The sequence below is a fragment of the Melopsittacus undulatus genome, chromosome Z (assembly GCF_012275295.1).
Source record: "Melopsittacus undulatus isolate bMelUnd1 chromosome Z, bMelUnd1.mat.Z, whole genome shotgun sequence".
NCBI classification, from domain to species: domain Eukaryota; kingdom Metazoa; phylum Chordata; class Aves; order Psittaciformes; family Psittaculidae; genus Melopsittacus; species Melopsittacus undulatus.
In genome coordinates this window covers 94,602,835-94,891,192 of record NC_047557.1, presented here as the reverse complement: position 1 = coordinate 94,891,192, position 288,358 = coordinate 94,602,835, and the positions used below count along the sequence as shown (strand labels likewise).

General features: G+C 36.4%; 1 protein-coding gene across 4 annotated transcripts; it reads right to left on the bottom strand.

Moving 5' to 3' along the window:
* Nucleotides 1-125,138: 125,138 nt before the first annotated feature.
* CDH8 (cadherin 8) lies at nt 125,139-278,659 on the bottom strand. Of its 4 annotated transcripts, XM_005152164.3 has the most exons (12): nt 278,329-278,659; nt 263,192-263,638; nt 219,333-219,627; nt 203,475-203,594; nt 188,509-188,676; nt 184,543-184,730; nt 181,440-181,693; nt 176,385-176,521; nt 158,768-158,889; nt 151,898-152,015; nt 128,242-128,493; nt 125,961-127,194 (listed from the first exon to the last, which is right to left on the bottom strand). In XM_005152164.3, exons 2-12 carry the CDS (start codon nt 263,441-263,443, stop codon nt 126,701-126,703), a joined length of 2,400 nt encoding a protein of 799 aa, XP_005152221.1. In that variant the 5' UTR covers nt 263,444-263,638; nt 278,329-278,659; the 3' UTR covers nt 125,961-126,700. The 4 variants fall into 4 exon arrangements, with proteins under 4 accessions (XP_030907607.1, XP_030907609.1, XP_030907608.1 ...); XM_031051747.2 differs by lacking the exons at nt 203,475-203,594; nt 278,329-278,659 and having other exon boundaries at nt 125,139-127,194; nt 263,192-263,260; XM_031051749.2 differs by lacking the exons at nt 151,898-152,015; nt 158,768-158,889; nt 176,385-176,521; ... (5 more) ...; nt 263,192-263,638; nt 278,329-278,659 and adding an exon at nt 143,731-143,756 and having other exon boundaries at nt 125,139-127,194.
* Nucleotides 278,660-288,358: the final 9,699 nt, after the last annotated feature.

Below are 288,358 nucleotides of genomic sequence, written 5' to 3'. Positions count from 1 at the left end.
TTCCTTGGGAAAAAACATCTTTAATTTGGGCTTTTTGTTTGTTGGGTGTAGAGGTGGGTTTATTTTCTATTTGTTTTGGAGTTCTGCGTGTTTTGTGTATGTGTGGGGTTTTTTTTTTGTTTGGTTTGGTTTTTTTTGGGGGGGCTGGGTGGTGATTTTTTGCTTATAACGCAAAGCATCTCTCTCATTTGTTAAATATCAAACTTGCACATTGAATCAACAAACTCTGAACTATTCAGAATCCTATTTAAACCCATGTCTGAAAACCTTCTAACTAGGAAAAAACTCCTAGTTTTTCACATAGATGTATCTATCCGTAAAAATTGATACAATTTGATAGAAATTAATACACATGTAGACAACTAACATAGGTTTCAGTAGGTTTTCCAAAAGTACTAAATGAGGCTGGTTTATATCTTTATCAAGTCAGAGCAGTTTAAATCATAAAGAGCAGAGTTTCAAGACAGTTGAAAGCAGCTGGTATTTAGTAATTTCTCTCCCAACTAAAGTTGCTAACAGTGCCTAACTCAATGGTTATGTGTTATATATTCTGCTATAAAAGGTATTTTGTTTCTTTTACATCTACACTCTGGTAAATAACACTATCCTGACCAATTCCATCGCTGAATTTTAACAAATGTGGTCTTCAGTAAACATATTTTTAATTTTTTTTAACTAATACTCTGGAAGACTGATCAGATATGGACAACTTGTACAAAAAATGAATGTCAAAAAAAGCCTTTTAAAAAAAGTCTAAGATAAAACATGAAAACTGAATGTAAATTTTTTAAACATTTACTACTGCCAAGTTATTAAGCTGTTTCAAAGAATACACAGCAGCATTAAGGCGGAACGTCCTCTTTTCAGCTCTCTGAAGTTCTTCTAATTAGCGCTTAATCTTCTGCTTCTAATAGGCTTGTGTTACTAACTTAAAATACATGGTGAAGGGAAAGAGATAGTCAACCTCATCTCACCTCCTAACACAAGTTTACTTACCAAAATCATCCACGAACAGATGATGTTTCTGCAAAGATAGCTGTACCAAAAGAACAAACGTGCTATTTCATCCTACATAAAGCTCTGCTGCATAAGAGTACATTTAATTAATGGTAACAAACATTCACACACTTGCATTTTGAGGTCACTAATACATAATTGTGATAGTGCATGCATGCATGGAAAAGCACCTTTTTTGTTTCAATACACGGGGCTTAGGCACAAAGTCTTGCTTAAGAATTCCAGGCAATGAGCCTATATGCAGAGTAAAATGACCATTTCTGGTTGTTTATTTACCATTTCAGATGTTTTCCTTACACCTTAATAGTTTTCTCCCTAGAGATTTCATAAAGGATAAAGCTGTGGTTCAACCTTCTATACAACTTAAATAACTAAATAAATGCCAATACCAACTGCCTCCGAATAGTAAAGAAACTGAAACTTTTATTTTTGCATGTGTAACTGGCTTGGAACATTTTTAAAACTAATAAAGTACTAGAAACCCTCAATACTCACTTCAACACTGTTGAACCTTATCAACTCTCTTTGCAGGAAACTACATAATATCTTACTTTGTTTTGGATGATGTACTAATGTCATCATGCATTAAACAGTTCTGTGAAGTACATAAACGCTTCTAATCTCACACATCTTTAGGTTTGTCCTAGTCAATACCCATAATGTTTGTTTCAATATTAATTGCACAAATTTCAGGCAGGATTAAGCAGCACATAAAAAATAAAAAAAATAAATAAGATCACGGAAACCAGCAGGAGCAGGTTTCTTAAGATCTTTTAGCAGCTTAGAACTAAATCATAAAATGTCAAGCTACAAAAATTGGCTCAGATAAATATGATTTTTCATGAATTAGTTCACTAAGCATATATCCTTCATGAACACTTTCAAGTCAATCCTAAATGCTGTGGTTACTTTAATGTTGAACAGTTATAATACAACACATACAAAAGATCAAATATATGAGTTATTCTCAAAATGAAGGAGTTTGTCTTTCATTTAAACAAGGAAAATATATAATATATTTGGCACTGGAAAGAAAAGAGCAATTATTAAGATAACTTTTAAGTGTTTTTCTTCCACTGGATGCTATCTTCTGTTATATCCATCATCTACTCTAAAACTTTGCATCTTGAATTTTGCAGCTACTTGGCTTCATATATTTACATCTTAACAATAATATAGGATACGTGTGTTAGTAATTACAGTCATAATTATATAATCACGTTCAAGTGCATAACTTTTTAAAAAATTCCATCAAGCTGTCATTTAATATTCCATAGGGCTTTTTTTCATGACCTATAATAACTCCTTTTAAGTCATACTATATATAAGGATGTATATGGACATAAAGTGTGCAATTTAGATAATATATCTTCAATTTTGAGTACAATGCTTAGAATGTATGAGAGCAAGTCTTATAAAACAAATACTTTAAAACAGCAATTACGCCAAAATGAAATTCTAAGCCTGAAAAGAAAACTTTAACCATTTTTTCCCACCATGCCAATTTCTAAAACTATGTATTTTTTAAAATAGCTACAATATTCATTACATAATCATTAGGACAAAAATTCCAATGGACTTTTGTATTCTGCTAGAGTTTTGACTGCACACCTTAAGTTTAAAGATGCAGTTATTCCCCCTCCCCTCCTTTTCCCCCCTTCTGACAAATGCCAACATCTTAGAAACCTCTCCAATAACTGAGATTAACTTTGCTCCTGTTCCTAAACCTGCAACATTTTCCACAAAGGTAGATTACTCAAGCCATGAAGAATGTTGTCAGAGAGCCCTTGATTGTGGCCTTAGTAGATAAGACATGATTCTATCAGTACTGACAGATGTTCTTTCCTCTCAGGAAATGGCCACCAAGGATAAAAGTTGCTATCCGCATATAAAGAGGATGAATTTGCATTTGAAGCCCAATATCCATTTCCCAGAATCTCCATCACTGAGAAAAATCAGGCTTGCATTTCATTTACAGCACTGGCAGACCAATATGAACACACAGTTTTTCAGTTATGTTTACCTGCCTCCAAGAACTGTTATTAGGTATGCTGTATTAAGGTCACAACATACATATTGTCTTCTAAACATCTGACTCATCTCCTCCTGCTGTGGAGTCTGAAAGAATATTTTTGCCAGGCAAATATATCTGTACATAAGTATATTTTAGAGTAAATACATGTAAGCAGACCAACTTTGGTGTACACCTGGAAGCTTATACAAAAATTATTGTGTATATATCCATCTTACCCATGAAACTACCCCCAAATTACTTTCATCAACAGTGTATTAAAAGGACTAATATTCAGTCTAATAAAAGAATTAATATTAAAATCCTCTCTAATGCATGCATGAATATATTTATAGTGCTAGTCAAATACATACGTAACTTAGCATAATATAATTAATCTAAACTTACATGGATCTGCATTTCAGAAAAATAATGTATATTTACTTTGAGGTTAAAGATATCCTAAGGCAAAATAACATGGCAGATTCACAATAGGAAACAAGGGAAAGTAAAACTTGTAACACACTAAGTAGAGCATTTTCAATTCATCTGATATTCATGAAGATGCTGTGAGATCAGATGCAGTACAACAGCCTTTCTTGGATTTAAAACAATGGGTATTAAGTTTCAGCACAGAACAGTGCTCAAACTCCTCTTTCACAGGGCAAATTCAAGGCTTGCAAATAAATATAAATATACTTTAAAAGTTAGCATTTAAAATACCACACTTAATTTATAATTGAGGAAAATCCATGAATACAAAATGCAATTAAATATAAGGAAAATACAAGTTTGCTGTAGTTTTTCTCAATGATGTATGATTTTGTGAGCTACTTGTAACTGGATCCCCTTCTTGATTCTTTGATTTTTTTAATGTGCTGTCCTGTTTTTGAAAACATTTGGTAAATATGCTAACATGTAAATTAAATACACTGAAGATTAGGGCTTTATCATATTAATTGTGCTTTTACAACAATAATTTTAAATAAGGATATTTCCACAGACATATCAAAATAACTAATGCACAAAGGAATACAACCTGCTGAGTGTCATCTTGGTCAACAAGCAATCAAAAACTGCTTGTATGTCGATGGAGGTCAAGGAGTTTCTCAGCACTTCAGTTATTTTAAACCAGTCTCAAAGGAAAAACCTCATCAAACAAGCAGGTCCCTTTAATTAAACAAAATATTTTGCCTTCTCACTATAAAAAATTAAATCAAAGGCAAAAAAAAATAAATCTTGGATTAGAGAGCAATTTTTTTTTTTTTACAAAGCTGAAAGTAATCCCTGGAGCTGATCTTTAAGGGCAATATAAGTATCACCAGGAATTCTTCTGGAAGCATGTAAAGAACTTGAAATACATTTGGGATGAAAAGTTACTCCACTGTTCATTTTTAATACCACAAACTTATATGTTTATTATTGTTCTTTTACAAAACATCTTTGCCATGAACTGTGAGATACTTGAAGAATCAGTCTACTCTAAGTACTGCTTAAAGAACAGCTCCAAACTCTGTAATCGTTTCCTGAATCAGTACAAATTTATGATGGCCTTACCCTGGAGGTCTTCATGGCGGGGAGAGGAGGGGAATCAAACTAATTTGAAATTTCTATTTTTCATGCATGTGAACAATGTCCTAATGAAATAGCTGAGTAAATGCACAGTAGTGTCAAGTTCACATAGCTACCACTGAATCAATCTATTCAGTGAAATATCAGAATAAAAATTCTTTGCTGAACACTGCAGAAACATAAATCTTGTAAAAAGGAAAAAAAATCAAAACCCAACAAAATTAAAAAACACACACATTTTCCCAACAGCAGTATTTAAGGAATATCTGCTTCCTAACCACCTTCAACAGGGGAAAGAACAAATAATTTTAATACAGTTCTGAGGCAGAAATATCCACTTCATGAGGACAACCATGAACACGTCTGTCACAATCAGAGGCTGAGGAAAGCGAAGACTATTCTATTAAACTATGGGAACTAAAAAGATCAGTTTAGAAATACAGGCATATTTTGGCACAGACATGTTTAAGGACTTGACTTACTAGCACCACATTAACAGCAGCACTGTGATCCCACTAATAAAATCGGTCATCCGTCTTCACAAGAAAAGCAGTCTTTGAGGGAAGAAATTGCTCCAGTTTCTCAAGGATATTTAAAAAAGCCATGTTTGCCATAAAAATGGCCAAGTAAGAAAGAAATCTGAATACCATATACTAGAATATAAGAACACTGTAGCCATCTCTAGATGTAATAGACACAGTGACAGTTCTACCACTATATATTGACAATTCTACTACTGTATTGTCCAGTTGGCAAAAAGCAGCTTAACCTCATACATACAATAGTGAATGCTGATTTTTTTTATGAGATGCAGACCTTTAAATTTTTAATAGAATTATTAAGAGAGGACTAATTATGAACATAAAACAATTTTGATATTAAAACTGTTCTGCATTCTGTATCTTGAAGATAAAGAATAGAATAACTTAATTAGCTATGTGAATTTAAACTGTGAATAAAAAGATGCATCTTAATAAGTAAGAAAATACAAACAGTATAATTTGAAATTATGAGATTACTAATGAAAATTTCACTAAATATTTATACATATATGTATCATTAAATAGGCCTTCCAATATTTCTATGGCTTCAGTAAACTGTATATTGTCATTTTTAACTAGAAAATAACTGTCCTATCTGTATATTTTAACTAAATCTGTGGCATAGTAGGGAATTTAAAGAGAAATAACCATTCTTGTTTTCTTTTTATAAATACTTATTGAAATCACCCACATTTTAGGAACAGAGTGCTATAAACAGCCACTGTGATCTGATACAGCTCCTGTTAATGTCAACAGACATCTTTTACAGGCATTAGGCTAGATCATTGCATAAACTAAAGAAACTTCTACTTTTATTCCTATTCCTCTGCTGCTTTTCACCTCTGCTGCTTTTCACCTACTCCTTTCCTTCACAGTCCCCAAAAATGTATGAAGAATCTATTTCAACTCTTCGGGGTTTTTTTTGTTTAGTTTTTCTTTTTTTTTTTCCCCCTTCAGAAACTGATTTAGAAGGGATACTACATTCTGGAATTCCTGAATTCTCAATGTCTAATGAAAGAATTTGAAAATACCACTGAAAGTCTCCAAGAACTTATCTATGCATATTTTCATTTTGCATATCAATCCATAATGATGTTACAGGCACATTTGAATACTTTTTTTGGTTTGTTGTTCTTTTTTCCCCTTCCTGCCTATTTTTTTAGACTATAGAAATTAAACAGAAGCTTTGCCTTTCAAGCACAACCAAGACTATGAAGGGATCCAAATTACTGGATAATTGATCACATTTTGACCTTTGAGAACTAATCTAGGGAATAAAATGACAGATCATTAACAGCTCAAGAAAATCAATTCCTGACTAAAAGTTGCATTAATCCTTCATACAAAGTAAGTATAAAAATGTCCATGTAATTTACTTGTCAGCATTTCTGTGCACTTTTCATCTCTTTTACATTAAAAAAGACAAAATCTAATCTATTTAATTTAATATTTCAATCTCAGGTTTATTCTCTATCTATATGTTCAGGAGTATTTACTGTAATAAAGAAAATAAAAGAATATAAATTAAAGGTGGAAGACATCTTTTTGTTTATCATTACTACAATTTTCATTACATATGAGGATTGGGACCAAAGCACACAAATGCCCTACTGTAAATACTAAATTTTGCAAGGAGCCTTCAGGTATTTTCCTGTATTTCCAAAGAAATATTCAGCATGAATATTTCTCTGCACAGAGAAGGTTGTGCCATGAGCCTAAACACCCTGTGCTCGATACTGAGTTTGGTAGGAGTCTATGGATAAGGCAGGGGCTGGTAACAGATTCCAAGTTGGAGCTCAGTATTTAAGAGTACAAACAGTTCATTATATGACCGCATCTTAAATCACAAAAGCCTGGAAAATAGACCAACTTCTTCAAAATAAAGTAACTTCACTTTTGTTTTGTAGAATATTTAGATTAACCTTAAATACAATTGTAGCCTTATCCACAAGCAGTAAGTGAAGTAAATTAAAATTCCCTTCTACTAGACCTCATTCTAGCTAATGGGTCATGCACTGCAAATGGTCACCTATGGCAAATCTATTCAGCACAGAGGTCCAGCAGACGGTGCCCAATTACTTTTGACATTTGTATCTACAGGCTAAAATAGTAAATAAGATAAAGCCAAACAATATAGAATTAATGCTGTGTATAAACCTAAGTATTGTAATTGAGGCACTGACAATTTTTACAAAATTGAGACATTTCAGAATTACTGCAGTGTCTTCCATCACACAGCCCCAAATAGTAAATTATTGTAGGCGTTTTAAGTATTAACACCCCCCCCCCCCGCAGATGCAGAGTGAAATAAAACTAGTATGTTCCAGAAAGCTTCATATCTGTTTAGGGAGAAGGGCAGGAGATGGAAATCAAATCTCTCAGTATAACTTTAGTGGTTTAAGCCCAGCTGGTAACTTAGAACCACTCAGACGCTCGTTCACAAGCTCCACCCTCCCTCCCCTTTCACCCCATGCTCCTCTAGGGATGGGAATGAGAATAGAAAGAATGTAACTCCCACAGGTTGACATAAGAACAGCCCAGTAACTAAGGTATAACACAAACCACTACTACTACTACCACCACCACCAATGACAATAGTAAGGGAAATAACAAGGGGAGAAAATATAAAACTAAAACGGGGAAAGGAAGAAAAAAACAATAAACACAAGTGATTCACAATACAATTGCTCACCACCCGCCAATACCAAGCCCGACCCAAGCAGTGAGCTGAGCCTTCCAGGTAACTCCCCCCAGTTATATACACCAAGCCATATACTGGGCATGATGCACTGTGGTATGGAATACCCTTTTCACAGAATCACAGAATCCCAAGGGTTGAAAGGGACTTCAAAAGATCATCTAGTCCAACCCCCCTGCAAGAGCAGGGTAACCTAGGGTACATCACACAGGAACTTGTCCAGGCAGGCCTTGAATATCTCCAATGTAGGAGACTCCACAACCTCCCTGGGCAACCTGTTCCAGTGCTCTGTCACTCTTACAGTAAAGAAGTTCTTCCTGATGTTAACGTGGAACCTCCTATGCTCCACTTTACACCCATTGCCCCTTGTACTATCACTGGATATCACTGAAAAAAGCCTAGCTCCATCATCCTGACACCCACACTTTACATATTTGTAAACACTGATGAGGTCACCCCTCAGTCTCCTCCAAGATAAAGAGACCCAGCTCCCTCAGCCTCTCCTCATAAGGGAGGTGTTCCACTCCCTTCATCATCTTTGTGGCTCTGCGCTGGACTCTTTCAAGCAATTCCCTGTCCTTCTTGAATGGAGGGGCCCAGAACTGGATGCAATATTCCAGATGTGGCCTCACCAAAGCCCCTCAAGTAGAGGGGGAGGAGAACCTCTCTTGCCCTACTAACCACACCCCTTCTGATGCACCCTAGGATGCCTTTTGCCTTCATGGCCACAAGGGCACATTGCTGCCTCATGGTCATCCTCCTATCCACCAGGACCCCCAAGTCCCTTTCCCCTTCCCTCCTTTCCAGCAGGTCAAGCCCCAACCTGTACTGGTACATGGGGTTGTTCTTCCCCACATACAAGACTCCACACTTGCTCTTGTTGAATTTCATCAAGTTTCTCCCTGCCCAACTCTCCAGCCTGTCCAGGTGTCCCTGAATGGCAACACAGCCTTCTGGTGTGTCAGCCACTCCTCCCAGTCTAGTGTCATCAGTGAACTTGCTGAGGGTACACTCAGTTCCCTCATCCAGGTCGTTGATGAAAATATTAAACAGCACTGGTCCCAGCACCGACCCCTGAGGGACTCCACTAGTCACAGACCTCCAGCTAGATTCTGTGCCATTGACCACAACTCTCTGCCTTCTTCCTTTCAACCAGTTCTTGATCCACCTCACTACCTGATCGTCAAGCCCACACTTCCTTAGCTTATCTATGAGAATGCTGTTGGAGACAGTATCAAATGCCTTACTGAAATCAAGAAAAAACACATCTACCGCTCTACCATCATCCCTCCACCTAGTCACTTCCTCATAGAAGGCTATAAGGTTGGTCAAATATGACTTCCCCCTGGTAAAACCATGTTGGCTGTTCTTAATAACCCCCTCATCCTTGATATGCCTAGAGATAGAGTCAAGAATAAGTTGTTCCATCACCTTTCCAGGGATGGAGGTAAGGCTGACCAGTCTAAAATTACCCAGGTCCTCCTTCTTGCTCTTATAGACTGGTGTGACATTTGCCATCCTCCAATCCTCAGGCACCTCTCCCGTTTCCCACAACTTACCAAAGATGATGGAGAGTGGCCTAGCAATGACCTCCGTCAGCTCCCTCAGCACCCATGGGTGCATTCCATCCGGACCCATAGATTTATAGATGTCCAGATTGCATAGCTGATGCCTAACTCAACTGTCATCTACCAAAGCAAACTCCTCCTTTGTCCTCACTCCTTCTAGGGCTATAGGAATCTGGGGCCCCCGGGGAGAGTCTGCAGGAGTAAAGACAGAGGCAAAGAAAGCATTCAGCACCTCTGCCTTCTTTATATCCTCTGTCTCCAGGGCACCCACCTCGTTCAGCAGTGGGCCTATATTGCCTCTTGTGTTAGTTTTATTTGCTATGTATTTGAAGAAGCCCTTTCTATTCTCTTTAACCTGACAAGCAATATTAAGCTCCAAGGAGGCCTTAGCTGTCCTAATTGCCTCCCTACATCCTCTAACAACTGTCCTATATTCCTCCCAAGTGGCCAGCCCCTCCTTCCATAATCCATAGATTCTCCTTTTCCACTTGAGTTTGCCCAGCAGCTCCCTGTTTAAACACGCTGGTCTTCTAGATCCCTTACTTCATTTTCTACCCATTGGGACGCTCTGATCCTGAGCTTGGAAGAAGTGGTCCTTGAATGCTGACCAACTATCTTGAGCCCCTTACCACCTAGTACTCTTTCCCATGAGACTTCCCTTACCAGTTAATTGAAGAGGCCAAAGTTAGCCCTTCATAAATCCAGAACTGTGGTCTTGCTAGGTATTCTATTCCTCCCACACAGGATCCTAAACTCCACCATCTCATGGTCACTGCAGCCAAGGCTACCATTGACCATCACCACTTCGACCAAACCCTCCTTGTTGGTGAGTACTAAATCTAGCAGCACTCCTCTCCTAGTTGGTTTGTCTACCATTTGCATTAAGAAGTTATCATCAATGCACTGAAGGAACCTCCTAGACTGTGGATGATTGCCTCTGTGAGTCTTCCAGCAAATATCGGGGTAGTTAAAATCCCCCATGAGGACTAAGGCATGTAGTCATGAGGCTACTTCCAGTTGCCTGTAGAAAGCCTCATCAACTCCTTCGTCCTGATCAGGAGGTCTGTAATAGACCCCCACAACTGTATCACTTGTACCAGCCTGTCCCTTAATTCATACCCACAGACATTCCACTTGCTCCTCATCTGACCCCAGACAGAACTCAGTACATTCTAGTCACTCTCTCACATAAAGAGCAACTCCACCACCTTGCTTTGCTGACCTATCTTTCCTAAAAACGACATAGCCATCCATGATCACATTCCAGTCATGTGAGCTGTCCCACCATGTCTCTGTAATTGCCACCAGATCATAACCTTTAGACCGCACAGAGACTTCTAACTCCTTCTGTTTATTCCCCATGCTGCTTGCATTGGTGTACAGGCATTTCAGGGAGCGAGCAGAGCACGCTTATGGCACTCTCGGGAGGCAGGAGGCCTTCTGGTCTTCATTAATACTAGAACAATGCTCCACGAGTTCAGCCCCAGCTACGACTCTCTTGCACTTTGAATCTAACCTGAAGCTCTGTGAGTGAGCTCTGCTAACTCTTGTCCTAGTACCCTTTTTCCCCTGTGGGACAGGGTCTAAACAACTATCCTTTCCCACAAATGAAACAATAGATTGATAGTCCTCCTTAGTATGCCATCCTTCAAGCCCTAGCATGTTTCTCTTGGGCTTGTCCCTAACAGGCCCAGTTAAATCCCCTCCCCCCTTCATATCTAGTTTAAAGCCCTGTCAATAAGCCCTGCTAACCCCTGCCCCAAAACCCTTTTCCCCCTCTGGGACTGGTGTATCCCACCTGCCACCAGCAAACCAGGTGTTTCATACAGCAGGCCATGATTGAAAAACCCAAAACCCTGCCTTTGGCACCAGTCACATAGCCATATAGTAATCTGCAGACTCTTCCTATTTATCTCTTCACCCTTGCTTGTAACAGGTATGGAGGCAAACACCACTTGCGCTCCAGACCCTTTAACCAGCTGTCCCAGGGCTCTGAAGTCAGGTTTCCTGTGTCTCTGCTTCCTTCTCGTTTCCCATGCCCCTCCTCATTGGCAGAGCATAAGACTGAAAAGGTCCTTGGTCAGATTAAACATTACTTAGCAACAACTAAAAATATCAGTGTGTTATTGGCATTGTTCTCAGACTAAAGTCGAAAACACATCACTACACCAGCTACTATGAAGCAGAAAAATTACTGCTACAGCTCAACCCAGGACAATAATGCAACTCTAAAATAGTAGATTTCTTTTTCTTTTATTTTTAACATCTGGGTATTTATTCAGTGTTAGACAAAGCATACAGTAAATGACTAAACACAGATAACCAGGAAACCCAGTTGGGACACTTATGCACACAATGGGGAAAACTTGCCCAGAAGTTCTCCTGAGAGCTTAGGGAGGTTGCAAGATCTACAAAGGCAACTGATTGATGCCTTCACAACCAGAGATGAACACAACCTTTGAAGAAATAAAATTTGAATTCTACAGATTTCTAGGCAGGGTCCTGAGGTGTCAGCTTGCTCAGCTGAAAGAAAGAAATCTGCTATTTATGATTCCAGCATCACTAAGTAGCTAACCACCTAGAATTTTCTAAATGCCTGTGCTCAAAGGGAGATCCACAGGTGCAGTAGCTTCTTTAAGCTTCTTCTTGATTGCAGCAAAAGAGCAAGAAAAAGTATTACAAAGTTCATATGACAAACACAGCCAAACAGTTTATGTCTGGAATAAATAATAACACTTGAAGAAAATGCCATGAGTATTTCAGAGATTAGCTGCAAAAGGGAAAATTAAAAACATATTAGAGAACCCTCCAGTAAGAAGACTGCTTTGTTAAGCAGATGCACAACAACTCACAAGCTTTTAGAACTGTATGTCAGATACAGTGAAGATCTGAAGAGACATACCATGCACAACCAGAGACTGGGAACCTACAGTATGTTATGAGAACAGACTATTAAATAGAGTTTGAAGACTTCCAAATGGCTATTAATGTAGGCTCAATTCAAATGCCTGTATTATCCTATTCATCATCACTTCTATCTCAAGCTAAAGAAGGAACTCAAGCTCTAACTTCTTGGTTGCTGAATGCTGACTGTATTTTTACCATCAATTCCACATTTCTCTGGAATGTCACAACTTCAGCCCTAAGCCATCCCCTTTAGTGCAACAAAATCTTTAACTAAAGGCTAGTGAAGCTGAAACCCAACATGTTCCTAAAATAGAATAAAATGCTTAGAAAATATCTTTGACTGTACAACAGTGTCCAAAATAAAGAGTTAACATGAAATAGTTATACTTCCTAAGAAAATGGTAATCAAATAACTGTGATTAATCTATTGTCATACTGTGTAATCCTAAAACTAGCCAGATTTGGAGAGAACATCTATCCAGGTGATTCAACAGCTACATGCTCTTAACATATGTGACTGAAGTCAAGATGCTACATCAACACCGGGGGAAAAGCCCTACACAAAACCCAACCTACAAAGGCTTAATCAAATCATTACTTACTAGAAGAGATCAACACTCCTTTGGAAGACTCTCCTGAGGAAATTGCTAAGCATCCCAATGTCACTGCAGAAGAGCTTGGCTAATTCTTGTAAGGGAGTTGGTAGTTTTCAAAGGTGGACTCAAGCACATGTAACCAAAAGCAGCACAAAGAAAATGTCCCTTACATCTCTGCTTCTAAATATTTTCAACCTATAAGCTGAAGAATCTGCCTAACAGCAAACTAAGAACTGCCACAGTTCAATAAGACAGCATACCTTCAACTCCTCTCACTAACATAAAGAACACAGTATTATCAACATTCTCTTACTCATCCCTTCTTACACAATAACAATTTGAACAGGGATTAAGTCCTTTTAAATTTATGCTGGTCCCAGTTCATATTAACAGACTAACATCAGCATCAAATTTTCAAATTAACAAAGACATATTTTCACTGGACATTTACATTTGTGAAATCACCTTTTTCCCAGGACAGTCTTTTTTAACAAGCCTCTTAAATGAAACAATAAAAAAAAAAAAAAAAGAAAAAAGTCAAGGTTATTTAAAAAGCCCATTCTGATACGGGTCAACTGGACTTTTTTAAGTTGAATCATAATTACTACCACACATCAACATCAACAGAAGGAACTAAACTTCTAAACTACATAGCTGAAAAAAATGCTAAATTAAGTATTTCCAGTGACCCACAAGGCCTGTTTCAATAGTTTTACGTATTTCATTTAGGATTTTTATTTCTTGTACCAACTGAAAGCTGTTTCTTCAGCCTCACAAAGCTTTCTTCAAGAACAGGAAATCAAGTTTATATCAGTTACTGTTACTAGACATTATGAACACATTATTACACATTAAAGTGCTGAACCTAACAAAATTTAAGAGAAAATTATTTCTAACTTGCAACTCTCAAGATGCATATTAACAAATCCTAGCACCATAATACGCATGGAGGAACTATCCATACCTGTATTTAAGTGTGGACATAAAGAAGAAAACTGTTATATCACCTACCCAAATGTAAACCTAGTGCTTGCAGAGAGTGAAGATGTACAGCAGCTGCTAGTAAAGCTGTAATGCTGGGATTTTATTAAGCATTATAACTATTTCCACTAAGTCAGCTGTGTAATAGAGCAATACTAGGTTAACAGCACCTACATCTCAGTGTGTGTTTGTTAAATACAGCAATTCACACAATAAGTTATTAATCAAATAGCTAGCTCTACCAGTTACAAGGATGTAAGCTGAATGCTGTAATAATTAACGCACCCACACATTCACTTACCTTATCCCATGAGTAAAAATTAGCTTAATTCTCTTTCAGAAGCTTTTCTTTTTTTTTCCCCTTTAAATGCTAAATTCACAAAATCACTTTCATTAGCATTTTGAGAATGAGATCACATTTTTAGTCTCACACATGGGTCACAGGTTCCCACCAGCTGACAACATGATGCAATCTATATCAAGCCTAACTGTTGTACAGAGAACTGGAAAAATACTACAGCCAGTCATTAACAAAGTTACCCAGTAATAAGTGTAAGGAGTTTGGGTTTTTTTTTGCTTAGAAAAATGAGAAAAAAAAATTATTTTTGCCAGGAGTATTTTTGTTTACAGTCTTGAAGACTTGTCTTTAAAGTACAGTGCAAGAAGCAAGTTAGTGAACACAAAGGAAGAAATCAAAGCAGATGATATAGGTAACTGGCCATCTAGCATTAACAATGAGTTGTGAATTTTAACTCCCTTAAGACAAAAGTGATAGAAGGTCCAGACAAGAAGCTATTTCCAGTACACATTAACAAGAAGTTTATTGATCTTGCAAAACTCACAAAAAGGTCAGCACATTTCTTGGCATCTGCTGCTGGCACTTTATCTATTAATTATTTGCATATAAACATATGTGAAGACCTTTTTCTTTCATGTCAGGAAGCACTGCTGAAAAGCTACAGTTATTATATCAGTGGAAAAATGACAAGCAGGTGCATATTCCAAAAGTGACAGATTTTAAAACCAGTAAGAGACAATTATCAGCTGGTGTGAACTCCAGCAGAACAAAGGTAAAATAATCTCACTCAGCTATTTTAAGGCAATATGTCTGTAGCTAATTTTTCAGTGAAGACTTAAAATTAAGAAGGCAGCTATCGCCTCTCTCACAGCTATCGCCTTCTCAAGAAGAAATACTAAGAATACATATATACATCAAATGGACCTTATATAACTTTCTGATAGATTAACCTTCTATCAGCTATTTCTTCCCCCTCTAAATAATAGAAATTAGTATTAAAAGATGATTAAATATAATAAGTTTTAAAGTAATATTGTGGCTGTTAGCTGAACACAAAACAATAACCCTTGCAGTAATAAATACTATTCACAGTTCACCCAATTCTAGTTAACATTATGGTTTTCTGGATGAGAACTTAAGACAGGTTTCCCCCTGCTTTACTGTGACAGCTAGGTAAAAGTCTCAGGTCATCTATTAACGTGGATGTTGTAATTTCGTTTAGCTTTGGGTTTTATTCCCCACACGTCTGAGGAAGACAACATACATCACAACACTCTGCACAATCAAAAAATACACTACAGTCAAAGGAAATTATAATGAGCTGATCATACATCTAGATCAACAACTGCTAATGAGATGAAGCCAACTTTCTCCATATCAGTCTTGCTCTAAAAGATCTCCTCCCTAAAGAACCCCACAAATACAAACAGCTGATACTATGATACTGTTCTAAACAGACTTTATTTGTTCCTCCGCCCCAAACTATTCCTCTCTTTTTAATTCAAAAACAGATTTATGTCAAGCCAGCTTCTCTGAAGTTCACAAGGGTCTGTTCAATTGCTTTCTTAGCAATAGAAAATTGGAATTTTCTTGTTCTTTCCCTTCACCATTTTAAAGATCCAGAGATAATACATAGCACAGATCTGAACAGATCTGATGGTACATTCTATATTCCTCATGGCAGGTACCTGATAACTAGATTGTGGAGTGCTGAAGTAATTTATGACCGAATCCTTCAAGTAAGCTACGTGTGCCTCTTTTTATACAGCATGCACCAGTTCCAGCCCTCCTGTTTTCAGTTTGTTATACAATATATAAGTGGTAGTACACACTCAGAATTACCGTGGTCACTCTGCAACACAGAATTCAGCCAGTTCAGCTCCCTGAAACCTTGGGCTAACTTCCACAGCACTTATTGCCACTGCAATGCAGCTATAGCAAACCAAGTTATTAGTTGCTCTTTTGGATTTTGCTGGTTTCTGAAGGGAACTCATGGCAGCAAGATGACAGGATATCTTTTCAGCTGGGAGTAAAACAATGTTTTCTCTCTCATGTACACTGAGCTCAGAAGGATACAAGAGCAGCAGAAACTAATCGCCGTGTTTGTACATGTAGAATACTGCAAGTTTTTTTTTATCTTGAAGGTAGCTTAATAGTTTGAGAACTGAGTCTTATTAATGTAAATGAAGCTCTAATAGCATATTGCATGAAATTCTTTTCATTAAGCATTTCTTTGGAAAACAGCCTACAAACTGGATTAATACACTGCACACTATTTTCTGTAAGCACCTAACCAAAGTGACTTTTAAAACAGATTGCTGAGTAAACTTTAAAGTAGCCAATATAGATACTTCTGCTGTAAAAAGTGTTTCATATGTAGTTAATTTCACACTTATTTGCACTGGAAAATTAAATTTTTACTTATCAACATACTACAGAAATACTGGCAAAAACTCTGCTCTGATGTTCTACACAGTATTTCTTGCTTTAGGCAAACTATAATAAAATTAATTGATAATTAGGAAACTGACATTATAATCCTGGTAATATTGTCTAATTCTGCAATGGCACTGTCCACACTGCCAATACGTTTCATTAAGAAGAACAAAAATATTTCTTGCAGCACCTGAGAATGCACCTAAATTCCCATGGGTTGCTTTTCTTTCTTTCTTTTTTTTTTTTTAATAGAGTAAAAAAAATTTTAATATGCTTTTGAAAATAACACCTTAGACCTGCCATTCCTGAGCACTCAAAGTTCTCTAACTGTAATGAGGAAGAAAGTAGGATTGTGCCTCTGTGACTGACAGTAACATCTTACATTGATCTGTTATCTGCTTAAAATGAGAAAAAAAGTGCAAATATTTTATGGGTAAAACCAAAGAAATTTAATTTTCTGTCATTTAAAATGAAATGTTTTGGGCTATTTCCAGACAAAGTTTTAGAGACTACCCTCAACAGACTGAAAATTTGCTTTATTTTCAGACAGCTTTCAAATCAAGAGGCATTCTTAATTTGTTTTTAAATTTCAAATGCGTTTTGAGTTGTAAATATTATTGACAGAGATGTTTTTCTGCTTCTTGTTCTCAGGATTTACTCATAAACCAAGTGTAGTATCTAATACATTATAAATGAACTCTCCCTGACAGAACTTGAGGTTTATCTTGTAGATCAATTAAGACCTAAGCATAGCTGACAATGATGCAAACTTTATTACTTTTTAACAGTCCATCAATGATTTTTTACACATTTCTCTCCTTAAATACTGAATCAAAATCAACACTAAATCCTGTTATAATTTTGCCTGTGGCTTAAAGATTGCAGTCATCTGAGGCCAGAAAATACTCTACTTACTTTCAATTCCTGGGAAATTGTGTATCAGTAACTACAGAGAAATTCTGTTCTAGAAAGCTGTATACAGCTGAATTTATTTAAACTCACAAGATCAGGAACACATTAATTTACCACACAGAGAGAACAGTCCCAGATTTCCAGCAATGGCTTACCTTCAGTCCTAAGGTTCTTGTACCTCTAAGATGTAAGTACCTTCAAAGGTGCACCTTATAAATCTTCATGCTCTGTAGAGTATGAAAACAATAAATACATACTTTCTCCCACCCACCCTTGCTATTTTTTTTTAAATCAATCTTGGAGAAAACTGCCTTTCAGGTAAGTAGCTAAGTTAGGCTTGTTTTATCACAGAGTTGAAACACCAATTACATAATTTAATGATCTACCCTAACTGACACCTATATTACATCCCTAACACCACAGTTGAAATGTCAGATTTCCTGCCCTCCTGGACCCCTTCAGCCCAGCTATTTGTTATGAGACTTTCCAGTGTTACATAGTTAGCAGTCCTCAAAAAGGGCTTGTAGCTGCAGATTCTAAGACAACACGGACAAACTCTCTTCTCTGCAATGACCCTTTTTTTAGCAGCATTTGCAAGAGGTCTTCCCCAAATATCCTTAGGTGTAGGATCAGAGGCTTACTTCTTGGAAAAGACCCCTGTGTTCACTTAATTCTAAAACACTCAAGATTATATATTTCCCTGTTTGTGACAGTTTTCTGGGCTAAGTCTGATGGCACTTGAAGTTTCAGGAAAGCAAGTTAAGAGACAGACTTATTTTCTATATTATCTACTTTGAGTAATTATTAAAAATAAGAGTCAAAAGATTTATCAAAAGGTCTAGAGCATCTTATAAACAGTATGCAGTAATCCATAGAAACAGGGAGTATAAATACTGTCTGAGTCATTTTCCCTACTGCTTATCTTGAAGTTAAAAGCCTATTTCCTTTGAGAGAAAATTCTCCCTTTCTGGTTTTCACTGATGCCAAATGATAAAGTAGAAATCTAGCCTGGAAGAGCCCTCACAATTCTAAAAGGCTTAGAAGATCTGAACAATCCAGATGCAAGACACTAAAGGCACATGGCTGTAGCAAACTAGTTTGCTCTCTCACTGAATAACACATAGAAACCTGTCTAATGGATTGCTTGAGGGATTATTTCTATCTATTACTAATGACCTTATTACTCACAGGTAGTAGCTATGTAAGTGCTATAAAAGGTAACTGATCACAACTAACATGTACAATCTAACTGATTAGTTGCTCAGCAGCAACTAGTAGTTACACTATTTAAATAATTCAAGCAGTTTTGGGTTTGGTTTTGTTATTTTTTTTCCCTCCATCAGAGGTACTAGCTAGATCAAATCTTTTTACTTTGCTGTTTGCTCAATTTTTAGTATTTTATATCATAGATTTCCATTGAAACAAGTCAGGAAATTTTCTTAAAAAAAAGAAGAATCATTAACACTGCAATTCAAGTAAATCAGGAATGGCTGTTGATTTCAAGTTTAAGCAGTCATGCTGCAAGTGAGGCCTAATAAATTGTTACTGCAAATCGTGACAGATCTGTAGGTGGAAGACTGTTTAAATACAAATAATACTAATATTAACCATGCAAATCAACAGTGCCATGATTGTCATATTTACAATCATTCTTACAGATTTGGCTGTCATGAATGTAAACACCCATGTCTTACAAGACTTAATTGCTCTTCTCAAAGTGTCAGAAGCTACTTTTCTTTTGGTATTTTCCTTTTTCTTTGAGAGAGCTTCTGCTTTAATTCTTTTCCTGGGGAAAATTATTTTTGCATGTATTTTCATGAGAATTGCAATGGAGCAGAGAATGAATTTATCTGTGTCTATCAAACTAACAATTTTTATGCTCAGTTCACCACTATTAACCTTTTTTAATGTGTATAAGCTTAGTTTTGCATTTACCCAATCTTTCTTGTTTTCCTTCTTTCTCTGCTTCTCTCTTCCAGTAGGGATAAATCACCAATATGACATAAATAATACCAATCTTGTTAGTAGCAAACTGCATATATTTTCTCATACTCTTCAGACACAAGTATTCATAACTTGCCTCTCTGGTAGAAGGCATCATTTACAAAATGTTTCTGAAAGTAGAGTCTTTACTGATAACTGTCAGAATGCTCTCTCCATGTGACAACCCCATTCTGTTCACCACCCACCTCTCCACCTACTGCCATTCCCACATCTTTCAAGAAATCCTTTGACTACAAATGCTCCCTAAGAGGACACTCCAGTTTTCCAAGATATTACCATCCTTTTTCAAGATTCTCTTGCAAACAATTCAGTGGGGAATTCATCCGTGTATCAGGAAAAAACCCCATACTACCTGAATTCAGAAAAGATTTCAGCATACAATTAAAGAAAAAAATTCTATTATGTCTTCTTCCCCTCAGTAGACATGGGCAATGAAGGCAAGTGAGAGCACAACGGGGAGGAAAACTGCTAAGGTTATGAGTAAGGAATATTTAAGGGCTTATATCTTTTTCTCCTTCCCAATTCTACTGTTTTGGGTTAATCTGGAGGAAGAAAACAAAGAACACGCGTCACTATAATGCAAGTATGTCAGAGTGTTGCATGTTATACTAACTAAGACATCTGACTCTGGAGAAGAGGATGCTTTGAAGGTTTTAGGACGTTTCAGATCAAATATGAAGATTATTGTTTTGAAGTTTCACTTTTACTGGAAAACATTTTCGCCTTTGAGAGATCTAGAATTCTGCTCAATGCTGATAACCCCCATTTGCTTAGAGAGAGCAGGTGGCATTCATATAGGACTCTACTGGTCCTGTAAGTTGTATCAGTGGATGTACTGGTGAGCTACCAGTCAGAACCTTAGGAATTTATTTAAGTACCTCTTCTGAGTTTTATCTGTAGCTCACAAGGCATTGTCTTTCACTGCTCTCATGTTATGTTTATTCCTTCCTATAAATAAACATATTCTTCCCCACAGAAAACCACTAGTTAATCTAGCTAAGGGGTAATAAGAGCACAATAGAAATAGGGTGCCAAATAATACTTTGAACATATTCATCTGGTCCAACAGACACTTTCAACATACGCTCTCTCCAAAAGCTACAGAAAACCTTAATTTTTTATCTCTGCGTATATGTTTCCTCCAGCCTCCCTAGACTGAGGAAAAAAGGAACAAAATACTAGTTCAGCTCTAACACAAATGACAAGTCAAATAACAATATTCTAAGACCAAAGCCCACAGATATCTGCTGCTTTTTCTCTATAAGACCTTAATCTTCTTTTTGAAATTCTTCCTCTATCCATGTTTCACATTTTATAAATTATGACAGTAACTGCAGGTCCCACATATGGTCAGCTTTTCATGCTACTAGACAGTGGACTCCAGTCATAGTTCTGAACTTCTAGGTCCCAGAGTGCATTTAAAAAAAAAATTCCTGTTGCTCCATTTAGAGTAAAATCAATTATTGGATAATTGATAACAGTAAAGAAAAATTCTAACTAGAATCCCCACTATTTTACCAGTTTCTAATCTCAGCTAAAACCTTTTTTAAATATCCATCATTTATTTGATAAAAATAGTAGCAAATTCCATTAAAATAGTAGCAAGTTCCATAGTGGCTAAATAGACATGTACGTGGGAAGATCTGTGCTTGCAATTTAATTAAGGATGCAGTGTCCATTTAACTTTGGTGTAGTGTCCATTAAGAACAGAAGCTAACCTTGTTAGAATCTCAGTTGAACAATGCTTATGAAATAACACTAAGTATTTAAAGGAGCATAACCATTGTTCACATAGTAGAGCAGACCTGTAGGGATTTGAACATGTAATTTGAGTGTGGTTAGATATTGCATCTGAGGTTCAGATACTGATGTAGTGACTTCCATTTATTTGCACTAAGAAATATCCTTCTGTGGCTCAAAAATACCTTGCCCATAATTATATCTAAAAATCAAAGAAGCCTCACATAATTTCCAGAAGCATCTACTCTAGATGAACAATAGTAGCAGTAAAAAAGGTGATATGGGAACTAGTGTCACAGAAATTAAAAAGTAGGAATGTTTTGCATAGATTTTATATTACTCAGATAATATGAAAAACCATTATGCATTTCAAAACACTTGCTGTCCCTAATGGCCTACACTGACCGGGGTCAAATGCCAAAGCTATGTATTTTTAAGTGATTTATTCTTACTACTTAATTTATCCTCATTACAGTAACAGCTAAAAACCTGATTAAGGATCAAGAAGGAAAAGACACAAATTACAGATCATTCTACTTACACAATTGCAACTGTGATACAAATATCCTGTTTGCATGAACATCAAGTTATGCTTCAAACCAGTATTTTATAGTGTTAATTCCCACCTTTGTACTTAAAAATTAAAGAGAGGACTTCACAAAAATTTGTATGCAGCCAGAAGGTAGTGTCTAAAAAGGCTAATACTGTCAACTTTCAGCCCCAACAGGAAATTCAGAAGGCATTTCAATGCTGTATCTTCACAGAAGCAAGAAATATGCTGAACTAAAAACCCAAAGTATTCTCCATTACCTTTTATTTAACAACTACTCGCAATGTGTGCATTAGAGATGCCTATACTACAATAAAAACGGCTTTAAATTTCTACACATCTTGTTTCTACTGTGAGGTATATTATTTTTATAAAGTCATTCCTGCATCTTGTACTGTTTCACTTGTGCAAAACACATGTACATGCTTACAGAGTCACAGTTCCTAAGTGTTTCCATAGCACAAAATTCAAGGTTACAATCAAAAATTAAAACCAAAATTAATGAGATCTTGCTCCCCAACTGAGGTCATACAAAAGATACAGCACTATGTGCGAAGCATCAGTACATTCTGTGAATTAAGGTGATTTAGCTTGAGCTACGATGAAAGCACTTAAAACAAAGTACATGTTTCCAGGAAAAAAAAAGCACTATTACCTAAAGCAGTTTGAGGTACTCTCCATATCTTGAAACCGTGCCTTGTGAAGGAATTAAAATACAGTATTTTCTGAAGTAAGTATTCACAGAGGGATCAACACAAGTGTTTAGCTGTCATTACACTGTAACAAACTATTTCAGATAAATGATGGCACATTAGCAGAAAGGCTAATGCAACTAGAATGATACTGTTTTAACTAGATACTGATACTCAGGCCTTTCCAGATATGGAACATCACCCTAATCACTCTATATAGTGCACATTCATTACACAAAAAGTAAGATAATAACTTTTCAGGTTAACCCAAATTCTCTGACTAGAGCATGGAATTAAGAAATTTTGTAAGTAAGATGCTAGTTAATTTAACTTTTTACTGTAAAGACTATTACAGAATATAGAATTATGTAATCTTTGATCCAGAACAAGAACTTCAGAACTCTTAGGCTTACATAAAAGACCACTTTATGCTGGTTTTGTATACTAGGGCAGGCTTCAAAGAGAAAAATTTATTTATGTGCATGATTAGTTACTACAAGTATAACATGTGTGTGTCTATACATATGAGGTTTCGTAATCAAACTCAACAATTGTGCTAATATTAAAAACTTATGTCTGCATAAAAATAAAGATATCTGTCATGGTTTGAGCATGTTTTGAGGGTGTTTTTGTTCAAGGTTTTTTCCAGCCAGGTGGAGGAAGGGAGGCCAGGAGGAAGGAGAGACAGGACACCTGACCCAGGCTAGGCAATGAGGTATTCCATACCATAGCACGTGATGCCCAGGATGCATACTGGGAAAGAGAGGGCTGAAGGGTGTGGAGCTCTGAAGGAAAATGGAGGAGGGAGCACATGGTGCTCGGCCGGGCAGGGTGGAGTGAGTTATGGGTCAGTGGCTGGTGGGGTGTTGTATTCTTTTCACTTGCTGTTTGCTGTATCATTATTATTTGTAGTAGTAAATGGCAGTAGGGGTTTTGTGTTGTGCCTTAGCAATTAAACCGTTCTTATCTCAATCTGTGGGGGCTACATTCTTTGGATTCTCCTTCCTAACTCTCCGGGAGTTGGGGGACTTGGTTTAAACCACGACAATATCCTATAAAAAGCTGATAAAAGTCATTGACCCATACGTTTCTCCCCCTTGCCCTTTATGGCACTAAAATACACATCTGTATTTAGGCCTTGCTGAATAAATGCAAGGATACTAGTGTAATCTGAGTTTTTAGAATATCACAAACTCTAATATGTAACAAGATTATCACATTCTGAGATAAAATATACATTTTCCAATGGGAATATATATAATAAATTACATTTGTAGCAAACAAATTGTCTTAAATTAACTGTAGTGATATTTTCAATTAAACAATAATCCTAACAAAGAACATGGGGGAGGACAGGAATGAAAATCCTATTCTATGGAGAGTGAAGTCTGAAATAAACTACAGTTAAAATGAAAGATGAGTTTTACATGAATAATAAAAGAAAAAATGCCTCTCAACGAAGAAGTTGTTTGCCTTCATAAACTCCTGCGTATCAGGATACTTAAATTTTATTTGATCGCTAAATCTATATACTTCCACAAATGTTTTCTGCAGTTCAGTTATAGTGCAAAGTAAGATTATATTGCTACTGAGTTCACTTCTTAGTATACAACACCAATCTGAGTTGAATTATGACAGATTTATGTCTACATGTTTTGAACAAAAAAAAAAACCTAAAAAAACAAAACAAAAAAAAAAACTTGCAAGCATTTTATTACTGTATGGCAAGAATGTTTAAGAAGGTCAATGTGTTACAATGGAGAGGAGGGCTCAACTATTTAACCCTTGTCTAAGCAGAATACACATATTTCCAGCAACTTGGTTTAAGATGCAATGCACAATCCACTGGATTTTCTTCTGAAAAGCAAATACCCCCTATGCAAGCCCTAACTACAGCTCATAGGCACATTTAAGCAGAATAAAGACAGATTTACTGTGAAGACCCTTGTGACAACAGAAATTGATATTCATATGTTATTATGAAAAAGCAGACATTTACAAAGGAATTACCACATATATTTCAGCTTATGGTTGCCACACAATGACATATAACATGTAATCATTGCTTGGTGTTCTACAGGATATAAATTAGCACTCTCTGTTCAGCTAATGAACAGGATGGCTGTCTTCCTCACAGAAACAAACAGCACCACTAGCACTAAAAGAAAACCTTGCTGGCCATCTACACAGAAAACCTGAATGCTAAATAGAAAAAGATACTTTGAAGTATTCTCTCAAGGAGATTTTCTACTCATCAGAGTTCCACAAAGTGCCACTGTTTTGTAGCTTTGCTACTACCATAAGCAATACATTTGCATCACTGGAAATGTTCAGGGTCCGACTGGATGGGGCTTTGAGCCACCTTGTCTGGTGAAAGATGGCCCTGTCCACAGCAGGGGGGTTGGACAGGGTAATCTGTAAAAGGCCCTTCCAACCCAGACCATTTGATGATTCTATGATTTCAAAAACAGCAATCCAATCTTCACATCCCAACTTTGCTCAGTAAAACATTTTAGACAGAAAATTCCAGGTTCAATCTTTGCCTTGTGGCATTATTCTGATCATATAAATTATTCTTTTTTCCTTCTTTAAAAAAAAAAATCCAGCAAAAAGGTTCTGTGATTCTATTATTTCACAGACTGTGACTTTGATCATGTAGGAAATATGCAGAATCCACTACATGCTTGAAACAGGGACATGCACAACAGGATGGTTATTTCAAGTAAAATCCTGTTCAGCTTCTGCAGGCCTAACTGTAAGGTTGTACTATACTGAAGTTAAGGGGCATGTTCAACATAAAAAATCTCCTGAAAATCTGTTTGTCAAGTCAGAAGGCTGTATAAAAACAATTTTTATATTCAATCATTTTTAAAAGTGAAAGGAACTTGTTCAGATTAAAAAAACTGGCTTTTTATTAGTAAGGGGAGTGCTTTTCCAATAACAAATGCCACAAATGAGGAAAATTAAAGGCCAATATTGGACAAAACTCACCTCAAAAATTTGAAAATAACACAGATTACAACTCATGAAATTTTCCAGATTTGTTTAGGCAAAACTGTATTACTATGTGTAGCATTATAGTTCTTTAAAATACAGACCAACCAATCACAAAAATCACCATCACTGACTGCAATCAGCAATCATATGATCAAAGTCAAGACCTCAATGAAGGACTGATTTGGCATAAAGGTTAAGATTAAGGTTAGCATTAAAGACACAGAGAATCTAATTCTACTATATGTACAGCAGTGTCATGCAAAGAAATGAAAGACCACAGTTTTCTTCTCCAGGAGTGTTTCACACAGTACAATATACTTCAAAAGTAATAACAGACTCCTGCATATTTACATTTAAAAACCAAAACACCTTGAAATCCTAGCACCTGAAGAGCAGTTAATCTAGTATTATGTGTATAGCAGTATCTGAAGTATGTTGTGAGTAGTCATTACAGTCCTATGAAATGAATACTTATGCCCCCCTATATTCTTCAAACAAAAAACTTATAAATGGGTTGCTGTCAGTGCTGCCAAAGGTCAAACAGCTCTATTTTGTACAATAAAAGTACTTAGACTAATATTATATCTGGCTTAAAGAAATCTGCCACTTTTTTTTCAAAAAAATACACCTAATAGCATCAAGTCAAGCATCATTCTTCAAGATAATAAACCTCATCTGTGCATTTTCATTCTGAAGTGCATCTTCTGAGCCCATTATCAATATGCTTTATTTTCACAGACTGTCATCAAAGTACCAAAAATTATATATATATATACATATATATATATACACTGAACAATCCTAGTATGAAATAGTATTTTTTTATCACACTCACGCAGTTTGCTTGTTCCTTAGTGCCTTGCTTTTCTTCTCATTTCTCCTGTGGTGTTAGGTTTTTTTTCCCTTCTCTTCCTTTTAAAATTTTGAAATAAATTAAAAGAAAATAACAATCCCAAAAAGCTCATGCCAGTTGGCAAGGAAATTAAAAATCGCAGGTTCAAAAGTACTTTCCTAGTTCATGAAAACATCTCTAATGAGACTGATGAAAATATGAATTGCTCCTAATGAGCTCAAAATTGCACATATTTCCCTTAGTTTAATTTTGTAAACCTTCACAGATACATTGTGTTATGCTTTATTATAAAACAAAAAGTGGCCACAAGGCTGTGATAACCAATTTGCGAGATTAAAGTACTCGACTTGAATAGTTTCATTAACTTCTAAGTCATGAGTCAAAGCTAGCATAAAATACAACTCTTTTGCAATTCATACAGGGTCTTACTCTTCAGTGATTTCCAACATTTTTGAGTCATTTGCACCTGGGAATAGCAACACTGTCATTCCTGGCTACTACACTCACTTGCACAGCTAATAAAAGGATAACGTACAGAAAAAAAAACATGAAGAATAAGGCCCTAACAACTATTGCATGTGTACCATGGGCTTCAGCTATGACACAGGCGAGCCAATACAGCTTCAGTTATGTAGTTACATATAGTCGGTTTAAGCTGCAGTCTCCATAAGTACATGCTAACCAGATTTGGAACAGGATGAAACAAAGCCAGCCGCAAACACCTCAGCCAGTTTCTATGAAGAGACTTTAGAATGGCCGGGAATGCACTAGGTCACATCAGAAGTATGTGCCATTAAACCGCAAACAGAAAATGGAAAGAAACTGTGAGAGGATTTGTAAGAGTTTCAGGTCATTTCTAGCCTATATTCTGTTGCGACTAACTGTCATGAGTCTGTGCATAATGCAAGTATTATTTATATATTATATTTGTATTATATTTATAAAAAAATCTTCTCTCCTGGGCTGTATCATCTCTCCCACAGAATAGGGAAATCACACAAAGAACCCCTACACTAACTTGCCCAACTTCTAGGAAGTCTATGCTGTCTCTTTTACGGGAAAGTGAAGTTGTGTCAGTAATAAAATTACGCATACGTGATTGAAAGTGTTTTGGTATCAAAAATCATTCCATTTCCACACTCATTTGGTTTTAAACCACAGCACTGAAAATATCTCTGCTTTACCACACGCCTAAAAGTTTGGGTTTTTTTCATGATAGCGAAGAACTTAATTTTCTCACCAGTTCTACTTAATACTTACACAATTCAAGCTTCTAACTACACTTCATTAAAAGACTATTGTAACACACTGATCACTGAAGAGTTCTGTCTATATAGCAACATCATACTGCAGGACAGAATCATATTCAACATGACAACCTAACAGAAAGAAATTTCACTACTGAACATCTGAGTGTACTCACGTTCGTCTTGAAAGCACCTAAAGAAACTGTATGCAGTTTTGTAAAGAGAAGAATGAAAAGGAACAACTACATTTACAATAAACTCTCTAAAACATTGAAGGATAATTATGTGTATTTATTAAACATATTTTATTAAACTGACAGTTATAATTTACATTTAGTTTATGAAAACTTGAAAAGTAAACTAAAATCTAACGTATTTAACAAGAAAAAGCAATTACTCCTCATACTATTCCACAGGTCACTCAATCCACCTTGTTCATTTTGATGCATTTCTCTTCACTTTCACAAGTCTCTTTGGTTGCATTCCACCTGGCAAGTAACATACTGTTGCCCAGCTCATTTTTGCACTTATCTCCAAACTGCTCTTTGACTTCTGCCTGTGATGTACTCATCTTTCTCAAACACTACATTTGCTATTCAGCTTGCTGTATGTCTGTTCTGAGCTGATGCAGAGCAAGGAGCTTTAGCACAATGCACAGCAGCAGGATGGAGATTTCACTACTAAATATACCTTAATGAAAAGGAACTGCAATTCAGACTGTGTTCCTAAACAAATATTAACCCATTTCATAGATGCCTTTAGGAAGTGTGGTAGCTGGGGCCAACACTCATGTATACACAGCAACAGATAAGCAAGAAACAACATGGAGTGGGAGAAAAGAATGTGTCTATCTTCCTCTAACCGCTGCCGTTTGCTCCCACTCTCTCCATGCTGGGAGATGAAATAAGCTTCCCTGTAACAATGCAATCTCAGAGGACAATTTACCCATAGGATCAGGATCTTTCTTTTCTCTTTTGCAATATCCACCACTGCTACAAGGCCCAGGAACAAGTAACTTCTGTTTCTCTCTCTTCCCTATAACTGCAAGATGCACCCATTTTTGACAATTTGACCTCAAGTTTTGTGACCTAAGTAGCAGAGGAAGCCAAGTATGCTGGAGGCAATTAGCAGCAATTCAAGAAGCAGCCTGATTGTGGCATCCAGTTTAGATGAACTTGAGTAAATCACTATGCAGTCCTGGTCACTATGCAATCCTAGTCACAAGGTCCAGCTACTCAACTACTTATCCACTTCTTCCAAACTTATGGAAGCCTAAGTGTAAGATCTACTCTCACAAGCTGAGAAGACTGTCTTCTGTCCTTTCTTTCTGACTCCAGATTTTTTCATTAACAATTTTTTCTTGAAAGTACCACGACCAGCTCTGCTTAGTATTAACAGAGTATGCTGCTGACATTCTAGAAATGAAAATGTATATAAATTTCTAAATAATGTAGTGGTAATCCAATTGCTTTTTGCTGTGGGAATGGACGCACTAACGTGGTCCTGCTACACTCCCAGTTTTTATGCTAGTATTTTTAGGAGTATATCCCTAATATGCTATTTTGAAGTTCTATTTATGCTCTCCAAACAAAACCACCCACATACAGAATATTTCAACTGAAATTATGCTCTTGACAACCATTTGTCTACTTACAGAAAACCCCAAGGACTTGAAGTTCAAGTCTGAACATCAGCAAAACAGGTTCCATATTTTACCTCCAAGGACATGCAATCATATGTTACATGTCTTAGTAAAACCTTCATGGACATAGTCTGTTTCTCAAAACTTGAAGGTACTTTGAATCTACTACTTTTTTCTTTCTTTTTTTTTCCCAATATAGTTTATAAACTTCATTTTAGATGTCTAATAAATAAATTACATAAAAAAATCACAACAGGTTTCATAATCTCATACTGCCTTCAGCAAGCAAGAGAAAGAGGGAGCATAAAAAATTAAATCACAGTTTCTGTGGCATCTTCTGCTAAATAAAACTTTTCGTTTAGGCAAAAGAAATATAAATAGGCTAATAGATTTCAAACCTTCGCAACAGCATTAAAATGGCTTTTAAATAAATCTGCTGATAGTGAAAGAAAGCAGCCTAGGACAATATGCATATGGCTTATTTTTTAAGACCAGTTATATTCCTTAATTGGTTTCAGAAAATGTCTGACTACTGAATCCTATAGAATGTGCATGTGGCCTTTAAAAAATCCTTGTAAATGAGAACTGCTGGCAGAACAATTAGCATTTAAAAGCTAGAATGACCTTAAATCTGTGCATCATTATGATATGTTTGGACTTTAATATCAAGTACAGTACCAAAAAATACCTTAGCTGCCAAGATAAAGAGCTCCCAGCACCAACAAAAGAATACTGAATAACAGGGTGAAGCATGTGCAATGAAACATAAAGGACAAACTTTTATGATTATGTTTGATTTGTGTTGACTTAGCAACCAAGTAGAAGAGCCTTCCTGGGCAATGAGCATGGAAAAACAAGAGAAAAATCTTCAGTGTCTGATAAAACATAGATGTGCTGCATTGGAGAACTGGCCTAAATTATTTATCCCTATAATGAATTTCAAGTTTCAGAAGATAATAAACTGCATAAATTTTCTTTGCAGGGAATCACTGGATAACTTTAACTGCCTAACTATACTGCAAATAAAATATCATCTAAAAAATAAACTGAATGCTTCAGTCTATATGTGTAACATATATGTACCATGATTATATGCAAGGTGTCATTTTATTTTAAGTACTTGCATGTATTGCACACATATAATCCATGTATTCTTCTACCTCTAGAAATGACAGCACTGGATTGGGGTTGGGCGTGTGATGTGCTACAGCTGCTGATCTAGCTAAAAAGAACAATTCTTAAGTCAAAAGATGAACATGTATATTAGCTGAGTGTGCAATTAAAACTCAACAATAAGCTTTCCCTACTTGCAGGTGAAGCTTTTTTTTTGTTGTGTTTTTTTGGTTTGGTTTGGGTTTTTTTTTTCCTAACTTGAAGTATTTCATTCAGTCTTTGTTCTAGCTCTCATTCTCCATATTACTCAAAATTACTTTCATATTCCAAATTGCTAAAAAATAAATGCTTATAAAATACAAATTTATTTCTACATAGAAAATACTGCTGCCATTTTCCTACATTGTAATAAATACAACTGAGTTAAATTTTTAAAACTATACCAAGTATAGATGGCATTCCAAGTATCGTTTACTATTTGCATGAATAATTCATACAGATTCTGTTTTCTCAAAGACCGTGCTACCTAACCAAGTACTCAATACATTAGTCACTACTAGTATTAATAGTTCTGCAGAAGTAGCATCCAGAAAACTAACCGATGGCAAAAAATCTCACTGTACACTGGTCATCCTACAAATAAGATACTACAGTAAATGCTATTGCTTGACATCAGTGAGGTTTAGTAATCTACTGTTCTTCAAAAAATAGGACTATCAACATTTCAGAGTGTTTTACGCAGATTCCCTAGCAGTTTTGCTCCAGCTGTGGCAAATGCATTACCTTATCAGTTTTGCACTTTTTTTGTGGAATAACTTTGTGATGTGCACATTGCTAGATAGGAGACTATTTAAATCAGATGTTAAGCCACATTAAGTAATTTACGTACTCATGCCAGGTGCTCCAGTATAGATATTTAAGATAGCAATTTTCTTAATATAGCTTACGCAAATAATTAAAATTTAAAGAACAGTAGGTACATAAGTAACAGCTCATCATTCAAGAAATGACAGTTCCATATAAATATAGATCTTCCAGGATGTATGGGATTGTACACAGATTCAGAATATTAAGGTATTCAGTAACTCACAGGGATGTCAAGCATCAAACTAGACACCGGTCTGACACACACTCAAAAATACTGAGTGTAAAGCCTTAACAGATCACTGGTACATTCTGCCACCACACATCCAGCAAAACCAGACCTCCTATCAAATTCTTTCTGACTGTGTTCTGACTACTTTTACCAGCTTCTGTCTAATAATGTTTTATACCAATAACCTTTAAACATCAGAATATGCCGTGTTTCATATAGGAACTTTCTACTACAAAAACTCTTCATGCTGGGTTCATATAATGTGGCTGTCCCATAGCTCTATCAATTTTGAGTGCTCAACTTCAAAAGAAAATCCTAAAGTTTTGAAATAGCAAGTTATATATTCTTATTAGTATAATTAGGATAATCGCATTGTATGTGCATATACTCATACAATGGCAATGAAGCTGGTGAAGGGTCTACTGCACAAGGCTTATGAGGAACAGCTGAGAGAACTGGGCTTGCTCAGTGCAGAGAAAAGGAGAATCAAGGGGGACCTTACTATTCTCTACAACTACCTGAAAGGCTTTTTCACGAACAACCCCTTGTTGTGGGGAAAGAGCCTGTGTGTCCTTGTGAGGTTGAGAGCTATGCTGGTGGTGGCATATGCCTCTGGTAGGGTCTCCTATGCCAGACAGGTCTCAGCCGAAGGGTCAGACAAAGTGTGTCCATGAATGGGCAACACCATCACCATCACCAACACAATTACCATCACCAACACAAGATGTCCAAGGATGGGCCCACTAGCCTTTGGGCAACCATCCCAGGAGAAGGATGACTAACTTCAAACCCAGGCAGATGGATCTCGCTTAGCCCTGTAAAGCCATCCATCTATGAGAAGGATACTCTAATCAAACCTATGACCTGAGGACTTTGCTGTCACCCTCCAAGCTTGCTAGGCCCTGGCTGATAAACCTTGGGTGTAAAGGGTGGGGCCAGTTTTGCTCACGCTGCACCTCACCTAAAAAATCCACTGCACAGCCCTGAAGGGTTTATCCACACTTGCAAAGCCCTGTAGCGACAGGCGAGTGACGAAACCGCAGGTGATACAGTGCAATTGGAGCTGCAGACCCAACCCTGCATGCAGGCAGTTCAGGACATTGGTTGCTCAAGACTGACCCAGGAGATGACAGTCTTGTTCAGCAGCATCCTGAATGACCAAGCAGCCTTTTTTCAAGGAGAGCACTGCTTGCTCCATATGGAGACAGGCCTAGAAAAGGTGGCTTAACCAAAGTTCATCTCCCCCTCCACCTGGGTGGCTAGCTGCAGCCAATGGGCATCTTCTGTTGCGGTCAATTAAAGACAAGAAGACAAAAGCATACACCTGCCTCCAAAGGTGTGTCCAGATTAAGACTTTCATGTTGGAACATCGGAACCATGCTTGATACAGTGGACAGTGGTCGTCCTGAGTGCCATTTTGTGCTAATTGCCCACAAACTGTCACAACTCTACATCAACATTGCTGCTCTCAGTGAAGTTCAACTTCATGAGGACGGTAGCCTTAAAGAACATGGTGCCGAATATACACTCTACTGGTCAGGAAAATACAAAACTGCAAGTCATCTTTCTGGTGTTGGCTTCAGGGTTAAAAGCTCCATCATCTCTAAACTTGAAAATTTGCGAAAAGGTAATTCTGATCATATTATCTCCTTACATCTTCCACTACACACTAAGCAACCTGTTATTCTTTTCAGCATATATGCTCCAACTCTGCAAGCTGACCCTGCAGAAAAAAAGAAATTCCACTCCTATCTGCATCACCTCACTCAAACGGATCCTACAGATGATAAGATCATAATCCTTGATGACTTCAATGCCCATGTACGCAAGAACTTTGAAGCTTGGAAAGATGTACTAGGCAAGCACGTTGTCGGTAGCTGCAATGATAATGTTCGCCTCTTGCTCCAGTTTTGTGCAGAGCAGCAGCTTACCATCACCAACACAATTTTCCAGCAGAAAGACATCTTGAATACAACTGGGATTCATCCTTGATCTAAACATTAGCACCTTATTATGTCTTAATGTGCCAGAGAAATGTTTGTGATGTCTGTCACACCTGAGTGATGCCTAGTGCAGAATGTCAAACAGACCACTGCCTTGTACATTGCAAACTTGTTAACTTCCACTTCAAGCCCAAACCTAAGAGGGCAGCATTCTGAGGAGGAGGCTCAAAGTTAATAATTTCCAAATAGCCACAGTGAGGGACAGCTTTCAGGCTAACCTTCAACCTAGGCTTGAAGACCACTTTACAGACTCTTCTTCTGAAGCACTTTGGCAACATATTAAAAATAGCATCCTGCAGTCCTCTGAAGAATCCTTTCAGTTCTCTTTAAAGAAGAATCAAGACTGGTTTGATGGCAACAAACAGGAGGTCCAGGAATTGCTGACAAAGAAATCTGCCCATCAAGCACACCTCACTCAGCCACTTTGCCATGTAAGAAAAGCAGCCTTCAACAGAAACTTCGAGATATCCAGAACAAGTGGTGGCTCAACCTTGCAGAAAAGACTCAACTATGCACAGATTTGAGTGACCACAGAGGACTCTATGAGGCTCTGAAAGCAGTGTATGGACCCACATACCAGGTTCAAAGCCCCTTACTAAGTGCAGATGGCCAAATGCTTCCTGAAGACAAAATCTCCATCCTGAATCATTGGCTTGAACATTTTCAAACTCTTTAGTGCTAACCGTGTACGCCAAGGTGAAGGAATCCAGCACATTTTACATCATCCAGTAAAAAATGAATCGGATATAGCCTCTACCATGGGAGAGACTCTTAAGGCTATACAAGCAGGTGAAAACTGGCAAGGCAGCTGGGGTTGACGGAATCCAACCTGAAATCTGGAAGCACGGAGGCCAAGCACTTCATGCTAAATTTCACAAACTAGATGTGCACTGTTGGGAACAAGGTAAATTACCATCAGATTTTCGTGATGCAATCATCCTCACTCTGTATAAGAAAAAAGGTGTAAAGTCAGATTGCTCAGGTTACTGAGGTATAATGTCTGCTCTCCATTGCTGAAAAAATCCTTGCAAGAATACTATTGAATAGATTAGTACCCACTGTCACAGAAGAACTTCTACCTGAAAGTCAGTGTGGTTTCAGATCTGATAGAAGTACCACAGACATGGCATTTGTTCTCAGAATAAGGGGCTCTATGTAACTTTTGTTGACCTCACCAAAGTTTTTGACACTGTGAGCAGAAAAGGCCTGTGGCTGATCTTGGAACGATTAGGTTGTCACCCCAAGTTCCTCAAAATGCTTATTCTGTTACATGAGGATCAGCAAGTTCAAGTCAGATATGGTGATGCACTCTCTGAGCCCTTCCCAACAAGCAACAGTGTGAAACAAGGTTGCGTTCTTGCACCAACTTTATTCACAATCTTCTTCAGCATGATGCTTCAAAGAGCGATGGTAGAGCTTGACAATCAAAATGGTGTTTATATTTTATATCGTACCGATGGGAGCCTATTCAATCTAAGGCTGTTTTCTCCTTTGAGAAGACACGCAAATTTAGTCTTGAGGAGAAAAGGCAATGTAGAAAGAATCACGCCCCGCCTATACCACCCAAGGACACCTTTTGCTGTGCTTTCTGCAACCAGATTTGCCTATCCCACATTGGCCTTTTTAGCCATCAGTGCGCTTGTAGTATGCATGGATAAATCCCTTCCCAAATCTTCATTAGTGAAGTCGAGCCATGATGACCTGAAATGAGACTGTGTAGAGGTGGGTGTTGGTCTCTTCTTCAGAATAACAAATGACAGAAGAGGAGGAAATGGCCTTAAATTGCACCAGGGGAAGTTCAGATTAGATATTTGGAAAAATTCCTTCACTGAAAGATCTGTCAAGCACTGGAACAGCCTGCCCAGGTAAGTAGTAGAGTCACCACCCTGGAGGTATTTATAAAATCTGTAGATATGGTACTTAGGAGTGGATGGTTTAGTAGTGGACTTGGGTTAATGACTGGACTTGATGATCTTAAAGATGCTTTCCAACCTAAATGATTTTAGTGTTAGGAAAACTAACATATTTAGTGTATTGGAAAAACTATGTGTGCACATACATGCATATAAAAAATAAAAGGGGCAACAAAGCAAACTAGGAGAGGATTTTGGAGAGGAGATGAAACCATCCAGAGAACGTGCAACCTATAAAGAACCCTGACATTTATACTTGTCCTGAAAGCAGAAGTACAGGATGCAGCTGCCTATAAGTATGCTTCTCTTACTCCTCACAGTTCTTAAAACTTCTCCCTTGCAAACTAGTAAGCCTCCCTTCAGTATGGGTGGTCAGGCATGGGCAGAAAGGGTTAGCTAAAATTATTCTTTTTGTAGTTAGGACAAGAGTGATATTTCTTCTATTGCCTTTCAAAGGTTCTCTCACCTTCGTAACAGTTATCTGACACTGGGTAATACAGCACAGACTGTACCTGGTTACATGATAGAATTACATGTCAGAGCAGGTGATATAATTCTGAAATGGTCTGCATGCTCTGCAATTGCATAGAAAGATGACAATGGAATGGTGGTATTAGGTTACATTTAATTCCATTAATCTTACCAGATGACATTTAGAACAAGGAATACCTGATGAAACTTAACACACATGATTTGCAAGGGATAAAACAATAAAGTATGATACAACTTTGAACTACTAATTTTACAAAGTACAGTTAAATACTTTCAACTAGAATGCCCAAAATTAAGGTTTTGTTCTGAGCCTTAAATGTTCCGATTTCAGTGGGAAAAAAAAAAAATGATTTTTAATGTTGTATTCACTTAGTTTTCAAAATCTGATCCATATTATGCTCCATGTGTGCTAACATGAGTAGTGAGGTAATCAATTCCATTTAGTACATAGAACTGATAGAAGTAATTTCATTACTTATTAATACTGAAAAAGTGCTGGGATGGAATTTTCCTTACAAAGGCCTTTTAGCAAGACCTACTTTTATTACCAGTTAATATATTATATGGGAACATTCTATAGAGACAGAGGTAGCAGCACCTACTGCAGTATACATCACTGAAATCCCTCTTGGTTTCAGCTTTTCACCAAAAAAAAAAAAATCCAACAAAAAAGAGGTGGGAAAGAGATCCCCTTTTCTTATCCTAAAGCTTTGCGATGTGAAAAAAAGCATTCTAAAATTTCACCTGCAAATTCATATGCAGCCGATATAAGCTGACTTATATGATTTACAGTAGCAAATTTGTCTCAATTCTCTCCTTTATAGAGTCTGCCAGTAACATAAAGCCTGGGCCTAAGCTCTTTATTAAAATAATGAGACTTCTTATCTATTAAAAAAAAAAAAAAGTATGCTGGATAATTGTGGATGCTTTATCAAAAAATTATATAGCTGTGACAATGTTAAATTATGTGATAATTTTTATTTTCTCAGTCATTTAGTTGTTCTTTGAGAAATTCTGGCAGCTACCTCATTAAAAATTCCTACCACTCTATATAATTTTACTACACAAAGTCACATTGAAGTGAAAGATACATGCACCATTGAATTTAATACAACTTTGCATAATACGAATAATATGCAGCTATATTTTTATATATATGCAGTAATATATTGCAATGAACTATATTCTAAGGCAGAAAAAACAGACTTAAACACACAATGTTTATGTGGTCAAAAGGCCAACAGTCAAAGACTGAAGGCCTAAAAGCTGTACTTCTCAAAACAAAAATCTGTAATAGCTAACTGAGTTTTAGAAAATAGATTAATTTCCTCACTTTCCCCTAACCCTGTCACTTTTCAGCTAAACATCACTTCTTCCTTACAGCTCACAGCAAGGCCCTATTCCTATTCTGACAATCCAAATAGAGGATGAAGTCCCCTGTTTACATGTACCACCACAAAACAGAAACTAAGCTCTGCCTGGCTGGAGGTCAGCACAGCCACTACACTGCATCATCACTGTCTTTTAAAAACAAGAAAATGAAAGAAGCGCAACTCAGTTTTTTTCTGGCCAAAGTTTCAGATGTTTTACAAGTGAGTGATAAGATCCAGCACTTTCACTCAGAGGTAAAATATCATTTCTTGGTGAAGAAAGATATTAAGAGAAAACATGTGAGCTAAACTATTTTTTCCCAACCTTAGTCATGTGTTCATGTGCATTGTTTTATTGTGCACAATGTACATCTCTAAGAAAAAGCCCTAGAAATTTAACACTGTATGTGTGATGTGTTTATGAATCTGCCAGTCATTTAGACTTTACTGCATTTTCTCAGATGACTAATTACCACTAGAGTACCTCCCAGGGAGTTAGCTAGTTGTTGTAAATTAAACTGTACAGCCTTATTACATTAATTGAAGCAGAAATGAAAAAACAAACAAAAAAACAACTAAAAAAACCACAACCAAACCACAACAAAACGGAAGACCTTAAAGTTATAGTTGAAAGAAACATTGTTCTAGAAATTCCTATAATTTGTTACAGTTTTTTAACTGTATCTTTCTCTCCCCTTCCCCTCCCCTTTTTTTTTTCTCTTCCCCCTCTTCCACAGTTCTCCGTTCTGATGCCTATCAAACATGCTGACAAATTTTTTTTAAAGATTTAAAAGAATTAAATGTTCTATATGTAGCTAATAAGGACCCAATCCTGTTTTCCTAACAAATAAGCTATCAGAAGCTTCCAGATGCTCAGACTTTCCAAACTCACCCTTTGCAAATACAGTCTCTGCAAGCCTAGTTTCATATATAATCACCTTGGTTAAACAGGCAGTTACTTTGGATACTTCCAAGGAAAAGGTTCTTTTGCCTGAAAAAATAGTGTCTCCAGGATTATAGTACACAATATCCCGGGCTTTTGGAATGACAAAATTCTGCAAGATTGAAATCTAGCAAAGGTAGCCTTTTTTTTTTTTTTTTTTGAAGTCTGTAAGATTTCCTCAGAAATCCTGATTTTGTAGCACTCACCCCAGGATTACTGAATGATGTAGCTTCTTCATTATTACATCTTCATGTATCAAATAATCTTTGAAGACTTGATAGACATCAGCACTTTTTAGACCTTCCCATTTATCAGCTTTTTTGTTGCTGAAATGCTACCTCTGACAAAGTGAGGAACAACAGATACGCTGGAAACAGCTCTGTGCTATTTCAGCAGACTGATGTAAAAGTCCACCTAAATAAAGCAACATTTCCTCCTCTATCAGAAGCAGAAATTTCAGACCTTGGCTTTAGAAAATAAGGCTGTTAGATGTTTTATAAACTTCACAAACACAGTACTTTCATGGCAACTGCTGTGATTCTGCATCATTTCCTCAAATCAAGAAATAGTATGTTTCTGCTGTGAAACTCAAAACATTAAGCCAGCTGACTCTCCACACAACTAGCAATATAGAATGCATCTAAGCAACTTCCCTGATTTTTAATACCTTTCAAAAGATTTATATCCAGGAGTAAATATTTTTTTATTTATTTATTTATTTATTTATTTTAAATTCTGTCAATGTGTCCTCCTCTCCCCCCCCTTCACTCCTCTCCCCCAAGTTAGCTCTGATAACTGATAACTGCACAGTCAAGTATGGAAAAGGAATCCTGCTGCACCTTATGAGCTTATTGCATGCAAGAGTCTCTCAAATACAGATATTTTAAGATACACATCACCATATAAAGTAAATGAAAATCACAAGTCTTCTGAAACTCTTAGAAATTTTGAGTGAGTTAAAGCCTGGGGATCCAGTCCTCAAGACCCAAAGTAACAGACACTTCTCAAAAGGTGGGTCTTCACTTAGTCATTGGTTTGAACAATTTTTCTTCTTTCTTCCATTAATTTTCTGAATTTCTTCAAAGCCAGTGACAACGTTCTCCATGAGCAGACAGGCATAACTGTCATTATGCTATGTACAATCTTCACCAAACTCCTAATACAATTACAGTCTCTCAAGAAAGACACCTGAGGGCTTTTTTTCAGGTATGGAGAAGGTAAAACTGCTTGGATATTTTCTGATTTAAATTCCGTTTAGACACTTTTCATGGTATTTATCAAGGTCCAGCTCATCTTTTGAAGCAAGTTTGTTATTCACTACAGAACAGAATTGCTAAGACCGTATCAGGCTATTGATTATCCATCTCACATTAGAAATGCTTACTGTAGGTTCTGTACTTGTTGACATGAGGAAACAATTCCATCACTGTATAACCCATTCACCATATTCTTATAACCCCACGAGGTAGACACCATATCACTTACTGAAACTTTCAATAAGGTCATTCTTCATTGCTACATCTTATTCAGCTCTTAAGCATAGATCTCTTTTTGCATCATGAGAGTGCACAGAGAAAATAAGTAATTACATTAGCCACTTCAATACTGCCAAAATTAACTTGATTACAGTCAGCAAATTTGCAATATTTAGTTCTGAAATAACAAAATTTTCAGTTATTATACTGAGAATTCAGTTATTAAACTTAAAATTTTCAAAGAAGATCAGCATGGAGCATATATGTTTAAATAGCATGGTATTTCTACTATGATCTGCACTGCAAAGCTAGAAGTACATACTGAAGTACAGTCAGGACAAAATTAAAACAAAATAAACCCCAAACACACCCACCATACACGTCCTCTACTAGCCTTATAAGACTTCATAAAGATATCTGAGAGACAGCAAAAGGCCCAAGTACTAAAAAAGCAGAATACAATTTTATGTGCATTTATTAATTATCAGAAGGTTACTGTGGGAGTGGGACATTTAAGCAGAAAACTATGTTAATAATATGACTAGAGGGGAAAACGTTTAGCTGTAGGTTGCAATGCTGATTAACAGAGGTTGCCATGAACTTGAAAATATTATCTGAAATTCCAGTGCTGTATCAAAGGTCAATGCTAGTTTCATTCCTGTAGTAAAAAACTAATTATATTTACATCATAAACCACTACAGTTATCAAGCAATTAAAAAAATCAAAAACCATCCCCCCCAAAAAAAAATCAAAACCATAAAAGTTTTTAGAAGTGAATGGAAAAACTGATCAGTTATCAATTCTATAGAGTTAGCTGATTTAGAAACCTAACCATCACAAAGATACAACTGAAGGAAAACCACTTGCAGAACTTCCTGACTTTTTGCTGCATCAAGAGTGTTTTACGAGTATTCTCCTTGAAGTCAAATAAAAGTTTACGAGTTAAGGTTACCAAATAGCATACCCCATATGAGGAAAAGCTACTTGCTATTACTACCAAATTTACCAACGTTTACTCTATAACCTACACCACAATAAATTAAAAGAACAGGCAGTCAAACATAGCTTTGCTAGGTACTAGACGACTTTTTTCCAGCAATGGGAAGTTTGCATAGTTCACCATTCCAACAACCTGAAATTCTGAAAATCTTCCACAATTATAGATCTCATGTTATAATGCATAGTATGTTAAAAGAAATATGTTTATGTAAATGCCAAGTTTAACTTTTGGAAATTTTGGAAAGACAACAGGTTTTGTTTTGGGGAGATGAGATAATGACAAACCTGATACAGAGCTTTAAAACAAAGATGTAACACCAAAAAAACACATAACCACAATCACAATCCATCATCAGCTATTTCTTAGAAGACCCAAACCCACATGAGTAACACAATAATTCTTTGCCTCATGCAGGAAATGAGATAACAGAGTTACCACAGTGAGGTTTTCATACATGCTGACCATAACTGCACTGACTACTATCAGAAACAAAAGCCTGTGTATTATACCCTTTCAAACACATGAAGGGCTGACAAGACATAAAGCTGTCATGCAAAACAGGCCTGCAGCCAGCAAATCTTTTTTCATTACTTTCAATCTCCCCTTGGAGTTCTCTTTTTCATCATCCCTGTCTGTGTACATATTTCTGACACTGTTAATATTATAGTGAATAATACATTCGCCACAGTGAAAATTAAGTAAAAAAAAATGCATATTCAGGATGCACAAAACCAGTATGAACAAGCTGGTTGCAATGTTCTTTGAACTTTACTTTCAGTACTTTCAGGGCATGATGTTGTTTAAGCACGTGATTGAGGGTTATTGCATTCTTATTCAAATTAGACCATTAACATTCTTCAAGACACATTTCAACCAGAAAGGAAGGAGGAGAAACTTTTCTAAATATGAATATTTGCATTCACACAGTACATTGGTACTATCATAGGAAAATAATATTTGTTACTCTGACTTATGACTTACAAGTTACATGCCTTACATATTGCATTATTTCACACTTAGCTAAAAATAATCAGACATCATGAGGAAAATCAGATGTTTTAACATTATTTAAGATGAAAAATGTCAAATTAGGTATTAACCATCCTCTAAAAGGAAAGCATCAGCTGGTAGGAGGTTGGCAATGTGAAAGATTATTCTTGGAACCAATCTTTTTAGGGGTTTTTTTTGTATTATCTTGGCACAACAGACAAGCACTGCTAAAACATTTGTCAGTAAAGAGCAGAAAGAAGATATCATACCTAATGAATTGGATTATCTCAATGAGTGCAGTTACAGACAGGGAATGAAAGCCGTAAGTATAAAAGTCAAGATGATTCAGTTACTAACTAAGAAAAAAACCCAATGTTACATCAAATAGCTCATCAATCAGAAGTGACTGAAGACAACAGGAACACAGACTGTAGAAATAACCAGTGCAGTATGCCCTTATTGCTATCAGACCACATTTGCAGAAGTCAAACACAAGGTCATAACCCAAAAAAGCACTGTATATTCACTAGAAGTATTAGTATTAATACTGTGTAAAAGGGTACTGGCAAAACAGCATTTCAAATTAGACATGGCAAATAGAGTATGACCGTGATTTGTTCATGTATCAACACAGATTTTAAATGGAAATGAATGACTGATATGTACATACACATTGGTTCAGGGTTATGCCATCCAAAGGAGATGATGTGCTATAAATATTATGCCTTTGTTAGCCCCTGTTGCTAATTCTTGCTGCTAGGACAGCTACTGTAACTGGCTAGCAGGCAGAGCTCAGCCTATTTGAGTTATTTCCAGCTAAAGCCCTCACATATCCTGTTCTTGTCTCTTGCCCTGAGCTGGCCCTGACAAGTAGCTCAAATGGATCCTCCCTGACTAGAATACCAGGTAAAGGTGTATGGTTCCCCAAGACTCAGTGGGTTCATCTGCAGAGGATGTTGCTAAAGCTCTGGTATGGAATGGATACATGCATAACCCTGACATTTATTGCAGGAAAGAAAGAAAGAAAGAAAGGGAAGGAACAAATAAAAAGATTAAAAAAAAAAAGTTTACCTTAAAGACAAATGCAAATTAGGATTCCCAGCCACTTCAGAGATATAAATTGGAAATTAGCAGAGTTTTCTGCCATTAGACCTAAAATTCAAGAACACCTTTTGGAACAGTTTCAGATGAAAAAGAGTAGAGACAAAATAATCTAAGTTTTTGAAAAGTACCTCCATTAACTTAAAAAGGGAGTATTTAATGCAATAACTGACTGACAACACTAGACCTGATGATATTTTCAGGTAATTGCTGGAAATACAATAACCCCACCTCTCAACCCCAAAAACTGTTTGCTTACATATATCAATACAGATCTTCAACATATTCTTCTTCATTCTGTTAACTAAAACATATATGCAGGATTAAAATCACAATGTCAAGTGTTTACCAAAAATTTGTATTTTAATGTGGAAGAACAAAAAGTACAACCATTACATTTCCCATAGAAGGTAGGTCAAAATTATCTGCAGCCCACAGCTAGTCATTATAAAAGGTAATTTATGTCTAAACGATCTTGCATAGATAGACAACAAAGATTTAGCAGTTGATAGGTACTTTACACAATTAAAAAGAGATCAACAACTATTGGGAAGCTGTTACAAAAGCTGCTGTAAATTAATCCACCATAATCCCTCTAACTTCTGCCATTACACAATAAAATCAAAGCTTCTTGAAAACCAAAAATAAAGATGCGTGAAGTTGTTTTAATTACATATTTACGAAAAATTAGACTATTTCTTCCATCCAAATTTGAATCTCCTAGAAAATCAAGGATAAATTAAAGCATCTTACTTTTAACCTGTTTACATTTCATTACAAGGTTCCAACCCACTGAGATCTTGCCTTAAATTAAGATATTTTGCCTTAACATTCTTATGTGACCAGGAAATTTGTTTTCTCTCTTCACCTAATATAACAAAAATATATCCTCAACTTAAAAAAAAAAAATAAAAGGGAAAGAAAACCCCATAATAAACTACAGAAAAGTAGTAGATTACACTAAAAAAAACCTCAACAAAAAAACAACAAACAAACCAACAAAAAAAAAAACAAAATCACAGCAAAGTACTAGCAAAGTACTAAGGCACTTCATTTAATTTTATATTCAAACTTCAGGAGGTTTTTAGTACACATTTCTATTGCCACATACTTTATGAAATCTGACTGGGAAGACAGAAGTGTGAAAGGAATCAAAGAGTATTTAGGAATACTGAAAATAAGAGAAGTTACAAAGAAAAAGAAAACCTGTTTGGAAAATTGGAAAATTACCTGTCACCAATGACATTCGCTGGTGAGATGGCATCTTAATATCTTCATCTAAGGAACCCTGATTTGAAATATTTATAAAATACATGAAATGGCACCCTTGTTAACAATGAGAACTGTCAAGTACTGAAAATATGAGTATTGTAATTTTTTCCCCCCATCAAACTTAAAACTTGTATTTCAAAACTGGGGAAGAAGTGTCACCTATAATGCAGAGTTACTTATTTTTTCCTTCCAATTTGACTTACAGTGCTATTATTTCTAGACTTATAAGATGCCACATCACTTGGTATATCCTGCCAATTAGCAGTCGTAGGAAACAATCTTTAGAAACTCTAATACCAAACATGGGATAAGGTGAAGAGAGGCAGCAAGCATACAGAAACCCTACAGTTATTTCTACACCACTAGAGTCAGGACATTTCTGTCAAGAAAGCTTAGTCTACACTGTCACTTTGGACAGGGCAATTTAATCATACAGAGGACCCCTAGCTTCCAAAAATGCATGCTAATCCTTTTTAAAACACTCTGCTTAGAAGTTGCCATCCTTGTACACTTGGTGTAGCTCTCTTGGATGTTTATTACTAAAAGAGATTGTAACATTTTAACATGATCACAAAAGCAAAATTCAGATAAACAGTATTGTATGAATAAAGACCAAGCAAAACCTGTGCCACCCAGTCATTCCCCCCTTGCTCACAAACAGACACCATCAAACAGCTCACTTCCAGTGTTTCTCTTCACCTATCGCAGAATGAAAAGGAGATATATACGAGCTCAGCCCAAAGCATCCCTCTAAAAAGGTACAACTGAAAAGAAAAAAAGACTTCAGTGACAATCTCTATGTTGCAGAAGACCACTGTTTCACCTTATTAAAACTATCTTCTTCAACTACCAAAAGAGAAAATGGAAAGTTTTAAAAGAATTCCTGATGTGGACTGTAATAACTTCAACTGGATATCTGCATTCTTCAGCCATTCTCCTAGTCTATGGCAATGACAAGTATCATTGGACAATGATGTCACAAGGTTTCTGCAAGGTGGACCTAGTTTCTCAAGTGTCTCAAATTATCATGCAAGCTGATCATTTTGGCAGACTTGGGAGGAAGTAAACCTTAGGTCAAAACTCTGACCAAGAAATTAACTCCACAAACTCCAGCATTTTTCTGGTTTATTAAAGAAATTATTTTCTATGTAGCTGTTATTAATACCGATTTACTTAAAGATGCTAAGGTCAAAAGTCTGAGAAGTTGTCTTCACCATCCTGGTGAGTTAAAACAAAACACAAGTCCTCATACATGCTTTAGTCTCTAAAACCAAACCAATAGAGAAGTAATTGTTATACTCTCCCCAGAAAAAAAGAGTTAAGTATTGTTACATGTTTTTCCTCACATCCACAATAAACTACCTGCCCTTTGTTTCAAACTAAGACATTTTCCCTTTCTATTGTGATTTGTTAGATGTGCTGTTTTATGAGAGGCTGCAAAATGCTACTATAACACTTCTCTCTAAATACAAATGTAAAACAAAGCCCCACATTCCCTGATCTTACAAAATCATTAAATCTTACTTGCTGCAAAACAAATAAGCATCTGATGATTCATGATTAATAGTAAGCATACTAAAATACCATTTCTTAGCTCTATAAAATAGATCATTGGCTTTCTTCACAGCTTTGATTACTTTTGGCCTCGCCAGCATTTGTATATCTGACCACCAGCAGCCATTCAATCCAGTTTTTGGAAAAGTAAACAAGTTTACTGTTACAGGCATTGCAATGACATTTTATAGTCATAAAACCTCAGAAGTACAAGTTCTCATATTCATATATTATTAATACATTATTTAAAAGTTTTCTGTCACTGCAAGTCGAACACTATTCAAAATAGTCTATAAAAATGACCAAATTTCTTCTAAGTGGTTGAATAATCACATGTATGCATGTTTGTATACACTAAGTTTCATTTCTGAATTCAGAAGTGTATGAAAAGCCAAGGAACTGAGTCCTCAGAACAAAAGTGCTTTCAGGCTTCCTGCAAAAATGTCCTATTAAATGAAATTCTCATTTTATTTACCCCATAGCATACTGCACTTCAGCCCAAACTTTGAAACAGGTCTTGTTAAGACAGACATTTTTTCCATTTTCTCAGAGCAGAAGCTCATTGGCTTCAGGTTCTCATTTCACATTAAACCACAGGGAGTTCACAGAAAATATCAATGCTCTCCCAGTAATCAGAAAGGATTAAGTTTAAATGTTTGCATTTTTTGCTATGCATTTGACATCCATGTTTTCAGTCAAGGTGAGAGATGAATGTGATTGCTTGTTTTCCCCATTCATACAGAGAATTTCCAACATGCATTCAAAATTTTAAAAATTTCCTGAATCAGAAAACTCACCTTTCACTTCTAGGAGTACACTTAAAATGTCATCTTTGTTGAGAGTAACCAGAAGTCACCAAATGCACTGGTCCTCTCACAACTATAATATACATATATTTTTGTATACACACACACACACAGCTTAGTGGCAAAGATTACACAGTAAAGGGGAAAAAGCTGCCTGTATTTGTGAGAAGCCAGTATCACTCATACAGTTAACATGACAATTTAATGATGGATGCATAGCTAAATGATCAAAATACCAAACGCATTAACAGTTGCTGCCAATAAAGGGTAGCATCGTATTTTGTATGACCAGTGTATATTTCACCTCTGTACAACTAACCCAAACTAAAAGTATATTCAGCTAAAACTGAAAAACATAGCACCAACATTCAGCACCACATTACTTTTAATCATCTTTCCTTCTCATGTAATTAAGGAGCGCAAACACTTAAGTAGTGACTGTTATCAAGGAGACATCAAGATCAGTTGTTACAGAACTGAAATATTCAAAGTCGGCAGTCACTATGTCATGCAATTGCACACTGGCCAACACAGAAAAGAAAAGAAAAGAAAAGAAAAGAAAAGAAAAGAAAAGAAAAGAAAAGAAAAGAAAAGAAAAGAAAAGAAAAGAAAAGAAAAGAAAAGAAAAGAAAAGAAAAGAAAAGAAAAGAAAAGGTCCAAGTTGGAAAAGTCAGAATAAAACTAATATTGGAACTCAAAAATACAGCTACCAGGTTTTTTGCCCTTTTCTAAAGTTTTTTTATTTAACATTATATTCTGTCCAGCTGAAGCCCAGTACATATGGTTACCATCACAAAGCACAGTAACAAACACATTCAAATAAAATACAAAAGTACATACAATATTTGATTTAAAAAAGAAATCTCTCCCACTACATTTCCAAAATGCTTTTCTTCTTGCTTAATACATCATTTAAATAAGCTCATGTCCTTTACTAATGAGCACAGAATAAGGACTAAGAGTCTAATTTCAGCTATATTTGACAACACTGGCCTGACTTCTTAAGGTTGAATACAGAAGACTGAAGTAAAACAGAATTACCAAGATGCTCAACTCTTTCCAAAATGGAAGTCAAAGTAGTAATCCTGAATACTAAACTTTTTTAAGGTAAGCTATAGCTCCTTTTAGTAGGTCCTATCATGGTTATTAACAACTCCTCTTTTAAACTGGCATATAAAACACTTCAGCTAGTGGTAAACATTACTGGAAAAAATCTTCACCATTTCAGAGATGAATAAAGCTAGGCAAGTATATAGATATCCATATAATAGCATTTCATAAAACCTTTTTATTTGTTCAGTTAATAACTACTCTGTTACTTTTATCAAAGGATAAAAATATTCAATGATATTTACTATCACTTTTCTATTCCATGTTATTAAAAAATAGATCAGTAAAGAGTGCATCACTAAACAGCAGTAATTTTATGTACTATACATTTACAGTGAAACAACCACCTAGCAACAGTGATAAGCTTGACTAGCAGCACCAGCTATATGTAACTGCAGGTAATTCAACTCCAAGACGTTGATAGGAAGCAAGAAAGTCAAATATAGTTTAGACTGATTTAAAACAGCATAAGAAAATGCAAACTCACTTCTAAAAACATTCACTTTACAGAAATGTTGTTAAAACCTTTTATTATACCTGTCCTAGGAGGTAAGACTACACGGATATGGCTAAGTAAAAAATGCTTCAGCTGACATCTAATGCTGTTTGAGAAATGTGCTAGACTACTAACAAATTACCTTCTGGAAACAGAAAAAAAAAAATAAAGGCACAGAAGGTCGAAACACACCAGTCACAGATTAACTGCATTCCTTCCAAGCAATACCTAGAAAGCAATCCTCAAAAACCTCAAATACGACAACAACCCCCAAAATCCACACTTTCAAGATGCTAAGATTAACAAAATCAAGAAATAAAGGATCATTCCTTCTCATATATGCATGCTGCAGTTCATAGTTTTCATCCTTGTGGCCCAGGAAAGAAACCAAAAAACAACAACAACAAAAACCAAACCAAACCAAACAAAACAAAACACCAAAAAAAACCCACAACAAAAAAACCCCACCAAAAAAAACCCACAAAAAAACCCCATAAAAACTACAAAACCAAACCAAAACCAAAAACCAAACATCAAAATGTCAGTCACTGAATAAAAGTCCATCTTGTGCTGTAAGAACTGAATAACAATAATAATAAAAGTTTTACATCTTCTTTGTCAGCCTTGGGCATCTTGTTGCAGTTCATGCAATCACTTCTGTCAACACTAGACAAAATATTAATTCCTGCAGATATATCTAATTTAGGCAGGTTCACATCTTCCGAATTTTATGGTTGCAAGAGGAATGGCAAAATAAGATCTGCTTTCCTTTAAAATGCATTTTATACTGAGCTTAATCTTCCTGAACTGTCTTTTTCTTTTCCAATTTAATCTCAACATTGAGACATGCAATGATTCAGTAACAAACATGACTGGTTGCCTTTATGATATTATATGAATTGTCATAAAGAATGCTTTCTAGTTGAATTAACGTGACAGGTATGTAACAGATTCTGTAAAAATAAAGTCACAATATGCCATAATATTTCACAATGCTCTAAAACTGACAAGCAGTACTCTAATTACTGCTTACACTGAAATCCTAAACACCATTTTCATATATTTACTTTGCTAAGCTCTCTATTATTTCAGTGCATCCTATGCAGAAAATGCAATTGCAGTTAGAAAGCAAAAATATGATAGATTTATCTTTCATACTTATCAGAAAAATGTCAAGAGCTAACATAATAAATTAAGCAGCTGGCAACTCATGGAAAACTTTGGGTTTATAACAGCAAGCACCAAGTGTACAAAGAAGTATTTCATTTTATTTCTGTACTTTACTCTTACTGGCTAAAAATATTTACTTGCAGTGGTTTGTGTGTTTTTTTTTTTTTTAATTTTCAGAACTTATTTACTCTTGTTGCTCGTGCAAATAAAGTCCCAAAGCACTATAAAGTAAAAGTAAGTCCTCTGTAGAAAGCCCTTTTTGAGGACCACACATACTCTCAAAGCCTCCCAAAGGTGCCGTTTTCATGAAAAGAGGAAAGGAACCCCTCTTCAATGACATTCAAAGGAGATAACAATCTTCTACCTATGTCTGTACTCACAGAACCACCAGAATTTTCTCAATAGAATTACTCTTCATAAAAGTTCAATTTATGAAAATTATAACACCACAATTTATTTCTGTTCCTAAAGTATTTCCTATTGAATGTGACATTTCTGATAAAAGCCAGCCAATAAGGACTGCAAAGCAACTGACAATCTTTAGTGCTAGAGAGGGGAAAACGGAGCAGGACTTCTCATATTTTTCTAAATTCCTTGAGAAATGAAAACCAGTAGTACCCTTTTTCAAGGCCTGTCACCCTATTAGCTACAGACCTTTATTAGTACAGTTCCAGGGACCCTGACCCATGGCAGTCACATCCAAGAACAGACTGGTACACCTTTGTCTTCCAGGAATACTGTGTATTACTCTACTCTTGGAGGTAGTAGTTAATCATGGTCTATCATGTGTTTTCAAGCTAAACATCCACATAAATAACAACAGTAGCTTACAGTCAGCATGCGATTTGCATCTTCAAATGCTGTGCTTAAATATTTCTTAATCTGCATGTTCTGCTCTATCTCTGGAAGCGGCTATTGTAGAGCTCATTAGTCTCTTACATGTTACTGACATCTTGCTCTCATTTTGTCATCTGACATTTCATCAATCATTTTATCCAGCTTCCTTTATCACATTTAGCACTGTTAGAGTGATTCTTTCAAGTTTCCAAAGCTTTACTTCAGCCTGCAGTTCTGGTTATGACTATTCACCATAAATTCAAATTCCAGTTCTCTACAAAAGCACAAACGAATATTATCACTTAAAAATTAAGAGAAGTAAAGACATAGATACAGAAACACTATACAATCTTACAGTGATCTTCTAGAATTGTAACTTTATGAATAATTATCTATTTTCAGGAGCTGCATAAAACATTTTTCTGTTCTGTAAACAAACTGAATGTTAGTGCGTTCTTCTCTTTAAGAATATGGACTTCTTTGTTGTGCTCATAAAAGATTATTCTAACTGCAAGCTGTTTGTAGGGCAACATGATATGCCTACAGTGGAGCCTCCAAGCATACCTATGAAATGTTTCTCAAATAATCAGTTTTTAAGAGTTTTAAACACAAGAAGGTGTTTTGAACTATTTCTTCAGAAATAGAATCACAGAATCATAGAATAGTTAGGATTGGAAAGGACCTCAAGATCATCTAGTTCCAACCACCCTGCCATGCCCAGGGACACCTCACACTAAACCATATCACCCAAGGCTTCATCCAACCTGGCCTTCAACACTGCCCCGGATGGAGCATTCACTACCGCCCTGGGCAACCCATTCCAGTATCTCACCACCCTAACAGGAAAGAATTTCTTCCTTATATCCAGTCTAAACCTCTGCTGTTTAAGTTTCAACCCCTTACCCCTTGTCCTATCACTACAGTCCCTAATGAATAGTCCCTCTTCAGCATCCCTGTAGGCCCCCTTCAGATACTGGGAGGCTGTTCTGGGGTCTCCACGCAGCCTTCTCTTCTCCAGGCTGAACAGCCCAAACATTCTCAGCCTGTCTTCATATAGGAGATCCTCCAGTCCCCTGATCATCCTCGTGGCCTCCTCTGGGCTTGTTCCAACAGTACCATGTCCTTTTTATGTTGAGGACACCAAAATTGCACACAATACTCCAAGTGAGGTCTCACGAGAGCAGAGCAGAGGGGCAGGATCATCTCCTTCAACCTGCTGGTCACGCTCCTTTTGATGCAGCCCAGGATATTGTTGGCTTTCTGTGCTGTGAGTGCACACTGCTGGCTCATGTTCATTTTCTCATTGACCAACACCCCCAAGTCCTTCTCCACAGAGCTGCCCTGAATTTCCTTTTTGCCCAACCTGTAGCTGTGCCTGGGATTGCTCTGACCCAGGTGTAGGACCTTGCACTTGACATGGTTAAACTTCATGAGGTTGACTAAAACTACATATGTGTTAGTGTAGTAAAAAAATTATTTTCCTGAAATGAAATACCAAGGGATAAAAGTGAAAAATATGTCAGAAAATATCTGAGTCCTGTTTTCTTCCAAAGCAAAAATCAACTTCAATTAAAAAAAAAAAAAACCACAAAATTTACCTGACTTTTAAATTTTTTATAAACTTAGTAAACTTTACCCTAAAATATAAAGAATTCCCACTGAATAGGTCTTAATAAAACTTTACAATTTAGAGTTAAGCTTTTATAGAAGCAGTTATACCTCTCTGTTTAAGAAAAGTTACTGGTGAAGTTTGTAGTAATGGAAGCACTTCAAAAACAGAAGTGACTTCATTTTTGGTTTAATTAAAGCAGTTACTTTTAGTACACTCAAGAGCAGACACCAAACTCTCAAATGTTTTATTCTATGAAGCGAATAATAGCTAAATAAGCCTAACCACAGATTTAATTAAGATGGTGAAGTGGCTCCAAAGGAAGCTCTGTGGTCTACTGTGACAAATCACAGCCTGAGAAAATCCACAGGAGAGTTTAACCCAGTGCAAATTAACCTTCTAAAAAGAATTAGCCTATGGATAACTTTACAGAATGAACAGCTAACAACTAAACAAAGCTTTTTTAAAAATTTAATTCATGCTCCCAGGTTTGTATAATCACTCTTTGCTATTTTTAAAGCTCACCTTATAAACTTTGTTAAGGAATCATAACTCTTAAATACTTATATTGAAGTACAGTAACAATTACAATGAAGATCCACAGTACTACATGTCTACCGCCAATTATACTGCCTGGTTATATAGAAGTCCACAAATGGACAAGTGTAACTATAAAATCAAAGTTTACAGTCCTAAATTCATATCTCTCTATGCAAAGTAACATTCAATTGTTGGTAATAACTTTAAATGTTCCTCTTCCTTATATTAATAAGTCAACCACCAGCATATGAGGAAGCAAAGACAAAAGTTATATGAATCACATGCAAACCAATTCAGCTAATTCTACATAGTATAAAACAGATTCAGCACTGCCATGAATTTGAAGGAATTTTATTTTTTTTTAAATGTAACTTGGACTTAAATCATTAAAACTTAACCAAAGGTTTTCCTATATCCACTTGGTTTCATATCAAGCACACCTAGGGAAAGGTTTACTTAGAAATTAAACTATCCTATCAGCACACAGAGAAAACTCCATACTTTCTGCCTATACATTTAACGATCCCTAGATGTCACTTTCTTGTTCTGAACAGCTCCTCAATGCACAACTGGCTTCCATGATGCAGTGCTACTATGTGAGAAACACAGTGATACTTACTGAAAGTATGTGCATGTAAGTTTTTACTATCTTCCTGTCAAAATATTTCTTTCTCCCTCTTCCCTCACCCCCAACAGCAATTCCAGTGTTGGCAAAAAATGCTGGATTTTTTGCTGAAGAGGGTAGACATATTTTAATATGTCATCTGAAATGTATGTACCTGATGTGTTCTCTACATGATTTCAACTAATATTGCTACAAAGAAGATTTATTAATCAACCAATTGTGATTAGCATTACTTTTCTGTTATAATTTAGATAACATTTCTTACATAGTACAGCATGCACTATCTCAAAATTAGCACTCTTAACTGACAAAATTCAATAGCAAACAAGTGCAAGAAGTCTCAAACCTCACAATTCATCCTCTAACAAAAACTTGAAGAAGAAATACTCATTACTAAGACATATCTATTTATACTGTACTGGAACAGTATACATAATAAAATGAGAATTACATCTCAGGGAGTAAATATGCAATAATGAGGTGGCAGTTTCCTATGTGACAAGTATGTGTTGAGACTCATTTGTGTCAAATCAATATACCTTGGAAAAATAAAGAAAAGAGTTTCCTAGTTTCAGTTTTGTTAGTATTTCAAAGAATATTGCTAACCCTTATTTAAAATACACTAAACTTTGAAAGCAATTTACTGATGAAGAAGCAGACTGGTTAAAAAGTTTGAGATTTTATTTTCTATTAACAACCTAAGAATGAAGTCAGCACCATGATGGGATGAGTTATTCCACAAAACATCAGAATTCCTGCCAATAGTTTTGAAATAAATGTGGTGTGCCTTCCCAAGATGCATAGTAATGTATCTCTCTCCCTTCAGTATCCAATGGGATATGTGTGGTTATCGATTACAGTAATAGAATCACAAAAACTGAATGGGAAAAGATCTATCTTTTTTATTTCCTATGTTTTAGAAATATCAATGTACATCTTGGACCTGCTTTGAAACTGCTTCAAATACATACAAAGGAAAAAAAAAGTAATAGATGTATCATGCTAATAAGTTGACTATTCTACCCTTTCACTACCTAGTAAATAAAACTACTGATTTGCTGTTAAATACATAACATTGTACCTAACTTGTGGCAATCAAATAGATTCAAGCATGCAGCCACATCTCACAGAATTTACACTGTGAATACAATCTTAAGTTCACTTTTAAGTCCCTCACAGTTGTACAGTATGTCATGGGCTATGCTGTCCTATCAGATCTAGCTCAGTGAGACTGACTGTTTCTGACTGTATCTCTACATGAACCACAGAGAACAGTAATCCTCTGCATAGACAGTTAAGCATCTTGTCTCCTTCCAACCAGTTGTGATCTTAGTCTTAAAATTCTTTCTTTAGTCCCTGGTTTGCTCATCAAAAAATTATTATTACATGCTACTGAAGGGTGCTCCCCCTCTGCATGTTCAGATGCAAAGAAAGACTTCAAATGGTGGAAATATATCTATTAAACATGAGCAAAGCTAGAAAGACTGGAAGGTGAGAGAAGGTGATGGTTACAATAACAATAAAAAAAAAGTGTTTCCTACTTACTGCTGTCATAATTTATAGCACTTTTACATGGGAAATTAACTCCATAGACCCTTTTTAACCTCTTATTTCTTATTTTTATATCAAGTGAAGGCATTCTGAAGTGAAAGATTAAAAACGTCATGTTTGCTATATTTATAACATTGATTACCACATACCGACACATAAACAATGAACTGAATCACTGGGTTGAATTGGGTCTGGGTTATTTTTCAAATACAAAATGTGTAAGACTTATTGCTATTTTTGCCTGCTTAGTCTTCATGGCTGTTGGGCAACAGATGTAACAGCATATGAATGGCAGAGCCAGCAGCTGTGATTCTACGACATGCTGCAAGGAAAAAAAAATAAAATCTAGATGTGCTCTTAAAGTTATTATTTCTTCTCCATGATCACAGGCCACACATTTCTTTGAATTAGTCTGGTGAGAGCCTTAGGAAGCTTGATGTAACTCTTACCAATGACTCCTAACAATTAGGGAGTTGTCAAAAAAAAATCATTAAAAATGTAGTGATTATGTATCCTTCCATAAGTCACTCCAAATTAGAATCTAATGCTTGCTTTCTTGGATGGTTTTTAGTTATCTACAGGTGAAAGAATACAAGCCACAAAAGAAAACTTTTTTTGTCATTAATTTTTAATTTGTTTTGAAACATTCTGCAAGTATCCTCATAGGAGTCACAATTAATTTCAGAGATTGTACAGCACATATCTTTTAGTAGTACAGTAGTGGAAATATTATTCTACATGGCAAATTCTAAGAGTCAGCTTGTATAGGTAGTTCTGCATTTGGTACAGTAGGAAAGAAGGACATTTCTGAAGTCAGCTACAAAGAAAACCTTCTGTCTCGTCAGGAATAATATGTAAAAGAAACAGCTTATTTCTAAAAGCAGCTAAAGATTTAATCTTCTACTTGTTAACCACACATAATTCCCCTCACCCCTCATCTCCAGCCCCCTTGCCCTAAAAAAAATCAAAGTTACTATAGGTTTGGCATTACTGATTTGTTGGAATCTAAATTTAGAGCCAAAATATCAGAGACCACTATCTATGCAAGAGTACACTGCCATACACTGTATGATCCCATAAAGTAAATAACATAAAATACGGTAGTTTTTCAACATAATACATTACAGTTAACCCTCTGTCAACACTTGCCTCTGCTTGAGAGCACACTAACACTGCCCCCAGGAGAACCTGATGCACACTGTAACCAATAAACCTCTCCAGGACATGAAGTCAGCAACACCACTCTTAACAGGAAACTAGAAGGGTTATTATTTTTGTGTTAGCTTTTGTGCCTTCCATACTGAGATCCCAAACCGTCACACCCGCCATTTGTTTCTGCCTGGCTAGATTCTGGAGAGAATGGAAGGAAAATCTGCTCCACAGCTAGATGTATCAGGAAAATCTACACCTACACATGGGTAAGAAAAAGCACATTGCATGTTCCTTAGTGCATCTAAGTCTAGAGATGCAACTGATCCTAATTCCACATTCTTAATTGCATTTCCATCTACAAGCACCTGTGATACCACTCAAAAAGGCTGAATTTGTGACACAGAAAAGTGTCCCACACATTTAGCTTTTTTCTTTTCTTTGCAATCTAGTGATTTCCTAGTACCCCCAACAAATTCAGAACAAAATGAAAAGTTTTGAAGCCTGAATGATTACTTTCACATTGAAGGATCCTGTCTTCCTGCTTCCTATGTGTGTTGAGATTATTTTCATTTATTGTGTTCTCAGAGAATACTGATCACAACAGACTGGAAAACACTATTTCCAGAAAGCACTCTGCAATGTATATAAGGATAGCAAACTCTCGGTTTCCCTGGTTACCTTTAATTTACATGGCACTGAATTAGGAACAAAAAATAACTTATTTTTAGTCAGAATTCTTACCAGTTCTGTCTAGTAAGAGATCCTTTTAGCCAATATTAACCTCTGCATTTTTAAGGCTTACCAAGATAAACAATGAAGAAATTAATTGTCAATATGCTATACAGAAACTAAAATAAATTAAAAAAATACATTTAAAAAAATAGCAGCCATGTTCAACTCTAGAGTTGGTGTTAAGGTCACATAACTACAGCAGGAATCCATGCATTATGAGGATGGCATGAAACTTACCCTGTGATCCTACTCTTGTGAACCTTAGGTGCAAAATCCCCAGATTCCAAATTGCTTTGGAATAACAATCTCCAAATTACTTTCAGAGCTGGCTAATATTCCTATACAATCACAGCCCGATATGCAGAATTAAAAGTACAGTACTTTCACCTATGAGCAAAAGCTTACTGGTTTTGGAGTGTTAGATTAGGTTAAAGCCTTATGCGTAAGAACCAACACATATACATAGATACACTCTGATTTTTACCACATACAGCATCTGATTTTTCTCTATCATTTACAAGGAGCATCACCTCCTTCTGCTCTACAGATTTCACAAAAAACTGTTTGCAGTACTACCTACTGGAGCCAGAAAAAGCAGTACAACACAGCTATAGTTCAATGAGTTAAAACTCTTTTCTCATGGAAAGTAAGGAAAGTACTTATTTTACCAACACCAGCAAGTGACATTACACCAATTCAAACAGGAACTATTCTTCATTTTTGCAATTGTCACTGCTTCAATTTCATCAACCCTTATATGGGAAACACTAAATATTACTAATGTTTTTTATTCCATCATGATATCTATATTGCTTCATACCACCATGTAACAGTGTATTTGAGAGCTCACACAGCATTAATACAGAAGCATTCCAGTAGTTTGGGAGGTAGACAAAGAGGAATACACCTAACAGAAGAGATGGAGTGGAAAACAAGGCTGAAAATAAGGCGAAAGAAAACTGGAAAAAACACACTGAGTCACAGGAGAAAGAAGGATTAAGAAATAGAAACCACTGAGAAAGCAAAAAAGTAAGGTAAAAGAAAAATTATTACAAAAAATTCGTATTCTCAATGGTTTAAAATATGTAGGCTGAGAACATAAATTAGCTCTCCACTGAAGTCCATAGAACACAGTAGTGATTTTTGCTACTGAGAATTTAGTTTCCACATAAAAATCTTTTTCTTAACTTAAGTTCCTGTTCCTTTGCACTCTAAGTAATTAAGCATAACTTCATTTCATTACAAATAAGGTTATATTTCTTTCTTTCTACCACTACTCCATCTAGCAACTCCAAAAAGACAATAGAAATAGGAGGAAAAAATGTTACTATAATGGTGTTATTTTAAAAGCAATTGTCAATGGTATTTCAATGATGCTTTTGATTAATTCTCATATTTTTTCACTTTTTTCTTTTTTTTTCTTAAACAAATCTTGTATGCTATTCCATTCCCCAAAGTTATACATTAATGATTTGTCACACATTTGTTTTCTGTCCTGCCAGGCTTTTTTTGGTTGAGGAAATATAAAGGGGAGGTGGAGGAAAAAGAAGGTGCCTGTGGGAAAAAAGGGGGGCTTGTGGAAAAAAAGAATGAAGGCTTGGTAAAACTGATGGGGATGTGTGGAAAACCACGGAGGGATGTGGGCAAAACTGAGGAATGTAAAAAAAAAATGAGGCCTGGGAAATTGAGGGGCCTTAGGAAAAAAACAAGAGACCACAGTAAAAAAATACTGGGGACAATAAGAAAACCCAGGAGGCAATGTGAAAAAATAAGGACCTGTGGGCCGTGGGAAAACCTGGGGAACTGCAGAAGGAAATGAGGGGAAAATCCAGGGAGCCATGACAAAAACAAATGGGCCACAGGAATGAGGGTCTATGGCAAAACCAGAAGGGCCATGCAAAAACCAAGGTGCCATGGGAAAAACCAGGGGGATCACCAAGGGGAAAAACCAAGGGGCTGCTGGAAAAAAAAACAGGAGGTGTGGGGAAAAAATAAGGGGCTGTAGGGAAAAACAGGGGGCATAGGAAAATCATGATGGATATGGAATAACTATGGAGACATGGGAAAACCAAGAAAAAAAAAAAACAGGACCATGAAAAATAAAACCAAGGACTGTGAGAAAAACACAGGGGATGAGGAAAAATCCTGGGGACTGCAAGAAAAACAAGAGAGGAGTCGCAACCATGGGAGGCCTTGGGCAAAACCAGGGAACATGAGATAACACCACATGCCATGGGAAAAACAACAGGTCATTGGTACACGAGAAAAAGAGAGGTCACAAAGGGGGAAAAAAAAGGGGGGGTGAGGCATGGTCAAACAAGTGGTGGGTGTGGGGAAAACCAAGGGAGGAAAGAGAGGGGGAGGGAGGTTGGAGGTGTGCAAAAAAATCCAGGGGCCTTGAGAAAAAACAGGAGCTATGGGAAAAAAAAGGAGGGCAAGGGGGGAAACCCATGGCAGTGGTGGTACCATGGCAGAAAACCCAGAGCACCTGAGGGGCCATGGGAAAGTACAGGGTTCATGTGAAATAGATTTGGATATCTCAAGACTAGGAAGTTGATACCCACGAAGCTGCAAAACCATACAAGGCAGGCACTACTGCCAGCTACCAAGTAAACTGGGAATTAACAGAGGGAAAACACAATGCAGTGCTTTAAAAAAAACAGTCATGCAATGTCTGCCAGATCTTCTTCATTTATTGTTATGCTGCCTTTTCTAGAAGCTTTCTTTGTCACTTCAATTAATTTCATTGTTCTGACACTCTCATAGAATGGCAAAAGAGAGATGTTTCCACTAGCTACATAACGGAACTTCTTGACTTCTGTAGAAGTCAATATAGGATCTACAAGCTGAATAATTTGCTGGATAGGCTGTAACAACTATCATGAGATACAACATTTGCAACAAATTATGAGTAAGGATGAGCAGGTATAGCTTAGTTTTGAACCAAACATTTCAAGTTTAAGCCTTCTCTGCCTAATTCAACACCACATCTTCAACTTAGATTTACAAGTCATGGGCAAGCGTGCCAGTTAAGGCTGTATGACATTCTGGCATACATCAATTAAGCAATTCTACTTTGAATAAAACTGATGGAATAATCATGAAAGCAAAACCTAAGATCCATTCAGCTCTTTTCCCAGGTGAGCCTAAAACATGGTGGTTAGACATGTGAAAGGTTTCTTCCATCCTCCCCTACAAGACCAACACAGAATGGAATCTGTTACATCTGAGTAACAAGGTTATTTAATAAAGTTCACCAGGCTTCAACAATCATTCTTTCCTGCATAAACGTTCTGGTGAAAGTACAAAGCATTTCAGGCCAGTGTAAATAAGTCTCTCGCAAGGAACAGTGCACACAGCTAATCTACCTCCAGTAGCTATAATCCAGTCTTTGGTTTCCATCTGCAAGTATTTGTGAACAACGTTATGTTTCTTCTAGGAACAATAAAATGATTCAGTGAGAGACTCTTCGAATTGTAGAAATTATGGTTCATCCTTTTCCTCCTCCCACTTCAGGATACATCAGTTTCAGTTCTGTGTTACATGCTTTACACAATACTGGAAATACCTGAGTATTGAGAAAACTTTTTAAGTAACTCTCTTTTTCAGTATTTAAACCGTCAATTTTAGAGATAATAAATTGGCATTACTGGAAACTTCCTGCAGTCAGCAATAGCCATGCTATAACAGGCATGATCAACTGATTCACTTTGCGAAATCCAGACTTTCTAACCTAGAAACACATTCATACCTGGAAAGCTCTGTTCTTACAGACCTAATTCAATCACAGTGGTAAAAATGGCAACTCCCTTATGTTGTCTTTGGTAGCTTTGAATAAAGGATATTCATGATCACCTCCTTTTAGAAAAAAAAATAGGAAAAAAACAAACAAAAAAACCAACCCACCTACACAAATAAACCAAAACATGTTTCTTAGTTCCTAGATGTATGTTTTAACTGCCAAGATATTGGTTACTGTAGACTACAATGAGAAGAAAAGTACATCACCTCTTACTATTTAGGCTTTCCCATTTTTTTAATAGACCACTTAAAAAGTCGTTAGTTCAAAGGAAAGGGTAGGGGAAGGACAACTGAACACCTTCAGAGTTTCTTATACTGTACCTCTGCAACTGGTGTGTGAACTTAAAGGGAACACACACCAACAGTATACATACCAGTTTAATATCCCATTAGAAACAAGTAACAATCATTCATGACTGTCACAGAAATGTACCAATAGCTACTGAGCAAAATAAAGTATAAATCTGATTCATGTTCCAGTATGAGAGATTAAGAATGAGGTCCAATCCCAAATCTGTATTTTACTTTTCAGTAGTATCTCCAATTCCTAATTTGAACTCAAGTTTGTGTTTCATCCTTTCTCTTCCCTATTTTCAGATTCAAGTGTTGTCCAGCAGATAATCAGCTATTGAGAATCTGCTATACAGGTAAGTTATCTTCCATTTGCTATGGAGAAACAATGAATACCTGAACAGTTACCACAGGTCAGCAGGCAGTAATTCATTATATAATTGTAACTAAGCCCGTAACTTGTTCTGCTAAGGGTTTACATCATTTAAACCTGTGCTATAAAACACTTTCAGTATTTTATCAAGACCACCTGGTTTATCTTTAGGATATTTTATCAACTTTAAAGTGTTTAAATCTCCATTTAATCTCACATCCACATGTATCTGTCAGTGTGCTCTAATGAATATGGCTCTTAGACCTATCACTCTTAATTGGTGCTATTTTTATTTTTTTTTTAAGAGCAAATCCAACTATAGTTTCTTCATTGTCACTGATGTGTTCTGTCTCAATGCCAATTACTTCAGATGGTCACAGGCTATTGAACAGATGCAGAGAAATAAAAATCATGGTACTTCTGAACACTAATATCCAGGATCATAGCAAGCAGCAAAATATATTAGAGATATCACAGTTTAACTATGCAACAAACTTACTACACATAGTTAATAAATATTTATCACATATTTGACACCACTACCTCAAAGTTAAGCTGCAGATGTACAGGCTGAACATAATAAATATAGTTGAAGCATTACAGTATTAAGAAGTAAATTCATACATTGAAATGTCAGTGAAATTCCGGAACACAATTATTGTCAAAACTGTGGCACACATTCCTTTAAGTTGCTCCTTTATTTACAGTCAGGAATTAAAATTTCAACTCTTTTTAAATAGATCCACCTCTAAAATCCTTGATACTATTTTTTTTCCCAAGGTGAATTCATTATGAGCCAAAATACTGCTACCAAAAATGTTTTCTAAAGAACTAGAAGTACAATGACTTTGTCAGACACAGGACAGTTCAAAACTGTATCAAGTTGTTTACAGTACTAATTTAAAAGGTTTCTGAAAGCAATGCATCTCATGTTTAGATAACAAATTAATAGCTATATTAAAAAAAAATGTTATTTATAGCTCTGAAAGGCACATGAAATAACTCACCTACTATTAACCTATTATGTTTTATTTTTCAATTCCCACAACAAAGTATATCAGATACCTACTATGAACCTGTCCTGCAGGAGAAACACTTGGACTTTTACAAGCAATAAAATGTAGCAAAGACTGTAGATACAAATTTAGCTGCAGATCAGAAAAGTGAAGTTTTAAAACATTTAAGAAGATAATGTCATTTCAAAGACATTTTCACATGCAAAATTCTTGAGTATCTTTGACAAATCTGGAAGTTCAAGACACATAAAGGTAAACAAAACTCAAAATCTTGTGATTCTGCTGTTAGAGGGTCACAGAGTTTGCAGCAGAAGATTTTGAGATGTGCATGGGCACGAGCTGCTGAACAAGATACTACTTCAGACTGGTTTTACTCAAGAAAACTTTGGAGGCACATAAACCAAAATTTTAAGACTTCTTATCGTCTAAGTTTTATTAGCAAACAGCACTCTTCCGTTGCATTTAGATAACTTAGAAGTATATGACACAATGTAATTAAAAAATACAAAGCAAAAGCCCCATATGAATTGAACATACTTTCTCCATTTTTACTGTAAGAAAGTCTGCTTCTAGGAGAGTCACTGTCTGCTCCAGAATCAGTGCTGTGCAGTTACATGCTAGCAGTATCCCAATTTAGTTACATGGAGGAAGAAGAGTTAGAATTTAAGACTGTTGACAAAGACAGTTAGTTTCACAAGCATCACAATCTGTATCTTACTGTAATTAACAGCAGTTTCACCACTAAACTGAATAAAAGCAGTATTTTGGCATCCCTGTATCCAGGTAGAAAAAGACGACTTTCTTCAAATACAAAGATCAGACTTAAAAGAATGGTCTTCCACTGACTTAAATCCTGAATTGAGCAGGATTACAGAAAGCAGAGACCTTCTAGACCTTCAAGGGCAAGTACAGAATAAAAGCAGCATCAAATTCAAAATGACACTACTTTTTATAGAGGCCAAAAAAGTATGAGTTCTCTTTGTAGTTAAAATTCAGAGCTAGACCCACTGGTCTCTAAACATACACCCTCTTTGATTTCCTGATGCTGGTTCATACCTTTCACCTTCTTAGGAAAATTATCCACTGGACAGCAGCAGAGTCCTACATGCTTGTTACAAGATTTTAGGGTTTTCTTTGTTAGACTGTATGCAAGCCTCAAGCATATTAGAGTGCTTTTGATTTAGAATATTTTGGGGATTTTCTTCCCTCATTTAAAACACAGGCTGTGTATCTAAGCATTTCAACCAAGAAGTCTGACAAGAAGTTTCTAGCAAAAATAAAAAAAAAAAAAGAAAAAAACACACAAAAAAAAACCCAACAAGAAACCCATAGACAAACAAACTAAAAAAAAAAAAAAAAAATTAAATAACAGGCTTCTTTAGGTCCCAGGCCTAAAAACGGTTAAGGTCATCTCCCTCCATTCATAAACAGATAACACATGCTGTCATATAATTTAGTCTAAAAGGACCTTTATTAGGAGTTGGTGCCTTATTCAAATGCCTACAGACCAGTCTTTGGATCCATCATAATCATAAATACAGATTATGCCTTTTTTGTCATAACAGTTACCTGCAACTGTACCATCATCAAATTCAGAAGCCATGTTTACCAGTGAGAGGCCTTCCCAGAGGTACAATTTTTCCAAGGTTAACGTGCAATTGAAGCAGAAAGTTTATTATACATTTATTATACATTATACAAAATTTATTATGCATTTATTATATATTATAAAATTTATATATAAAATTTATTATTATGTAGTTTATTATATAATTATATAATTGTATTTATTGTATATATTTCTAAAAAGCAAACACAATCTATGTTCAAATTAGTTTGGAACAGATATTTCCATTAAATGTCCCGTAAAATATGTTCAATATATCACAGTATTTGCAATTAGTTATTTCAATGAAGCATGTTCTGCATATCAAACATTCATGAACTGATACAAGCCAAAAATTTGAGAAATACAGGAGATAATTGAATTCCTATGTGCTTAATCAAACTGTTTTAGAAAAAAGGGCATTCTGCATAGTCTGTTAAACTTGTAAGTAATGTGTATGTTTTAACAGGCACAATGTAAGATTAAAGCAGCTGGACATTAATGCACTAGGTTGGATTGCTCCATGAAAATACACTCTACTTAAATCCACTTTTATGAACAGGTATTTATATTTTTATTATAAGACTGTTTCTCTTGCAATTCACTAACAATTTTTCAAATATTTTTCTGTAAGCACACATCTAGCTGGTGGCTGGGGACACACACTTGTGTCTTTCTAACCTCTGTTTCTCTGCGTAACAACTTGCAGAGTAAAAGAAGTGAATAAGAGTTCTACATAGCAAAGCCAGTTAAAACATATTTGGACACTGATAAGATATTTTCATGGAGTAGTTTGATCTGAAGGGTCGTATCAATCAGACTGAGAAGTGCCTTAAACCTCATTCAGAAATGCCTTAAAACTCCTTGTGCCTCCAGGGCCTCTCATGAAACTCTTTAAGAACAAAAAGCTGGACAGACTATTGACACATTGTTTTCCTACATAAGTGAGTAAAAAAATAGAGATTTCTATAACACCTAAAATAGTTAAACTATTGCCATGTGCAACGTACTTTTATATACAGCCAAATGTCAAACAAATCAGTGCTAAAATTAACATAATGCTTCCAACTCTGAACTCCCAGTATTTGCCAAGTCAGCCTATAGCTAAAACATTTTACAGTGAGCAGGTGAAAGAAGTAACAGTAAGAGAACAAAACCATGAAAAGATCTACAGCTTTCTAGGCATCTTTCTCAGCCAGCTGCTAAAGAAGTAACAGACAGAAGCAGCCTCCTGGCTGTCAGTTTTGGATTTCATCCTTCAGAAAGGTTTTCCAAGACTTCATAAAACTCAAAGCTGTATTTTCTTATATGGCAGGAGTCTGATTTGAACCCTCTCAAGTGACACATCGCATATTGCTTCCTTTGGAAGGCTAATCTGCAATCTAAAAGCAGAAGAGGAGACCAATTAATACACAGTACTTAGAACCTTTTACATGCTTAAAAAGCACTACAAATATGATATTGTTTTGAACTACATCTATCTATGTAGCCATATTTAAACTAAAGACACTTCCTCATATGCCCTTATCTCATCTATTCAATGAAATATTAAAAATGCCTTTGGCATCAGGCATTCTCAGTGCTATGATCCAGGTAACGCTTGCCTTTAGCTTCATCACAGACACTGATGCAAGGCAGGCAACGTGAACGAGTACAGATATCCACTCAGACCAAAGTAAGACAATGCAAGTTGGTCATTCCAAAATCAAACCTGAGAACAGAAATTTTGCTCAAACACCATCAAGATAAAGACAATAAATGACAGACTCTGCCTGTCCAGAAACAGCTTTTACATGCACAACAGAAGGTTTATTTCTTTCTCTCTTTACCACCCCACTAAAAAATACCTTTTTCTTTTTTTTAAGAATATTCTCTGATCTTATTTTCTTATTTCATTGTATAATTATTTGATACCTAGAAGAAGAAAAGAACATCAACACTACAATGTCAGCACTCAGGCACAGAGTGATATTTACATGAGTATTTTGTTTGCTGTTCTAACCTTTTCCATTGTACTCTCAACAGTGGGCTTTATTAGCATCTTATTATATCACCATATTTACTGTTTACCATATTACTGTTACCACAGATTTGTTACCACTGTCTACTGAATGTTTTCAAAAATAGGCAAATTTGTTGTTTTTGTAGGATCTGAGATTTTTTTTTGCAAGAAGAATTTACATCCATATAAACAAAACAAATTTTCATCTTAGAAAAAAAGTGTAACTAGAGGGAGAATAACTCTCCTCACTCGTTCTGATACGGTAATTTATTTTTCATAGGAAGTCAGCAATGTGAAAGAATCAAAGATTGTTACAATATAAACCTTCTAATATTGCTTTTAGTAAGTACAAATAGCAGTACCACCATCCTTTCAGCTCAGTAATTTATGTAACTACATCAACTAAACACCCACCCCACCAACAAAAAAAAAACCAGCAACAATACTACTAGAAAATGAAATATTATCAAAGCTCTGAAATGCTTTGACATTAGGTAAACTCCACATCACCCTCACCTGCTTAAAGGGGCCCTTAGCTCAGTTACCAAGTAGCCCATCCCCAGTTCTTAACACTGGTCACAAGTCAGACTGTAAATGGCATACTTTTCCAAGAAAATAAAGGTTTATGCACACATCTTGTGAAGGGAATCATCACAGTGCATATACAAGGGTTAAAGAAAAACTTCCGTTCTTCGATTTTACACCCAATTATTTGTGTTGATGATAAATCATAAATCAACCCCTAAGTATCCGCCAGACTGAAAAATTACAGGCAAATACCACAGGTCTACACTATCTTCAGTCAATATTTGGTTACAGTGAGGTATTCGCAGACACCCGTACTATGCTTGAATTAGTGACAAAGCTGCTGCTATTTTTTTCAGAAGTCGGACATGTTGCCATAGTGGGGAAAGGTGATTCCTCTCCCTTCCAAACATTCATTGATAACTGCTCAGATTGTGATTACAATTAAAATTTGTGGAGTCTCTTAGTTTCCTAATTCACACAACAGAACAGTCTAGTGACACCTGGGGAATACATAGGTATCTTAAGTCATACTTCATGGCTCTATTCTGCGTAGAATACTATTAATATCCTTATAAACTCTTCCATACCCAACTACTCCAGTGTTCCCCAGTTCCTTAGTTTTTTTCCCCTGCTGTGAGCAGTTCCCAGAAAAAGGCTTAGAGTCTTGGTCTGTCTTGTCCCTTCATCTTTTTCAGATCAACAAAGCTATCAAGTGGCTTCACAAGATGTGCTTAGCTGGTCCATAAACCTACGTATATGCTCTGTAAAACAAGATTTTGAATTTCACAGGTTTTACTGCATATTTTCCTTATTGCATTTCCCAGGGTTTTTAATTAGAATTTTGCCTGAACTTTTCACTCATAGTACTCCTCAAATCATCTCAGTGCTTGAAAAAAAGGATGAGTTGTCTCTTTTCTGTGGCAAGACTACTTAGCTCTCCTAATTATCTTCACTGCATCACTCTTCTTCACTGTTTCCTGAAACTCTCTGAACAGAAAAACAGCTCTGTAGTTTTGCCTTAGCATCTTCAGTTTCTGAAGCTGTCATTGGTAGTTAGTGTCAACATAAATAATGCAGTTTAGTGTTTGAGAGAGTGTCTTTTTAACAGCTGGCTGTATCCCAGTGTTACCATTTACTGTTGGTCACAAAGTTTTCCTCATTTGGAGAGTCTTGTTGTTTGCCTTTCCCTGCTCAGTCTTACAACAATACTGTCTGATAACATGAGAAACACTATGCTACTTCGTATGCATTTATAAAGTCAATTTCTGCCTGTGGAGACTAACTTGTTTTTATTATAGGTACCATAACTGACTGTTCTTCATTACCAGCAGAAGCATTTACCTGGCTTGACACAAGCAGTGGTTTTAATGTCATATAAGATTTTTTTAGTGCACAGTGATGCTTTTGAACAGTAAATGTAATGTCTTCTCTCTGCATTGTTTCTGGGAAAACTGATTGTGTTGCCCTATGTCAAACCACACTTTTGAAAGTGGAATATCTAAATACATTTTAATGACTGTGCCTTTCACCTGCTCACTTGGTCGCTATAAATATTCCCAAATAACTTGTCTGAAAAAATGGGCCTCTGGCATTCTTTTCAATACACTATTAATATTGCTAACTTTCTCAGCTCTGAATCAGTATCCTGTTTTGAAGCACTTACAAAACTTTGTATACAACATGAATATCAGGCACTTTATTTGTTCAAATATCTCAAATCAACTTTCTTCCTGTCATCAAATTAGTCTTCTGGGTCATCTTTTTTGGTCATGTTACTTCATGAAGTGATGTTTCAAAATAGATTAACTCCAAAATTCTCCTGTACAAATATTACAAATCTTCAAATTTAGTGGTGGTTTAAAAAAAAATAGTATGAAAGGAATTTAAGATTATTCTTTATCTCAAAATAGAAACAATCATATATAAAGATGGTGTTACAAGACCTGCCTTTAGGTTTAACATCTTCAGTGAACACTTAACCTGGATGTCTCTAACAGAAAAGGGTTAATGGTTTAAATTTCTATTCCTTAAATATGATTCAAAAGACTTTATAGATGCATTACTTCATATGTAAATGCAAACACCTTAATGATGTTTACAAATATATTGTGATTATCATTATTGACAGGTCACTGAACAAAGGCAGAAGAAAAAGACCAGTTTTTATAGGCAGACAGCTTTCTTCAAAAAAATGGTCTTTCAGGATGAGTCCAGATGCTTGATTATGCTCCTCAGCCAATACCACATAAGCCTATCAGTTAAAAATGATGCATAGCTCCAAGAAAAGTTGTGCCTGAAGTGAGGCCTGGCCTTATATGTGTCCAGGAAAAATGGTACTGCTCGGTTTAAGGTTTCTCAAAAAGCTAGATTTTTGCCTTTGAAATGGAACTATCAGTCAGTGAATTTGTAGATGGAAATATGAAAAAAAAAGTTTGTGTGATGTTTTACATTACAAAATTGCACAATACAAACCTGATGTGCATTAACAGATCATGTTACATACATCAAATTACATATACATAGGTAATTTTTTAAACACGTGACTTATGATTTCTTACGCATTCTAGAGCAGTGGTAAAATACATTTAACATTTGAAATTCAGATGGCTACAATTATAAAGCTGCTGATTAATATCTGAAAATGTAATAGCAAGTAGGATCTTGGTGCATGATTTACTGAACCTTAAAAATTTATAGAAACTATTAAATTAACTCTGTGCCACTTAGAGGTACTAATACAGAATTTCTCATAGCTTTGACCAATTCATATTATTTGTAGTTAGTCTACTTTCATGTTTTTTAATTCAAACATAATGTTTCATCAAAACATCTCAAAGCTCCTCTACTATGCTGAAAATCCTTTGGTGGGGGAAGGAGAAGCAAAATAATAATGTATCATTGTGTTTGTTTTGCAGGTAGACAGACTGTCATCTGGGATCCAGTCTAACAAGAATCAACTGTCTCTAATATAAGGCCAAATTCTGCAAAGCACAGCTATATGAACCTGTCTCAGCTTCAAAGCAAAAGACTACTGCTGAATTGACACTGAGTATATAACTAAAGATTTGAAAGATTTTTAGAAAGTAGAAGCAAAGAAGAAAATCTTTTGAGTTGGTAGTAGTTTATAATGAAAAACACAGACATGAAGAGGCATAAATACTCAAGAAGGAAAACAAAATGAGGGGAAAGATAGCCGTTGTGAACTATCAAGAATCACCCCATTCCAACAAGCAACACAGCCTTTCCACCAGACCAATGACTACCTGGACAGCAGTGACTCATGGGAGACTCCATCATGGATGCTGAACACAATACTCAGCCTTTATTAGTTCTAGACACTTGCTTTCTGTATGAGAGAATCAACAGCTCTTCACACAACCAAAACCTTCCCTGCTCTTCATTAAGACCATTACTTACTATTCATAGAATCACAGAATAGTCAGGGTTGGAAAAGACCTTAAGATCATCTAATTCCAACCACCCTGCTGCGGGCAGGCATACCACACACTAAACCATGTCACCCAAAACTCTGTCCAACCTGGCCTTGAACACTGCATTTGTAACTTCCTAGTGCAACCTGTTCCTTGACTTTTTACCCCGAACTAACTAGATCATTATCAACACCCAGTGCTTTGCTACTCCTGAAGGTTGTGATTGCCTTCTGAACTTCAGCACATTCTAGTTCTTCACAAACAATTCAGAGGTCTAGAAAATCACTGTCTGTTCATTTCCGCATTAAGACCCTTACCACATTAATACCTTAAACTTCCTACATTTATACTCTTGGTAACTATTTTAGAGTATCAGCTTATTTACTCTTTCATATATTCATTTCATCTTTGCCTGACCTGTTCCTCAAGGCTTCAATCCTACAATCAGCCGTTATCCCAGTGTTTAATACTCCTCTCAAAGAGAAGCATTATTAGCACCATTTGCATTTGCATTAAGTGTAATTATTAACTAGTGCATAAAAACCAAAACAGCAGGTTCAAGGTAGTTCAGTTTGTGCATGAAATACTAGCTGAGAAAGATTCTCTTTTTAAGCGCCTGACCCTCATTCACCAGATAGCAACAATTTACTAGCAGTCTAGCAGAACAACAAAACCCTACATAAGGAAACTCTTACCACTTTGGAACGGCTGGAGGACATGGGTGATGACAAAAAGTAGATTAGGTGTAGGTTTTGAGGTTGGTTTTGGGGAATGGGGGAGGTGGGGCTTGGGAGGTTTTCTAGTTGTTTGGTTTTTTGTGTTTTTTTGAGTCCAATATATGTAGGGTAGCATGCAAAATTCCATTCTAAGAACAAATTATGGATACATCATCTTTTCAAAGAGGAGTGACGTGAAAGTAGAGGACATAGCTTGCCCACAGACCACAATGATGTTATACAGTCTAAGCACTGAGGTGTGCAAATAGTTCTTGGCTTCATACATTTCATACCTGTGGAACTCTAGCTGCAAAAGAGTGAAAAACATATGAACTTCATGTTTCTGCAAGGAAATTATGCTGTCCAGTTAATGTCAAAGGGCCTTTGACAGCAATTCAACACTATGTAAGTTTTGAATTTTCTTGTACTTCTACTTCCTAAGTACTTCTCCCTCATTCACCTTAGTCTAACTTCAGTGAAAGATTTCTTCACAATACCTGATTCTACTTCCATGAAAATGCACCATTTCACAAAGACTCCAAAAACATTTATGCTCCAGTGCATTTCTACTAAGTATCCACAGGGTAACACTACTGTTGTCTGAGTCCTTCTGAAGGTCTTCCCACTTCATGAAAAAGAATTAGGCTTGTGTGAATGTGAAAAGGAATATACCTGCTTTTGATGGTCCCCCAAAAAAATGCCTTTGGTGGTACTTCTGATCTGCTTCATCTTCTATTCTAGACAACATATTTTATCTTCACAGTGTTAATGAACCGACACATAACTATGAGTGTGCATTATCTGCACTCTATGTCAGCATTCTTCATGCAATATTCAAATCACCTTTTGTATCCCTTACAGAACTTTAAAGCCTAAGACCTCTTCTTTGCTAATAAACACTCCTACCTATATTTTAAATTCTCTACAGGTATCAGTGAGTTTTTTCAGCTGATTTTTATTGCAATATTAGTCCTTCTCACCGTTAGTCTCACAGGATGGTGGGCTCAGCCACAATCAACCTTCCTTGATTATCCAGTAAAGCCGGGTGACACTGTGCAGAGGCATGTCTTGAACAGATGGCAAGCTAATTCATTTCAAATGACTGCTATTAATATCATTCCCTGTTAAGTGATTTCCAAACATTTTTCTTTCCTATTGAGTCAGATACAGATGAAAATCAAATAAAAAAACAAAGTGCCTGAAAAAAGGCTACATTTGTTGACAGCTAGAGAGAGACTTCTATGAAGCACTATGATTTTCTGTGCTTAAATACACTGTTCTTACTGTATTTGGATAATTTCAAATCCTTCAAGGCAGTAAAAATTGGTTCAAGAGGCAGCTTGGCTCATCAGCATGTGGTAACCTGCAACCCCTGCCTAAAAGCTTCAGCCCTACCAGTCCAAACTTGTATAACTTTTGCAATAAATTGGATCTGAGCTACAATCCAAACTCCCTCCAGCCTCGAATCAAGTCTGTTTCAAGAAAAGCAACCTATATATGCTTAAAACCTTAACTAGATATGACATGGTTATGCCTGCCTGTATCAACCTAATGAACATAGTTTTAGTAGTATCTAAACAAATGTAGGTATACTCCATATTCCATAATTAGGTATGATCATTTGCACAATATTTTCTGATAGGCAATACTCACAACCATGTCAATGAGTATAATGCAGGCTTTGGTAATACACTATAGTCATGTTGCAGAATGTTAATTTTAGCAGAATTCCTGAACACAGAGAAGGAACTATAAGGGCATAAGCAGAAGCACCTGTAGCTACCATCCCCCTAGCAAAATACTTCTCAGCTCTCTGCAAGATAGCTTTCTATATATGCTCTGTCCCTGACTGGAGAGCAGGAAGCTTTTTGCAAACAGCTAAAATGGGTCCAGGAGCATAACTTGGTCTTAATTTAAGCTTGTTTTGCAGAAAAGCATAAAGACATCGCTAGACTTAAATTCTATGCCCCCAATCTCTGGTACTTGGGCTTAATTTGCAAGATTGTCCATCCTTTTAGTAAAGGAAACAAGTGAATTCATACTTCTACGTGGAATTCACATTATCATTTGCTATTTATGATTTTTTTATAGAATCATAGAATAGTTTCAGTTGGAAAGGACCTTAAGATCATCTAGTTCAAACTCCCTTGCCATGGCCAGGGACACCTCATCCTAGGCCATGTCACCCAAGGCTCTGTCCAGTCTCGCCTTGAACAGTGCCAGGGGTGGAGCATTCACTCCTTTTTAGGCAGCCTGTTTCAGTGCCTTAGCACCCTCACAGTAAAGAACTTCCTTATATTTAACCTGAACTTCCCCTGTTTAAGTTCTCCAATTCAATTTTTTTTAAAAAACAAAAATATACCCTGAAACAAAAATATAATGAAGGCAAACAACCAAGGAAAGGATAATTGGATTTTTCTCAGGCTATGCTAATCTGTAGACTATAAATGCTGTCTGGTTACACTTGAATACTGTTAATTTGCATGTAGCTGGGAGCACTGGCATGAACCACTAACATATTAGAACACAACACCTGACATTAAATGCTCTTTCAGACATCTAGCTTTTTATACTGGAATTAGTTGACTTAGCATATTTAGGCACATAAAACTACATTTTTTTTCTACAACTACAAATTAGAGGAGATTACTTCCAATATAATTTTTTTTTTTTAAAAAAAAAACAAACTCAAATGTGCAAGTATTTGATCCAATGTTTCTAGTAAGCAGAAGCTCACTGCAAGTTATATATGCAATAGCTGTTTATGCCTTGCTTGGCAAAAACAAACATTCAGACATTGGTATTCAGACAGTAAAGTGCTTGTCAAGATCAAAATGCTAATCACTGCTTACTGAGAAATTCAGTTGTTCCCAGCTGTAGTGAAAGCAACACGTAGCTAGAAGCAGCTGCAGCATATTATCACTATCTAGTCTTAAATAAATCATAATTCCTATGCAAGTGTATCATCAAATGGTCATCAATGAGACCCAGAAAATTTACAGACATGTGACTACAGTGCTCACACTGAACATGAGAAAAAAAAAAAGGAAAAGTTATCAGAAGGCTCATAATTCCTAAATCAGAACACCACCTTTTTAATCATCAAAGCAAAATGCATTTTTTGGGGTTTCCATTAATGCTTCTTTCTTTGACCAAAGGATTTGCTCATGGAATCCAGAACAAGTCATGTTATTCAATCATATTAACACACTATATGAAGTCACAGATACATAAATTCTCACACCTATTTTTTCCAAATACTAAAATTCTTGTTAAAAAAAAAAGTGGTTTTGTTCATTTTAATTGCTGAGTGTTTTTATCTTGCTTACTTATTTTGAGAAAGAGTAAAGTTTAAAAGAGTAAGAAATACGATAAAAGGACAAGCCTGGTGACAATCACTCTTTCAGATCTAGCCTGCAATCAGATTTATGTGTAAGGATCCTTGCATCAGCCCAACTGATTTTAATCAAGTTTCACACCAGCACTAGAACCTACTCAGAGGAACTTGATTTCAGAATTAGAGCCTAGATCATCTGTACAAGCTAAAAACACACACTGTTACATATACCCTCTGAGCTACCATACACACTGCAGCTAGAACTGGGCTTCTGTATATCATTAGGTAATTACAGATTGGTCTCTAACTATATACTTCATCCTTCTATCCTAATCATGGGAACCCATCAGAAACTAACCGCATACTATGAAAATATAATAAAAGTCTTCTGATTAAAAAAGTATCTCTTTGCAATGCACAATAAAATGTCACAATACACAATCTCACAATACAGCTAACTAGACCCATCAAAGACATTACTTCCACCACCCTTTTTTCTCCAAGGAGTTCAGCAGCTGGTTGTGAGAAATGCAGGGTTATGTATGCTCATTTTCTGACCACTGGGCAGCATCAGGGCCCTGCATCATTAACAGTGTCACAAAATATATAATCCTGTATTGAGAACCTTTTTAAAAATCAAAACAAACCAACAACAAATAAGCAAATAAATTACAATAAAAAACATATACAGAAAGATTCCTTCCAGTCCAAACTCTGTCTTAGCTCTGTCTTGCGAGATACAATGATAATGCTTAGTTAGTTCCTAGCTTCTCAGGCACACAAATGTTGCCTCTACTTTGGACACTCCCAATCTTCATGTCTAATCCTCTTAATCCTCTAGTATTTCAATACACTTTTGTCTTCCTATGTTATCCTCTTCCCTTGTTAAGACACCTGATTCCAAGACTGTGTCCATCAGATTACAATCATTTAGCCTGAAGATTTAGGGCATTGAGTTTTCTAAGGTCCTTGAGTGAAACAGTAATAACACTGGATATACTACAAATGTTTCTAACTTTCATAGGCTGTATTCCTTCATAATTTGGGAGCTTTTAATCGTACTGTAACATAGTGCAGTTATTATAATAACTGCTGTCTACACAGAAGACAGTCTATTTATAGCTAGAGTGGAAACCAAAACCCGAAAATCTAAATATTTCTACCCTTCCATGCTTAATGTACCTCTGAGACTACAACAATCAAAAAGGCATAGATACAGGACATAAGAGTCCAAAATTTCATTTCAGGCTCTGCAAACCACCTTTCACAAGTCACTTCTATTTCTTACACTTCTTTGTGAAATTTGGATTATCACAGCACCTTAAGATCTATGGGGGAATATTGCAATATAAAAGCCAAGGGATACAATGCTGATTATTACTATTAATAGCACAAAAAGCAGTATCGAGCTTTATCCAACAAAAAATATAGAGGTCATTGTTGAGACATATTTGCCAACATTAAGTTCTTGTGTTTCTAGACAGCTATTACAATTAAAGAGTAACCAGGAATACATCTCATGACTGGTACTACTGCCAAAGCATTCTTATCTGTTTTGGTTTTGTTCTTTTCCTTCCCTTTGCCTTATTTTTTTTTCCCCTTCCTCGTTTGAAACACTAAATGCAAAGGTTACTTAGATGTCATCCACTTCACCTCAAGGAATACTCTATCCACCTACTTGGTTTCTTAATACCAAGGACTGTGGTTTTAAATAATGGAAAAAAAAATCTAACCTGTTATGCTAACTCATACTTACTAATTCCTAGCTTCTCTGGGACTGCATTTTATCAAAAAATTCTAAAAGGACTGGAAATGCATTAGGCAATTACTGAAAACAATTCCACCTTTCATGAAATTAAAGTAAAAATATTTTTTTTTAATAGCAATTGGATCCATGTATAATTCTGGAATTAGGAGAACATATCACATTAAGAGTGCAAAATTCAAACTAAATGCTATTTTGTTATTATAAGTAGGAGTTGCCAAACTTTTATTTTAGTGCTCTAGTACTCTTTGCTTGTGTGCCCATTACCTTTCCCTTTTCAAATGTTAAAAACAGGAGGAAATTGTGGGACTGAGAGGTGGTAGCCAGAGGTTCAGGCTGTTTATAGTTGTGTGATGCAACATTTCAGATATGGATATAAATAAACCCTATGCCTCTGTAAATCAAGGCCTCAAGAATCTGACTGTGTATCTTGAGTAGTTCCTGATACCTGAGTTCCACTGTATTCAGTTGAGTAGCAGAATTCAGAAGTACTCCTCTGATTCATTATCTAACTTTATATGCTGTGTTCCACCACTCTGACTTCATGCTTGCAAGGAAATTTAAGGAAAAAATGATCATGTCCTTTATTAAATGATGAAATCATGTTCAAGTTTATGAATTCTATATATATTAAATTCATCTTTGTGCTTCAAGACAAAATATTCAATCACTAATTTCTGAACACCAGTTTCAAACATTCTATTTTGGAGAAGAATTTTATTTTTGCACATCTCACCAGAAATTTCACTAAATCAATTCATTATACGAATCCAGCAATACACAGTAATTAGATAATTTGTATTTACCTCAATGGATTTCAGTAACCATATTATTTCTTGACAATTCTATTTTTTAAATGGATCCCACCATGAATCAAGTTGTAACATCCGTAAAAAATTCCAAATATTGCCTATTACACCATAAAACACGTATCTAGTACATGATTATCAAGATCATTCTAATGTAACTTCTGAGGAGAGTATCAAGTGTATTTCCAAAATCAGTGCTGTACTTTATTGGGCATTGTTACATAAAATTAAAGGACTAAAACCGATATGTTATTCTAGAAACAAGCAATTTTCTGAACAGAGCCTGAGCACCTTTCTGAGAAACCTGGAGAGTAATAAATTACTGCAGAATTTGTCTGTGTTGACTACTACAAAATTTATAACTCATTCTAACTCAGTTCTCTGAAGGTGAAATCAGTTGTCTTCTACCTCCTGTTTATAAAGAGGTGCATTCTTTCTGTTTGTTTGGGTTTTTTTTAATTTTAAGTTAGCACAGTGATACCACTGGTGAAACCCTTATGACAAAGTCAATAATCAAGTCTAACAAACAGGTTTTAAACTAAACTTACTGCAACTTTTGACACTGCATACAGTTTCAGACAGTGCAAACCACCAAAATTACATTAAGTTCTAACTTCTGGCAAAGTCTGAGTTCAGTACTGGAGGTTTCCCAAATGCACAAATGATTTCTCGAAAAGGACGAAGGCAGTGCTCAGAAGACTGCCTCAAATGGCTGACACAAATGCTTCTTTCTCTTTCTCATTTTGCTACTAAAACACAAGTAAGAAGTTGTAACTTTATAACCACACTTTCTCTTTTTTTTTTCCTTTAAGTGTCCTTTATGTCTGATTGACTCACATAACATAAATTCTTTTCCAAAACAAAACCAGGAGGCAGAGCTCTATTATCCACAACTGCGTTAGGATCAGCAGAGAGAAGTGAACTATAAGCAATCTTATCCTTGGTAGCGAAAGAAAACTTTGGTTACACCTATTTGTTAGAATTAAACCCCAGGTTCTAAAACTTCAAAGTGTATACAAAACACCTTTAAGAGTATGGAAAAAACTAAGTGTAAGGCTATCATCAGCCAGTGACCCTGACTGTGACTTCACAAATATGCCTTTACAGCTCACTCAGAAAAGCACTTCCAGAAAGAAAGTTGTAGTTATACAAAAACAAGTCAATGATAGTAATTTTCAGAATTCAGGAATTTGCAACTTAAACAGACTTGTAACAAAGGCAAACACTATTTGCCTTTGTTGCAGGGTTAGAATTTCAAGGAAAATTAAACACCTTTCTTCAAATAAACTATGAAGTGCCACCAGGTAAGTGAAATACTGACCCATATTATTCACATGTTCATAATAAGTTGTGCTTAAACTGTAGATGTTAGAGAAAAGACATCTATCTTCCAACAAAATCAAGAGACAAGCAGTTAAGTACTTGTTAAATACAGACCTTACTTGCAAAAAAAGTCAAAGAAAAAATAACATACAAAACATGTTTCATTGAAAATCTGTTATCAGAATGCAACTTTTTTATTCACAAGTAGTTTTATAGCTATAAGAAGTAGAACCCACTCAAAGAACCCACTCAAAGACAGACAGATGATAGGCAATAAAAAAAAAGTAGTGAAAAAATGTAAAGAACAGCATTATTAAGAGCCAGGATGAAACTTCTATACTAAAAAATACACTTCATCAGCCTAGGGTTCAAAGCTTCACGTTGAGCTCTCCTGCTACCGCACAAGCTTTCTGCATAGTTTTCCAGAAATAAACTGGCACCATGTTTTTCAGGTTGTTGCTGCTCTAATGTTTTTTTGCCCTATGGATAGCATACATCAGGATATAGCTTCAGGTAAAAGCAAAGGCAGTGACTCCTCTATTCCAAACAATGCAAACCTATTCTCCATCACTTACCTGGACTCTACTATCACATCATCCTGTTCATCAGGACCAATACTCTGACTTCATTGTGTAAGAGCTCACAAGATAAGTCAGCAAAAGAACTTACTGTATTTCTAATCAGTTTAGTCCTTATCATCTTAGTTCTTTCACGTGACTCACCACAAGGTCAGATGAGCATAGAAGGTGGCACAAAACACTGAAGACAGACAGCTAATTAGGGTACTAATCAAGCCAGCTGTATTGCACAGCTGCACCTGAAGCACACAACTTCGACGGAAATTAATAAGATTCAGTAGGATCTCTAACCAGCAAATCACCTATCATGCCTACCTAAACTAAGATACCTAATTGTTATTTAAGATTCGAATGTTTATTGTGTCTGTTCCCAATTCTGTTCTTTGCAAAACAGGAACAATAGTATGTCTGTATGTATGGTATTCACTCTGACAGCACAAAAATATTTTCATTAACTGAACATAAAACCCCAAAAATACAATGCTATTATGTGTTTGTATGTATGCATATGCAACAACAATTGCTGTAAACAGAGCCAGACTGATGAATACCCTGCATTTCTCAGGACTTTTTGCCTCACCTCACTTGTAGGAACTTTCAGATTCTGAGCTTGAGACAAATACAGCTTGAAGGAGAGTCAAAATGCCCCTTAGGTGGACAGATTCAATGCTCTTACTCATCTTAGTTATAAGGACCCAATATAAAGCTACACAGTGAATTACCACCTTTAAGTAACACTCATTTTTTTACACACAAAATATGAAAAGAAGTGTAGATCAAAGATATATTTCCAACATTTTTCTACACTGTAATCCCAGCTTGCTTGTTCAAATCAACACAAATGCTGCTGTTAACATGCTCAGATGCAATCCCAGTGGAATCTAGTTGCATATACTTCGTAATAATGCCCTGATTTTTTTCTTAACTCAGAAATTACACTATCCTGTAGCAGTCTCTTCCATTTACATCACAGCATAACATATCCTGCACTCAACATTAAGCCCTTTTTATCAGAAATTTTATCATACACCTCTCAGACTTAAGCCACAGATTTAGACACATTAGAATTGCAAGTATATACACATGTCCATCAGATGATTGGTACTTTCTGAAAACTCATTTTTATTTGTAGTTTCTCAACTTCCCTTAAAAAAGATAGTGACTCTGGTCATGTGTTGCCCCCACGACCCACATCCCTCTTTCCTGCTTAAGCATTAAACACCAGTGGCAGTCACAATGGCTGCATCTGACTCAAGCTGGACTCTGGGAAGACACCATAGCTATGTGCCATAAAACTTGCTCAGCAGTTAAGGGCTAGTTGAGCATGTGTCAACCCAAAATACAGCTGGTATGCAAGTATGACTGAGTCAATTAACTCACTCCATAAACAATGGACAGCCCAAGGCCCATTGAGCTCTCCTGCATGGCAGTGAGCTGCACACCAGGATTACTCCTTGTGTCAGGATGACTCACAAGGTTGCTCCTCAAGGTTGAGAGATATTTTGCCACAACAGATTCTTAATGATTGATAGCATGCTAAACTTTGAAGTCTTAGCTAAGTGATATAAAGGCCTGATTGTGCATATATAATTAGTCATAAACGAATGACCAAGTCTGGGACTAAGTCTGGATCCAGCTGCACCTAGGCTCTTCTCTGAGGAGAAGTTTGGAATGCAAGGGTGTCCTTTCTGAACTTCATGATTCAACAGGGAGGGTCTCCCTGACAGTTCTGTCTGACCCTGTCCTCTATTGAGTCAACAATCAACTGTATCTCGCCACTGCTTTGTGTTAAACCAAAGTCACATTTACTAATGACATAAACTGCTGTTTTGTATCAATAAACATATTGCCACTTCTCTCATACAAGTGAAGTGCATCACTCCATCTGGGGCAGATTCTGCAAGAGGGTGACCAGAAGAATGTGACTGCTTTCAAACTAGCAACGCTCTTTACAATTTCTTTGTTAGAGATCAAAGGTCCTGCATCTAAAAAAATGCTGACAATGCTCTGGTTTTGTAATATCCCGTGGAAAACTGAGACAAGTGGACAAGTGTAATATGATGTGGACAAGTGAGCTTGAGCTGCCAGTCTTCCTTCATGTGCTCTTAGTCAGTATGGAAAGTTAATACAGACTTAAAGTAACATCAGCAAAAAAAAACACCAAAAAAAAAAAAGTGAGGTGGGCTGATGCCAACTTCATGAAGTTTAACCATGACAAGTGTAAGGTCCTACACCTGGGTTGGAGCAACCCCAGGAACAGCTACAGGTTGGACAAAAAGGAAATTCAGTGCAGCCCTGCCGAGAAGGACCTGGGGTGTTAGTCAATGAGAAAATGAACATGAGCCAGCTTCAGTGTGCACTTACAGCCCAGAAAGCCAACTGTATTCTGGGCTGCATCAAAAGAAGCGTGACCAGGTCAAAGGAGGTGATCCTGCCCTTCTACTCTGCTCTCATGAGACCTCACTTGGTGTATTGTGTGCAGTTCTGGTGTCCTCAACATAAAAAGGACATGGAACTGTTAGAACAAGTCCAGAGGAGGGCCACAAGGATGATCAGGGGACTGGAGCACCTCCCATATAAAGACAGGCTGAGAAAGTTGGTGCTGTTCAACTTGGAGAAGAGAAGGCTGTGTGGAGACCTCTTAGCAGCCTTCCAGTATCCGAAGGTGGACTACAGGGATGCTGGGGAGGGACTATTCATTAGGGACTGTAGTGATACGACAAGGGGTAACTGGTTGAAACTTAAACAGCAGAGGTTTAGATTGGATATAAGGAAGAAGTTCTTTACTGTTAGGGTGGTGAGGTATTGGAATGGGTTGTCCAGGGAGGTTGTGAATGCTCTATCCGGGGCAGTGTTGAAGGCCAGGATGGGTGAAGCCTTGGGTGATACGGTTTAGTGTGAGGTGTCCCTGAGCATGTCAGGGGGGTTGGAACTAGATGATCTTAAGATTCTTTCCAACCCTAACTATTCTATGATTCTAAAATCCCACAACCCACCAAGCCTGATACAAACCAAACAAATAAATAGATAAATAATGATGAAAACTGAAACCAACAACAAACAAAACCAAACTATAACCCAGTCTAACCAAATACCAACAGGTAAGAAAGAACAAGTTCCTACTGTAGTACAGTGATTTGAACTTACTAACAATAAAAACATAGGTCCACGATGTAGATCAATACTTAGTGAAAAGACAAATGGGGACACTGGATTAAATTCAACAAGTTTTTCCCACAAGATTCGTCTCCTGCCTGAATACTCCAGGAATGAACTTACCAATGAATTAACTTACAAAGATCATGCTTTAAACTAGTAAATTATTAACAAGTTACTTTCCTTTGTACATGTAAATATTACCATGAAAACAGAAAAAAATTAAACTTAAAAATCCATATTTTCCACATTGTGCCTCAGCTCCCCAAGACTGTATATTTTTTTCTCCTTGTGTTACTACAACTCTTTCAGTTGCTACTATGTGATATATGGGAAAAATATTTTTAATACACAGTGATATATGCACACAAGGTTTTATATATATACACACACATATATGGGTGCATGCATATAAACAGATGTAGGAAAAATTATTTCCTTTTCTCCTGAGAAAATGAGTAGCTGTTTTATGTTTTCCAACTGGTGCTGAAGTGAACAAGGAAGCGTAGAAAATGAGGAGAGAAAAAAAAACAAAAAAAAAAAGAGAAAAAAAGAGAGAGAAAAAGAAAAATAACTGGCAGATGATCTGGTAGATCTATGGCAAACATGGGCATTTGAGCAGAATGAACTCCATGTACTTCTCACCTTATGACAATATTTATACATGTTTTTTTATAAGCCTTATTTTTTTGCCCCTGCCATTCCATGTAGAAGCCACATTTGTTCATGTGTTTGAACATACCACTGCAACAAAGAAAGTATTCGAAAAATTCCAAAGAGGATTACTTTTCTGCATTGATAACTGTTCATGTTAGACTGTGCCAATGTTATGGAACACTGGATATATTTACTGTGACAAGTGATCTAGTCACAAAGGTAATTCTCTATGGAATAAAGATTTTGCCCATCTGTCCAGGAACAGAAACCAGACTGTATGGTTATGCCACAGTATTTCATTTTCCATGCGTTAGTCTGAGCATGCTAAAGCTGAATATCACATGCTACTGAGAAAAAAAAGGTTTCACACTGCTCAGAGAATTTCAAAGACACAGAGAAGGAAAACATGCAATATAGCTGCAATCATGACACTCAATTCTCATTATAATTTACTGCCAAAGTTGCTCAGCATACTGTGTATTGTAAGTGAAAAGACTCAAGAAGGATAAGTACAGATATTTACAGATTTGCAATATATTTTAGCTTAATCCAAGCTGAAGACAGTTCTTTTTACAAATATTCTGTTTATTTGCAATTAGAACATTTGAGGTAACCTCATCTTTTTTTTTTAAGCCTATTTAACCAATAAACATCCAAGAACTTAAAATGTTTATTACTTTTACTGACACAAATTATGGATCTTCCCCTAAATACCTTGGGAAACCTTTAGAAAGGCAAAACTTCTCCTACAATGTGTCCAAACCACAACTCCAAACAAATGTTTATACAGAAGATACTGTGAGCTACGTCAAGCTTGAAAGGAGTTTTACATAATATCTTCTTGAGATAAGAAATAGAAGATTCACTGCAAGCAGAGTACCTGTTGTCTGCTTTGCCCTTAAAATACGTAACCTTAGACTCACATGCACATTAGTATTTAAATAATAGGGCCTGCAAAATATCTGAGGCCTTAAACATCCTGCGGTGTCTCTGAGGCCTCACCAGGGTCATATACCATTAATATCAAAGTTATGAACATACTGCTAATAGAACAAAACAGGATTATTTTGCTCATTCTCTTCCCATCAGGCAAATATATACACACAGGTATAGATGTAATCCTTGTAAAATTGTCAAGCTCCTGCATCAGCTAATTTAAATTTCCCTAAATCTCAAACATTACCTAGCAGCAAGAACCCAACAGATTTATCTGGTATTGTTATGTTCATCTCTGTATTCTTAAAACAAGTTTTCTATTTCTAAACTAGAAGAAAAAATATGGATATTATTACTGCAAATACAGGTCCATTAGTATTTTATTGTGAAGATAAATACTGAATGCTCTAACAGTACTTCAAGTAATTCAATTTTGAAGAAGGTCTTAATAACATACGTCAGAGCATTTCACCTGTAGTAGCAGTATATTGATCTCACACCATTACAATTTGCAGCATTAAAGCCCATTACCTTCCTGCATATTTCTGCTAGCTCTCACTAGCAGAAAGGACATCACTTTCACTGTTAGCTTCTGGCAGACGTCAACACAAAAAAGTAATTCTACCTGCTAGAGTGTCTGCCTGACTGCCTGATAATGTCAATCAATAAACAAAATCACTTCCAAGTTACCATAAAACAAGATGTCTGTTACAAATTCAAAGAAAAAAGCTATAGGCGTCAGGGCAACCCCAGGCACAGCTACAGGTTGGGCGGAGAAGGGATTCAGAGCAGCCCTGCAGAGAAGGACCTGGGGTTATTGGTTGATGAGAAACTTGACATGAGTTGGCTTCAGTATGCACTCACAGCAGAGAAAGCCAACCACATTCTGGGCTGCATCAAAAGAAGCATGACCAGGTCAAAGGAGGTGATCCTGCCCCTCTACTCTGTTCTCATGAGACCTCACTTGGTGTATTGTGTGCAGTTCTGGTGTCCTCAACATAAAAAGGACATGGAACTTTTGGAAGTCCAGAGGAGGGCTACAAGGATGATCAGGGAACTGGAGCACTTCCTGTATGAAGACAGGCTGAGAAAGTTGGTGCTGTTCAGCCTGGAGAAGAGAAGGCTGCGTGGAGACCTCATAGCAGCCATCCAGTATCTGAAGGGTGCCTATAAGGATGCTGGAGAAAGGCTCTTCACTGGGAACTGTAGTGATAGGAAAAGGAAAATGGGTTAAAACTTGAACAGGGGAAGTTTAGATTGGATGTAAGGAAGAAGCTCTTTACTGGTAGGGTGGTGAGGCATAGGAATCGTATGCCCAAGGAAGTTGTGAATATTCCATTCCTAGCGGTGTTCAAGGCCAGGTTGGACAGAGCCTTGGGTGATATGGTTTAGCATGAGGTGCCCCTGCCCATGGCAGGGGGGTTGGAACTTGATGATCTTAAGATCCTTTTTAACCTTAACTATTCTATGATTCTGTGATTTCTGTATTCAAAGTATTAATGAGCCTTAAAATACTTTTTCATACATTTACTAACATGTGTTTCATGAATATCATCAGATACTTTATAAAGTATAAAAAGTAATGGTTTATTATAACAGTTGGGTAGCACCAGAATAGATTTACAACACTGATGGTCAGTGTGTACTGTCATCACAGACACTACTGAATCATAAAAAGAAAGACTGTAGAGTTTCAGATAAAGACGTCAATTGATTATGATAAATTATTTACTAAGTGGTCTTCCTGAATCATTAGGGAAATCCTTTCTTCTTCCTTCACCATCCATTCAACACAAGACAACATGCTTATTTTAAAACAACATATAACAAAAGAAAGCACATTTTCATAGCAGCAAAATAACAACTGAAGTAAATAGGAGGTTACCAACTAGAGACAATCCTGTGTTACGAATCTGAAAGTGTTGTGATTTTCATCAGCAGCATCAAAATTGCTCAGAATAACGTATCTTGTGGCAGGTTAAAATTAGATTAGCAAGAGGACTATGTCTGTGTGGAAGTACTGAGAGTGCACATGTGAGGACAAAGTAATTTTAGAGGCATTCTGTGCCTCTGTTATTGATTACTTTTGTCTGAATTCATAGGATTTCCAAAGACTGCCAGAAGAAAAGAAGTTCTACCTCTGTTCCCAAGCAAAATTAGAAGATGATCTGGCTGGAGTAGTCAGCATTGCTTTCTTATACCATAGAATTTTGTGCCCTGTCTACAAGTTCTTCAAGAGCATTCTTGTTCTACTTTATCAGCTTGCTACAGAAGTCTGAGCTGTGTATGCAGTTATGCAAACATTGCAACACCCCCAAGAAATTTAGCTCCACTATCCATTTGTCTGGGTATACAGCTAAAACCCAAACAATTTAGCTGTGAAACATGTTTCTAGGTTTACAAAACATCTCTAGCAGTAACTATGGACCCAGAGGATTTTGTTCAAGTCCCTTACCAAAAATTGGTATAAACAGAAATATTTAATCACAAAATCATATAGGATTTATAGAATCATAGAATAGTTAGGATTGGAAAGGACCTCAAGATCATCTAGTTCCACCCCCCCTGCCATGGGCAGGGACACCTCACACTAAATCATATCACCCAAGGCTTCATCCAACCTGGCCTTGAACACTGCAAATACAATATACAAATATTTGGCCAAATACAAAGGATTTTGAAAGTGAATTAGTAGCTTGTTGGTAAAAAAAGTAATTTTAAAAAGACTACAAATTTCCCTCACTGCAGTATAATAGTTCAAAATTGCAGCAAACTTTTAAGCTACTCTTGGATAGGATATACTCTAATCCACCAAAAACGGGAATAACTTTGAAGCAAGCAGGTACATGCAGTATCCATTACTTCATTAATACTACATGAACCTACTGTACTGTTTCCTCCTCCTAACATAATTGTTAACAGGTTGTTAAGAAATCAATAACTTTTAAATGTCAAAAAAAAAACAATACCCATAATCCTTCACAATAATTCAGCTTGTAAAATAAATCAGTGATTACACACATTTCTGTGAAGAATTTTCTAGGTACTCCATTCATAAATTAGACTTGGTAAATATAGTTTCACCTATTAATTTCCCAAGTGAAGGAAAAAAAAAAGTCCTACAAAACCCAAAAGCATACAAATGGAAAGAAAAACCAAAAAAAAACCCCAACAAACCAACCAACCAAATAAACAAACAAACAAAAAAACCCCACAAAAAGCAAAAGCAAAAATCTACAGATATGATTTCAGCTGGGACAAATTTGTTGTTTAAGTCATTGAACCTATGGAAACTTACACCAATATAAGATTTGTCTCTGAATAATCACATACCTATAATATCTATATGCAGATAGTTGTTTGCTCTCTAAGCATGAAATATGCATATTATTTCCACTGTGTTTTTAAAATACTCTAGCAAAAAAACAAACAAATAAAAAACCACAAAAACTGTAACATCTTGAGTAAACTTTAGTAATTAAAAAAATCACATAGTCCTAAACTTTGAAGCCACATAAGAAAGACAGAAAGAGAACTTAGTATGTGCTAGTTGACACTGCCTAGGTATTCCATCACGGCAAGTAACAATAATAATGAATAAGATTCTTGCATACAGTAATCTGAAACAAAACTTAAAAAAAATAAAATAAACTTTTGTCCTTTTGAAATACACAAATAAACATGCATGCATATCAAAACCACTATTAATAGCCTCATTAAAAGGTACAAAGTTTAAAAAATTATTTTACATGTATAACAAGTTAAATACAAAAACATTTTTCCCACTGGGTTTCCGCATTCTGTAAGATTCTACCTAGTGCCATAACAATCTACCAGGTATTTTCAGATACTTCCTGAGGGACTGCTACCTTGTTTGAAATTCCAGAATTCACAGTAGAGGTGCACTTCTCACACTAATATCCACTTAAACTTGGCAGCACAGCGTAATAGTGACATTCTCATCCTATGTAACACTTCTAGAAAACAGTCTAGATGATCAGTTCTATAATTACTGATCAGCTGTTAATAGAATACCTGCCCAGCTCTTCTGGTGAAGGTACAAAATATGACCTTGGGAATGATCCAGCCTAATGCATCAGAACATATGACACACACAAAGAACATGCAAGTTCTTTGAAGAAATTAAAAAACACATTAAGAACTGTTATTTTTAAAATTCAGTCATAACTGAGTTCCTTAATAAATTAACAGTAGTATAGATACAAGCAGCTCTTAGTTTTCATCCATTATCTTCAGAGCAAAAATGCCTGTTTTTTCTGACACTTAACTCCAAACAGAAAGATAATCCTCAGACAAAAAGTATGTTCTTTCACAAGATGTAGAGTTACAGGAGCTCAGGCCTTAGAGAGAACCTGATCCGAAATCTTCTAACTGCTGATGAGTGCTTCTCTAGGCTTCAATCAGTTTTCCATCATGTCAGCCCGTAATTAATATCACCTTCTATGAAAAAAGACTTCGATTACTAGAGATGTTTAAGTATAAAAATCAAAGCTCACTTGCAACAAAGGGATTACTTGCTTCTATTCCCTCAGAGGTCAAAGGCATTTGCAGTTTTATCAACAAGGTACTCTGATTATCTATTTCATTAAATGCATAGGGATTTTTTTAAAAATAATTAGCATACCTGAGATTGATATGATTTCTAGCCTCTAATTTACACAGCAAGATGTTTGTGTTTTGAATTTCTGAATTGCTTCTGTGTAAGAGGTAGACTTTGATAAGTTTTTAATTAAACTGATAATATCACTTTAAAAGCTAAAACACCTAGAGTATAAAGGACACAAGTAATAACATTTTATAAGGCTTAGCAGCTTTATAAAGGTTACTTGCTCTGTGGAAGAAACTGCTTTTGTGAAAATGTGTATTTTCCATCTGATTGCTTCTGAAGAACATTTAGAACGTTAGAAACCTCTGGCTTTAAGATGTATTGTGTATTACCATTTCAACAATTCAGTTTTGTTCTGTATTTCAAAATGGGAGGGCTGTAAACTTTTCCGACCGAATTAAATAGCTGAGCATTTCAAGCTCTCTGCTCCTCTCGGAAATGGCCTGTATGTTAGATTCTGTGCTATACAATGACATTTCAACTTAATTATAGTACTTGCAGTTTAACTACTACAATTATTTAGAAAATACTGCTAACATCCTAAGAAAAAGCCACCTCTCAAACAGGTGGGTTCCAGTTTGGCTCTCAAACACTGAAATCAGGCAGTGTATCAACTGGGGAATATTTTACATGCAACTAAGGAAGGAAGTAACTAATCAGATTTCAAAGACACAAGGAGCCTGTAATGGGATAAAGTACCTCCGACAGAATGTGAACATTGCAAGCTTTTGAATACCTCTGGTAAAATGACCAAATAACTACAAAGGTTAAAAAACTGGTAAGACTCTGGCAAGTTTACCTACATGGGAATTTACTAGATTGAAAAGCAGAACTGTTTCCTATGTGGAAACGGATTATCAACCTAATTTAGTAAAATCCCAGAATCAACATTTCAGCAGCCATGCTAATAATTTGAGAATTTTATAAATTCTCTTCACTGAAAAGAATATAGAAAACCTCAGCTAGCACAGAAAAACAGGTCCATAGAAAAGCACACTGCTGAGCATTTTGCTGAGTCTCTGCATCTTCATCTGACTGACAGAAAAAATGATTCTTACCAGATACACTGGAAGTTAGCCTAGTATTGCAACTGACTAGGTGTTTCCAAAGCCAAACATCAGAGACCAGTTACAGGAGACACAGGACTTAGGTCAAAGGCTGCCTGAGTGAGAGCCAGATACCTGATGCTATGCAGGGACAAAGTACAGATTTTTTAAGTAAGACACAGTACAGAAAAGATGAATGCTGCAATTCTGACCTCACTTGAATGAACTATTCAAAGAAGTCTTCTCAGTGTTCTCTTAAACCACAAACACTTGCCAAGCATGCGTTTGGTCTCACAGTGCTGTATGCTCAACAGAGTAAGAATCCAGCGCACAGAAGGGCAAGACCATACTGTTTGTTATGTACCTAGAAAGCAAATGACTCTTGGTTTTGTATTTTCCCTAGGATCCCTGTTTTTATCACAGGTTTCCACTACCTCTGCATGTCAGAAGAAGTATCCTATGACTAAGAAAGTTTGTGCTTGATTTTATGAGTGAAGAAAGTAATTTACTTTTAAGTTCTGTCATTCGTTAAGGCACTAAGCTGATAGATGAAGAAATCAAAATTATAATTATGACCTGATTTGAAAGTTAGCAAATATAGCAACCATATATATATTAAAAAAAAAAAAATCTGTAACCAGGATAAACATGTTGACCTCATGCAAGAAAACTAATCTGATACCTTGTCAGTAACAAAAACACAAGATGAATTCAAAACATTAAGCAATTCTTCAGAAGCATAATCTATGCTTCTACTTACAGTCTCAGTTATGCTATTTTTCCTCCTCAGAATTTATGCAACATGGCTATTAACTGGAAGAGTCTGAAAAATATCCCAGTTTACATTTTTCTTGCTCCAGATCAAAACAATTAAACTTTTTTTGTTTCTTGTGATGAAACAAGTACAGCCCAGATAAACTCCAGAGTCAATCTTGCTGTTTATTTTGAGTATCAAGGCTACTATATAAAAGGGATCTCACTTAACTGCTTGCTACATATGAAAAATTTTCTGTGAAGCTCTGTCAAACTCAGCAATAGCTCTCCACTTGTATTTAGCATTGAAACTCACCACTTCTATTTAAGACAGTGAGAAGGGCTCATGTGCTTTAAAACTCATCTAGCTTTTCCAACTCTAACACCTGCTCAAAAGTTACTACAAGCCTTGGTCTTCTCCACTTCCTTACACTATATCACCCCAAAGTTCCATCATGTAAGGCCTTCAAAAATTATTTGAAATTGCTTACTCTTAACAGAAGTTAAGAGTACCAAACGTTTCTCTCCAGGCTCCAAATAGCTAGACACTATTGCAAACTCTCACACGGTGTACAAAAACATCACTGTGATTTAACCCCAGCTAGCAAGTAAGCCTCACACAGCTGCTCACTTGCTCCCCCCGTGTTGGGATGGGGGAGAGAATCAGAAGGAGGAAAGTTTTCACACTGCTAAAGCATTGCAAATGCTTATAACTCAACAAGTGTCAGGCCTGAAGCAGAATTCTAAATCTACCAAAAATCTGGTAAGTTTTAACCTGTTCAATTATTTTTCTCCCCTTATAAAATTGTATGATAAAGTCACAGAAAGGCTACAGAAAACAACTCTCCAAATAAGCACAACAAACCAAACATACATGAAAAGACTCCCATTAACTTCTACTTAAGAGTGGAGGTATACAAGAAAAATCCTGAATGCTGCTTTCAAAATCTAAAAGTACGTTTACCTGTATTCATAACAGGGCTGCAAATGTGTTGAATGTCAATGCTTCCCTCACCTTCAGCATTTTTTTATTTGAAAGTATTTTTGTGTCCTATCAAGTATGTTAGGAAACAGCTGACCTGGTATAGAGAAAATACTACATATGTATTCAGAATTCAAATTACTTCTGTGCTACACATAATAAATAATGTAAAAGTTGTAAGTTGTTCTTGTTCTGTAACTTTATTTTCTGCTTTCAGTAAGAAGCTTGATCCAAACTACAGCAGATTTCACAAAGGAATCCAAATTTCAAAGAAACTTTGCTTCTATTTGTTGCATACCAATTTAAATATTGCTAAGCATCCCTAAAAAAATGGACATAGTCATATGAAATTAATTTAGACACATCCAATTATCAGAGAACCACCCATCAGATGGACTCCTTTACATAACATTTCAACTGTAGTAAAGGTACCACATTTTTCCATGCCTTCCTACACTACCAAGATCTTCTTCTAAGGGATTAATGTTAACAAAGCTATGAAAACTCCCAAGAAAAAAACCCGTCTGAATTTATTAAAAGTGTATTTTTGCTCATTTTCTATTTCTGGAGAATTTTCTTTTTCCTATGAATGGAGACAATAGCTTAGTACTGTTTTTCTGCAACACTTTACATTAGCTAGAGCTGGAAAAAGAACCATGTCTTTGCTAGAAAGTGATACGTCCTCAACATAAAAAGGACATGGAACTGTTGGAACAAGTCCAGAGGAGGGCCACAAGAATGATCAGGGGACTGGAGCACCTCCCATATGAAGACAGGCTGAGAAAGTTGAGGCTGTTCAGCCTGAAGAACAGAAGGCTGCGTGGAGACCTCATAGCAGCCTCCCAGTATCTGAAGGAGGCCTATAAGGATGCTGGAGAGGGACTCTTCACTGGTGACTGTAGTGACAGGACAAGGGGTAACAGGTTAAAACTTAAACAGGGGAAGTTCAGATTGGATGTAAGAAGGAAGTTCTTTTCTGTAAGGGTGGTGAGGCACTGGAATAGGTTGCCCAAGGAAGCTGTGAATGCTCCATCCCTGGCAGTGATCAAGGCCAGGTTGGACAGAGCCTTGGGTGACCTTTGCATAAGGTGTCCCTGCCAATCTCAGGGGTATTGGAACTCGATGATCTTAAGGTCCTTTCCAACCTTCCAACCCTAACTATTCTATGATTCTGTGATTCTATGTGATAAACACAAACCACTTCTAGTACATAAACATGAGAGATTTAATCTTTTTTTTTTTGTCCTTAAGATGAGTTAAATGAGACTGCTATGAAAAGTAAGGATTCTCAAGAGATCTTTTGGTGTAAATTAAGACCAATCAAGAATAGATGACACACACAAAATGTAACCTGTTCATGAAAGAAAAGTATTGGTTAGCTGGGCGGGGTTTTTTTCAGATGCCAGGTAAATCGTAAGGATCCCAAAATTCCTTCCTCTACATGCTTTTGCAAATAGTCCTTTCTCAAGTCATTCACTTAGCACAACCCCATTATGCCAATAGCCCATATTAATAAGATACCAAGAACAGTGTACTAAGAACTATGCACTATTTTGGTAGGGCTTTTCTTTCTCTAGTAGCACATATATTTCAATATACTACAATATGGAGTACAGCACACATGAGTGGAAGTATTTTGGTCCACACTATGTGTTCATAACTTCCAGAATTACTCTGCTATTCACTGGATGCCTGACTCTGCCAAACTACAGTAAAAGTGATCTTAAATAAGCAGCAGCATTATTAATGTATGACACTTCAACTTGTTTAATTTTTTTAATCAGTGATGTACAGTGAATTTTTACTGTTCATTAAATTATCACCTGAATAATTTATTTTCAGGCAACAAAACTTTGTGTCTGCCTGCCTGCCTAAGAGCTATTTGTAAGGCTGCGGAGCTTTCTTCATCTTTCAGTGTAGAAAATATGCAACTAATTAGAGTGTGAATATCACAAATTTAGGAGAAGATATTTAAGCCTAGTCTCACATGGCATAATGTTTTGGAAAAAAAAATAAAAAACCCCAAAACCACAAACACCTCACTTCTCTCTTCCTCCCAATCACTCCTTAATCTACAGCCCAACTTCCTTTCTCCTCCACCTCTGTTTTCCTCCCTCCCCAGGATGGCAGTCTCAAATACATGACAGTCATTTAAGTTTCACAGAAAATATGATAGGCTGACAGATTATAAAACCCTCCTTAAGGGACAAAAGAAAACAAGAAAATCTACCTAGGAGAACCTACAAGAAGAGCATCAGTACAAGGGTACCTGTACTTCAGTATACCATAATTCTGCAAGACATACCCTAACAACTCTTCTAGTATTCATGTTTGCAAGTATTCTTACCTTCATAACAAGAACACAGTAACATTAAGTGCTGAGTATATTAAAAGAAATGTATGGATGTGTTTTAATATGTAGCTGGTAATACTCCAGGAATAAGTTTGAGGCTTAGGGTTTAGATTTCAATAAAATTCTCTTTTTATTATCCTCCTCTGGGAAATTAAATTTGCTTTGACACTTTAGAAGCTTCAATAACAATCAGCTAATGCAAACACCTTAAGTTAGATCAACATCACTGATGCTCCAGAGCCTACCTACAACCTGTTACATCTTCACTGACAGCTTTGGAGAAACACTAAGTAGGCATTAATTTGTCTGAAGGTCAGGCACCCTGCTACATGCCATGGGGACTGTGACTACCCCAGATTACCTTACCTCCTGGATCATTCAACTCACCGAACTAAAACTAGATGCAGAAATAAAATTGCCCAGTGACTGTGATTTACCACTTATTAATAACAATTTCATTTTACAAACATAAGTCATATAGAGATGATAGGCACCCAGCGCATCAATTGGTTCTCATCCATTGGACCTGAAAGACTGCTCTACTTCAAAAAAAAAAAAAAAACTACTTTTTTCCCTTGAATAAAAATAACAGAGGCAAAAAAACCCCAAACCTCAATATGAAACAGTTGTCCAATTCCAACCCTCTAAAATTCCAGTGATTCCTTTGCAGAAAGCTCTCTAATTGCTGTACTGAAATTCCATCATCTGTAAGATCAGACCTGTCAGAAATCTATTGAATAAAGTTGAAAGTAAGAACCTGCCTCCATAATCCAAGCTGTATTAAGCCTGTGCCAAGTCCCAAAGGGGATAATTAGGTTTGCAAGTCTAATCATCCACTGTAATAGAACAGCCTTTGTTCTCACCAAGCAGGCCTTGTTTCAGTTCACCATCTGAGAAATGGGAATATCTGATGTCAATAATCAATTGACCTACAGAAAACATTTTGCATTTCAGAACTTCAGAGGTTTATGACAGAGTTCTCCTCCCTTCCCCCTACACCAAGCACAGGTATCCATGAAGAATATTCAAGATTGGGTCTTTGAACCTAATGATTCAAATGCATCACACAACCAATTATAGATATAAAGTATAGATCACACAGCCTTCCCTTATGTACTGTGTAAACAGAATTTAGTATGGCTAGATCTGCTGCAAAATTTAATTTAAACTGTGTGCAAATTCTAGTCTACAATTCTCAGGTGTCAAAAATTGAACAATTGCATAAATTTTTATGCCACCATCCTTGATACCTTACAGTCTCAGACAGCCCTCTCTCTCAGATACTTTCCCAAGATAACCCTAGAAACTAAAACCAGCAATCTGGGATCGGTCTTGTTCAACATCTTTGTCGCTGACATGGAGAGTGGGATTGAGTGCGACCTCAAAAAGTTTGCCGATGACATCAAGCTGTGTGGTTCAGTTGATACGCTAGAGGGAAGGAATGCCATTCAGAGGGACCTTGACACACTTGTGAGGTGGGCTGATGCCAACTTCATGAAGTTTAACCATGACAAGTGTAAGGTCCTACACCTGGGTTGGAGCAACCCCAGGAACGGCTACAGGTTGGACAAAAAGGACATTCAGTGCAGCCCTGCCGAGAAGGACCTGGGGTGTTAGTCAATGAGAAAATGAACATGAACCGGCTTCAGTGTGCACTTACAGCCCAGAAAGCCAACAATATTCTGGGCTGCATCAAAAGAAGTGTGACCAGCAGGTCAATGGAGGTGATCCTGCCCCTCTACTCTGCTCTTGTGCAACCCCACTTGGAGTATTGTGTGCAGTTCTGGTGCCCTCAACATAAAAAGGACATGGAACTGCTGGAACAAGTACAGAGGAGGCCATGAGGATGATCAGGGGACTGGATCACCTCCCATATGAAGACAGGCTGAGAAAGTTGGTGCTGTTCAACCTGGAGAAGGCTGTGTGGAGACCTCTTAGCAGCCTTCCAGTATCCGAAGGGGGCCTACAGGGATGCTGGGGAGGGACTATTCATTAGGGACTGTAGTGATACGACAAGGGGTAACAGGTTAAAACTTAAACAGCAGAGGTTTAGATTGGATATAAGGAAGAAGTTCTTTACTGTTAGGGTGGTGAGGTACTGGAATGGGTTGCCCGGGGAGGTAGTGAATGCTCCATCCGGGGCAGTGTTGAAGGCTAGGATGGGTGAAGCCTTGGGTGATATGGTTTAGTGTGAGGTGTCCCTGGGCATGTCAGGGGGGTTGGAACTAGATGATCTTAAGATTCTTTCCAACCCTAACTATTCTATGATTCTGTAAAACCACTGACTGAATAGAAAAGGACAGTAAAGTTTCAAGTCCAGTTTCATAATATTGTAAAACAACTTTAACTGTAGCAGATTCTGCCTAATAAATATTTCCTTACCTTTTGCATTCCTCTGAGCAGGTTCCCACTTCCTGGTCAGTAATGCTGATTCAATAATTTCCTCAACTGAAGCAAATTTAGGCCATTACCCTCTGGATCCACAGCCAGTTCCAACTGAACTGTCTTTGGACTAGCTGGCTGCACTTCTCTGTCTTGCATGGCAAACTCCAGTGGCACCATTCCTACCACACCCTGCAGTCTCTCAACACTTCCATTTCTTGATAGTGCCAGCTCAGCAGCTCCCTCAGCAGACAATCTCTCCTTTCCTCCAGGAGCTTTCTGTCAGCAGTCTTTTCTTCATAAGAACATAGTCAAAAACAAATCAAACGAAAAATTATACAAAACCCAAATATTTCTTTCACAAGCTTTCTAGCTACTTTCAGCTTTGAAAAAATTGTTCTGTTGCTTACGACATCTTACAAAAATTTTGTTGGGAGAACACAAAAGAAATAGGAAAACATAAAGGAAAAGCAAGGAATGAGCTCCCCCAAACCTGTTTCATTAATATTTCTTCAGAAGATATAAAAAAAAAAATCATCCATCTTAAAACATTTAAGATTACCCAGGTAGTAAGGCTTTGCAGCATATCACTTGCATTCCTTCTCAGATTCACAAAAGCTGGGAACATTTCTGAACATACAAAAAAATCCCATGTAAAAATGAATCCTCTAAACTGTATGAGCTCACCCCAGTCACTCTCTGTCATTTTCTCAATGCCCACATTCTGCACCACCTGTTTGAATCTACATCTATCTCTTCCCTCTAGAAAAAAGTAGCACAGCACATAAAAGGTTACTCTTTCCAATACAGCCATTGACTTCAGCAGGTCCTAAGGTGATGTCATCTGCATTTTCCACTTGCGGAGCAGTACAAGTGTGAACAATGTGTTTAGATTCATTCTTCCTGGAAAATGTGGGAAGGCTGATGGAAATTAAACCTCTGAGGCCAACCCGAAGACAGCCCACAAGCAAAACTTTTAAGAATAGCTTTAGCCTAAGGATGCTGCTTAAGTACATACTTCCATGTAGCTCCTTGCTATTTCCAATTCACACACTACCACTGGAAGTGTTTCCTAGTAATAATATAAATACAACTAATATTGTCCATTCTATCTACTGTTGTTTCTAAATGTCACAAAAATCTAATCATACTTGAAAAACATTGTTATTAATTAATTAATATTAATAGATCAATTATTTCATGTTCTTGAACCCACATGTGAAAAGAACCTTGTTCTGGCACTTGTATGTAACACAGCAATTGATCTATCTATTTTTCTAATATATAATAATTCCCCATCCCTTTTAGAGGATGAGATAAAAAAAAAAGGCAAAAAACAATGCTAGGGCAGGGCCTCTACCTAAGTTTCACCTGTTAAACGTGAAAGAGGCATACCGAGAGCAGTTAATACCTGGACATATGTCTCTGGGGAGTGATTTTATAAGAACAACAACAAGATTTTATTAGAAGTTAGACATGAACTAAAATTCACAACTGATTCTCTAAAAAGAGATAGGCCTCACTTCCCTAGCATAAAAAATAAATACACTGGGAGTTACACAGCACTGAAATATTTAATGCTGTTGAATTGAAATGAGAAAGATCCTGCTTTAAAGTATCTCATCTTCTATAATAATTTTACCTTTTACTCCACTTCAAACAGGAAGCACTACCTCAATGTTTTAATATCCAGAAAATATTTTTAATAGAAAACAAACAGATTTATGTCTCATTATCTTTTTTAAAAGAGCTTAAAGAGTACCAAACTTTTTTTTTTCTCAAAAAGAGAAGAGTTGCTGTGGATATGAAACCAAACTATATTCTTCCCTACTCCCTCCAGCTAAAACACAAGTATTTTAGACTACATTTGAAATGTTTCAAAGCAAAAAGCAGACATGATGTCTACTAACAGTATAATTACTCTGTAAACGCTCACTAACCAGAGGGAAAAGTGCAAATGTCTTATTTCCACCAGTCTGTTGTTATTTAAATTAACATCCCCAATGAACCAGATAGGCTACTTTTTCTCCACTTGTGAATGCTCTGAACCTCTATGACTCTATGTGGTCAGGTTTGCACAAACTCTAAATTCCTTAAATTATCAGCTGTAACAATAAGCTCTAACAGAAACAATCTGTTATCTTTCAGAAGAAACAAGGATCCAGAGAAGAATTCATCAGAATCATGGCCAATTCACATGCTCTGGTAGCTCAAGACAGAGCATAGCCCACAAGGAGCACAGGTACCTCCAAGTCATTCAGAGAGCTCTCCTTCACTATACATTAAATCTATCCATAGACTCATAGAATAGTTAGGATTGGAAAGGACCTTCAGATCATCCAGTTCTAATCCCCCTGCCATGGGCACAGAAACATGAACATTCTTAAACATGAATGCAGTAGAGGCAGACTTGGAAGTCCAGCAGAGAGCTGTCAAGTAGCCCTATGCTATCTAACATGCTGTGCAACAGGGTTCTTCAAACATGGCTTGTAGTTACATACAAATCCACACAGTTTGGACCTTAGCTTATACAGAAAATTTGTTTAAATATTTTTAGAAGTGAACAGACAAACACCAGCTAGTGAAAAACACAGAAATTAAGATAGGCCCGTGCACCTTAATTTTGTGAACCTGCATTTATATATAACTTAAGTTTAATTACCTTTAGTCCAGTGAAATGTAAAAATTGCCTTTAGAAAACATCTCTCAGGCACTCAATCACATCATTAGAACCAAGGAGGTCAAACAGTTAAACCTCATTTCTCCAGAAAATCAAACTGTTGGCATTTAACTCCCAATCACAATTAGGCACTTGGGAGATAAAGCATAAACACTCTCCATTATTAAGCTCTTTATTTTGCAACCTTAGAAAGGAAATAGTAAACTTTGAGGGTTTTCTCCTTTGTAAATGAGCAAACCCCATCGGTTTCTTGCCCCTTTCACCATTAGGTAACATCCACAGGGATCAGCAACCACACTGACACAGGCGTCACTGCAACACAGGCCCTTCACATCAACCACCTTCACTTTAAACAAGGAAGCAACAGACAAACAGCAGGGTGTGGTCACACCAAGAAAAATTCAGACTGTGAGAACAGCAACTGTCACCTTTTTTTATCCAGGTGAAGTCTTTAGCAGTCATTTCCCCACTGTACTACTTACCCAGAGGGGTGAGCCTCCTTTAGCTCCACAGTTACTGAGGCAGAGAAATGGCCAGGGATTCAGGAGGCAGAGAAAACAAATGCAAACCAACCACAGGAACTAAACCAAGGCTAGAAGACCTGCTTGCAGACGGCCCTTGAGGACCCGAAGCATTCACTTCCTGCACACCATGGATCCCTTCCACTATTCCCTCTGTGTCCTTCAAAGCTTCCAGAACATCCTGGTTACTAGGTAAACCTCACCACAGAGGTGCATGCCACACCCACTGCTTTCAGCCAATCGCGGTTGGGCTGGGGAGCGCAGCTGGTTTTGATTGGTGCATTCGGACCTTCGGGTCTCCTGCTTCCCACCCCTCCCAGCACCTTTCGAGCTTGAGGCCGCGGGGCTGCTCTTGTGTTTTTGGGGGCAGTGCAGCTCATGAAGGGAGGCCGTGCAATGTGCAGCTAAGCGAACATGTGCTGGTGTCCCCTTCTGTGGCCCTGGTGGTGAGGCAAAAGAAGGGAGGAAGGGGCTGCATGCATCTTGGGGATGGAAGGATGTGATCCCCACCTACACAGTGCTGCTCTGCAGAGAAAGTGGCATATGGAGCAGGGACAGCCTTGTCACAAGCCAGAGCTCAGTGTTAGAGGAATGTACTGGTACCCAGATGCCATGGGTCCTTTTTTAACTCTGGCTTTGTTGAATGGCATTTTCCAGGCAAAGAGTTTTTAAGCTCATACAAATTGAAATATTCCAATAGGATCTCCTAAACAAAAAGGATAAAATGTCCAGTCCACATATAAAAAGGTAATCTTTCCAGAGGAAATTATTGCCTTTTGTCACTCAACACAGCAAAAGAGCCCACTTCTTGAGCTATGTGATGCACCTTTTGTCCTGTCTCATCTCCCACTCTTCTGTCATCCCCCAAATCAAAAGGGAACATCCAGGCTGGAAACCTTTTAACTTACGTAATTGAAACTTGCTGAAGTCAAAACCAAATGGAAGTAGTTTTCTGTAGAGAACAATGTCAGAAAACTTAATGACAGGTGACTCTATCATTCCCTGAAGTAGATTTCATCCTGCTGAAAGATCCAGCGGCAGCAACAAGTGATCAATTCTCTTGAAGACTTAAAACTGTTACTTGACTCCATGAAGAAAAAGAACTTAAAGAAGAATAAATGGAGAAGCTAGAGGAAAGCCAGCAGTTGTTAGGGTTAAAGTACATATCACTAGAGGGGATTGTAACTACTTGGCCTCTAAGTGAAACTTAAAGGGATTTACAAGGTGTTGGTTCCAGTTTTATATTTGCCCATTAGATGTAAGCTCAATAGACTGAAGAAAGTAAGCAGAGAGGCTGCCCAGCTGCTTTTCCTATCAGAGCAACAGCAATGGCAATGAAAAAATCAGTACAGCTTTGGGTGGAAACATGTAATTTATGAAACTAGAGGAATTTCAGCTCTCAAGTGAAGTGAATTACATTTATCAAATACACCCGTGCAGAAGATATTACAAGGTAGGATTTAATCAGGCAATGGGCAGCTCAAGAATGAGGAAATGGCTGGGCCACTTCTTGGCTGCTACTTGTTAGAGGACGAGGGAGATAGCTACTCTGAGTTAAGTCAGCTTTCAGACAAACATGAAATGCAGTTTCTGTCATTCCACAAACACACAATTCTGAGGGTTCACTTTGGTCTGTTCTTTCATGTTTATATACCTGTAATTCAATAGTTTAGAGCCACAGAAAAGGACCTAGTGCAGTGCCTTAAAAAGGGGTTCAGTTTCACAGGTAGACTTTTCCTGAAAATTAGCAGGGCTTAAGCAATACTAATAGATAGGTAATTGTGTAGTTACAACAGAATCAGCTAATTAAAGTGAAGCCAAATGGGAAATATCCACTGTTCTGTTTTGGCAAGCAACACAGAAAAAATTCCCACTGCTTATATATGTCCCTAAGCCATTTATATCTCTAATTCCAGACCTTTTCTCTGTCTGAGCTAAGGATTAAAATCTCTTATGAAAACAGTGTTAGCAGGAGAAAAGCAAATAGGAAAGTGTAGTTTTGAGATGTTAGTTACATTCCGAAGTTTCAGTCTTGAAAGTAGTCATTCTTCCATCCTGGTAAAATTGATCTTTACAATTCTTCAGCACATGCTTGGTTTTGGCAAAGCTGAAGTTTATTTTTACCAAACAGTGAAATTAGAGAAAACCCAAATTAGAATATATTAAGTTTTAATTGCATTTTGTGGTGTTAGACTTTTAAGCCAAGTATTAAGGAGTAAATGGGATTCTGTCATTTGTTCGGGTTCAGTATCAAACATTCAAACATTTACTGAATCAGGGCTACAAGATTTGTTGAGGTAATTTATTCTATCCTTTTGCTGCATAAAACTGTATCTGGGACAAACACGATACACCCCTACCTTCACAAGAATCCAGAATTGGTTTGGCTGGACAATAGCTCTTGTCTAGGGGCTGTGCATCCTCCTCTCCCCACTGGTATGACAGATGCAGCAAAGACAGAATAGATGAGAAAGTAAAGAGTTAAATAAATTTATTTAGTAAGTTCACTCCTTTTTATGAAATGCTGTCATCCTTACAAAAACAGGTGTTGTCATGAATTTTTGTTATGCAGCAAATATGAAGTATGGGTTGTTTTTTCATTACTTGTTTGAAGGGGAAGGGGAGTGTTCACTGTCTATATTAACCCATAGAGTCTTTAGCAGCAAGAACAGCCTCTAGAAATTACAGGGTGAAATAATAATACTAAAATATACTTTAGTGAAAGCAGAAGGTATAAGGATAATATTGAAGAAACACTGGAAATCTATTTTCTCAGACTTTTAAAAGTTAGCCAGATAAGCCATTACTAAAACTAATGTAAGTCGTAATCCTACGACTTAATGCATCCTTTCCATTTTTCTGTCTCCCACAATTCTTTTGATAATCTTATCATGTAACCATCACAAGCAGCATCACCAGAACTAATGGTTAGCTATTCTCAGACCACTTTTAAATTATTCACTGCAGCTATGTTTCCATTTCTCTGACTCATTCTTTCAGAAATAACAGGAAGTAGAAAACATGGAAATGGAAGAGTTATGACATTACGTTTTTAGAAGAACAGCTAAAAATTGTCCAGTCTATTATTTTTTTTTCAGCAATGCAAGAAATATTGTTATCTAAAGGTACAATGAGCCACTGAAGTATGAAAATGAAAGCCCAACACCAAAACTTTGCAAAAGTCAGTTTCATTACTCTTATTTTCAGGAAGTCTGAGGCTTTAAAAGAAAAGTCTTGCCAAAGAGTTCCAAGCAAAGAAGCAGAATCTAGGTCTGAACCCCAGAAGACTACACATCAGCTTTTACTTCCATCTAGAAACTGGGCAGGTTTAAAAAGATAACAAGTTCTCCACAATGCATTTCACTGTCCTCATTTTTTTTTTTATAAAATTATTAAATAGGACTGTCACAAATAAATAGATAAACTGTTATTTATAGAAGGTGTTAGACAGGGAAATATAAGACCTGGACAAGGAGATGGGAATTCTACAGGTCTTGTCTGCAGCATGAGTATTGTCTCTATTGGATGAACTCTGAAGGTTTTGTAAATTGGTTTCAGGGGTGCTCCGCGTTACAGAAATACAGAAAAATACAGGGAAAATAAAAGCTTCTAAAACAATTGTCTGACTCAAGATCTCTATAGTAATAAACTATTGGACAGAATGTCTTACACAATCTTCCAAAAGCAATTCAAAATGACCTGAAAACAAGCCAGCTGGACTGGAAGCTGGCTGAAGAGCTGCAAACAAATGGTGATGTTACACAGTAATGTATCAAGTTGTCCACTCAGACACCAGAAAGAGCAGTGTTTTGTCAGGTCTTATTTAAAGCATTGCTCTGCTCTAGAAAGTGACAAGATAAAATGGCACCTTCTTTCTCAGCAAATCTGATCTACGTATGTATCTAGTCGTATTTAATTAGTAGCAAAAGTTTATTCCTATAACTCCTGCAGAGCCATGTGGTTTAGAGTAAATCAAAGTGTATACTGCTGCCAGTACATCATTGGCGTAGTTTGGTAAGTTCCAGTCAGTTATAGCTGTGTAATAGGGGTTACAGAAATTCCACGGGGGGGGGGGGCTTAGTTTAGTAAATGGATTCTTTGTTACTGGTAGAAATGCTTGAAAAGGGGAAAAAAACAAGTCTGAATACAGGTGGAGTTTTCTAGAGTGGCAGACAGACCCCTCTTCTTGAGCAACAAGTACATTCTGTAAAGACCCCTCAAGGAGGAGCAGGCATGGATCCCCATGATATTCCATTTACCAAGAGAGTTTTTGTGAAACCATTTCCATTTACCAAGAGATTTTTTGAATTAGTGACCTTTTTTGTGTTCTAAAAGTGGCAAGCTACGGTAGTTCATCCTTGGAACTAAGGAATAAATACAAAATAATGACCTTCAAGGAAAATTAAAAAACAAGCTTAGTATATAGTAGATAAATTGGCCTTCAAGCATCATTTTAGAATTTCAGCAATTCTGTCCTTGAATCCTTTCAAAATGCTTTTAATATTCAATTTCTTAAACTGTACATAAGCTGATTAAACTGGCATTATCTTCGGTGATAAAAAGGAATATACATTGTGATGGGGTGCTCATTTTCTTAGCCACAATGCTAGTGAATGTCTTGGAAGCAGTACCAAATTCAGTAGGTGATATTGATCTGTCTTAAAATAAACTAAGCTAAATAATAAAATAGTCTAAGCTAAACACATACAGCATATTATCACATTAAAGGCTGTAGCATACCACCCATAATAGATTTCTTGTGGTTCATGAATAAGCATCAAGTATTGACTGCTCGTAATAGAAGCTAGCACAAATTAGGGATGGACAGGAGTCTTAGTGGACTCCAAACACTAAATTACTGTGAATTTCCAAAAAGTAAAAGGGAACTTTCTCACAAAAAAAGAAAAAAAGAAATAATAAAGAGCAAGAAATAAATACAAAATTTATATTTATCCACCAGTGCTTTCTGGTGGAATTTGATACAATGACTAATATATCCTAGTTAATAAGCAGTAGAGTGAACCACCTAATTCTGGAAGGTATATTCCTACTTCATAGAAGAATAATGTTTCTAGAAGATACCTAGGAAGTAGGAATACAACCTAAATTATTTCTTACCTCCTGCTGTGACACTCATTAGTGTGGAAAGCCACATGTAATTCTTTAGTATGTGCCTGGTATAAGAATTTGCTTAATATTTATATGTTGAGATGCACATTTACCAGGAGAAGGCCTCACAGATCGCTTCCATCTTATAGCCAAAAGTAAGAGAGCTTGCCAACTATCTTTAATTTGCCCTTATGGTCCCCAAATGTGAAACAAACTGTTTCTATGGCAACCAAAGACCAAACTACAAAACCAAAATAACACTAAAAATGCAAAACAAATAAGAAAATTTAGTGATACAGCTGAGTTGTTCCCCATGCCATAGGATGTTTATGTTAAAAATTGTGCTATCACAGTTCATCACACAAAAGAAACCTTGAATATAAATTTAATTGTTTCTTGCAGAAATGAATTGATGTTAACTTTCACCATTTTTTTCTATATTTCAGTATGTTCATACTTCTCCAAACTTTGGAATTTATTCCAATTTTCATTGTGACTTGCGTAATGAGACTGAGACCTAAAGGTTACTACCATGCTGGATTATAAAGAGATGCTCAATAGCACAGTCAGCAGTTTAATTAAAAATATTATTTATCTCAGCAGACCTCCATTCTCTCACGTTCTTACACCAACTCTCAGTTTGACAGCTCCCCACTTTTAAAAAGTTATATGACTGAATTTTGCACTTGGAAGTGACATGCTTACTTCCATTACTTCAACATTAGTCCTGAAATCAAGCTCTTTCAGGAATCCAAAAGACACTGTTAGCTTATGCTGAAGAACACCAATTTTCCTGATTTTGACTGAAGCCCCATAATGTTCACCTTATTTTTTCCCTTTGTTGTTTGTCAGTGCCCATGGAAAGGACCACATTGTATAAAAACAAGTTACTGTCGCTAAAAATCAGTAAACATGACTGAACAAGCAGATACAATGGCTAAAGAAACTGCAATTTTTATAACTATTTGTCAAGTCAAATCACACTTTGGAACACCTCATAGTGATGTTTTAAATATCTCTATAAACAGGTACTTCCATTGCCTATCTTTTCTCATTGTTAGGATTTTTTCCCTAATGTCTGATTTAAATGTTGCCTTTTATGCTGTAATTTCATGCTATTGCTCCTTATTATGCCATTTTCAGCCACTGTCAATAACACAACAGGGATTCTTGCTGCTCAATTATTTGTAGACATTTATGTCCCTATCATAGTCCCCCTTTGACTCCTTTTCTCCTGGTTGTACATATCAAAGCATGGTTCTGTCTGCAAAGTGTAAAGTGTATATAATGGGATATGGTATTTATCATCCATCATTTGCCTTTGTACCAAAATTATACAAAATTTGCATGTCAAAAGCCTTTCTCCCACTTCTCCAACTGCTAGAGCAGCAAACTCAGTCTGGAATCTGAAAGTCAAGCTGTGTTCCTTCTGTTTCATACATCATCTTTCTAATAAAAGTTCTACAGTGAGACCCAGCTGCAATTCTGCTGATGACGCATGCAACAAAATGCACACCGGCTCACAGTACCATTGGCTTGACAGTCATAACAGAAACGAAAACTAGATGCCACTCAAGCAATTGTGAGTGACTTGAATTAATCACCTGGGACAGAGTGATGTCAGTAGTTTATGCCTGCATACCAAGCAGAAGTCTTTCACATAGGTTTAATTTCCGGAACTTACCATTGTGTACAAAATATTATCATCCTAGAATATGGATTAAATAATCTTAAAATATTGACACAATTTTAAATAATGATTCATATTTTGCTGTTTTCTATTGAATTGTTTTCCAAAAATCCTCAACTGTCATAAAAGTTCTTTAAAGTAAACTCTCACAGCAGTACTTCTTAGACAATGTTCTTCTGACATGTGAGGGTAAACAAGAAAATTAAAAGCTAGCTGTGAATTTTAAATAACATCTTGTTTAATTTAATCCATCTGAGAGCTATCTGGAATTTAATCAATCACTACAGGACACAGGTCCTTGAATAATCTTTCTACCAGGGTAAAACCCTCCAGCAGCTATCCATGGCTCATGTTCAATCCATGGTAGGATGGTATTTCTCTTCTGCAGGTCTTAGGGGTCCTATGTTGTCTCCTGGACCTTGCATGACAGTGTATTAAAGAACTAGCCCTCCTATCCATTCCATGAGGAACTGTCATGATCTTACCATTAGAAACATGGTAATTCATCTGATGGTCAAGTCCATGCTAAATATATCGGAAGGCAGGTATAGATGATACCCTTCTTGTGGTGAAAAGTTCATGTCATCCTTGACTTCTTGTCAGTCTAAGCTTAGATCCACCATTTCATGGTAGCCCAGAGAAAAAGTCACAACCTTTGTATAGCCACTAACCAGTCAAAAACTCTCTCTGCAAAGAAGTGTCCTTATATTCATGCTGTGTGATGAAGTAAAATAGTTTTATATATAGTATGCCCTGCCAGGCATTTTTTGTATGTTTACCATGAATTTAAGCATAAGGTCAGTATGCAGGCCTGATGTTGGTGCTATTAGTTACAGTCATCAGATTTCTCAAAAATTGTTGGATTTGATTAGATTTGTGAAGTTAGTCTGGCATTGATTAAGGTCATAGAAGAAGTAAGTTATCAAAGATTTGCTGACGTGATTGGACTATGACACAGATAGTGTAATGCAGATTTCACAAATTAACTGCATTTAGTTCTTATGAAAAGTGAGCATTGTTTCACTTCAACTAACAGCATAAGGGCTGGTTCTCCCTTACCCTGCCAACTAATATCTAAGAATATAGGCTAAACATTAAAGCGTTAAAAAAGTTTGTGGGGTTTTTCTTTGGTGTTTTTTTGGGTTTTGGCTTTGCTCTTTTTTTTTTTTTTAAGCACCTGAATCTGGATTCTGTTTCTTTTTTAGAAACGGTTGACTAAGAGTTTAGACGTTCTGAAAGAAGCTTTGTAATACTCTTCATACCCATACGCAATACAAAGACAGGCCAGAGCAAGAACAGTAAGTAGCCAAAACAGCTTTTCTTTGGAGTTGTCATGATACAAATGCTCCTCAGCAAAAAATAAAGTATCAAAACAAAGGAAACTGATAAATTAGGACTGGACCATGTTTCTTTCATAAGAACACTGTTAAAAAAGGATGCACAAAAGTGAGGTAAGCTGAAACATGCAAAGGAGCAATGACTTAGGCTTCTGATAGAAACAATTTGATTCCAATTAGAACAATTTGTAGACTTTGTATGAAAATACTATACTTAAGAACAAAATACCTGAAAACATTGAGGCAGAAACAGCAAAATGTGTAAAATGGAGAGCCCTTGTGATAGTAACTAAAGTGCTTGTGCACTTAAGTTTGTCAGTGCAAAATAGCATCATTAGGGATGCTAGAAATCTGGACTACCTATTCTCTAAGAACATTTGACATAAGATGTCACAATGTATTTCTATATTACATCACATCATTCTCAGGCTGACAGGTTATTTCAAACAATACTACTATATTCAAAATGCAGAGATGGAAAACTTTCCTAAATCTATCTTCTCAGATTATTGCTTTTTAAATATATTTAATAAAAAAAAAAACATGTTAGTTAATGGAGACTGTAAATGCACTACTGAGATACTCTCTATTTGTGGTATTTTAAATTTGATTGAAAACAATTAGCAGATGAGAGAAATGCCTGTGAGCATTCATTAAAATGAAGCTTGTGGATTGTGACTGTTGAATTTCACTGTGCATCTGGAGCTGTTTACACTGATGGCACAGTTTTCCAGCATAATAAAAAAGGGACTGTTCCCTATAAAGGTTATGCTGGCAAAGAATAAAGTGTATTAAATTTTTCCAGAACTTCCCATTGAAAAACCAGCAGCTTGCTACCCACAGGGAATTTCTCTATCGATGACGATGGCTCACAGACAATTTAATTTGTTGTTTAGTTTAACAGCTTGTAAATCCCTCTTCTATAAATAACACGCAGTTCTAAAAGCTGACTGCTAATGAGCCAATTGACCCTAAAGGTCATACTGGCAGAATCCCCCATTGTTTGCTTAAGGATATAATTTTCATTTCATCTAACTAGAAACTGACATTCAAGCATAATGTGATGAGAAATTAAACAAAAATAATGCATTACTGCAAGGACTATACTATTGTTTTATCTTTGAGGAAAAAAAAATTGTTAGCTTGGACCGAAATGCTACCAAGGCAGTCAGCTGATGAATATGTAGCACTCAAATGGACTCTAGGAAGAAATGAATGCACTGAAAAATATCTAGTGAACAAGTTCAGCATCAAAGTGAGCGTGTTCTGAACCTGAAGTTTCAATTTTCTTTTTCATTAAAACCAAATTCAAATCCAAGACTCATCTCAAAGTGAGGTTAGTGGGGTAAGCAGGTTTTATTAAGGTTTTGCTTGTTTTATATTAGAAATTTTTGTTGCCTGCATTTTTAATATTGAATGGATAGAAGAATCTTAGTGAAAATTTAAACTTAATACACTAGAGGACAAATAATATGGACATCAGTCCTAACTTTAAAATAATTAATACAGTAAAAATCCTTAAACCTGTTTAACCCATTCTGTGTACCCAGGAGTCTGAAAAAAAGCCAAAAACATATCATATGTTGAGAATTAAGGGTGAGGCTGCTATTTTACCTTATACTTTCTTAGTATCTACCATAGTAGATGTATTCACCCTTTCTTCTGCATTCTCAGTGCGCCTCATGCAAAGGAACTTCAAATTAAACATTGTTAAGCTTCTACCAGCTGTACACCAGCTCCAGCATTGGTTGTGTGATTTCAACTACACACAACTCAATGAACGGAGTTGTGAAGAATCAAATATGAATGCTAACAAAGTTACCTCTTGAGGCAAGATCACGATCCCTCTATATCTTAGATTAACAACACTAGCTGTCAAAAAATATTTTGGGCTTTTTGTGTCGATGTGCATTTTGAATCATGTATTACTGGTTAATGTCTAACAGTATACTCAAAAGTGAAATATTTAACAAATACAGGAGCGAAGATGCATTGCTCTGCAGAGTTAATCCAGTAAAACTAAATAATGTAAATGAAGTGTGCAATACATTATAATTTTCAACACATTAATTTGGGATAATTATGGTGATTACGTAACCAGTTATCTGATCAAGACGCATATGAATAGCTCAGTAATAATACCTCAGATACATGAAATATATTGACAGGTATCTCAATACCTTCATAAACCTCCAGTATATACTAAGGAAAGCATCTCTGCAAGAAATAATAGTATGCAGGAATTATTTTAATCAAAACATTAGTTATATAAAAGCTCAAAATTATAAACCACTTGGCCAAAGTACACTGATTTTACACAAGACAACTTGGTGCATTATTCCAGCTTCTGGGTATACATCTCAAAATTCAGGGTACATAAAAAGAGCTATCTCTGCCATTTAGATCACAGCAAATGTAATATATACTAACAGATTAAAATTGGTACTAATACTTCACAAATCAATACACCAGATTCCTGTATACATATACAGTGTTTAGAGATTGCCTATTTTTTGTCTATTGATCAGCAGCAGGGCTCAAAATTTCCACTACTATGTCCTCCATATTACTGTTTTGTTTAGAAAGTCTGTAGAGATGCCTTGAATAGTCATAAGACTATTGCATTAAATGTAATTCCCAGATCCTGCTGTCAGTTTTCTTCCTAGCTTGCTGGTGTCATCCTCAGGCGAGATCACTCTTTGTCCTTCTGTTTAGGGCATTAGAATTCTCTGTCTGGAGGCTCCTGCTAGCACTGGAGTATTCTGTGGTGTTTTCTACTAAAAAGGCTAAATTTGTACTCCCCTTCTCAATCATGGGACAAAAAACAAACAAACAAACAAACAAACAAAAAAACGGAAAAAGCCACAATCAAAAAACTGCAATTTGTCTTTGCATAAACAAGGCTTCACCGTGATGTTTCCACAGCCAGCATTGGTACAAGAAAGATGTCATGCTGTCTACACAACAAAGCTGAAGCTAAAAGACAGGCCCCATTATTCAAGCAACATTTCACATTACTATTTGATACATCCAGCTTTTATATATGATTCCTTTGCTGATACAAGAGGTGAAGTGCTGCTCCTCCATCTTTTTTTTTCTCCTTAATAAATAAAAAAAAATCTTATTCAATCTTTTAAACAAATAAATAAATAAATAAGAGAAGATAAGAAGGAGTTGAGGAGGTTTAAGTGGCATGAAACTTGTATTCTGGAGCATAAAACTGCTGGAAAAGGTATTGAATAATTTCTTATTTCCTTAGAATTAGTCACAGTTGATACTGTCACTGCTGCAGAAACGCAGAAACACAGAAACAAGGTTTTGTGGACTTTTGTTTTAGGAAGAAAATACTGTATATATGCTGTTTGTCATTTGCTACCCATTTAATTGCTTGGACTGATGAACATCAGTTAGTAGTTTTATACTAGAATAGGCTGTTTGCTTGTTTGTTTACATATAATATGCTTGGTTTTACTCTCTTGGAAACCACAAACTTCTATACATCAAATTTATGGCAGAGACTTATGATGCATCAAAGTGTCTGCAAACAATACTCAAATATCTTCAATAAAGAGCTATTGAAATCTTTGCATTACTACAATTAATTGTTTAGTGTTGCTGGAAAGCCTAGAATCAACAATTTATTGTGTAAAACTAATTGTTCATAGACATGAGAGATGGCAATGTGCTGTGAGAAAGAATAGAACACTGGATTACTGTGACGTATTTGCTTTATAGTTCTTTGCAGTCCCCCAAATTTACATGAAGTTCCGCATCACCAGATTTTCCCTTTATCCTCCAAAATGGAAAGTAACTCACCTTTAATTTCTCTGTCCAATGTGTCTTAATCATACCAGCACCCTCCTAGCAAACACTGCACCTGAGCAGTTTCATACGGCAGTACTTGTAAGTGGAAGTATATAAATGGAAGCACAATAGAAATTTCACTCACATCACAACTGCAGAAATATGATTTCCTTGTGTAAGTACAAGACAGATCCAGCTTTGTAAGGACATTGAGTCCAGGTAAAAACCCCACCTAATATGTTAAGTTTATTGTAGTCGCTCCATTCCTACCAGTTACAGATGCTGCTTTGCCCCTCAGTAGAAGAGCCAATTTTAAATGCTGATGTGCAAAGTAGCTGTGTAAATACTGCAACTATTCACAGAGCTGCTCTTTGCTTTCTTCTGAAGGAAATATGTATACCACCTAAATCATATTGGCCGTGGTAATTTGGGAGCAAAAGCTGTCCAGCTGTTAATGCTTTCTAGAATACAAATTGTTAACTGCTTATTCTCTGATGGGAAATGCATGATCATTCTCAGGTCAGAGCTTGGACTTCTAGATCAGAATACTGAGAAACCTAGAAAAGCACAATAAAACCATTTATCGCCTTTAATTATTGTGTATCAGTGAAAAAATAAGTGTAGCTAGAATAATTTCACTTTATTCATAGGCTGGCAATGCAGGGCAATATTCTATCTTAAAGAGCTTCACAAATGATTTTATTGGACTAATCGGAGACCCTGGTGAACAGACCTAATTATTAAACTGCCATGGAAACATCAGCACAGTTCTAAGTGATTGATAAGATGTTGTTTCCAAAACACGGAGAACAGGGAGAAGGAAATATTTGGATAACAAATAATGCATAAATGTGAGGGGAAATGTCATACCTTTAAAGTATGTTGTTCTTTTATGGCTCTACTGTTATCTCATCCTTTTATCCATAATCATTATAAAAAGCAAAACAGAAGTCATTTGCAGACATTCACTTCAGGCCTGCTGTTCTTCCTAGAAACACTGAAGGAAAAAAATGCCTAGGACCTCTTATTGTATGGGACAAATAAAATAGCAAACAAGATGAAAGCAAAACTGCTAAAGGGGATTGTTACACAGATATGACCAGGGTTCAGTGTCTATGTGGACATGATTACTGTAGTAGAGATTGAGAAGCAGGATATTAGGCAAACCCAGTGATGTAACTTCTTTTCACTGGCTTTAGCTGGCTTTGGATTACAGCTTCACTGAAATTACTGAAGATTCTCATCTAGTAGGAATCTGGATGGACAGTTTATGGAGTGTCAGTACCTAAAGCCTTCTGGATCATAATTGTTACAAGAAAACCTTATCTGTCCAGAAAGCTACCTGATTATTTAGTTCACAGCCTTACACATTATGTTGTAATATAAGGGAATAGTAGCAGATTTGTGAAACAAATCCTTGCATTTCAAGGATTGGAATGAGAAATCTGCATACTTTTTTCCAATTGTACAGATAATGTGTTATTCCTTTTCACAAGATGAACCCTTCCATTTTTTGCCCAAATAAGACCCCTGTATTTCCTTCTTGCAACCCAGCTGAGAGCAGGCAATAATGGCTATTTGTCCAAGATCTCCACATGTCCAAGCCACTCATTCAGAAGAGTAGCACTTACTGTGTATGCCAGTCAACTTCAGAGCATGCACTCAGCAGGGCCAAACTACACATGGAAACATTGCAGTCACAGTGCATGCAGCGCAGCTCTAAGCTAAACATCACTTATGTTTAGAATACTCTCCTCTAGTCCCTACTCCCTCAGAAACACAAAGAGCTAATCCATAATGAGTACATTTATTCCCTATCTTGTGGACAGTACATTCTGCATTCAGGGCATGCTCAAATCACTACTTATCTCTATCTGCTTAGATCTAGAAATACAAACATATCATTGAAATGTAAAATTTCTGAGCATGGGAACAGCAGCCTGTGCCACATGATTTCCACTGAGATTGCTGTAGAGTGAATAAAAGCCAAATACAAAGTAATGCTAGAAAGAAATAATTTTAAATAGAGCAACCTTCATTTCATCTCACTGATGTGATGCTGAAAAGGCCTTTCATGAGGGAGGGATGATTCGGAATTTTTTGAAGGTTCTTTTCAAAAGCTTTTAAATGATTATCCAAAGCATCCCTTAGGTATAAAAAGCACTCTGGAGTAATTTTTTTGTCTCTCCAAAATACCCATCCCCATTTGCACTACTCAGAAATACCTTTCCCTCATAGTACTTCCATTCCACTCTTAGGTACCTCACAGGAGTGCAGACATGCAAATCAGTAATTTAAAGACCAAAAATTAATTATTTCAGAATTTTGAAACAAGTAATAAATTCTAGATTGGTCTATTTAAAAATATTACTAAGGAATGAGGCAGTCCAATATTGAGAAAAACATTTCTTAGTTGGTTATAGTAACAAGACTCAGTGGAAAGTTCTTGTTCAGTGGGAGCTGAACAACATCACAACTACGTTAAAAGAGACTGTAATCAAATGACAGAAACATGAAATCTGGTATTTTCTATTACACTTCTTTCAGTTAGAATGTATTCTGTTAACTTGGCTAAGCTATTGTATAGTCTACTTTAATACAAATAGCAAAGGCGGCTATCCTGGTCTCACAGGACATGCACAAGTTTTAAGGTAAGGTTCCTGTTATATTGCATTTTCTGTGACCCTACACAAGTCATTGAACTTTATAGTTTCAGTTCTTTAATTTATGAAAAGTAGTTAATAGTACTTTGTTAAAACATAGAGGTACTGGGTGGGTAACAGTTAAAAAAAGCTAGGTACTCAGCTACTTCAGTAATGAAAACTGACAATGTACATTAAAAGCGACAGAAGTATAATACATCCCTTTCAGTTCTCTTAGACTCTTGATGGGCTCAATCTCTCAGAAAAAAAAGATCTTGCACTGTCTTGAAATCCTAGAGTCTCTAAAGTCTAGCTATTAATTAAACTATTAGTGTGTTCTTTCTCTGCTCCACTATGGAAGCAAATAACCAGGCTAATGCTTGAGGAACCTCTGGTGAATAACAGCAATTATTTTTTTTTAACTTCCATTATGGTTTCATCTCTCACCATTCCAGGATCATTTGCTCCTTTTTCCCTTCTTTTCTATCTTTCCACTTATCTAAAGCAATATAAGAGCAAATTGTCCATATTATTTCTTTATTTGATGAGATAGACTTCAGAAATTACCTGGCTTGAGTGTCACATTTTGATATTTTCTTCAGAGATTCTATAATTTAAACTAAGTTTTTCTTCCATACTTTTTAGACAGACATCCATAAACACAATACCCGTTCCTACAAAGGACAACATCTTGGCATGTAACATGCCCATTTAAATTAAGTTACGATTAAAAATTATTTATTATCCAGAACTCAAACATACCTTAAACAAACAATTCACTTATACCATATCAAAAGGGGTTATAATTAAAAAAATAACTGGTTAGAATTCACCTTAGTAAATGTTGTTGTCAGAAAACTGAGTACAGGAGAGGACAGCTGGCAAGAGCGTTGATTTTTTTGTTTGTTTGTTTCTGGCCACCCCATGTTAAATAAAAAGTATGGCATGCAGCACATTGCACGAGAACATCATCAGTAAAGCACATAGAGATAAGTCAGGAATACTTTTTGAGAGAATTGCACATAAAATAAGACAGTCACAGAGTAAAGGGTAATGAGAAATTGACCATTGTTCTGAAGTATCTGCTTGGGAACTATATAAATCCCCTTTATTGATCTATGTATTACAATGACAATTCCTACTCAAAAATTCAAAGTTTTATGGTTTCCTATAACTTCTTTAAGCTTACTGCATATTTTTACAAAACCAAGATCTGAATGTCATTTTTTCTCAGCTCAAGAAAGTAATCTTTCAGGGAACTAGATATTTTATTTCTAATCTTTGCCTTTTGTGGTTTTGGTTCCAATGCCTTTCTTTACTCACACTTAGTAATATGTTCAGTATTACCGTGAAAAAGAGCAAAGAAGTCATACCCTGGTCCCCTGATGTGACAGAATAACACTTTCTAATAAACTTGAACTCATTTAGGCTACATTATATACACAGTCCCAGGAAATTATCTGAGGCTTATTATCCCCTCTTCATATAGTCTTTCTTTATACATTCATTTTCATGGAAAGACACTCCAGACTCACAGGGGGAAGGAAGGAAGGTGCTACAGATTTTGGACTTGTTTAGAACTTGTATCATGAGGGGAGCAGGTTTCAGGACGCCTCCTCCAAACTGATTTTTTCAATGTTTCTATGGAAAATACGAGAATGCTCTCTAGCATCATGTTTCTGTGATATTCATGGCTGCTGGACAGCTGTGCAGTGTGGATGCTCATTACCAGCCCAGTCAGTATCCTCCACAGTATGTGTGTCACACTGAAGGATGCATTGGCAACCAAATTCGGGCTTGAACCTGTGACTTCAAGAAAACCTTTGAGTTATCTAACAATTTTTAGTATCAACACTGACATCATCAGGATCATTGTAGGTCTGTATCTAATACATGTATGAAGTAGTAGTGATGGGGTAGTCCATCTGTTCTGAAAAATGGTCTTTAAAGAACAAAATATTACTATGTTCCTTTGTTGCTGTGAAATTCTACCAAACTGGAAGAAAATAATTTCCTTACCCAAAGTGCTGTTGCTCTGAAATTGATCAGTAAAGATGGTTCCTCTTTTGAAAAAGATGACCTCACGTATTTTTCTTTCAGTGTGCAATAGATGAAGGAGCTGTATAAATATCATCAAATCAAAGAGATGAAATACTACAACATCAGAAAAAAATTCTGTAAGATGTTTGATTGTCTTTCACCTTTATGTGAAAGGCAATCTGAAATACGGAATTCTGTTTAAGGCATAGTGAGATGATCAGACATATATTTTTGCTCAGCTCATGTGATTCTGATGACGATTCCTTTCATAAAAGAAAAAAATGAAGTTGCTTGTGTTGCATATAAGAACAGTGAAGAAACTAGCATGAGTAGATGTATAAGCTTTCTAATAGTCATCTTCCCAAGATGGAAATGCTTAAGAACTTATGAGCTGGACCAGCAATCCTGTTTATAAAGACTGAGCATCTGGGTGTTAAATGTCCATGTTTGCAAAATCTGTTTATTTTTTTTTATAATTTCCTTCTCATTCTCTCCCATATCTACACATTTACTCTGTCTCTTATTTATAATGTATTTCTGAGAAAGAAATTATGGGGTTTGATTCTCATTTATACTGCTTTCTGCTCAGCTACTCACCCCAGAAATCACTACATTCCCGATCTGATTTGGGGTTTACTGCATATATATTGAAAACAATTGTACTCAGACTCAGATTGTGACACAATGATTTGATTATAAATGACACCTTATATTTCAGCTGCTCATTCACTTTCAACTCTTGTACGCTATTCGAATTCTCACCAGCTGACTGGTACAATTTTGAACATTTTCAGCTTACACTGCACTACAGAACTGTAAAGCCATTGGGTACAGGCATGAAAGTTACAGTGATGTATGAGACTGCCAACATAATGGCAATAGCCTGCAAGGTTGAAGCTTATTCTCTATGTTTGCGTCCTCAGAGAAAATCACAGCAGTGCCGAGGGCCATATTTTGTGGGTTTAAGTATTAATTAAGTGGTGTATAGGTCTCATTCTGGTTCCCTGCACAGGGGAAGCTTTTACCCTTTGAGCTAGGTGAACTATTCACAGCAGTAATTTCTTTCTTTTTTTTAATTCTTCAGCTCTACCCCTTTCTTATCATTAGACCTTCACAACTTCTAGAAACTTGTCTGTATGTTTTACATAATGCATCAAGTGCTATGGATATAAACAACATTCTATAAGCACTTCCAAGTATTCATAATTTGAATTTCAGGTTTTAAGAAAAAATACTAGGTTCATAGAATCATAGAATAGTTAGGGTTGGAAAGGACCTTAAGATCATCTAACTCCAACCCCCCTGCCATTGGCAAGGACACTTCACACTAAAGCATGCCACGCAAGGCTTTGTCCAACCTGGCCTTGAGCACTGCCAGGGATGGAGCATTCACAACTTCCCTGGGCAACCCATTCCAGTACCTCATCACCCTTACAGTAAAGAAATTCTTCCTTATATCCAATCTACACTTCTCCTGTTTAAGTTTTAACCTGTTACCTCTTGTCGTATCACTACAGTTCCTAATGAATAGTCCCTCACCAGCATTCCTATAAGCCCCCTTCAGATGTTGGAAGGCTACTATGAGGTCTCCACGCAGCCTTCTCTTCTCCAGGCTGAACTTCCTCAGCCCCAACTTTCTCAGCCTGTCTTCATATGGGAGGTGCTCCAGACCCCTGATCATCCTTGTGGCCCTCCTCTGGGCTTGTTCTAACAGTTCCATGTCCTTTTTATGTTGAGAACACCAGAACTGCACACAATACTCCAAGTGAGGTCTCATGAGAGCAGAGTAGAGGGGCAGGATCACATCCTTCGACGTGCTGTAAAAATGTAGAAATGGTTGCTGCACGCTTACCTGATGAAGTATTAGGTTAGATTAGGATGTGTTGCATTACATCTGACATAGTACCTTGGTTTGCTTCTCATGGATCTCTTTGTTCTTCACCTTTCAACTAAAAGTAATCAGAAACAAATGCCAAAACTTCAGAGTCAAAGTAGCCCTTCTCAGTCTAAAGCACTCACACATGGTGAACCTTTTACCTTCTAGGACTAAGCAGTTCATTACCTCTTTACTGGATAATGCATTCCTTACTCTTAGAAATCTCTATAATAACTTGTCACACTGTATGGAGCCCTGCTACCCTTCTCCTCTGTCTCAGGCTACTATATAACAAAAGCATTTCTTGCTTCCCAACCAGTTTGCATGGGTGGGTCCACTCTCTGAAAGGCTGTATTCAGCCTTTCAGAGCTCCATAAAACCTGGAGCATAACCTGTGTTTTCCCAACAACTTTTCTTACACCTATATATCTCCTACTCACTCTGAAGTTCTTATGGTTTTTACCTGTTACGTGTTCCAGCAACAGAACGTATCCAAGCTCTCTCTGAGGAGTAGAGCTCCCATAATTCCTTATTGAAAGCTGAATTGACATTGGGCCATCAAGTTTCATGATCCATGTGAAAGCACCACTTGCAGAAGTCATGAGTGTTCTCTTAATAGAAATTACTTTCCTATGACTGACAGCATATGTGTTTGCTTCCACAAAATATTCTCAAAGCACAGAAAATATTACTGAAATAAAATGCTGTAGCTACTGCTCAATATTTAATGTGGAGAAACAATTGATTCCAATTTGCAAGAGAGTTGTATATATATTGGTACTTATAATCAGGCTTGAATGATGTAGGAGGAGCCCAAGAACTTTCAGCAGTGCCAATATGGCTTTCAGTGTAAAATGTAACTTTCTAGTAAAAAACCTAGTTGAAATCTCATGAGTTCTGTTCTACAATGTACATTTGATGTAGCATTTCTTGGGGCTAAATCCAGCCCCCTTTGTCATGCAAAGCTAGCTAGGAGACATTGATTCAGTGCAAATATCTTTTGGGATTTTTAAAATCCAGATGTGGGAATTGAAAAGGAAAATTAAACCTAGACTGAATCATTCTGAAAATTTAGGAAAATATATCTTTGTTATTTTCTTTTATTCCTTTAGATCTCCTTTTTTATTTTCAAATAGAAGTTGGTTTGTGATAACAAAGCTCTTCACATCATTATGTGTTCATTTGGCCATCATGATAACATAAAGGGAAGTAAATTCTCAAAATTAATAGATTCGGTTTGTGTCACACTAGGGTTGTAAAAAAACACACTCACCTAACTCTTTCATGCATCTTTAAGTGATAAAATGTATTCAGAAATGGAAACTGTGGAAAACCAGGAAGAGCATTTATTAGGCTCATTCTTTTCTTCCCTATCTGATGTTAGCATACTGCCTGAAATGAAAGTGTTCTTACTAGAGTCTGAGTCAAAAGCTCTCAAACAAACTGCTATGTGGAGACACCAGACACAATACTAAATTTAATTAATTAGCTAATTAATTGATTAAACCAGCCAAAAGCATTCATGAGAATGGGATAGAAAGTAGAGTAATGCAGTCTTTCTGGTCAGGTATTAGACTGGTTCTACACAATTGTGGGCTGAAAAATTCCTCTTTGTTTTGTAAATTATAAAAAAGAATTAGCAGACATTATGACATTCTAAATAAATCCCCTTTATCATCACCTGAAACTTTTATTTAAGGAAGAAATATTATATACAATAAAATAAACGGCTGCTGTTTCATGTGAAATAAGAGGGTTGGAAAATATCCGTTAAAAATCTACAGCATTTGATGATTCATACTTGACCTTTTTCTGCAAGGATTAATTGTATCTCCTGCTCCGTGTTGCAATGACATTTTACCTAACATTACCCTGCCTTTATTTCATATAACAGGTTATCCTGGGTTGGTACAGCTTGAAAGAGTTAAGACCTGAAACTGCAGAAATTGAAAGGAAGCCAGTGCTGACTGGAAGACTGTAAAAGCTGTCTTAATACAAAGACTACAAAGCTACATCTGCCCTTCTGTAGCTGACGAGCTCTTGGCCACCGTCACCACTTTGCCATGTAATTTACCTGGCAAGAGGCTGGGATAATCCCCCTACCTCAGATAACCTACAAAATAACCACACGCTTGATAGCTGCAACAAGACCCCTTGGTTGTGTGAAAGAGGAAGGTCATTTATATTGTCAAAATAATGTGTTCCTTACCTCTAATCAGCTGTTAAATAGCTGAGACACTGGACGAGGACTTTTAATTCAGCTCAAGATTCTACTTGTGTGTGGGCTTTTGAGTATAAAAACCTGTTCTTTCCTTGTCCATAGGTTAAGTCATGACATATTTTTTTTTCGATGAATATAGGAAACTTATTGCTCAAAGTCTAAAGAGACCAAGGTATTTATTTGCATGTAAAACTCATACCAACTGCATGGGATTACAGATATATAGTGTGCTTCAAAATGAGTCCAAGAGTGGTGATGTCTGTGGCTGCAAATGTGGCAGGTTTGGAGTTTATTTTACAGGTATTTCAAGTGGTTTTGCATTTCTTCAAATTATATAAACCATATTTCAGTTAAAAATAAAAAGAGAAAAGGCACATCTTCTATTTTCATATTAATTGTAAGAACTGCCAGCTTGTGAAATTTGGCAGTGCAAACTGTCAATGTTGCCATCAGTGAAAGTTCCATTAAGAGAGAAAGAAATTATAAAAAAGATCTGCCCCACCCCCCCAAACTCTCATGTTTTATAGTTCAAAAAACAAGCTGTTATGAAGAGCAGGGAATGGATCTTTTTTTGCTGTTAAAAATATTTTGAAGGTAAAAAATTCAAGGCTAGACAGGCAACACAAAGATCCAAGATACAAAATGAGGACCCATTCCAGAATCATCCATCCTTTTAGCATCAATTATCAATGCTTCCTGCCTTCTGTCTTACTGGCTGTTTGTTCCAAACTTCACAAATAAGAACCTTTCCACATCAACAAAGAAACATATCTATGTGTTCATAAGCGCTATGGAGCGAATCTGTGTATATGTATCTGCCATGGACTTGCTGGCCTGTTCTCATTTGATGAATAGGAATTTGAGATGCCAGTATCAAATTTTAAGTAGTACATAGAGAGTACAGATGAAACAGCTCTATTTCATACACATTCATACTCTTTCCCTGGATATCCCTGGTGTGATGAGAACTCCCTAGAGGAACATCAACAAGATTTTTTATTTTGAGAAGACTTTGAGGAGAAGGTACTACTGCCCTCATGCCATAAGTACTTTCTCCATTCATGTAATGAATGACATAACTCATAATCATCCCTTCTATTTGACTGGTATCATCACACAAACATCATTCAATAAACATCTGAAATAGTGGAAAAAAAGGGGGGAATTTTGCAAGTTATTACATATCCTTTCTGAAGGAAAGGCTCAAATTTCATTTGTTCATTTCACTGGTTAAATTTTTTGCAATGTGGGGGGTAGGAGGAGGGAAAAAAAAAGGATTAGTTGTGTTGCAATGCTAATGAGCACATTTGCAAGGCTCTGCCAGAAACTCTGTGCTTCAGCTTGCTTTTATTAGTCATTTTGGAAGATGTCTTAGTTGCAATTGCACAAAAAGCATTGTCAGGGTTTTTATATTTTCTCATTTAGAATACTATGACATTATTTGGAGAGGAACTAGTTCTGCAGCGCATAAGACAGTATCAGTATTGTATAATACAGCAGCTAGACTCATTTTGCAGTGTGATTACAAAACCCATCACAGTGAATTATACAGCAAGTTAAATTGGTTTCCACCTTCTGCAAATCCAGAATATTATCTTGCACAAATAGTGTACAAATGTAGAAATAATACAAGTCCAACTTATCTGAACGATAGACTACAGAAAGCTTCAATTGCTCATTCCAGCAGTACTATCTGCTGCTAATGACACCTGATACATTCTGAAAGAAAAAATAATAGTGAATAGTCCTACTTTTCTTTTCCTTTTACTTAGCTTCAATTTACTAGGATATCCTACCACTGCAAAAAACTTGCCGAATTTGAAAAATAATTTTTTTTGAGTAATCTCATTTCCCTCCTCTTGGTCAGAAATAATTCTGAATGTGAGTTGCTACTGAACATTCTTTCTATTAACCAAAAATCACCACAGAATCATACAGTGGTTTGGGTTGGAAAGGACCTTAAGATCATCCTATTCCAACCCCCGTGCCATGGGCGGGGATGCCTCACACCAGACCATGTCACCGAAGGCTCTGTGCAACCTGGCCTTGAACACTGCCATTTATCACTTCTTTGGGCAACCTATGTCAAGGCCTCATCATCCTCACAGTAAAGAACTTCTTCCTTATAACTAACCTGAACTTCCCCTATGCAAGTTTAAACCTGTTACCTGTTGTCCTATAGCTACAGTCCCTGATGACGTCCCTCTCCCACATCCTTGTAGGCCCCATTCAGATTTGGAAGGCTGCTAGGAGGTCTCCACGCAGCTTCTCTGCTCCAATCCCCTGATCATCCTTGTGGCCTCCACTGGACTTGCTTCAAAAGCTCCAAGTTGTTGTTGAGGACACCAGAAGTGCACACAGTACTCCAAGTGGGGTCTCACAAGACTGGAGTAGAGGGGCAGCTCAGGATACGGTTGGTTTCTGGGCTGTGAGTTCACACTGAAGCTGGCGCATGTAAAGTGTCTCATCAACCAACACCCCCAAGTTCTTCTCCACAGAGTTGCTCTGAATCACCTCTTGGATTGCCCTGACTCACACGCAGCACCTTGCACTTTGCATGGGGTTGGTATTGGCCCACTTCTCAAATGTGTCCAAGTTCCTCTGAATGGCATTCCTTCTCTCCAGTGTATCGACCAAACCACACAGCTTGGTGTCATCGGAAAACCTGCTGAAGGTGCACTCAATCCCACTGTCCATGTCACGAACAAAGATGATGAATGGGATCAATCTCAACACCGATCCCTGAGGGACACCACTCGTTACTGGTCTCCAGCTGGACACTGAGCCATTGAACACAGCTCTTTGCGTGCAGCCATCCAGCCAGTACTTTATCCACCAAGTGGTCCACTTATCAAATTGATGTCTCCAATTTAGTGACAAAGATGTTGTGCAGGACAGTGTTGAACGCTTTGCACATGTCCAGGTCGATGACATCAACTGCTTTGCCCCTATCCATCAGTTCCATAGCCCCATCCTAAAAGGCCACCAAATCGATTAGACAGGATTTGCTCTTTGTGAGTTGGCTGTCACCAACCACCTTGTTTTTCATGTGCCTGAGCATACCTTCCAGGAGAATCTGCTCCATGATTTTGACAGGCACAAAGGCGAGACTGACTGGGCTGTTGTTCTTCCTACTGAATGGTCTTCCTTTTTTTCCTTCTTGAACATGGGGGTTATATTTCTTTTTTTCCAGTCATTGGGAACTTCACCTGACTGCCATGATTTTTCAAATATGATGGACAGTGGCTTAGCAACATCATTCACCAGCTCCTTCAGGACCCGTGAGTGGATTTTATCAGGTCCCATGGACTTGTGTACGTTTAGGTTCACAAACCTGATGATCTCAAACCTGATCCTCTTCTACAGTGGTCCTAAGGTTTTCATTCTCACAGTCCCTGCATCTGCCTTCCAAGGCTTGAGTGGCATGGTCAGAGCACTTGCCAGTAGAGACTGAGGCAAAGAAGTCACTGAGAACCTCAGCCTTCTCCAAATCTAGGGTAGCCAGTTCTCCCATTTCCTTCCTGAGAGGGCCCACATTATCCCTAGTTTGTCTTTTGTTAGCAACATATCTATAGAAGCCTTTTCTGTTATCTCTGATATCCTTGTAAAAATTAGCTTTAGATCAGCATTAGCTTTAGGTTTTTCAGCATAATTTAAAATATAAGACAGACCTTCGGTATAAGTAACCCAGTCTATTCACCATAAATCTTCCTATGATAGGTTTTGTATTGCTTCTAGTCATGCATTTTATTTTTTTTTATGCAACACTTACTTAAACTCATTTAAGTAGTAATACAATCTTCTGATTACATCTGAAAAGCAAGCTACATGTATGCAGTAGTTTGTTGGGTTTTTGTTTTGTTGTGTCGGATTTTTATTTGTTTTAAAAAACAAATAGGACAATAAGAGAGAAGGAGCAGAATTTAGTGAATTTAGCTATCCTGGCCTACCTTCTTCTTTCCAGTCCCTGAATGCACCAGCTGAAACAGAGCTGTCTTAACATTATGCTCACAGTGTTATGGCTCAGGGTATCTGAACTGGCATATAGAGGGGCAGGGAAAAAGAGAAAAATAGTCAAATAGTTCAATTAAGGCTGTAATTATATCCCAGGAAAACGAGATACAAAACCAGACTGCTGCCAAGGTTTCCTCCAGCTGGACAGACCTGCAGAAGCTTTTTAAGCCCATTTATCCATTTCTGATTTCTATGATCATGTAAGTTAAAAAAAAATTGTCATACACATATGTAAGTACATGCAACTGCCTGGATATAGTACAGTTGAAGTATTTTTCTCTGTATATTAAAATCAGCAGTTCCATCTCTATCAGAGCTGTACAAATAAAGTTGATTCTAACATACTGCAGACATTCTGTCTGCTTTCCAGACTGAGAATTGTTACTGCTGTGCTGCAAGATAGTTGATGGCATTTGGAGTTGCTGTAGTGTTGAATGTTTCTCCTGTGATCAGCAGCTGCTGATTTAAATGAAAATCTTCAGCCATTTTCTCTCCTGTATATTTCATAGTCATCTCAAATTCATCACAGACAAATGATACCAGGTAAAAAATGGATTGAGTCTAAATGAGATTTCTATTACTTGATTTCAAGGTCATAGCACACAGGTAACATATGCTTTCAGTTACTGTAAGGGAGAGAACGTGTTGAAGACCTTTAGTTGTCTAAGTTATATCTAGTAACCATGTATACACACTCAGTTCACAATACTTGCATACTTAAATGCACGAACTGAGTTTTGTGTCTACAATGTTCAGGCCAAAAACTTCAACTTCCATCTTTCATGTGTAGGATGATTTACCTTAGCAGTTCTGACAAATGAGTGTAAGACTTAGCTAGGTGAAAGTAAGCCAGAATCAATGAGACTCTAAGGTGCTTGGCACTTGTAAAAGATTTTGAGAATTTAATTCTAAAATTTATCAGTATTAATAATTCTAATTTAATGCATTTTCCTTGTCACATACAAGTCAATTGCTAATTAAATGTTGTTGAAAAAGATGAATTACTATTTTACATACTTTAAAAGAATGTCGATAATATGTCTAAGTCTGGATGTGTAACGTAGAACAATGTGGTTCTAATCCTCCTAAATACTGTTGTTATCCAAAACAATTTTATACTGAATTAATTTCCTTGTCAAAAAAAGGAGAAGTACTGAGAAACTTAATGATCAGCATTTAACCTTCTAAGATGTATTGGTATAAAATTTATATTCAAATCACATGGAATTAGTTTGCAGAATGAATCATTTCCCTTTGGTGAAGCAGAAATGACTTCAAGAAATAGCTCGTCGCTATTCATTCATCACAAATTCATTATTTCTTTTCTCCCCTTTGCATTGTAGATATTAATGCTTAAAGCCTGTATAAATGCACGATTTACAGTTATGCTCAGCAGTAGTAGCTACCATCTCTTTTTGACTGACAATGATGAGATTTCTGTCATGCTTTGCCTCTCCTACGGTGCCAGTGATGGGATTTTTTTTTCCTGGAAATCTTATTACTGAATGTGCTGTCGTGGTCTCAGATGGAACTTTCAATCAAAAAGGCAATCAGAAGGTTATCCTTTTGTGAGTTTTCCTACAAAAGAGCTTTGCAAAACTCTACAGTATATACTATAACTCATAGTCAGAGGTGCTTGCCCTAAACACTTTTTGACTATAGACAATAATGTGATCCATATCTCACAGTGCCTTTCTTTCCTTGCTCCCAGGATTGGGATGTAGGCTAGAAATTGGGTTAGTCTAAGTTTTGAATCAGACTTTTCCATTTACACTACCATTAGATTTGGCACGGCAATTCAGAACACCACAGCACTTTGTGCAAGTGATGAGTAAGAATCTGTTTGGTTGTTATCACAATCTGTTACATAAACATGTTTGATTTCATTGAAATATTCATGACTGCTTCTTTTCTATCTTTAGATGACTTCACTGTCATTTATAGTATTACTAAAATTGATAGATAAAGTTATTTAGAGGCTTTTTAATGCAATGTAACTTAAATGAATTGGATACTTCATTAATTTCAATAAAATCTTTATAATACAAATAGAAATGCTGTTAGCATATTAGTTGTCCACAAACTACAGACATTAAAGCCAGCCATGCCACAGCTAAAGCAGAGTAAATGTTTCCATTTTGAAATACAGGCAAAATTGGGAATAATACATTAAGACATTTTTGCTTGCAGAACAAATATTACTGAGGAGCCTAAGGAGAAGGGATTGTTTTTCCTAGCAATACTGTAACAAAAAAAGTGTGAGGTTATTTTTCAGCTTGGCACAGTGAATTAGACACACATAACTCCTGTGGTCACAGGCTGCTGCATATCTAATTCTGCAAACAATGTCAAAAATTCTTTCAAATATTATCCTTTTTTATTCTGACTGTATTAAATTTATAAATAAATGATGTTGAAGGAACTATGTTCCTCAAAAAACGATGAGCTTATTCAGGCAGATTCCTTTCTGCAGTGTCCAGGTAAAACTGGAAAAAAACCAATAACGAGAAAAGTATTTATAAAAATATATTTCACAAAGTAGGAAACAATACAGGAGTTTCTCTGGATACAATACATGGAGTAAATAAACAAACAATAATATAGCTTCAAAACAAAGTAGAAAATTAAAATGATTTGCATGTAATATGTAGTTTTATTATACAATTGCTACTTCTAAATGGCAAGTTTGCATTACAAATTGAGTATGCTTGCAGCTTCTAGTGTTCTTTCTCTGTGTGTAAGAGCCCTGGTGCATCACTACGAATATTATAGAAAAGAAACTCTAATAACATAAGCAGTAAAATTATGTACACACTGGTTCCTGCTCTAATACAGTGGAGAACTATAAGCATGTTTTTTACTGTACTGTGTTATGTGTGGATTTCTAAAAGTCTATAGTTTAAATATTCACATGAACCAGTTTACTTCCAGCTGTTTGTGCTTGTATTAAAAACACCAGGAACTAGATTTATGATGAAGATATAAAACTGTCAAAAGTTTTCTGTGGGAAAGTTTTATTTCTGCTAGCATCTCTTAAAATTCAGCTACTGCAAATGGATAAGTAACTGCTTTATCTGGCAACCATTTGTCATTTTGCTTTTCAAAATGTACATGTATTAAACATTCATTATATATAGAAAAAGATCTAACAGATATAATTTAGTTTTCTTCATAATCTTACTCTATAGATTACCAGGCTTAATAAATAAAAGCAGCAATGGACATCAATAAAATATTTATTTCAAAGATTAAACAAATAAATTCAATCTTTTGCAATAAAATCAGCAATTCTTTCATATAAGTACATCCCCTTTAACAGTTGTTTTTTGTGGTTTTTTTTTTTACTTTCAGAAGACGAAACACAGAACTGAACCTTCTTCTATAAAAAGATCCTTTTTTACAGCAAGGTTTTGTAGCCCTGCCTTTCAATCTCTGCACATTAGTAGAATTTATTACCCATCACTGGAATGGATTAAGAACATGTGAATATTTTAAGGCTTGACACAATATTTAAAGATGATATTTAGTCTGTGGTTACATGGCCAATGATACTGTATGTACAATGTATGGTCACTGCACAGTAGAAGCCAGTAGGAATTTACAATGCTGTTCCTATTCAGCATTGCTTTGAAAACCAAGATATTGCTTGTAACATTTCTGTGGTGGGATCTTTGTTGGCAATGCAGAAACAAACCATTAGCTTTACACATACTGGCAGGAGCTACTGTTCAACAGCAAAATCCCTGCAAGTCAATTTTCTAAGAAAGCACCGATTGCTTTTTGTTCTTTTCAATTCACTGAAGATAATCAAAGATCAAAATCCCCATATTTAGAGTGGTCAAGTGAATATCAAATATCCAAAGACTTATAGACACTCCACATACTTTACTTCACACTCCACAAGACTTAACCTCCTAACATATACTTTTTTTTTGGTTCAACATTACAATGTAGTTGATTTTATAGATGATTGGCGCTAAACTTGCCTCTAAAACAAAAAGCCACATTAGTTTTAACTAACAGCAGTGGCTCTAGAATATTACATGATCATTAAGTCAACAGTGAAGAAGTTTGCTATCCCCTGTCAAGTTTCTTTGTCACTTTCTCCAACTGAGTAAAGTTCTCCAAGTCTTTTAAAGCGAGGACCCCATTCACTGAGGTAGTCAAAATTCTGATCTGAGTCTGATGTAGAGGACTCCAATGAGCTAAGGGAACCGGCCGCTGACCCTCTTCCTTCATAGCCATAAATCTGGATAGAGTCATATGGTGGAGCTGTGGGATCATTATCGGCTTCATGAAGCCTTACATTAATAAATTCATCCACATCAACACCATTAGGAACAGGTGCAAGACCCTGCCTGGGCATAAACTGAAGATCAGGCTTAATATCCTTACGAGGCAAAAATCCATTAATTCCATCCGGATTTTGCAAAGTTGCAATGTCAAAAGCCTCTGTATCTTCTTCTCCACCTCCTTCATCATCATAGCGAATAATATTTTCCCTCACATCTTCGTCATCTTTAATGATTAGAGGCTCATTCTTATGTCTTCTTAGTGTTACAAACAGCACTACAATGACTGCAAAAAGAGCATCACAGTCTGGTTAGGAAAAAAATCCAGTCAAAGCACTACATGTTAAGCACAGTTATGGAAGGTGATAGGTTGCTTTTTGTGAAAATAAAAGTCATAAAGGCATTGAAAAGCTGAAAAACCTATAACCTCACCCCTATTTGAGTGATGAAAATTTTATCAGAAGCTCTGGTTAGTTCTCTAGTTTTATCTTACAAGTTTACATCTGAAGTTCAATTTTATGTAAGAGGTAAGATTTCACATACTTCCATTTTTGAGCCTTGAATTTAGACAACAATTTTTCCCTTTGGAAAAGTTACAAACCTAGGTGAAGTAAAGCTATCATCATTCACTGAACATAGTCTATAACGATCTACTTTATGGATGGAGTTTTCCAAAATCAGAGGGTGTTTTTCCGAAAGCATAGCCTTGATGACAGCAGGAAATCAGTGTCTTTTTTTTACACGTTCCAACAGACTAACATTATTTAACTGAAAAGAGAATAAGACAGTAAGGGAGAAAGAAAGAGCCTAAATACATCAGTTTCAGAATCATGGACAGATGCATAAAAATCTCTGAATTGGTTACACTATTGTTTTTGCAGCTTTATGCTGAAATCTCAGTTACTGATGTAAATCTCAGCTACAAAGTGAAGCTGCAAAGCATAGAATAGGTCTCTTCCTTCACTGTTCTCTCCCCCACTGGATGTTGTATACAGATTTTATATGTTTTATTGAAATATACAGTGTTCCTTATATTGTAAAACTGTAATGTCTCTTATACCACTGCAATCCAGAATAAACTCATACACGTCTTAGAATATACAAAAAATATATTTTCCATCAGATATCCAATTGGATTGTCTATTATGTAGCTTGTGTATAATACTACTTGAGATTGGTACTTTGCTTTATAGGCTTTTGTTCCATTCTTAGCACAACAGAGATGCAGTTCTGACATTAGACTCTATGTCCTTGTACGTGCCATCTTTGCTTACTTCCAGCCACCCAGGAATCAGAAACATTTGGAACACCAGGCTGTGAAATGGATACATACCTAGCAGCAGAATGATGCATGCTAATATTGCAATTAGGGCTCCCATACTTAGTCCTATGGGAAGTACGTATGCTTCAACATTACAGGACTGGACAATACCATCACTGCTGCAACCACAAACTCGAATGGTGAGAGTACTAGTGCTGCTCATGGGAGGATTCCCAGTATCACTGATTATGATTGGCAGTAGATATACTTCTTGCTTCTGCCGGCTGAATCCACTGTGTTTTGCCATTATGCTGAGAGTATTATCTGTAAAACGGAAAATTTGCATTGTTTCACCACACAGAATAATTGATAAACCCATCACTTTTTCTTGATGAATTCCGAAAACATATACACAAATTCACTTTGTTATGCTCATTATACCAGCAGCATGTGACATATCCTTGCCCTTTCTGTCTGGCTGCCCATGTCCCAGATGAATGCGTGCACCATATGTGTTTTCTTGTGTCCTGTGGTAACCCCACACTTTCTTCACTGTATGCATCCTTATAGATGTCCTCCCATCATGATTCATCACTGTTTCAAATCACAGAGTCGTAAAAACTCAACCAGTACAACAAAGACAGAAATTAAATGTTAACATAACCCAAATCTAATAAAGCATATTGATCATTTTAAACAAATGTTCCATCAATTATAAATACAAACCGCACAAGATTTTGGCCTACTATATTCTTTTTAATAATAAGCAATAGAAAGACAAACAAATGAAAAATTGAATGAGTTAGAAGTTGTAGGCCTAATTTTTGGTGATCAACATTTATCGGGCCTCAATGACAAAAATACAACAAACTAAACCAGACCAAATGTATGTCCTCTGAAGGCAGTGAGCAGAAATGAGTATAGGACATTCTTACCTCTGCACGTGCATGCAGGTACAGAGTTTTACAAAGGCATCTGACTATACAGCCTCCTACCCAGACATAAAGTTACACAGTTGAACCTCTTCCACTCGTTTAGATTGCAGTTCACCATCATAATGATTACAAGTTGATTTTACTTAGAGTAATCATATGGATTCTACTGTGTACAATTGTAAGAATTACAGATTCCAGATATTTAACATCATACTACTGTCAACTGTTAATGATCCTGTGTGTGCCACAATGCTCAGGTATAAATCATGATTAGTGATCATGTCAAATATGCAAAACATTTTAATTTATTTACATACTTAAATATTCCCTTTAGCTTTTACCTGCTTTATTCTGTGGAATAAAAAAAGAGATTAATTCAGTTTTATGATTTATATGCTAAAGGAGTCCATGTTGACTTGTACTAGTTCATTTTTTATGTTCTTTCATCAAAAATAACACCACAAATTAATGCAAAGATTCTGACGCAGGCAGAATAGGAACCCGTGTGTGTGTTACTGAGGGATCCGATGACAGTTTAAGAATCAAGCTGCATATCATATTTGAGAAAAGGAGATTGTCGTTCCTTTCATTAATATCTCTTCTCCTGTGCTACCAAAGTTAATTCTCCGAAGGTACCATGAGCAAAAGTAAGCCTGTTGGTATTTTATGCAATAAAATGGGCACATGGAATCACTAAATGCCATTCCAGGGAGGGAAAGAAATTACTGAGAATTATATGGCAGGCATAAGGGAGAGAAGACTTGGAAGGCAGGCAGAGTTCATGTGACAAATGCAACAAAGACCCTATTCTGGAGCTTAAACTCAAAAAAGCCAGAAGTGCCTCATAACGTGTATGCGGACACACAGAATAACTCAAAGAAAGCTTTGTATCTACATTGATCTTGGTAATGGTCACTCACTTGAAAACATGAAACAGTTTAGAAACATTTAATTTGTACTAACTGTGATCACCAGGAACATCTCTGACAGCCCATGGTGTTTGTGCAGCATTTATCACTGCCCCAACATAAAAGACACATGTATGCTCAAAATAGTTGGCATTCTATGAAGTACAAAAGCCAGGGAAAGATGCAGAGCAGGAAGAAGGGAAAAACATTTATGAAGCAAATACTTTAAAGGCGCTTTTCACACGCAAAAATAAATCAATTTTAAATGCAGTATTTTATGTCTTTCTTAGTAAAAAGGCAAATTAGTAAGGAATAAAGGTAGTTATAGAATATAACGGAATATACAGAATGAAGCATTACTGAACTTTACCATGTCCTGAGTCTGTGTCAAGATATCAATCAGTCGATAACTCCTACAACTAATTCATTACTGCCATAAAACAGAAGGTGAAGAAAGACTATTAAGGCATTTAAGGACAATTGTTAGCTACAAGGGTAGTTGTCTCACACAAGAGAAAGTAAGCAAGCTTGTTTTCTCATTCAGTGACTAAGAAACTGAACTTCAGGTAGGCTCCTTCTGAAGTTTGGGGTCCGATTTTGCATTCCATGGTGGCATCACCTAGCTATAATTCTTACACAGCCTAGAGAGGTTCTTACTATAATTTATATTGCAGATTATGTAATCATTTCAACATTTTTTTTCACAGCATTTAGAGTATATAGCACATGAAGATCAACCTAAAATTAACTACTTTATAAAGCAGTATAAATATGGTCACTTTGTAATACCTTTGCAGAACAAAAAAGGATTCCTAATGATTTTTTTTTTGAGGAGTTTTTATCTATTCAAGTTGGAAACAGTCACATCAAAACTGATGGCACCTTGGAGCTAAATAAATAGTCTAGTCCTTCCCTGTGCCCTTTTTAAAATTAAAGGAAGCAGATGTGTTTACTGAAGATAAAGTTCAGGTGTAAGTTCTTAAGAATTCTGACAACTCAAATAGGACCAAACTCCTTGACAACACCCAGTCATATGTGCTACTGTGATGCAGTGGAAAAAGTCAAGTATGTTTTAAGTTAACAACTAGCACATATTTAGAATTAAGAAAAAACTGCACTCCTTCTTGGCTGAATGTGTCAGAGATTTAAGCACATGTATGCAAGTTAAACCACTTCCAGTGTCACACTTGCTTTCTAGCTGAGCTGGAAGGAACAAAAAGAAAGGTTATGTTAGTAAAATTTTATTGTAGCTAAGTTTTCCTAAATATTGGTGTAAACTTTGGTAAAGTAAAAGTGACCATCACACCTACTGGAATGTCCAAATGTACATTTTTTTATCTGATAGCATTTTTTTTCCTCCTCTGCACCTCTGCCCCCCCTCATTTTCAAATAAAGAAAAATAAATTTATCTTTTGGTTATCATTTGACTTTCTTCTGCAAAATTAAAAATATCTCAGCATAAGATGCATCCTTAATCCTTTTGCTTCAACCTTTCAACGGAGAAAAAAAAACCTATGTGGGGCTCAATTTCCATCTCTTTCTTTGAGACAAATCCTACTCAGAAGTGTCACATCTGTAGTCATATATTCAGAACTCTAGAGACTTTTACAATTATATTACATATTGACTTGTGCTCTAGAAATTTGAATTGATACAGCCTGTACCTTCCTGTAAGCTTGGTACAGTCCTTCTCTGTCCCAGCTGGAGGAAAGGATTGATATGCTGAGCCCCAGCATCCCTGCTCTTTAGAGATATGCAAGAGACAAAGCACCTGCTTTAGGAAGAAATTAAAAAAAAAAAAAAGCTGCTCTTGCTGGGGAATAGCTTCAGATCCTCCCACCCTTCTGACACGCTCACTGCTGCTCTGCCTAGTTCAGAAAATTCTAGTAAGCCAGAATCAGAGTACAACAAAATAGAAAAGGAAGAGTATTATAAAGAGACAAATAGAAGAGGGCAGAAACAACAAAAGGAAGGAGGAGAAATGGAGATATAAGTTGCTCATTTCTGTCAATCAGTGAAGCTATGCTGAGTATAAAAAAGTAGCTGGTACCAGTAATGGTTATTAATTCAAGTTCAAAAGAAATGAGCTAAAGTAAAAGATACATAAGATATCTGGGACATTTACTTGAACTATTTAAGTGTAAACAAAGCTGTAATGGCAGAACATTCATTACTATGTAAGAAGAGATGCAAGACAAGGAGAGAAGAGAGTAACCTTTCCTTTTTTTTGACAGATATTTTTACAGATATTTTCTTCTTTTTTCCCCAAAAACTGCTGTGTTAGACTTCAGTTGAATTTGTTGTGCCCAGAAAGAAACTGTCAATCAGAAGTAGTCATTAGCAAAAGCAAAATGAAATGACCAAATTGTTTTGCCAATGGATGGCAAGTATTCAGTTTTGCCTTGGAAACACTGTTCAACAACAAAGTCCTCCCCTTTCTTTGGTATGTCCTAAAATAAATATAGCTTGGTGGGGATGTGACTCTTGAGTGAAGAACAGTGACTCTCTCATTGATGTTTTAGTTGTTTCCTAGGACGTGAAAATAAATCCTAGCAGCTGATTAGCAATAAACTCAAGTTACCTGATTTTCTTTCTTCTCTCTGTGGACTTCCCCCTACCCCATAGCTGACAAAACAGCAGGAATCTTCTCCAGGAACAACCTACAGCACTGCTGCATGAATTAACTTGGCAGCAGGTGCTCAGCAGGAGAGGGGACAATCACTTTTCACTCATCTTTCCAATTAACCCACTGATCCTTCATTATAGCGCTGTTCAGGTTATTTATTTTTTCATGTTTCTTTTGGTAAAACAAGGAAAATTACATGCAAAAAAAATAACTTCTCTCTGCTCATAAAGCTATGAGGAAACCTGCCACAGGCAAGTTTTATATACTTATATATATATAAGTATATATATATGTATATATATATTAGTCAGTGAGGTATATTCTATTCATCAGGAGGTCCTTTGACATTCTCAGTCAAAATGAGCCTACCTGAATTCTGGACCCTTCTATGTGGGGAAGGGATTAAAGAAGTCCACTGAAATGCCATAGTCCTATGAAATGCCATTTAACTGATGATTAATTAAATGCCATTGAACTACTGATGGTAGTCCAGTACTAACTGGACCAGCAGCTGTATTGTGTCCTGTGGGCTTAAGGAATAGTGTCACATAAGTGATCTTAATAATTGTAGCTCATCACAGATTTTTGCATCAGTGTAGGGTCAGAGTAACACAGCTCCAGGAATATATAATTACAGTTTAGACCTGGAGCTCATTTTTACCCTTTTAAAACATAAAAACAGATCAGTCATTTAGATCACAGGACGACTCTCAGTTTCTGACGTTTACAAGCAGATCTGCAAAACAACCATGAAAGAGACTGTTATAGGAATATCTCCTTCACTTCTGGAACAAAGTAGGATAATGCACAAGGTCTTTACAAGATGCTCAATGTGACTTCTAGACAAAAGTAGTTTGAATAACCACAACCAAGGACATGCTTACCGCAGGGCCAGCTGTTTCCTGCAGATTGCTAACAGTTCTCAAGACCCCCTAGTCTCTTTTGAGGTTCTTGGATGGAAGATTTTGAAAAAAAAAAGTAAATTTAATACAAAGCAACTTTTGGATTTTGTGGACATGAATGACTTTAATGATATCAGCATCAGTCTGGATATGAAATTAGCAGGCAGGGGTCAACTTCTTCACCTTCCCCTTTGTACAATAATGCATGTTGCAATTTTAAGTCAGACAATAAAATGAAATGACAAAAGTAAAACCCAGAAGCAGTCAGTTTACATCCAAGTGTCGTTTTCTCTGCACACTTTATTGCGTTTCTTTAATTCCCTCATGTTCTTTAATATTTTGAGATCAATGGACTTCCCTGCTGTGTAACCTTAAACCTACATAGCTCTTTTGCTGTCTTTCTTTTTCTATCCTTTTTATAATGTTCTCAGAAAGATCAAATCATTAATGGTATTAAGGACTTTGTGGTGGAAATTGTTATCTATGCTGGATGTACTTACTATGTGAAGAAAGAATTTTAATTGGAAACTTTGCAGTTGGAAACATTAGAATGACAGAAATATATATTTATTCATGTTTACTAAAGATATCTTTTCATACACAGTTCTTAGTCTAAAACAGATTCTCTGTAATACCGGGTCGTCTGGCACAAATAGAAGACCAGCAAGAATGTCCTTACTGTGATACTCCCTGCTTTTTTTGATAACAACAAGACAAGGACAGCTTATTCATTTCATTTCTTAGTTCACAAATGGCATCTATTCTTACATGAAAACTTGAAATAACTGAGTAATTAAGATATCCTCATCAAGACTTCAATAGAAACAACCAAAGTCCAAGCAGGAAAAACAAAACATATGACATTCTGGGAAATGTCAGCTATATAATATTTAGCAGTCATCTGCAAATGCATTAGAAAAGAACATTCTGGAGAATGTTAAGACAGCATTTCAGCTCTTTGCATAACTATGAATTCATGTACATGCTTCCTGTAATACTTACTATTCAATACTGGAGGCCTTGCAACATTGAACACAGATTTTCAAAAGATCTGCAGTAATACTGGTATTTTTCATTTTCTTCAAAATCCAAACCTAACAACAGAGAAATAGTGGACTATAGGGAAGTTTGCAATCCCTATTTTAGAGACTAATAAAGTTGTCCAAGATACGGACAACTCTATATACTCTCCTGAGCTATAAACAATACCTTAATCATTATTCTTTGCATATTTTCTCATAATACACACCCTTCTATGAAAGAATTTACAAATAGCACATATTTAGATTGCTAGTGTCATACTGCAGAAACAAGACCAATCAATGTAGCACAACAATTCACTGTTCAGAGCCCCACATCTGATATGTCTCTGTCAACTGAACTGTTTTGAAATCTTTTTTTTTTATTCTCAGAAAAGCAGTGTGAAAGGATGTTCATAACCTCCTTCCTGCTTTCTGAGCTAGTACAAAAACCAGAAGTGGTAATTTAAATAAACCATACTCCCACCAGTGTTCACCGTGTGAAAGAACAATATTCATAGATGGGCCCTGAACTGAAAAATGGATTTGTATGGTTCAGACTGCGCTTAAGTCCAAGTTAGAAGCCTCAGTGTCTTGCTTCCATGAGAATGGCATTAAATGCTTTAAGAGATACACCTGCGTTAATGTAATACAGGGTTGCTTTTTTTGTTTCTGCCACAGGCTGTAAGACATTTTGAAGGAAAACATGACTAAAAGCAAACAATTTTGAGTTTGCATGTTATAAATCTGCCAATCATTAGGAAATGAAAAACAATCTATTTTTTCATAAGTATTAGTATAATAATTTTGCTTCATGAATAAACTTAGCATGTCATTTTTATTTCCATTTGCATGGGATCTCATAAATGTGTATATGCTAATATATGCACAACTATGTCATGTGCAGTATTATATACATACTCTAGTTTGCCCTTGATAACTATCTCAAACAAAATCCTGTTAAGAGCAGTTTGCAAGAAAGATGACCCTTTGCCTAATCTGTATGGTAAAGGCATAACTGTTCTATTCAAGTAGAAGGCTTATAAAATAATCTGAAAATAAAAGAGGCCACTTTTATAGTATATTTTGCCTGATTTATGATAGTCAAACCATATGGGCACTGAAGCATTCACAGGTATTTCAAACTGACCTGCTTTTCGTGAATGTCAAAAATTTGTGATGTCTTCAAAAAAGCAGATTGATGACTGCTATCAAATTTGATAGCACACATCAGGTTCAAAAAGAAAAAAAATTCTATGCTATAAAAATTCAGCTGACTGATCAAACTGTCTCTCCTGCACCATAATAAGTCACATGCCATACTGACATATATAATGGCAATTCACAAAATGTTCCTATGACACATTAGCAAACACTCAAATGAATTTTTATCTTTCTTGATACCAGGACTTTCTGGAATCCCTTAAAATACCAATAATAATAATACAGGAAAACAAGTATTTCATAGGAGAAAATATGAGAAGAATTGCAAAATGTCACATATTTTTTACCATGATTGTTTTTTTTTCTTTGCCAATATGCCTAAATAATAGCTTATGCTTGAATTGAACTGCTGAATTAACCAATCAATATAAAACTAAACACATTTCCAGGTCATGTATTCCTTTGCAGAAATAAAATGTGCTGCTGGGAATTTTGAATCATGAGCAAAGTAATATTTAATCATGCATAAGAATACATCATTCTCATATGTTAAAATTTCTTGGAAAGTGAAATAATCATGTTAATACTACTCTGATGCAGAACTTGTAGTAAATAAATTCTTGATGGAATAAAAAACCCCAGACAAATTAACTGCCAAGTATGGTATAAGAATTTCCTCCTACCTTTTTCCTTTGAAAATTGTGAACTTTAGATAATAGTCTGTATAATTTCTAGTTCTATTCCTTTGGAAAAGTCTGAACTTTAGATAATTGTCTCTTAAGTATTCTAAAACTTTCCTTTGACCTTTAGTCCAGCAGAGCTGTAATCAAACATATCTATATGGTCACTTACAATCCAGCACCAACTCTTACATTTTGTACCTGCGTTTTTTAACCCACCCAAAGAAGGGCAGAAAAGCCCTGCTGAAAAAATGATGATGTAGAGCTTGTACTGAGTCTGAAACAATGCTAGTTTTATTGTTAACAGGATGAAGAAATAATTAGGATATTAATTACCTCTCTGCATTTTTAATTTACAGATGCTTCAGGCAAGTCAAACCAGGAACCTGGTCTCTGGGTCTGTTACACAGTTTCCACAGTTGTTTGAACTGTACCCAACAGACCTGATTTTAGTCTCACCCACTCTGCTGTTATGCCCGTTTATCTTTTCTGAATCCCCTGATACCATTATGATTGACACTCCCATAATCTGAAGTAAATTAAGGCCAGTGAAGATGTAAGATATGCTAAAACAGCACTGGCTTTTGCCTCTCATTTTTCTGTTCTGTATTCAATAAACCATCCAAAAACTTGTTTACTAATAATCACATTGCTTTGACATGCTTTACTTTATTCGGATCACATCACTACATGGCATGTGCATTGATTGTTACATCTGTAAAGTGTAAGAATTAATGCAGGTTGCCAAGCTCTAGTTTAGAAAGAGAGATGAAATGGCTGTCAAATGTGCTTAGCATTAAAAATACATTATTAACACAGCAATTTGAATAGACTGATGGATCATTTTTGAAATCTACATATTCTAGATAATTCTATTATCTTGTTATTTTAACCAAAAAGTTTCAGGAATATTATGCTTTATAATGCTTTGATAAAATAGTGGCTATATTTTGCATTTGAACCAAGAACTTCCCATTGCCATGTTACTAGATTCCAACAAAATACTGCAAAGTTAAATAAACACCCAGCCCAGAATATTCCAAAACTTTGACATCTGTACTTCTTTTTAGGGATAATGGATTCTTACTCTTATTTTTTTCTGTGAATGTGTACATATAAGTGCACTCTAGGAGGAGAAAAAAATGAAAGATAGGTAACTAAGCACCTTAGGTCACTGTGAGATTTACAGATTTACACATTACATTGATTTGGGGTTCTCTTATGTCTCTTATGCTAAATCTCAAACAGATTCAATTAAATTTATAGTATGCTTGGTAGGTGATGGAAAAGTTCTAAGAGTTCATCCTATGTTCTTCACCTTCACTTCAAACACATCCTTCAATTCTTATTTCAGGGACTTACTGCTAGGGTCTGGAAAGCTGAGTCTATGAAGACGCTCACAGATGTTTGAATTGGATCTTTCTTTCTATCATGTAAACTATGAATACTATAGTAAGAAAAATAAAACTTAAGCAGGAACTTACTGTTTTTAAATGTGATGTGTTCTTGGCATTTAAGAGAGCTTTGCACTAAGCAAATTCACATCCAGTTTTCCATGCTACAATAATAGCCATTCCTGTTCCCATACTCTATGGAACATATGCATTCACATGACAAGAATTTAAAACAACTTACCAGTAGAGTATATAACAGTCCTTTAAAACTGAATCTGGAATTGGACACATCAACCACTTTTAAGTTTTGTTGTAACAGTTACAGAACCAAATTCAAGACATAACAATGTATTTCTATTATGCTATTACTTTTTTTTTATAATGTTCACCTTGAAATACAGTGGCATAAAGCCACCACCAGGCTATAAATAAAACAGCCAGCATTTATCGGAATGCTGCCTATTTGTACTGGTGTTATAAAGGTCTTGTCAGCACTTCCACTACAAAATGCCAGTTTTCAGGGGTTTATAAATCTGACATAACAACTTACTATGAGAAGAAATTTAGCATATGTACTATCTGCCAAAAAGCACTGAAAGTTAAAAAACAATTTACGTTGGCTGAGGCATTTTAAGTCATAAAATAAATTAAAAAAAAGAAATAAAATTATTCAACATTTTCTTGAGCTGGTGCCACTTAAGAAAAAACCATGTCTTTGATTTTAAAAAGTACCAGATCCTGCAGATCTAATGTACACAGAATTCCTTTTAACTTCACTGAGAATAATTTCTGTGAGAGAACTGAAAGGAGTGCCATTATACATCTTTGTAAATGTCATTGAGAGTTATATTAGCTTTTTGTAATTTGAAAGACTGAAATGCTATGGTATAAGATTGCCCCTGGGCACACAGGCAGCATGATAATGACTTTTTGAAGACATTCAGATATGCAGATTATGTATAACAATAACAATTTGTTATCATCAGGCCATTAATAGCAGTAATTTATACCTCTGTCTTACACCCAAAGTATACACATAATGTCTTGTTATATTCGCACCTCTCAATGAGGACATGTCTCCTATGGTGAAGACTAACACTCATTTGAAATGCACGGAACAGCAAAATTCATCCACAGAATTTCAGGAAGTGGAAAAAATCCAATTACCTGTTTATAGAGTGGAATAGATAGTCTAATGTTTTCAAATGAAATATTCCAGACACTCTTGGGAACATTTCTGCAAACCATGCAAACATTATGTAGCCAACCCAGATTCCTGAGAATGAAATCAGAGCCACAGGAACACATGTGCACATGTATTTAAATTTCAAGACCAGGACATACTTCAAGATGCTTACTTTGCTATATACGTTGCATAACACAACACAGAGCTTGGAAAAAAGAAAGAGCCAGGGAAAGATGTCAGCATTTGAATTCTGTTGCACTGCTGAAGTAATACTACAAAGTCAGTGATTATATTGGTAAATATCTACAAACTATAGCATGAGTTGATAAGGTGTTCTAGATTTTTCATCGAATCACAGAATGGTTGAGAGTGGAAAGGACCTTTGGAGGTCATCTGGTCTACTCCCCTGCTCAAGCACAGCTACCTAGAGCTCACGAATGTGTCCAGGCAGCTTTTGATTATCTCCAAGGAGGGAGATTCTGCAAATAGTAAAACATTTGTTAGTCGCAAACGAAATACGCTTTTGACAAAATGAAAGTCATCTTATTCATCCTCTTTGTATCAAGTGGAAAACTTATAAGGCACAAATATATAATGCATCTCTATGCTAAAACAAAACAACTTCCATATCAAGGTAAAATTGTTTCCTGTTGTCTTCAAATTCATGATGAAGAGTCTGACAAAGTACGAACGATGTTCATAGGCAGAAGCTGCAATAAAAATATGAAGCAGGATCAAGTATTACAAGACAATTCTACTGGCAAAGAAGAATACATCTTAACGTGCCAAAACCTCTCCATGATCAAGAAAAAGTACTTCAAAAGAAAAAAAAAGAACAGATACCTTGAGGAAGATACTAAGGAAAAAAAATTAAGAAAATGAATTTTAGTCTAGAAAAACATAAGCTCTTTATACATAATTTTGAGGCAAGTGGTTCTGACAGATAGACGGCATTAGAACTCTCAAATTTTTAGCAAATATTTCTTTTTTTCTTGCGTGTTAGCAGAAGACAAGCACAAAGTAAGATTAAGTTGATTTGTTACAAAAAAAATATTTTTCTCATTTAAAAACAAAAAAACTGTAGTACACAGAGGGAAGTTTTAATGTTATAGGATAGATAAAGTTGATGGAGAAGGAGATGTACAGTGCAGAATCGAGGTCGAACTACCTTCATCTTTATTTAATATTCTGGCTTCTCTCAAAGATACAATAATGCTTTAGCTACAGCTGTCATTAGACAGGGTTCCACTATTTCCTTCCCTGAGCAGCCGAATAACTTGAACATGTTTTCTAACTAGGAGTTTCAGAAGAATATGAAGGGACGCCATAAAGCACTCTTGAAAATTAGTCTTTACCAACCCATAGGGAGCTGCTAATAGGTGCCATTATGTCATATGTGATTGTGACATAAATGTTTTAAAAGAATGTCTGCAGTGTATGCATCGCACAATGACAGGTAGAGTGATTAAATGACTTGTCCAAAATCTAACAGGAAACCTGTAACCAAGCTATACAAAAGTATTCTGAACTATTCTGAACTCGATTAGTTCCTTAACCAAAACTCGTGCAGACTACTCTTAGATCACAAGTTCTTAATCTCTATTAGGGTGAAAACTGTATAATTTACAGAAGGATTATATAATAGATGAAAATGTTATAGAAAGTGACATGACAGAGTTAAGCAAGGTTGGGGATTGATAGGTTCAAAAAGGTTACATGAAACATTTTTATCTTATTTCTTATTATTGCCTATAACCTACATTTTAGCTTTAAATTTAGGTTAGTCTGAGTGAAAGTTTCCTAGCAAAACACAAACCAACCCCAAAAGTTCTGTTTTTCTGAAAGCAATATGAAACTACTATGTCATTTATTACATTCTAAAAAGTAAAGAGAATAAAATGTCAGTGATCGGGTTCAAGACAGTCCATCGTTTTGCAGAGCACAGCAGAGCTCTTTCATCAACATTCAGTGATTATGATTGAAGCTTCTTTTAAAGTTTATGACTGCAATACCTAACTCCATTCAAACCTGCACTTGATAAGACTTTATTCCTGACTTATAGGATCAGATTCAGTAAACAAAAATTAGTATAGTGTTACAGTTACCGCTGACGAATGTACATAGCCCTTAGCCTACAGCAAAAATGAAGTTTGGTTACTTGAGCCCACAGTTTAGGCCAAACTGGGGTGATTTGACTTTGCTATCTTAATATGGGCAGACAGCTACCTCTGCTTTTCTGATTCACTGTGTGTCCATCCATGTTACCTTCGAGGACTGTGCTAGCTCTCCCTCTTCAACACCATCAGGCAGACATCTGGTCCTTTTCTTGAAGTTCTTCTATTTATCTCTGCCTAACAAGCTGGCTTATTATCTCACTTCAAACAGGGGCCCATCTTCACTCCCTCTATAATCAGCACTGATTACTAAGTATGCATATCCTATAATTTTAGGATATACAAACTCTCTCTGGACTAGACAGGTCAACTTATGCATTTCATTTACTTTCTGCACTTGGCTCAGTATGCAAGATCTTTGTATTCAGTAAAATAATGTACTTTTTCTTTTCTGCCCTCTGAATGGACTGCCTTCTAGGCATATTTATTATACAAATACTAAATACTAATAATTACATAAATATACAAGTCATTACTGGATGCTTGCCAAATAGAATAGATCCTAATTAGATAGAATTAACTAAAGAACAACAAAGTGACTCATTTTACAACACCAACACCCATGCAAATTACAAAATCAGAAGTTGATTTTGTAGGGAAAATATCCTAAGAAGTGGTACAAAACACCCCATCCATCTGAATTCAAATTTTGTCTTCCCTGTTCTTCAAAGCTTGATGTGAGAAGCTCTGGTCAAAATGAATACAAAAATCATATTTCCTTCAGGGTATCACTGCTGTACCTGCTCTTGCCAGAGAAAAGCATTCTTGAACAGTCATGTTCTTAAAAGTATTAAGGAGGAAATGAAATGGTATGGAATAAATGTGACCACAGGAGAATGTACAGACATAGAGTTCATATAACCATCAATGTAATGGCCACCTCCTTAATTACTTTCTTTACTGTACACCACTTGGGTAACTGGTTCAAAACAAGATGCAAATTGGAACATGGTCTTTGTCTTTTTAATTCACATTATAATGTCAGTTGTATAATAGTTTATCAGACAAGCCTTGAGGCTAAGTGTGAAAAATTAATACCTTCTGTTTTAATAGAGGAACCATGTGCAAATAGGCTGTATATTTTATATCTGTTATAATGACAAAAGCAGATTTTTACTAACCAAAGGAAAAATTAACAGCTAATATGTGATGATTCCTGCTTATATAATTTTCATTTTTAGCCTGTTGAGTTCCTTCTGCTATCAGAAGTTAGTGCTCTAATCTTTGCTACAACTGAAACTTTAAAATGGGACTTCTATTTAGTTTCTCATTAATTGACAAAATAAAAGTACAATTATAGCATCTAAGAAACTGGTATTCCTCCTCTAAAGCCTGTATTTAGAGCATGATAAGACAAAGAAACATTCCATAATGAAAGCAACCAATAAATTTACAGGGTTCAAAAAGAAAGGGAGAAAACTAGTCTTGTGCTGTAATTACTGAAGAGGTAATTAGAGAGAAAATCCAAATATTCAGACCAAAACCTAACAATGAGGTGAAAACAGAGGGTAACTTCCTGAGATGCAATATGTCTTTATCAGGTAATAGACTGAGATGGTAAAGAGTTAGAGGCCCTGCCAGAACCTTCAGCTCTAGGACATTATTCCTCCTACTCAGTGAATTAGACCCATTGACAAGAAATCAGATATACTGGGGGTATTGATATACTGGGGGTCTTGTCCATGAACACTTCCATAATGGGAATTGTGTCTTGCAGAAAACCTGGAGGGGTTAGATCCATCCATTCCATCATTTGCTGACCAAATTATTTTTCTTTTTTTTCCAAAAACTTTTATCCTTTACTTAGTCTTTTAAAGTCTTGTCAGTGTTGCTCTTTTTTCTTTAATTTTATTATAAAAGTAAAGAATCTGGAAAAAGAGAGATAAGTATGTTACACTATCTGAGCATGATGAAGCTCCTACAGCAGGAAAATTCACAGCTGTCCAATCCATCTCATCATGAATAAGCACTGTTGTACATATGGTGCACAACACTGACCTCAGATCTTTTTCACTCAGATTGCATCTGGTTCTTAATTAGTTTGATTTATAAAATTAAACATAATTGACGCCTTGGCAACACGATTCTGCTAGCAGCAAAAATAATAAATTAAGAATGAGTGAAATAAAAGTCTCTTTTGTCATGTATGCTTAATGGCATGCCGCATATATACAGTATTATCCTGTATTTTATCACTGTCATTTAATGTCATTTTGGGCTGGGTCATGTTTACTTAAGTGTCTTGAAACAGCAATGTATTTGTGATTGATTCATGTGATTGAAAAAAAAAGGAACTCTACGCAAGGATGTGATGCTGTGGAAATTAGTCTAATTTTCCAATGTGCATATGCAACTCTCAGTTGTCTGAAAGTCTACTTTTGTGAGGCTTGGAAAGAAGCTGTCATCACAGAGCTAAGCTAAAACAGGAGTGAAAGGTTAAAAGCATTTGGAACAGGAGTGCTCTCAGAGAAACATTTTGTCAGCTACAAAACTATAAAAAGTACAGACGTGCTGGGGAACACAGCAGAGTTGAAGAAGAGCCTAAAGATGCCTAAAGAGGACAATCAGCTTACCAGATGGCCCCCTCCTTGCTGGTTCATTCATCAGGTTGGCCTGTCCAGTCGAATGAAGACTTGATGGATCACATCTGGCTTAGGGCGGAGGAGAGAGAGAATCTGGAGCCCTGTATCCCGAATACAGGAGAGGAGTGAGTAAGGTTTCAGATTGGTAGAATAGACAGAATGGTCAGTGTGGAGGAGCTTGATAGAGGAGTTAGCCCTTGAAGTGCTGATTCTATTTTTCTGACATTCAGTTTCAGCTAGAGGAGCTATGTGCACCAAGAAGTATTCATCTCTTTAGCCCATCAAAGTGGTGAAAAGCACATAACTATTGTAAAGATGTAGAACATCCAGATAGGGCTTAAAAGTATGCTTGTAGAGGAACTACCTTCTTTGTAGTTCTAATTAGAAGGGAGCCCAGAAAGAGCAGTGATCTGCATGCAAGAAGAAAGATGGGAAAGACAGCAGAAGCAGGTGTCAGTGAAGGAAGCGGCACACAACGAACTGGAGTGGAAAAATGCTGATCTCCCATCTACATTAATGTAACCTTCCCTTCAGAAAATAACATCATGTCCATCTATGCCAAGGAAGCTGTTTTAAATCACACTTGATATTCAATATCAAGGAAAAACAGAACATTGGGGAATAACAGAACATAGTCAATAGTGATGATAGTAAAGAAAGAAGGGGGAAAGAAAGCAAAAAGCTATCAGTCATGAAAGGCGTATACTGAGAATATTTTCACTGACATTCTCAGGCTAGATGGCACTAACACTACTATAACTATGGAAAAGTGTAACCTTGCTAGGACAGCAAAATGGCATAGTAGAAAGGAGTTGAATATATTACTTCAACTGCAATGTGAAATCTTACAGTGCTTGGAAAGACAGAACTCTGGAGCACTACTGGAATGCATTGGAGTCCCTTGGTAATATTATCATTAACTTTACATTCTACCAGTCTTCTGGAATTTGAGAATAGTCTAAAGATCTTTAGTACTGATTTCCACCTCCACTGCTTATCACTTTATCGCTAGTAGAAAGGGCTCATGTTTCTGAGTCTTTAGACATACTCTATTACTTCACAGGATGACATTACATCTTAGAATTGTCAGATATGTAAATGAGAAAACTGATTACTTTTCCTGCTGCAAAGAATGATCTAACATAGTTTCCGATCCAAAGCAGTTTCAATCAGGTCAATCTTCTAAGGACTAAGGATGAAGGAACCTGAGTGTAATAAACAAGGAACTGCATTTCTCCTGTTATAAAATTATTTCAGGGACTTGACACCAGCTAATTCACAACGACTCACTTCAGGAAAAGTATTTGCACTGGCTGAATACCACTGTTTGTATATTAATCAAGTGGGAGCTTGAATCTGTCCTTTCCCTTTATAGGCCATGCTATCCCTGCCTGCCTGCCTGCTCCAACAGTGAGGGAGCTGAAGTAGCAGGGTGTGCTTTTATCACCACACAGACAAATCATAATTCTTAAAGGCTTTCCAGCACACAGACCAAGATACACTTGAGGCATTTTTTGTAGAAATGGGCTCTGACCCAGCAGTGTAGTATAACTTGCAGATCATAAACAGAATGTGGTAGTTCAGGCCTGTAAATCACATTTTGGTTTTAAGTGAAAAAGGTAAGTATTAATTAAAAAAACAATTAAGAGTTTTCCAAAATATGATTTCATGTCAGAATAGTCTAAATTCACAGGACTAGAATGTTTCATAGAAGCTTAAATGCCTTAACTATCATATGATTTTTCTTGATAAAACGTAGACCTTTCTACTCAGAAAGCATCTATATACTTTCTTGCTTAAACTTCTATAACTTACAATTTATAACATTGCTTATATTATAAAAAGAGATCTTCATGAACAAAATCTTTCAGCCACTAAAAAAGGAATATTTCAATGATTTTTATATTAACAATTTTATTATTAACTATACCATTCATTAAAAAATCAATAATCTGAGACTGTTCTGATATCCTCAGTTTATAAAAATGTTGAACTTTACTATTTAAACAGCTCCAGCTTTAATGCCATGCTGAGAAAAAGACTGATAGTATGATATTTATAATACGTTTTTTCAATTTATGAACACTCCTGGAGAAACATGACGTGTACCAGTGGATGGCAGATACAGGCATAGGAGTACCAGATCATAGGTTACTTTGTGTTTGCTGTTTTTTAATACATTGGATGCATTTATTTTTAACTCTCTACTGCTTTCACATTGAATGCACCTCACTATGCAAGTATTCCCTGTGATTCCTGGAGACAAAACTATGCCTTTTAAGACAGAAGTTGATCAACACTCTTTCCCAGATTATGCAGTAAATTATTTTACAATTTTAGGTGTAATCTTCTAGATGTTATTCCATATGACTAATATTCACAAACATGGTAGAAAAATATTTATGTATAGGTTGCAAGACACATTTCTGATCAAACCACTTAATTTTACTTTTCAAGAAAACCACTAAGAAGGAAGTGATTTGGTAGGTTTTAGAGTTGTACTTTGAAAGCCTAATTATTGATCTAGAAAAAGAAGGAGAACGATAATTAAACACATTAGAAATATGTAAGCACGTGCTTTCCCTCAAGAACTGCCATTGTGAAACACACTCTGGCACAGATGCCAGCCACAAAGTTTCCAATGCTCTTGAAAAATTGCATGAAACTGCAAAAATGTATGAGGATTTACTGTTCAAATCTAAGGGACCATATGGGTGCTGTTACTCTAGATGTTCCTTGTACATCCATCAAGAAATGATGGGTTTAATGATGTCCTTGGTAAGGCAATTTGTACCTGAGGTCAGTGGGTTAACTTTGAAATTGGGCAAAGTGGAAGGAGGGCAATGAAACAGCAGTGCCACCTCTTAGCTCTCTGAGCTGTGTATGTGGAAAGAAAAGTCAATCAAAAACATAGAAGGAGGTTTAGCTGGCAGCTGAGACAATGGCAGAGAGACTTACCAAGAAATGCCAAAAGAAGCTGGTTCAGGGAAAGAAACTCATTTTAACGCGAAAGTTACTCTTGTGGGAAAAAAAGGACTCACCCTCCAGGTAGGCATTTGACAGATGTTGCTAAAAATACTTTCAGGAAAAAGATATGGAAAAAAAATCTAGGTTTTATTACATTAAAAACACAGTGAAACAGAAGTACTTTCAAAAAAGTGCTGATAATTTCTTTTTATTATTTGGGATATTGAAAAGAGATGTTGCATGTAATTGTCTTCTTCACCTATTTTTAAAGTAGTTTAGAAATAGTTATTAATGGTAAAGGGGTGATAATAAGTAGAAAATATTTTAAAATAAGATGTGCAATAGTATACAAAGGCATACAAGTCAATGATTGAAGTGATTATACCAGACTATTTCCTTTTAAATACATGACCCATTGCCTACACCTTCAAGGCAGCACAATGAGGATATACGTGATAGATTAAACTTGGTAGATGGAAAGAACAAAAGAAATGGACGTTTAAACCTGAACACTCTTGGAGCTATTATAGGTATCATAGGTATAGTAGACAAAGCATGGCTGAGAATAAATATTAAATTCATTATAAAGAAACATCAGAACAGTCCATTACTGAAGTATGTATCCATTTAAAAAGAAAAACCCAACCTCACTGTGTACTGTGCACTCACTAAAATCAGTTTGGCTCAAATTCAGAGCTCAGCATACCAGGCAGACATTGAGTATTTTGGGGAAAGGGGAGGCTGATTATTTATAAGGCCACTGGACTACTGCAGGAATACAACCACATGCTATTAAGATGATTTCCTTAACCCAAAGATAAGGACTGCTCATGTTCCAAGCAACCTTGTGTTTGCTTCTACTACATAAACCCCAGTGAGAGCAGTAATATCCCACTTATACAGTGGAGGTGCACCATTTCTTCTGCCAGAAGAGATACTGCATGCAAAGGCACTCTACAACCCAACATTTGGGTTGGGTTTTGTTACATTAGGAAAAAGAATTTGGCATGAGAAAAATGGAATAGGATATATCCTTTGGGAAAAACTTGAAGTTTCTTTATGGTAAGATGTATCTGCTAGTTTCTGAAAGTAAAAATTGTATTGGCAGCATATAAAAATGTTTACATCTGTGAAAATGCTTTTATCACAAAATTCTGTTTGCACCTGAACAAACTAAGGAAACCATAAGAACATTAGGAATTCAGTGCTGAAAACAGGTATTGCTGTAAGCATATTGTTTGGGATGCAGGAGATAATCCAGGTACTGACATTAGAATTTAGGTAATGCTTTGTGAAGACAACTCACCTGAAAAAAGATTGTCAACAAATGCTAATTCCATTTCCAAAGGTCCCATTTCAATTTGCTGATGCCATGACAGTACAAAATCCTTATCAGTAGTCTAAATTCCTGTCAGGTTCTTTTTTCATTTCTTGTAATCCTACAGTTTTTGGAAGGGTTAATTCGATTCAGCTAAGGAATATACAAACACATTGCTAGAATGTATCAACACCCATCCAAACATGAGATGTTTTCTTCTGAAGTTTTAAGGATTTTTTGGTTTGAAGTTTTCAAGCACACTGCACATAATATTTATTTTCATTTTTTTTCCCATTTTCACTCCTATGCAGGAACCCAGCATGAAGATATGTGAAAAATAAGTGACCAGACAGTCAGTCTATATGAGTTCATGCAGTCAAGGATTTGTTATGTCTCAGGTTTAGTCACCAGGTCTAACACTGAAAACATGATTCTTACTTTGCATTAATTTCTTGTATTTTTATTACACAATTTTATTATTTATGTTTCGAAGGTGTAAAGTTCTAAATGAGCAGCACTCCTTGCATTAACAGCTTTAGAGAGTAGGATTGCTTTACTTCAGATTATCAGTAGCTACCCATTCAGCTAAGGCACAAATCCTAAGGAAAACTACTCAGTAACTGACAGTTTTGCTCTAAAAAGAACGGAAAGATCAGATCAGGAGATACAAGAAATAAAGATTGCTAAGAGATGATCTACTGAGTTTCAGTGAGATGTATGATGACATTCAAATACACATTTTTGCATTTACATCACAAAGGCACTACAGCCTCTGCAGTTCGGGGCATTTTGTGTACAGAAGGGGTTGTGAATATGCAAATTTAACAGACCAAACCAATAAAGGATACTGATGTATCCTTTCAAGGAACAGATACTGCTATGATCACATAATATATCATATATATATAGTTATATAAATATAGATATATAATTAAAGTATATATCTTATATATATATAGTTATATAGAAATTAAATAATTTCTATAATACATACTACAGTCCTAGGAGAAGTGGAGGTTTTTTTGTGGTTTCTGATTAAGGTACACTGCTGCGTCACTCAGTTAAACATATTGGGTAATAAAAACAAAGCCCATCATAGCATTTGTAGTGTATTTGAGCAGCACAACTAATTACTGAAGTATCATATGAACTTGCTTTAGGGCATCCTGAAAAGTTTGAAAAATAGGATTAGCCTGCAGGCAACAAATTAAATTAGTTAATGGTTATACTTTTGTTCCATACAGAAAGAGAAAATTCAAGAATACATGCATCATATACTTTTTAGTATGAGGGACAGAAACAGAATACCATAGCTTTCTTCCCATGGCAGATGCCAAACTGCATTGTTTGCACAGTAGTGCCAGATAAAGTCACTACTTCATGAAGCAGGAAGTAATTGCCAAATGCCACAGTGTTACCCAAAACACAAAAGAAGACTTCAAAAGGCTAGCATCATTTTGCAGAAGCTCTTGAGGAGGCGCACTTTTATCTCTGCACCTGAGAGAATTTTGGAGAAACGCAAGGTGAAAAATCAGTTAAATAAAAAAAAATTACTAATTCTGACAAAAAAAAATGGGTTTTTAGATTAGGTTTCCTGAGAAAATGCAATCCATTTATAATATCCACAAGTGGTTAGGATAGCATTTCTTCACCAGCCATAAAGTCAGTCTCTCCTGCCTTGAAGAATTTGACAAGGCCAAGTATATGGGAGAAAGTTGAGCCTGAGGTCACAGTCACAAAAGTGCCAAGGATTTTGCCCACCAGTATGAGGAAATGTTTTTCTGTTCCAAGCCTAAGTGGGCTGTGCACTGATCTGACCCTCAGCAACACAGTGCTCCAAATATGAGAGTAGGGTTTGTTACAGGAAATTTCTTATATTGCCTCTAATAATCATATCAAGCCAGCATTTGGGCTGCCCAGACACTCAGAGAAATCTGACTTCTGAGTTCTGTTTTTTTTTAGGCATATTGGAGATTTTTCAACAAGAATAATCACTCATGCTTACCTAGACATATGCCAGACAAAGTCATGGTCAAGTTCGCTGTTTAAGTGCCGTAACTAAATAAAGACTTACTAAAGATTTATGATGTTTAACTTACATGAAACCTCACCTTAACCAAATTATACCCTGATTTTGGCTTTGACATAAGTATTTGCCTCCTGTGGGAGATCATGTTCTAGCACCAACCATGGGCTGCATCTCTGGCTGAGCAATCCTGATAGAAAAGGGTGGTATGCATAGCTGGAATTTCATTCTTTGATACTGAAAGATTATATCAGGAAAGTCTCTTCAAGAGGATTTTTAATTTCAAGAGGTTTCCATTGGTCATTTTAGGAAGATTTACACACTTAACTGATTCAAATGCATTAAAACCTGTAAAACTGAGTGGCAATGTTGTAAAAAAACTGGACCTAATTTTCCAGAACCATGCTTATGTAGTTTCTTCACTCCCACTCACATCAGCAGTAATTATGCCATTAGCTGTGACTAGGAGGACACGTGGGTCTCAAATAGGTAACAGACTGGAAGGAGAGCACTAACTAGTGATGTAAGGTAAGTATTTAAATATGAGGAGAACTGAAAATACCTCTTTCACTTTGTCATACTCTGCAACCCGAGCTACCTCACATTTAGGATGCTTAATTCAGTTTGTCTTACACTACTGATGATTATCAAATGCATTTTGGAGAGGTTTGTTATATCTTCTCCTGTAAGTGCAGAAAACATGCAGAGACTTATTTCCTACATGAAAGTACAAATACAAGTAGAGACACACTTTGTGAATGCTGTAAGAGAAAAACATATCTAATGAAAGGAAAACTTCATTATCTATTTAAATTGATTTAAGAATTTAGGTTTTTATGGTATAATTTAACAAAATCATGCTATCATTCTTCTTGGTTGGAACAGCCATAATAAAAAATGAAAATGGCATTTTCTTTTTATTTGATATTTCATGCATTACTTTTACACTCATGCACATACATCTCAGATACATCTTCCTATTAGTAATGGATTAAGTAGGGATTGCCTTCAACAGAATCTCAAGTAAGAGAAATAAGAGACTGAATTTGACTAAAATTCCTGACAGGGTATGGTTACATAAAAAAGAAAAAGAAACCAAGATGAAAAATCTTTGCTGAATATTCAAGTACAAATACATAAATCGCTATTTATAGCATTCTTGTGATAATTCGTAGCTGTTTCTCACATGACCTTCAAATACACGCATGCCAAACAAAAGGATTGCTGTAAATTTATTGCTCAACGATATTAAATGTGTCCTTTTTTCCATCACACATGTAATTCCACTTCTATAGTACTACAGGATGACATTTTGCCCTTCCAGAAGCGCTCTAAAGCACAGTGACACAGAGTGTCCTTCTGGGCTTTGCTGATCATATTTCTCTTTCCAGTAAAAGTGCCTAACTGAAATACTTTGGAATCTTTATACACACAACAAATAGGCTTAAATGGTGTTTCCTTTTGGGGATTTAGTAGATACTTAATTTTATGTTCCCATCTATATCCAGTCAACAAAGGATCAACATTTATTTATCAACATAATTTCAGATTTTCACCTCATAGCATATCTCTGGAATTTCAAATTAATAGAAATAAAACAGGCAATAAATCCATGCTTTCATTTTATTTAAGCCAGTGAACTGTCTTCTGGATCTAAATGCAGTATTCATTTTACTTTCTTCTTATCTACTGTAAAGATATTGGAAATAGCTTAGGAGATATAATGAAGGTACCATTAAACAGATTATCTACAATTGCCCAGGGACAAACTGGTAAAGTAAATGGAAGTCAAAAAGCAATTCAAAACTAAGTTGTTCAGATACACATTATGTATGTTTTGTATTTACCTTCATTTTTCTTGATGGTGAAATTTGGATTGTTGGCCATTTCAGGAAGAAGACTGTACAGGAAATAATGCCCATTTTTAGGATCATCTTTGTCAACAGCACTGACAATCTGAATTACCTTCAACAGAAAATGCTCTCATTAAGTATTCACATAAATGTACAGTACTGAAAAAAACACATTCTATTCTTTCAGACACATTCTCATTTGTCCACATGCCATATTAACAATGCTAATTTATAAACTTGCAAGGCTTTTACAGACCTCCAACTGAATGTCTGGGGAAGAGGGACTGTATCTGGCCCATTTAAACAGTTTTCAGAACAAGGAGGCAGGGAATAAGGAAAGACAGGCATGTGAGAGAGGCCAGTAAAAACTGACGCTGATTTGGCGAGTACTAAATTATTATTCAGCAATAAAGAAGAAATAAAATAATTTCAGAAAGACTTACAATGCCTATAGTAGTTTTTTATTCATATAGCCATGCTTCTCACAGGACCAGAATGTACAATCTATCTTTAATCCTCTCCTTTCCCTACCACCATTTTTTAATTTATTGAAAATATATATACATTTTTTAAATGAACTTTCAATGTGAAGTTTTACATGCTAGATAATCTAACCTGAAAAAGAAGGAAAATATCTAAGTGTATATTTTGGACTTTTTTTCTTAATTTTAATAAAACCTAATTTCTTCCTGTACTAAAGCATATTTTGTTTTAAAGTGACATTTTTAATGAATAATTTCCAGAATAATGCAGGACACTAAGGTTAGAAGAGCATAGAGTACTTGAACAGTCTGGATAACATCGAGTAATCAAATAGCTTTCACCCCATATGATTTACCTGACCAACTACAGTATCTGTAGGTGTTTTTACCTCCATTTATCTCTTTTACCTCCAACATTACTCAGAAAGAAACTGCAATTCACCATCTTCAAATCATACAAAGCTTCACAGGAATATGAAAAGAAGAAATATGATTTTAAAATAATCAGCAGGTTTTGGGTTATTTTTTTGTTTGTTTTTTCTTTTTTTTTTAAATATTTGGCTCAGTTACTTTTGATCCCAAATGTTTTCCACAGAAGCAGAAACAAAACCAACTATGGATCCAGATCCAGCACTGAGCTGAATTTCAGTGGTAGCTAGCTCATGCTAGATGAGGTTTATAAGAAATTTAATGAGAATTATTGGCCTTTCCCATGTCCATTGAATTCAATACCATTTGTGTCTTACGTAGTTATTTTTGTAATGTTCAAAGCAACTGACCCATAATATTTTTGACAATTAAATTCAGATTATGAATCACTGCAAATTTAATTTTTGAAGTATAGAGCAAAAAATAGAACCAGGGTCTGATGCTGCCCATATTCTTAGACTTCTACTTTAAATTTTCAGTGCTTCAATAGCAAAATGCTAATACCTAGTATTTTATACTCTTTCATTCCAAGAGAAAGGAATATCAATGTGTATGTGTTATGTGTACAACAATAATCAATATCCCATTCTTTCTTCTATATTCTGCAAGCGTTAAAAGAACAATAAAATCTGTCTAGGTAACCAGGAGTAGCAACATCAAAATATAAATATTTGAAATTATGCATGTGTATATGCATATGCAAAGATATTTTAGCAGGTATTGATATATGAACACATAACTTGTAAGGCAACTCAGGAAGGAATTTCAAACAATTAATTCCCTGCCCACTGCCCACTCATATTCTGGATATGTCAGATTTATTATCAGTAATCTACTGCAAAAAGTTTTAGATTGTTTAAATACCACATAAGTAGATTCTTCAGACACACGTATTAGAAGGGATGGGCAGAAAAAGACATAAGACAGTTTTTGCTTAAAGAAGTAGGTGTGTGATTTAATAGCTCCATAATGGATCTTACAGAGATGTGGACTGTGAAATAATAAAACCAGCTGAAAAATATAGAAGCAGATATTGCTTGTCCCACTGCAGAGATGGGCCTATGTACAGATGTGGAGTATTTTCAGCTTTCTCCTGACAGAGTTGTAAGGTACTACACTATCCACATACATCAGGCACAGGGCTGGACTAGGTCCTAGTAATTCTGTGTAATGGGTAAGTGCAAATTAGAATGGAAAGCATCTTTAGAAAGACATATTTTGTGGTTGTTCCATCTTTTTAACACTGTTAGAATTGGAAAGCAATAGGGGAAAAGGAGAATGGCGCAGTAGAGTCTGAAACATCAAGTACACGTAATAGGTGCAGTTTATCAGATAGTTGTGCAATTTTATCTCTACTGGCTACATAACTTAATTCTTTCCAGCATTATGTAAGAGAGTTGACTTAAAAAGTTCACTGTCTGCAGGTTTTCAATTAAAATACCTGAAAGCCAGTAGCCAAAGCATTAATAACAGGGGTTTTCAGCTCATGGAAATTTTATGAAATAAGCTTACAATTTTGCCTAGGTTGCAAACTTTCAAGAAATAAAAGCTGGTTATACGCTTTGTCCTTTCCTCTACCCTCTCCAGGAACTACAGATACCTTTTAATGGCCTAGAGAATGCTTTTTTATACTTCAGTTCTTTTCATCCATTCCCTTCATTGTTTACTAAACCTTTCTTTGCCTTAAAATGCACAGAAAATTATATGCAAAAGATAGGCTTAGCGGAACATTATATTTGTTGTGTTACATGCACAGATCAAGGAATTAAGAGTTAGTGTTCCCATAGCAACCTTATTTCTTTGTGCATTTGCATTAAAATAAGCTCTTAAAAAATAAAAATGGCATAACATATATACAGTGACACAGAGCTCCTGTATGTTTTACTCCATAGGGGTAAGAAAAGTCCAGTAATTCTCATTACCACATTTTTATTAGTATGCTGATGAGTGTACTTTATTGCTCAGTGTTGTATAATCTTTTAATGGAACACTATTGGAGTAATTTTCCAACTCTTAATTTATGTTTCAGAACATGGTAGAAAATCTTCCAGGGCTGTCCTGCTGTACCTATCACTGAATAAGTTTCTTTCCCTGTAGTAACATGGGTAACAAGGGTGTTTCACATAACAAAATCGGTCAATACTAATCATAAAGAAAAAGACCTGATTTTTTTCACAATGTATCCATAAGCACTAGAGTGAAGGTTAATAACCCTTTGGCTCTTCAGTCTTGACATTTATGAAATTCTTCCTTGTAAAATTTCAACTTTGATGTTCTATTAAAAATTCATGCATATATTTGATTCTGTACATACATTTAGTAGAAACATAGTAAATCAGCATATTTTGCTTAACAGGCAGCTCTGGATTGAAACGGATAGTTAAATGATCCCCGAGGACAATTCAGCATTATAGTCTGTATGTTGCCTCACATTTCTGCAAAGCAACTATGCCTGAAATAATATTTTTAGAAGATTACCAGTATAATCATAATGGTTGATGCAGAAGGTTAAATATAAGCCTAAAGTTTTTATCAATGTATCATAACTATCTGTGATTTTAATACACAATACTGCAATGCAACTTGGTAAGCTAACTTGGAACGTTTGCCAATTTAAAATTTTTCTTCCAACTCTGAAAAACTGTTGCAGTCACATTAGTCTTCATGGTTATTTCTGGATTACTTTTCAGACTCACAATACCATAAGTACTCACAGCAGTACAATTTTAACTTTGCCTTTCAGCCATAGCCAGCCCTTTACTGCTAGAACCTGCATTTTGCCATTTGAATCAGCTTTGGCTCTTTAGAGACAAAGATCTATCTGAAGATTTCTCCCATTAGAAAAAGCCAATTCTATTAAGAGAACTGAATAAAATAGAGACAAATTGCAAGAGACTGGAGGAACATTGTACTTAGTTTTATATTGCTCTAGTTTAAACACTGGCTTGAGCACCGATACATCACTGTCTGCAGTACTTAAGCGTTTGAAAGTTTTGTAGCCTTGTTTCAAACAAAAAGCACTTTGCTAGGAAAGTCTGGGTGCAGACTGAGGAACAGTGAGTGAAGCACTTTTCTTAATAGTACAGATGTTCTGTTCTAGGAACGTAGGAAAATAATTTAGCTGGACTGGAGAACAACAAGCTGTAGATTTATAGCCAACAAACCCATGATTGCTGTCTTTAGCAAGTGGAATTATGCAAAAAAAAAAAAAAAAAAGGAATAATAGGGAAAAGCATGAGCTGGTTTATGTTTACCTTAGAGATACTGTAACAGTACAGTACTTTTATTTCCTAAAAGTGACAAAACCCGCCACTTCTGGCAACTTTCTGTTGTGTGTAAAAATGTGAAAGTTACACATAAATATTTGCATATACTAATATTTTTGCTCATCCTCTCCTTTTCCTCTCCTACTAGTTGTTGTACCTCTACTGTTAGAGGTAGATTAAAGCAAAAAAAAAAAAGCATATTTAATACATTCTGTCACATCACCAGCAGCTGCAATTGCCACTTGCAATTATATCAGAACTCAAAATAGAACACTTAAAAAGTGAACTGGGATAGATGGCTCAATATATTTAGGGGCTACAAATGCTACAAATAAGTTTTTCTGAAAGGTTCAAATGTGGTCTCCCTTACAGAAATACAAATTCGATTTAAACTTAAATCTAACTTGAGCTGCAAATGTAAATAGATTAGAATACTCCAATACAGTAGCACCTTTCCTGCACATGTAACATTCAGGTTTGAACTTTGGAGAAAGAGGCTTTTGCTACTATGAAAAAGAGTAGCCTCTTTCTCATATTGGCTATTTTATAGCTGAGTCATATTTAATATTTTGAATTCTACATCTTTACTTATTAATATGATTTATTCCAAAATTTGAATATAGAATAATAAGCATAAGAAAAAACAAGCAATTTAGTGTAGATATCAAAATCTTCACAGAAGCAGATAAGTTTTGAATGATGACTTAAATTTAGAACGTAACCTTGGCGATTATTCATGAGTGGTTACTCAAGAGTAACTTTTTTTACTTGAGTGGTTCCAATAATGCTATTTGTTTAAAACACAGAATAAATTGCAGGATCAGTCACACCTCATTCATGCTGACAGCCAAATATTTAATAACCATCTGTAAAGTTCACACAGGCATTCATGCTCAAGAGTGACATCTGCCATCAGATCAAGAGTTTAAGAGGTGATGGTAAAATGAAGAACATAATGGTTTAATATAAGTTTTACATAAGTGCTTAAACAAAAGCCTCTTTTATCAGCTGTCTCTTAATCATCTCATTTATTGTTTTATTCCAAAATGAAATGTGAACAATTTTCAGCATCTCTTAAACCAGCTGAAGTCTGATGCGAATATGTAGATAAATAAATGTATTCAGAAAATCCTGAGTAACAGCTTTCTGACTTTAGCGAAGGTTACTGAGTCCTAGTTAAAGGTACACTCATTAGAAATTAATATATCCTAGAAAATGTAACTCAGCAAAATGCTGAATAGTTACATTTCCACCCTAAGCTAAACAGATATCCACTCTGAGCTAGAAAAACCTAAATACCAACAGCAGCATAACTGTCTGCCCATAAGGGCACATTTCAATAATCTGCTTTTCAGTGGTTGAAAAGAATTCTCATTTCTTAAATGACAGATTTTTGACACCTTTTTTAATATACAAAAAAGGGGTGCTAGAAGTGAAATCATCTTCTGCAACAATCCAGTCTTGGCAGAGGTGGGTTGTCATATACTGCTATATTGGTTGTCATTTAATACTACTAAAAGAAAATAACTTCTAACTCTATTGTCAGGTAACCTTCTTTGGAGAATAGTGAGTTTAATGCCTACCACCCACATGAGACACAGGAATAGCCGAAGTAGCAAGTCTAGTGTCATGCTGTCAACTGCTGTTTATTTAAATAAAATGTCACAATCTAGAAATAAATTTGAAAGTTTAATAACAGTGAGTTGTGGCAACACACAATGTTTCTCAAGCTGGACAACAGTTAAATCTCATTTACACTTTCTAAAAGTTTGTACATTTTCTTGACTCTTTGAAGTCTGTACATTTTCTTGAATCTCTATCTTGTCAGTTATGTGGCATGTGAGATATTCTTCCTTATTTCTGTATGTTTGTCCTTGAAAATAGGTGCCCTTTATGAAACCTGTTTCATTTTCCTTGGAAAAGGCTACACGGGTTAAATCTTGCTTCTGATATCTTGCTATGTTTATTTCACCTTGTCAAGTGCTGTGCAAACTCTTTTGCCAACCCTTTTATTTCACTAAATCAAGAAGGAAATAACCTCTTAAGTACTTTTTTATTTTTTTTCTTAAATACAATGAAAACTTGAGCTCCATTTCTATCTAAGACCCCATCGCACTTTAGATACTTCAAACTCAGTTGCAATTTATTTGACTTTCCATGAAGTTCTGGGTTGCTTTCTTGTTTTTTTTTTTTTCCAGTTGTCATTGAAAAAGTAAGAACTAACTAGAGATTACAACTGACATATGGGTAAGAAGAAATGGTTTTATTGTTCTAAGTGTTTATTCTAAATCATACCTGGGACCAACTGCAATATAGTTCAATAACTGAACTGGAATTTAGGTTGGATTATACTTTTACCTATTAAAACCCCTGAAACTATGAAGCAATGAGTTCTATCAAGCAGAGTAGAATCAATGGGAGCTTAAAGACACTCAATTTTTTTTTCTGTATATTTTCCTAGCATACCCACCTTTAATTTACCTATCTATGCTTTAAAAAATAAGTAAATCCATATAGAGAGATCTGTACTACAGAATACGATCATGGGTTTATCTTAAATGAGCGTTAAGAGTTGTTAGCATGAACACTTAGGCATGCATTTTGGGAATAAAGATGAGATGACAGGGAGAAACTGCACTCACTTCTCATACATCTAAGTACCAACATAAAAACATGGAGATACTTACTTGTCCAGGCTTCCCATTCTCACATAAAAAAGCTTCGTGCTCTGATGCAAACTCAGGAGCGTTGTCATTTACATCAAGAACTTTGATAGCAACAGGCACCCGGGACACTTGACTGTGGTTTCCTTAGAGAACAAATCAAAGTAAAAAAGGTAAGTATATATATGTTAGGACTAATGCATAAATGCCTACAGAGTAACCATAATCTTCCTGTTTTCTTCCTTGCTTAATTGGGTTGTCTCATCTGTAATGGATCGTGGAGTTGAAGCATGAGATAAAGAAGGATGACCAGTATTTTCCAGTTGAAAAGAATAAATAGATCCCTATTGCAAACAGCATTTGTTGGAGATTAGCTCAATGATCTTTCTTAGACTAAATTGGTGAGATTTTTCTTTGATGAAGTTTGTATTGTTTTATTGATAAAGTCCATTATACATGGAAAAGAGAAGGCTGTAAACAACATAGATTTATTTCTTTGTTTATCTTTGGCAGAGCACAGAGCATTTTACTCTATTAATTGTTCTGACTGCACATCCATTATTTCTTCATTACAAATACGATTAATGTAGAGGCCCACACTGTGACCAAGATAGGCTGTAGACTGACACAGGTAAAACTAGACAGCACTTCAGATTATTAAATCACTTTAATTTATTTATCACTGACCAAAAATGTGGCCTGTGAACTTCTTTCTTCATTGAAATAATATATAATTATATTTTGTAGATTTTTTACATATTTTGCTATAGAAGTGTTTTGCATAGAGTGTTTCTCACTATGAAGATTAGAATAAGCTGTTAATCAAGAAAAACTAAACCAGCAGCTGCATTCTACTTTGCATAGATTTCACAGTCAGTCCCTTGTGTCTTTTCTTCAGTTCAATATAGCTAATTTAAGAGGCTATTTCTAAATATTTTAGATTATTTTTCCCCAAAGAGGAAAACCATGAATGCAATTTAAACTGAGGTAACCAATGGATATGAAGGGTTTAAAAACCTCTTCTATAGCACATGTATACTTCTACAAGTAATTCAATACTAGTTTCAAAATCCCTCTCTTAGTGAGTATTACTTTATAACCAGAGTTTTTAATGTTGCTTATATTATCAACAATTTCAAGAACTGCACACCGTGTGAATCAAACCCTGTGTCTGACTTTTAATGGAACTGTGTGCTTTTGCCTTAATTATTACTTCAGGCAAGAAAGCTACTACCATAAGTCAGAATATCAACTTACTGGTTTTGTGACAGCTTAGCACCTGTCCAAAGCTTTCATCAATCTGTGGGGATTCTGTTCTCTGGCAATACAGAACTAGCTTAGGGGAGGGTAGGACAGAAGCTCCTATTGCCTGGGATTCAATGATCCTTTCATAATAAATTTCTACAAAGTAGAAGTAGGTGAGGCTCCACCAGTGGGCAGGTAGCAACTGGTGGCAGCCCTACAACTGGTAGAGATAATTAAAGAATTACCATACACATGGTATTGTTTGTGGCTTCAATCAAAGTTAACTTTATTGTGACCTAACCAAATCCTACCTCTTGCATCCTTTTTTAAGCTTGTATCATAAAGATAGACATAATTTTTTGAGGCTCAACCTGTGAATCTAATTGTGCACATTTCAATTGCTCTACTAACATTAATTGGGAATAGCATAAAAATAATTATATTGAAAGACACAAAACTAAGCTATCACCAAATTTACTAGTGCTATAAACAAAGGCTTTACGCTTGCTGCATAACCTGAAATATTAAAATCACACCTGTATAGGACATGTAAGATTACAAGACATGAGACTCCAAATGCTTCCCACTTGAAGTCAAAAGTTCTAGTTCAGAAAGAAACATGTTCCAGCAGAATAAGAAACCCCCACAACAATACTGCAAGAGTAATGTTTACATTCATTTTTTGTCTCCTGATCTTACTGCTTAACAGGTGAGTGAACACTAATGCCATGGAATAATAATTCATTTTAAATCTATAAATATATATAAATAAACGCATTTAAAAGCTAATATGGAAGTGATGAATCCCAAACATTTTAAACACTTTTTTTAATCTTAACTTGATAAAAATAAAGACAAATAATCTTGAGCTTATCAGAATTCTCAGCACTAGTGTCACATTTAAACACTAAAGATTTACTTTTATCTACGTTAATGAAATGATGGCAGTTCAAATTTTAAAGACATTACAGAGAAATGTAATTAATTAGATAAGGTTCTAAAGAAATTATTCATGTCCCTTCTGACTGCCCCCAAAATGTTTGTCTTTCATCAGAAAGACAAACATTAAATTTAAAGATATTATAATTAGAAACTTGATGTGAATTCATTTTAAAAAATCATTTACTAAACACAAAGGAGACCCAACTGGTTTGGAAAGCTCCAAACAAGGGGATATCCACTTCCTTTTAGTGTTCTTGTGACTATTATGAAATTTATTGATGAGAGAGAGATGGGGAGGGAATTTTGTCTACTGCTTGTACTGCCCACCACATGGAATACATAACATTATTTTGTCACTGCAAGGAAATTTCCCTTTATGCTAAGTGTTTTCCCTGTAAATAAAAAACACCCTAACGATAACGTATTCAAACAAAGTTTTATTTTCATTAAACACATCCATATTTCACTTGTGGATGAAATGTCAAGATAAAATAGTTTTGTCTGTCCATTTTCATACTTTTAATGTCTGCAAACTTCTCAATGGTAAAACACGTATGCAGACGATATCTCTCTCAAGTTTAAATGCATCTCTGTTAGCAAGGCCCAGATTTCTTAAATTAGAAGTGGGAAGCAATTGAAGTGGATTTACCCTGTTCCACAGAGTGTGCGAACCATTACGTTCACATGACTAACTGTCCTGCATACACAGTCAGCCTTCACAGTGATTAGTATTCATGTTCAGAACTTTTCCTCATTTGTATGAATGGAGAGTCAGTTCTTTCTCAGCTACTGACAAAACTGAATTTTAATTACTATCTTGGTTTTAGGGTTGTATTTTTCTGTTTTTTTTTTTTTTTTTTTTTTTTTGATGGTTGCTTATTTTTCCGGTTTGTTGTTTTGGGGTTTTTTCCCAATGAACCACCCAATAAGTATGATTAAGGAAGACTGAGTCATCTTGCATGAACGAGGTAGATAGTAGGACTGATTGCTTGAGCTCAAAAAATTCAATTAATTTAATTTTCCCAAAATAATGGAAAGTCCAGGTGAGTTTAGAAATGCATACAGAAAGGTTTACAAGAATTACAAGCACCTAAAAAGCTCTGCATTTCTCTGCAGTTCTCAAGATTCTATTGGAATATTACATGCTTGAAATTAAATACACAACTTGCTGGTATTCATCTTTGAGTAATATACCCATTAAAATGTACTGAGTATTAAAAAAGGCTGCGGAGTTTGATGAAATATGATGAGGCAGATGAGATAATCAAAGTAAAATAATAATTAAAAAAAAATAGTCCCACTATCAAGCCATTTAGTGTCTCCAAACCTGAATTTTTGGAGGCTACAGACTAGTGCTAATTCTTCTTGTAATCAACACATTTATTCCTTTCTGGAAAAACCTTATGTAACTGAGATGTGCATGTATCATTGAAAATATATAATGCAAAGCACTAAGCATTCTTACATTGGTACTGCATACAGCAGTAGTAGTACTAGAAGTACCTAGAGCTTGTAAATCAAAGTGGTCTTGTGCTACAACTAACAGAACATAACACAGGTATTCAACTCCCATAAACTAAACTTAAACACTTCATAAACATACTCAAAACACTTCTCCACTGCCCTTCCTTCACAGATATACATACAGGTGGTCTTAACAAGAAGTGGTATTTACAAATGACAATTGGCTTGGCAAAATTAAGTTAATCAGCTGTTTAACCAAAGAAATCCAGTTGAATCCAGTTTTCCTTTATTTAATTAACCAAAAATAATTTCAAGGATCTCTTTAAAAAGTCATAAGCTGTCTTGCATTTCAACAAAAAATAAGTACTTGAATAGAAAGTAGACTCCTATAAAATAATACCCCTTATTATTTTTTTTTATTATTATTACTCTTATTGTCATCACAACATGGCTTGGAAATGGATAATTCATGCTTCTCTGATTCAGAGAAATTTCTACCATAGTAATATTTCAAATTAGAAGTAGAGGAAGTCGTAGTTCTAACAGAGAAATCAAAACAAAATCTGAATCAATGACTACCCAAAACCAATAGTGCTTGCTTTATATCCCTGATATTTCAAGCTTATTAAGTTGTATTTTAACAGATGCATTCCCATGGCTTCATCGAGGTTTCATCTGATGCCATTACTACAAAAAAATCTACATGCAGGACAAGTTTATTTCTCCTTTTAGGGTTTATGCTGTTGTTTTCTTTGTGCAATCCTTTTCCTATATAGCACTATAGTTTATAATTATTTTTCTTCATAAAAAGCTAGCAAATCTGACTTCAAGAAACTTGAGAAACAGAGATACTATTGTGAAACTGAAATTTTATTTATGTTGAAGTTTAACTATAGAAATCACATAATGCAGCGCACACTGTGTTCATTTATCTGAAGTGTTGTGTAATGATCCGATTCAAGACAGACTGAGTGCCTGAAACTGACTCTGAAATTGTCAGGAAAAGACATCAGCCATTGGCAGTATTTCTGCTAAAAATAAAAGAATATAAGCTCTTCCTGAATTAGGATAAAATTTGGGAAAAAAAAATCTCTAAATAACAATTTAGATCCTGCCTGAAATCCTTGTATTTTTAAAAGATCATAAAGTATGCAGAGGTGTGGTATATCTATAAAGTAATATAAACAGATCAGTGCATAGCAGAAAAGCTGCTGTACAAGTTGCTAAGACAAGAAACAAACACTGCTTCAAAATTAACATTTCATAAACAAACACTGCTTCAAAATTAACATTTCATATCTCTGTTTCGGCATACTGGAATGTATTAGAGGAGTACAGATTGTGGTGAGTCTCTGCGTGAACGTGTGTGTGGGAGGGAGGAAGAAAGAAAAAGATGTGAAACATATTTCTCAGGTTTGTTCCTTAAGTCATTCTTCGGAAGAAAAATAGTAATGCAGTTGAAAAGTTTTGCCTCCTTTCAGTTGATCACTCCATTTATTTTACCATGGTCTCCAGAAGAAAGATGAACAAGTTATGAGCATAGCTATGATACATTCTATTTTCACTTCCTCACTGATAGACTGTCACAAGTTTCACCAAGGATTTCCACCTTCTTCATTTTTGTCCACTTTTCTACCTCTCATTGCCATGAAAAAGATGTCAGATTTTTGCAAAAGGCAAGCTTTCACAGGTGTGGACAAACACAGAACCATACATACCCACCAATGAGGTAGAGTGCAAGGAGAGCATTTCACCTATGTATCCTGAAAAGGAGGACAAGGAGGAGGGGAAGCTAAAGACAGACTAAATTTTCAAGACTTGATTTCAAAGCTAAATTTGTAGCTAAGAGATTTCCAAAGGACTAAAGGAGAGATCATACATTCAGGTTGCTAATATTACCAAAAGAGTAAAATGTCTGCGGTAGATGCACAAGTCATGCCAGAAAATGTTAGCTGAATAAAGCCATATTCTTCAAGCTCTGTTCAGACAAGTTTTTACTCACTTTAATTTTTTTAAAAATCTTGAATCAATCACCAATAAACTGCAGATAAATGAAACATGCCAGCAAAGGATCAAACAGATATTGTTCTTTGTGTTAGCAGTGACATTCCACCTAACCCTGCACTGAGTCTTTGCCTGCCATTGTAGTAGCAAAGCAATGCAAGCAGACCATGCTGGTATGCACTTCGAGGCCTGATGTGGCTTCTACTGAAGTCAGTCAGGTCTTTTCTCCTCTGGCAGCCTAACTTAGTTCCTGTTCTTAATATTACATTAGCTCTCTACTACATTCTAAATAAACTAAGAATTGAAATGCAAATATAATTTAAATTAAATCAGGGACTTCAGGTGAGCACTTTGACTTCAAAGTATCTACTCAGATTTATAAAACTGCATAATCAAACTGTGTTTTAAAAAGTAAGTTCCTTATGCACAGATACAATACTTATTGATGGAATCAGTTAGTCCTCGTTTTCCTTAACCGAGGGCAGGCTATAATTTGACATTCAAAAGCAACCTGCTTGTAATTTATCATATCATTAAGCTGTGCAGATATACAGCAGTCAAACAAATTGATACTCTGTGAATTGTAAGATACGTTTGCAAAACTAGGAAATATTTGCAATTCTTTTTTTTTACAGAAGCATCATATTTTATTTGGTGTGTATGAATGATGCTGTCTTGTCTAAATGAACAGACAGATCCAAAGGACTTGGAAAGGAAAAACTAAATTGGAAAAGCAAAACGTGACCTCAATGCAGCTACAGCTGTGAAGAGGGTCTCTTGTGCCATAACTCCAGTTATAAGGGAAAATCAAAAGGCATCGTCCTGTTTAAATTTTGCCATGCACAGTAAGAGTGGAAAAGTTATCTACTGCTGCAATGTGACTGAGAATGATGGGCTATGGTCAGCAAACTGTAATTTTATCTTTGAAGTAGCAGAGGATGTTGAAACTAATTTATATCCACCTTAGAGCTGCAAGGGAATGGGAAGCATAGGCACCCCTTGTGCCACCCTCTTAAAACCCCAGCAACCCAGAAACTCTAGGGTTTCTGGTTATTATAAATCACCTTGAACGACAAGTTCTCTTTAATCACAGTGCTTATGTTTTGAAAAGCCACTGTAGTGTCACCACCTCCGATTTAGTTTTCATGGACTCCAAAAAGAAGGTGCTAGAAGATATAGTAGATACTAGATGTACTTAATAACACAAGTATTTGTTACATGTAACCCACATGCTGCATAAGAGTGATTAGACTGCATGGGATATGCACTAGCAGAGATCAAGGGGGATACTCAAGCAAGGGAGCAAAGGGATGGGATGACGCTTAAAAAGAGTTCAGAAAGGCATCCTGATCAGGCTCTGTAGCAGCTTTTTGATATTTGAATAGCAATTTTTGGTACTTGTCAGAAGCTCCAGATGCAAACAGCATGTCCCTAGAGAGTGTTCTTCTGCATATCTAATTTTGACCACAGTGAGCTTTATATTCATCGTGACACATAATCAAGATATATGTGACACATCAATATGAGTAAACAAATAAATAACTCTAAATAAATTATTAGTATAGCTGCTTGAGCGGGTTGCATTGGAAGCTGCTGTACTCATGTCAGGTTGATGACAATGAAAACAATTCTGGTTTCTTCACAGATCCTACATAAATCCTTAAGGGAAGGAAAAAAAAATTATAGTGCCAACATCCTTCCACCCACATCTATCCAGAGATAAAACTTAAACAAATGCTGGCAGAAAACAACCTGTATTTCTGACACATTACAGTGTTATTGAGCCTTATTGGTCTCTAATGAGGATGCAAGTCAAGATGTAGTTTGAAGTTATGTCACCTTCAGTAAATGAACCATGTCACATATTCCAGCAGTGAATTGTTATGATTACAAAAATTAAAAATATGGTTTAAGCTTTAGCAGCTATTACCACTGTCCTTAGAAATTATAAAGTGAAGCTAGAAATGGTGGAACAGTTACATTTTTTGCAAAACACTATACAAATTAAAAAAAAAATAAGGAAAAGGAAGAAAATTACACCTAACTTCAAGAATATGCAAGAGCAAAACAGCACTTGTAACCCATGGAAGCATTATTTTACAGACCTATCATTTTATCAAAACTCACACTATTATAATCTTTTGAAGAAAGTTTTTTCCACTTCCTTGGAGCAGCAACCAATTGGAAGAAAAAGAGCTCTGGCAACAGGACCCACAGAAAATCACACTGAACCACATCTTTCTGTGACCTTTATTATAGATCCTAGCAATAACAGATGCGTGACGAAATGCTGCTGTCTCTTACTTCTTGTAAAGGACAGCACCACAAACCTAATTCAGATTCCAGATTTTCTGAGGCCGTGCAATGCCTTCATTGTTGTGAGGAAATGACATGTTTTATTTCTAAATGTAACAATAAGAAAAGATTCCAGAAAATAATATGATGCCATTAAATGACAGAAAAGGATTTGTTTAAAAAATAAACCAGTGAACAGGAAGGAAGAAAAGTGATTGAAAAAAAGTTTTATGTCACAACAGATGTACTAGGGCATGATTTGCTGCTGTGTTGCTGAATTCCAGCTTAATCACAGGAGTTGTGCTAGCATGAACCAGTCAGGAATCTGGCCCACACTTTAAAGCAATTATTTTGTTAATATGCTAATACATCATGCATATTAAAATCTTATAAAATATTGACTCAGATATGCAAAGTCTTGTCAATTATAATTAGCTATGAAATTCTATAATGACTATCAGCAATAATAATAACAATAAGCAGACTGATTGAGGACAAGATGTCTGGAATATTTTGATTCTTTCAAAAGATATCATGATTACAATAAAATAATAGCTCAGATGAAACCCCTCTCTTACTGATAGATGAAATGTCAAAATATTTTAATAAGAATTTTTATAAAAAAAGAATTTATTATAGAAGTATTTAAAAGTCATTCCCTTCCTGGGACTTATTTTCGTAACAGTACCATTTAATTACTCTTATGTTTCCTTTGCAGATAAAATATTGCTGAATATGCCAGATTTGGATCAGGGTTCTAGGAGTTTAGCATCAAGCCATTCTTGCTAGCATACCTTCAGCAATAAGCAAAAAGATCTCCCCAGCGTGTCAGCATGTACCTTTAAAAAATCCTCTCCTCTGTTTTTCAGCCAGAAAATACTATCATTCTTTGCTATCCAGCAACTTTGCTAGAAGCTCAAAGCTTCCTACCCTGAGAAGGGTCTTAATTCTAGAAAGAAATGTGCTTAAAAAAGATTGACTAAAACAACATCGAGTTACAAACCTTTACTCTGACCACCTCCCTTGCTTCAGCCTTAAAGAAAAAACAGTGGAGATTTTAGTCACATTCCACTTGAAATTAAATTAATTCAGCTCATCAAACTAGATGAATACTACACAGTATTTTTAAGATTAACCATATTTTATTCAGAAATCCTAATTCAAATATACAAAATGCAGATGGCCAGTTGTTGTTCAGTTAACAATGCACTCATTTTGCTAATATAATACGCTTATTGTCTGTTTAACCATGCTTTTAGTTTTCTCAAAGTAACTTCACATGAATTAGTCAAGCATGTTTTCACTAATGACCCTCATATTCCTTACATGAGTCCCTATCTGTTTTGTGCCCCAGAAAGACTTATTCCCTTCTAAAACACCACCTAGTATGCTAACATCCTTTTTTTTAATTCTGAACAGTGTTTGCAATTCCAGTATGTTTTGTGAAATCAACATTTGCAAATCTAGAACTAAGATGTCTGGCCTGGTTTATAATCCCCTGAAACCAGAAATAAAGGAAGTTTAACTGTTCATGCAAATCCCTCTCCTTTTCCTTGCCATAATTATCTTTATTACCTCTTCTGACTTTTTTTGCACTGAATTACTCAGATGCTTTATTCACAGCTGCCTGACATACTTTCCTCTGAAATCAGAGGTTGCTAAAGTCTGTTCAGCACCACATACCTGGATTTTAATGCCTGCTCCTGAGCTACTGAGAGTCTTTTATATAGAGATTGTTTCATAAGTGCACCCCATTTCCATTTGTATTTTGTCATAACATGGCCACTCCCATGCTATTATCCATCAGGATCACCCCTCCTGCTATTCTTGATCTGTGGAAAACACTAATGGGAAAGTTTGTGAAATGCCTGCACTTTCACAGCTGAGAACTGCAGACTAGCTGTATATGATATACCCACTCTCCACTGACCAGTAGCAAATGCTCCGTGACCCATTAGAATATATGGATTTCTATGTTACTGTGTATTTATGCGCAAACAAATAAAACCCAACTTAGTGAATTGTGTTTCTGAGCAAAAATGATGGATTATCTATTTTGAGTTCCACTAAGCCAGAGAAAAAAGGGTCAAGCAAAAAAGGTTAATATTCCTGAGCTTTTCTGGTTTAAACCTCCATAAAGGCTTATTTCCTTTTCTTTCTAAAACTTCCTGAAATTTACTCAGCCTTAAATTAGAGGTAATTATATGATGTATGAAAGTAACTCCCTAAAGTGTTAGAATTATTGGTAATAATGCCTATAGTAGTTTTTACAATAAAAGGCTAAACAAAATTAAATAAATGACAGCATGAGCAAAGGTATTGATGGCATTAAAGAGTATATTGTAGCTGAAGGCTTATTCTGAAGAGTAATTATATGTCTCTTCCTTTTTAATTAGTGTCCTTGTAAATTTTAAAGGAATATACAATACAGATAACTCTAGTAGAGCATGTGCTGGGTGATGATTCAATTATTGTATTTATATTCTTGGTAAACCATAAAGAGTCTTTCTGGCTTTATGCCCTTTCCCATTAGGTGATAGAATTGCCTCATACTTCTTCATTTCTAAAGAATGCAGTCGGTACGGGTAATTACCTTTGTCAGATAAAGCTCACAGCTTTGTCCTTGAGATTCCTATGCTCTATGCTTGGAAAATATTTATCGTGGTCAAATCCCCATTTACATTTCAAGATCTTGTCTAAAGTTTCATCTATTGCTTTGACTAATGATTCACAAGAATTTCTACTAGTTGTAGCAGTTCTGGTACTTTGCCAAGTACTTAGGCACGGAGACCAGCTAGCCACTGGTACGCTTTTTGTTTGGCAAGTGAAGCTGAACACAGAATCATTTGATAAAGCAGTCAATCAACATGAAAATGATAGCTCCATGACTGCAGTGACTGGAGAATAAGGAAAACAGAAACTCCATTAAAACGCTTCATTCAGAGATTTAAAACTTGGCTAAAAGCATTGCTCTAGGCTAAGAGAAATACACTCTCCCAGGCAGTCTGGCACCAGCTTTGGAATTCCCCTGTGGGCTGATCTGTTGCATGTGTACATGTATGATGCACAGAGTGTCAGAAGAGGGAGAAGTTTTAGAAAAGCCTTCTTCTAATGAGACACAACAGAACAAATGGATGTACACTTCCTCTCTGTATTTCCCAGTATGATGGGAAAGGCTTGAGACTCTACTAATTATAAAAGAACCTGTCTATGCCTGAAGGCACTCACAGTAGCTGCGATTCAACCTGAATGCAGTCTGAGGAATCAGTGCTGCACATGGTCATAAAAAAGGCTGTGAAGAAAAAATAAATCTTGAGTAGCCCACTCAGTGTTATGTCAGGTAAAAGAAAGCTTGGGGACTTTAAAGAGATAATCATTTATCTGTCTTTAAAGTTTATGAGCTGTGGTTTCTGTTGGTGTGTTTTTCATAAATCTCAGAGGCTGACAACTAGAATATGTTTAGAAGTTTTTTCTTGTTGAAATCTATGGTATCATTCAATGAATTTCTGCAATGTAATATACATATTCTTGAGAAAAGGATTACCTAATTAAAAAAAAAATCCAGATAAGCATTGCTGATAGTGAATGCATTATAGGATACTTTTTGTTTTCAAAGAATTCACTAGAATCATGTATCTCAAACAGATCTCAGCTCCAGTTTAGAGGGGATAAGTATGCAAATATCAGGATATTCATATTTAAATGGGAGAAATATTGTGCAGTTAAATTATCTCTTACTAGTACACTTATTTCTTGCCTAAGTTAAAATAGGCTCTCTGAGATAAGTCTTCATTTTGGTTTCAAAACTAAATTAGTTCTCCATTTATTACTGCTTTTGTTATACCAATTAACCAGCAATGACTGAAAATCAGGGCAGTTCCTTAGTATTAATGAGGCACACTGTGCGGATGCTGGGGAAGTATCTGCTATGTGGCTGTTACAGCCACTAGAAGATAAAAATTCAAATCTATGGAGCTGGAGGCAGAAAGAAGATAGAGCTCAATTATTATATGCCTTGTACATTTAAGACAATCTGATAGCTTGAATGACCAGTGATTCTGAATTCCTGTGCAAACTGCAGCAAAAATGTTTGATAAATAAATCATGGCTATTTGATTTTCCTTTAGTAGCTGAGCAGCATTGACAACACATAACTTAGGAAGTCCTGCAAAACCTGTACAAGAAACTGAGAGAATACCAAGGAGGTTAGCCCAGCCTGAACTCTGCTCTGCTTCACTGCTCAGGAAAATTGCTAACCAGTTAATGCAACACAAGCATGTAAATGGGAACAGTAGTTATAGCTATAATTGTAAGTTATACAAACTAAAAAATGGATTTGTGTGTTCAGATGAATGGGATTACGCATGACTATTAGTGTCTTGACTTTATTGAATAGCAGAAAATTCCATTTCAAAAAAGGACTAAGGAGCCAAAGATGTGATGAGCCTTTGTAAACACAAAAAAGACGCACTGAAGGAAATGTCTTTAAGTTAATAATTCATTCTCACTGCACTGCAATTCAGGCTCTCAGAGAACACTTGCGTATGCCCCCAGATTCCTTTCCTGTTCAGGGCATAGCTCCAGAGAGCCCAGACATACGAGCAGCAGCATCAGCCCCAGCTTACAAAGCAATGATCTATCCACCCCTATTCTCTCAAGCATCTAACTAAAATAAACCTCCCAACTTTGGCATGCTATTTAAGCTCACATTAGTCTCAACTACACCACAAAACAATAAGAAATCTCATTATTTAAAGTCCAGAGTCAGTGAGGAAAAATAAAGTTCACCCTTTATATCCACAGACCAAAAGGTATATTCTCAGGGAAAGTGCATTTTGCCAGTGAAGCTGCTCCCTTTAGCCTGTAATCACCTAGATATTCCTGCTCCTGACTTACTCTGCAGAGTGAAATTGGATGTAGAGTAATGTGGAAAGAAACTTTAAGAATCAGTTCATGGGGGCAATAACTTTTGGTATTACTCTTGCTTTGAGTGTCAACACATGTATTTCTTCTGCACATCCTAAGCCTGTATTTCAGAGTGATCTTTGTCAAGTTCTTTGTAAAATTCTCTTCTCCTAAGAATCCATGTGACAGAGTTCCTCAACATTCTGCTCTGCTCTCGGGTGACCTCACATGGAGTATTATGTGCAGTTCTGGTGTCCTCAACATAAAAAGGACATGGAACTGTTGTAACAAGTCCAGAGGAGGGCCACGATAAATGGACTTCCCAGGGAAGTTATGAATGCTCCATTCCTGGCAGTGTTCAAGGCCAGGTTGGACAGAGCCTTGGGTGGCATGGTTTAGTGTGAGGTGTCCCTGCCCATGGCAGGGAGGTTGAACTAGATGATCCTAAGGTCCTTTCTAACTCTAACTATTCTATGATTCTAACACAGAGGAGTGACCACATGACCAGAGAGGAAAAAAGTTAAACAACAAAAAAGCAATAATCTATCTGACAGTATAAGAAATTATATAATAGAAAGAAATGTGCAAAGCAAATGGAACATTTAAGAGTAAACAAATTTAAGGGTATTAGTGGAGAGGATCAAAGCTGCAGCAGGAACTTATCTACTGTTTTTTTTACTATACTGCTGCAAAATGCATAAATATATGTGAAATATTGAAACTATATGTGAAATACTCAATATCACCTGTAGCATATTAATTACATACAGTCCAGTCTTTTTCACTCATCCCTCTCTGCATTGTTTCATCTTTAGTTACAAAATAAAGATTCAGATGGATATTTGAAGAATTATCTCTAGGGGGCATGCAACCAGTATGTAGCCCACCTCAATATTTTAACCAGTAGCTAAGGGATGACATAAAAGAATAACTTTGTCATGGTGACAGCAGAAAACTGCCAAAAATTGCTGGTGTTTAAAGCACAAAATTAGCTGCAGATAAATTTCCAGCACCAAATTCTGAATAAGAGATTTGTGTTTTGGCAAAACTTCACTAGGGGGAAATCCTGCCTGACCAATTTGGTGGCCTTCTATGATGGGGCTACAAAAATGATGGACAGGGGTGGAGCAGTTGACGTCATCTACCTGGACTTGTGCAAAGCATTCAACACTGTCCCACATGACATCCTTGTCTCTAAATTGGAGTGTCATCATTTTGATAGGTGGACCACTCAGTGGATAAAGAACTGGCTGAATGGCTGCACACAAAGACTTGTGGTCAATGGTTCAGTGTTTGGCTGGAGACCGGTAACAAGTGGTGTCCATCAGGGGTCGGTGTTGGGATCGGTCTTGTTTAATATCTTTGTCGCTGACATGGACAATGGAATTGAGTGTGCCCTCAGCAAGTTTGCCGATGACACGAAGCTGTGTGGTTCTGTTGATATGCTAAAGGGAAGGAATGCCATTCAGATGGACCTTGACACAGTTGTGAGGTGGGTTGATGCCAACTTCATGAAGTTTAACCATGCCAAGTGCAAGGTCCTACACCTGGGTCGGAGCAATCCCAGGCACAGCTACAGGTTGGGCAAAAAGGAAATTCAGGGCAGCCCTGCGGAGAAGGACTTCGGGGTGTTAGTCACTGAGAAAATGAGCATGAACCGGCTTCAGTGTCCGCTTACAGCCCAGAAAGCCAACTGTATTCTGGGCTGCATCAAAAGAAGTGTGACCAGCAGGTCAAAGGAAGGGATTTTGCCCCTCTACTCTGCTCTCATGAGACTTCACTTGCATTATTGAGTGCAGTTCTGGTGTCCTCAACATAAAAAGGACATGGTACTGTTAGAACAAGTACAGAGGAGAGTCACGATGATCAGGAGACTGGAGCACCTCCCTTATGAAGACAGTCTGAGAAAGTTGGTGCTGTTCAGTCTGGAGAAGAGAAGGCTGCATGGAGACCTCATAGCATCATTCCAGTATCTGAAGGGGGCCTACAGGGATGCTGGTGAGGGCTATTCATTAGGGACTGTAGTGATAGGGCAAGGGGTAACGGGTTGAAACTTAAGCAGCAGAGGTTTAGATTGGATCTAAGGAAGAAATTCTTTCTTGTTAGGGTGGTGAGGTACTGGAATGGTTTTCCCAGGGAGGTAGTGAATGCTCCATCCCTGGCAGTATTCAAGACCAGATTGGATGAAGCCTTGGGTGATATGGTCTAGTGCCCATGGCATGGGGGTTGGAACTAGATGATCTTAAGGTCCTTTCCAACCCTAACTATTCTATGATTCTATGAAAGCATTGATGCATCAAGGTACGTTTAGGATTTCCTATGGTGAGAATCAAGAAAAAACAAACACTATCATGACTTGTGATTAGTACTCAAGTTTAATGGCTATGAAATGTTCTGCTCGTTGCCCCACAGGAACAGAGGTGAGCTTTGAACTGAGTCTGAATAGCAGGTAACCTAGGAAGAGAAAATGCTCTCATACAAATGATGCTGACATATTTATTTTTATGGGAGAAATCAGCAGTCCGTTAATATTATTGTCACTGAAAGTATAATGACACACTTTCTATTTTCTTTTGCTGCTTGTGTCTGCCTCCAACAGATTTCTATTACTTTATAACAGAGATTTTGCTTATTACCATGTTGGAAAAAAAAATCTAAAAATGCCCATTACACCCTGCTTGACAGTTCTATGAACAAATTTAGTTTCTGCTTGAGGAATTTAAAAATAATTTCTCTTAAATAAGCAAAGATAGTAGTCTAAAAAATTAAGCTCTTGTTTTATGTAAATGTCAAATAATTATATTAGGAATGTGAAAATAAGCCATCAGCAGGAATGCAAATGCTTAGAACAAGATTGGCATTATTATTTTCATAGCCTGTCTGATAAGAGGCAATTTTACAGCAATGAGAGACGCTGAGGCACCCATGAAGTCCAATGACAAGGCTGATTTCTTGCAAAATTCTTGAGCATAATTATGTTTTAAAATTCTGAAGATGCAACAGGCAGACTTTATTCTGATGTAGCTTAATGAAGTGTCCTTCTGTTAACTTTGGTCTGACACACATGTATAAGGGAGATTAAAAGGTGAACTGGAGGAGTTTCTTGAAAAGTCATTCTTTTTTTTTTGTTCTCATTTTGACTTTTTTGGAGGAAAAAATGTAAAATCACTTTAGATCTTACTATTCCAATGTCTGGAAACTTTGGATCAAAAATGAGTAATTCTGTTTTCTATGCTGTTGGTAAGTTTAGTGATCTGACATTCCTCATGTGCTGAGAAATTGCCTTGAAAATGTTATAACTTTCACCTTTAAAATCATCAAAATTATTTACAGTTTTTATATTAATCTGGGAAAAATAAGCCATATGAAACCACAGCTTCCTTACTCTCCTTACGCAGTTCAATTCCCTGTGTCGACTTGGCTTTCCTGCAAGCACAAGATATTCATGCTAATTTATCAAAGCAGTGTTTGCCTGCAAGATTTAACAGCAATTAACAGGGCACAGTTGGCACTACTGGCAATGAAATGTACACATTGTTACAGTAGGTCATAGAAATACCGTTTATAGGGGTTGTAAGCTGAGAGCCCAGTTTATGCTCAGACCTGTCTTTCTCATTTCTGTATGCCATTTCAGTTACCTGTCACAGGTTCCTAACATGTTTGTGTCTGAAAACAAGTACCACAGAAAAATAGTGCACAACAAAAATGGGCCCAATAAGCAATTTTATCCTCCCATTCATTATTGTCACAGCTATAGTATTATGAAACTGATCATTAAGGGTTCTGTATCATAATACTATATCCTTTGAAAAAGATACTCTGGGGGGAAAGCAAGCATTAACATCACCCTATTTTCTACATGCAAGAATTAGCAGCACTGATCATCAGACTCAGAAGACAAATATTCTTTCAACAACGTGTCAAGTGTGTATGCACATATGGAAATTATGCATATACATGGATTGCAGGATAGATACATCAGCAGAAACATCTTCATAGTTTGTGTTGCAGTTATGACAATGACATGGGATGACAGACCTACATTCTGAATCTGTTCTTCTGCCTCAATATGTCAAATGTATAGCCTAAAATAGAGTGCTAATATTAATAAGAAATTGTATTGTCATATGCAATCCTGTCAGCAGCACCTACAATTCCAAGTTAATCAAGAATGGTTCTTGATTAAAATCTCCATGATTAAAATTGAGGACAAGGGTGACACTCCTGGTTCCCAAGGACTCAGTTGTGCAGGTCAGTCACAACAGTTTTGTGGATCTGAACAATCCATGTTCTTGTTTATAGCTGTATAGGAGCAAGTGCATTCATATGTATCAAATAGGACTAGTTTCATGCAACATTACCCATACCCTTAATCATTTATGGTACTGAAACATAATATCACTCAGTGTTAAGAACTTCTGGGTTGAGTATACAATTTACTTCTACAATACCAAAGCTTTATTTTTTTCTGTTTTAATATAAATAAATGTAAGGCTTGCTTTGGGGGATTTTTAAAACATTTTTTAACATTTACCCTATATACCATGTACATATGTGCTCATGTATCTCTTCAAAATCTATACTGCTATAAGCACTGAAAAAAACAGCAGCTTTGAAAGCTAAAAAAGAGAACTTCAGCAGAAAGCAAGTTTTGTTTCCAAAATCCTGTAATTTAAAAATCCAGTGGGTTTTACTTGTTACTGAATTATATAGCTTCCACTGAACACGCTGTTAAAATCCATTATAAACCAAACAGAACTGGATGTCAGCATATACAAATACTCACTAGTTTCAGTAGCTACAATAGTTATGTTGTGCCACATATTTGTTTCTCTGTCCAGTGGTGTTGCCAGAGTTATTTTCCCATCTTCTGCATTAATGTTGAACTGTCTCTCAAGGTCGGTATGCCGATCAATGGAAAACCTACAAAATAGACATCCCTGTAATCTACTTAATGAAGCTGGTGTAATCTATACAATCACAAGACAATCTAGGGAGCTCTCCAAGACCTACAGTTTTATAGCCAAATGCATTGAGAAGCTCAATAGCATAATAATTTATAAGACAAAATGACAAACTGAGACTAAAAGAACTTATAATTATTGCCTAAGGAGTAATTAGCTGTATACCCAGTGTGAAGGTCATGAAATGCCCTCAGGTTCACTAGATAACATCTTTGAAAAACGGTGCTGATCAAGAGTTAATTACATAATCCATCACATTTATTAGACAGTTTCTATTGTATTTCACAGCTACTGATGATAATTTCAACAGTAATGTATTAAGCACACAAAAATGGTGGGCTTCATGGTTATTTTAAAAAGGGCTGAATAATATTATTTTATCAATAAATTTCAGATTAATGAAGCATGAACTATTCACCAAGCATATTATTTGGTTATGGGTCAAGCAGTTCCATGTGCAGAATGCAGTTAGTGAATCACCATTTTCCCATGAAACACTTCAAACCCTGAAGGAATCATTGTTTTATGGATTGACATCACTGATTTTTAACAAAACAAGTTTCATCTGACAGGCATTTGGAGTTTGCAAATGTGAATGTCCAGGTAAATTATGCAGCCTCAACAGAGTCGGCTTTACAACAGGAAGGAGCTGCAGTAGGTTGTTCCAATGGTGCATTAAGCAGGATGATGATTTAATGCTTAGAGCAGGGTCTTCAGGAAAGCTTTTATGTTTGTTCATTTTCGCAGTTATTTTATTAATTCATTATTGGCAAAAAGAAACTAAATCACAAATTAAGCCTTCCAATTTTTTGACAGGAGAGGTATGAAATGAGAGTGTTTAGTGATAAACTATTGATACGGTTCAACAAAAATTGACTTCAAGGGGTTCTGCTGAATCCTAATTGTGGATTTATAGAAAAGCCTTTTAAGCCTTTGTGTCTGTGTATTACAGAACCTAACAGCATGCACTGACAATTTTTACATCTGTTCTGCATTATATCTAGGCATAATAGGGTGAGTTAGGATACAGTATAAGACTGGATCACATTATATAGTGGTCAGAAAAGGGACTCAGAATGTCAGTTCCTCATTACATTTCTACTTTTTGTGAATACGCCGCTATATTCACTGATAACAGACCCAAGAGTATATTTTGTTACAGTGACAATGCACAGTTATCTGAAAATCAGTTATTCCATTCTGGTTTATGCTTTATCAAAAGCAATTTCCAAAAAAAAGTTCTGATTCCAAAGTTCCTTTATATGCTACAATAAACATATTCTGATGAACTCAAAACTCATTCCAGCACAACACAATTGATTTTGATAGACATAGCATTAAGATCTGATTTCAAAGCTTAGATTATGGTGTTCATCTTTTTTTTTATTTCAGTGTCAGATATTTTCATATTTAGAATGAAAGATACATTCCAATTAGATTGCTTCTGTAGTTCATCCAGTAAGATACAATACACATTCAAAAAATTAGTCATAAATTAAGAAAATTTATTAAAATTTTGATGCTTAAATGTTTACAGACTGTGTAACTAAAGACCAAACCTAGCATAATCACACTTGTAAGGTAAATAACAACTAACAGACTGAAGAGTGAAAACCCCTGTTTAATTAGGAATTGGGATTTCTTAGACTAAATTTTTCTGCTTTTAAATTCTGAGAACTAGTTTTACTCACTTAAAAATGAGAAGTTTGGTTAAGAAGAGTGCTAGGAAATATACAAAGTAAAACTCCAAATACATGTGCCTAAAGCTGGGCCCATTCATCTGTATTTGGACATTGAAATAAATTGAATTTCAAGCGAGATCCACACACTCAGTTCTCAATGGTTTAATGGGAATTGTCCTGTCCTCAGCATTTCTGAAAATCAGGTCACTTGTGTGGAAGAATAAAGCTGTAGGTACCTAACTTCAGGCAATTGCATTTGAAAATATACGTTCACCTTATTTTGATATATCCCTAGTTCCAATTAAGGTATTAGAAGTAAAATTCTGATACTAGTGAAGTTAGTAAAAAAAATATCTTACAGACTTTCACAGGTTGAAGATTTTGCTCAAGAAAATATAAGAAAAGCATAATCAACTTTTTTTTTAAGATGTCATCACTTGAAACTCTTTTAATTCTTGATGATTTTGTAATTATGAAGAAAGAACTGATATCAGACATTTATGATTTTTTTTTTACAGTTCACAAATGAAATAAAATATTAAATTCTTATATGTTGCTTAATGTTTACTTGACCTGGGCTTGACAAAGTTTCCATTGAGATATCACACAATTTCTCTCTAAGGACCAATCCTTTTTAAAACTTCCAATCACAATATTCCTGCAGAACAACATTTCAATTATAAAACTGGGAGCATAACATCTGTGAGTTTATTATATTGCATTTCACCTCACCTCACCCCAAGAGTATTTATTCACAGTAGAAAACCAGCATTCAAAATGAAATATTTTTTACATAAGACATGTGGTTTTACAAGATTAAATAAAAGAGGTAAAACCCTCTTCTGGTTTTAATTTGATAAATATTGGGTACAAAAATAAAAAATTAAAACCTGCAGTGACAGAAACCTGGGAAAACTAGTAATACATTTGCAGTTCTGCTTTCATGATAATGGTGCTGTAACTCTCTTTAATAGGAATCCACCATCAGACCCACAAGCTATACATAAAACATACACTTCTCTAAAAGAAAATAATATCTTGGGAAATAGTATCTTTTGAAATTGCCCTAAACCCAGCATAGGTTATTGGGAAGCTTTGGTGTGTATGGGTCTACTATGGTGTGATTATAGGAAGAACTCCACAGCAGTTTAGCAGATGACCTGCTCCTGCACTATTGCCATTGCTGTTACAACTTAATTTGATCTATTCTTTATTTGCACCAATGTAAATAAGAGCAGAAATCCTTTTTTTTGCTGCACCTGCTGAGATTTGAATCGCAGTATTGACATCTCATCAGTGGTAAATCACTACTGTTTATTAATGTCAGGCAGATCGGACATGCTACTTAGTGACAGATAAACAGCTGTACCATTAGGGATGCAGAAAATATCGTATCTAGGTTTTTAAGACCTGCTGTGAATTAAGAAAATGATCAACTGTTGCCAAAGATAAAATCTCTGTCAATATGAATGGGGAAAACCTGCCACAGTGAAGCTTATCTCTCTACAGAGAAAGACACTGAAGGACAGTGATTTATAGGAGGGCAGATGCCGTGTAAGGAGAAAGATTATTATTCATGTTTTTTTTCTGTGCACTTGGATCATGCTTTATCCAAGATAATTTACTGCAGGTAAATAGATCACAGTTATGAAATAACAGAAACATGAAATAAGTACTACTGGCATCAATAGATTTGCATGGTGATGTTCTTTCAAGCCTAATTATGCTGTATGCTAGAACATACTACCCTTACTAAATAAATGATAGTAAAGCTTTACAAACTTGCTTAGCTAAATTCCCTGGGTCCATTTCCCAAGAGAGATGCATGTGACCTAGGTGTGGTAAGATGTGAGTCAGTGATGCATGGCTAGGTTAGAGCGAGACAAACTACTGATCATGTTTACAATTTTCAGCCAAATTTGTAAATCCCTTTCACCAGCAGACTTAAAAGCAAGTCCTTATGTAACATCCACTGCAGAACAGAAAGTAAAGATAAAAGAGAAATTTTGCTACTTATTTTAAAAATGCTGGGTTATGAAAGATATGATATAGTTAGACTAACCTAATAACTGGTATGAAAAGATACTTCATATTCATTGGAGAAGCAGACAAGCCTGATGTACATGGCAGTGATTAGAAAATGGTGTCAGGTTATAACAATTAGCATCATCTCCACAATGCTGACTGCTTGTGCAGCTTAAATTCCTTATGGCACTAATGTACAATGCTGATTTCTAGTACCTAGACTTACTTCAAACATATCTTTACTATGAGTTTGACGCTGTTTGTTTTCATAATGCTTTTAAGAGCTACACATAGCAAAATGTGGTTTGGGAACACTTGCACCATACCATACACAGGAGAAGATGTGTGTTTATCAAAATCAGATAGAAAACACTGATCTGATGAAACTGGAATAACCAATAACCAATTTTGTTCATGTTACATCATCCAGTATCTGAAGGCAGGCTACAAGGATGCTGGGGAGGGACTCTTCATTAAGGACTGGATATAAGGAGGAACTTCTTTTCTATAAGGGTGGTGAGGCACTGGAATGGGTTGCCCAAGGAAGTTGTAAATGCTCAATCCATGGCAGTGTTCAAGGCTGTTTTTGACAGAGCCTTGGATGACATGGTCTAGTGTGAGGTGCGCCTGCCCATGGCAGGGGGGTTGGAATTTGATGATCTTAATGTCCTTTCTAATCCTAACTATTTTATGAGTCTACGAAAAAAGAGAAAATATTGCAAATCAAAAAATGCAAAGTCATATGGGCATAATCATCTCTGACTTTCTGTCTTCAAACCAGGAATGGGTTTAGCCAAAGGAATATAAAACATGTTTTGACAGTCTTACAACTACATGGAACAGGCTCAGCACTGTCAATGCAGACACTAGCAGATTATTTAAAATAACTGTAAAGATACATGCTGATGGTTCAACCCCATGTGACCTCCTACACCCTATTTTTTCTTTTCATTGCTTTCCTGCTATTTCATAAGACTACTCGCGTGGCAAGGAGCACTTTTGTGATTTTGAAAATTATCTGAACTGATAAATCTAACCTTATAAACTGAATTTTACACAAGAATTTTCATAGAAATAAAACTGAATGAGAACAGTGTCATGTAATGTACTGGAAAGCACACAGTATTCCACCTGTATTTTCTTTCGAAGAGAACATTAAAGTAGCACTACCTTATAGGACTGGAGGATACATCAGGGTCATGGGCAGTCACCTGACCAATCACAGAGTTAATAGCAGCATTTTCATGCACTTCCAGTAGGTAAGTAGGTGATGAAAAGACTGGTGGCTCATCAGCATCCTCTACTACAATTTTTACCGTTGCTGTATCCTTGAATGGTCCTCCACTGATGAAGCGAGGATCAATATGAATGTTGGTTGCTTCTACCTTCAGAGTATAGGATTTTTTGGTCTCAAAGTCCAGTGGCTGTTAAGAATGACAAAGATAAATGTTTTTTACTAATGGCCACATAGAAAGAGCAAGTGAATATAATGCTGATGGATGGAAGTTATGTGCATTTAAGCACATTCAGTGAGTTTTAATGTAATCGCTTCCCACTCCCAGAAATCCGACCTGTAAATTTTCTAGGCATATATTGATGTCTGTTTATTAACCAGCCTCAGAGAAAACAAGACTGGTTTCTTGCTTTTCACAAAAAATGTACCAAAATATTCTCTCTTATGAATTATACCATTACAATTACATATCAGAGAAATATTACAAATTTGTTGGTGATGACATAACTTGCATACTAATCATGCACTCAATCAGTGCATTATTACTTGGAGATAAGAAAAAAAAAATTATACTAGCTTCACAAAGAATATTTTATTACTTCCAGAACAATGTGAGAAATGCAAAGAACTAGCACTTAGTACTTGTTGGACCTGAGAGGCACTATGTAGAAAAACGTGAATCTGATCATAGAAGAAAGTACTTCAATATTACTGCATGTCGGGTTTGCACATATATTGCACGTTTCTGTTTATGGGTTAAAATAGGTAGACATCTCTCAATTTCTTAAGACTATACAAATTCATATTTCTTTTGTTTTAGTTTGCAGGTGTTTTGGTTCGTTCGTGGTGTGTTTGTGGTATTTTCCAAAAAGAGAACCATGAATCTGATTACTTTATTCTAATGATATATCTGCCATGTCACCATGTTTCTTTCTATTTTGCAGTTCCGTGTTAGAAGTTGAAAACACAATGAGTTTAAAGGAATGAAATACCAACTAAAAAACAAATCTGTGATACTTTTGAATGTTAGGATTTCTCATTATAGAAGATTCAAGTTTGTGTCTTGAAGCACATCAGTATATTCACTATGCAATTCTCTTGTGTCTCACAATGATTCAAAATTCAAAGATGCAAATTGCCAAGCATTGGAAAGGTATTAAGATTTGCATTACAATGTCCCAGGGATAAAAAGAAAAGGACATAGAAACTCTGAATCTGCAATGCAAATACCAGCAAGAGCACAAATAGGAAACTTTAGGAAGTCTGTCAAAGCCTTCAATATGTGTACTTTCAAATTTTGTTGATTTTTTTTCAGGTATGAATCAAGTTCTAATGGGATTTGCTCTTTCTCACAAATGCTAGTAAACACAAGAAAACCTTGCTCCTTTAGCAGCTCTTAGATTAGGAAGCTTTTGTAATAATGAACAGTGATATATAAATCAGCATATTCACAATCTGCCAGTCATAGCTCCTGTATCATTTTTTGAATTACCTTTCATACGTTTTACAGAAATGACAGTACCCCAACACTATATTAAAATATACCCCAATACATTAAGTCATGCTGAATCAAAACAATATATTGAGAATTTACTCTGCATTGTCTAAAACCCATGAATTTTTGCTGGAAATAATCTGTTCGTGAACAGTACCCTCCATACATCATCTACTGTAGTAGAACCAAAATTATTATTGCTGTCAAAATGAATATACGAAACAACATTATGCTAGAGACTCAGTTATGAAATGAAGCTGAGGGAACTGGGGCAAAAGGCTAATTGCCTTAGTTTACAAAAAAGGCCACAGAATTCAATAAATAACAGTAAGGAAGATCAGGAATGTATATCATAATTTTCTCTTTAGGAAAACAGAGCTAATTTTAGATAAATATACATCACTTTATTATACGTCTACAGCACTGGCCTACTCAGTGAGAAACGTAAAATGCAGACTTTAGACAGGCACTCCTCCTGACCTATTTAATAACAGGTTCAAGTTGAATATTAATTATCTGTACTCATTAATTTTTTTTTCACTGGAATGTCATGTTTTGATGTTCTGGGGTTGTGGGTTTTTTTTCTTTTTTGTTGTTTTGCTTGTTTTTTTTTGTCTCTCTGTTTTTTTTTTTGTTTGGTTTTAAGAAACAAAGATTCATTTTGAATGCTCTATGCTACGTATTTGAGACCTTCTATGCCAGTGCTATAAGTTATATTCATATCCTTTCTTGGAATAGAGCATGAGAATCGGCTCTCTTCTTCCCCAGAAAATAATGAAAATTTAAATCTGCAAATGTTTCATTGACTTTGCTAGCCAAGATTTGTTTTAGATATGCTGTCTCCCCCCATATTTCTGTATACAATTGGGTGTTCCTTCTGTTGTGTACATGCAAATACCTATCACCTTGCATACATCAAAACTGTACAAACATAGAAAAGGTAACAGAGTTGTAGCCTTCTCTAGGGCCCAAATTTGGCACTTCTCATGTGAAACAGCATTGATTTCTTTGATAAGGTTCACTGGAATCACGATTCATTGAGAAAGGAGAATTCAACATGAGAAAAGGTGGAAGACTAAGCTTCTCACACATAAGGGAATTCAAATAAAATGCTGACTTATTTTTGTCTCTGAAAAGTATTTGACCAAGCTATTCAGCAAATCAAATCATAGAGAAAAGATACTTGATTAATACTCAGACAAGATTTTACAGAATTTTACAGCACCAACAAAGAAGATATTAATCTACTCTTCTCCTTTGGAACTAAGGAATCAAAACCTGCATAATTTGACCACCTGGAAGCCCAAGTAAGATTAATGAATTCAGAGCACTGAAAATACTTCTATGGATGTCTCCCCAGTTGTCACCTAAATGACAATTTTGAAGGACATGGCTAATGCATCCCTTTTTTATCACTTCACTATCTTGACACTTGACCTATAGATAAAAGAATCCTAGAAAATCCAGCATTTCATCACAGAGTAGAGTCTGGCTGGTTATTTGTTTGTACAATAAACATTTTTTTATACAAAAATACCATTTACCTTTCTCACTCTAATAATGCCATCCTGAGTTTGGGCATCTGTAGTAATTTCAAATACATCCATTCCATCTCCTTCAATAATATCATAGGATGATTTAGCATTGTCTCCAATATCCAGGTCATTTGCTTTCACCCTGCCTACTGGTTCACCAACAGCAACATCTTCCATTACTGAGAAGTGATACAGACCTTACAAATAAGAAAAAAAGAATAGATATTACACCTGATTCCAGTATCTCTTCCATGCTCTTCATGTGTTTATACTTTCCCAATGCATCTTGAGATGTGCTACTGATACAAACCACATTTACAGAAGTTTGGGAATATTCTGTTTACTGTATGTGAATGTTCGTTTTATGACAGTAATGTCCTTCTTCTTTGCACGGATACATAGTGTTGGCAAACATAAATATTAAACTACTTTCAACACTAACAGTATGCAATATTCTCTACTACAGACACTTTTTCATTAAAAGTTACAGCTTTATGTACAGACATAGAATACAACTATGAAACTTTGGTTTTTGCTCTGTAGAAAATTATTCTTATACTTTAAAGGTGTCTTATATAATCTCAGTTCTTCAAAAAAAATTTTCCCTTTTAATTTGATTTGATCGGGTTTGCTTAACTCATTCCACCTCCCTTTTGTGGTAAGAAACTAACTAAGAAACTTTCAAGGAAAAAATGAATATTTGCTTTAAAGGAAACAACTTCTCATAGCAACCGTCATTGTGTTTACTATGTGGTTGTAGGGTTAGAATAAAATCCACTAGAAAGTGCTAATCAAATTGTCAGCATTTTTCTTTATATTTAGACTCGCTTCAAACCTTCTGACCTAAGAAGTGTCAAAAAAAATATTTAGAACTTGTAATACATTATTTTAAGTAAGCATATTATTAAAATAAAAAAATATTTTTTTACCTCTTGTTATTTCACACAGTTAATACCTGATTTAATCAACTGCAGCACAGTTTAGTAGTTAAAATAGTCAAAAGCAATTCAGGGGCAGCAGATGACACCATTAAAATAGGTTTTGACAAAGGGTTCTGGACTTGTTCTTTTCTGTCCTCACAGTTCTAAGACAATGTGCAGTTTTTACTGTTATGTGCAGCTTGTAGCTTTCTAAAAATAAAATGTTCTGGAGTTGTTGCTTCAACTGTTTGTAGCCTGACTGCAGTAGTAACAGTTGAAAATAAGTAAACTGTGAGGAATTCACGAATAAATATATTAGGTGTACATGCAGTTTCTCCCCAAGTGATTTTATTTTTCCTTTAATGTCTCTATGCTATACTATTAGAGATTATCTGGAGATCATCAAGATTCCTCAAGAATATTCATAATGGCCCACAAACAATGACCAGCCAAAGCAACCAACTGCCTCAGGAGACTACATTATGTGTTCATAATTTCTATTGCTGTCCACATTTTGTGGGTTGAATCTCCAGACACAGCTGATTGCACATTTCAGTTGATATTTTTTCTCTCAGATTTATTGAGATAGTTTACAAAATATTGCAAAAAAATCTATTATGATGCAGCCCACTCCTTTACACAAATTGCTCTCAAGAATTACAGACTGTCCTGTCAAGAAGTCATAGTGCAGAGTTGACCAAAAATCCACATTAAACGTTTCTGAAAACCCTTGGTTTTCACAGCAGTGCAGAGTTCTTCTCAGTATATTCCTATGGTAAACTGCCAGGTTAAAACTTCCGTGACTTATAAAATGCCTCTAAATTTATTTCAAAGAGATCACAGAAGTAGTGAAAGTTCATCTTTTTCATTTCTAAAACCCAGGAGGCTAACACTCTTTGAAATCAAACCATAAATATACATTTCTGCCCTGCCTGGAAACAATCAAGCGATAAAACACTGCTTTCTGAGTTCATTACAATTTATTGTGAAAGCAGCATGTACTACATCTTATGAATTTCTATTTTATTCTGGTTAGACTCTATTGTAAGTTTGATCCTTTTTTATTTTCCTTTCCAGGCAAATGCAACCCATGCTTCAACAGTGTAAAAAAATGTTCAAGACTTGATCAGCTCTTGTTTAAATAAGGCCAGAGTCATGACTAATCTGTAATGCTAGTAAGCATGCCATGAATACTTAGTTTTAAATGGCAGGATTTGTAATAGCATCTAGCTACAATATTTACTGTGGCTCATCCTCATTAAATGCAATATACATAATAATAGAAAGTTACAGTACATGCAGCTGTTTTTTTCTTTCTAATGAAGTTGTCTAACGGTTGGTTGTAACAGGATGGTTGTTCATAGATGGTAGCATGAATTTTTCACTGGAATGTACAAGCTATAACAACTTCAAAGACAGCAACTCTTTGTTGAAGAAAAACTGATCTACATTTTCCATAGGGAAAATATATTTCAGGGATCTGTGATGCAGTCTTCCTCCTGTTACCCAATGTGTCACTGTATCCAGATTACAAGAGAACAGACACTAATAAACTGCACAGGGAAAGTACAGTTTCCTCTATGTATGCATTCACTCCTGTCCTTCCTGCTGAGACCTCCAGAAAATGTACCAATTAGTACCAGTTACATTCCTGATTTTTGGATCAGCTTTTTTCATACTGGCAGGCAAAGGCTTTTTGAGACAGAAAAGTGCTGATACAAATATAAAAGCCAGGTAAGCTGGAAGAAGTAGATCTGTAATCACTGAGTTAGAGCTACAATACATTGCAAGTATAAAAGAAATGTCCCTCTGCATTCTGGTGATATGGTTCAGCCAGGAGTCTCATCTATAAATGTTTACATTATTAGGGAAATTGCCACCATATGTTGGAAAACACTACTACACAAGTGCAAGTAATGCAATGTGACCTGAAGTAAAAATTTATGCACTTATTTTATGAGAGAAAACCTTTTATTGTGCAAAGCATGCTTATCTGCTAAAAAACCTCTCAGATGAGGTAACAAAAATATCTTTTGCAAATAAGCTTTTTCCTCTGCTTATTCATATTTTTCCTCTCGTTTTATCTGCATGTACATTTTCAAGACTATAGGAGAATATTTATCACATGCTGATTCTGGGAACAAACCTATTTTACTCTTTGTGTCTTCAGAAAAGGGCAGTAGTGGACTTTGGGTCATACATATGCAGGAAAGAATTAATTTTGTTTTGTGCATATGTCCCTTCTCAGAAAAACATGCTTCTAATAAAGTAAAAATGGTAAAAAGTCTAGATATGAACATTCTCCAGCCCCCAAACAGACTCTTAATACCTTACATCTTCAGTTTTTCAGAAGCTGGATAAGAAGTTTCTAATAGTGCATTATATTGCACCTATTCCAAATAAAATTGATCCAGTCATTATGCTCTTCCCTCTTCTTTTTCCTTTTTGCCTTCATCCTTGAAATAGGCTAAAGCCTATTCCTTGTAGAGAATCTCAGCAGCATGCCAAATAATTTTAACCTAGCCCAGCAAGATATACATTGAAACCACAGTAGTAAATATGGATTTTGAATTAAAGATCATCAATTATCTGCACTGAGACTTATTTTCTTTGTTTTCTTCACTATTACCAAATTAGTCAAACCTTTATTTCTTTTTTTATCGGTTTTATGTCTTTTACTGGTGGCTTCACTTGTTTGCATGAAATGGAAGCATACATAGCAGCAACTAAAACTAGCACTTAGAAATAAGTGTACTGAAAGCAAATAAATAAATGAAAAAAAGACCCCCAAGTCCTTTTGTGTGGACATAAGAGGGGTAAAAAGGAAAACAAAGAGCTCTGTGCACTGATCCCTCTTTCCTAAGCTCTTAATAAGGCAGAGGACTATTAATCTTTCTCTAGTAGCAGCTACATGTTTTAAAATTACATTACCAAAGCCAGGCAATATGATGATAAAACTAAGAGCTTGATAAAAAAAAAAAAAAAAAAAAAAACAAACAACCTGAAACACTCTATTATTTTCTTATGTAAAACACATACACATAATGGCACTTACTTTGTGCAAACTTTGGGGGATTGTCATTGACATCAGTGAGTGTAATTGTCACTGTTGTAGTTCCAGACAGTCCACCCATATGTCCTCCCATGTCCTTTGCTTGGATGACTACAAAGTATTCTTCTTTGGCTTCTCTGTCCATGTTGGGTAGAGCTGTTTTAATGATAGCTACAATAATGAGGGAAAAAAATATCAGGTACAGAACTACATTCAGTTTTGCAGATACTTGTATGGCTGTATGCAAATATTGGTATAAAAATTGAACTATGAAAAGTCAAGTTAAGTTACCTCTTAGTAATACCAAGGATTAAGAAAAATTTGAAATTTTCAAAAAAGTATATTAGAGGTCACCTACCTTGATATAATTACAGCGCAATGAAATTGCGGTCCAAGTCCCAAAAATTAATCAATTAATTATACGTGTGATACATATTAATGTTCGTATTTTTTTTCTTGATAAATTTCTTGGTTTCTGTCCCACCTATCATAGAAAACCATCGCTTTCCCACAGAATTCACAAACAGAAGAAAAACACACAGCAAACATACTCTGTAAACACGGTTAACCATTTCTGTCAGATTATTTCAAATATTTTAAACCCCAAACCATTATTTAATCAGCTTTTCAATATAATGCAGGCTGCAGCTGCTCCTTTAAGTCCTAAATCAAGCACCTGAACTTCTACTGGAGAATGACAGCGTGTCTTCCAGTATGCCTTTTAGCACAGTCACCAGTATTGCAAAATCCTGCAGTCACTCTACTGTCACCACTCCAGAAGGGTCACATTTTTGGACAATCATCTCAGTAAGCTGATATCGCCTACTTTATTATGTTAGGAGCTTTTAAAACTAGAGTAGTAAAAAGATCTGTAGTGTATCAAAATACAAGATGTCAGTAGGCTAGCAGGAAGGTATCTGCAAGGGACACTCCAATTAAATAGGGGGCCAGATCCACTGCAAACTCCTTTAGGTTTCACAAACATCTAACAAAAGAAATAATAAACCTTTTTTTTTTCTTTCTTAAAATTCTTCACCTGTAACATGGTATTATAGTCACAATATTCAATACAGAAAGTTCAGTAGTAATTGCTTAATGGTAAATTTAAATAGTGTTCATCACAGTGTAGTAATGTCCACCATAATAAAAATATAATAAGCAACTGAAGAAGTCCCACTAAGCCTAGGAGAAACATCTCTAAATGCTAAACTGAAATACAGCGTTTTTTTTTTTTTTAATCCTATTTCTGAATTATATTAAAAAAAAAAAAAGAGAGAAAAGTCATTTGTCTGTGAAAAGAGAGCACACAGTTCAAGTTACTGAATTATCTTAGTGGTTAAGTGAAGTGTAAGAGTGCCCAAGAGGAATCTAATCCACCACTGCAGTGGTTTCTTTAGACCATAGTACTTGAGGGTTCTTATGAGGCATAAAGAAGAGTGCTCTCTTTTCATGGGCCTGAACTCACAGAGCTGAAGGACATGGTTAATGGGCAGACATTGACAGTAACTTGCTGAGTCTTTGCAAGCCACTGAAAAAAGAAGTTAGGGATTCTATATTGTACCGTATATTTTAATAGAGTGGCCAAGTTCATACCCTGGATCACAGATTCTTGTTACTGGGCCTGATCATACATTTCATCATGTTTCACACTCCTGTTTTGGGGGGGGGGGGGGGGGGGGGAGTATTTAACCTATTCTTTATTGAAGTATTGTCAGGAATTTTTAGATGTCAGTCAACACTTACTGTGAATCTGTTGGGTTTGGTTTCTCTGTTGCATCTAGCAACTACTAGTCAGTGGAGACTTCAGATAGTTCTTTTTCTTTCTCGTGGCATAGTTTCTATTAAATAAGCTTACTGGAAATGGCACTCTGGCTGTAATGTTGAGATTATCTATTCATGTATGTATGGTGAACAAATAAATGTTCCTGGTCTTTATCACTAACAGAGATGCATTTTAGTAAATTATAGAATCTGATTAATATTGTAATACGAAGAATCTGATCAGATCTCTTCTTGGCTGCATACAGGACCAAGCTAAGAGCAAGGGGGGTAAGAGTAAGGCATTCAAATAAATGCGATGTGCTTGCTACATAAACCACTATACGTAACACAGTCTTGTAACCTACATTTTTGTACATGATTTCCATATAATATTTTGGGTTGCTTTCTCACTTTTTGTATAAAATGTAATTCTGGATAAAAATTGAACCTTTATCTTATGCCTGGGACTGCCAAGCCAGAGCAATCTCTTGTTCCCAAGGAACTTGATGTATAATCTGTGATTTTTCATTCCAACATGGGGCAAGTGATATTAGGAGAAGCAGTGTGGAAACATGGAAGGCAGGAGAAGTGACCAAGGAGCCACACAGCAGAGTGGCAAGTTGGGGTCCCACTTGGATCCAGGGACAGTGATGGGTCTGTGGCCAAGCTGAGCCACACTCTGACAATCACCCAGTCACAAGGCAGCCATGAAGCCAGGGCAGGAAACCCAGCCAGAGGGTCTGGATCTGGGTCATAATCCAGATATGAGCCTGGGTGCAGATGTAGCACAGTCAGGGGCCAGAAGTAGAACCTCAGCCTAAAAGCATCTCCCAGGCAAATGGACATGAAGCGTTCTTCACAACATTTTATGAAGCAACCCTGAAGCACAGCATTCATGTAATTTAACTACTCTATACTGTCTACAGAAGGGGACATAAGTTATTTTTCAGAACACTGAAAAGCGTGTTTCTGTTAATTTTTTTTTGAATGAAAATAGGGGAGCACTAAAACCTAGAAGGTAATAATAAACATTTATCAGATGTGATAGGTGCAAAATATGTTCAGTGAAAGAGTAGGGCCATTCCCTCTATAGCAGTTTTGGTAAGGAGAGTAAATAATATTTATTTCTAAAAGCATTTAACATTTGTGACTGGTTTGGACTAACTGGTTTATTATTTAGGAATAATAATAATGCATTCTGTGAATAATTCTGTGAATAATTCTGTGAATAATATAGATTAGATGACTCATAAGAAGGATGCCAATGCAAATTTAAGGTATCAGAATCTGGCCCACATTAACTGTTTTCATTAATAGAGCTGATCCAATGATCAATGAAGCTGTATTTCAATGAAGTTTGTATTTAGCTTACTATAACTTCTTTTCCTATTTTTTTTTTTGGCAGAGTTTCCCTTGTTTGCTTTATTTAATTTTTTAACCTAATTTACATAGTTAGGTCTAGCCTACAGATGACTTGAATAAGATGTCACATTTTGTATTCTTCAGTTTTCTCTGAGACAAATTAATTATTTCAATGAAGTGATGATTCTTCCTAGACGTGTATTTTAATTTGTTTCTTAGCCTTCGTCTATGGTTTGAAAGATATCAAGAAGATTAAATACCTTTAAAAGTGCCTAAATCAGAATTACAGTTTCTGACTTTTAAGATATAAAAAATGGGGTGTTTTTCTGTATAAAAGTACTAACACAACCCGTTCTGTCAATAATTTTCTTTATATTCCTATCTACTTTTTCAGTCCATAAACCATTTGACAGAAGCTAAAAATTCAAGCAGTCAAGTTCCAATTTCAAACACAATAAAAAGCTAAAAAGAAGTTTCTTGTTTTAATTACTGTAAGAGGAGATGAAGGCTTTTAAAGATCAAATATTTTCAAACGACACAGGCTGATTGTTACCACTAGTATTTCCATATTTAGAATCTATAGAACAGTGGTTATCAAAAGAGAAGCATACCTCTAATACAGCAAGTTAATAAACAAAAAAAGGATCTATCCTCACCAAAGTAATGTGATTGAGACAAAGACAGACTGATAGCGTTAAGAATAGAGAATTTCATGGACATTTATTTGTTCTTTTGTTTTATTCACAAGTCCTCAGTCTGAGTTCACAGGAAGTCCTGAAACTTTCAATCTGTTTTTAGAAAACAGTTCAGGCTCACCAAATACTAATACGCACCCAGCACACAGAACATTAACACACTGAACATTCAACCTGCTCTACTTCAACCCAGAAACAAATTGAGAATAAAAACATAATCACTTTCAGCATGCTATGATGGATGAAAATGATATGTGCCAAACAAGAGAGTAGTTTAAAATTGAGGGATGAGAATTACTGCAAACTAATGTAAGGCAGGCAGATGCTTGTTGGAAGACTGTACTCAGAAAAGCTATCAATGGCTGACTGTCAAAGTGGATAGATAAATGAAGTGATTTCTAGGGTTTGTTCTGCTTCTAGCATCATTCGGTATTTCCTGAATGATGGAGGAGACGAAGAACTTAGCAAGTCTTTCAGATGCCACAAAGCTGGGAGCCATTGCAAGTACTGGAAGAACAGGATTAGAGTTCAAAGCAATTTTTACTAACTGCATGGTCTAAAAAACCAGGATGTGACTGAATCTAGCAAATAAAAGTATTTTGTGTGGGTGAAACAATTAACCGCACAATTACAACAGAGAAGATGACTCAGAAGGCAGAAACAACCGTGGAGTCAAAAATGAGCTGAATATGAGTCAACAGTTTTTGCTGAATAAAAACGCTCAAACATTTCCTGGTATATTAGCTAATACATTATATGAAAGGACTGTAGAAAAATCTTTCCCATTCACTTATATTGGTAGGGCTGCACCTAGAATGGTGTGTCTGCTTTTGAAAAACAGTGGTTTGTATAGTTAGGGAAGCGTGAGGAAAGACTTTATATCCAAATACATAAAAACTACTGGAATCTACTCTCCTTTTCCACCAGGGATAAGAGAAGAAATTATGAGCCTAAAATATAAACCACAAAATGGGTTTAAATTGCAGCAAGAGAGATTTCAGTTAAACATTAAGGGAACACTTTCTAAAACAGAAGGTAAGTACAAACAGAAGGCTGTTTGAAGAATTTGTAGTATTTCCATTACTGAGAGTTTTTAAGAACCTATCAAACAAACACCTTTCGAGAATGAGAAAAGCTAAACCTGATCCTTTATTGAGGCAAGGGCACTCAACTGCATTCTCACCTGAGGTCTCTTACATCTATATTGTGTAACATAAGACTTTCTCTCTATTCTCTCTATTCTAAAATATTTCACAAACCTTAGTCCTATGAAAATATTTGATGGACATGTAGTACAACCACTGAACAGATACCTGCATCATAATTTGGCTGTAGACCCTCTGTCTAAAGCTGGAAACATCAGGAAGTGGGTTGAAAGGTAAAGAAATCAAGAAGCAAACTATTTCTTCAAAGAATGAAAACACACCCAATATTGTAGCTGTGGAAGTAACTGCTTTTTTTTTCTCTTTTTTGGCTGAGTTGCTTTTCCTAAGCAGCTATTGGTGTCACACTGCTCAATAGCAAATAAAACAGCTGTAGAATGGGATTTACTTTTACAGTGGTCCTAAATGCACACACTGAGCAATTTGCACAATCTGCCTCACAACTTGAATCGGTTAAAATGTACCCCTGTGGACTACTTTCAAAAACCTATTTGGAAAAATATACACTGTCTCACACTGAAAAAGATCAGGGGAAAAGCAGCAATGTGTCAGAGGCTATAGCTGATGAAAAGAAGCAAAAGGAACAATAGAAATAAGGATCTGTTTTTCACTTTTTGCTTTCCACTCCATTTATGAAGGAGCTTTTTATCATAACGCCATAAAACTACACATAATAATAATTGAGAATGTGGAACAAAACCAAGAAAGCACTATGCAAAATTAGAATCTGGCCTTGAAAAGCCTTTCTTAAGCATCTCATTCATCTCACACATTTTGATGAAGACTTCCTGCTATGTCAACTTTCCTTTCTTCATTTTAGAAGACCTAAGTAATTGCTTTGATCTTCTCTCTGTGCTAAAATCCTGGTGGAGATTTTTATTAAATATAACAGTCATTTAGGGCCAAAACTCCTGAAAAATCAATCTTATAATTTCTTCAGAGAGCCCTGAAATGCATTCTTTGTATTCCCATAAAGCACACTGACTTCAGTGACGTTTTAGCAGTCAATAAAAAAAGATTCACTTGGAGATCTGTGGAAAACCTTACCATAATTTGAAAAAAAATTAATAGAGCACAACTAACTTTCTTGAAAATTAAAAAAAAAAATGGTGATGGGATATAGAAATACCGATCCACTACATTTAATTCAATTTACTTTTCACAGAAATGATTTTGAAAACAAAAATGAAAATTATAATCAAATGTTTGCATTTCTTATTTAGTTCTAATGCCTTAGTATTTTTACATTAGCAAGACAAGAAAAATATTTTCAATCTCTAGAAAAGTTGGCTGCAGTTTTTTACGAAAATGTCAATTTAGAGAGTTGTCTGAACTACATTCAAATGTAGATATATTTCAGATCAAAGACACTGACCACAGTAAAAACACTCATGAAGTGAGTAATTGAATATTATGTTACAGCATTTTATGTTGAGTGATTCTGTGCCATATTTATATTTGTAAGAGGGAGGCCAAAGTTGTACATACTTTAACATGAGCATTTTTCAAAATTGAATGGGGAAGATGGTTCTGCCTTCCTTTCTGTTAAACTGCAACATGGTCAAATATAGTTTTATTAATTATTGTTTCTTGTGTAACCAACAATCTGTTGTATTTTCTTTTTCAGCCATACTACTTCCATGTTTACGTTTTCTGATTTTGCTTCTAAGTAGGCCTTGCAATTTTGCCTTAGTGCATAAATTAACACTTCCTGCCTCTCTCTACCTATATTCTTCTTGAAGAATATCATACAGGATTTGTCCAGATAACATCTATTATGATGTTGCCTTTTTAATTCAGATGAACTTGTATGGGTAAATAGCTTTCACCTTTACTTACCAGCCATTCCCTGGGACCAAGTTTCACTGACATAAGCCAGAGGATCACCCTCTCCCCAACAAAGAATGAGTGTGGTAAATATTCATTCTGCACTGCATTTATGACCTTGTTCCATTAGGATTTTATTTGTAATGATCCTTTAATGTGCATAATTACAGTAGACACTTTACAGAAAGTAGCCTTGGATTCATTTTCAGATGCTTTCCAATTTGAGATGTGTAGTTCAAATTCCTCTAACTCCATCTCTTGAAGCAAAATATTATTTAGATATGTAGCCCGTTTTCTGACTCAGCATGAGGAAAATGATTAAGTCCTAACTATCTCACTAGCTTTCTAAAATGACAGAGATATTACTCTGAAATGCAAGAAAGGTGTAGTATCAGCTTTTTTGTTACTAGTATTAATAGATAAATTTGAGAAGAAGAAATCACCTTTTTTCAAATGCCAGTCTGTCTTGATCTCAAGCCACTTGTTTTTACCAAGTACAGACCATCGTAACTGTTTTTGAACATGTCTGCAGTGATTTTATACTTCCTTTATTAATCTGAAAAGACTGCTCTTGTTGCTGCTGAAGGACCCAATCCTACATACTTTATCCATAATAGTTGCCCTTTATACTTCTAAGTGAAAAGCAAGGACTGAAGGACTGACCCTCAGGTCTGCTGCACTAATGGTCTGTCAGTACAACTGTCTCTCCTAATGGGCTGTCATCAGGCAACTCTTAAAATAACCATGAAATCTCCATACAGAACCCTTAACAAAACTCCTAAGGTTGCATAGCACACTTAGTAGACAATGACAAGAAGAGATTTATAGTATTTTGAAAATATATTCTATTTTCAGCATTGTGCCTAAGTACACCCAATACTGTCAAACAGGCCTGAAGGTGCTGTAATGGAAACAACAAGGTATAAACTCCAGAAATCTTTCATGTGCTGGAGCCAATAATGTTACCTTGGGAATTTCGCTGTCTGGGCTGCATGGACCTTCCGCTTGTATGCTCTGCACACATTTGCCTTCTGCTCTAGGAAAGGGAGTTCCTACTCCTTACTTTAAAAATATCTACCCATGCCAGCTCATGCTTCTTAAAATTATTTGTTGAAAGTTCAGTTAACTTTAAATCTGTAGTGACTGGCAAGGATACCAACCCTAAGTATTCTGATTCTGTGATATCACAGCAGCACTAACTTGTAAAATGAGCTAGAAGGTAGCAGTTCTATCAATGCTCTGACTAATGGCATAGAATCATAGAATGGTTAGGGCTGGAAAGGACCTTAAGATCATCTAGCTCCAATCCCCCTGCCCATGGCAGGGATGCCTCACACTGACCGTGTCACCCAAGTCTGTCCAACCCAGCCATGAACACTGCAAGGTATGGAGCATTCACAACTTCTTTGGGCAACCTGTTCCGGTGCCTCACCACCCTTACAATAAAGAACTTCTTCTTCATATCTAATCCAAACTTCCCCTGTTTAGTTTAAAGGCATTAGCCCTTGTCCTATCGCTAGTCCCCAGTGAAGAGACCCTCTCCAGCATCCCTGTAGGCCCCCTTCAGATACTGGAAGGCTGCTATGAGGCCTTCATGCAGCTTCTCCAGGCTGAACAGCCCCAACTTTCTTAGCCTGTCTTCATGTGGGAGGTGCTCTGCTCCACCCCCCTTATCCTCATGGCCCTCCTCTCTGCTCTGTCAAACAAGTTCTTTACACTAATTCCATGAGGCTTTAAATCTAAACTATTTAGAAACTGAACTATTTAGGAAGGCTTTGTTGAACACGACTTAGTTCTGCTCCTAACAGTTTATTACTTTCCGCTTACACTTGCAGATTACTTCCTGTATCAAAACTGTTTTCCCATCTCCCTCACCTGAAAATGCTACCTTGTCATTTTATCACGAGTTATTACAGAAACAGTCCCTGTGCCTCTCTTTTATTAACAACTCTCAAATATTTGTGCAGTGATTTCATATCCTCCTTTAATCACCTCTTGTACAGTTTATACAAATTAAGTTCAATCAATCTTTCATTACAAGTAATATTCTTCTCACCTTAGCTACCCTGCTTTGAACTTTCTTCAGCATTTCAATAGTTTTTTTATGATGATGGGTCTCATCAGTACTACATGCAATATTCTGAGGGCAGCTTCCGCTATCATTGATAAGTACTAATACTAATGAACAGGACATTAACAACCAGATAGGAGAAGTAGTCTGTAACATCAGAAACATGTCTGAAACTCAAAAGTTGCCGTCATTTATCTTCTTGTTACCTTACTTGTTTTTATTCTGCTGGATTGTATTTCAAGGTCTAGATGAAGAAGATAATAAAGACTGCAAATTAAAATAAAAAATTAAAAACTTGACTTTTGCTGAATGCTGTTTTCTTTCCTCCCAGGCCTACTCATTTATGTTCTGATTTCAGAACCACAGGATTCAAAACTGTGGTCCAGAGAGGTCCAAATACTAAATCATTAAAAGCTCTGTTGATTTAAACGTGAACATTCACCTGAAAGCTAAAGCTAGCTATAGAAAATACCCACAATCTATTAGATTTGTTTTCTATGTCTCCTGACTCTTCTATTCATCTCAGCTTTTCTAACTTGAACTTTGGCTTTGTGCCAAATGACCATACCCAAGATGGCAGCATTTGAACTCTGTTTCTTTCTATATAGTAAGTGCTTATGCTTGAATAAGACGTGTTTGCCACTGCAACAGGGCATGGGGTGTAGTTTGCCATTGTCAGTAACCATATTTCAGGTATGTGTAGAAGTGACATTATTTAAGTCCATGGGAAATGTAAATAAGTCAGACACAGCTGAAAACTTACTTTCTCTGCCATTCCTATATAATAGAACACAGTGTCACTTGATATTACATTCCATTATGATAATCTTATTTTAAAGCTGACAGTCATGATTTAATATCCTGGGAAAAGCTTAGAAGTGAGAAGTATACTTTAGCTACTTTTAGCAGTATTAAGGACACTGTTCCCCAGCATTTTGACTGTCATTATTTGGATTATGAGAAAATACATACAGCCTGTTACTTATATAAATAAAACACACAAGTCAAGAAACCTGACATCAGTTAGTCAGATGTAACGATAATGATCTATGGATGATATATTGCTTCACCATGAGTTCTCTTACTAATCTGATGTTATCACATTGTAAGTTCAGCCTTTAATAGAAAATCTGAATATGTATCTTTGTAATGTATTATTTATATTTACTCTCCATCCACAAAATTCACCTATGAAAAGTGAAAAATATTGAGAGCAAGACATCAGAAAAGCATTTACCCTATGCCATATTCAGAGCACTGAATGAAAAATAACTCCTGAATTACCTTCTTTCATGTGTCTAATAATTCATACAGAAGAATTTGTACACTAGAACTGCAGAAGTATATGCATTTTTCATCTAAGGTAATGGAAAATTATTGTTTTATGGGTCACTTACTAGTACTTATTTCTGTGCACCCAGCATTATAGAATTGTTTCAGCAAGGTTGAAAATAATGTCAGTGTTTCAAGCAAGAGTGCGATTCAGGTAAGGACTACACCTATTTAATGTCAAGTTATTAGGAACAAAAAAGCAGAAGAATAAGCAACTGTTTTCCTCATGCTTACCCTCAAGTATAGCAACCTTTTCTATCGTAGGCATGAAGCCATATCCTACACCTTTGCTCCTCTTTTTTTCAGAGTACTACAGAAGGGAGAGGAATCCCAATAACATGATTGGGATTATTTCTGATGATCAGCTCTCAGCATATCATTAAAAGAAAGCAGCAAGTTCAGATAAACTTTAGTCTCAGGCAGGAAATTAAAAGAAATTATGGGCATCTATTTCTGCCCAGCTGCTGGTAGCTGCACAGATCTAAATCTAATTTTAATTTCTAATAAACAAAGCTAATAAAAAGCCAGTCATCTAGAAAAGGAGTAAGTAGAGATCAACCCTAAGTAGCTACAGTTTTGATAGCATTTGGTGCATTCCTATGAAGGACAGAAAATATTTTCATTCTGAAGTGGATTACATTAACATAGTCAATTTCTTAAAGTAAAGATTCCATTTGGGGAAAGACATGATTTTAGACACAATACCTATGTTCAGAAACAATTGTGGTTTAAATTATTTGGAAAGACTTTCAAATTAGCTGGGACACTATTGAAATGTAACGACAGAGAAAATGTAGCTATCTACACATCCACATCCCTCCAACAATAAAGCTCAAACAAACCCCAAACACTGAAGTATCTATCATGCTTGGAGCATCACTTTCAGGTTTGATTTGTTTTGGATAAGATACTACTATACCTGTCCTGTTTTAATTTGCACATTGTCACAATAGTATTGAAACATCTTCCCACATGAGATTCCAAAGTACTACATGCAAACATGTAAGATAACGTGTTTTAGTATCCAGATTACTAAGAGTTGTGATGGTTCAGACTGCTAAGGTTTGATAAATGTAAAAAAAAAACCAGTCAAACATCACACATACTTTCTATTTGCTTTGGACATTTTGTTAAAATACATCTTCCACTCTCTCTGTCCATGGTATCAGCACTACTGTGCAAATTATATAGCTGCTAAACAAGTGTGCCTGTTTTATGCACCACCAACTTTAAAAGGTGAAATACACAGTGTCACAAGCTACTGCAAAATTGTAGCTATCTTATCATAATACTATTGGCATTTTGAGGCTGCCTGTAACAAGCCATAAAACTCTCTCTGGAATGTAATAAACCCTTGCTCATACCTTTCCTCCAAAATTCTGGTGCTAGAAATTAAAAGTAAGAAAAAAAAATTATTCTGCATAGTCCTTTACATTTTCTGAATACACTTTTCTTCAGAAGAACCACAACTACAAGGCTGCTGCAATTTACAGCAAGCTTTTTCACCCTGTGCAATATAAGGCTTTAGTTTCTACATAACTACCTGCATCTGGCTTGCTTAATGACTAGACTTGTATATATATTTATTGTTTACATATCCTAAACAAATAGATGCTGGAGGGCTATACACAATTTAACATTTAGTATGGATGGCTAAGTTTTCTTTAAGTGAATGAAGACCCATGTCAGACACAAAAGGAAATTCTGCAAATTTTAAAGCATTGCAAGCACCGGATAGGTCCATCTAAAGTCACAGAAAAATTTCATACTCTCTGAATTTAACAAGCTCTTTGGTGGGTAGCTGTAAGATTAGTATGGTAGTTACTCTACAGATGAAGGCCATTACACAGGAATGGCAAAGAAACAAAGTGTGGCCTCAGTACATAAACTCATGTAGTTATAATGGTTTAGAGAAGAATATAAGTGATTTCTTCCATAGAAGAAAAATGACAATCTATAAAAATGAGGAATCTAGAAACCACTTATTAATTCAGAAACAGCTCTGTAATATGAAGACACTTACTCAGGGACTGTGGCAAAGCCGCAGCTGAATTCTTTGTGACTAAATTCTCTTTAGAAACTAACATGTCATTTTCACGGTAACTGAACTGTTACTCAAAGGAATATTTGTAACTGGAAAGGAAGGTTTGGGAGAAATTTGATTCTAGTGAAACAGGAGAATAATCATGATTTTCAGATTCACCAAAAAGCTTTGGATTTTTCTCTGGCTTTCATGGTAATAGGAATCACTTTCCTAGGTGATGAATAGTTATTTCAGTAGATTAATCATAAGATTTTCATGCAATAGAAATAATAGATCTGAGTAAAACGAAAGATATTTTTTATATTTGGAATATTTATTTCAGGCTACTTTTGTGAAAAAGAAGTGGAAAATCTTCTGTGTAAGTGGAGAACACATTTCTGAGCTCCTCTGTGAAAGCTACGTGTGTTCCCATACTAAAGCAGTAACTTGCCCTAGTAGAAACTGAAAAAAGCTTACAGCTAAACCCCTCTAATTAAGACCGCTAACTCAAATAATAACTACATGCAATGATTTGTAATATTAAAGAAAACAAAATCATATATTTTGATACCTGATGGTCAGGGGTCTGTTGAGAGTTATATTTCCAAATCACTTGTGACAAACCAGCTAGCATGAACTCATTAATAACAGCCTCTTGACATACTTATTTTCGAAACAAGCTACTGTTTTTCATTATGCTGTTCTAAAGTCATTCTTTGTAAATTTCTGCTTTACATAGAGCATAAGATAAAATAGTGAATCACATTCCAGAGACTGTGTTCACATTTAGGACAGCTGTACTTCAACCAGAAGAAAATACTTTAATGGATTCTTCCCTTAATCTGTTAATATTTATCAACCTATACTATTTACCTAAAGTCCCTGCAAGTTAGGACATTTCTAGGAATGGGAAATATTTTTTTTTCCATGTAATCTCACCAGAAAGACTCAAAAAACTTCCATAATTTAAGAGTCTATGAATATCGTGTTTAATGTTGGTGAGAAGACTTAGCACACTTGATCTATCAAAAGCATCCTTTAATAATTTCTCCTAGCATTTATTTCATAGTTTTCCTAATCTGCATGAGAACAATAATTTTTACTCTTATTTAATCCTTTGTGGTCATATAAATTCCTCTTTTTTTTTTTTTTAATGTTTAAAACTGAGCTACAGTTTTCTCCTCCTTAGGAGATCACAGCTGCTTGACACACAGTGACCGAAACCGGCTTCTAGTAACAGGTGAAAGAATAGAGGAAATCATACCAAATCACTTTAAGAAACACCAAATATAACAAAATGAATTTGCTGTATATATGACATAGGTATAGAAAACAAGGGAATTGATTCATTGGCAGTTCTTTCAGATTACTCAAGCCACAGAGAAACAAAGTCATCTTAATTGTATACTAATAAAACTTCATGTCAACACTTAGTATCATGTTTTTTTCCCACAATCCATCCAATCAAGAAAGAAAACTAATTTTTAATGGAAATACACAATAGATTCACTAAAATTCTCAAGCTAAACTCTGCTTTCTTAAACTGGAAATACTACAGTCTTATATTGAAAATTAAATTATGCTCATAAATTCCTCTGACCAAGTCTTTCAACCCCCAGTCAGCTGTAAGTCAGACAGCATTACACTATCTTCAGTTCTGCTTTAGGAACTTCTGTTATATTAGCATCACCAGTGCTTTCATTAGAGAATGCAGACTTTGTCTTTTCACATGATCACACTCTGATGGAATAGAAGTGAGAGACATTTCCAACTTGTTATTGCCAGCAGGTCAAAGGAGGTGATCCTGCCCCTCTACTCTGCTCTCGTGAGACCTCACTTGGAGCATTGTGTGCAGTTCTGGTGTCCTCAACATAAAAAGGACATGGAACTGTTGGAACAAGTCCAGAGGAGGCCACGAGGATGATCAGGGGACTGGAGCACCTCCTGTATGAAGATAGGCTGAGAAACTTGGGGCTGTTCAGCCTGGAGAAGAGAAGAGAAGGCTGCGTGGAAACGTCAGTATCCATACTAAATGTTAAATTGTGTAGAGCCCTCCAGTATCTGAAGGGGGCCTGTGAGGATGCTGGAGGGGGATTATCATTAGGGACTGTAGTGATAGGACAAAGGGTAACTGGTTCAAACTTAAACAAGGGAAGTTTAGACTGGATATAAGGAAGAAATTCTTTACTGTAAGGGTTGTGAGGCACTGGAATGGGTTGTTCAGGGAAGCTGTGAATGTTCCATGCCTGACAGTGATCAAGGCCAGGTTGGACAGAGCCTTGGGTGACACAGTTCAGTGTGAGGTGTTCCTGTCTATGGAAGGGTGGTTGGAACTTGATGATCTTAAGGTCCTTTCCAACCCTAACTATTCTATGATTCTATGATTACTGATGAACATCCACTTACCCTCACAGTTTATGTATATTATATGAAACATGTGAGAGGCAGTCACTTGTGTAAATGGAATCATAGAATTTTTAGATTGGAAAAGACCTTTAGGATCATCAGTTTTTTGGCATTGCCAGGGTTACTACTGAACCACACCTCTAAGTACCACATCTACACATCTTTTATTATATACAGGGACTGCGAATCCACTGCTTTCCTGGGCAGCCTGTTCTAGTGTTTGATAGCCCTTGCAGTGACAATTTTTTTTTTCTAATATCCAATCTAAACAATATGGCATAACTTGAGGCCATTTCATAACCCACGGATTCATATTCAGAGACACCTACCTGTATGTGGCTCAATAGAAAAGTAGGGCTGTCCTTCCAGAATGCTATAAACCAGTTTGGCACTATTTCCATAAACTGGATCATCTGCATCTGTAGCTGTTACTTTAGTAACGGAGGTGCCTAAATAAAAAAGAATATACACAATTAATGTTTACACTCTTACTGGAAAGTTGCATAACATTAAAAAAATAAATTGAAGCAAAAATTAATTTCTTTGTGAGTTGCATGACAACAGTAAAAAAAAACCCACACAAATGATCACTAACAACTTACAACATTAATTCTGAAACACAAACAAAACATTTTCCTTCAAGATGGTACATGCCAGCAGGCTGAATTTCTGGGTAAATGAAAAACCCCTTTACTCGCTGTAGTATTTGAGGTTTCTTTGTAGAATGCATTTAAAGCTACCTGATAGATCTGTATAGACTTAAAGCATTTGCAAGGGAATCATATCAAAGGGATACAAAATTCAAGTTTAATAATATAATATGTTGCATTTAAGACTTGTGAAATCACATTTGGAAGAACCCTGCCATGTTACAGATACCACACAGAAAAACAATAATAAAAAGAAGTCTTATTTCTTCACTTGGCTTGCAGCCACAATAATGGTTTGATGTGGCCACAGTGACAGAGTTAGGACAACAGCTATTGTCTCTGAAATGAGTCTCTGCCACTGAAGAGTCCATTGTCTAACCAGAGTTATAAATTCCATACTCTGACCAAAACAAAAAAGGAGAAAAAAAATTAAGGAAATTGCCCCTTTTTATTTCTTAGACAACACAGCACTTGCCATTCCTGAAAGAAACAAAATTGCATGAAATTCAGTCAGTTATATTAAGCTTGCTGCAAAGACTTCTTATTTTTTTTTTATGCCTTAAAAATATAATGATGACATTCATTAGAGTAACAATAACAACAGTATCTACCAAGGGAGAGAAAGCAACCATAGAAGAGAGATTAAGGGCTGAATTATGTTATGTTCAGAAAGGGAAAGAGTCATAGCATCCACCAAAATACTCCCCTTCTCCCTTTCTGTATATGCCAATAAAAATAGTCTCCTTTTCCTTCTAGCACTGTGCTGCTCAATCCAAACTACAGGTCACTGCAGGGTAGGAAGAGCAAACTAAAGGGGAAGGGAGATGGCATGTCCTTGCATTGCACTTTCTTTTCTTCTTTGTATGGCACATTGCTGCCATGGCTTTGGGCAGTTCTGTGCATTATAGTATATACAAATTATTTAGAGGAATATTTGTATATTTATAGATAATTTGCATATGACCCAATAGCTTCCATGACATGCTTTCTCACCTTGCCACATCAAACATCACAGGAAGATATGGTGCTAGCAGGATCTGTGATGTCTAGAGGAATGGATATCACCTCACTTAAGGAGTGTTCTGTAGTGTCGGAAGATGTAGCAGGTTTGCTGCATAGGAATAATGGGGTAATTCCCAGGGAAAGGTAATGTGGGTTGCAGAAATGCATCTCACTAGAGAAAAAAAAATCTGTGTGACTTGTACTGGTCATTTATTTTGGCTATTGGCATAAATCTATCCATTCTTATATGGGAAAAACCTCCATGAAGGGATCAACTGGCTGTCACACAAACTCTACCATGGCCCCATTTGGCAGTGAAGTGCCTCACCAACATCTCTCCTGCTGATCAGCAGGGTCCAGAAGAATCCACACAACCTGCAGCTGATGGTTACTGTGTTGAAGAGGAATGCAATTCTGAAGAATATTATGCTGCATTTATCTTTGACAGATGCTTGCTGAGACTGTTCTTATTAACACATAAATGTAGGGTTTGAAGCTTAACTCTTTTTTATGTTGAAAGGTGGTCTTATACCTAACCTTTCATATAATAATCCTTAACCGGTCATGAGGCATGGGAAATGGACTTTATCCTCAACTTGATGGTTAGTTTGTAAGGAACTAAACCAGAAATTTGTTTTCGAACCAATTACAAATTTTGTTGTGCACGCAGACACTAACAGACAATGCCTGGTGGCTTTGAGTGAAAGTGATAAAGGGGGTAGATAACACAAATGAGGACACCAGCCTTGCAGCAAGTACAACAGCCTCAGCCTATAGATGATATCATGAGTAACCTCCTGCACATATAAGAGAATAAAAACAGTAACAGGGAAGCAATCATGGAGCACACTCAGAGGCCATAGCGTAGGCTACAGAGAATAATTGAAATTGGGAACAATGATAAGGAAGTATGCAGGAAGCTTGAGTTTCGTTGTTGCAGGAACAGAAGTACAAAAGGACCCTTTGTAGCTTGCCCACAGTAACTACAAAGCATGAAGAGATGCAGCTACTAGAACTGTCTTACATACTTAAGTTTTGTTGGTTCACGTTCTGTAACTCATACACCGGTTATAAGTCCTCTATTTTGTTGTCCCTAGGCAAAACAATGTCCTAGCCAACCCATATCTCCCCTCTGACAGAATTCAGGCTCTGGCTCCACCATCCCAGTAGGACATATCCTGCAGTTCACAACTGCTGTCCCATGTGTGATACCAAATATTGGTGTAGAGGTCAATGGTTTCTTCAACTAGTACACCTCAAACAGCAGGTGATGTACTAGGTTTCACTTTCGTTTTGCAATATTCTTAAGAGAGAAGAGGTTTGCACAGAACATCATACAACTGGACAGGGCTGTAAGGTAAGACTCATCACAGATCAGTGAAAATTTTTGGAAGAGTATTTCATCTAGACTGTTCCATTTTGTTTCCATTATATAGTTTATACATACAGGAAAATAAAGAAGTGAAACTGTTGACTTCTTTGAGATTTTGTTTGATTTGCCTAGCTGGATCTCATTTCAAAGGACTTCAGAAATAATTACATTGCTTATTTAGAAAGATTTGATATATAAAGTCTATTCTTTTCTTATTTCACTTGAGAATTACTGAAGACTTTTAAAGTTGAAAACACCTTAATAAAAAGAGTCAATCAGTGTTTAACACTGCTTCCAATCCTGATGCTCAGCTCTCAAGACTTTTTTTCTGGTGATAAAAAATACCACTTTTTGAGGACCCAATTTATCTGAAATTTATACATACATTAAAAATACATATGTGATAGTCAGGATTCCAGTTCCCTGTTTATATACAAAAAAGGGGGAAATGGCATACCCTTCTTTTTCTTTCCCTTACAGGTCACTTGAAGTGTGACTGTAATCTCACCTAATAAAAGTAATGAACGGAACAGAAAAATAAAATACTCTCCCAGCTCCCAGAAATCAATTTCTTACACTTCCAGTCTCTGCCACTCAGCACTTCATTTCCTACCATCCTAACACAGGTCTGAGAAGGTCTGTCAAATTCCGTAATTTGCTCTCAACTATCTTATCGACTAAAATTGTTTATGAAAGATGCAAACAACCACAAAACAGAAATTACAGAAATTACTTCCACTACTGAAATTAGTTAAGCTTTTACATAGTTTAAATTTTATCATCTTTAATTTGTTGGGTTTTTTTTTCTGGTTTTATGCCTTGAATCAAATCTTTGTGGTGAAATGTGCCACAATAATATGTCCACACTGGCAATAAGAAGTATATAAAGAAGCAAACTCTGTCCCCTCTGCACCTGCAGATGATATTGCTGCACCAGTGCTGCTCTGCTTCCACTGCAGGATGTTAAGTGTCTGGAAGAAGTAGCAACCTATTCCACCTATACAAGTGACAGAACCCTTTTCAACTAATCAGGAATGAAAGATTTGGAGAACTGAGGAGATTCCTGAGGGTGAAAAAGAATGCAGAAAAAAGAAACTCACAGCCACCATGGCTGTTACTTAGGCAATCTCCCAAACACAGCAGAATTCTCTGTGCCCTGGTCTAGAGTTTTGGATTATCAATATTTAAGTAGGATTTTACTCCACTACACACACTGCATTTATAAACTACATGCACATAAATATTTTTACATGCATAATGTGCTTAAAGTTTTAAAGATAAAATTTTTGCATTGAAAAAACAGTAAGAATGCAGGGAAAAGCATTCATTAAGTAAATGCTCTTTGAAAAACAACATTCTGGGTTCTACCCAGCAAACAAACAACTACAGCTTCTGTTTGTGTTTAATTTTGACTGCATTTGGCTTGCATTTGTTTCTTTGTCAATGCTACAACAAACTCATTTAGCTAGAGAGTATAAATTTGAAATGGTGCCATTTTTACAAGAAAGACACTATTATAGGCCAAGTCACTGTTGTCCTAATTACAATAATATAGCAGGTTTATATAATCTGGCCCAACAATATAATCACTGTTTCTTTTTTACTTTATGTACCTAATATTGCCTTATATGAAACAAACCCGTTTCTTTAAGAGATGAAGCAAATTTTAAGATGTTCAATTGAAAAACTTCCTGCATTTCTTTCTGAGGTTTACTTTTGCAATGCTAATAACCCTGCGATTAAATACAGAGCGCAAAGAGATTCAACAGATTTTAATTAATGAACACTTCTAATGTGATTTAGCCATTAACCATTGCTGATTGTTTTACTGTTAGTGTCAGGTTTCATAGTTTCTCTTTGCAACAGGCTAGCAATCAGAAATGCAATTAACAATAGAAGTATTTTTATATGGTTAGGTAAGAAAGCCTCTGTTTGCTGGCAAACTAAGATTAAAAGCCATCATAAAAATAAGATGTGTGTGCTCAGCTAATTCTCTTCTGTTGTTTTGCCTGTATTTTTATGTGCAAGTCAGGTACAGATTCTGCACATTAGTCAGAAAGAAAAATATGTATGCCATCACAAGGAATAGGAAAGCAAATTTTTTGGTGTAGCAGTGAAATGTTTGTACAGGGAAAAAAAACAAAACAAAACCACCTTGTATGTTCTAGAGAAGGTAACACACAGTTGGTGCTAGAAATTTACATCAATCCATATTCAATGAAGCACCCATTTTGTTGAAGGTTGTAATGGCTGGTAAAAATAAAAAATGTGACCATAATGCAACCTAGTGGGACTATGTGTTCTTATTTTCCTGGGAACATCTGGGAAGCATTTTTTGCTTCTATGGTACCCTTTTTGATCTCCTTCACTCAGTCTTCTACTCTTCCTAAATCCTGACAGGCTGAAATCTCTGTTTCATTCAGAAGATCTGATTACCAATGTGACAGGGCATTAAGGGTACATTTGCATAAAAAAAGACCTACCATTATTTACCAACTGTTTTGTTTTTCTAAGAGGATCACTGTGCTTCAAAATCTCTAGCTGGATTTTGAGTTTGGTTGATAGTAGCTGTGCAGTCAGCAGTGGTCAAAGCAAAGCATTGTTTCTATTCAGCAGGTCAGATAAGCATTCTTTCCAAAATGAAGTCTTTTCTTCTATGTCCTTCTTTGCTATAATCTCACAGGTAGCATGACAGTTGTCATGGTAACAATTTTTTATTGAATAAAACTGCAATAATCTCATAAAAACCTGCATAACTTCTTGACATGTAAATTATTACTGCCTCAAAGCTGAAGAAACTTATTCTTATTTGTTTTTCATTGTTCTTTTTTCTTTTAATACAAAACGTAGTTTTAAGTCTTATCACCCTGTATTATTCTATATGATACCATTTCCAAACACAAGATCTATGAATTAGAGATTTCACCAAATAAAGAAAATGTATGTGGAATAGAAATCTGTGTAATGCACATCAGAACTTGTTATCATATGCAAAATACACACATAAAATATTATCACTGGTATTGTAAATTGCATAGCTTGCTGTCTATGCAAATATACACACATATATATGTGGATATGTAGCATAAGTGCTTGAGGTTTTTTTGCAGATCATACCTTATTTCACTCCTGCCTTCTGCATCAGTACTCGAATGTATTTTTATTATTATTAATAGTTAATTTATTGCTCTAAAAGACCAACAGGTGGATCAGGTCTTACAATGCAAGTCCTCAAGGACTCCAAGAGATGAGCACCAGGAATGGCAAATGCAGATGACAAGAATATGGGCCAGAACAGTTCACTGAAGGAAAAATGGGCAACTTATGCTTGACATGCTAGAGAGACAGGAAGGCCAGTATTCATTCTGTATATATAGTAGAAACCTGAGTACAGCCACTCACAGAGGGAGAAATGAGAAAAAAAGAATGTGTGTACTTTACAGATGTAACACTGATTTGTGGGTGATGAGGGCCGGACAAATACATAGATACAAGACTTCCTTTAATCTTCTGCAAAGAGAAAAACAACAAAAGCTTCCCTACAATGAGAAATTGTACAAGGAGGAATAGGTCCCCAAGGGAAATAACAGAATCCTCCTCCCTGAAGAGCTCACTCTATTGCACAGGATGCTAGATAATGTATTCTAAGGGAAAACCCTAGAAAGACAGGAAGATTAACTAATGGAGTAATTTGTCTTTCGCAGCTGTAATTTATTTGACTCTAAGTAGTGAAATACTGTGATGCTGTCATGATCTTGTTTATGATGATTAAGGTAAGGAAGAATGAAAAGAGTGTTATTTATACAACTCAGTTTTAGGCTCAACTGGCTAAGTTCGGTATCTAGTTGCACTAGCTTTGTGCTCTAAGAGAGGAAGACATTTCTCATGAGATCCTTCCTTCCTGGTTGACCAGAGAAGAATACAAATTAAACTAGACAGCTAGCATGAATGCTTGAACTTCAATTGTATGACTACTTCCTTGTGTGTATGGACTGAAAAAGAGGTCTCTGCAATACCTACAGTCCAGGAAGTTCAAGTATGTAAGCTGACACACCAACATGTGGAACAAGTACAAATCCTGTGAGACTTTTGTTTTCATTTACATGAATTTCCATATATATATATATATGTATACATAGATACAGCTATGTGCACTTATATAGTCAATTGAATATATTTTCTGAAATAAACTACAATTGATATATTTCATATTCAGTTTTATACAACTAAAAGCTTAGAGCAACAAAGCATTAACTGTTTGTTTTATGTAAGTAGTCATATATAATGTCACTGAAATGCATAGCAAAACTAATTTCAGAATCCGGTATTCTACAGACCTACAGAAAATGGCAGATGCTCCCCCAAAGACTTGATAGTCTAAACCAAAAGTTTTAACACCAGAAAAATCTGGCTTAATAAAGGGATCTGAAAGAATTCAACAGAAGAAGCTTGGTCAACAGTAGGAAATAACCGCTACAATATATTATTTAGTACCATGTGGGAGAATGCCAGAAACTCTTTCCTGTTTCCACCAGGAAAGTAATCTTTTCATATACATCTAATATACTGAGTCATTAGGTCCATAAGCAGAAGAGGTATCCAAATTGTTTCTTTCAAGTGTTTCGTATTTTTTAATGCAATTTTTAGAGTAAATAGTTTAGAAAGTTAATGAAATCTTTAAAAAATGTTAATAACATGCACTATGTGTGTTAGTCAAAATCTCTGAACAGCTGAACATCCTACCACGTGTAACATACAGTGTTTTTAGATTGCTCATGCATCATTTTAAGGACTTTTTCTCATGTGAGAGAAATGGGAAAAAATATACTGTATGCAAATGTGTAACTGCAGAAGTATGAAAGGTGCTTGCTATGCATAGGAGAAGAATGCTTTCTGTACAACCCACAGACAATGGAGCAAGCTGGCAGCCTTCAGCATTTTACAGCTGTATAATGAGGACTGTAGAAAGTGTGGCTGTGAAATCTAATAAGCTGCATATTTTACAATTTTTTGTGCATACATTAATTGTTTTTGAACTCTGATGCTGCCTTTTTAATATGATATTTTGGAAAAGAAAATGTTTTACATCAGAAATATATATTCACACCTAGTGATACAGATAACTCTTTGGCAATTACCCATGCTGATGTTACCTACTGCTTGCATTTAGCTAGCGTGACTCTAATAAGTAAGGACACTGACTTTTCAGTTTTAAGGTTGGCAGTTCTTTCTTGCTACAACTTATAAGATGGTGCCATTAGAAAGCCTGCAGGTATTCCTTTATAAATTCCCCTGGGTGACTGTTTGTTAGGATTAGAATACAGTCTGCAACATTACAGGCAATAGTAGAAGGGTAAAATATATTTTATGTTTGGCTTAAAGAATTATGTTTTCTTTTAATGCTTTTGTTTTGTTTTGCTTTGTTGTTTTTTTTTATTTTCCCTTCAAATATCACCTTCACTATAGAATATTAATTGATATTTGTGAGAGATGTGGAATATAGCTGTGCCTTTGTTCAGGACTTTTTGAAAGACTGCTTGTTTCTAATCAATTGACTATTTCATCTGCATTCACTTTGTGAGGTCCCCAGGCAAAGACAGTAAAATTGGATGATCACTGTAGACTATATTTCCAAGCAGGAAAAAAACCCAGTACCGTAGGGCTTTTCGATTTCAATGGAAGTTTCAAGTTATGCTCAGGTATATTGCATAAAAATATACATAAATCATAAAGTAGCCCTAGCTGTTTATTGCAGAAACTCTTTCATTTATAACTTTCTGTTGTGAAAGCAGAAAACGTCTGGTATAATCTTGCAGCTTTGATCCTCTGCTTGCTTTGTTTGGTAAAGTGAAGTCTACAATGCCAGCAACTGTAAAGGTTGCAAAAACAGACTCTGAAATATTGCCCCCTCAGGCCACTGTGGAGCAAGCATATGGCAGCAGAAACCATTTGAGCCCCAGGGAAAGGGTACAGTTGAATCAGCTGCCCAGCAGTACTCTACCGGCTGATTCATGTCAATATGGCTTTCACATCAGCTCCACAGGCAACTGCTTATCTGTATTCATGAAGAAACATTAAGTGCTGCAGATTCAGCAACTAAACAAAGACAGACTTACCAATTCGGGGCAGGGTGCAGAATGACCAGTGCCAGAAAAAAAAAATGTATTCTGAGTCGGATCTGAATCTCATTTTCTGAAATGTCAAGTCTGTCCATCAAAGAGATGTCTTACACAGGCCATATGAATTAATAGAATTTAAGGAGTATTGGTCCCCATTGTTCTAAAGCTAAACTTTTGTGTTTAGCAGAGTGACGTAAGTTCTACCACTAAAAATTTCTGTGAAATATTAACACACTGAATGAAATTTTCTGACCTAGAAGTTCCCACCTTGTGGTGAGAACTTGTCTACATCTCCTAGAACTGAAAAAGAGAGAGTACATTCCAGTCCCGTGGCATTTCACAGAGACTCAGTCTGTCACTGTACTGGTCTACTTCCTCTCATTCGTCTGTTTTCCAGTTAGGCATCATTGACTGGCCAGCAAATGGGCTCATGTCACAATCCGAGCTGTTTGGAAAAATGAAATAGCATGATTTTAAAGCCTGCAAAATAAACACCCTACCACTGTTTGAAACACCTTTTTAATTAGAAATTTGGGAAAATTGTGAAAAATCCTGTCAAGAATAGATTTAAACTTGCGATCAAAAACAATGTTTTGCAAACCTGAGTCAAAGACTTATTTTCATGTAGTTACAGAACAGAAATTAGATGATCTGTTTGATATGTACAAGAGAAAGCAACCACAAAGAATTTCAGAAGCAGAATACCTGCAACAAGAAGTTTGTTACTACAAGACAAGAATCATCTGGAAAAATGACAGTAGCACAGATTCTTGTAGATTACACGGAAACTAGAGAAGCATGCACCTTATAGAGAAGCATGCACCTAAGACTGCCAAAATTTTCTCTGTTTTGCCCTCATATGATCAACATACAGCTATCTCTGTCTGTCCTCCTCCCATCATATGAAGATGCATTCCTCTATATGAACTCCGTAAGGAACTATGACTTCAGTTCTGATCCAAACAGCTTTTTCCTGAGGAGTTTACCTTTGCTATGTGCCATTTGCATTATTTTCCTTTGTGCAAAGGGGATGCATGTGTGCAAAAATTGGAAAATTTGTGACAAATTGTTGACAGTTAATGGAGAGGAAAAATGGCAGCTTGTGTCTAAGAAAACACTACGCCCTAATACCTCTACACTTTGCACAGGTGATTTAGGGTTTATTTCTAGGAATCAGGCAGTGTCTTCAGAACCTGAACATTCAACTACTTGCTTCCACTGGCAGAAAGTGTTTTAAGCAATCCCACTGTTTTTAACAATTTTGTGTAAAGTCACAATGAACTAGCTACATACACATGGGACAGTACAAGTCTGTGCAATCAAAAGGTCAGATTATAAACCTCTAAAGAGTAACATTATAACTTTATCTGTAGTCCAAGAGCTCATAATGGTCACTTAAGAACAATATACAAAGTTAAAGACATTTTCAACCAGACCTCATGAGAAATGGAAAGTACAACAATAATAGCACACAGTCAGAAATACGTTTTTTCAAGGCTCAGTAACAAGTCAAGTTAAGGAGAAGATTGTCTTGGTTTTGAATATATCCTAAGGAATTACTTAAGGTTACTTACAACTTTGCTTTTGGAACTGTGTCTCTGTCATGCAGAATGTACGGGAGATTTTAAACGAATGTACACTTACTAAATAAATCTCTCACGTAAAACACTGTTCAGTACCACAGTTAGTGAACTTGATTATGCACAAGTAGAAGAACAAGACAACATGAAGATACACATTTTCTAATAGCTGCTACATTGTTGCCATATTTTACAACATCTGCTAGGTTTTTCCTTAGCTTTTGCACCCTTTACATTTTTCATTTGGGCTAATTTGTAGTTGACCCCAGTAATACAGTCCTTTTACTCTACAATTTCGTGACAAACTATCATTGATTTAACAGTCATGCTCAGTGTCTTAAAAATCAATGAATACATAGGAAAAAAAGCCTCAGCAAGACAGTGTGGTTGATTTTGATAACATTTCCGGTCAGGTTTTTATTGCAACTTTATGATTTATCAAGTTATTTTATCACTACTCATATGAGACATTGCATGTTCATTTCATATTCAGCAGATTTTGTCCTTTTGCAAACAATTTGTAACTGGAAAAGAACCTTTGAAAAAGATACCTTTGAGAGAACTAGAAATAAAAGCTACACTGTGCGCAGTGTGCTTCTACTATACATGGCCATACTGAATAACTGTTCTGCTTCTGGGAGGAAAAAAAAAAAGAAAGATTGAATGATTTCTTATTTACTGTGGTGTAATCAAGGGCAAGCTTTGGAAAACACTGCGAAGTATATGTGCTTCTGCCAAAATTGGAAATTGATATTCTGACTCAACTGAGAGCCTAAATCCTTTCCAATAAAGAACTTTTTCCCCCAATAAATAATTTTCATGGAAGCATTTAAGGACAAAAATACTATTCTAAACTTTTTCACATCATTAATATTTTCAAGTGCTAAAGCCAAAAGCATTTCTAGAGCAATGGCAGACTGAATTCCACTGTATGTATTCTAAGATGGATTTTTGACTGTCAGGGAAATTCTTAATATTTCAAGATTATTAAAGTTTGTCTGTTTACCTTAATTCAGGCAAACTATAAAAGAATTCTCTTCCCTTATGGCTTTTGTTCTTTTTCCATCTGTGTCCTTTTTTATTTCACCAACACATTTGTCACTCTACTTCTGTCATCTTCTGTCTTTCAACATGTCACTAGCTGTCTAAACATTCTTGGCTTCACTAAGAAAAGAATCAAGAAATTTCACTCCTCATTCTCTCCTGAAAAAAAATCCTGAAACTTAAGGGAGACAATATCCACTTTTGCTCCCATTATAACCTCTGCAGCATGCTTTCAGGGAATTCGTGGATCTATGTGTATCTGAGAAGGCAACACAGAAATTGAACATACTCGAGGGAGGTGGCATGGTGGTTTGGATTTCTTTTCTTTAAATAAGCTACAGGACCAGCTCCAATTACCCTTGTGGATCTTCTAAGATTGCTCATTCATTTACATAATACGCTGTCTTCACTGCAGGCATGTATACAGAGCTCACAGACAAATGGGAGGAAGGAAAAAAGAAGCTTCCTCCCAGAAGCTTAGCTGAATCTCTTTTTGAAAGTTTTTAACTGTGTTTTATTCCCAGTGTGTCACTTTAAATCTAAAAGTAATTAAGCAAGATTTACAGGCAAATTAAATTATTTCCTATTTGTGACATGAAACACTGTTAAAATGAAGGGATTCCACAGATTTCACTTTTTGATCTTTAATTCCTTAAGAAAACTAGTATCAGAATTAAAAGATTAAAGTGCTCAGTTTCAGCAAAGAATATATTCTCCATATACACTATTAGCTCTCACAAGCAAATTCATAATTTTGGAGTTAAGGAACAGGGCTTACTATGGTAGATTATATAGGAATTATGTAAAAAATAATAAAAGAACACAAGGATGAAATAAGGGAGAATTCAATTTAGTTCTCAAAACTTCTTGAATGTGCTCCTCTCTTTCCTCAAAGAGAGAAATAAATTATTTCAAAATAACTCTGAACACAGTGACGATACACAGAATTCAGTATGCGTGTGGGTGTGTGTGCGGTAAAGACAGCTGAAAAGTGAGCATCATTCCTACAGGAGTTAACACAGTGCAATACTAATCGTCTTTGCACCAAACAGTGGGAGGAAAGTCATGCTAATCCCATTCTTTTGTTTTATTAGGGAAGCAGGATTTTCCAGATATGACTGATACATAGCATAAAACTCAAAGAGGCTCAACAGTGGCCTTATATGTGTGATAATTTCATATACTGGCACACACACATTCATTCATACATACCACATACAGAGCTTGAATGTACATTCAGTTTTCACAGCCCCCATTGTGTAGCATTCATGTTACAGATACACAAAAATACCACTGATGTTCATATAATACATCTCTTCTACTAAGAAATGGAAGACCAGTATTTATTTCACTTAGTAGAAAAATTGCATTGTGTTAGAACCTTAACATTATGTTACAGAGCAATGAAAGGCTAATGTGTTCATCTGTATTTTATGCATTGCTTTCCACAGAGGTCCAAAAATAAAATGCCTTGTACTGCATCCTCATTACATAAGTACTATATATAGAGCATGTGAGTTCCTCTTCTGTTTCAGGAGTCAGAATTGCATTTTGAGGAAAGGGGTTTAACAGCATTTTGCTTTATCCTGAATAAGAACACTGCCTAGTAATGACTGTGTTGTAGAAATATCAGGGCTGAAATTAGCAGTGGGTGGAGATACCTTTAGGGGGAATTAAGTAAGTGGATAATAGAAGTGAAATACTCAGTGTGGCAAAAAATCAAAATAATAAAAAAATCCTTGAACTCTGAAAGGAAACAGTTTTCTCATAAACACTGTAGAGAAGTTGAATGTCATTTTAATAAAATTTCAAGAAAGATAAAATACTCTATGGACAACCATTTAGTACAGCTCTCAGTGGTGCTACCTGTGAGTTAAGAAAGGAAGGCAGAAGAAAACAGCCACAGCAACATTAGTGAAAGTGTTACATTCTCATCTTCAAACTTCCAGCCTTGAAATCTGGTTCCATCAGGGATTAAGCTACAGACTGGACTGTGTATTCATGACTTGTGTTATGCAATGGCAAACATACACTAAATTTTGAAGCGGCAGATGAGAATTAGGCTTTTTTTTCCAACAAAATGAGTGTATGTTTGTGCTTCTTTAGAGAAATAGCTTGAAAACATGAACCCCTAAGAATGTCACATAAAAAAACCCAAACATGCAGTGTTCAGGGATCATAAAGGGTAAATGTGCAAAACTTGCATAGTTTCAGTAATAAAGCAAATAAATGGTAGACCTCCATGGTAATCCATAATAAATTTTTACCTATATTTGTATTGTCAGAATAAACCCATTTGGGACCAAATTCTTTCCTGCAGTTTAGGAATACATAAAAGTGTGGAAATACATTATTTCAGAGGCAGTTCAGTGAACAACTACTTCACCCCTCTCCTTCACGCTAGAGAAAGCAGGTGAAAGAGCATCCTCTGAAAGCCAGACCCTTTCACTGTTCCCTAAACTGACATCTATGTCCAGATGTTGGTTGCTTCTTCTACAATCTTCTACTATAAGGTTTTCCCAGATAAAGTTTTACATTTTAATTAATTTCTCATGATTTTCCTTTACACTTTCCCCCTCCTCTTTCACCCTAACACTTTTCTCAATTGTTTCACTTTCCCTCTTTCATGAATGTTCTACCTTTTATTCTCCTGTTCTCATTAAAAGCTCTTATGAGATCTTTTAAACCTCACCCATTCACTAGATGTTTATTCATCTGGTCTAGTTTCCTGTCAAAGATTTTGGGTTTGGTTTTTTCCTCACCTTCTTTAGAGTGAATCCTCCTTGGATAGGGGCCATGTTTCTACTAGGGATTATAAATATTGTTCACATATACAGATACAAATTATCTTTAAAAAAGCCTCTGTGATCAGAAACAATATTTTCTTATCTGCAAGTATCTTCATTTTGTTTCTTATTAGAATACCAAACAAGTCCCATTCATAGAAGGATTAACTGCCTTCAATTTTTCTTCCTCCTTCTATTCCCATTTTTGAAATTTATTTATTTTATTTAATTAAGCCATTTTCTTGCCTAGAGCTTGGCAGAAATATCTTCTGAAAGCAGGTCCATATTATGCTTTTGCTGCTGTATAATTAGAAGGGACTTCACAAATTAAGCCTATGTTTTGGTAAAAGAACTGACATGCAGGCTTGAAAATTCATATATCAGTTTCAACACATGCAATTCAATGCAACTAAGATACAAAAATCTCTTGGAGAAGTGATGATAAAAATTGAAGCTTTGGTTATCACTGTGTAGCCAGCACACTGTGCCTACATTTGAAAATTACTTGGTACAACTCATTCTACCGAATGTGAAAGACAGTGGTTCTGGATCCTCCCATTCCTCCTGTTTTTAACTAAAAAGACAGAACGGTGATTTTGAAACTTTTTGATAGGGTGCTGCTTTATTTTACAAAGTGCCCTGGCACTCCTTCAATTATCTTGCTTTGACAGATGCAAACAACTTGCTGAAAAGCACATTATCCTCAACCTAGTACTAGAAAACATTAGAATTTACACTGCATTTCATGGCCAGATTTTTTTGTCTTTGATTATATTGAACTCTTGTGTTACTCTGAAATTGAGTCTTTTGGCTTGATGGGTTTACGTCCCCTTTGCTTTAATGACAGCTAAAGAACACCCGCACTCAACACGTATGTGTCAGTAGGGACTGAGGATCTCAGTACATAAATGTGTACCTCTCTAAGTACAAACTTATATATCTGCAATTTCAGAACAAAACTATATTAATCCATGAGGAAATAGATTCACACAAAACCAGAAAACTGAATAAGTATAAATAAAATTTAAGATTATTTCCTACTCCCTTCTTTTTCTCTGCTTTCACCCAGTTTATTTCTCTTTTCACCATCTTTTCCCACAGCTTTCTCTGTTTTCACCTTCCATCTTCTATGTAAATCTTACTGCTAATTGGTTAAGTCCACTCTGGAGTCTAACAGTATCTTTCATGTCAATGTTTCTGGCTGATTACAGTTGCACTTAGAGGAAAAAAATGTCAACATACAGCAAGTGCTACAACAGTGCATGAAAATACACAAACACATAATTAAACCTCAACAAAATATCAGTAGGATTAGGGTGTCATGTTGGAGCAAATCTTGATAAATCCTTCTCAATAACAATACAGCATTACAAAAGGAATATAAATTTAGCCCATTAAAGTGTTGTTGGACAAAGAAAAACAGATTAATACATCTGTTAGCCATTTTCTTACTACTAATGGACTCTACTATTATGCTGCAGATGAAAGCTTTGGCCATGAAGACATTTGAAAATATGCAAATTAATGCTAACAACATAATAAATATCTTACTAAATTCATCAACAACTCAATGACATTCTGGCATAGTTTAAACTGTGAGTAAACAAAGTTAGTCAACGTTTAGACATACATACCTACAACAGACATTTCTGGAACTGTGGCATGATATGGACCATCAACAAACTCTGGGGCATTGTCATTGATGTCTTGAACCTTAATAATGAATTCTGAGGGAGGCTCAAGAGGTTGGTTTGTGTCCCTGTCGACTGCTTGAGCTGTTAGAGTGTATTCAGCTTTTTCCTCACGGTCAAGCCTTTTCATTGCATGAATGTCTCCAGTCTTGTCATTGATCACAAAGATTGTTCCAGCTCCATCTCCTGACAGAATATATTTGATTTTGCTGCTGCCAGGATCCAGGTCTGTGTGTAACTAAAAAGGAAAACAAAGCATTTTAGAGACAAAAATTATACCCTGATATATTTTTGTACTGGTCTAACCATATATTTTCTGAAGCTCTTCTTTTGTACTTTTATCTTAGCACAAGTGATCCAGATCGCAGCTTGAATACACAAGGAGAGTGGGAATTTGTATGCATACTAATCAAAAGTGAATGTAATCATAGGCATAATTAGACTTTCTATTTAAAAAGCAGCTGTTATATATATTTTAAATCCCTGTTCTAAAATGTAAATGTCTTCAAAACTATTATCAGCCAAAATGAACAAGCACAAAACCTGTTAGATCAAAGGGTGAATGAAGTATTAACAATAATACATATTTTAGTCTAGTTTCTTATTTTTAGTTATTGCTTTCAGCTTATTTTCAGGTGATTGAAAATGGTTGAACACTGACAGCTAGGCAAATGCTGTAACAGACAGCATTCACAGAAATTTAGAACTGCATCCTAACTCAGCTCTTAGCAGAACTTAAAAGGTTCTAAGATCATTACTATGAAAGTATTTCCCCTGAAAGAAAGTATTGCTATAGCAAGTTTCCAGAAATCTAAGAAGAATCCTTAGATATCTCTTCCCTTTCTCCTCAATGACTCATTAGAAAAAATATATATTTAGATTGAACTTGACTTTTCAAAAAAAGAAGATAGGATTATAATAATTGGAAACAGGACAGGACAAGTAGGTATTTCTTCTCTGATTTTTTTTTGTTACTTAAGAGCCTGAACTGAAGAACACTGACGACAAAGGGCTATTACTGATTTTTTTATAGGCTCAGAGCCAAGTAGTAAATATCAGATTATATAAAAAATTTCTCATTTGCACCAACAAGCACACCAGTTGGTGGACCATATATATTAGTGTCAACACTTTCAAAACCACTGGACAATAAATATACAGTAATAATGCTTTAAATTCTATTTACTATTACATCAAACACAATATGAACAGTAAGAAGTAAATAATACATCATTAAAAATTTAATTTGCATTTATTATTATTTATTTCTGCCTCACAAAAGATAACGCTGAAGAAAATACGATCAACCTGCTTAAGCAAGCTGCAACATGACTTACAGGAACTACTATTACTACTTATTCCTGTTTGCTCATTTTTGTGCAGACAGCTCAACAAAAATTGTTGCTGGTTATGCATTTTGCTCTTCAATTGATAGCAGTGGTTGCTAGGGCTGGACAACATTGTCATTTGATATAAGAACCTGCATTAGGATATTAAAATAGGTGTGGAAAAAAAGTCTTGTAACACTGGCTACAGCTGAGCCACAAGTAGATTTTCATGTCATTCCACAAGTAGGCTCTGCAGGTTCTTCAGAAGATAATTGGTCGCATACAGTTATATCTTCAAATTAGCTGTTAGGAATAAAAGCTTAGAAAACTCAGTAACAGCACCTTACAAAAATGGAATCTTGAATTGTTGCAATGAGCGCAGCAGACAACGGCAGTCAGGTCTGATTTTCCATTTGATCTGGATTATTATACATACAAAACTTGGGTCACCATTGTATTCTCTCCTCTGCAGTAGCAGCAGAACTCCCACTGAGTGCAAGAGGTGTAACTTCATCCTCTGTGTTTTGCTGGGCAACACATTATTACCACACCAGCTACTGCCACACCACTGTTTCAACAACTTTTTAAAAGCACTTCAACTCTCTGTGAATATGAATGACTCAATGCAGTTCACTCTCCCTAAACAACTTACATGAACATACACATAAACATAAAGTGACTGCAGAGCCTTTTTCAAAACCTCTATTTTTCTTCTTGTAGTTTCCACCAGCTGTCACTTGAGAACAATCAGCGTAATTTATGTTATGTTAATTAAAGTCAACAGCACTCTCCAGTTGGTTGGTACTGCAGTTTTGTCCAGTTGATAAGACATGTTAGTACGTTACCATAGATTTTTTTTGCCTTAAAGATTATTGTCCTCAGGAACACGACTATACTCAATGTAGGTATTAGGAACACAAAAAATTATTTTCAGGGTCTCAGAGCCTCTCAAGATCAATCTAGAATCTGTTTGTATTTTAAACAGATTGTTTATACTTTAAGTGTCTATTTGATCCATAAATAAAATCTATTCATTATTAATATTGAATATGAAGATTTTGTCAGTATTCACAGCTGAATTAGAGTGGTATAATATTATAACACTGTCTAGGCACACACAACTCAGCAAAGGAATTCAGAACATCTTGGTTCACCAGAAAAGCTCTATAATATATAATAAAATATAGTAATGAAAAAAACTCTATAATTACAACTAATTGTTTCCTCTAATAAGTTAAAGTCCTTTGCATCAAAATAAATAGATATTGCTATTTGAAACACTGTAAAATGAGGGATGAAACACTAAACAAAAGTAGAAGATCTAGAAGCATTCTATAATCTTAAAGTGGAAACAGAGAAATTGAGTATGATTAGCAGATCAGTTTTTTAACCTAAAAATTAGAGTGGGAAAAGAAAAGGAAAAAAGAGTAAACATTGTTTTCATTTTTAATTAAAAATAAAAAAATAATAATAAGAAGAAGACCAAAAAAACACCCAAACCAGAATATGGCATTTACTAGAATCACATGTGCTTTCTATGGTGAGCATTCAGGCTGACCAATTAAAACATCTTTCTAGGTTTTGAAATTCTTAAACTATACTATAAAAATATTGTAATAAATGACCTATGAAAGAGCCAGTTTTTCAAAATAATTTAATTGTTTGGATTTAGGATTAAATCATCATCTACTTACAAAGTTAAATTACAGACCTGAAGGGAAATTCTAAGCCAGAAAGCGCAGTATTTTTTTCCAAGTAGTATTTCCTCTCTTCTAGCAGATGTGAATGATAATTTACAGCAATTGTCAAGCTTCAGCAAGCTGTGTTCATGTGAAGGTTAAAGATCATTAAACACATAATTATATAGGGTCTAGGTGAATGATAGAGAGGCATAATGAATATGATAAATGAATATCAGTTTCTGCTGAAAAAGCCTCACAAATGTTGTAAATATGAAACTGCTTTCCACACCTGTAGCTTTATTTGTTGAGTCTGTGCTTGAAGGCCAAGCTCTTATTTTTCAGAACAGTACTGAGAAATGTAGCAAGAACTGCTGTTTAAAAATGGAGACATCTATAGCTCTCTCCTATGTCCAACTACCAGACAGCATCCCAAAACAAACAGAAAAGCAAGTTTACCGGAAACCTGATCAGGTTCAGATTGAGTCAAACTCACTTTCTTTATGTGAGATTCAGTTAATCAGACTTCAAAGGAAGTGAAATCTTCTTCCTCCATCACTTTGTTGCCTGTGGGACTATGAATTCACACATCTCTCTCCCTTAAAGTAGCAGATGCAACACAATTTGTGCCTGAATTTATGGGAACAGGAAAGGTTTTGGATTCTCTCCTGGCTTTAATGGTGATGCAGATGCCTTATATTAATACCCAACTAATGTCTCCCATATAGCCTCACCACAGGTCTGCTCCTAAAAATGACCTTCATTCAAAATGAACCCTCAGAAAACTGCAGTTTCTAATCATAATTAATTCTTTTGCCATTCTATGTTACAATACAGATGATAATCAATGAAGCAAGTGAATGGTAACAGCATACACAGTACACAGTGTACTTCCACAAAACTAACGTTATTTTCACTAATAATGCATGCATATCTGAAACTATTGCCAACATGCTATTCAAATAAATAACATATATTTATAGTCTCCCACGTACATACATTACAAATATGCATAATTACAATCAATGCAAGAGAAATTGAGGAGATGAAACTTATTCAAAGAGCCTCTATATTCTGTGTAATGTAAAAGTGTTACTTTGCAGTAAAAGAACAAATACATAAGCATGTTATACTAAATTCTCCTATTCCATAGATACTTACAATATATTTAACTACATTTTCTTAAGAAGTATGCGGTTCACAAGTACGTGGCAGCAAAGTACTTAATGTAAGGACAAAGGCTGGAAGCTCCAAGCTAGATTGGAGATTTATAAGTCTCTTCTGTGGAAACTGTCTCATCTGCCCTCAGTCAGCTACTTGGCCAATCCACGTAGTCAAAACAACAGCTTGCTCAGCACAATCGATTTCATGTTGAAGCCATGTGTTCACCATCAGGAAAATACATAATGCACCTATTCCCTACCCCAAATTAGCAGAAAGCTTTTGACTAGCCTTTGTAGTAAGATGGGGCACTTCCAGTTCTCTCCAGGTGTGGTGTTGATGCGCAACTTCATACACAGTAGCCCATACAAGATGCATCACCAAATAGAGGTTTTGTAACCCCCAGTTTCCTCGTATTAGTAAAAAAGCATAAATATATCAATAATTCACAAGAGGAGGAAATCTGCATATTACAAAAATACTCCTGGACGTTTTTAATTAAGAAAAGAGACAGTGGCATTATGTAGACAAGTTTTTATTTGAGTTTATTAGAAAGTAATTAATTCATCCTCATGTAATTACAAGGGAATTACCCCTTACTTGCTTCGAGGGAAAAGGCATAATCTGCCCTTAAAACTTCATTTCAAAATTTACATAATTCTTCTTCTTCATAACTCTGGAATCTTTTCTAAGGGATTAACTTGTGCATCACTGATTTTCACCTGATGTTACACAGACACACACATAACACATCAACACTATTCTGATGCTCCAGGTTCTTCTATTTTTTTCCTACCTATGCCTTGCAATAAAATCCCTCATTTATGAGGCAGACCACATTTAATGAATTTAAGAGACAGAATTTTCATCTTTTATGGTTCTTTTGCAAAACTGCTGGATTCCAAAAAGCTATAGATCATTTTGTGAAAGTATGGAAAGATTTTGGTGACTTTCACAATGATTTATGTATATCAGCGCTTTCAAAACTGTAATGTACCTTACTCATCATGTGCTTCTTTCTGTATGGGATATTGCAGAGATTTTTTTTTTTCTAAAAATATCAACATCATTAGGTGTTACAGAAGGTTTTTGAGTGTATTGTTGATGTGCTCTGACACATTGTAGACAATGAGCACTTTTATTGACAACCCATAGTTTTAAAAAAAATCATAATTAAACTATTATAGATTCATTTGAACACAATGCAGAATTAATAAAGTGAAGGTAATTTAAATTTAATGGAATCTTTCATTTTCTCTATGGATAGGCTGATCCCATCTTTAGCAATGGAAATTATAGCTGCACAATGGGGAAGAGGAAAAACAAATATTCTGCATTATTATTTATAATAGTAATTGGGGCACAGACTTGATTTACCTGACATAATGTCAGTACTTGGAACACTTTTAGAAAAGAAACAGACATGTCCATGGACGACAAAGGTTTCATTTAAATTATGAGAATCATGTAACTTGAAGTCTTTGGAGTAACTGTCAGAAGACATTACTGCTCACACTTCTCAGTTGCAGTTTCATAACCATATTCAAAGAGAATTAAAGCAATGATACCCCTAACACTTTCATTTAAGACTGTAATCTCTGCTTTTGTCTGCCTCAGTTTCCTACCATGTTATTTGAGTATCTTTGATTCCAGATGGCTTCTTTCATGTTTCTCTTTATTGTTTGCTACTGCTTTTTTATTCTATTTGATTTGCTAATTTTGTCTCTGTTTATATTCATACTGCAACTGTGCACAAACTGCTTTTCATTGCCTACCTTTTGGTATCATCTTATAATACACTAGAGTGAACTGTTGTTTAAAATCCAGAGACAAGATTTGGATCTAACAATCTGTTCTAATTCACTGATTATGACCAACTGATGCAAAAGAAAAGCTTAGGAATGTGACTGAATCTGCTCTAAGACCTTTCTGGTTAGAGCAACATCGATCCTTTGTTTATGTGTCATATATCACCTCCCTCACCAGGCTGAATTAATGTTTTTTAATATTTATTTTCACTCAATGCCTTGGGAGAAGAAAAACATAGCTATACTTGTTTTTACAGATGGGAGGAACAGAGGGAGAGAGAAACCCACACTAAGTCTTTCAAAGAGCCACATTAAAAAAAAACATCCAGACCATAGGACTACTCATACCATTCAGAAACAGCTGTACACATTTATCTCCAGTTAACCACAATATTAATTATTAATTAGAATTGTTATCTATTGCCAGTTTCCAAGAAGCTGTTCCCCCTGCCAGCAGAACCCCCTAAGAAGAAGGAAAATATGCCCCCCAGCACAAAGTTTCCCTCAGATGGAGTCTTCCCCAAACCCACAATCCCATGGTCATCTTCAGTGGTTGTGATGGTAACAAAGACAAGGTAGCACGTTTCTACTGTCTGCTATCTTCATTCCAAAGCATGGTCTTAGGCTGTTTTTTCTTTATATATTTCTTATATACCTTGCTTCTTCTGAATCCTTATGTTAAGCCAGATGACAGCTAAACCTTCCTGTTTTCCTAGTTCTGGCCTTGTCCTTTTCCATTTGGGAATACCATCTGTCTTCCCTTCTGTCCTGAGAACAACCCCACCACATACAATTTGTGTCCCACCGCAGCTTGGATTGCCGCCTTTAGTCACCGCTTTCTGTAGCTATTTAACGCCCAAGTGTCCTGTGTCAAGTGGCCTCAGATGGCTGGCACCTTTTTGTAGTTGGCTTTGTGCCTAGCTTGGAGTTCATGTAACTATTTCTGAATCCAGACTGCTGTTCCTTTCTTGTGCTCCAGCAGACACTGCTCCCATTAAAAGGTCTTGAATTTTTAACCTAAATGTTTCTGAAACTTAGAAACATGCAATGAAACAGTGTCACACTGACAAAGAGGAATTCTTTCCCATCTTATTTGCTTCTCCATTATTTCCTTTATACTGTACTGTAGTTCACCACAGGACATCTGAAAGCTGGGTATAGAGAGACTCAAAAATTGCACGCAGTTTTAGTCCTGCAAAACATATTCCCTCTTCTGTATCTTTTTAGGGAGAAAAAGTATCTGTCATCTCTTACTGTTTGGGGTCAAGCACTTATATTAACAATTCCAGTGCTTCAGGCAGTATAATTAACAGTGCCTCCTGCACTTGTCACTGTTTTCCCAACTCAGTGAAATAATAGTAAAGCCATTTGCTCCCTCCTCCATCTTGTCAGTCTTGGACACAAACTACACTGTAGTTTCCACTACCTGTAAGATTGTGTGAAGTCTCCAAACATGACTTCAGAACAGTGTTCCCTTTTGGCTGTCAGTTTTGACTGCCAGCAGAGTCTGTCTTGCTGCTCTTTCCTCTATATAAACAGAAGATGGGTAAGTCTGTAAAAAACCATAAACCATGGGAATTTCTTATTGAAAGAGCTAGCTAGGAGTTCAGCAGCTTGTATGTACCAAATCCTTCTTTTCTGTTCCTTTAATCATCATCATCACCTTATTTAGAGTGTTCTGAGCTTTTCTTCCATGTTGGTTGAGCTGTATTTTTTCTTTCCTCTTTAAAAGCTTATTATAACTTGCCAGGCTTCATTCTCAGGCACAGAGTACATTGCACTTGAGCTCTAAGGCCTCTTTGTGTTTTTCAAATTATTTTCTCCAATGAATGTCAGAGTAATATCTTACAATACATACGCTTAGGATTGCAGAATAGGAATAAAAAAGTTAATAACTACATACTGTCTGCATTAATTTGAAGGCTGCTTACAAAATCTATCAAAATTAAACAAGCTATAGCCTGGATCAGTGAAGGCAGAAAAAAGTACAATAGGCCAGTGTGGTCAAAGATGGCAGGATATTTCTATTTATTTATTTAAGTTGTCATGATTTTACAATCCTTCAAGGCTCTGCTTTCATCACCCTGGCTTCTGATCATGCTTTGCTCATAATGATTAGGAGAATCCTAGTGATTATAAATTTAAGCTGTCTTACCTCTTAAAAGAATTTCAAATCCATGCAGAATGCATTTTGTTATTGAATAATATCTCATAAAACAAACCTTAAAGTATTAAAATACCTTTTTCTTAAGGTAATTTTTCAAACTTAAGATGACTGCTTAGCACACTTCAATGTCTGAACATAAGGAAGTAAGTAGTATCTAAAACCACATAAAGTGTAAAGCTGGCAGTGCAAATAGAAAGCTCTTTTCTAGCAATTGGCTGTCAAACACATCTACAGTGCAGAAATATAAACATCAGCTATGCAGCCAGCTTTGGGCTAAAATTGAAAACTGTTAAGAAGGTAACTGAGTGAAACAGAGACCTGCAAAATTAAATTCTGAGTACCTACATATTGACTATCTTATAAACTATCTGCTTACATGTGATACTATAATTTACTTTTAGTGTACTTACACTAACCTGTGAACTGTACACATGGGTACAGCATAAATTTTTTCTTACTAAAAATATTTTTCAAGTTACTTGGAATGTGAAAACAAAGGTAGCTAGGAAATGATACAAAGTAATTCCTCATGAGATGTCAAGCAAAACATTAGTTCTTCAGAGTCACTATGTCTGCAGTTACACAGTAACATCAGAATGTCATACAGCAGAATAAACAGATATACCATGAGAATAATTTGATTATTTTCCCCCATTTTCTAGCAGTTAGATGTTTATTAGGGATAACTCATGCAGAATTGTGAGTTATTCAGAAGAACCTGGTTGAAACTAGCTATTATGATTTCATGCAGTTTCACAAGAAATTATTTGCCACATCACTTTTGTGGTTTTCAAAGCTTCCTAATGTAATTTCCCCTGCATTTCCACTAAGTCATGCATTCCTGTGAATTTCTTACAAACCGACTTGCAATGGTTATGTCTCTCATAATGTGATCAATTTGCAATACCATTAAATTTGAGATATTTTTTAAACCACTAGAGATAGATCATAGCTTCTGCCTTTGATAATGCTTTTCTGGAAGAATTGACAGAGGAGAGAACACAAACCATTACACAGAGACAATATTAAATATGCAGAAATAAGCAATTGTGTTCACTTCAGCAGGGTCTGATACTTAGTAATGTATTACCTCTGATTCTCCAGCTATCTGTATTGAGTCCTGCAGCCCCACTCTCAGTACATAAGGAGACTAGAATTTCAGTGAAAATCATTACCTTTTTTGGCACATCAGATAACCTGTTTCCAAAGAGGGAAAAACAGCAGTACTATAAGTGTGGGCACTGTTTGGAGTAATTTGCTGTAAACACCTAACCTACCTGTGATTTCAAACATCCAAAATATGGGGTCAATGTTCCATCAAAAGAGAAATTCTGTCTCCACATGAATACAGACAAATTGTATACAAATCAGTATCACAAAAGCTGCAAGTGTGTAACATATGTCAATCTCCAAACAGCCAGAATCCATACAGACTTTGTAATGATTTAGTCTAGACCTTTATCCAAATCATCTGAGCTCATGGTGAAGACTACTGTGGGAGGCTGCAGGAGACATCTGCACTAATTTAATGATGGTTGAATCATTGTCATTTTTCTCTACCCACACAAGCTTAGTAGTGCTCCTATCACTCTGTGAGCATGGAACAGCCAAAACCCCATATGGTCCTCTCCCCATTCAGCTGTTCTTTGCATTTCTCTAATGGGACATTCTTCTGTGACCAGCTATCCTGAATTCTATCTTTTAGGACTGTGAGTAGCAGAGAAGATGCACAATTCATACTAGACTGAAGTTAAGAGGCAAAGAAACATTATTATTTGTCAGGACCTCTTTTCAAATGGTATGAGTATTCTTCCTCCTTCGAAGAACTGATTATTAGGTTGCCCACTAGGGAACATAATGGCCGTGAAAGGAACAGCAAAGGAGGGAAATATGCATAAGGAAGATCTTTGAAGACTCCCAAGGACTCTGATGAGGTTTCTTTAATAAAACAAGTTCAGGTACATATTTGGAAGGGCTCAGAAAAAAGCAAGCAAGCAAACAAACAAACAAAACTCAACTTTAAAAATATGAGAAAGAGGTACCATATTGACAACTGCAGTTTCTAAATGATCCAAATGATAGCCTAGATACAAGAACAACGTACTTGTACAACAAGAACAATGTACATTCCTACTCTTTATCTGAAAGAAGTCTACTGAGATAACTAAATGACAGCTGGTTACCTGGGCAGTTGACAACTGCAGAGCCAGTACTCATCTATAAATAATGATTATTAATTACTTGTACTACAATAACACATAGAGGTCCTTGTTGACAAAAGAGCTTTGTTACACTGTAGGGTGCAACCTGCATTGAGCTTACTTCATTGTCCTCTGCTTATGGTGAAATATCAAATGGTCCTTTTTCCTCTTGCCTTTTTCTGAAAAAGGGACAAGGAAGAATGAACCCAGAAAACATAATTTTAGAAATTAGTTTCTAACACATTGGCTAATTTCTACAATTACCACCTATAGATTTGGCACATCTCAAACTCATGGAAAAAACAAGGCTGAATTCTCCAAGAATTTCTAGTCCTGAGATGATTCTTTTTAATATATTTTTTAATGCAAATGGTTTTAGGATCTAATGTAAGACCCAGGAGTGTCTGTCTCAAATTTCAAGGGACACTGGACAAAATTCTTTTTTTTTGCAACATAGATAGAGCTGCAAAGAAAGATATAGAACCAAAGACACACTCCCAAAAAGGAAAACAAAAAATGACAACTGACATCTAGTAGTTAATTCATATTACGACTCCATAATTTTCAGTCCAATTAAACTCAGAATTTACCTGTAGCTTACATTTTTTTACACTTTTCTGTTAACTAACAGATCAGGTATAGCAGACTTTTATGTGAACTAAATAATGAGATTAACAATTGTCTGACTGTGAGATAATAAAGTGTTGAAAATAGCAAGACCCTGGAGTAAAATATTTGAGATTATTTATCAAGTCAGTAAAGCTGCCTTTTCACATTTACTCAGGATATAGGAGATGGAATATTTTGTTTGCCTATGGAGATGGGATCACTGGGTATGTAAATGGACATTGATGGCAAAGTTAACTGAAAAGATAATCTGCTGTATGATGTTCTTCAACAAAATATTAGCAGGATAAAAGCACTGTTGCTCAGTTCTGTTATAGATATTCTGACACAAAACCTGATATGTATCTTGGCTTATCAGATGTTAACTCTTTTTGACAAATTTGGCTGGTCAAAACCCACAATCACAGCATGGCTAAGCTCAATCTTTTTTTTCCACCATACTGGAAATCAAAGCCATATTACGTATCTCACTACTGACAACCTTCAGTTTCTGAGTTTGTATGTGTTTATCAGCTGGACCATAGCTCCCCCTTTCAGCTATGCCAACCCCATCAATAGGTAGGTTCTCTCAAAAGCCCACAGGACAAGAATGCCTAATTTTCGCCAGTCTGGTGTATAACTGCTTCTGACCATCATCAGTGTTAGCAAGGTGGCTAAATGGGGAAAATCCCATGGGTTCTCCAGTCTCCTCTTTTTCCTCATGACACACAATGACAGTGGTAGGACAAACTCAGACATTATTTTTAGAAAAAAATAATCCTCTGAAAACAATCCTGCCTTCCTAACCAGCACAAACCCCAAGCAATCTTATCCTGCCAAACAGAAAACATGGCAATTTTGTGGGACTGCGACACACTTCCTATAGTACGATAGAAATTCACCAGAAAAGTAGAGTTCCCAAGTGAGCTATATTTTCTGATGGTTTTTGGTTTGGGGTTCTTTTCCATATATTATTGATACGCAGGTTCCACAAACAGTTTAAAGTCTGTGAAAGAAACCAGAAAAGCTAGAAAATTCATAGGTTTGTCAGCTGTTACAAACAGGTCATCAACAGTTTCTTACATATGAGTCACATTCAGAGGGTGAAGTTCACAAAACTTGCTAGAAATAGCTATTTCACAATTCAGTCCCACTTCTTGATCTGCACATACCATGGCTTTCTTAGAGTTGACATGTAACTTCAAACCTTTGTATGCTTTTTGCCAGTATGGCTAGTATCTACTCAGCTCAATTCCAACAATTTAGGTGAATGTTACATGAACCCCAACCGTTCTCTAGACCAGAACATAACGTATATTTGTAAAAAAGTATAGAAGATAATAGCAAAATTGCATAATATATAGCATACCGAGTCTTGATAGCTTACAAAAGAACTTCAATATAAAAGTTAAATAGTTAGAAGTCTGACATCTGTCCTTTGCCAATAAAAAGGAATGAGGTTATGCAGATTAGGTGATGAATTATAGAGAAGATGTAAAAAGACTGTAAAAAGCCTTTATCTAAAGTATGATATATTGTCACAAGAAAAATAAATCCTCACATTTCAGCATTCTTCTATCTGCTGAGATACAGTTCCAATGTGATAGTGATAGTGAAAGTCAAAAACCAAACATCATCCAGCTTGGACAATGCAAACAACCAAGAAACAGAAATACCTAAAGTAAAAAAAAATAGGAAAGTGGGAAGAAACAAAAGGAATTAACTACCAAGCATATGGTTCCTAAAAAAAATTTAGGAAAAAAGTTACATGAATGTTAGGCAATGTAAATGTTGCCATAGAAAATGAAGCTGAGAAAATTTAACTTTCAAGATGCCAGTTTATTGATTACAAGTCGGTTGGAGGTTTTTTGTTTGTTTGTTGCAAAAGACAAACAAGCCACAGCCTTCCAAATACCTAAACAGGAAACCCGCCCAGTAATCTATGTACACTTCGATAATATTCATTTCAAGGGTTACCTGGGGAGTTTTACATTTGGCAAAAACTTTCTTTCCTTTTCATGTTCTTGTCTGCAAGAGATTTGACAATAAGTGAATTTTTAAGCCTGTGTGGAGAAACACCAGAGAAGCAGTCCCTCACCATCAAAGAGATGGGGGGTTTCTTGATGGGAAAAAGTTCTTCCAAGAAGTATGCACAAGGAAAAATTAGAACAGCAGCTAGTTAAAATCCAGCAGAATAAGAGAAATTACATTCCTAGAAGGTGGGCCACAAGCTGTTTGCAAAGATAACATAAATTTCAATGGCTCCCTTGACTGCAGACCATAGCTGAATGACTGGATATAAAAGACAAGATCAATAGAAAGCCTCTGAGTTTGTTTAGTTGGTTGTTTATTGGGTTTATTTTTTTTCCACCCAGAAGTAATACCTGATTTGGATCTCATTATATTCAATAGTGAGTGTATTTCTTTGTTAAGAATACTCCCAAACCTTATTTATTCTGTCTAGAATCTTACTGCCAAGCTCATTTCTTCTCCCTCCCTGTGGCTAAATCTCTCTTCTGGCCTGATTCTCTTCTAGAAGTGACACTTTATATTGATAGCCCAAGCAAAGAGAGTCATCATCAAACTGGCCGCATCATTCAGCCCTAGGGTGCAATGCTGAGAGTGATCACATACCCTCAGTACCAGCAATTCACTCAGAGCTTTGCACAAACTCAAGATAACATTTTGTCTTCCTACAATCAAGGTAATGTTATCTCCATCTAAACATTAATACACGGGCATCATGCACATTACTCCACAAATCGTATCACCACAGTAACTGAATGAGCCACACCATTGCCAAGCAAAAATTAATTTTTCTTCCCTTTCTGCTGGTGGGGAAGCAGTAAAAGAAACAGAGAGGCCCAAAGATCAGAACAGTGTAGATGAAGGTCCTAAAAACAGCTGCTTGTCATCACTAAGCAGTACACACAACTGCATATATTTTTCCACCAACAATTTTTTGTAAATGAATAAAGTTTTAGTGACATTCACTTCAACCATTCACCTGCATATTACTGAAAAATTATTTAGGAAACAAATACAAGTGTGGGAAAAGGCAAGTGCAGTATTTTTTTCTGAAAGTTTCTAGACCAGAATGTTTCAATGTCATTTTACATTCAAAAACTTTTTGTGTCTATATATGCATTAACTTAATTCTTTTAAAGCAATTAACTTTTTAATATGTTTGAAATGTAAATCAAATGCTTTTTTTTAAAATAATTTCATTTGTTATCATATCAGGGGGTCTTTTTTTCATAAAATAAAAATACTATGCCTACCCCAAAACATTTATTGATATTTCAAAAGTTTGTATTTGGAGTGACATAAAAGTATCTTTTCTCCCCAGTGTTTCAAAACTGTGCCTGAAATAAAAATCTGTTACTCATCACAGAAAGAGCACTCAAGTTCTAGGAGAATTAAAATTTTATTTGCTTTAATAGCAAAACCATTGCTGCTGCCTACACAAATCCTGCTATTAAACCTTTATTTCCAACAAAAATAAAGCAATTTCATTCCCTTTGTTTATCATAATTTATTTTTTTTTCCTTATTAGAACCAGCTTTATTTTAATGTTTTAGTGTTTTTTATGCTATGACTCATACTCATTCTGTAGATATTAGAACAGTTTTCTGCCTTGCCTTTACTTCTGCACCAACACAAACATAATTAAAACATATTTGCTGTGATTATATTTCAGCATATACAGATCAACATGTATTTTGCTCTTAGGTATAGAATCCCTATTGTTCATGCAATTACTATGAAGAAATAATGCAAATGAGCCTGCTGGAGACAATTATTGGACTTTCTTCTTAACTTTATAATCTTCTAAACAAGAATTGGCATTCCACTCAGGGGCGCACAGCAAACACTCATTTTATTGAATGCTTTAAAGACTTCAAATTAACAGAAGCTAAGCAACCATTGTAATCACTCATCCAGTACATATTAATATATCTCTAAAATCAGATCTTAGATTGTGCTCTAGAATTATACAGATCAAGATATCTCTGATTAGTATCTGTTAATAAACAAATTGAAGTATTCTGCTTCTGTGATAAAGGACATCACATCTATGACTTGGCAGCTGCCTGCACTATTTGAATAAGCAATCACAGCAGGATGAGTTAAGACTGGAGTAAAATCCACATTTACAGAACCTGCTGAGAGTACTTCTTAACTTGTTTAGGATGTAGAAAGACCTTTATATTATACAAACTTTTTTTGCAGTTTGTAATGAAAGTCATTGAACTATATCACAGGGTGATAAACATCCACATGCTATGTTCTCCTAAATAAGATCCCTCTTATTCCCAGTGACAGAACTCCCCAGAATTAAATAATTTCACCCAGTAAACATGCGTTATTACTTACATGCAAGTTGTCATGGTCCAAAAGAACATGGAGGCACAACGCACTGCAGAAATTTACCTCTGAAACGGACAGACACAATCAACCCCTGCCACTAGCACAGCTGGCAGTATTCAGGGACAGGCAAGTGGCAAGTTCATCCCCCAGTGTCAAACTAATCTCCCAGGTTTTGCTTTCTCTCCTTTTCCTAGCATGCCTTTTCTTCACATTATTTGGGGTTCTGTGCATAAGGGAATAGCCTGCTGCATTATCCAGTAACAGTCTTTTCCTAATAATTTCTTCCTGCTCATATTTCACAGATCCTAATTTGGCCAAAATATTCACCATGCAAACCCAATGATTCCTGTGCATAGCCTTTTTTTGTTATTACTTTGAGTATATTTTACTAGCAAATGAATTAGGGTAAGTTTGTTCTGGCTTTTGGTTATCTTCAGTCCTAATTTTTGAGGCTATTTTGAAATGATGTATTTGTGATGAAGTTCATATTTTTGTCCTTTCAGAAACTGCAGTCAAAACAAAGAATACTAACTTTCTTCTAAATGCACCATGATGTGTACATTACGTACAAACTATCAAAAATGGAGATATAAGTAAAACAAAACCCAATGCAAAAAACCTGCCGGTTTTATCTATGTTGCACTAGTAGATGCTCCCATAATTTCAAATGCAAAAGTGTACGTGGATATCTCATTATGCTATGTAGAAGCAAATTTTTGTCTATCCCTATGCTGAAGAGAAATCTAATGTTATAATTACTCCAGCATTCTAAGAATCTCCTCAAATGCCTGTATTGACAAAGTTGCTCTGTGATGCTAAATTCTGCCTGATATTGTAGTGACTTATTTCAAGGAAGGGAACGGGGGAAGAACTCAAATTATATTCATTAATATGAAAAAAAACCATTTTTTGAGGAAACTAAAATAAAACTTCAATAGCCTTAATATATTTTTCTTTTTTTTGGTGCCTCCTTATATTATAAAAAATGGAAAGGAATTTTTATTTGATGCATATCTGAACTCCTTCAGGTTCAGTAGTACAGGAGTTTGAATTAAGCTAGCATTATTTTTGGAAGACTAAAAAGTGCAACCATAGTTTAGCTCTGTTCAACTAAGCAGTGCCTCTGCTTTGAAATGACAGGAGCCTTTAAGTGCAAAGTGTTAAATAAGCTGCTGAAGATTAAACCAGCCACATCTGCGGTTACTCAGAACCAATTCAATTCAGTCCTATTATGCCACAAATCTCATATATTCTTGCACACTTTAAAACAGCATTACTGTGAGGCAGTAAATAATAAACTTGCACAGATAATGAGACTTAATGCAAAAAGGAGAAAAAAATCCCAACACAATCCTGTAATATCATTTCGTGGTTCCTGTTCCACCAGAATATAAGTTGTTACTACCATAATAAATTCTTTGTTATGAACTTAAAAATCCCAAAGAATTTTACTGAGTTATTAATTAGAAATTTCCCCTTTTACATGGAAAGAGGTTTCAATTGCCAACATAAATTTAACCAGAAGAGAAGACTATTGTGTGTTAAACATTACCTTGTTTTACATTTGGCTAAGATCAGGTCCTGTACATACAGAAAAAAAACAGCAACAGTAGCATTACCCTTCATTCAGTCTCCCCTATACTAGGAACTTGGATGAAATACAGAATGTGGGCTACTACAAATTATAGTTAACTTTCTAGGGAAATAAACAGATTGTTGGGACTAATTCCCCCACCCCTGAAGTTGAAGGTCATTGGAATTAAATACGTTGATTGGATACCTTCTTTGTAGAGAGCTAAAAAGCTGCCTGCGCATAATACCAGAAAATAAATGGCATAGGAAGTGCTACAAGTTTGCCACCTAAGGATTCCCAAATACCAGAGCAATCAGAACAGAAATGAATCCACACCACCATACTGATTGATTCAGCTGAATAAATGTCTTTTAGCAATCCATCTGTCATAGTATAGCCCAGCTGCATTTTACCCTCCTTGTGGACACAAATTGACAATATGAGCTTCAAACGTAATTGGCCCTGTCGCACCCTTACTGAAGTCAATGTAATTCTGCAGTGCCAACAAGGTTTGTCAAAGTTTTTAATTAAAACAAATAAACAATAAGATTAAAATGTAAATTACAAAAAGAAAGGGAAAAAAAAAGCATTCAGGTAATTTCATGTTGGTTAAACATTTTTCTATGTGACATCCAGATAATTTAGTATTTCAAACTGATTTTGCAAATAGATTAGATGTTAAAATTGTTAAGCAAATAATTTTAGAAGAAAACCACTCTGGGGTACAGTCATTGGAAGAGGTCATATACACAAAACTAAGCTTTGCCCAATTGATTTCTAATTATAAAATCCGAGGCTCTAGAGTTTGTGGTTAATAGGCCTTCCCTTTAGCCTGAAAAATAAACTTACAGCTTGCGCTCACACACAAATACACATAAACTGCTCCTCATTGTTTTACTAAGCAAGTGTGTGTCCTGGAACTGTTCAGCTAAGAATGAATCCGATGATGCCTCACTGAAGGCCGTCTATGGAATTAAGTCTACAATGCCTCACTGATGGCCAGCTGTAATACAGCAAATTGTTCCTTATAATAAAGCTATAATAATGTCTGTTTGGGGAAAAAAAAGCCACAGGCAGATTCTACTAGGGCTGAATGAATTTAAATGCCCATAATGTATAATTGCATAGTTTTATATTTTCCTGTGTAAAAAGACAGTGGCTTGGAATTTCATATATTTAATTCATTCCTTCTTCAGCACCAAGTGTAGACTGCCAGGACATAGGAATCTCTTGTCTCATTTCATCTTTGCATGAAATTGCACAATTTTTTGTATAAAAGAAAGACAAAGAGTTCAGTTCTAATTATGTGTACGCAACATCTGACTACATTCTGCACCTTCATCATAGACTGAAATGGCTTGAAAGTGAGTATACTTTATCTATAATAGAAACAAATTTAGAAAATCCTTAGTTAATCTATATCTAAAATTATATGTAATCTATAATTAAGTCAGGAGCACAGACAGGTCTGTCTGTCTGTTTCATGCAACAGCTGTGTTCAGCATACACACACTGTACTTTGGAAACTGATGATTTCTTCTGAGTTCATAATCTTATAATAAAATGCTAGGACACTCATAAACACTATGCATCTTTTTCTGGGGGAATCTAAATTCTGTGCTGTGCTGTGTGATTACTGAAATAATAATAAATTACTACTCCTCATGACAAGAAGAGAAGAATTGCGATCTATATAACTTGTCATCTCCATCACTGATATTTACAAATTAATGCATCTAATGATTTGGCTGCTAGAAATTTCACCCTGTAATATTTGCTAAAACCTATTAGTCATCTTCATTATTTTTCTCTCTAAAGCATTAAAATAAAAATCACAAGAAAATAACTTTTAAAAAGAAAAATGCTGTCTTAATAAATTATTACTTTGAATTCTAGGCTTGTTTTTCTGCTGCATTATTCCACTTGCACATTTGAGAGTCAGCAGAGCAGAGATTACACTTCTTGAAGAAACAGGTCTTTCTCTGCTCTGCTCCAGTCCCCTTATCACCCATTCAAAGTTACACAAAGTAATCTGGAAAAAAGTGCCGTGAATTCGGCTGCATATATCTGAGTAACAGGTTTTTAATCATGTATTGCTAGTAGACCAGCTTGCAAGCCAGCAGTCAAATTTTGTGGTGGCATCGCCCACAGATGTTTCACAGAAAGTGAGACACAGGGAGTTGTCAACCCACTGTGAATCAATTTATTCATTCTCACCAACTCTCCAGTCAATTTCATCCTTCAAGGTGCAAATTAGAAATACAGATGTATTCCCTGAAATGCTTTCCAGAGTCAGGTTTTTAAAGCAAGTTTAGAGCCTGTTGGCTCTCATCCACTGTAGTACCAGTTTAACACTGGAGGAATATTTCTGCAGGGAGCCACATCCCCACCTTTGAAAAGTGAACTTCATAAACACGTATTTATATCAGTTATTATGTCCTGCAGATCCAAAGTCCTAAGACTTCATAGCCACAGTCAGGAACTGGCAAAACGCCTTTTGACTTTCAGCCACTTCTACCACAAGGAGCAAGTGTAAAGCTCTAAGACTATGCCACTGCCTTAAACTTTGTGTTTGACATTGTTAGTACTGGGAACCAGAGTTTGGAGGACAGCAACTACCCAAGACTACTACACAAATGAGAAGGAACTTTAGTACTTAGAGTTTTATCTGTATAGAACAGTGATCTGCATTAGATCTCGCACTAATTCAACATATATTCTATCTGCATCAACCTGGAATGTAAAGTAAAAGGAAACTGGAAGCTGAATCAATAAACTATGTAATAAAGTCATTAGAGATCTGTGAAGTGATGAAGGAAAGAATGAACAATGGTATGTTACACCTGTTGCATACACTTTGAGCACTGCTCAGTGGAGCTGTGTTTTTGTAATTTGTTAGTATTTATTGTGAGAACTTGCACCAGTCAACAGATAAATAAACCAATAAAAGTCTGTTGGGTTTTCTACTATCCTAATATATATATATATATATATATATATTAACACTGCAAAGTGATATAACTAATGGTACCGTATTAGTTTGACTAATAGAACACAAATGAAATTTACTTGCCTGATTACACCTCACTTTGGCCTAGCCGTAAACACTGTGAAGAACAGGCAACTAACCCCAGTAGCCTGCTCTGCTATTCTGGGCTCTCAGTTGCAAAACTGATTTCTCTTGATAATGTATTTCAGAGGATGATAGTAGAAGACTATGTGGATAAGAAGCACCAGTGAATATGTTTCATTCACAATAAACTTGATACTTTTTTTATTTAGACTGCTTGGAGCAAAGTATGCCACTGAAGCTCAGAGATACTGCTAAAATTTGTATTAATATGCACTCTTCTTTCATTTTAAACCTTAGAAAATTGAATCTAAATAATACTATTCTGGATTTGAAATATGATTATAGCTGACAAAGCATGATTTTGTATCAGTCACAATGACAGTGCTATCTCCTTATTTTCATATTCAGCCTTTGTTTTAATATGCAGATTCTAATGATCCATAGCTACATAAATGTAAATATCAAAGATTCCATTTTAATCAGGACACAGGAAAAAAGAAAAAATGTTTAGAAGTGTAGTGACAAAGCAGTACTTCATGGAAGTAAAAAGTCATACACATATACAAAGTTTACATGTTTATTATTATCAGTGAATTCTTCACTTGCTTTTGCAAATAGCTGTAGGATAGTGACTCAAGCAGGGTGAGCATCAGCCAAATCCAACCAAAGGAGGAAAAACAATGCATACATTTTTTATATAGCTTATTGCACAAGAATGAACACTACTTTGACCAAGACTTTTTGAAGAGTATGAAGAGATGCTTTGGGGTTCTCCATGAATGACTGTTTCCTATTAAGATACAGAAAAACTTGCAGTGGACTCTTCTGTCTCCAGGGAAACTTTCAAAGCTTAAATAGAATTTCAATAATATTTTGCCAATAGTATAAAATTTGTTGCTATAAACCTAACTGCAGCTGCACAGATTATATTTAAGCCTTATTTTTTAAAACAAAAGTAAAAAAATCAGTTATGAAAGGGTAAGCTTTTATCCAAATTAATAGGGCAGTGCATGCAGCTGGTTGACGTATGGTTAATGTGGTACTTTTCAGAGCTTTTAACACACTTTGCTGATTGTTTGCTCAAGGCATATGGTTTGAATGAGCTGGGCAGTCCACAGTACAGCTGGCAGACTAGATATCAAAACCTGGCAATAAGCCTCAGAGTTATGTGTGACTAGGTATCAAATTTGCCTGAATTTTATGTTATTATTTCTACACTATTAGTGTAAATTTTAAGTCACTTCTGATTCTACTACAACAGATGCCATTGCTTCCAGTCCTGAAGCAATTAGTTGTAGCTGACCCATGTTATGGAAGAAGGGTCTTAAAAGGGCAGAAGCATTTTTCTAGGGCAAAATAATTATGAAAAGCTTTCATTAAACAAACCCAGTATTTTCAAAATGGGCAAGCATAATTTTCTCTAGTGCACAGATTGGAAAACTGTGACAGGTGCTGTTCCAAATACACATTCATTTCAATCAAGCAAAGAACAGGAAGGTTTGGCAGCTTGTCTTGTTTTCACTATTACCTCCCATAACCTAAGTCAATGGTTTCAGCCTCAGCTCTGAAATTCAGGAAGGTCTAACAAAAATCTCCAGCAGTATCTGAATACAATTTTTGTATTAATTTAATAAATGAAACATCATTTTTAGACTCTCAGCATAATAAACTCTCATTTGCACTGACTAGATTCATAAATTCATGCTGTTAAAAACTGTTTTCATCAGAAATGGGCCAGCCTCCCATGGTGTCCATTCATATTCCAGTTCTGAACTGCAGGAGGTGTTTGCTAGTTACAAGTGTTCAGTTATTATTACAGAGTTTCCTCTATTGCTGCTTGAAAAGCCAATATGCATACTAAGAGTGACTCTCTCATCTCAGGGTACATAGAACCATGTATTTCTGAGTATATATTCACAGTTTTTCTGTGAAGTGCATCACATTTTTATGCCACATGAGCTCAATGTAATGAATTAATATGAATTCTAAGTGAAATGGAGAAGCTGCAACTTCTTTGCTATGGACAAGCATGGCTATGCAAGAGTACTTTGTAATAAAGTGTGTGTGTTAATGCTCTGCTGACCTCAGAGTATTTCAAGAACAACAGACATTTTCAAGCAAAATTAATAAAATACTACATAGCCTCTATTTATCTCAAATACTAACTTTAAAAAGAAACTGATTTTCAGAATTTCATATTTCCACCAATAGAGGTTTCATAATTTTGTGAGTTTGACTAATATCTTAAGTAACAGTGAACAGCTTGAAATACTTGTGAAAATATATTTTAGTAAAAATAAAAATTAATTCCTTTGAAATCTTCCATTTTGCTATTCCCTCAATCCTTTCTTTCCCACTTCCTAATTGGTCCTTATGACAATATTGAACATGAGATCAACACAGATAAGCTATATTTGGGACAAATTGGAAGTAAATAATAAAGGATTTTTTTTTTTACATCTCTCAAACTTGAGTTTCCTTATCAATGTGATGGAATATAGAGAGGGAGAAAAACAAGTATGAGGAAAAAAGGTTGCATATTCTTAGAGCAGAAGTAGTGCCACTAGATTCTTGAACCTTTTGAGGATGACCCTGTGAATAATGAATATAATGTGTAAAGGACACCTTCACAAGACAAAAAGATTCAAACACAATAAAAATGTCAAATATATTGAACTAAAGTTTGTGGAAGCATAATAAAACTGGAAAGATGTGTAGTACTATTTCTTTATCAGCAAATAATACAATAAGCTTGTACTAGTTCATGAAGCATTCTTCAGAAAATGGCATGGCATATGTTCTGACACAAGTAAGTGAGCATGGTGCACCTCTGACTTTCCTGCTGTGGCTTTTACAGTGCCTGTACTACTGAGGTAGTACATTTCATTATTTTTAAATCGTATTTTAAAAACTGAGCACATTATCCAGTTCTAAGACTTTACAAAATACACAAATATGCATTCCTTTACTTTCATGGCCTGATTTACAGACATGTTCAGAGTGCATGTTCTTCATAAGAACAACTAAAACACTGAATAATATTGAAAGCAGCTATTCAAAAAATAGACTGAAGTTTAGTTCAAAGAACTAGAGCTGAGAGGAAATAATGAACTTTAGAGGTCATCTCCTCTACAAAGAAGCAACTCTTGGGTCAATTAGCTACCAAGTCCATTTCAGTTTGAATTTCTAGCATTAATATGGACATTAGCAGATGGCTGCTTAGATTCACAAACAGACTTAGAAATCTACCAGCTTTAGGCAACCATATCTACACTCTCTCTCTAGCCCTGAAACAACTAAATCCTTTTTCCAGGTTTGTGGAAGAGCTGACAGCTGTCGGTTTGCATATTTCAGCCTTCCACGTCACTTGGATATAAAAATAGTCACACCCTCTCACAGAGGGCCTGATTTATAGAATTATGCAGCTAACTTTCAGAAAACACAGGAAACACATTGACAATTTCCTCATCTCACATTATACTTATATAATTAGGCAGGTATTTGAAAACCCTCCCCTCCAAGACCAGAACACTGAACAGTAGCTTTCACCTCTCATAATTCTGTTTCCCTAGATTATACCATTTCTCTTTAAGCCTGTTCTTCATTTTGCTCACTAGTATTTATTTTTCTTGTGCAACAGAAGAACTTTAAGAACAGACTCACCTCAGGCTATCAGGACGCCCCTGAATTAAGGCCCTTTCTCTTCTGGGAGGGGAATACTGACCTGAGCTGTTAGGCCTGAGCCTAACACAGGATAGGATCCATACTGAGAGGTAGTTTCTCTAAGCAGAGAAAGAATCCCAGAAGGGCTGAGGCTGGAAGGGAATACCATAGGTCATCTAGTCCAAACTCCTTGCTAAAGCAGGGTCACCTAGAGCATGCTGCTCAGGACTATGTCCTATGCCCTTGAATATCACAAGGGAAGAAGACTCCACAACCTCTCTGGGCAACCCATTCCAATGCTCAGTTACCCTCACAGTGAAGAAGTTCTTCCTCATGTTCAGGTGATCCAAGTTTCTCATGACAGGTGACCCAAGGACTTCTATTAGCAAATAAAGAAAATATATTATCAAAACTTATCAGCAAAGACACCTCCTCTTCACTGCTGTACTGAGGGCATTGTTCTTTTTCTATTTTTGCATTTTTAACAATGTTTTCACAGAAAATTAAGACATCAGTCAACAAACAACTCATTAAGCAAATTATCTTAGAACTCAGGTGTTATAATTGGAAAAACTCAGTGTATATTTTCATAGCAATGCAAAACGGAAAAATCTCGGCCCCAGAATATAAAAACCACAAATTCAGACCTCAGTTACCAGTCTTTACACATGATAGCATGCATACAGAATCACCTGGTTAACTGAAAATGGAATTTAATTCAAAATTTAGTCTTGGAGAATAAGCATATTCACACCATAAAATTTTTTATTAACAACACAAGCCTACCATTGCATTTCGATATGCAACTTATGCCTTGATCCTCATGGGGGATTTTAACTACCTCAATACTTGCTGGAAGACTCACACAGCCAATCATTCACAATCTAGGAGGTTCCTCCAGTGCATTGATGATAACTTCTTAATGCAAATGGTGGACAAACCAACTAGGAGAGGAGCGCTGCTAGATTTAGTACTCACCAACAAGAAGGGTCTGGTTGAAGTGGTGATGGTCAATGGCAGCCTTGGCTGCAGTGACCATGAGATGGTGGAGTTTAGGATCCTGTGTGGGAGAAATAGAATACCTAGCAAGGCCACAGTTCTGGATTTCCGGAGGGCCAACTTTGGCCTCTTCAATTAACTGCTAAGGGAAGTCCCATGGGAAAGGGTACTAGGCGATAAAGGGGCTCATGATAGTTGGTCAGCATTCAAGGACCACTTCTTCCAAGCTCAGGATCAGAGCGTCCCAATGTGTAGGAAATCAAGCAAGGAAGCTAGGAGACCTGCGTGGTTAAACAAGGAGCCTGCTGGGCAAACTCATGTGGAAAAAGAGAATAGATGGATTATGGAAGGAGGGGCTGGCCACCTTGGAGGAATATAGGACAATGTTAGAGGATGTAGGGAGGCAATTAGGACAGCTAAGGCCTCCTTGGAACTTAATCTTGCAAGTCGGGTTAAGGACAATAGAAAGGGCTTCTTCAAATACATAGCAAATAAAACTAACACAAGAGGCAATATAGGCCCACTGCTGAACGAGGTGGGTACCCTGGAGACAGAGGATATAAAGAAGGCAGAGGTGATGAATGCTTTCTTTGTCTCTGTCTTTACTCCTGCAGACTCTCCCCGGGGGCCCCAGATTCCTATAGCCCAGAAGGAGTCAGGACAAAGGAGGAGTTTGCTTTGGTAGATGACAATTGGTTTAGGGATCAGTTAAGCAATCTGGACATCTATAAATCAATGGGTCCAGATGGAATACACCCACGGGTGCTGAGGGAGCTGGCAGAGGTCATTGCTAGGCCACTCTCCATCATCTTTGGTAAGTCATGGGAAATGGGAGAGGTGCCTAAGGATTGGAAGATGGCAAATGTCACACCAGTCTATAAGAAAGGCAAGAAGGAGGACCCAGGTAATTATAGACTGGTCAGCCTTACCTCCATCCCTGGAAAGGTGATGGAACAACTTATTCTTGACTCCATCTCTAGACATATCAAGGATGAGGGGGTCATTAAGAACAGCCAACATGGTTTTACCAGGGGGAAGTCATATTTGACCAACCTTATAGCCTTCTATGAGGAAGTGACTAGGTGGAGGGATGATGGTAGAGTGGTAGATGTGTTTTTTCTTGATTTCAGTAAGGCATTTGATACTGTCTCCCACAGCATTCTCATAGATAAGCTAAGGAAGTGTGTGCTTGACAATCAGGTAGTGAGGTGGATCAAGAACTGGTTGAAAGGAAGAAGGCAGAGAGTTGTTGTCAATGGCACAGAATCTAGCTGGAGGTCTGTGACTAGTGGAGTCCCTCAGGGGTCGGTGCTGGGACCAGTGCTGTTTAATATTTTCATCAACGACCTGGATGAGGGAACTGAGTGTACCCTCAGCAAGTTCACTGATGACACTAAACTGGGAGGAGGGGCTGACACACCAGAAGGCTGTGTTGCCATTCAGGGACACCTGGACAGGCTGGAGAGTTGGGTGGGGAGAAACTTGATGAAATTCAACAAGAGCAAGTGTAGAGTCTTGCATGTGGGGAAGAACAACCCCATGTACCAGTACAGGCTGGGGGTTGACCTGCTGGAAAGGAGGGAAGGGGAAAGGGACCTGGGGGTCCTTGTGGATATGAGGATGACCATGTGCCACCAATGTGCCCTTGTGGCCAAGAAGGCAAATGGCATCCGAGGGTGCATCAGAAGGGGTGTGGTTAGTAGGGCAAGAGAGGTTCTCCTCCCCCTCTACTTGAGGGACTTTGGTGAGGCCACATTTGGAATATTGCGTCCAGTTCTGGGCCCCTCAGTTCAAGAAGGACAGGGAATTGCTTGAAAGAGTCCAGTGCAGAGCCACAAAGGTGATTGAGGGAGTGGAACACCTCCCTTATGAGGAGAGGCAGATATTCACTGAGAGAAACAGAGTCTCCTTTAAAATACGCATTGTCAAAATGCCTGCTGTCTTCATGTGTTACAAACTACAAGGGTTCTGGTGAATTGTTTTCAGCTGGAGAGTCATATCTTTTCACTATCATCTTTCCCTGGGTTCTGTATTCACAAGAGCTCTTGGTACCAAAATTAATGAAAATAGAAATGAGAATGTTTATTTCCGCAAAGAAAACAAGAGACAGAAAGGTTTCATTGTGGGCCTATCATACCCTAGCATTGAAAGTGTCTTCTCTGCCTGAAACCAGTCCTTAGTTTTATGTCTGAGATTCTGTATGGCTTTTGTTGTTTCCCACTTTGGCATATTTTATGTCAGAAGGTTTGGAATAAATTAACTGTTCTATAGCGAATTGCAACCAAGAATCAACTAAAGGCATGTTGATTTGTTTCTGTTTTCTCCTATCCTCTACATTTATTTTGTTCAATGTAGTAAGATAAAACCTGTATCAAGATGTGGGTTTGAGTCCTAAGTGGAATAAAAATAGTTGTTTAGAAAGGCAGTAAACTCCTGCTATAAACCCATATTTAAACACTAGGAGTACCTGTATATACATAAATCAAGACACATATCCATATGCTTAGACTAATATATATATATATTTTCCCCTGCAGTTCCGTATTAATCAAATTGAATGCCCTGCAGTAGGAATACAGTACTAACAACTCAGAGCAGCACTTCTGTTCAAGTTGCCTTGTACAAGCCTTATTTGAGTTCTAATTGTGTGCTGAAATTCTCTCTTTTAATGCCTAGGTCTATTTGAAGGTTAGCTTTTGGTCCCACGGAGATAAAAGAAAATGTGCCAACATTTGAGAGATTTGATTACCTGTACAAAATTATGCTTGCTCATTTCTTCCTAGGCAAGATACTCTGGGGTAAAGTTATATTAAAGAGGGAATAGAAATAGTGTACATCCAAAGAAAATATTTTCCAATTATGCTTCACAAGATGCAGAAAATATTACTTGTTACAGAGGATTATGAATGAGATAATTACTGAGAGCCTAATGTACCTAAAGCTACAATAAAGGAGAGAGAAAAACATTAATAAGTGGTTATTGACTGCTCTTCCTGCTCTTTGTAATAAGGCCAGAACAGTACCAAGGACAAACCTTTCCACAATTTTGCTATGATACATTTTATACAAAAATATGTTTCCTATTTACATGGCACATGATTAATTCCTATAAATGAAACCATATCAGCTTTTATTTAACACCCAAACCACTTCATGCCTCTCAAAACACGCTTAACAAGAATTTTTTTCATATTGCCAACTGGAAATAATATTTAGAAATACATAGGATGAATGTTTCCTCTTTAAAATTATTTCATTTCACATATTCCTAATGATCAATCTGCACTTTTGAAAGAATCCAGATTAATGTCAGGTTGGTAACGTACAGAGTGACAAAAGACTCTGACTTTTAGAGGTTAAAGTATGTCTTATTATCACTCTTTGATTCTCCATAAAATAAATGATAACTCAATTATTTCTGAGAAGCCCTACCAAAGAATATTTGAGCTTTGACACACAGTATTTCAATAAAGGTGTGATCAATAGGGAAGATTATTAAAAAAAAAAAAAAAGATTTTTGAGCAGCTGCAGCAATTTTCCTGATCAGCAAAGCACAACTTGGTATGTCACACAAAATCACCTTTGGCACGTTCCCTCCTCCCCAGCTTCAGCTCACAATACCGCAGCATCAGTGTGAAGGTACAGTCACTACAGAGAAGGTTAAGAGTATTTCTAATAGAATGATACAGAACATGAACATTACAAGGGTCAATGCAGATGGAGAGCAAGCTGAGTGCTGCAGCTTTCTTATGCTCCTACACTTAATTCCAGAAAGAGCAACAGCTTCATTAATGAAACACACACCCTACTGATTATTGTGCTCCCCTCTTCTTCACAGGAATCTGTTTAATGTTCTCTTAGGTACATGTACCAGCCTGTGCATACACACAACACACACGTAACAGTTTTCATCTCATATAGTCATTTTTGCTTTCATCTCACTGTTCCCACCAGACACTGCATAAACTGTAAATAAGGCTTTACATTAAGACAGACTTAATGCCTAGTGACCTTACTTACCAAATTTGGAATGAAGCTGACCTATTCAATCTGAAGCTACCCAGAGTATCTGGAAGGCTGGACCTCTCAAAATTATTTTAATAAAGTAATTGCAGAATTGCAAAGCATACAGCTTCACAAAGCAGAGATTCAGGCTCTGTAACAGCATATATCAAAGGACATAATGAGGACAAGTGATTTATCAATTAGGTGTCTAAGAAAAGAATAAATTAAGGATTAACTAATATGGGATTATTGGTCTCCCTGAGAATTCTCAAACAAATGGTCCTGAGAGATTTGTTTTTATTGTATCTCATGGGGATAGTGAAAGACATGAGTGCCTGAAGGCTGTATCATGGTTATTACAGCAGGAAGGTCATCAAAAAAAGAGACTCCTGAGGTCAGTTACTTTTGTCAAAGCACTGCAGTGAACCTATTGTCTCAGAGTGGGCCTCCACCCTGACCAGTAGAGCAAAATTTTGCTTTACTATCCGAAAGACTTTGTCCCATTGAGAATTTTCTATTACTGTATTTGTGCAGAATGCATTTTATTTAGATAGAAATATTTACTCACAAAAAAAATCCCTTAAAACCCAAATGTTTATTTGTGCATATATACAGCTCAATTCCTAGCATTCCTTTGCTTATGGGTAATTTGCAGTAACTAGCAGGTGGTCTTCTGAAGTGACAGAATTTAGAACTACAAAATGATTACTTAATAAGTAATCATCAGTAAAGATCAGTGCAGTTACCTTCTACACAGCACGAGAAGCCTAATTCTGCCCAACAATTTAGAGTGTTTGCCATTTTCTTTCTTTATTTTTGAGGTATTATATTTTGAGGTATGACTCCACCATGTCAATAAGCCTTATTTTCAAAATATTTAAGTGTACATATATCTTATTACATAAAATTTAGGATATTAATAAATTGCACAGGACAACTGTTAGAGAATGTCCCATGCACTTGACAAGTAATCACATAATTTCTTAGCCTTCACAACAATATTCTGTCTTTTTGCTTTGCAATACCATTGCTGGCTAGTGGGAGACAACACTGCCTACAGAAATTAACAGAGAATCAGAAAGGTTTTCCCCTGGAAATGACATGGACTGGAGATATAATTGTACATTGAAAATTACTTCTCTGCCCACACCATCTTTCTATATCTGTATTTTCTTTCTCAGTTGCAGTCTGCATATCCCATTTACACAGAAAGAGCTTTGAGGCAGGAATTGTCTCCTGCTCAAGAAAAACACATAAAGATTTTAGCTAAGGCTTTTTAATACAAATGTCAGCATTAAGAGCTTTCACATTTACTGTTACTTGCTGTACCATTCCCCATTTGCTATAGTCCAGTTTATAAAAATGCCCTCCATGTATGCTTTAAGTGTATGTGCAATGTTTTAAAAATTCACATAAGAGTCCACACTGAGAGACCCTTAAGAAAACCCCATGGTTTAAGTCTCAATTTGGTCTGTGAATCTTTTCATGCCAAGGAAAATCCTGGTATATTCTTTAAATTACTTAAGTAAATTCTGTTTATTCATAAGAAAAATCAATAAAAAGTCCTTGTGTGTTTAGAGGAGCAAGTGCCCTCATGTAACCAAATATTTAAATGAGTATGTGGGATATCCAACAAAATAAACAAGACCCATTAATTATCAGAAATAAAAAAAAAAACAAATTTTAAATCCTGCGTTGGCATTAAGTCTTGTTTCAGATGATTTTGCATGAAGAAAGAAATAAAAATATTTTGCTCCTGGACATTTTATCTTCTTGTCTGCATGACAAGACAACAATAGGAAACGCAAAGTGTGACAATGGTGTATATTAAATTCTTTAGACAGCATAATAATTAGACAACAGGTTGCTTGCTAAACAGATGCTTAAAAAAAGAATGAAAAGGGAATACCAAGTATGTCAGTTTTCTAAACCGTATTTAGAAAACTTGTTCTGTAAAAATATGATAGATTTTCATTAAGCTACTTAAGTAATATCAGATTCTGAGTCTTTTGCGTGGTGTTTTAATATAAATGATCACATTGTGTCAGATATGATGCAGATCATCCACAATTAATTAAAAATGAAGATTTTTTTTTTCCATTCACTTTAATAGCCAAATTTCCTAGGTTGGGTATGTAACATGCCATAGATCTTAATGATCTTTGAAACACACACTTTGCCACATGAACAACTGGCTGATGCACCAGTAAAGGGGATCACTAATGGTGCTGCCAGGAAAAAGCGATGGGTCGTAGTAGCAGGGGACTCTGCTTTGAAAGGTACAGAGGCACCCATCTCTTCACCTGACCCAGTCTCAAAGGGAGGTGTGCTGCCTACCAGGGGCTCATATCAGAGATGTTGCAGAGAGGCTGCCTGCTCAAGTCCCACTGACTATTACCCCCTTCTAGTCATCCATGTGGGTGCTACTGACACAGATAGCAGTTGCCAGAGAACATAAAGAAGGACTACAGACCCCTGGAAGAGCTGGTTAGAGGATCTAGAGCTCAGATTATCTTTTCATCAATTCTCCAGGATACAGGGGAGGACCCAAAAAAGGCTAAGAGGACGGGCCAGGTTAATAAATGGCTAGAAGGTTGGTGCCACAGTCAGGGATTTGGGTATTTAGAACATGGGACTCGATTTCTGATGCCAGGTCTACTGCAGGCTGGTGGAGCTGGTCTGACAACGAAAGGGAAGAGCGGTTTTGGTAGGACGTTAGCCAGGCCAGTCAAGAGAGCTTTAAACTAGATGTGCTGGGAGAGAGGAGCATCATTCTATCTAACTGACACCCAGTCAGTTGCCAGCACCTATAATAAATGCTTGGAGAGATGCAGAGATATGATAGAGATATGCAGAGATATTGGTTAATATTCAAGGATCACCTGCTACAAGCTCAGGAGTGTTGCATCCAGACCAGAAGGAAGTGCAGCAGGAGGGCCAGGAAACCTCCTTGGATGGATAAGGAGCTGCTGAGAAAAATTCACAGGAAAAAAGAGGCTTATAAAAGGTGGAAGCAAGGGCAGGTGGCCTAGGATGAATACAGGGATGTCGTCCGGGAAGTTAGGGACCGTGTTAGGAAAGCTAAGGTCCAGTTAGAGCTAAACCTGGCTAGGGCTGTTAAAGATAACAGGAAGGGATTTTATAGGTATCTAGAGGCTAAAAAACAGACTAGGGACAACATAGGCCCCGTCCGGAAGCTTTTGGGAGAACTGGCAACACAGGATTTGGAGAAGGCTGAGGTTCTGAATTACTTTTTTGCCTTGGTCTTCACTGGCAAAAGCTCTGACTGTACCACCCAAGTACTGGAAGGCAAACGCAGGGACTGTGAAAACCTAGACCTTGGGCCCACTGTATGAGAGGAACTGGTTCGAGACCATCATAAGAAACTGAATGTACACAAGTCCATGGGACCTGATGAAATCCATCCGCGGGGCCTGAAGGAGCTGGCGAATGAAGTTGCAAAGTCACTGCCCATCATATTTGAAAAATCATGGCAGTCAGATGAAGTTCCCGATGACTGGAAAAAGAGAAATATAACCCCCATTTTCAAGAAGGAGAAAATGGATGAGCCAGGGAATTACAGACCAGTCAGTCTCACCTCCATGCCTGGCAAAATCTTGGAGGAGATTCTCCTGGAAGGCATGCTAAGGCACATGAAAAACAATGAGGGGGTTGGTGACAGCCAGCATGGCTTCACTAGGGGGAAATCCTGCCTGACCAATTTGGTGACCTTCTGTGGTGGGGCTACAGAAATTATGGACAGGGGTGGAGCAGTTGATGTCATCTACCTGGACTTCTGCAAAGCATTCGACACAGTCCCATATGACATCCTTGTCTCTAAATTGGAGATACCTCAATTTGAATGGTGGACCACTCGGTGGATAAAGAGCTGGCTGGATGGCCACACACAAACAGTTGTGGTCAACGGTTCAGTGTCCAGCTGGAAACCAGTAATGAGTGGTGTCCTTCAGGGATCGGTGTTGGGACCAGTCTTGTTCAACATCTTTGTGGATGACATGGAGAGTGGGATTGAGAGCACCCTCAGCAAGTTTGCCGATGACACCAAACTGTGTGGTTCGATTGATACGCTGGAGGGAAGGAACGCCATCCAGAGGAACCTTGACACGCTTGTGAGGTGGGCTGATACTTCATGAAGTTTATCCATGCCAAGTGCAAGGTCCTACACCTGGGTCAGAGCAATCCCAGGCACAGCTACAGGTTGGGCAGAGAAGTGATTAAGAGCAGCCCTGCAGAGAAGGCCTTGGGGGTGTTGGTCGATGAGAAAATCAACATGAGCTGGCAGTGTGCGCTTACAGCTCAGAAAGCCAACCGTATCCTGGGCTGTATCAAAAGGAGCGTGACCAGCAAGTCAAAGGAGGTGATCCTGCCCATCTACTCTGTACTCGTGAGACCTCACTTGGAGCATTGTGTGCAGTTCTGGTGTCCTCAACATAAAAAGGACATGGAACTCTTGGAACAAGTCCAGAGGAGGGCCACGAGGATGATCAGGGGACTGGAGCACCTCCCATATGAAGACAGGCTGAGAAAGTTGGGACTGTTCAGCCTGGAGAAGAAAAGGCTACGTGGAGACCTCATAGTAGCCTTCCAGTATTTGAAGAGGGCCTACAGGGATGCTGGTGAAGGACTCTTCATTAGGGACTGTAGTGATAGGACAAGGGGTAGTGGGTTGAAACTTAAACAGCAGAGGTTTAGATTGGATCTAAGGAAGAAATTCGTTACTGTTAGGGTGGTGAGGTGCTGGAATGGGTTGCCCAGGGAGGTAGTGAACGCTCCACCCCTGGCAGTGTTCAAGGCCAAGCTGGATGAAGCCTTGGGTGATATGGTTTAGTGTGAGGTGTCCCTGCCTATTAAGGTCCTTTCCAACCCTAACTATTCTACGATTCTATAATTCTATATTTCAGCCACTCCAGCCAATGAGCCGGCTTCATTTGGAGCTTGGCTCAGATGCCTCCATACAAATGCCTGTAGCATGGGGAAGAAACAAGAGGGATTAGAGATGTGTGCAAATCTACAGTGAAATGATATAACCGGTGTCATAGACAAATGGTAGGATGGCTCCTATGACTGGAGTGTTGGAATGAAAGGTTACAGACACTTCAGAAAAGACAGGGAAGGGGAGTTGCTATTTATGCTACAGATAGGCTGGAGAATATGGAACTCTGTCTGGGGACAGGTGAGAAGTCTACAGAGAGTTTGTGGGTCAGGGTTAAAGGGAGAATAGTGATGGGGGACATTACTGTGGGGATCTGTTACAGACCACCTGATCAAAAGGAATCTGTGAATGAAGCGCTCTAGAGACAGATAGGAACAGCCTCAGGCTCGCAGGCCCTTGTTCTCATGGGGACTTCAACCACCCTGATATCTGTTGGAGAGACGTTATGGCCCGACACAAGCAATCCAGAAAGCTAACCATATCCTGGGCTGCATCAAAAGGAGTGTGACCAGCAGGTTGAAGGAGGTGATCCTGCCCCTCTACTCTGCTCTCGTGAGACCTCACTTGGAGTATTGTGTGCAGTTCTGGTGTCCTCAACATAAAAAGGACATGGAACTGTTGGAACAAGTCCAGAGGAGGGCCATGAGGATGATCAGGGACTGGAGCACTTCCTGTATGAAGACGGGCTGAGAAAGTTGATGCTGTTCAGCCTGGAGAAGAGAAGGCTGAGTGAAAACATCATAGCAGCCTTCCAGTATCTGAAGGGGACCTGTGAGGATGCTGGGGAGGGACTCTTCACTAGGGACTGTAGTGACAGGACAAGGAGTAATGGGTTGAAACTTAAATAGGGGAAGGTTAGATTGGATGTAAGGAGGAAGTTCTTTCCTGTAAGGGTGGTGAGGCACTAGTATGGGTTGCCCAGGGAAGTTGAGAATGCTCCATCCCTGTCAGTGTTCAAGGCCAGGTTGGACGGAGCCTTGGGTGAGATGGTTTAGTGTGAGGTGTGCCTGCCCTAGATGATCTTAAGGTCCTTTCTGACCTTATAATAATTATTCTATCATTTTATGATGCCTGCAGATTGGTACCTTAGAATATAATGTGATAGAAGACCTATGCTTTGTTTCAATTCTTCTATTCTCTATGTACTTCTTCTGTGGATGCCCACCACTTGCTTTGCATATACTAAAATCCACATTTTCTCACTTGCTAACAATACCCATATTCAATGTAAGTTTTTTCATCAAGGGAAAATTAGATAATGTGGTGTCTGGTTTAAACCAGCGGGTGAGTAGAGCACTCTGAATTACTAAGAAATATCTTTTGCTGGTTCTACCTACAACTGGGCTCCTTGCCTCCAGTGATCGTCTCCAAGTCAGTCATTTATTTAGCTATATTCCCCCTCATTGAGGTGCAATCTAGTAGGAACACGCAGCATATTAAGCTGAAACACAAACCCTCAGCTTTGCTCCTATTCACCAGGGGCTGGGTGCAAAGCAGTTACTGAGCTCAGACCCTCAAATAAGAAAAAGTATTTCTTAGGTTGCTCCTAATGACTCCTCCAGTTAATTCAGAAGCAGCACTGATGATAGTCTCTGGGGAGAACTACACTTACTTTTTCTCAGCTGCTGGCATTACTGCTGTAAAATAAAGGCTTTGAAAGAAATTATGGGAGAGGAATCTTTACACTAATGAAGAGACCTCATGAGAAAGAAAAGTTATGCATTACTCTATATCACCACAGGTGTTCCCCAGGGATCACCAAAAGGCTACTCAGATACATAAGTATTCGCTTAAATGCCTTTAGGAAAATTATCTACATTTATTTTCAATGCCATGTGCCCCACACATTGCTTTCAAATTATAGTTACCTTTAAACACTAAAATATTTATTGCAGCAACAATAACAGTAAACAACTTTTAAACCAGAACTTTCATGAAACAAAATTTATGCAAACTCTTTCCCATTCTTTCCACATGCAAACTAATTTTTCTTGTTATTACTGCAGATGTGCATTTATTACATCTCAAATCTACAGAGCTGTCCACCAGCTAAAAAGCCAACCCTTCTCAGATATAATTCACTTCATGATGTATCTATCACCCACTTCAGCTCCAGAGCTCTTACTGGCAGCTTGCAAACACCAAAGGAATTAGTCACAAAGTACCTCTGATCTTAACGCCAAATTATTTTTAAGGTTTTAATTTCATAAATCTTTAGCAAACTGAGGAATATCGTATCAGGAACAGAAAACAATAAATACAGCCTTAGACATTACTGGTTGAAAGGTATCACGCTCTGTCACTTTTGGGAAGTTACTACTGTACGAAAGCTTTTCATGGGCCTATGGGAAATATGTTTGTCAAGTGCAGAAAGGACAAACTTTTAGCAGAAACCACCATCACAATTGGCACTAATTGGTAGTTAAATTGACAACTGGAACGGAAGCATCCTGACAGCACCAGAGGTGGGCCCTACAGGTAGAAATTGAAAATCATTTACTAGAGCAATGTTGGAAAGATTAAATGATCATAGGACATCTTCAGAACATCATGTGGAAGGCTCCACTTAATTTTTCATACTGTCACTTCAGCATTTTGCATGCATACTTGGAAAACATTTCAATTTATTGTGGGAAAGATAAAGTGTTTAGATCAGTATATTGAACAAAAGCACACAAGCTTCTAATTCTTCACAAACCAAAAAAAATCACAGCATAAGCACCTTTTTTATTTTTTTTTTATTTTTTCCCCAGAAGATTAGAAATCTTTATGACTTTGGAAGAATATGACAAGGAAATTTTTGTGCGTAATGCTAAAGTAACACTGGTGGCCCATACTGGTACATGCCCCTTTTTTAGTCTCTTGCTTTAGTAGCTTGAGGCAGAAATAAGAGAAGGTATCTGACGAAATGCCTCTTTGAGGTTATTACCAGCCAAGTTGTATTAGCTGACATAAAAGTGTTTCAAGTTGTGACTCAACTTAAACTGCATTTAAATCATGCCCCCAGACTGGAGATGAAGGAGCATGAAAGCATCAAACCTCACCCCATGATACTCCCAGAAAGCTGCAGAAATAAGATTTTAGAGTCTGAAGATACATCGCATTTGTTAACGCTTACAGAAATCAACACAATTATTTATACATTATATTAGAAAATGTAAGCACTGTTGGATCATTTCAGTCAAACTGTCCTTGCTTAAATTTGTACATTCACAAAGAAATTTATTGGAACTTGTACTTAGTTAAAACGAAACACATGAAATCTGTGCAGACTCATGATTGTTTAAAACCCACTACTCTTATCAGGCTTCTATAAAATATTGTATACTATGTTTATTGTCTTAGCAGCAACTTTTAATTAAGAGTTTTTCTCAGAGCTACTTATATTCCTGCCTACAAAGCTGATTTAGACCACATAAACTGGAGCATTCTATGAAATATTCAGTCATTTCTTCTCACTTAGAAGCACACAAAAGACAGGGGGAATTAATATTTTCAGGAAGAATACAGTAGCAAAATAAATGATATATTTCAGCTTCTGGGAGTTTATTAAACATAAGTAAGCAAATTAGTATATAATTATGGTTGCAAACCAACAACAAAAATCTAGGGCTCAGAAAGCAATGCTGACTTCGCAACATTTTAGATATTGAATATTTTATGGAATTCATTTAAATCACAGATATCAGAACATATAAGTGTATATTAGAAGGAAAAGAGAAGAATCTGTATATTACGGTGGTCTGATTTCTCTTGTTCTAGCTGTGAAAACTCTGTCAATTCATTAACATAGCCCTAGGAAACTTATGCTAGCGCTGTACTACACCTATATTTAACGATGATTTCTTCCATTCAGCGGAACAGTGTGTAATTCATCCCCAAAGTAATGAAAGACTGAGCTATATACATTTCTGCTATCACTTGAGAATAACAGTATTTTCAGGCAGCCAGGATAATCACAAACTTAATGCAGGAATAAAAAGGAAAACATATGGAAAGAACTTGTTTAATTAAAACCTTGTTTACTTTGCATATATGTATCACTTGTACTTCAACAGAACTATTTATAATTTTTAAACAAGTAAGATTTTACCATTTCCTTGTTAAGAGATAAAATGTATGTTGGCAAGGAAATCAAAGATTGCATAAAGCATGTATAACGTAGAACATACAGCTTGAAGCTATTTATAAGTGCTCTCTGCATTTCCAGGTTTGGTTTTTACAGTAGAGCAGCCTGAAGCACTTAACTGTGAAAACATGATGCCTCTCTACTGCTCCTCCTACAGGAAAACTATTTCTCCTCTAAAGGCTTGAACCTAAACTCTATACATCAAGGGGAAAAAAAATCTCCATTGCTCTAAAAAAGCAAAAGTTGCTTAACCCCTCATCCTACAAGCCATACAAAAAACCCACGGCATTTAACAGAGTGAAAAGACACATACCATGTGTGTCAGAAGCAAGGGAGAAAAACTCCCCAGTCACAGATAAAAAATGTCTATCTGAGACTCACTTATACTAAAGAGGTGAGCCAGCCATACTCTTTCTGAGTCTCAGTAACTCAGTCTGGTTTGTTTCCTCCCCTGTCCTGGCTACCGACCGCATGCCACATATGTGACACAGCAGCTCTGTGTCTGACACAGGTGCTGGTATTCCCTCGCATGCCCATTTTCAAACCTCTCATCACAGAGACTGTGTGCAAAATATGAAACATATTATTTTAGGACTGGAAAGAAATAAATTCAAAAAAATCCTGGGAAAGGTTCTGGAAGAAACTGTGGAGTACTGCCAGAGGAGTGTTATCACAGAAAGAGCACCAATCTGACTGACCATTAGTGGTGTTCTGTGCCTGGATTTAGATGGTGATTTATATATTATTGAGTAAGGGAATATAAAAACCAACCCAAAAAAAAAGAAAAGAAAAGAGAAAAAAAGAAAAAAAAAAGAAAACGAAAAAGAAAAAAGAAAAAAGAGAAAAAGAGAAAAGAAAAAGAAAAGAGAAAACAAAAAAAGGAGAAAAGAAAGAAGAAAGAAAAGAAAAAGAAAAGAAAGAAAAAGGAAAAGTAAAAAAGAAAAGAAAAAAAGGAAAGAAAAAAAGGAAAGGGAAGGGAAGGGAAGGGAAGGGAAGGGAAGGGAAGGGAAGGGAAGGGAAGGGAAGGGAAGAGAAGAGAAGAGAAGAGAAGAGAAGAGAAGAGAAGAGAAGAGAAGAGAAGAGAAGAGAAGAGAAGAGAAGAGAAGAGAAGAGAAGAGAAGAGAAGAGAAGAGAAGAGAAGAGAAGAGAAGAGAAGAGAAGAGAAGAGAAGAGAAGAGAAGAGAAGAGAAGAGAAGAGAAGAGAAGAGAAGAGAAGAGAAGAGAAGAGAAGAGAAGAGAAGAGAAGAGAAGAGAAGAGAAGAAAGAAAAGAAAAGAAAAGAAAAGAAAAGAAAAGAAAAGAAAAGAAAAGAAAAGAAAAGAAAAGAAAAGAAAAGAAAAGAAAAGAAAAGAAAAGAAAAGAAAAGAAAAGAAAAGAAAAGAAAAGAAAAGAAAAGAAAAGAAAAGAAAAGAAAAAAGAAAAAGAGAAAAATCCCAACCCAAAAAACCTTTGAGGCTTTTTTCACCTTCACCTGCCAGTTGTGGCCATGGGGACCCACTGATGGTGGTCCCACCAATGGTGGCCATGGCAGGGCAAAGTGGCTGATGGAGCTCAATGAGGATGTTCTGCGTGGTTGGTGAGATCTTCATCTACTGTTCCAATTCCCATGTGAGTGGATATCAGTGGGAAAGCAGAGGGGGAACATGGGGGAACAGTGGTTGATGGAGGAGCTGGGTGTCAGCCCCACATGCGTCATCCACCATCCCTGGCAGAACTTCAAATGTGAAGGAGCAGAACTTCAGGGGCTTCAGGGAGACCATAGAGCAACTTTCAGTACGTAAAAGGGCCAACAAGAAAGCTAGAGACAGGCTTTTGACAAGGCTCTATAGTGACAGGACAAGAAAGAATTGCTTTAAATTGGCTGAGGGGAGATTTAGATTAGGTATTAGGAGGTTCTTCCCTGTGAGGGTGGTGAGGCACTGTCAAAGGTTGTCCAGAGAAGCTGTGGCTGCCCTATTGCTGGCAGTGTTCAAGGCCAGGCTGGACAGGGCTTGGAGTAACCTGGTCTAGTGGAAGGTGTTAGAACCACATGATCTTTAAGGTTCCTTCCAAACCAAACCATTCTGTGATTCTTTGATTCTGTTCTCTCCATGCATTGTGCTTACGAACAGCTGTTAGCATGTTAACTATCCCAGGTTTTTGCTTCAAAACATCCATTAAGCCAGGTCCTATCCCATCTAAAAATCACAGATATTTCATAAACCAGGAGCTATAACTGTCTAGCTAAACCCTATTTTCTTAATGCTTTTTAACTCTATTATCTATTTCATTGTGAATTCAGCGGCTGTCTCCTGTGAAAGAACAGTGGCATTTGCTGCACCACAGACTTCACAGCACATCTGCCATGGTGCTGCAAATGCATACAGGGGAGTTTGAGGAAATGCAGCAGTGTATATCAAGTAAAAGTTCTATGTAACTAATCAAGTCCACAGGGACAGCATGCAGTGTCACAAGACATATCACTCTACAGTTGAATGAGGTTGTCAGCCACTGAGAGATCTGGAAACTTCTAGCAGCAGTATGCAATACATGTAATCTGCTAAAGTCACAGTATTTCTGCAAAGCATGTCTTCCAATGGATGAAGAAAAAGAAAAAACAAAACAATAAAAGAAATGAGGTATGAAAGGGTATTTGTTAATTTCTTTCCATATTGTGCTGCTGTGAAAAAAAACAAACTTGTTTGAAGTATGTCACATGGACATGAAAAAGGTTACGTTGTAGGTTTCTCAAATTGCATATACACATGTACAGACCAAAATAATGTGTAAATTATTACAATACCATGTGTGAAAATACATGAAATATTAATACAGACAAAAAATAACAGAAAAGACAGAATGTTTCTAGCATTTTATAGATAAATCTTATAAATTCAGAAATCACCCTAAGAGTATTCATACACTGTTTTACAGATGTGTAAACTCTAGTAGAGCTCCTCACAAATTCGATAAAATTTGACATTAAAAGTGCACATTGTTGGAACTTGCTGTAAGAAGTTCAAGAATGAAAGCAAAAGATTCTTCGTGCCATTGAAGAAAACTGCCATGCTTTAAGAAAGCAGTCACATTAAATCCTCCTATTAGTCTCACCCCAGATTCTTTCCTTTATTAGAGCAAATACATTGGGAATGCATTTATTAATACATATTCATGCAGAACAGCAATGAGTAAGTACCTCAAAGTGTGCAGTTGTATCGCAACATTTAAAATACAGAAGAAAGGTCTTTATACCTGGAAGCTGTTTCTTGTGGAAAAATTGAGGAGCCTGATAAAAGATGCTATGGATCCCTGTAAATCCTGTCTTGCTAAACTCTCTACTTCAGTAACTTTGGTATGAGATCCTTTTAACTAACAGAATGAATGCATAGACTCTATATTCAGGCTTTAATTAGAAAATTATTTGTATTCTGTTTGTATTTATTATAATTAATCTCAAATTTTAGCTTTATTTTGCTGGTACACATTTCAATTCCATATGAATCAAGTGTTTCTACCCCATGACTTTCCACCCACTGACATAAAAAACATTTCAGCTGTTTTAAGAGCTGAAATTTCAGTAGGCTTTAAATGTATGGTTGAGCACATACATCAAATTCTGCTTATATTACAACTGTTTGTGCAAAAAACTTATTTTTGATTTACTACTACAGCACCTGATTACATATTTGTACAAATCATGCATGACTTTGAAAAATACCATGTACACTCTACAATACTGTAGAAAGAGACGAAAAGGCAAACAAACCCAACATAATTAGATTTGCTTCAAGAATGTTCCTATGTTAATTCACTGTATCATATTTTACAAAGTGCTCTTCATTCAAAGTCTGACAAAAAAAGGAAAAAAACCCCAAACTAATTAAAAATCCACAAAATCACAACCAAGGTAAATCACAGGGCAGAAAAACTGTTCATAAAGTAAATCATAGAAGGAAGAAGATAGCCCAAGTGTGCAAATCCCTTGGGGAGGTCAAAACTGAAAGGTTGGAGGAAGAGTACAAGTAAAAAAAGAACTGAGGAGAAATTAGGCAAGAGCAAATCTACTGTGAGTTCTGAGAATGAAATTATTTTTAAATTGCAGTGACTAAGAATCCAATGACGGTGACAGAGGACAAACCACAGCTCAACTTCAAGGAGGAGAATATTTACTTGTGACATTTGGTACACCTTTAAATTCTGGGGAAAAGAACTGCCAAGAACTAAAATTGAGGGAGTTGCTGCTTTACAGTCAGGAATCATTAAGAGCAGCTCTGAAAAATGTGGGATACTTCTGTTACCACTGACTACAGCAGAGTTTGAAAGCACCCAGAGTACTCGTAAATCTTAGGAAAGAAAAATAAGTCAGAAATAAGGATTATTTTTCTGTAGAGAGTGAAAAAGTACAGCCAAGAATTGCAAGAATACGTTAGTCATTTTAATGAATAAACCAAGGATTTCTCCCTATGGGAGAAAATTTCAGTTTTTGCTCATTTCCATCTATATCATGCAGTGTTTTAATTACGCAGCAGTCTCAACAAATAGATTGTCACAGCATTTTAGAGTAGCTAATTCTACTCAAAATGCCAGCAGAAGATGGGATAATGTCTTTATTGGTTTGGCTTATTTTAACCCACCTGCTTCTATTCATAATGACTTGAACAATTCAGGATATTATATCCACCAAAAAAAGCTAATATTGCAGAAATATTAAGACTTGGATATACCCTGACAAACAAAGTACTACAAAGAACAAATTCAGGATTCCCCCACCTACTCAAAAGCAACTAAAAATAATTTTAAAAGCTTGACCAAAATATTCTAAAAAGAATGGGTTGGATAAAATATTTTAAGGTCTCAGATAAGCACATCACTGCTGTCTCTCTGCAATGGAAGTGTGTTACTAACAACAGAAAAACAAGTAAGATCAGATGTATAATTCCTGATATAAATATAAATTAAGACAGCACTCAAAAGTGATTGGAGATAAAGCTCATTACCTCTGCTGATCCTAAGTTTCTACGGAAAGTGGTTACACAAGGGAAAATTTAGGCATGCACTTTATCAGTATTCTCTTTAATAATAGATTGACATATATTGACAGTCCCTATATTATATCATTCCTTTACCCACAACATTTCCAAAATTATCATGAAGTTAACCAATACTCATGATTTCTGTTCTCTAGATTTATTTTTTTTTTTACTCTATTTCAGTAGTTGAGTAATAGGACAATAATGTACCTGGTTATTCAAAGGGAACTGAACATGAGAGATAAACAGTAAAGGTACTTATAACTGCTCACTATAGGCTAAAGATGCATTTAGAGACAGATAATTCTTTTCTAAGAACAATTTTAAAGATAAAGTCATTCTTGATGACTGCAGATGACCCATAATCTTTCTTTAGTTAAAGTGCAAGTCTGATTCACTGATGGGGGTAATATATTGAGCTGCAGAATAATCTAAGATGCAGAATCAGTCACAGGTCTAAGGCAACAGGAAAGGACACACAGAAAACATGGTAAGTTTCCATGTGTTATCTTCCTACTTTTGAAAAATATTACAAAATCTGTGGCAACAATGTTATTTCATGTGTGTGCATATCAGGACCTCCCTAAAAACTAGTACTTGCAATTTGCTGTATATACCACACTTCCCTTTTTGTTTGTTTGGTTTAGTTTTTGTTTTAAATTTTCAGAGCATAAATAACCTCTGTGTGATCAGGCTGCTGAGAGAAAATACCTATAGGTGTAACAACCTTTTTGAATGAATGAATAAGACAACAAGCTGCTTTGGTGAAAATCTGCAGCTGACAGAGGAGAGTGGTGACTAATGATATTAAAGTAAGATGTGTACATGATTATGTATATTTTACAAATGCAATATTCATTTTTTTCTTTCTGTAAGTAGGAGGTTTGCAACCAGGAAACCATATCCTTAAACTGAGGTAATTTAAAGCACATAAGTGCAGATAACTCCAGACAAAAAATTCAGAGTGACAGAGCACCTCAGATTTTAATTTCTAGAGGAGTGCAAATGGATTAAGACCTTCACATGCTATACATTTACATACTCAGAGAAAAAAAAACAAACCAAATTCTGCCTTACCCGGCCAACTAGTATTGGTTCAGGTCCAGAAAATTCTTCTAATACAAACATTTGATTCCAAACCCAGCCTCTCTTGGAACGGTTCAAAACTCTTTGTTCTTCATTTAGCCTTTTTAGTCCTGTACTGGATCCACTTGGTATTACTTGAGACTGATTCATTGGAGCCATATAAATGGAAGGAAGGACAGTAATCCATAATATTATTAATGGAGTCCATGTATCCATAAGCATTTCCATTAGTCTTTCTGGCATTGTACCACAAGCTACGCAAATCACCACAGAAATGAAATTATTATTTTGCTTTCTTCCAGACTGTAGCAATCCAATTCATCATGCAGTACAGAACATTTACTTACAGCTCCTCCATGTGTTTACAGCACAGTCAACGTAAAAATAGCTTAGATTATAAAAACATGACCCATTGAGTTTTTCAGTCATTAAAGAATTCTGGAAGAGAAAAACAAAAAAAAGAAAAAAGTCAAACCAATGACTACAGAGCTCAGAAAATCATTACTTTTACATCACAAAAAGAACCATATTAGGTTTTAAATTTGTAGTACATAATGTTATTGCATATTAAATTAGTTAAAAAATAATCTAAGTGATCCTGTGAACTCTTTCAGTGTCTGAAACAGTGAGAGGAGGCCCAGACGGATGATTACATACACTCAGGAAAACATTTTACTTGCAGTTTGTCTTAGATTCTGAAGAGGCTCCTGGACTTCTTGCCTGTATTTTTTTATGTAGTCAACTATAAACACTTAGTGTGTCAAATAATAAAAGTTAAGCACAATAATGGGTTTGCATTCAGACTTATTGTCCTTTCCCCTGCAACAAAAAAAAATTAATTCCTGTAAGCAGACATGGCTTCAGCAGCAGTAATCACCTAGCTGCAGCAGCACAGAGCTCAGCAAAACCTTCACAATCCAGCAGAGGAGCAGGAGTGGAAAGTCCACCGTGAAATCTGTGATACCCAAAACAGACTACTACCAGAAGCTAAGTAAGCTTATTTATGCATATCTGCCTTGAAGGACTCTGAACATCCCTCTCTAACTTTCAGAGAAAACACAGATTCTACTTCCAAGACATTTTCCATGATGTGCACTTGGAGGCATTTTGTCTTTCTTTCCCCACTCACCCTTTCATATATTAGAAAGGCATATCAGGCTTCATCTGAAAGTAAATATTCCTTTAAATAGACAAGCAAGTTAACGTAGTAAGGCTTGCTAGTATCACGGCAATTGGCTAACCTGAAATGCAGCCATGGATCACTTAGAAAGATAGATAGGACACAGCTCAGGGAGAAGGGCTGCATTACAGCTACCCTAATGAGGCTGGGGTTATGTAAAAAGATTCCTGATGCATTTTCTTTGACTGATTCACATCCAATCTCATGAGAAACCACTATATACAAGATAGGTAGAAATGTCTACTCTTAATCTTACTACTGAGTCTTCGGCTTTTCTGTTTCCACTGTAAAATGAGTTCGTTGTGATGCATGTCCATAAAAATCTCGGGTATGCTAGGGTTGGTTTGTTTTTTTTTTCAGGGGTGGGTGGGTTCTTTTGTTGTTGTTTCATTGACACTCATGGCAGAAAATATCTGAAAACATGAATAGCACCAGTAAAAGTCAGCTGTAATTTTAAAAGCAAACAATGCAAAAAGTTTTTGTTTTTTTTTAAACTTCAGTAATTGCCAAAGCAACTGTGAAATCTGTTACATAAAATTCTTAAACTGTGAGAAACTTGTCTTGTTAAAAGAAGGGAAGAGCTGTTATCAAACTAAAACTCAGTATCTCAAGTAACATGGACGAATGGTAAGCTAATAGTGCGGTGCTTTGACAATGCATCAAGAATAAGGTGAATATCCACTGCAAAAGTAACTGTGGCTTACAGGCCTCATTGCCAACTGAGATGGGAAGAATACAGTATGCTCTTGCAATGAAATCTGAGGGAAAATGCAAAGGAAGCAAGAGAGGCCTTCAATCTCTTGGCTTTTTCTCAATCACAGAAAAGTGAATAGGAGGAGCAAATAGTCTATTTTTTTATGGGAAGGGTCTCTTCTAACTCTCTGGTTTAGGGATTTAAACAGAGGCTGCTGCTGCTTTCTGGCACGTATCAAAAAGTTAGGTTTACTGTATCACGTTTGGTGGTAGAAGGTATCAAAACAAAGTAGCAGCCAAACTCTCAATGAAATCAGTTAAGCGTGTTTGTATGGGATCCTTGTGCACATGTTGAGTGGGCTTGTGGGTGCATGTGTCTACCAGAGAACAGATATTTCTGATTTTTTTGTTGAAGCAAGAATTGAAACACAGGAAAAATAGAACCCCTGTAAAATAGAGTAATAGACATCATCTTCAAACAATATCCAGGATTAAATTCAAGACTGGGGGCATAAACTGAAAATCCAACTTGAAAGTCCTTTTCTGTAGCTGAGTTTTCAGTTTTTATATACAAAGAGATTTTTGACCCAGAAATAGAAGCCAACCAGAAACAGAATAGTACATTACACCTTTGTGCAAGAAAGCCTTAAAAAGAACCCAAGTGGGCTATTACTGACTTTCTCACTCTTCCAGTACTATCGGTATACTACTTTTTATTCTCAGAACCAAATAATAATAAAGCACTTCTTTTCATAATCAAGAGGCTTTCTGAAAACAATTCTTAATTAATCTAGACAGGCTGCCTTGTGAAAGAGATTAAATAAATGAGATATAACAACACGATGCTCACAGAAACATTTTTTGTTTGAAGAAAGAACAGGATATTTGTTTTTCAGACTGCTACTCTGAAGACTTGGCAAGCATTAAGTTCATTTCAGGGCATCCCTCCTCAGTTCCACCTCCAGACTTCCTGCCTGTTACTCTTCACTTATCCCAATCAAATTTAGGCCCTATCTAATAGCACTAATGCATAATATGCACTGTGACTGGACCATCCTCACAATAGCTCCCTATTCAGAAACACCTTAAGGCAGTCAAAAGCCCACTGAAAACATTAGTAATGCATACACCATGTCATTAAACCTAAACAAACAAAATAGTCCAATAAAAAGTACAGTTACACAAGCCCAGTGCACACAAAAGTGCAAGATTCTCAAGTACCAAGAGGAAGTTAGGAAGGTGTTAGGCAGCGCAGGGTAAAGAAACAATCTGATGGAGTTTTTGAACGTAATGGTGTACTGCAGGGGAATATGATCAGTGTGCAACAGTAGAGCTGGATAATTTTACCCACATTTCAATCTAGTCTCCTGGAGCCTTTTGAGATTCATTTGAGAAAGAATCTCATTTGGGATTTCACTACTCTACCAGTGAATTGAGGCATTTGTGTAATATATGGAGTTGGTATCATTCCCAAAATTTTTTACCAAATTCAGAAATGAATTTTCTTCTCCATTCGTGGGAGCAGAACACCACCCATATGGCTGGGAGCTGATGGAAGGCATTATTAAATACTAGGCCCTGCAATTTTCGTGTTGGCTACTATGAAAATCAAGAAATGCCTGGCAGTTAAATTATAATCTTCTGGATTAGCTGCGTAGGAGAAACTGATATGTCTACTGAATACTGAAGGCTATTGTAACAATATTAAAAAGCCATAAGTAAAGGGAGATCTGGCAATAAAGAAACACTAGCAGGTGAAACACAAAAACACCTTCCCTTCTTATGTTAAGATCTACAAAATGGTGAGTGTGGAATGACAGCAAAATTACACCAGTGATGACAGAAATCCGTTTTACTAAGCAACCAAAGTTGACAAGCACATGGCCCTTAGAGAGTGTATTTTCACCCTGATAAAGATGCTGTTGGTGTTTATAAAAGTATCATGTTTTGCTTTAAATTTCCATGTGTTCAAATGGCTCTGGGCTGTTTTCTTTAAGAAAACTTCCTTGTTCTTCTAACTGGTTTCCCTGGATAGTCTATGATATATGCAACTATAGATATAACTCTAATGCACCAAAACTGCTTACAAAACAGCTGTAGTTCTTCATTCACCCCTGAAAAGGGAAAGTGATATATTTCTTTAACTTACCAAATAGATGAAAGAAAATGTGACACCAAGTCAGGTAGCAGAGATTTAAATAACTCATATTCATAAATTTGTTTCTCCATGCACAACTATGCAAAAATACAGATAAAGCTGTAAAGCTGAGTGGTTTGTTTTCCTCTTGGCACATGTGCTGATATAGTTTTAGAAAAATATTATTCTATTAACAGAAACAGGCGTCTTAGATCACTACTCGTACTCTAGGGCATAGAGTGCGTTAGTTTTATACGAGTACAACATAGAAAGTGATTACAGTGAAGTAGAAGTTTATAACCTAACACTAGTTCATAACTAGCATAGCAACACCAGAAATTAATGTAAGACACACTGCAACCTCTTTTGGAAGTAAAATCTACCTAGGTTACTTGTATGAGTTAATTGTCTGCATAAAGTTAGAGCCAGGTATGTCAGTAGATAGGTATAGTAGATAATACTTAATTATGACAGTTCTCATTTTAAATCCAAGTAGTACAAAGCTTTATGATGGCTAGCATCTCCCATGTAACTAATGACACTATAATTATTCTAGAATCATCTTGCAGCTTTAAAATGTCAACATTGGAAAAAAGATTTGTTAAAAAGATGAATAAAGTTAATAAAGCCAGTTTAATATGTAAATGTCTCATTGAAAAAGAAGCAAAATAAGATCATAAAAAGCTTTTAAAAATTATTTTTAGATTTAAAACCACAATATCTGTTCAAGCAAACCACTTTATTACAATCCTAGTGCATTAATTTGCACCATGATCTTAGTTTAAAAGATTTTAAAGCCACTCTAGTGTTTCTTCACACGAGTGAGGTTTGTCTTAAGAATCAGAACAAAGTTTTTTCTTTACTTCATTCTGTATAACCTTGTCATTCTCAGTGATGCTATGCAACACCTAAGCCCTTTGACCTCATTATTTCACAAGGGTGGATTTTATCAGTTCCTAAACAGCTGTTATTGCAGTAAAAGATCCCTGAAAGTACTAGTTTATTTAAGTAAGTTACATTAAAGATGCCAGTTGAAAGTTGGTGACCTTTGCCTAAAGCATGGGTAGTTGGTAGAACCCTTAGGATCTATTTTGTCCATTAAATGACCCCTTCAGCTCACATTCAGAAGACTGATAGCAGAGTGTCCCGCTCTGAGGAGGTAAACAACACATAAAAGCAATGGAGTTCTAGTAAAAGTGTTTTAGATACCTTATGCATAATTTCTACCTTTGATGCTAATTCAAGATATGCAAATCTGCATTGCAATACAAGCACCCTCAAATAATTAATGAGAGGCGTTCATTAGCTCATCATCTAGAGAGTTCCACCTAGAGCTGTGCGACAGCAGGCAGACAGCCTGTGCATTTTGTATGCTTCCTTTGGAGCCCCGAAACTCCACCTGACCCAGGCTGGCTTTCGTGTCCAGATGAATGAATTAATTTAATTTCTGCCAGAAATAGGGATCCTTATTCCTGAAAAATAGAGCTGTGGGTAATAGTTTTAACACAGGTTAGGAGAATAAAATAGGAAGGTTAATCAGATGTCCTTGACAAAACTTTCCTTCTCCTTTATCTGAAATTCATTAAGTAACAATGAGTTTCTCCTTATACTATCACAGGTTTCCCACAGCTCACGATCAGGTATTGTATTTCCCCTGTCAATAGCTCTGCAAAATTAGGATCCATTTGGACAAGCTGTGCACAGGTATAGGCATTTGTTATCTTTTAGTATTTCCTTTCTTAACATCCAAGAAGATTCCTTGGGTTTTGTCTTGTTTATTGATTTTGGTTGGCTTTTTTGTTTGTTTTTTGTTTGTTTGTTTTTTTTCTTAACCTCTGGTCATTTCTGTCCCTTTTGAGGTTTTTTGGTTTGGGTTGTTTTTTATTTTTTATTTCTTTTGGCTTTCTGTTCTTCCTGTTCCATAAGGTCTTTTACTACTACAGGTATTGCCTATACTTCCACTTATGCTGCCTCATCCCATTTCTCAAGGATTTAGACAGGGTCCTTTTCCGTCAGTAGTAGCAACATGATACAAAGCCTTCCCACTGTGGGAAGTACAATTATCTTTCCTTCATTGATCCTCTTTTGGCAGCAGGATAGAGCTTTAAGTTTTCAATAGTAAAAATATACATCCTTAGCACTCCAGTCTCACTCGTAGGAATAATTCTTACTCATGAGAGAACTGTGGCAAGGATTTTAATTTGCCATTAAAGCAGAACAAAACCAAAGTCCATCAGTACAGAACTATCAACACAACATAACCAACAAAATAAAACACATCATCTTTGCCCTCATAACTTTGCTACATACTCATCCTGTTTCCAGTACATCTTCATATTGCACATGAACTTCATTTTGAGTCACCTTGGATGGGGCAGCATTTTCATATTTCCACTGCAAAGGAATGAGTACTTCTTGCCATAAATAATAACTATTATTCTTCAGTGGATTATTAATTTGTGTAAAGATTACGGACTCCCCAAAAATTAAAATTAAAAAGCAATTATCCACCTTACTGCAAGCTGAAGAGGGACAGACATGCTGCTATGGCAGCAGCTAAGATCATCCTTACAATGACCACTGCAAAGTGCCACTTGCATGCCCTCGCTAGACTTCACTGCTTCTTTTATCTGCCAGCATAACTATGTGTAGACACTCCCTAACCCAGTTCTGTCAACATGATCTTGTTAACTTAAACGCTTTTAATAGTAAGGTGTTTTAAAACCAAATCATTTTGACAGAGCTGGGTTAGGCCATTGCTCGTGTTATTTTCCACCAACAACAATTTTAATATAAGAGGTTCTTGCCCCCCCGCCGCCCCCACAACATGCCAGCTGCATTTCCAACAATTTTTCTTCATTTCCATTCCTTTCTTCACTGCATTTTACTGTCCCTGCAGTCATGCTATTTGCAAGGCAACACTGCAAACCAAAATTGCAACAAAACCCCGTTTCAAGTCTTCTCCTTCCAGTTTATAACCCAGATCACTGTTCAACTAAAGAGCCCATAAACTACAGGACAACAACAGAAAATTTTGAAAACAGCTGTGCCTGCAAAGAGCATACGATGTTTGACTATGTGCTTTAGAAAGCAATCAGACGAAGAGTTGAATCAACAAAACTTAGTGGAGAATAACTTCTGGAAAAGAGGAGCAAACAAGCAATTAAGGACAGCAAAACTACTTAAATAAAACTTATGGACCCCTAGTATATTACCACAGCAATCTGACGCAGCTCTGCTCATTGATGCTGTTAGGTTTTCAGGACGGAAACCTCTCCCACTGTATCAGCTGCAGCCCGGCAGCAGTCAGATGTGCTGTTCTGAGAGCAGTCTGTGTCAGGAACTCCCGGTGATCCTGACTAAGATCAAGCAGCACACGCCACTGCATAGTGGAGAAGGGCTGAAAAAAGCAGTGAGCCAGCAACCAGATTCTGGGCCACACAGGGTCTAGACATTGCCAGAAATCATAATTATGTGTTATAGTTGCTCTAAACTTCACCAACTAACAGTGATTATAAGGGACTGTTATGTCACCTGGAGTTAACTGTAACACAGGAGAGCATTAGCCACACATCCTTTCCTTTGGCCAAGCACCTGAAATTTCAAAGGAAGGAAAATGAGATGGGAAATGTTATGCTAACTCTGCTGCAGCAGCAGTGTGAGGTACACTTGAAGAACTGCCATCTGAGATGTGCAGGAGAGGGTCCTGTCAATATTTAGTGAAAATCAATTGAAAACCAATTGTCCAAGTTTATTTTGATATATTATGTGTGGCAATTTGCTCATGGCTGCTTGGAGGATCAAAGGCAGTTATCTAAAGAATTACTTCTTTCAGCAACAATGGTATCAAACAGCATCTGTTTCTTTTGGTCTTAAATGTCCTATCTTATACAAACACACACAGAGCAATTCAGTGTGCAAAGATGCTACTTTATTTTTTTAAGCTTAGTCATGCATCGCTGCTCATTATAATTAAAGACATCTGAACACTTCTTTAGGTTAAGTGAGTTCTTAAGCCAGCGTCAAATGATAAGGGACTGTTTCAAGTAGTGTTCGTCAGTCTTTGCATGAGGGATACACCTGATCGAATTCATACTCTTACATTAAGGAAATACACACAGAAATACACATACAGGTACAGAAATGCAACAGTTTCTTCAGTATTTAGACCTTTAAATTTATTTGGGGATTTGTTTATCTATTATAAGATAATTATTAGCAAAAGCAGATTACTTCATTTTTTTGAGGTCTCTTTCAGAGGCAAAGCAAAGGAAGTGATGGAAAAGCTTTTGTAAGATAAATTCCTCTTCCTTAGTTTCCTTACTCTTTGCTTTAACTAGGAAAAACCATGGCTAGTGCTCTATAGTAGAGATGAGGCTGCTGCAGGATATAGGTCATTACACAACTTGACTAATGCTTTGGGATAAAGAGAAAATGACATGTACATCCCATTGAAATATATCTTCTTTAACCAAAGTAACAGATTGTAACAAATTGTCCATTATTCTGTGATTGCTTAACATGATATTTTAACCTTTGTACAAAGTCTATTTTGTGTTAGTGATTACCTAAACCTTTTTTATACTTTTTTGGCAAATATTTTATTTCAGTAAATCCTTTTTCTTAAAAAACGAAAGAGTATCCTGGCCATGTGATGTCAACTTATTGTTTAACTTCCACTGGAATCAACAGACTTTCTGATGGCAGATATTATTCTTCTATAGTAAAATTAACATGGGCCAACTTTAAAGCTGCTAAGACTCTGACGTTCATATAAAAAGCTGTCAGACTTTCCAGATGTGTTCACTACTATATAGAAGCAGAATGCATTTCAAAAATCCCACCATGTATATTGTTAGCACTTCCAAACTATTTTTTCTACTTTATTATTACTTGCATCATGTAGTAATGCTGAGGAATTCCAGTCATGAATCCAACTGTTTGCTACGTATGTACAGATACAGGACAAAGAGGCAGTATGTGCTCCATAGTTCACAACTGAAAAATAGGACTTGTTTGCATTTTCTCTCCAGTGAACGCAGTATCTACATTTTAGGTCTGGATTTGGGGTTGGTTTTGTGGATTACTTTTGTTTGTTTGTTTGTTTGGGGTTTTGTTGTTTTTTTGTTTTCTTTTTCACAACCGCTGGTACCAAAATAATAGGCATTAAAACAACAATATAGCTATTAAAATCTACCATAAACCAAAAGGTATTTACAAACTTAGCTTTCAACCTCTTATATTTAGGAAAGAAAAAAAGATTTGGTTTTGGGTTTGTGGGAGTCAGATACTCCACTGATGTGTGTCAAAACATCACTTCACCTCACACCATTGTGCTGTGAAACTCATGATGTAGGCTCAAAAGAGAGAAGGAACATTTGAACCACCAAGAAATTTAAACACGACAAAACTAGTTGCATCTGCACTGTTTTCATTCTATAGTAAGAAATGAACTGAGTAACTTTTATTCTCTACAGTCCACTGATTAAAGTGATTTCCTGTTGACTAATACAGAATGGTATTACATATAGATTTAAGACCTTCAGCTTATGCCAATGTCATCTCCAAAACCAATGCTCATTTTTATGAGGGTGTTTAACATAATCTGAAGACATATCACTCTTAAGGAGAGCAGAAGGGGGAGTGGTGGGGGAAAATGAAGGCAAGTTGTGCACAACAGGAAGAGAGCTCATAAAAAGGCAAACAGATTGGTCTGTGACTGAGAATTAGGTGTTAACCATGCTCTGCCTAGGGCATCGTTTATCATGAGAGTTTCAGCAGCTGGGATCTGCTTATCCTGTACTAGCTGAAAAATGTTTAAATATTAATGGAGAACACAAATATCTTGTTTTTCAGTCTTTTTTATATATATACGCATATATACACAGCAGAGCTTTCATTTTCATTGGTTTTCTTTAGTGATTATTCTCTTCATAATTAAACAAAACCTAATAATTAGGGAAAAACTCCAAAGTGCTGTATTCTTTTTAAACTAAGAATATAAAATTATGACTGGTTATCATGATTTAGCGAAATACACATATATAAATATACCATATACATACACTATGCAATTTTTCCAGGCATATGCATAAATGTGTGTGTAGAGAAAATCTTTAAAAAGCAAAAACATGAACATAACTAGACTTTTCTAACTACGTACAGTACTGATGCAGTAAACCTACTCAAATAGTTTTTGCTGAAATAGATGAAATTACTAGCGAAGGTCTCTAATTTTGCATCACTGAACTGGATGGCAGTTTTCCCATTAACTTAAATTAGTTGTTTGGAAAGAATGAGGGTCCTCCAACAACTTATTTCTTTTGCAGTTGTCAGGTTGTTGTTTTGGTCAGTGTTTTCACTAATTTGTTTGTCTTAGTCTAACTTTTTGAAATGCACAAACAATAAAGTCAAAGAATAGAATACAAAATTCAATCTAAATATCAGGAACATTAAGTTCTGATGATCTCTTACTTAAAAAGCAATCATAGCTGTTACGTTTAATCCATGAGAGGTTCATATCTAAAGTGTTGCTCAATTGCAAAGCTCAACTAATTAACTGCATTACCTCTGAATGCATACAGTCCATTTGCGTTAGCATTCAGAGGCTTTGGGAAGTGATTTATATATATATATTGAAAACCCATAAAAATATAAAATACATACATGTATACGATTACGATGATCAGTGACTACAAAGGAAATGGGTTTAAATGGTTAGTCGAGTTCCTCAAATTAGACTGAGCATCACTTCCCAGGAGTAAGCTACTTTGACCACATGAACACTGAATTATAAAGTTGAAACTAATGACTGCCAAGACTGACTGCTTTCGATATGTTTTGAATTCCCATATGCAGTTGCAAAAACCTGAGCCAGAGACACTGAAAAACACCTTTCTGAGCTTGTTCATGACTGTGGGCTCATAGGGTATAGAAGACACTTTCCATCGAAGGTTTCAATTATTCACATCTAGGACTGGTTGACATAATTAATTTCAAATCCAAGCTGAGGTGCTGACCATTCTCAATTTCAAATGATTTTCACTAGGCACATCATGATCAACACCACGGAAAATCAATTCTATCAGGATTATCATTGCAACTCTTGGACAAAGGCTACTTTTATGACTCAGACAGGTAGAAGTCAGCCTGGAGTCAGACACTTTCAACTCTATCTGTTGGTAACTGAACTGTTGGTTCTTTTCATTTTGCACTTACCATTTCAAGATACCACCGGTACCCAATGCTTTTTGGGAACAAAATTTTATTAAGAGTTGAAATACTACTGTGTTGATATTATTTACTTGGTTGACAAAATGAGAAATGTGCTGAACAGACTCTAGAAAAAAGAAGTCTTTCTGATGTGGGGGGAGAAGAAAATAAATATATATACATATATACATACATACACACACACACTTGAAATATCAAACTGGACTTTATTTTGTTCTCTGTCTATCTACTGCTCAAATAGTTAAGTTCGGAAAGCTATGAAGTGAGCCATCTTTTCTATGGCAACGACACTAAGAAAAATGTTGAGTTTCCATCATCTAATTTAATTCTATTGATGCGATCTTATGGTGATGCTTAAAATGTGCTCAAAATGCTTAGCATTTCCCTCCCACTGAAGGAATTTAGTTTGTATTATTTTAAGCTCATAGTTGAAAGACTGTCTTGATACCACTATAGTGTATACTTCAAGCATACAATTGTCAGTACTAACAGTCTATCCAAAAGGTTAGGCTCTAGTAGTAATGAAATGAAAAACATAATGAAAAAGGAATACTGCTAAAGGGTTACGGTACCTTATGGTTGTTGGATGTGCTATAAAAATACCTGTTTATAGTATGTAGCATGAGCAGTTGCTTTCTTTTACAGAGTATGCATAATAATCTCTTAGAGATACGCAGCACCAAGACCTGAAAGTATGCGTTCATGTTTTCTTCTTGTTCACAAACTCTGAGGTCAGTATTTTCTCCCCTTTAATGTCTCTCAAGTTTTGAAAATAAAATAGTCTGTATGTATCAAGGGTCCAGTGGGTGGGTTCCAGGCCAATAAGTGGCTGAAAAAGTACCAGCTAAAGTCTGTAGGGCACTTAAGACTTCCAAAATGGAGATTTTGAAAGATGAAATCTGCAACTGAGAGAAGAAATAACAAGAAAAATCTGGAAGTAATTCCAGGGTAATAGACGCAAATTTATATCCATGGCTGATGGTGCATTCTTACTTGTAGCAGTTATATATTCTGAAGAAAAAAATACAGGTGCATTTTTTTCTAGAGAAGATGATGTAGCATACATTAATGGTGATGAAAATTTAGTGTTCAGGGAAAAATTAGTCTATTTGGTAAAGGTGCAACATTATTGGAAAAATTCGGAAGATTATAAATGACAAAGAAAGTGAATTTAAAACTGATTGTGAGACCACTTTCCCCTTTACAACAGTTTTGTAGCAGGACCTGAGGAGAAGGAGTAAAGTATACTGAAAAAGCACTGAGCGACATTGTCTAAGGAGGATTCTATCTCAACTCAAAGATGAAAACTTATTTTAATAAAAGGTGTAAAATGAGTAGATGTCCAATACAGCAATATTTATTAAAACCATCTGCATTTGTTAAGCAGGCACATGTACTTCTTATTGATTTTTTAATATTGAAGAAAATGTCCAAAGTTAGTTTCTTGGCTAGCAGTCTGCTAACTTAACAAATTGCTCACCTGTATAACTTACATGAAATATTTCTGACGACACTCAAGGTTTCAGGTTCTCAGCTTAGAACCAGGCAAGGAAATCAAAGCTCTTTCTAGTCAGGATGCAAGTTTTCCAAAAAGTATGAAGAGTTAATAAATAACAAGCCTAGGAAGAAGCTAGCAGAAAGCCCTGCTCATTCTGAATGCAGCAAGGTAGAACAATAAGCCTGAATGGATGAAAAACTGAGACCAGAAGATCACAGAATCATCACTTTCCTTCCCAGGGTTTTCTGTCGCAAACACTGATACAACTAGGCTGGGAGGTGACACTACGGAGAGGTTTTGAGTTTTGATGTTATCACATTTTATGGGTGTGAAATTTGATAATTTCACAGGTATGCAAAATAATTCCTCTAGATGCTATATCATTTTACGACAGGTAACAAATACACTAGGGTAATTCTTCAGTCTTCTGAACGTATTTACTATATACTAGTATTGACTTAGAAGCCTATTGTGAAATCTCTCCTTGTCCGTAACAGTCTGGTATTGAACATAGAGTAGGAATATCATTCATACAAAAATACTGGATATCTCTCTTTATCCTTATTGCACAGAAACTCTTGGAAGAATTTCCAAAAGAAGATGAGTGAAGTTAAGAGTCTTCTTTATCTCTAGCTTTGGTAGTTATCACCTCCATTCTTTAATTGAAACTGAAGTGAGCAGCTGTTAGCTTCCCATCTATTTAGCATTAACGTGATAGATTTGAAACAATAAACAGCTAATGTTATTTGATTTCTTACAACCAGCACCCTCAAAAAAACACCTGGCTGTGATACACACAGACACAAGTGGTGAGCTGTTTATGTGATCATGTTGGCTGTTTAGAACTGCCCGCCTGCACGAAAGTTGTATGAGTATTTATTCTTACTTTCAGAGGAAGGAAAGATAGATTCGTTTGCATGAAACAGAGTGTGTTTGTGCCTGTCTGAAAGAGAGGAAGAGGGAGGGAGAAGCAACGGTATAGAGTTTGATACCTGTTGGCAACATGAGCAGGTTTGTGTAACGCCGTTATGTGCCAGGTTGGATTGATTCCACTCTATTTAGTCTGGTACTAAATGCAAACTGTTGGAAATGAGACAGATTCAAGACATGACTGAACAGCAATGAACCTCAAAGGAATTTCTGCCTATGTTAAGTAGTGTCACCTTCATGGTGGTAGGCAGGGTCTAAATCAGGATTTGAATTAATCTCTTCTATAATATCCACATAGAAACTGCCACAGGCTTTCTGTGCTGAAGCTTTGCACTGCCTCCCAGGCTCCACAGCCAAGCACCATGCACAGGTCTGATACTGTCTAACAGGGATGCTGTCTGACAGCTCGGGGCTCCCAATTGGGATGCTGCTACCCAGCAGATACTGTAGACAAGCAGGATGTACGGATGTGTTACTCCTCTACCTTCCTCAAACAGAAGATGAAGCATTTAGTGGAACAGCCAGCTTTAGGGGTTGACAGACTCCTGCATGTCTTCTGTGGGAGCCTTGGCAGCAATGTACCTAACGAGTGACTGGAGCTAAGGGGCTTTCTCCCTCTCTGAAGTTTTAGCTGGGTGCATTATCTGTTTAGTCAACCAAAGAAAGGGAAAAGAAAAAACTTGTGAGCCAGAGATGACTCCTGTCTAGTTACAGCTAAAGATTCATTCCCATCTCAGCTTTTAAGAGGAAAAGCAGTATTTCTGGGATGCTTTCCTCTATGAAAGTAGGAAAAGAAGCTATCACATTATTTGTATTTATTTATTTACCTCTGGGGTGTAAGGCTTTAGGGGGAGGGGAAAGTGGTGATAAATGAGGGGCATTTTCCCCCCTCATGGTTCTTCCAGCCTCCTCCTCCTTCATTTACATATCTGGCTGGTGGGTGATTTTTATTCTCAGCACGAAAACTGCAATCTATTTCAATGCATGAATGCAGCCCTGCATCTATTCAACACAGTGAAATAGCCCTGAGACTTATTGTACTAAATAAGAAAACAAGGAGAAAAATGGGTTCTCCAGCCTTGGAAGCAATCCTCTGTGGTCCAAAGTCCTTCTGATCCTTTAAGAAGAGCTTAGGGGAAGAAGGAAAAAAAATACAAACATGACACCCCAAAAAAACAAAACAGGAGAAATAGCCACACCGCCACCACTCCTCCTTCCCAAGGGAATAAATAAACAAGAAAACCTAACTAGCATCCCATGACATTTCTATTATCAGGAATTTCAAACGTCTGACTTGATAAGCCACTACAGTTCAGCTTAATGTCATACCTATTAACGAGGAAGGTACTCGCACAGTGCACCTTGCGAGAACACAGACACTAAGTCAAAAAGAAATCTATAGAGAGACAGCCCTCTGCCAGCGAGACATAAATAATATCCATAAAAAGAATACTCACTCTCTTAAGGACCGAGGGAACCGCTCGCTGACAGCCACTTCACGCACGGATTGGAAGGGCGAGGTAAAAACACATTAGCCAGTCCCTGTGAACACGCAGGATTCTCCAGGTTTTCTTTGCAAGCTCTCCGAAGCTACTGATGCTGGAGGAGATGCTGCTCACGGAGCTTCTCCTCTTTCTGTGCCTGCACGCTGAAGTGCAGTTGTTAATTTCTCCCCTTGCACACGCCAGCGGCAGCAGCACGACTCCAGGAGAGCGGGGATATTCCAAATAGATCCACTAATTCCGGGGTCTGAGCGCTCCGGCGCGCCTGCCTGCCAAATGTAACTGTGAAGCGATGTGGAAAAGTGAGCTGGGAGCCTCCCCTGACAGCTCTTATTGGGCTGATCTCGGAGGCAGGTCTAGCGCTCGCAAATTCATGCAAGCAGTTTTGGGTGGCGGTTCTTCCCCCCTCCCTCTCCTCCCTCTCCTCCTCACCCTGACACCCCGCCTTCCGCCCGCCGAGCACACAACTTTTCCGCAGGCCAGGGCGCCGCTCCGCGCCGGGGCGTCCCTTCAGGACGGGAGGGAAGGGAGCGCGGAGGGGATGGGCTCTGTGCGCGGGGCTACCGGGGAGGCACAGCCAGGGCCGGGAAGTGCCCAGAGCAGCTGGGGGGCTGAGGGAGGGAGAAAGAAGGAGCACCCCCATCCCCCCCCCCCCCCCCCCCCCCCCCCCCCTCCGCCCTGAGGCGATGCCCGCCACGAAGGGGAGGCCGAGGCCGCAGGGAACTGGCACAGCGGGTTGGGATCAGGGCACGCGGCTGCGGGAGGAGGCAGGACCCCGGGGAGGGCTGCGGAGGGCGAGGAGGCGGCTGCTCGTGTCCGCGACAGGCGCTGCAGGAGCGGCGGGCGTGCGCTCCGCGGACATCCCTTAGAAACCCTTTTCCAAACCAACCGCACAGAACCACAGGCATCTAAATTTTCGGCCGCACTGGTTTAAAGCCACGGGTGGCAATGAAATTTTAACCAGGAGCCTGAACCAGCCTAAACGCAGAGCAGAGCCAAGACCTCCACGCACAAGAGATGGCTGAAGGGCACCCGCGGTACAGTAAGTTGTTGACCAGCGCCCCGTTTCCAGATCTTTTTTGTGACAGACATACTGCACAACCCGGCTTGGGAAGTACTGAGAAGGGGCTAAGGGACCCGGAGCGTTGAGTACCTCAACTGCCTTTGACTTTAAAGAGCAGACGAGTGCTCATCCTTTGCGCAGCCATGGCACAGGCAGGGCTGACAGCAGTGCCCGGAGCCGGCACCGTGCTAGAGGTCAAACCACCCCTTGGCCCATCTTCTTTAGCAGCTGGGTTTGTAAGTTCTCTTCGTTTTTGTGCTGCACGTATTATCTATTAACATATTAAATGTATTTAATGATTACATACATTTAGCTCTAAATGTTACTGCCACCTATATTTTTTCCCCAAGTTTAATGTTTACCAACAGAGAAGGCGTTCGTATTGTGCCAGGAGCACAAGGTATAGACATGGTCAGGTACAGACTGACTCTTAAAATGGAGGGCTGATTCAACACTGAACTAGTACAGCTGGAAGGTTAAGTACACTCAGACCAGTCCTCATTCTTCAACTTCCCTTGACCAGTATTACACTATATTTAAGATGAGCAGGCAGTGTGGTTCTGTATTATTATATCCGGTTTGTTTCTTAACTTTGTTTTTAAATGACTGGCCATCTGAAACTCATTTATATAATCTGAAAATCTTTTAACCTTAAGCAAAAAATATGATGACTAGATTGCTGAAGATCTGTCTAGGATTACAGACCGTGGAGCCTGATATTCTTCCCTGTCATAACAATACTACCTAATTTAGTTTTGTGATTGTTTTTTTGCAGCTGTTATGCGTACGTGCATGCACATAAGACAGTGAATGAGACACCTGCATTTTGAGCTCTTATATGATTCTCTTTAACTAAATGCAATTTCTTGTACAAATAGTCATTCTGAAAAGTCTCAAACTCATCAGAATGTAGCAAAATACACCCAGAATTGAACGTATGGCAATGAAGAAATATCTGTTTCTTTTGCTTTCGACAGCCCAAGCATTTACTTTCCAAGCCGTGAGCATGGGATGATTCCTTGGAGAAGGATGGATATAAAATACACAATACTTACCTGAAGCAGGCAGAGAGCCTTGAGGGAAATACAAAACACTTTGCAGTGCAATAGATAACATCAGAAATGTGGCTTTCCTTCACCTGGGGTTCCACTCAGGCAAAGGGTATTTTTCTCACCCATCCTTCTACCAGCTGAACAGCACACTGAGAACATAGATGCTGTCACAAGGAAACATGAGGATGTTCATCCTGACTTTACTCCTGGTAATTAGTGATGGTTTTCAAATATTTCTTGAGGGTTCCAGGAGTAGTTCAAGTCTTCTTTTCATTTCTATCAAAGTATCTGATGGAAACATCCAAGAACAAAATTTCTCACTAATAAGAATGGTTTAGACCCCTTGTGTTTATGCTTAAAATGGTAAGTGCAGTTTTGTGCAGGAAGAGAGCTAACAATGGAAGTTGTACCTTCTAGTACAGCTTAGAAGTTTAGTTTTTGTTTTGATTACAACCTTTGACTTTCACCATTTGTTCTAAGTGACCTTTCTTGCAGTTGGAAATTACTGGGGCAAATGCTGGGCTGTTTCATCCTTAAGTTATTGTAGGAAAAGGTGGCAGGTGTCTTGTTAAAATGAATTATATCATCCATGGATTCCCCTGCTGGAAAACCTTTCACATGATGGTGTAAGTCCTGGCAGGAAGAAATGTATGGATATTTAATTTTAAAATAATCTTGGAATAGCAAAGGAACATTTACAACTTCCTGCATCCTATCCAGATTAAATGATTTAGTGTTAACATTGTGATACATATATATACACACACACATGGCCCTGATGAGTATATGCTGGTCAAAAAATTGTTTCCTCTTATATATACATTATAAGGAAGATACTTCCTCTATTCTCCTAAATGGCAATTTCTTTTTTTAAGCAAAAAGCAGCTCTGACTGCAATTGAAATGGGATACAGGTTTTTAGTAACGTAACTGTAAAGAAAAAAAAAATCATCTGTAAAATGTGGGTGACAGAATACATCCTGGATCAAAATAGAATTAAATTTTTAATAATTAATTCCTTGTATCAGGAAAGATAAAAAAAAAAAAAGACTTCACAAAATGGCTTGGTTTGTTGTGAGTGAGGGTTGGTTTTTGTCTGTGTGGTTTTTTTGGAGGGTTTGATTGGGGTTTGTTTTGGGGGTTTTTTCTTCATCTTTTTGTTGTAGGGACTTTTAGCTTCTGGTTTGGTTTTGTTTGGGTTAGTTGGGGTTCCTTTTCTTTTGTAGGATTTTGTTTGCAATTTTTTTTGGGTGTTGACTGATTATGACTGATAAAGGTGGAAAAATTAACCTCTGCTTGGAAGTGAACTTGAGGTATTCTTTTCCATATTACTTTGCTTTTATAAGTGAAAAGAATTAAAACCCCAATGTGACTTCTTATTCACATATACAGGAAATACCTGTCTATTATCTACAAATATGGCATAATAGAATTCAAGCATCTTTTCACCCTTTTATATTTTTTGTGAAAACAGTTGTTGATTATCATGTAATTTCTTTCTTCCTCAGCATTGCAAAGCAGTGCAGTAAACTGTTTTCTGAAGACAGAATTTAGACTTTACTGCTCAAAAATATTCAATATATAGGTGACTTGAAATGAGCTCTTTTGGGGCAACTCAATCACAGCACTGCTTCACATGGGTTGCTGGTGATGTAAATGTTCATCATCATCTCATTTAAATAACAATGCACAAGTCAAGAATTTGAAAGGGGTGGGAAAGAGAGTGAAAGGATGCAAACCTGGAAAGGAAACCACTGTGTTAATTCCTCATATTCAAGTTTTATTCCATCAGATCTCTTAGTAATGAGATATTTCCCTCAAAGTATCAGTATCAGTTTTTAATAAACAATACAGAGCCTGATCCAAAATTATCTGAGGTTAATGAGTCCAATCTGAATTACTTGATCAAGATAAATGACTTTACTGCAAGCTACTTCTGCTTACAGAGACTACCACTAGCATGCCACTTCAAAGTAATAATAATATAAAATAACTCATCCAAAAGTTACTAAAGCAAGTTTGCAGAACAGTGCAACCTACTGTAATTCTACTAAAGCTGTAAAAATATCCAATGCTGTTTTCTTAGGCAATATCCAAATGCTCTCCCTAGTTTGTACTTTTTTTCTGAAGTTGTATGAGGAATTATTCCAGAATTCAATTTAATTTGAAAGGCTAGAATTCACATTCCATAAAGAAAGAAACAAAAGACTTAAGATAAGTCCTGAACATTTCTGAATAAAAATGTGCTATCAATCAGTTCACTACCAGTGGAAAGACATAATTACCTTTAGAACATAGGCTCTTATCACCATCTTGCAACCTTTAAAACCTGCTTGTGTACAGTTATCACAAGTTGGTTATTATGAAAAGTAATGATCCCTTGTGTTTGGGCAGTCAGTGAAGACAACTCTAACTAGAAAAAGTTCCATTATATAGTGCTTAAAGCAGATACTATAGATTAAAACAGAGGAAATTATATGAATGTGCCATGAGATAAAGGTATCTGGTTTGGGGTAGGTTGGGTAGGGTTTTTTTTTTTTTTGGGTGCTTTTTTTTTTTGTATGTGTATGTGGGGTGGTTGTTTTTTTGTTTGTTTGTTTTGGTTTGGGTGGGTTTTTTGGCTTTTTTTTGTTATTTGTTTTTTTACTACATATTCAAAATCAGTTAAAATTCAGTCTCCAACACTGGAACAGAAAGCTTGAAAACACCACTGAAGAGCAGACCATAAAGCAGTAGCATCCATAAGTGACAAAAAAGATTCTCAGTCATCTAAAAGTACTTGCTTTCGAGTCTGGCCTTCTATGAGCGACATCTAATCAAAGTCCTTCCCCTTGTTACTAGGTGCATGAGAAGAAATAAATGCATTGATTTTGGCTAAGTTACTTCTACTTTGAACACATTCATAAAATCATGAATATTCCCTTTCCAGAAAATTCCCTTTCCAGCCCATGCACTGTTGAACAGAAACAAAGGTTTAACTGAACAGCAGCACTGGGGTTTTGGGCCCTTAGCAAATCCGTTCTCTGTCCCAGAATTACTCTATTTAGTAAAATAAAGCATAACTAGTTTTAAGCCCAATTCCCTCTCCAGAGATTTTAAAATATAAAAACCCCAACTGCTAGTTTGTGTGCTATATGCACTGATGGTGTTACTGAATGCATAAATTGATGACACATTATCAGGTTTTATTATTCCTTTGGTACTGTTTGCAGTTTTGATTAGTTACTGTTAGGTTGACTATTAGGATAAAAAACAAGTATTTCTTTTGTACATCAAACACTGAGATATAGATAAAAGAACATTACATCAAGAAAGGCAATCAGCCTTTATTTTGTATATTAATGTTCTGGATACAGTTTGGAAAGTTAATCTTTTGCTTCCAGTTTTCAGTATGCCTTGTGAATATAGGTAACTAGATCGGTTGCAGTAGCTGTGCAAATATTGTTTGCTCTACCTCAAGTGCCCTCTAGTGTGCAGTAATTAAGCAGGTTAAAATATTTTTTTTTCCTTTCTCCTAACAGGCACACTTTTAAATACCAAAGTAATGTGTAAGATTGCTTTTCTGAGAGGAAAGAGGAATTCATTGTTCACTGCATTAATTGTGTGGATAAAAATAATCTTTTCAATGTAAAATCAAATCACCCCCTTTGTTGTCAAGTTTTTATTTTCAGAGGTATTGGTTGAATAAACCCCAATAATTATTCCGAACATTCTGCAGATGTTGTTGAGATACAGTTTGCAATGTTATCAGAATCAAAACAACAGTTTTCTCTATCTGCAAGAGGAAATTAACATATTCATCAGCAAAAAATGACCCTGGACCAAGATCTAACAACAAAACCTCTTATTATGCTTCTGGAGTTTTGTTGTAGGTTGTTTTGGGTTTTTTAAAGTTATTTTTCAAAGTGCTGGACACCACTGGTAATTCTAGCATTGAAAGTTACTTTTAGCTATTCAAGACAAATATAAACACCCTCTAAAAATACACACCAGTTTCTGAAAAAATAGAAGTACTCTGATACAGGCATCTGTATGCCATCTTTGTCAGCAAGTGATTGAATAAGGCCATAATAGAAATGCTTTCTATCACCATTTTAGAAAATAAGTAATGCCACATTAACAAAAGTAAAAAATTTACTGAGGCATAGATGTAACAAATTCTGTGTGTTCTCATCTGTTTTTAACAGGAGGATTAATCTGTCCTTCTGTTACGCTGATGTCCGTGGTCAGAATTCTGACATTACTTGGCTGGACAAGTTGTGTCATGTCTGTCAGTGATAGGAAGTTCCGTACAATGCTGCTTTTTGGCTACAGGAGGCAATGTGTGCAGCCAAGCAGTCATAGCTGTTTAACTACCACATCAGCAGGCCAGAAGAAGGCTGCCTGACAACAGATAAAGAAGAAAGCAAGGACAGGAAGAGAGAGGATATTGGAGAATAATAGTCTGGAGAGGTAGAATTACGAAGTGCAGCTCCAAGAACAAAAAATTAGAAATATCAGTAAATGCTTCCTTGTATTTAAAAAGCAGAGTTAACACTTGAGTTACCCACTACCAAATGAGTTAATTTTTGGGGGAGCCAATGAAAAGTTTTTCCCGTCCTCATTTCCCTGTTGTCTGACTTCACAGCCAAGTATTCACTTTTAAACAGAATTTACCATAAAATTCCACAAAGATAGCAAGCTTAAGCATACTTTAAATAAAAAGAGTTTATTATGGACTTCTGCCACAGCTAAGAGGGATGGGTGGATCCCAGGAGAGATGAAATGCTTACATATACTAGGGATATGCTACAGGGTGAGAGACTTTAATCTTTTATGAGTTGTAAAAATAGTAGAACTTCCTCTAAGTGGGAAGAGTCATCATCACTATATCTGAGCTAGGGCTGTGGTTGTGGGGTTGTGGTTTCCAAGCAAAGTGGTGAGAGAAGCCAACACAGTTGTTTCCCGTTTGCTGTCTTAGACTTTTCCCTGCTTAATGTGTTGTCTCTTTTGAACCTTATTTTTTGTAACTTAATTCCTCACACATTCCATAGAGAGCATAGTTTTCTAACACAGTTTTGGCATTCATGTAAAGCTTACAGAATAGAAAGCCAAACATCACAGTACACCAATACACAGTTTTCTAACACTTAATGGCCTATTTTAATCTATCTAAATAGCCACACTGAAACCAGGCAATGTGATGGCCACAACTAATTTACTCCAAAAACAATACCAAAAAAAACTCTCATACATTGAAGTACAGGCCTAATGTACATGATAGCATGGGCTAGAATGGTCTTGGCACTGATTTGGGAAAATAAACTTTGTTAATCCCCATCAGGTTTGAGTAAACTTATCTGGACAGTGTTCAGATGTCATCATTACTGTGCAGTGATATGAGTGAAATACTATTACAGCAACAGCAAAATATGCCTGCAATGGGCACTAGTATAATATGAAAGGAAAAAGCCATTCAGTGGCAAGGATATTTCCTTGCCATAAAACAGATAACTTAAAAATTGACAGCATTCTGTTACTTCTGTTCTGAACAAGAAATCTCGTAAGTTTGTACCAGGTCTTCATGAAGGTGTCTTCCTTAACTAGGGTAGAAATAGTGAATGAAGGTGACAGTGATAGAAGGTAAATGAATTAAAGGATGCTGAAGGGAGCTGTGGTTACTAATAGAAGCAGAAGGAAAAGTAGCACAAAGACTAAGGTTTCAGCATATCCCCCCGAAGAAACACCCAAAAAAGACAGATTTGCATACCCATAACCCAGATCTAATAGCAACACCAGCCAAAATTTGGGCTGCTAGTCCAAATCATATTTGCTTTTCCACTTTGAATGCAGTGATTAGGAGTTTATGCTTATTTCAAAGTACTTTTCTCCAGAGATTTTTGGTTTGCTTCTTTATTTAATTAAAAAGGTAAGTCAAGATGTTGCCCATAAAGTGATTTTTTTTCAGGAGCTGCTGATATCATAGTTTGGCAGACTGATCTTGAATAAAAGTAATAAAGAATAATAATTAAAAAAGAGGTAATGCTGAGGTAAAATAAAACATACATTTCCCTTGAAAAGTATTTTTGGTGCATTTGTAGCAAACATTACTAATGAAGGAGAACATGAATCATTTAAATCCCCAGGACTTAATGCTGAAGTGCTTTTTCAATAAGTAGCTAAAAAAAAAAATCCAAACAACAGAGTATGTAGAAGAAGAAGAATTTTACTGAAAAAACTAGTTTTAATGCCAGTAATTTAGTGAATCCAGTAAATACCTCCTGAAATATGTATTCTGCTTTCAGGAACTTTGATAGGTGGCATGTATTTTCAAATAGTAGTAAAATCAAGTTAAGTATCTGAGACTGAGATACTGGACATAATGACCCCCACAGGAAACAGCATGAAAATTATGTGGCTAATAGTTCTGTTACTTGTTGATCCTCAGCTTCTCTGAAAGCCCTCTGAAGTAAAGAGACAATATTAAAAGGCAAAGCTCTCCACGAGTTACTCATGCCAAATAAGCCAATTATGGAATAACAGAGGGAATAGTAGGGACTGATTCACTACTGTGCTAATTTTACAAATTCCATCTTAACACTGAAGTAATGCTGGGTAAAAGATGACCCATTTTTTTCTTTAAATTAAAATATCTAATATTCATCAAATATTTATGTGAGTATATAACAAATAATTGTGGCAAACATTACATAATAAAGATGAAAGGGGAATTAACCTTGTGAATTTTTAAGCTGAAAAATAAAGACCATTACATTAATAAGACTTAATTATATCATTAAATATTTTAAATTATGTCCTCTAATAAATGTTTTTATTTAACATATTTCTTTTGAAACTATTACTTTAGTAAAGTGCCTTCAAGATATGAACAAAAACCCAGCAGAGCTTTTTTTTTATTTTTTTTGATGGCCATGCAAATGTAGAAGATGTGAGAAGGGAGCCATATGTTACCTCTTCAACTCAAGGTCAGCTCTCTGAACAGAACAGTCTGCATTTCCCCAAGCCTCAGCTCCCTGCCTGGGTGGACTGGTGAGGGGCTGGATCTTTGCTAAACATTTTTCTTCACTTACTCTTTCCCTTTCTAGGACTAGCTAGACTCTGTCTGTGATAATGAACTAAGTTAAGCTAGCACAAATAAAGCATATCACCACGTTTCTAGCTTTCTGTTTAACATGTAACCCTATCAAAAAGGGTACAGAGCACAGTGTGTTCAAAGATCAGCTTCTAGCCTGCACTGATTAGTCCTCCGTTGCCATCAGTGACAGAGAAGACATGCAAAATCAACAGCTGTAAACTATAATGAAATACTCAGGGAAGTCAACACCTTGCAAATAAGAGAACAGGTCAGTTTGCCTGTAAAGGTTTGGATGGTATAAGCCTTCCAAGGAATACAATTCACACCATCATCCCTGTGTCAGTGTCACAAATTCTTTTCCTTACATTGATCTATCTAAGCTTATTCTCTCTAGACTTTACTGTTATTCAACAAAGTGAAAACCAAGTAAGAGTTACAGCAGCAAGACTGTGAATCATACCAAATGCCACAACCCCCAACAAGGTTATAGTTCTGCCAGGAAAAAAAAATTCTGTTTCTCTAGCACACCTCCAAAGCTTTTAATGTCTCCCGATAGGTGTGGTACTTCAAAGTATCACTTGCATCTCTCCAGTATACTCCAGTTCTTTCTGCCTTGGCTGTATGTATAAACCACAAACCCAGGTAGCCTGGATGTCTCTGCTTTCCATTGAAAAACTGCATTATATGCACTCACAGGAACACTGATTAAAATCAAGTGGTAAACACTAACAAATCAAATCTAACTCATCAGCATTTCAGATTTATCAGAGGCTACAATTTAATGATGCTTTAGTAG

Coding starts and splice junctions, on each gene's coding strand:
- CDH8 (XM_005152164.3), bottom strand. CDS start 263,443: ATGCCAGAAAGACTAATGGAAATGCTTATGGATACATGGACTCCATTA. Junction 203,595..219,332: donor TCCAGAAATGTCTGTTGTAG/GTATGTATGTCT, acceptor TTTTTTATTTAG/GCACCTCCGTTACTAAAGTA. Junction 181,694..184,542: donor GCATTATTAGAGTGAGAAAG/GTAAATGGTATT, acceptor CATTCTTAACAG/CCACTGGACTTTGAGACCAA.